This window comes from Epinephelus lanceolatus, chromosome 19, assembly GCF_041903045.1.
Source record: "Epinephelus lanceolatus isolate andai-2023 chromosome 19, ASM4190304v1, whole genome shotgun sequence".
In the NCBI taxonomy this organism is placed as follows: Eukaryota; Metazoa; Chordata; class Actinopteri; order Perciformes; family Serranidae; genus Epinephelus; species Epinephelus lanceolatus.
Window position 1 is genome coordinate 35,616,150 of NC_135752.1, and position 288,358 is coordinate 35,904,507.

The following is a 288,358-nucleotide window of genomic DNA, read 5'->3' on the forward strand; positions in this document are numbered from 1 at the left end:
CGACCCAACAACCTCCTTTACCTTACTTACACATGACTTTCTCAGCCCAAACAGCACCGCCACCTTCAACAAACCCAGGCTCCGTTGATGCGAGCTCCAGGTAGTGACCGTGTCGATACTACCTTTCGTGCCATACCCTATTTCACATGCTACATAAATCAAGATACATGTGCATATTACTGTGTAGCAGATATGATAAAACCTTACATTTCCCAACAACACTATAGTTTGTTGAACGTGGGGTTGGGTTTAAGCACAAAAACACTTGGTTATAGTCAGGAAAAAATCCTATTTTGGCTTAAAACACCCACATTTGGTGGCACAAAAGGACTTCAGAGCCATGTGCCATTGTTTTTGGGATCACAGACTGTCGCAGAAATGGGCTGTTCGAGTAATTTTTTGGACTAATGTGGTTTCGGATTTTTGGGCCGTCAGTTTTACAACATGGCACTGACATCGCTGCGTTTCCAGCCGAGATTGTGCAACCAAAAGCAGGTATTTTAAGCCGAACATGACCTTTTCCTAACCATAACCGGGTGTTTTTTATGCCTAAACATAACCACATGTTAACCACAGCATGTTGAAATGTAAAGTTTCAATGTATCTGCTACATAATAATGTACAAATGTCACATAGGCCTACCCATGGTTTGCAGAAACATTTATACTGGAGATTTGGTCAGGATGAGACACTTATATGTAATGAAAACCATGATCATCCCCAAGTCTGGTGATATTTTAGGATTTGTTTTTTTTAATTGTCAACAAATCAAATGACTGCCTGACGCCTGATAAATTTTATTCTTCAGTGCTGTAGAGCTCCAAAACTAAAAAACAAAACAAAACAAAAAAAACGCTCCTATTGTGAATTTGTTCAGATATGGGGTCTGTTCACAGATCAGAAAGCAATTACACTCAGCTGCAATTTAGTAGCTGTCAGATGTGGTGCGAGGCAACAAGAGAGGGACAGGAATGCAGACATGAACAGTTCAGGTATGTATTAATAAGTGAAGATAGTTAAGCTTACTGGCAGGGAGGCAGGTAGGAGCAGATCCAGGTTGGTGGTCTAAACAGGCAAACAAATCCAAACAAATCCAAAGGGCGAGGCTGGACAGCAGGTCAGGAACAGGCAACATTTAGTGAGGGGAAAACAGGAACCGATCAGGTGCAGGTTCAGGCCAGAGTTCAGGTTCAGATGGCTGGAAAACAAAGGGACAAGCATGATTGGCAATTTGGACAATCTGGCAAGGAGTGAGTTGAAAAGAGCAGGTTGACGAAGGAGAGTGGGAACAGGTGGGGAGGTGGGTGGGGAAGGTCATGTGACTGGGACTGAAGGGACGGGGGTTACTGTAGGTCAGCTGAGGGAGGGGCTGGAGTCATAGTCAGTGGATATGGCTGGGGCAGGTGGAGAAGTTAGAGGGCATCTGTTGGACAGGTAGAAAATAGCCATGGTCATATTTAGAGAGGTGGGAATGTGGCTGGAGAGAGAAACAGAGTGTTTGTTTAGTTGTGGTGTCCGTTTACTGATGATATCAGAAAGTAAATGGATTCAGCAGCAGCTTGGTAGTGGCCGATGATTTGTGTCCCTGTGAGCATTGGCTCTGTGTGCTGTTTATTTTACCTGCTTAAATCCCACTCATTGGACATCCCAACACTGTACGGACAACTTCAGCCAGCTATGGACACTGGGGACAGTATATCTCAGTGTGTGTGGACATTTAGTTGCTACTTGCAGCCTTTGTTTTCTTTGTCCAAGTGTATGTTGGTAAGGTGTATTGGTGTATGTGGTTTTGGACGCACAATGTGATTTTGCCAAGTAGGACATGCTCCTGGATCGTCATCCCACATCGCATTCCAGGACCAGCGTTAGCCCTGTTCGAAATGAGCCGGGCTTGTGTAGATTCAATCACCAACGATCGCTGCACAATGCATGCCGGTTAGTTTTGTGTCCGGCTTCATCCCGACTTGCTCTGACAGAATACAAAAGTGGACAGCGATAATCTCGATAATAGTTTTTAGAGCCAGGTGCTAGGAACCTATTACAAGCCATGTTTGCATCAGCCTGTTTAGATGCACATCTAGAAGTATCGCATCGGAAAATTATGACGGAAACGCCAAAATTCGAATTAAAATCCCCTGATTCGCACAAACTAAAATACGCTCGCTTTAGCCGGGTTTTGGTTGATTCGAAAAAATGTTGATTTGCAAAATGGGGGATGGAAACAGTTATGTTTGAATTAAGTCCGACATAGCGCACCTCTCTCCACGGTGATAACCACACTCTGGGTCGGGAAGGCGGTAATGCATTTACAAGCTGGTTGCCAACCACCAGAAAACGTAGAAGAAGAAGAATGCGAGACTTGTTTTGTTTCCGGTTCTGAGGAAAACTCAAGCGAGTTCGTAGTTTTCACCAAAGTCCGTACATTTAATGGAGACACACAGGATTCGTATTTCTTTTAATGCGCATTTCCTAATGATTCAAATCACTTTTGGATGGAAACATAGCTACAGTCAACCAATCACAGCCCTCTGACATCATCAGTGTGCTGCTCATGTGCTTCTTTCCAAATTCCTTTGTGCGTCTTCAGAGCTGAGCTAGTTTTCCAAATTGAAGATATATTGAGCAAAAACCTTACAAGCAAGGGTTAGCGAGTTAGCTTGCTAACCAGGTTGGCTATGCTAAGGAGTATACTAACGTTAAGAGTAAGGATGATGTCATTTTGTAGTTGCAAACACCTGTGAAGGACACATTTTCCCTCCTTTTTGACAGCCAACTATCTTTTTCTGTTGCAGTATTGCAGTGCTCGTGTCGATCCAGGACCATCACTGCCATCTCGATGTTGACATAAACAAATCAGCGTGATGATGATGATGATAATAATGAAGGTCCTGGATAAACCTAACCAAATCTATCCAGGATCAACATGGAGAAAAAAAATGGAAAATGAGTTTCTGCAGGAATTTGTGACTGAAAAATGCCCTACACTTACTCTTTGTTAGTTTACTCATTAGCATAGCCAACCTACTTAGCAAGCTAACTTGCTAATATTGTTGTCTATTGGAAAGTTAGCATAGTCAACTTAATCGCTAACCCTGTAGTAGCTTACAAGTTTTGTTTTTTGTTTTTCAGTGTTACAGAGGATTTTGTTCGATTGCATTAACCTCCATGTGGAAATCTAGCTCCTGGAGAAGCACAAATGAATTTTGAAAGAAGGACAGGAGCAGCACATTGATGATGTCAGAGGGCTGTGATTGGTTGATTGCAATGTTGGTCTAGGAACGTGATGGGATGTTGATCCAGGAACATGTCTTACTTGGCAAAATCATGTCATGCATAACATTAACCACGTGTTACAATGTGTTTCAGCTGTGCATCACATGGAGACCATAAAGAGTGCCTTGTGCGTCACTATGAGACGCAGAGGGGCGTGACAAAGTATCGCTATTTGACAACCTGGGAACAGGTTGTCAAACACTACACAAAAAGTTTTAAAGACAACATTTTTAAAAAGTTAAAGTAGTTTATTTTGCCTCTTACATACAGCATCCTGCTATCCTAAATTATGGATTAATCCACTGCTAAAAATAGTCCCCAACAATGCACTCTTTCCTCCTGTTTGATGAAAAACTACAGTGACCAGCTGTTTAAGGGAATCACTGAGACTTTGTTATATTTGTGTTTTTAAAGAATTACGTTTTAGTAGGAACAAATGGGCTCGGAGCTGACAGGAAGTCAGAAAGTATTGAGAGACGCATATTCTTGTTTTTAGTGCTTTCATGTGATTCGTTATCATTAGGAGGAATATAGAATTCCTCAAGCCTCCTCCTTTAACTAAAATGTTTTTTGTTGCATAACCAGTTAGGCAAACACAGACGAAATTGCCAAAGCAAATTAGCGGCACACAAACATAGTTTCTAGGAGACGCTGCAGAAGCGGCAAAGAGCTGAGTTTAACACGCATAATTGCTGACAAGCAACAATGGACAAAAAATATCATGCACACACTCTCTCTATTGTGCACACTTATTTATTTACACACCACTTACTTAGACTACAGTATCTTCCACACAATGGCATGTCCACAAAGGCTGCTGTGGACAAGATTTTAGGTCACTGAGCAGGACAATTTTCACACTGAGCTCTGCCTCCATCAGTGGCTTGTCTGGGACTTTGGAGGCAGACATAAAATTAACCAACAAACCCTATTATATTAGCTCCGGTACAAAAACACAATGCATTTATTTCCCACACAAGCTCCCACACACAGACACTGTGGCTGTTGCCGTGTGTGTGTGTGAGTGTGTGCCCTGCTGTCAGTGTAAGACGCCCTGAGGCGGTGAAGATTTGCTAAAGTGGAGATCCTCTATAGCTCCTCTGTTGTTAAGATTCCCTAACAAGCCACATTTGGCTACACCGGCCTGCAGCAGTCAGATAACGCACAATGGGAGAGCCATGGAAAAACATTTGTTTGCCTCACACAAACAGGAGCTCGCTGATCTATGGACCAGCGTATAGCAGCAGACGCATCACTTATTAATGGCTTGGTTTTAATTTTATTTGCCTTCCCTCATCCATTTCATCAACAGGACTCAGGGAACATAAACAAGGATTTATCTGAAGTCGTTAACCACCGACAGCATGTTCAATCGCAGGAGTCAATCTTGGAAGCATCAGAAAGTGAGCGCAACACCAGCTCCGTGACGCGAGGCTGTTACTGTAAATCATACGGCAATTACAAGTGAGGACAATCAGGCTCAATATACATAATTTCTGCTCAGTGTGGATGCAGCAGTGAGAATGTGTAGCAGCAGAGATGTAATCACAGTGGAAGGTCTCCTACTGATGTGGCATACCTAATGTGCAGCTGTTCTCCAGCTCCTAATGAGAGCTGGCTGCTTCGCTCGCTGTTCATATCTACAGAAGGATCATGGAAGGAATACAGATTACACACAGGCATATAAACCCACACACACACACACACACACACACACACACACGTACAGCAAGTCACCTGTAGAATAAAGACAATACAAAGGCAATGCATGACCAGTGTGTCAATGCTCTCTTTAACATGTAGGTGTCAGACATCATTATCAAATATGAATCTTGTAGGCTGTATATACTGTATATACATAAATATACTGTACGTGTCCACCTACTTCATGTATGTAAATAAATCTATGACTTTACCCTTCCAATATTTATTCTCTTGCACTATTTGTACTTAAAGGTCCAGCGTGTAGGATTTTGGGGGATATAATAAGTATGTTTTCTTTGGTGTATAATCACCCAAAAATAAGATTTCATTACCTTAGAATGAGCTGTTTATATCTACATAGGGAGCAGGTCCAGATCAACACATTCTCACTCCGACCTCATCAATGTTGTTGACGTTCTGGGACGCCGTGTCAAGTTCTGCCTGTTACATGCATTGTCTTCTTTCAAAATACACTTCTGTTTCCACAGGAAATTTAATGTTTACATACATGTCTCTTTCAAAATAAACGCACAACAAAAGCACGTAGGTAAGTTTTGGAAAAAAGAACAGGGTTTGAAAGAATCTTACGGGACGTGGACATCGCTCTCTTGGGTGAAAGTCTGTGTTTGTTGGACCCATCCACCACCCCTCCACCTGCCCCAGTCAGCCTTTTGCCAGCTTAACGTTTGTCCTTGTCCCACCACATTTCCCTGACGCTGCCAGGCTCTGTTAAACTATATGGCAACCAGCCCTGTATCATGCCAACGTTAAAGGATAACTTTGGTATTTTTCAACCTGGGCCCTATTTCCCCATGTGTATGTGTGTGTGATTCATAGGTACAACTCGTTTTAAAATTGGTTCAGTATTGAGGGAGGCGGATGCAGCCGGCAGCTGCCAAATGAGCTAAAACGGTAACGGGGGCAAATGCGTCCCGTATAAGTTTGTGCATTAAAAGTGCTTTTTTTCGCCACTGACCAGTTCAGATCGCCAGTGCTATCTCTGTAAATAGCATACTAAGCGTTTTCCTGACCCTTCACTTCCTGTGGGCTGTGTGTGACCTCATTTCGCGAGAGCTTTGCTTGTTGCCGGAAGAAAACAGAGGAGCCGGGGCATCGGTGGCTTAGTGGTAGAGCAGGCGCCCCATGTACAAAGCTGTTGCCGTAGCGGCCCGGGTTTGACTCCAGCCTGTGGCCCTTTGGGGTCCATGTCATTGGTTCGACAGCTCATTGGTTCGACATCCCATTAGTCCGACTGTCCGCGGTGCTGAACGGCTTGCAGCGGGTGTATGGTGCGCCGCAACCAGCTTGAGGCGGAGCAGGCTCACGGTTTATGTGTTTGTCACTTTCTTTTTCATTTTAACCCACACCATGATCTTTTCCTGACCCTAACCAAGTGGTTTTTGTGCCTAAACCTAACCAGACCTTAACCACAGGGCATCATGATGATTTCGGAACGGACTTAGGAACAATGGGTTTAATATGGTCGGAACAATGGGATGTCGGACCAATGGGCAGTTCCCGGCCCTTTGCTGCATGTCACTCCCTTTCTCTCTCCCCCTTTCATGCTTGTCTGTCCTGTCAAATAAAGGCTTAAAAATGCCCAAAAAATATCTTTAAAAAAAAAAAAAGAAAAAAAAAAGAAAACAGAGGAGCCATGCAGAGCGCCGCTCTGAGTGGCGCTGGTTGTCCTGGAGTACAGCTGAGAGTTTTACTGCATCGATTGAAAACAATGGTTCGTGTTTGTGCTTATCCGAATTGCAAGAACAAGATGTCGTGCAACACCCCGTACAGCTTTCATAGGCTGCCTTTGTCGGACGGCGAGATGCTGAAGTTGTGGCTAGTTGTGCTACAAATGGATGCTAACACTCCTGTCCAGACACTGCGCCTTGCAGACCATCGGGTCTGCAGTGCTCACTTCTCCCAAGATGACTACTGCCAGCCAAAGAAGAGAAGACATCCAATCCCGAAACACCTCTTCCTCAAGAAAACGGCTGTCCCACGAGTAGAGAAAGCTACAGACACAGTGGAGGTAATGTTATATAAACAATGTTCGATTATTTTCCGTTTCAGCAGTAGAAATTCATAATCACGATATAATCGATAGAGGAAGATGCAGTAATGCGCAAACTTATACGGGATGCATTTGTCCCCATATCTACCGTTTTAGCTCATTTTGCGGCTGCCGGCTGCATCCACCTCCCTCAATACTGAACCAATTTTAAAACGAGTTGTACCTATGAATCATATGTACACATACACATGGGAAAATAGGGCCCAGGTTGAAAAATACCAAAGTTGTCCTTTAAAGGACCCCTTTTTTCTGTTTGTTTCTGACGCCGTAAGTCACTGCCCAAGTGCTGTTTTCTGACGAATTCAGAGTGAGACTGGCTCTCCAGATAGGGCCATTCACGTTTTTGTGACGACCACCGTAGTTAGAAACCGGTCTGCAATGAGCAGCATCAGAAAAACACTGATTTGTAACGTGAAACTGCTTCATTCTGTGTTTTTGCACCAGGGCTCTCATTTATAAACCAGTGCACAGGATCCATACTATAAATGTACGTATGGACAAAAGCCAAAAATGGCGTGCACCAAAGAATATTCAACAATTTCTCCAATCACCACCTCACCATCTGCATTGCCAATTTCCTGTCTCCAAAATGTTCCTTAACATGGGTCAAAGTTTCTCCCACCAATTCGTATTTATACATCACAACTCAGTGGGAAGTGGCGTACGCCTCTTTCAGGCCTTGTTTTGTGCGTACGCTGTGTTTATAAATGAGACTGGTCTCTTTGATTTGGAGAGGAAGAGACCACTGTGGATAATTCGGCTCCCGGTAAAATGTCCACTGAGGGAATTCTGATTGGGGAAAATGTTTAAGCTTGTTGCAATCTGCAAACCTCACTGCTACATACGACCAAATCTCCCTAAATCTTACGCTCTGTTTCATTAAAGCGCTAACAGTACATCGCCAATGGGCTTGATGAAAAAGGTAAAAAGAAAAAACACATCTTGTATCAACATTTGTAGCATCCAAATCCAAAAATGATTACATATCCTCTTATGAACACTGTGATATATATATGAGTATCTGCAGAATATAATTTATATTTCCTGTCACAAAGACTGAAGAGAATTCAAGTTTTAAAGTTCAACTTTCTTCACACTTTGAAAAGGCTGACTTGTTGTTTTACACTTTCATAAAGCTGTTAGGAAAATGAAGAAAGCATCCTAAAACAATAAAGTAACATCAACCTTGACGAGAGACGTAATTCCTCATCGTAAAAGAAATAAAAGGAAAAACAGAAAATTGCATCAAAGCATCGACATCAGACGAAAATGTAAATAACAAGCACGCTCTCCCTCACACACACACACACACACACACACACACACACACACACTGCAGATCCTTTCTGTGCTGTTGAGACAGGAGGTTGATGACGCCTATTTGCAGGGGACTAAATTCAATTTCACCGCCTGAAGGAGGTTAATCTAGATCACCTGTGTTATTGTTATAAAAGCAACATTGATGAAGTTACTGAAGCAGTTCCTCCACCGATACAAAGATCGATAGTGCTACATAAACACTTACCTGCATTAACAGTTGGTTCACTTTGAACACAAGGTTGGAAAAGTTAGATAAATGAGAAAATAGGAAATTTGCTCTGTGAACATCTTCTTGCAGCTCGACTTGGCTCATTTTACACATAAAGGGAAGTCATGAGCAGTATCATGTCTGAAGCTACAGCCAGTGGCCGGTTATCTTAGCTTAGTAACAGGACTGGAAACAGGAAATCAGCCGGCCTGGCTCTGTTAAACAGTCACAAAATTCACCTACTGAAATGTGTTTAATTTGTACAAAAATTTGCCGTCTTACATGAGGACTTATTGGGTCAGACTATTTCTAAAACCTTTTCTACAACTGCAATTTGTCTCTGTGATTGAATGTTTCTCGCAAATGCACCTTGAGAGTTGTAGTTAACTTCTCCAAAGTTTTTATGCCCACAGGCTAGTACCTTTGACATTTTATGAAGAACCCTTATATTTTCTGACACAGTCTGTCCTGTTTTTTGCTAATGGTTGAACCAAGAGTGTTTAATATCCATCCAAGTTGTAAAAGTGCTCCAACTGTTTATCACCAAAAAAAACAGCCCAGTCCCCAGAGGAAAATGTTGGCATTGTACATTTCTGCAAAGCATGAATATATTACGTTTGTATGTTTCATATGTATCATATCAACGTTTCAACGAGACGTAGTATATGAGCTGACTTTGTCATCAAACAGTGGAAGGGATGATGGATAGCATGTGACCAAGGTGAGACGCCTGCCAAGCTGTAGACCACTGTTAGAGACCAACAAATAACAACACCAGTTGTTTTTTGGAGAACCTTTGTAGCAGCTCAACCAGGGTTTGTAGCGCTGATCCATGGCGTTTTTTACCCACACATAGCGTTTTTCAGCAGGGTTCATGTCACTGATCCTGGGTATTTTTTACTAATGCATTTTGGCTTTTCCCTGCAGCATTAATCAAACCGATCCTGAGTGTTTCATTGACACATTGCAGCATTTCCCCACAGCGTTTGAGCCACCAAACCTCTGGGTTTTTTAACAAACCATCCTTGCATTTCCAGTGGCTTTGGTGCGATGAAACGTGGCTGTTATAAGCAAAAACCCATCATGGCATTTGTGTCACTATTTCTGGGTCTATTTTACTGACACATCGTGGTGTTTCCAAGCCGCGCTTGTGGCACTGATCCTGGGTGTTTTTTTACTAACACATAGTAGTGTTTCCCAGCAGTGTTTCAGCCACAGATCCTTAGTGTTTTTCAAAAACCCATCCCTGCATTTCCAGTGACTTTTGCACCATTAAGTGTGAGTGTTTGAAGCCAAAACACATGGTGGCATTTCCCAGTAGCGTGATTTGCTATTGAAACATTGAGGATTTTTCAGGGGCATTCACGGCACCAATCCTGGGTGTTTTTTTCCCAACACATTGCAGCATTTCCCAGCGACGTTTGTGGCACCTCTGTGTTTTACTTAAACCTGTCCCTGCATTTCTAGCAGATGTTGTGCCATGAAACATGGGTGTTAGAAGCAAAAACACATCACAGCGTTTGTGCCGCGGCTACTGGGTGTTTCTCATTGGTATATTGCAGTGTTTCCCAGCAGCATTGGTGGAACCAATCTTCTGTGTTATTGACCGTCACATTGCAGTGTTTCCTCGTGGTGTTTGAGCCACTGAACCTCTGTGTTTTTCCATCAACCAGTCCCTGCATTTCCAGCAACTTTTGTGCCATGAAATGTGGGTGTTTTAAGCCAAATCACGATCTTTTCCTAACCATAACCAAATGTTTTTGTGCCTAAACCTGTCAGACCCATCAGACGCCTACAAAGCTGCAGACCATTGTTCAAAACCAACAAACAACACCAATTATTTTCGGCAACCCTTTGCAACCGCTGTTTTCCTAACCATAATCAGGTGGGGGGGTTTTGTGACTAAACCTATCCACACGTTAACCATAGCATGCTGAGAAACATGAAGTTTCCATTACAAATATAACATAGTCGTGGTTTGCAGAAATGTACACTTTTTTCTTCACTTCTTTCCAACTCTGTACGTGTTCACACAAAATTAAAGAAACAAGGCTCTTGTACAAATAAAAAATGCACATTAAAAACTATGTTTGAAGGGTCTAGTGAAACAATACTGGTTGCATTGTGAGCAGGATCCTGTGTTTTTGGAGCTTATAATAATAATAATAATAATAGTCATGTTTGCTTTGGATCAATAGAAATCCCCATGCAACATCCTGGACTACAGTCGTCTCGTCAAAGTCATTCAAATTAGATCATCGAGGGACCTGCAATTCAGCAGAGCCACTTAAAATAATTAGGTCAAGACTCGAGCATCAAGCCAATCAGCGAACACTTATGTACGACATACTTCATCACGCGGAGGTGCTGAAGTGGGCCACAAGTTTGTTATGACACATTTAAACAGCTAGTAGGGATCAGAGCACAAATTGAAATGAGGATAATCCAGAATTCCTCTCAGGCATTTGGAGGGAAAATATTTAATATAACAGCTGTTTAAAAGGGGGATTATCTGAGTCTAAAATAAGGTTTCATGAACTGCACTGAGCTATTCTGTAGATATGCAAGAGCAAAGAAAAATAACAGACTGATCAATAATTCACAAAAGCAAAATATTAAGTCTTTTTCTGCTCTGATGTAAACCACTAACGTTAGCATGTCCGGCTAATTAGCTTGCTCTCAACAGTAATACATTGCTTCCAAGGCCAAGGAGCACATTATTGACTACATTAGTTTGTGGGCTCTAGTTAAGTGTGAATAAAATAAAAACCCTGTTCACAAATAGCACATCCACTGTCTTGTACTTCAAGCCAGATCAGATACTATCTGAAATTAAGCTAACGTTAGCAACTCTGTCCTGCTTTTTATTGGGTGTGAGGATACTTATGTTTGCCCCAGTCTCTTTGCATGACATGTGTCATAGGTGTAGATTTTCAGGGGGATGCAGGGGACACGAACCCCTTAATATTAAAAACATGCACATTTGTCACCCCCAATAAAAGCAAAAGTAGCAACAGACTTTTATTTTGAAAAATGTTAAGAAATTTCCCTTCTAAATTGATGCAGAAACGGCACAAATTGGGGTAATAAAAATTCACCAGGATGCAGGAAATTAAGTGTTTGATGCTCAAAATTTTCTGACAGAGTTCCTTCAGTTTCATATGTGTCCCCCATACTAGAGTGGTGTAGGAATGAGTCCTAAAACCTGGAAATGACTTAAGGCCAAAACACACTGGCAGCGAATGGTGCGCATGAAAGAATAAGCCCCTATTATTTTTAATGTATAACCCCACACTGGCGGCAAGATGCACTTCACACCACTGTCCTATTTCTGGCATCGCCACCCCCAGAATTAAATGCACTTTTCCCCCACTTACTCTCTGCTTGGCCAAAAAAATACTGCCTGGCGATTCAAAGCTATGGAGATTGGCACTTAGGTGAGAAATCAACTTTATTTAGGGTGTCCACACATGATTTTAGCTGAGGTGGAAGAGGTACAGATCTTTCAGTGAAAGTAGTAATAACTTTGTGTGGTTGTCTATAATGGGCTGCAGTGCAACATGTCCAGTGTGTGTCAGGGGTGGCAGTGTGTTTTCAGCTTTAGCATTTTAGCATTTCTGGTTAACTCGTCTCAAAGTCAGTGGGTTTTGTGAATGGGTTTTTGGTTAAAGTCTGTGGTTAACACAAGCTTAAGAGACTTTCACGTTTTGTTCTACAACATTAAATACGCCAGTCAATACCCCACCTGTGACTTAAAAGCCTTTATGTGTCCTAAAAAAGCAGTTTGCTAACAAGTGGCTAAATGGGACCACACAGAGCATCATTACGCCCACCAGCCTCGTTGAGGTGGCGACTTTGAAGTAATGATTGTGGTGTAGTTTGTTTGCAACCTAATGTTAGCGTTTTATTTCTGGCCACTGCATTTTCGCTTACAAAATTCATAAAATTGGTGTTCGTTTGTGAAGATTATCTCGCTGAACAAAACGTGCAAGTGTCATAAACTTCTGTTTGCCACATTGTTTATTTTTGGCATTAAATCAAATATCCAGTTGAAAAATCCCATAGGCTTTTTGTCGAAGGGAACAGGGCGATGTTAGCATTCATGTTGGCCAACTAATAAACATCATCCCTGCAGCACTCTATGCTGAAACAAAACCTATTACCGCGTAAGAATTCTTGTTTTAAAATAAGTCAACTGGAAACAATAAAAAGTAAGATAAGGTTTTCAAAACAGGTCATGATGGTAATGTCAACTTTATCTTAAATAGCAAGCTAGCTAGCTAAACCTGCCAGTGACACATCACTTCAGACAGAATAACCGATTGTTGCTTGCTATAAATGAGTAGCTGCTTCTAACGTTACTTCTTCAACGATCCATCGTTTTAAAAATCACTGAAGATTTAAATGTTAAGCTGCTACTGTAAACTGCCAACCCAGTCTCACTCTGGAGTCATTGGAATCTGGTGCTTGGGCAGTGACTTGCAGCATCAGACAATGACAAAACAAGCAATCCTTTAACGTTGGCATGACATATGGCCGCTTGCAGTTGTAGTTAAACAGTGCTCAGCAGTGTCAGGGGGAAATGCAGTGGGACAAGAACTAAAGTTAACACAGCAAAAGAGGAGCGGTGGTGTATGGGTCCAACAAACACCAGCTTTCACCAGGGAGAGTGGTGTTTGCATCCTGTAAGATTATAAAGCCAAACCCTGTTCGTCTTTCCTAAACCTACCCACGTGATTTTGTTACCTAAACCCAACCGCATGCATCGGCTGTTGGATAAAAAACTCAGTTTGCATTGTTGTACTGACGTAGTGTGTTTATTTTGAAAGAGACTGTATGTAAACGGTAATTTTCCTGTGAAAACATAAGTGTATTTTTAAAGAAGATATAATATAGCGACCCAGAACGTCAACAACCAACATACCCAGGGTACCTCTAACATCTTATCTGGATGTGGAAGCAACACCGAGTCAATTGGCAGCAGCGATGTCAATTCAATTTTCCCTCTTCCCCCATGTGAGTTTTGATCCGGAGATTATACAAAGATAAATATATGTGCAGTGTTAAATGATCCAGTGAAACTAATTTCTTATTTCAACAAGGAAAGAGCTGCACTATACAAATGAGTTTCACCTTCAAAGATAAAGGAGGAACAAGGGAGACGACGGCTGCCATGGTTTGAAAAGCTGCAGACTGTTTGGACTGTAAATAAAAACGTCAGCTGCTGCAGGATGATGAGATCATTTGTATTTTGTTTCCTCTCCTACTAGAAACTGGAGTACCTTGTTTGACACCCAGCGCTTGAATCAAAAGACCTGCAGCGTGTCACTGAGCCTGTTTTATTGTGCTATGATAAAGATTACATTGATTAAACAATCACACGTAGCTTAAAGCTGCTGTGTGGCTGCCACATAAACACTCAGAGTTCAAGTCTGAGCGTGTGAATCTCAATCAGATCCTCAGATAATGTAAATCCATAATCCATATTATAAGCCTATAATCCAAGAGCCCTGTCATCAGTAGCCCGAGATATTCTTATAAACCAATAATCCTGGTTGCCATGACTCTTATCATAAATGTCACCTTAAGATTTCATTAGGCAGAGTAGGAGTAGAGAAAGTGGCATTTATAAAACCCTCCTGTGTTTCTGAGAGCTGATCTAACAGCTGATTTCCTGCAATACTGGAACAGTCAGCTATACTGACTAGAGCTGAAAGTGATATGAAATGCATGCATTATATCTGAATCCTTTACAGTCCAAATACTTTCACTTTTAATTGCTTACATGTAATACATTATCAGGAGACTGCATCAAACTGAGCCCCCCTAACAAGCGTCTGTCAGGTTAAGGCAGGGGTCGGCAGCCTTTGCTATCGAAAGAGCCATTTTTTGAGGCTTCCTCCCTCAATCAAAAGACATGAAGAATGGTTGTCTGTCTCTATGTGTCAGCCCTGTGATAGTCTTGTGACCTGTCCAGGGTGAACCCCGCCTCTCACCCAATGTCAGCTGGGATAGGCTCCAGCCCCCCACGACCCCCGACAGGATAAGCGGTTACGGAAGTAAATGAGTTAGCCTAGATAGGGAGACTCAAGACGAGCTACTGTCATTTGAGGTTTGGCTAAATTTAGAGGAAAAGACACCAGGTTGTACTGTAGATGTATGATCCGCATTTTAGTCAAAAAAATGTCAAAACCTTTTCTTAGAGAGTGCAGAGGCTTCACATTTTTACAGTCGGAGAATATAAAATCACTTCAGGCCTAGAACAATGATGTTTTCCCATAGGAAGCCATTGTAGAGAGGATAAAGAGCCAAATGTGTCTCTGAAGCCGCAGGTTGCCCCCTACCCCTGGGCTAAGGGATGACAACTTGTAGACAACCACTGGTTGAACTGCAACTAGTTTCACCCATGGATGTATGCAGAGAACTGGATACAGCCCTGTTCATTCCTATGAAAGTAGCGCTAAAAAAAAAAAGTAAAATTACCCAGATCTTTCAAGAGCGAAGGCCAAGAACACCGAGCGGCTAACTTGCTCCAGCAAAACAGCTACCTTCCAGTTTAGTGTACCACCATTCTCGGAACCCATCGGCTGTATTCGGCGTCTGACTTCCGGCAGACGGCGATACAGCCTCTGGGGGCAGAACCCCGATTTTTTGGCATTCCGGTTTGATTTGGGCGGAGGAGGCGAATTTCTGTTTCCGACTTCCATTTATATATAAGTAAATATGCTGAACCATTGCGATGGATTCAGAGTTTGCAGTGACACCAGTTATGTTCCGCCTCGTTACTTCACCGCACGGACCGTTTAACCTGGCAACAACTGCAGCCGGCTCAAACGTGATTGGTCAATATCACGCGGACTACAAACAGCCTACAACCGGAAACCAGGGCTCTTCCACTCTTCTTCCGGAGGCAAGATATCCGGGGTTTGCCTACAGACTCTGCATTCACTGAATGTAGAGTCTGTATATAGAGACTAGTGCACCACTAACTTGAATGGGAATAAAGTGCAGCACTGACTTGAATGGGGATAAAATGATTTAATTGTACAGCTCTTCTAGAGTTTTCAAATGTTATAGGACCAAATGGATCAAATCTTGATAGTTAAACAAGTCATTCCAGCAGACGTTTGCTCAAGCCGTCGCTCCACCAGTAATTGTACCATTGCACATGTACTATTTCAGTTTGAATATGGTGTATTCTGCCACCAAAATCCAGATGAGAAGACTGACAGAGATAAACTGTACTCACAGCAGAATAAAGCTTAGACAACAGTGCTAGCTCATGTTTTTTTTGTCCAAGGCTTTGCCTCCAAACACTCTTTTTTAGTGACCTTATTGGCACTGATATGTGGTGAATGGGTCTACAATGATGCTGAGGTGCCCTGTGGTTGATGGTTGGCTTTTTGGTGCTATTGTTGTTGCTGTTTCTAAAAGTGTCTGTTTATTTATGACATTTACTGTGCAGCAGGCTACAGAATGAATTCCCGAAAAGACTAATAAATATTCGTCTATCTAATGGGTCATTCATTCCCACTCAGTAGTGACATTTAGTCTTTTTTACTCTCATAAAAACTTTTACAAACACTTTTATACTGTGTAATAATCTTCTTTTTAAAGGGGAACACTTGATTTTTGAAAGTATGACGTGGAAACAGTATAAACTGTATTTCAGAGGTATTTGGTCTTGGCTGTAATGCAGAGGCCACTTTTACTTCAGACGTGCATCTGCTCCACTTAAACTGGTACTGCCTGCTGCAGATGGTTTTTTACTTGCAGTAAATGTTACCTCTAGCTGAACTCTGGCTTGGCTCATGCAGAGCAACAGATGGGGATAAAGAACATGGAAACATATCCAATGAGGCGCTGACAGTTTGGCCTTAACCTTCACACACAAAAAGCTTACTTTAACTTTACGAAATTGAGATGAAATCGTATCATGCAACCAACCCTGCACACAAGGTCAGAGCCTGGGTTTATGCATGCAGCGTCTCAGAACATTTTAATTGTTGACTTGATAATATTTGGGAGCCTTTCGCTGTGGGTAAGCAGCCTATTGACCTCTTCATACTCTGAATCCCCAAACTGGCTGGAAAATGAGGGAGCAGGAACAGAGTAACACTTTCTTAGTGTCTCTTTATCAGCTACGTGTCCTTGATGGAGGTGTTTTACCTTTCACTCCTTCATCTGCAGCGTGTCCAGCATCACTCACAGCTCCCAGGTGTGAATCACTGTGTGAATATACTGCAAATCAAGGTGTTACTGAAAAATAACACTGTTAAATTCACTCTCTTGGATAAAAAGGTGTAAAAAATAAAATCTTAAAATGCTAGCGGCGGTACAAAGCGTACAAAACATTTACTTAAAGGGGCTTTATATGAAATTCAGAGCATATAAGTTGTCTGGACACATTTCTCAACATGGAGGTGGCTGAGCTGGCGGCCAGCAGCTAAGGGTGCTAACTCTGTGCTAAACAATGGCAACAGTGCTGACAGAGCTAACAGTGCTAACCTGGGGGTTGGCGCTACCCATAGATGTACAACATGTATACCAGTATAACAGTATCAAGCTTCCAGGTTTACTACCGTGATATGCAGCCCACTGAATATGCGCAGTAGTTTTGGTTTGAGTTACCACCCATAACAGTGTTTGCCCCATCTGCAACTACCCGCTCGGCTTACAGACTTTAAAGTGTAACAAAGTCACAGATTTTCAAAGTGTTATTCTTGGCTCAAGAAAAGTTTTACAAATATCAAACCTCCATGGATAAAAAAAAATCATAATAGAGAGAGTCATAACTGACCTTGTTTCCTGTCAACAGTTTTACAGGCGTCTCTTCGATAATGGTGGTCTACCAGGAAAATGCTTTTTGGTGCAATACCGCGAGTAGCCACTGATTAAAAATGGAGCCAAGGTTGAGTGGTGTTTTTGGGACCCTGGTATTATGCTTCCACGACAACTTCCCGGTATCAGCATTAGCTGCCCATAGAGTGTATAAAATAATGGACTTAGCCACCGTCACATGGCCTGATTGTGTAAGTGACCTTATTTGGACAAGAGGCTGGAAATAACCCTAGCTAGCATTTACAGCTGTGGTGAACTGTGATAATGCTAATGCTAATTTTTGCTAGCAGACAAAAAAAAATGTACTTCCTGAAAAAACAGAACGTCGAATTCTTTAGAGGGTGTTTTAGCACAAGCCTGAACAACCAAAATGTCACCAATAATTTTCATGAGCTGAAACACACTCAAATAGTGACAGCTGCATCCTATATACTCTGAATCTGATGTTACACCATCATTATGTTAAGCTTACCAACATTGTTGCTGTAGTAGTGACTTGCCAATGGACAGATATATACAGTACGTAATTAATCCTTACAGGAAATTACTTACAAATTACTACGTTCACTGCAACACAAACAGGAGACCAGTAAAAATACAACAAACTGAGGACAAAAGCTAAAGCAAATTACTGAAATAAAGTGTTTGTTGGTAATGTGCAATGTGGCTTATCTAAAGAGTATAAAAAGTATATTAACATTTAAATTATGTATGTTTATAATTATGTATAAATATCAAAAATACAATTGCACATACACACATCTACATGGTAAACAGTGTTATGCTGTATATGTACGTTCAACTATGTACATTAAACAGTCTAACGGCAGCTGGCAAGACAGACTTCCTACAGCGTTCAGTCGTACACCCTGGTTCTATTAGTCTGTGGCTGAAGGTGCTCTACTGAACCACCTCCAGCCTTAATAACATTTTAACTAGTGAGTTATAGAACTCATCCAGTTGGACATTTTAACATGGGGATCTGTGGGGATTGACTCGCTCTTGGAGTGAGCCTCAAGTGACCATTAGAGAAAGTCTAGTTTTTGGCACTCCCATGTTGGCTTCATTTTTCATCCCTGATTTTCATGCAGAAGACGTTGACTAATTCTGACATAAAGAAATGAAAAGATGGATAATTAAATTAGATAAAACATGTGTGGGAATTAAGAACTCACAAACACATTACTTTCTACCACCACATTTTCTTTTTACTTTTCAAGGACCTATAATATATATATATATATATATATATATATATATATATATATATATATATATATATATATATTTGTCCATTTTCTTGCCCTTTTTACCCAACATTTTTCAAACCTATCAGATTCAACCTGTATGAAAACATAATTCCAGCAAGCTGGCATACATGAAGGGAGAGATGGAACATGTGGAGAAAATGTAGAAACATATGTGATGGTAAACAAAATGTCATGAATTGATATATTAGAACATTACGTTGACATCCACAGAAAATATATTTGCCATTATTTTACGTGGAAGGTTATGCACAGAAGATTACTGTAAAAATGTCATCACACACAACAAAATTCCAGGACTTTTCCAAAACTTTCAATGATTTTTACCAATCCCATGACACTTCCAGGCCTGGAAAAACATGATTGTGAAATCCTATGACTTTTCCAGGTTTTCCATGACCTTGGGAATCTTGCATTTAAGTTTTTTCAGTTGAATTCGAGAAAATTACGTCCTTAGAGGTACTTTTTGTGTATAAAAAAATTTTGATTAAATATAACATAAAGGTCAAATATGAGAAAATAAGTTCACAAAGCACACAGTTCATTTCATTTTTTATTCATATACAAACAGTGCTTTTCTGAAAATACAGTTGATTAAGTGCAGATGTATTTTCAGATGTATTTAATCGAGTCAAAAAAACATCCTTGTTGTCTTCTGAAGTGGTTCATCCTGGCTTGCAGCTCCTGCAGCCTTCAGTCTCTGTGCAGCTCACAGCTGGATGAGGAGACACAAAGAGGTGGATGGAAGAGACAAGGACAAGATGGTCAGAACAGGAAGGATGCTGTGAAACAGAGAGGAAGCTACATGTATATACTGTACAGGTCTGGGCCTGCAGTTATCAAACACCTCAGAATCACTGCACTGAAAGTTGAATGGGGACTAAAAATACCACATCAGAGTCCGACTTTATCTGCTCTCAGCAGAGAGTAGAAGTTCTCATTTGGGAGAAACTGACATCACGTTTTACAACCCTCATAACCATAAAATTAAACTGATGTCGGCTCCTTGTAGTTTTTTTCCACAGTTTTCAGTGTGCAGTCACATTTAACATCTGCTAATCAGCACTAAACACCAGGTTCAGCTGAGGCTGATGGGAACGTCTTAGCTCTGCAGGTATTTGGTCATAAACCAAAGTATTAGGCACATTAAAATGCTGATGATTCTGATGATGACGTTAGATTAGACAAGATATGATTCATCCTGAGGGGAACATGATTGAATTGCGATATTTCCCCCCAAAATACAAATGTGGATCTTATATCAGCGCTAGAGGAAATGCCAGAGGCTCATCAACGATGTTAGAATTCAACCTCTGGGGAATGTGAATGTTTCTGTACAAAATTCATTCTTGAGATACCCTGATGTTACGGTTCTTAAATCCGTCTCACCGTTAGCTTACTGTGTTTATGTTGTGCTGCATTTGTATTATCATCCTGCAGTGTCTCTTCCTGCTGCCTGTGCGTAGGGGCTGCTATGCCACTTTTGCAGTGGAGAGGGAAAGGTTAAGATCATTTGAGCTGATGACAGCTACGCTTGTTACTGTGGTTGCAATAAAAACCTCCACAAGGAAAAAGCCAATACTTTCTTAATACAGCTGTTTAGTAACATGTAATCATGTAGGAAAGTGATATTTCAGTCTGCTCTGTCCGCAGTCTCTCATCCACCGCCGCTAATATTATGTTATAAACAAGTACAGAGGCTTTTCATCCAATAGCAAATTGTTACCAACAAGCTAAAACAACAGCTGTTGATGTTAAACGGTTTAGCTCAGTTTGTCCTGTATCTTAAAACTTACGGGTGGTCATGTGACCTGCAGGCAGTGAGTCTCCTCAGCACATAATGGTCATGAGTTTAAGAATTACTTCTGTAAAAGGAAAAGAGGATTCTTCCTGTCTTTTAAACTCAAGTTAAGACATGACAGGTAGTTCAGGTATTTTCCTGTAATCTATAAACAATCTGATGCATGAAAAACTAAATTAAAGCCTTTATTTGTACAGTTTATAACATGTATAGAATATAGACCGTGGTGTCTCACCTCATTTACATCAGTCAACCTCCTTTTTTAGGTATTTCTTCATGACTGAAGCCACGTCTCCCCCCTCACTACCCTCCGCCTCCAGTCTCTCCCCCTGCGGCCTCTCAAACCTGCGTCTCACTCCGCCTCCCTGGGAGCTTCCACCTGAGCTGGAGGACTCACTTTCAGAGCTTTTCCTGCTGCGGGTCGAAGGAGGCAGCTCTCCAAAGCGGACGCTCAGCGCCCTCCTGCCTCCTCTGACTGAGCTGGCCAGGCTGCTGGTGGACTGAGCTCTGCGGATGGCGGGCAGGATTTCGGAGGATGCGTCGTCACGGTCGTCAACCAGGTGGCGGTTTTGGAAGACCATAGGTTCTGAACCCAGAGACGCTTCGCCTCCATCCTCTGTAACGAGACTACCCAGCATGCACCGCCTCAGTGCCTGAGGGGAGCGCTGTATGGGGGTCATCCGGGAGCGGAGGGATTCGTCTCCGTCCTCCTCTGGGATGGCCAGTGAGGGAGGCTGATGGCGAGCAGTGAGGGAGGAAGTCAAGGAGGAGAGGTGAGGCAGTGAGGGAAGCGCAGAGAGGGAATCACTTGAGTTGAAGCGAGAGAGTTTGGCTCCAGATGTAGAGACGGCAGCAGATGTCTGGGCTTCACTGATAGAGCGAGCGCTGGCAGCTCGAGGCAGGAGTGGCGAGGACGGTTTGAGGATGCTGGGGCCAGGCCGGGGCTCCTGGAGGTCACCTGGACCGAGGGAGAGGGCTGAGGTTCTTCGCCTGAGAGTCGAGGCCGCGGTTGTTTGATAAACTGGCAGGGAGACGGTGCTGCCGGCTCCTTCTCCTGCATCGCCGCCAGCTCTGCGTTTACGGAGTCCGTCCAACAGCTCAGACAAGGCAGAAGAGGACGGGGCTCGGCTGGGACCTCTGGAACCCCCGCCTCCTGCCTCAGAGCCATCGTCATCAGGATCCACACAGGAACTTTAGAGTAAGAAAAGAGACACTATATCAGTCAAAACAGCCCATATGACTGGTTAACATACATCTAAGGCTGCAACTAACAGATATTTTCATTATCGATTAATCAACTGACTGTTTGAAAAACCGTCATTAAAATAGTTGCTGATTCGATTTGTCACTGCAGCTCAACATCTGTGTGTGAACTGCGGGCTTACCGGAAGCTATAGGTGCTCATGGTGTCAGCGACAGACTGGCGCCCGCTGATGGTACTGCTGCCATAGGGGGAGCCACCGCCACGGGAGCCTCCTCTGGGCACTCCTAACCAATGACGAATCCCCTCTCCTACATCCTCTGTCCCGATAGAGCCGACACTGGACACCGAGTCACTGCAGAGCAAAGTCACACTTTATCACAGCCTCAATGGAGACATGTCACCCTCCATTCTTTAGCTGGTAAATATGCACTATTAGCTGCATATTGAGCATGCACGCACATTACAGACTGCTGCTCAGCAATGATGATTCCACTGCAAGTCAGGGGAGGGTCACAGTTAGGGCTGCACCCTTATTTTAAAGATCAAAACATCTGTGAGAGGCCAGAGTTTGACTCACAGCTGAAGCATCAAGTTTGTTTTTCTTTTATCTACGTGCATTATTTTCCAACAAAAAATGCAGGTTAAAAGCCATTAAGTTTTACACATCAGATCTGTCCCAATAAATAGAAAAAATCTTGGTTATGATGTTAAATTTGTTAAATTTACAGAAAATTATGACATCACAGTGAAGTTGCCCTTTGACCTTTTAGATGTCATCACTTTATCATTTTATTATATTAGACATTTGCGTGAAAATTTTGTAATAATTGGTGAAAGAATTCTAGAGTTATGGCCAAAAATATGTTTTGTTAGGTCACAGTGACCTTGACCTTTGACAATCACTTCATAGTTCAGTCCAAGTGAACTTTCGTGCCAAATTTCAGGAAATTCCCTCAAGTATCTCTTGAGATATCACGTTCACCTGAATGGAACCAACATAAGGTCACAGTAGCCTTGACCTTCATAATCTAGAATCGAATGGATGCAAGGTCAAAGTAACCCTGACCTTTGACTTTCGAGCACCAAAATCTGATCACTTCATTGCTGTGTGTAGGTAAACGTTTGTGTCAAATTCAAAAGAATTTCCTCAAGGTGGTCTTTTGATGCTGCATCATTAGAATGAGACGGACCAGGTCACAGTGAAATTTGACCTATGACCACCAAAATCTAATCAGTTTATCAATGAGTCTGAGAGAACGTTGCAAGAAATTCCCTCAAAGCCTTCTTGAGATATCACGTTCACCTGAATGAGAAGGACACAGGGTCACAGTAACCTTGACCTTTGACCTTCAAAATCAAATCAGTTCACCTAAGTCCAAGTGGACGTTTCTGCCCAAATTTGAAGAAATTCCCATGATGTATTTTTGAGATATTACATTAATCGGAATGGGACTGCTGCAAGGTCAAAGTGACCTTGACCTTTGACTTTCCAACATGAAAATCTGATAATTTCATAGCTGAGTTCAGGTGAACGTTTGTGCCAAATCTGAAGCAGTTCCCTCAAGGTGGTCTTGAGATATTGCAGTCATTAAAATGAGACGGACCAGGTCACAGTGACCTTTAACCTATGACCACCAAAATCTAGTCAGTTCATCGGTGAGACCAAGTGAACGTTTGTGCCAAATCTGAAGAAATTCACTCAAGGCCTTCTTGAGATATTGCGTTCAGGAGAATGGGACATACTGGTACATACATACATACAAAATGACAGCCAAAAACAATGCCTTCTGCCACAGCTATCACGTCCTCTAACAGAACAACCCAGACACAGACAAACAAATACTGAAGCCATCATCATAGAACAAAGCTATAATGGCATACGGCACGTTTTTAGATCAATGAATGCCATTTTCCAACCCTCCATGTAGCCATTGATTTCCATTAAACTCAGGTTGATTATCATATCAGCATAAAGACACTTGTACCACATACATAATTTATCACTGAACAGCATGTGTTTATTGTTTATTTTCTAACTGGTCCTTATGGAAATGTAGGAAAAATGCAAATTATGTAGCTACAGTAAAAACATACTTTATGATATACCTTACATTTAAAGAGGACTTGTAATTGTCAAGTAATTAAGGAGTAAAATGTTTTGGTGCAGCAGTGGCCCATGGACAGTTAGTAGCCATGCACGCAGACATTTCCACTTGAATCACCTTAAAGGATCATTTTAGATACTTGGGACTTGTTTTTTGTGGTTTTGGCCATCGTTCCTACTGTGTGTCCTTCAGTGATAATAAAATTGTACTCACCAGGTTAGCTGCTGTGAACTCAGTATCAGTTTCTTCAAGTTGATGTGTGTAAATATATCAGACCTTACAAACCGTCTGAGTTTTGATTCTTTCAGCAAAATATGGCGTCAGTTTCTCCATGACACTCTAGTGCTGCTGCCCCATAAAAATCTGTGTACCAAAAAATCTGTGTACCAGTCGTCATATACAAGTTCACATTAATAAAGATAACATTTTCCTTTTTTTCCACTTGTATGTACACTGCTCAAAAAAATTAAGGCAACACTTAATAATCACAGTATATAACCAAGTTATTAAAACTTCATCTGTCCATTTAGGAAGCACAAGTGATTGTGAATCAGTAACAGTTTAATAACATCAAATGTATGAAGGTGGCAGGTGGTGTTGTTGACGGGATACTTGACTTTATCTGGCTGAAGATGTGTTTGATAAAACAAGTTGGGAAACTGGTTTAGTTTTGTCCATCCTGTCCCATCGTGTGACTTCTTTTTATCACCTTGTTCTCAAATCTCATCAGTTCCTTCAGTTAAATCAGAACTAACAGAATAGACGGCCAAAACTAGTCGTATTAGAAGAGAATGATCCTTTAAGAGGTGAAGTTCTCTTTCATATTTAACTAAGCATTATTACAATTAGATGTTTAATGATGACACTTCAAGTCCTGACGCAACGCTCAGGTCACACACACGTACTACCAACTCTCACACACATTCATGAGGGTCTTACAGGTCTTTCTTTCGAGTCAACGACTCCACAGCAGTTTGAACACTGGAGTGAAGGGCAGAGTGGTGAAAGGTTGAGTTTCAACACAGACATGATCATGTAAAGGGATAATTTAGGTCCTTCGAAGTGGAGTTGGATGAGGTACTTATCAACTGTCAGTGTATTACCTACAGTAGATGTCAGTCGGCACGCCACCAGTTTGGAGAAGCAGGCAGGAGTACTGACACAGAAGCTAAGCAAGGTACTGCTGTGGACGGGGGTCAGCATTTGTAATTTAGATGCCTTAAGATATTACAATCCGTTTAATCAGTACACTATATTTAGAATATTTTCGTCACATTACCTTGCTGTCAGACAGCCCTTCCTGACAGGGAACTGAAGCCGTTAATTTACTTTCTTCAAATCCACCAGGCTCCATTGACAAAAACGGTAATTTTACCTTGCACAACACAGGAGTTGCTGGTGTATTGCTGTCTCAATCGGTTAGTTTGTGTGAGCTATTGTCTGACTTTGGTGTTTAAAGTAAGAAGTCACACAGTGTTACACAGTAACACAAACAAACTCACTGATCAAGCCAGTGGTAGACCAACAACTCCTGTGTTCTGTGGGGTAAAATTACATCCTATTCTCATTCCCAGGTTGTCAAATAGCCACTGACACTTCCTCACGCGCCTCTGCATGTGATATCAACACCAAAGGCACCCCTTAGTATCTTTATGAGACACACCAGGCATTCAGCTAACTCCAGTGTGCATCTGCAACATCACCTGAAGCTGAGAGCAACTGACGTCGTGTAAAGAAAGTGGAAGGGTTAAACAAAGCGGACTTTCGCCAGGAGACCGGGAGACCACAGTTTGCTGATGAGCGGCGATCAGCTGTTGCTGCTGTTTGACACAGCACTGAAAGGTCGTCCTTGCGAAAGACTCTCCTCCTGCTTTTACTGCCCTGTTAGCGCATGCTAATCCAGCACGTCATATTTTGCTGCTCGGGCAGAAGCATGTGACATGTAATAGTAGATTTTGTCTGTAACTGTATTATATGCAATATGTTTTTACCTGTTTTACATGCTGTATTTAATTGTTGTTTTTAATTTTTCTAGGATGCCTTTTTACAGCTGGCGAAGGCAATGCCGATGAAAACTAGCCTTTTAGCTAATTCAGGAGCATTTACATTTGTTAAAGTGTTGATTAATGCACAGTGTCTCTTTTCTTAAATAAAAAAAATCAATACATAAAAACATAAGATTAAAGCCTCGCAGCAGTGGTTTACATCTGACACAGAGCCATCAATCTCACAGCAACACCAAAACAGCTCGACTCTGTTGTTAAACCTGGTAATAACAATTGGATAATGTTAGCTCTGTGATGCTAACAGTTAGCCCCAGCAGCAGTGGTCCCATGATAAACTGAGAGAGGGGCTCAAGCGAATCAATGAAATGAATAATGAAATGAGATTTTACCTGTTTTAAAAAGCCAAATTTGCAGTGATTGAAATTGCAAGGTCACTCAGAATTCACAAGTGATTGGCTGAATATGCGTAACTTGTTGCGAACTCAACATCTTGGTGGGACTGGTGGGACCCAGGGGCATGATAAAGTGCATGAATTTGATGACCTGGTGATGACATCAGGTTGAAAATTACTGTTTTTTTTTGTCAGAGTTTGGTGGCTTTGAAGAGTGAAATATAACAGCTTCAGTTCCCAGTCAGAAAGGGCTGTTTGACGGCAAGGTAAAGCGGTGACAATATTTGACATGTAGCATAAACTTAAACTGATATTGATTTTTTTAGGCTGCTAAAACACATATTGCTGCTGCCCTCGTTCACAGCAGTACACTGCGTAGCTCCTGTGTCAGTACTCCTGCCTGCCTCTCCAGGTAATACACTGTAGAAAAGTACCTCATACAACAACACCTCAAAAGATCCAGACTATCCCTTTAAGTCAAAGGAGGGAGTTCCCCTCAGTGAAGCCAGTTACCTTTCAGAGTCGCTCTCGTCGCTCGACTCCACTTCCTCCAGGGCGGCCTGCAGGTCCACAATGCGGCGGATAGACGTCTCCAGGTCCGCCTGTAACGCCTGTCTGACGGCGCTGAGCTCCTCCACCTGCATCTCCTGTAAAACAAACATGAGGTTAAAGGATGTTTGTCGACAGCGAAGGCGCTCACCTTCAACGGGGCCAGCTGTGTGTTTTCATCCTGGCCCCCCCTACAACCCGGAAAGACCCCGCGGCCCAATCCGCCACAGCAATTACCTTCATTCCACCCTATATTACCTCATCAGTCAAACACTGAATGTCCAATGGCATGTCCTCTCTCTCATACAGTCCTGCGACCTCTGGAGCCTCTGGTGCTGAGGCTTGTACCACGTTATTTACAAAGAAAATTGTTACATACGCACGCTGACATTGGGAGAATAGAGTGATTTATTAATTCATCTCATCTGTTTTTTTGTTTGTTTTTTTGTTCTGTCTCGCTGGCATCCTGTCACACATGCCTGAGCACACACACACACACACACACACACACACACACACACACACAAACACAAACACAAATACACACAAACACACACATATACAAAAGCTTCCAGGCTTTCAAAGTTATTGGCTTTGTTGGCTTTGAGGAGACGGGTGTGGGTGCAGTGGTTGTCATAGAGACACGTAACCATGTAAGAATGTGTGTGTGTGTGTGTGTGTGTGTGTGTGTGTGTGTGCCCATAACCTTGAAGAGACAATGAGGATTAATCACAGTCAGAGAGAGAAAGCAGGATGAGGGAGAGATGACGTTAAGGAGGAGGAGGTGGAGGAGGAGTGTGTGAGCATGTGTGTGTGTATGAATATGTGTATTCATGCAGGCTGTGTACATGTGTGTGTGTGTTAGGTTGTTAAAGGGCATCCTTCAGTGTGTGTGTGTGTTGCTTGCTTTGTGCTAATAACTGAATAATTATTGAAGCTCCTTCTCTTTTTCTCAGAGGTCATGAAGAAATCTGCTGTGAACAGGAACATGATTGAATCTGAAACTCGGAGAATAACTGGCAAAATATTTAATATCTATCTGTATTTATTATGTCTCTGTCGGACTGTAATGGACTCCCCGAACCTGCCAAGCTCTAGTCATTCTCTCAATATCAGACATTTGTTTAATACGGAGCCGGGCTGGTTACATTTGTGAAAAAAAATAGTGTGAAGAAATGAGATCCTATTCCTCGACTTTATCAATGTGTGGAAATGAGATTATTCAAGTTCCAGATGTGGTGGGACGGTTGTCAGTTTGGGAGTGATGCTGTTTATTATGCAGCAAATAAAGGTAATTAGATTTGATAGTAGGGCTGCACAATTAATCACAAATTAATCACAATTGTGATGTTGACATTTAAAAAACGTGCTCCACTTACAGGAACTCTGCTGCTAACAAATCCAGCGCTTCCTAAACTAACAGCAGCCTCCACTATTGAAGACCTGTCCACTACGCAGATTTGCAAATCCTGAAATAGAGAAGCCATACTCTCCCTATGATTGGCTAGTGCTCGCTGACTTCTTTGGTTGGATTGGTTAAGTTTAGGCATGAGGAGTGTGGGATTGGTTAAGGCTGAGGTAAGAATGTCTGGGTGAGCCAATCAGAGGTAGAGTAAAGCCTAATTTATGGTTGGGCGCGCAACACTTTTGAAGAGTAAGACATATTTTTGACAAACAGAAAGTGTCACTCAACATTTTTCTTTAATGTTGCGCACCTTGAGAATTTTCTTATGTCACTGACAACAATGTTGCGCTATGCGTTTGTTAGTATCACTATAGTCACGACGGAGAGCGGTTTAAAATCCACACTGACTCTGACCTGCATTCAGCGTCTCTGTCCACACAAGCAGCTGTCTGTCAGCAGCAGCTCGTGTGGAACAGCGGCCGGTCAAACTGCCTTCACCAGGCTGACTGACAGCAGACATCTACAGAACCGAAGTGGTTTTCATATCAGCTCCACGGAGAGAAATCAACAGTGTTTGTATTCATTGATTTTATGTTCGCAGACTGGGAGCTGTACAATCAATAAATATAAGGTTATTGAGATAACCACACATACACAGCGAGATATTTGTATGATTTAAACAGCTGTATGTGAATATGATGCACTAAATGCAACAGAAACAGAGTCAGACCTTTAAAAAAAAAGCAGGCCGTCTCTGGTGTCACTAAAGCATTAAATGAAAATGTTGTGCGACTGTTTAATTTATGTCAAGCAACGCTCTTCAAAAGTGTCAGGCCATTCATTCACTATCCTAGGAAACAGAAACTTGTGTGCACTATGTGTGCACCCTGCAGAGGCAGTGTGCAAAAAACCTCTTAATGTTGCTGCTGCAGACTGGCAAAACGTCAACTGTCATCATCTGCAGACTGCATCAGGCTTGTGTCTGCATCACAAAGCAGCACAACTAACTTCTTAAACCACCTACAAAAATATCAAGATGTGCAGTACGATGAATGCATGAAGACAAGAAGAATAACGTCGCTAATGTTACCTCACTACATTCCCGTCCTTGTCAAGCATCAAGTCAGAAATCAGTGACAGCGATACTTAACAGCATATAAAGGTACCATGAATGAAATAAATAAACTAGAAAAGCACTCAGAGAGTGCAGACCTCCGCCAAGTAGGTGCTATTCCCTCCCCCTCTGCGTCAGATTTTGCAGCCTGCATCACAATTAGGTTATTTGCATCACTATCATTATTATTAGGGAGAGATCACACCTAGAAGAAACGCTAGAAACGCGACGCCAGTAAAACCATTGTTTTCCTATGATACGGCGCGTCTGACCGGCGTTCAAGCGTCTTTTTAGATGGGCGTTTTTTCGGCGTCTTTTTAGACCCGCGTTTTTGTAGGCGCTTCTTTTTAGACATGCGTAGATGCTGAAAAGTTAAAATATTTTCAACTTTTTGAGCGTCAGACGCCAGTAGCTAGCGCGCATTGAATAAGCGCTTCCAGCGTTTCAAGCGTCTTTGAAGCATCCGCGTCTCTAGCGTCTCATTTCTGTGTGATCACCCCTTAAGTTATATATGCCTTCACCATGGAGACACTGTGGTGTATTTATTTCGTTTTTATTTTGTACCAACACAGAATATAATGGTTTTTTTTGTATTTTTCACTTTTCCAACACAGAACACTAATTTCAACTTTAGAATTACAACAATATTTAGCAAGTAGAACAAGATGTGCTTTCCGGCCACCAGATGGCGCTATTTTCACCGTCTTTAGAAATTGGAATTGCTGCTGAGGCTGTCAGACGACAGACTTTTTTATTATTTTATCCACTTTGCTTCAACCGATAACCACCAACGTTTCATCACTTGTTCCTTCTCCCATTATCCACCTTTCCTGAAAATTTCATCAAAATCTGTTAATAACTTTTTGAGTTATTTTGCAGACAAACAGACCAACGCCAGCGAAAACATAATCTCTTTGGCGGAGGTAATAAAAACACAGTAGTGGATACGAATCTCTGTAGCTCTCAAAGACGGACTGCAATAATCAATACAATCACATTCCATTCGGCCAAAAATATCTGTCCTGTAAACACTGTTTTCATCTCGGTACATTCTGTAATGGCGCACTTACTTTTATATTAACATATATTTTGGGTACAATCTTATTTTTACTGTGCTTCTATGAAATTAACTGAATTCAGGCGAAGAAGAACCTTATTTTAAGTTTTACTCAGCACTCTGTTGTTATGATTCTGGGTATTAAGTTTTGGTACAAGTTATTTAGATTTTGTTTCTAGGAGATACACTGTGAATACGTACCAAGTTATTTTGATGCAATTATTTAAACATTAGCAGCAGGGCTAACCCCTGAAAATCGGAGATTCGAATCGTCAGCTGACTGACTTTGCTTCAAGTCTAGCTGTCGTTTTTGTGTTGTTGTTTTTTTGTTTGTCAGTGTGCTTTGCAGTTTACTTCAGAGGACACTGCTTCTTCAGATTTTGCTGCGAAGTGAGCGCTCTTGACTTCCACACTATGCGTTGGTACATACAACTGCAGACACGCAGGCAGCGGCACAGGAAGCGAAGCTTTGCACCATAAGGCTCTGAGTTAACAATATCTTCTCTTGTCTGCTGTGAAGTGGTGAACTTACAGCTCACAGCAACTTACTACATCAGTCTATAACCCGCTGTTAGCTTGTTTAGTATATTACGTTAATGCCACTGTCGCACTTAACATCCCATTGAGCCCCATTTAAACTTTAAAACTTCATATGGAACAGAGTAAATTGTTGAATACTCGTATTAAACAACCAAATCTGATTCGACTGCCATATTTCTGAGACAGGTACAGCCCTAATTAGCAGGACTGTACCACAACATGAAAGTGAAAGCAGTGCTCTGTTTATTGAAATGTTGCAGTGCAATAAAGATATTTTGCCCCTTAAATCAATAAATAATTGTGATAAATAATCTTGACCTCAATATTGATCAAATAATCACATAATCAATCATTTTGGTCACGATTATGCAGCTGTCATTTGTAGCCATTTAGTCTTCCAGGTACTTCCAGCTGGCGCAGAATGAAATACACTTATTGGTTGTTTTGGTTGTGTACAGGAGTTACTGACAAATGTCTTGTTATATTTTTGATGTTTAATATAAAGTAGTGTCATGAAATTTGGCTTGACACTAAATCTTAATACACCTTACTGTATACTGCATACATGTACATGCCTTTTGATAATAGTGGGGGTTCTTTTAGAGCCAAGTTTAAAAGAACATAGTTTTCTTTCAAGTCTGACCTCAGACTAATAATTTAACTGTCTCCCTTTTCTCTGCTGTTTTTTTAAAAGACTGTCTGACTGCTAACAGACATTGTTCCAGAGCTCAGCTATTAACTTTGTGAGAACAGTGTTATTTTTATTAACAACAGAAACGAAGCGGAAAAGTTGGAACATTAGATCCAAGTTCTCCTGAAACAATCTTATAAAATCGGGGAAATGATGCTCAGACGATACACTGTAAGCCGAGCCTTTATCGGGTTTACATACAATAAATGCATGTTATTAATTATGTATATATATACACAACCTTTATGACCCAGGTTGCAAAACTGAAATTATTATTATTTCAAATGCTACTCTAGTAGCTGGCACATTTACAAAAGATCATTGTTTTGTGGCCAAATCCTGCAAAACATTCTAGCTTTACTAAAATGTGATGATTAAAATAAGGTTTGAAAACACATCAGACATATAAAGATGTAATTACGACAGAGCATTTATGTATCTGCAGAGAGTCTCCGTCCTGCTGTCAGTGCTGCTATGATCAAACTTGTGCAGTAATGAAAGTGATGTTTTCTAATGTTCCAGATAATACACCAGCTGTTGTTTTGAGAACAGTGGAGGAGAAGTGGCTGTTTCGGAAGTGGGGTGCGCTTTCTATCATAGCCTGGAGGAAGTGTTTCTTGCCAGGGCTTTTTAAGTACCAGCCTGGCCTTAAAATGTTGTCTCACAGCCTGGATGGGAGTAACGCCTGTTTGGGTTTATATTTAGCAGCCTCAGTGGCGCTCAGGTAGAGCTCTGGTGATCTGTCTGCAGGTGGCAGGAACGCCAAAGACAAGTGTCCCTGCAGTTATCTCCATTTCCGGGCAAAGGGCTGCTGTTTGTGTCTCGTCATGGAGCACAGAGGTTTTTATCTACTACTGTTGTTTTCCTTTTTATTTAAATGTGACAAAAGTGTGACATGGCAACAACTGCTGTGAGGGGAAGTGGTCCTTATCTGCTGTGAGGGTCCTAAGGACAGAGGGATGTCCTATGCTGTAAAGCCCAATGAGGCAAATTGTGATTTGTGCCACTGGGCTTTATAAATAAAATTGAACATTAAAATTAAATTCTTCACAATGCTGTGGCTGAATGTTAATTTATATACGCAATGTTAATTCAGTTCTTTTTTGATCATTATTTTCTCTTAAAAAACACCCCAAAAGAACCGATAGGAGTACTGTTAAAGTACCGGATCGATAAGCAGTATCGGTAAGAGTCAGGGGCGATTGCTCTGAGGCAACAAGGGAGGCTGAACTTCCCCTAAAATTTCATAGAGGAAATGGTCAAATATTCACTATTGAATTTACATTAAAATAAGAATTCACACTGCATTAAACATGCGCTAGGATGTGTTTCACATCATGACTATGATGTTCAAACATCAGCTGTTTATCACCAGTTTTCAAATGCGACCTCCCTGTCATACATTCTCGTGTCAGCGCAGTGGACGCGGAGCCTCCAAGCATTCCTATGAGACAGTGCTGAGCAGGTTTTTTTCATGCAGCAAAGCGAGACGCTCATTGAATAAATGCGACAAAATCGTCACTTCCAGGGAGGCTCAGCTTCCCTGGGACCTAATGGAGCGGTAGGCGGGAGACGACGCTTGGTGTATGCATGATGATTGGAGGAATTGTCTAAAAGGCTGAACCCCTTTGTGACTGACAGCGCTTCGCATTTCGAGCTCAGTCCCGTGCGGATATTTGCGAGTGGAGTCTTCTGGCAGAGTGCCGTCTGGAGTTCCTTATTTCCATAAGCGATATAGCTCATTTTCACTGTTAAACCCATCTGAAAATCTTTGAGGTGTGTTTTGCTGTATGTCTACAAATTTTATGATGTGAACTTAAAGTGAGCTTCCCCATTTGAAAGACCAGCAGCCGCCACTGGTAAGAGTAGTAGTATCGTTGAAATCTTAACGATACTCATCCCTATGGCAGACCCCTCAGAAGGGAGAAACAAACTTAACTGAAATTAAAAAATAAAAAATGAATTAATAGATAAATAATTCTTTAAAAAAAATATATATATATATATAACCTTAAAACTGATATAAAATAAAGAGGTGATAATAGTGATAAAAAATAAATAAATAAATATATTAAATACATTTTTTAAAAAAATTAACCATTACCAAAAATAGAGAAAATTAAAACTATAAGGGGGGGGTCCCTCCTCTGTTACTTAAGATACTCTTAATGTATGTTCAATGTATCTTCGCTTTAATTCTAAAAAGAGCGTAAAAATGATATCAAAAAATGAAGTAAAACAGACTTAATTGAAGATTAAAAATATATAAAATAAATAGTAAAAATAAATAAAGAATGATTAATGGTGACAGAAATATTTAAAAAAAAAATACAAATAAAATTTACAGTTGTAATTGTAAAAACAAAGGAGAAGAGAGAAGATAAAAAATATTCTACTTTTTCCCACGTTTTTTTTTTTTATTGGGGAGTTTTTATTACCACATTGTGTGTCTGAGGACAGAGGGGGTTTTATGTTGTACAGATTGTGGAGCCCCATGAGGGAAATTAGTGATTTGTGATATTGGGATATATGAATAAAACTGACTTGACTTGTATCTCCAGATTTGGATATTCAGATTTGTTTTATATTTTGAGTATTCCTTTAGGAAGTGAAAAAATTCTCTGCTTCTCACTACTAAAGCCACATAAACTACTAAAACCCTATTGAAGTATCTTAGAGTTGATCTTTGAGTACACATGAACAGTGACAGTGTGTGTGTGGATCTGTGCACACGTACATGTGAGTGGTTATTAAATGCCACTGACATCACAAATAGAGGAATTTGGCAGAAAATGCCAATGATGACAGCAGCATCCACAACATGTGCGGTTATTTATGATCCAGTGTGACTGACTGTGAGACTGAACGCAGCAGCGGCGGCGGTGTGAGCGCGTTACCAGCTCCATGCGTCTGCGGCTGCTGTCCTGCTCTCTCTGAATCAGCTCCTCCATCTCCAGCCTCACGTCCTGCAGCCGCTGCTGGTAGTAGCGGGCGTTCTCTCTCTCCCGAGCTTCAGCCTGTGCGCTCTGCTCCAGCTCCTCTCCCAGACGTACCACGCTGTCCCTTAAACGCAACACCAGCACCTGCGCATCACACAAGTGGGACAACATTTAAATAAAAACTCCACAGGCTGATAATCATGTGTTGAACCTGGGGACGCGTCACGTGGTCTTACCTCAAACCTCTTGACTTGCCCTCTCTGGAACTCCAGTTTGTTTTCCAGGTCACACACACGTGCCTCCTGTTTGCTGACAATGCTACGCCCCACGGTGGATGACTCCAGGAACTGCACCCTCGACACGCTCTGCTGGAGCTGCATTATGAGTAGGAGGGAGAGAGAAAGGAGCCAGGACACATTTGGAGAGCCAAATTAATGCACCGATACAGCAGTGAATGTGAAATCTTGTAGTTACACTGAGATCTGTTGCAAGTAGGTTAAATGATCCAGAAATCCATTACAGTCTCACATAAACCTCTCAGTGCTACATTTAGCCTGTGATGGTCTAAGAAAACTCACCTCCTCCTGCAGAGAGTGTCTCTGTTTCTTCACCTCCTCCAGTTCAGCTTGCAGCTCTCTGATCTGAGAGATATCACTGGAGGACTAAACCACAGGGAGAGTGTGACAGAGATTGATTGATGATTTAGTTTCAGGAAACAAAAGTGATTTACAGAGCTAGAAACACAAACTGTAAGCAAGTCCAGAGCGGCACCTGAGCAATGAGCGCTTTGTGCTTCTTCATGAGTTCATTGAGGTCTTCCTGGTCCTCCTCAAGCCTCTTCAGCAGGTCTGCTTTCTCATGCTGCAGCAGAGCTAACTGCTCATCCACCTGGACACAGAGATAAAGAGGTTTCCCACTGGACAAAAAAACCCAACAACACCCACTGAGATCTGGCTTTTGTCTTTAATGGAAAAGGTCACAATCAGCATTCACTCCCAGGACAACTGCAGTAATCACGGCTCAAGCTCCAGCCGCCAGAGATGGAAATACAAAACCAAACGCACTATTTCTTTGCACCTTTGTTGATGCAATGCCAAGACGGACTGCCATAAAATACTGTCCGTCTCCGTCCAAGCAGCTCCCAAAATTATTGAAAACTTTTAGTCGGCATCATAGACTGTATATAAAGTTGGACAACTTGACATCACTTCCTCCCATTGTACAAAAATGAAGCCAAAACATCTGCTAGTATCTTGCACCGGTGACATCATTTGGAGCCAGAGCCTGCACGGCAGCGATCTCCGCAGCGTCGATTTCTTGCCCATACACAAGCAGTGCCATTGATCATGACCAAACCGATCGGCACACACAGCTGTTGATCACGACGTCAAACCTCTTCCTATAGTAATCAAATAGCTTAAAATCAAACTTATCTGGAAAACCAACACTTGAGCAAACATCAGTGTGATAAGAACGACCTAAAATGACAGAAACCATCTTTGGGGAAAAATGTATTTGACATGCACTTTGATTTTTAGTTTGGTCCATGTCCCATCCACTAACATGGAGGAGGCGGGGTTTATGATCTCTAGTGCAGCCAGCCACTAGGCATTGATTAAGATGTTTTGGCTTCGTTTTTGGGGAGTTGTTATGTCTATAGTTAGCACCAAGTTTGAAAGAGAAACTGAACAGTTAAGAGATAACAAAGAAGTAACCACTGTATCATTTTAACTAGCCTACATGCTGCTTTACTGACCTGTTTTCTAGCTGAACGGCTCAGGTCAGTCTCAGTCTATTGCCAATTTTTAATATGTTTTCCCATGTTCCCACATCTCAAGGGTGTAATTTGCATGTTTGTCATTTCACTTTGATTATGACTGTGTACTCTGCTGCCAAAATCCAGATGAGACAAGACTAACAGAAATAAAAATGTTGACATAGTGTTCTCAATCACCCTCAAGGATTACCATGTGCACACAGAAGAATCAAGTTTGGTCAACAGTGCTAGTTTTTTTGCCCAGGGTTTTGCCTCCTAATACTCTTATTGGTGCTGCACACAGCATTAAAAAAACTGCTCACCCTCTCCCGCATATTTTGGTTCACATGTGACTGCGACTGTAAAAATAATGGACGTAGCCACCTTGATGTCACACATAGGTTTGTGAACTCCTGTTTTGAAGCAGTAAGTTTGGCTTTTTGGCCGTCGTCATCTTGTTTTTTTTGGGAGCCAGAAGTAACCACATTCTGGTGAGAGGCTGGAACTGTGGATGAGTGAGGGATGGATCTGACAGAGAAGTCGAGGACACTATCGGGTAAGGATAGACCGATACATCAGCCGGCCGATATATCGGGCCGATATTTGAGTTTTTTTACTTGTACTGGCATCGGCCGATACGCGCGTGGGTTTGCGGATTTATTTTTCCCTGGCACTTTTTTTCATTTGAAAGTATGTGGTTAAGTTGAACAAAGCTGTTGAATCCTACTGTGTACAGTAGTTGTTGTTTTATGTATGCTTCAGCTTAAATATTTGTTTATTTTATAAAGACATTACTGGAAGACTTAAGAGCACTGAACTCTTTTTTTTATTTGAATGTATAATAATAATAATAATATTCTACCTGTTCTACCTCAACTTTCCATCTTGTTTTAGTATTTTTTACTGTTCAATAAATGTTTCTTATTTTAAACTTGAGACCTGTAATATTTGTTATCATTGTGTCATTTTTTTTTAATGTAAATTGAGGGAGCAAAAGCAGTATCGGCCCCAAATATCGGCTCAAGAAAATCGGCAGTCCATAATCGGTCATCGGCTAAGGGTGATGGAAAAAAATCTGTATCGGCATCGGCCCTAAAAAATCCATATCGGTCTATCCCTACTATCGGTAGAGAGATTGTCACTCAAAGGTGGCCCACCTTTAATAATGCGTAACCTTAAGCCTTTACAGTTGTCGTGAAGGAGGAAATTAGCTTCAGAGACCTAAACTGTTTTTTGTAACATGATTATTTCTGCTGTAAACCTGGGCATTTTAATGTGGGGGTCTATGGGGATTGACTCGCTTTTAGAGCCAGCCTCAAGTGGTCATTACAGGAACTGCAGTTTATGCCACTTCAGTGTTGGCTTCATTTTTCAGCCCCAGAGGCTGCCATTTGGTTGTGACACTCAGAAGAAAGTGTCCGCTGATTTACAGACGTCTCTTTCACAATGTAAGTCTATGGGAAAACATTTTTTTGGGTCCCATGACATCATGTGGAAGTCGTAGCTACAGAGTTTGGCCACTATGTAAAATTAGCTGTTCCTGGGGGCTTGGCTTTAACAAACAACACATCACCCCAATCTTGGCATCTCTAAACTGTTTGATTTAGAATTGATTTAAAGGTTTTGGTGATCACTTTTAAAGCAGGTCTAAAGCAGCAATGTTGACTCTAAACGAGCCAGACTCTCAGGTAGGGCCTTTGTGTATGTTCCAAAGTCGAGGCTTAAATCTAAAGGTGACTTTGGCTGGCTGGCTCCAGAATGACCTGCCTGAGGAGATAAGGCTCTCAGAACCACTGACTTCACTTCAATTTCTTCTTAATACCCATTTTTATAGATCTGCCTTGATGTGATGTTTTCTTTTTATTGTCGTCCTTTTTTATTGCTTTTATTGTCTTTTTTATTGCTGTTTGTGTTTATTTGTAATTAATTGCATCTTGCTTTTGTTTGGCCTTAGTGTTTGGCTCTCTGTTGTTATATTGCCTTCTGAGTGTCCTACTATTGCTTTGTCTGTCAAAGCACTTTGTAAAGTCTGTTTTTAAAGGTGCTATACAAATAAAGTTATTATTATTATTTTATTAATTGTAGTCTATGATATGTAGAGCACTTTATTGATATGTGGTGAATAGGTCCTTAATAATGAAGAGGTGCCCTGTTGTTGATGTTTGGGGTTTTGTTTTTGGTGCTGTTGTTGTCGGTGTTATTGTAGTGGTTTGTAATTTTATCTGATGATTACTTAGCACTGGGTGATATAACGACTGTGATGTGATCATTATGATGATGTGATGTAACGATATATTTTCAATAAAGACAACAGTTTATATCGATATAGGGCCAAGTTGCGTTACATGACACATACCAGTGTGCATCTCTTCTCTCTTACACTCTCCACACAGCTCCACCTCACTCATTCACTCACAAGTTCTCCAGCGACACTTTTTAGAGCCGTAGCCTGACGTGCACCTCCCCAGAAATGTAACTCTACAGCGTGGTGGCACAGACCTCCTGTCTATTTTTGTAAGCTGAAACCATTTCCCTCAGTGGAAACAAAGCTTTTATTTACTTTAATTTCACAGATAAGAAACAATAAATTGTGAAGACAATAAAGCCTCCACAAAATATTGCATTTTAAGTTTTGTGTGTGATTTATCCTGGCTTCAAATTTATACAATGTAAAACACCATAGGCGTGTGCTAATAACGTTAGCATGTTGTATTCGTTTGGAAAACGTGTTTAGTATAAGACAGTTGTTTTATTGGTGAACCTCGTGAGCTGTAATGGAGCCGAATTTTGTATCGTTACCTTTGTTAAATGTTGCTGTTGTCCCTGGCTTCATATGAGTAGAGGAAAAGTCTGCTAGCTGCTAGGCTAATTTATACAATGTAAAATGCCATAGACTTGTGCTAAAAACACTAGCATCCTTTGGACAGATTTTCCTATCGACACGTCAGCTTTTAAACTTTTCATGCACTGACTGCTCAGCTTGAAACAGCTGCAATCCACAGTTTTTCACTTCTTTCTCTGTGACGGCTTTAAACATAAAGATAAAAACAGCATTATCTCAGTGTTCTATTAGTCAATCTACGTGTAATATTCAGGCCACATTTCTAATTCCTCTGTTAGGCTTACGGAAGGCATTAACACCAATTTCATCATCCATTGCTTTTTGTAGGCTCCTGTTTAAACAGGGTGATAACAGCGCACAGTCTCTGCTGGAGGAAATTCAGTGTTTCACTTGGTTGTTCACGTGAAAACTGACAGAAGTGCGTCAGAAATTAAATAAGAGAGCTGTATAGAGGAGCCTGGCTCCTTTTCACCTCTTCACAGCAGACCAATCACAGTGTGGAGTGGGTATAAATGTTGGATTGTCCATTTCAGATTTGAATGTAAGGTTAAAGGATGTGGAAGGAGGGGGTTTCCAAAGTATCTGATTGGGCAAAAAATAAGAGTGTACTCCTTAACGTCTCCCTCACATCATTTTCATTCCTGTCCTGCGTGGAAGCCTCTCTATTTGTTAAGTATCTCCGCTCGTTTATTCATGTTTTTGTTCTTTAATCCGTCACCTGTCTGCACACTCACCACACTCTTCTGTTTGCAGATATTTTCCAGCTCGATCTGAGAGTTCTCCAGCTCCTGGGAGAGAGTCGTCAGAGCGCTCTCGGCCTCCAGCCGCCTCGCTTCGCCCTCCTCCAGCTAAGTGACAACACAGAGAAAGACAGAGAGACAAAGAGAGAGTTGTGTGAATGTATCTCAGACTGTGCAGAAGGTGACAGCGTGGTGTCAGGTGAATGTACAGGAAGTGTATGGGCGGATTAAGAAACAATGGGACCCTGGGCGCCGATATGGAAAGGCTCCACAGCCTCCTCTACATACACGCGCACACACGTGTCTCTTTGTGGTTGTTTTGTGTCTACTTGTAGTCATTTTGTCTCTCTTTGTGGTGGTTTTGTCTAGTTGTAGTCATTTTGTGTCTCTTTGTGGTTGTTTTGTCTACTTGTAGTCGTTTTGTGTCTCTTTGTGGTTGTTTTGTGTCTACTTGTAGTCGTTTTGTGTCTCTTTGTGGTTGTTTTGTGTCTACTTGTAGTCATTTTGTGTCTCTTTGTGGTTGTTTTCTGTCTACTTGTAGTCATTTTGTGTCTCTGTGGTTGTTTTGTGTCTACTTGTAGTCATTTTGTGTCTCTTTGTGGTTGTTTTATGTCTACTTGTAGTCGTTTTGTGTCTCTTTGTGGTTGTTTTGTCCCTCTTTATGTTCACTGTGTGTCTTTCTAGTCGTGCTGTATCTCGTCATTATTTTGTGTCTCTTTGTAGTCGTGTGTATGTTTTTGGTCACCTTGTCTCTTTGTAGTCAATGTTGTGTCTCTCTGTGTCTCCTTGTGGTTGTTTTGTGTCTCTTTATGGTCATTTTGTCTGTAGTCGTTTTGTGTCTCTTTCAGTCAGTCTGTCTTTTTGGTCGTTTTGTGTCTCTTTGTGGCTGTTTTGTTTCTCTGTGTAGTCATGTTGTGTCTCTATAGTCATTTTGTATCTCTTGGTCTATGTGTTGTGTCTCTTTATGGTCACTTTGTCTCTTTGAAGTCATTCTTTGTCTCTTTGCAGTCATTTTGTGTTTCCCTGAAGATGTTTTGTGTCTCTTAATGGTTACTGTCTCTTTGTAGTCATGTTGGGTCTCTTTGCTTTTGATTTGTGTCTCTTTGTGTTCACTTTGTCTCTTTGTAAACAAATTGTGTGTCTTTGTCATTGTTTTGCATCTCCTTGTAGTCATCTGTGCCTTGTTGTGGTCACCTTGATAGTCAATGTTGTGTCTCTTTGTAGTTGTTTTGTGTCTTTTTGGTTGTTTTGGGTTTCTTTATGGTCATTTTGTCTCTTTGTAGTCATTTTGTGTCTCTTCGTCTATGTTTTGTGTCTCTTTATGGTCACTTTTGTCTCTTTGAAGTCATTCTTTGTCTCTCTGCAGTCATTTTGTGTCTCCCTAAAGATGTTTTGTGTCTCTTAATGGTTACTGTGTCTCTTTGCAGTCATGTTGTGTCTCTTGGCAGTTATTTTTGTGTCTTGTTGGGTCATTTTGTGTCTCTTAGTCTATGGGTTGTGTCTCTTTATGGTCACTTTGAAGTCGTTCTTTGTCCCTTTGTAGTCATTGTGTGTCTCTTTGTGGATGTTTTGTGTCTCTTTGTAATCATCTTGTGTCTCTGTGGATGTTCTGTGTCTCCTTATGGTTATTTTTGTGCCTTGTTGGGTCATTTTGTGTCTTACTCTATGTTTTGTGTCTCTTTATGGTCACTTTGAAGTCGTTCTTTGTCTCTTTGTAGTCACATTGTGTGTCTTTGCAGTCATTTTGTGTCTCTTTGTCATCAGTTTGTGTTACTTGGTGGTTGTTTTGTGTCTCCTTCTGGTATTTTTGCCCCTCCTGTAGTTGTATTTTGTCTCTTTGCAGTCCCTTTGCATTTCTTTGTGCTCTTTCGGTGGTCATTTTAATTTGAATGACATTTTGCAAATGAAGGCCGGGGGGTCTGACACTTTGAGCCCCTGGGCCTGTACCCAGTAGGCTCGTTCAGCAGTCAATCCATGAGCGTACCTGGCAGTGAAGGCGCTCTATCTGCTCTCTGCTGCCGTTGGGCATGTTCTGTCCCGGGTTGTCAACGGTGGAGAGAAGCAGCTGGGCGTCAGCCAGCAGGGCATGAGTTCTCTTTAGGTCTCTTCTCAACTTCTTCTCCACATCGAAGTCTCTGTGCCCCACCTGCAACACGAGACACCTCAGATTAAAAGACATTAACCCTAAAATAGTTTATCTGGAGAACAATTCTTCACTCTGAACTCTTGAAAAGACTTGAACTGTATGCCAGCTTGGCCACAGACCAAGTCCTGGCCACTCATCAGGAGTCCAATTACATCCTGATGGTGACAGAGACAGAGTGCTAAATTAGCTGCCGCCTTGCCTCCCTGCAGCATATGCTTGTTTTGTGGTGCCTGTAATGTACCAATGACATATTCATCAGCTAGAGAACATTAACCCACAATAATAATAATAATAATGATCTACGGTGTGCGAGAGCTTGCTGGACGCTTATACAGTCAGAGCCTGCAGAAATAATCCTCACATCACATGAGGATATACTGTACAGGTGATACTGTCTGTGTGTATGTGTGCTGTGTACCTGGTCACACAGAGTTGCTATGAGTCCCTCCAAGTCGTGCTTCTCATGAATCACCATCTGTTTCTCCTCATACTCCTGCTCCAACTGCATCTCCAACTGCCTCAGCTACACACACACACCAACACATACACACAGACACGTACAAAAACATAAATTGATGGACGAGCAGTCTGAATGGGCTTTTATTGTCCCAGACAGGAAATGTTCCCTGCAGCAGGTTGCATAATGATAAGCATAAAAACATCATCATCTGTGGAGGAGCATAAAAAAATAAACAGCACAAAATAAGCGAGGCCTCCCGACGATCTGCTGCTGAATAAATCAGACAGAGTTTAAACCTGCCAGAGGGAAGAAAGACGACATTCCAGCATGCAGCGGTGCAAAGTAGCTCCACATTTACTCAAGTAAAATTCTGAGGTACTTGTACTTTTAGTATTATTAGTATTTCAAGTTTATGCTACGTTATACTTTGACTCCACTACATCTCAGAGGAAAATGTACTTTTTACCGCACTACATATATTTGGCAGCTTTAGTTAAAGGTATACTTTGCAGTAATATCTTAAAGGGATAGTGCACCCAAAAATGAAAATTTACCCATTATCTACTCACCCAAATGCCGAGGGAGGCTCAGGTGAAGTTTTAGAGTCCTCACATCACTTACGGAGATCCAAGGGGAGAGGGGGTAGCAACACAAGTCCACCTAATGGAGGCTGACGGCGCCCCAGATTCAAACGTCCAAAAACACATAAGCGCCAACATAAAGTTGTTTGGAAAAACGTCATTTGAACTCTGTTTTTAGCCTCATTGTAGCCTGTAGCACTTTTTATGTCGGGGCTTCAGGACACCTGGATCAATACAGACGAGCAGTATGGAGATATTTTGTGGTTTCAATTATGTGTTTTTGGACGTTTGAATCTGGGGCGCCGTCAGCCTCCATTAGGTGGAGTTGTGTTGCTACCTCCTCTCCCCTTGGATCTCCACAAGGGATGTGATGACTCTAAAACTTCACTTGAGCCTCCCTCGGCATATGGGTGAGTAGATAATGGCTGAATTTTCATTTTTGGGTGCACAATCCCTTTAAAAAAAAACAATGTATAGAGTAGACTCATACAGAAGTAAATCCCCTCAATCATCAGAAATGACCCGCTCTCAAGAGTGTGGCGGTGTATTTATCTACAAAGACTCTGCCCTCTCATTTTCTGTGTTCGGGACATTAATGGCCGTGTACCTCCACAGCGCTCGTGTGAGGTCGGGACTTTATAAAAAGGAGGTGACCAGGTGCCAGGCTGTGAGCAGCAGGCATCCAAGAGATGCCGATGTTTACAAACAGCAACTGAAAATCCTGGACAGTATACCTAAAATATTAATAATAATGATAACTTCCTTGAGGACACAAAAATGTCCATAAGACACTAAACAAAAAAAAATAAACACATTAAAAATAAAATTAGAAAAAATCTTGCAATTCAGATAAATAACTACAATAGACAAATAAATAAATTGTGATGTATTATTATGGATAAAGATAAAACATTACTGATCCCTTGGTGAACTTAATAAGCTACCTGGCACAATATATAAAGTAAAAAATATCAGTGCATATAAATTCAAATTATTAAAAATAATTCAAAGAGAAAAGCAGCAAATCTTCATATAAGTAAAACTGGATGCATGAAAACTTTTTAGTATAAAAAGTGACGTAAACAATAATCAGAATAGTTGCCAATTATTTTTTTTTTATATTTGTCACTGTTATCATTAATATCATTTTTATATATGTATTAATTATCATTTATTTTATTTTATTTTTCACTATTAATTACTACTATGTCGTTATCTCCCCATATACAGAGGAATTTACCTACCATATGTATTTTTACTTATCTGTAAATGGGCATTGAAACTTAGACATCAAACTACCGAGTCATGCGTGATCTGAACATTTTCAATCAACAAAACTGACACAAAAAATGTAAATGTAATTACATTCTTCCACTGTAACTAAGTATACTGTACTAAAAGTAAAGGGGAAAACACATACATTAAGATGTGACTTTTGCGAGCAAGAGGAAATGCTACATCACACAATGATAAATTGTATATATTCACTGTATATTTATTTACGTAATGTTGAATTAAATATAAGTGTTTTTAATTTTATTTTTCATCGTATTCTGTGTTGTTTTATCTTACCTCATCCCAATTTTATTTCTCTATTTTTATTTATTCATTTATTTTTTCAACCTAGTTACATTCCACCACTGTATCCAACTGTGTGATGATGAGTTTGCTGAGTGACCCTGTAGAAACGTTTGTATGCAGAGGAGAGATGTAACTGCTGTCTGGTTGCGTAACATTATGAAATAAAGGGAAAAAAATGAAGTGAAAAAAATTTGTTTTCTTCTTTCAGCCGAGGAAGGACATTCAAAAAGAGCCATCTGCACACAAACAACACAATACTGCTCTCTTACAAAATTCAGGCTACTGGGTTCAGTGTTGGCAGAGAAGTTTCACTGCACATGATTTTCTGACGATGATTCTCTTGTTATGAGCAGGAGATATGAGTTGTTGTGTTGAACTCTCATGACTGAACATGCACAACGTTTAGAGAATGTCTCAGGCAGTTCTGAAAACATTTGTAAAAGTTATAAAGGTCTCCATTTGTATTTATTTTCCTAAATCATACTATTTTTGTTTGCATATCAGTGTTATCTTATATCTTATTCGTTTTAAGAATGTTTTCTATTGTTTTTTCCCAATAAACTCTTCATATATACATACAGTAATGCCAGATTTCATAAACATTTTTTACAGATAGTTACTGTAAAAATGTCCTTTGAAATAAAACACCAAACTATTCCCAGTATAACGCTGGATTTTGTCAAAGTAATAACAGACATGATCTGGTAATTTCACATCCATGAACAAATTGTATGATGAGTACAGCTGATAACCAGCAGTCTAAACCTCAAAATAATAATAATAGAATAACAAAAAAAATAAAAATATTAAAAGAATTTAAAGGAAAAGCAGCAAAATGTCACATTTATGAAGTTGAAACCATTCTCATATGTTTTGTGCGCAAAGATTTTAACTTGAAAAGTAACTAGTAACTAAAGCTGACATATAAATGTAGTGGTAGCAGACAGTGGCATGAGACCATCTATCTTATTTTATTTCATTTTTGTCTTTATTTTTTCATGACTCATTTTATTAATTCAATTTTATTTCTATTTTTATGTTACAATTCTTCCTATTTTAATTATTATTATTATTGATTATAACCTCATTTATATTATTTATATAATGTAATATAATGTATATATCATTTATATATCTATATATAATATTTATAATTTATTATTATTTTAATTATAAGCATTATTTTTTATTATCATTATTATTATTGATAATAAGAATTTTAATTATTATCTATTTTAATAATAATAATTATTATTATTATAAAAATAGAAAGTGGCATGAGACCAACTCTATTTTAATTTTTACCTTATTAATTTATCATTTTATTTATTTAACTTTAATTCTATTGTTGTTATCATCATCATTGTGATTCTGATTATTATCATTATTTTATTAAAAATAATAATTATTAGGTTTTTTTTAGTTATTTTAATCAAATCCTATTTTATTCAATTTTTATTGTCACTGTAACCATCTCTCTGTATCTTTCCATGTATAGAGGTATTTACATATTTATATGTCAAGATATGGGCTTGGACAAAAATTTCAACAAACAAAAATTCAGAAAAACATAAATAAATAATAATGATCATAATAAAGTGGAATGAGAAGAAAATACTCAGATTTGTTTATCATGACGTGTGAAAACTTATTTCCTCTACAGAGGAGAATAAAGCATGTATCTGAATCTGAAGTAAAGTGAGGGTACATCACATTCATATTCAGTAATGTACTTTACTGCCTCTGTATGGCCTTCAGGTATGAATGGTGCCATGTTGATTACTTGTTCTGTGTTGACATACCCGTCTCTGAGAGGACTTGTGTACGTCCTCTAACTCCTCTTCTTTATCCTCCAACTCTTTCTGATGCATCTGCTTCATCCTCTCCATCTCCATCTCAAAGCGCATGTGAATCTGTTACAGAGCAGAGAGGAGAGAAGTGAGCTGAGAGCGCCAGCACTGAGTGAATATATCTGAATGTCTGTGTGCTGTTCAAGCACCTGTTGCTGCTGCTGTATTTGGGTGCTGAGCGTGGTGACTTCCTGCGCTCTCTCGCTCGCCTGACTCTCCAGGAGGCGAAGCTGTTTCTTGAGGTCAGGAAGCGAATCGGAGGCGAGATCAACAGGCAGGCTGAGGTCACGGATCTGAGCGCACAACTCCTCCTTCTGCTTCTGCAGACGGCCCACCTCTGACTGGCTCTCCTGCACACACACCCACACAAACATGTATTACTGCTGACATCAAAACATTTGGTTAGACACTCAGCGTTTGTCCTCTGGTTACTGCAGCGTGTCTGGAGCCGAGCAGAGTTAAACAGCCTGATCTTACTCCAGGATACTTTGGCAGGTTTGGCCACGTGGGAGACAAAACTGAAGCACACCAGCACGTAGGAGCACAAACACCAAAACAAAGACAATAAACAGCAGAGTTTCTGTGAGAGAAAAGACAGGAAACAGTCTCCTACTAAACCTCCACTGTCTATTCAGTGCCTCCAGACATTCACCTGCTTTTTTACAGTAGCTTTTCTAAATAATTGCAATGCATGTTGTTTACAGGCATTCCTTTGCAATAAAATTGTGGGAGCAAGCAAAAGTAGTTGTGATGCTGTCTCATATACGCAGTTATTATCTATGTGTGATGGTGGTGGACTTACAGCTCATCGTCGACAATCAGCTATTGAACGTGGTGGACAGTTATGAAGTACATTTACATACCTACTGTACTTAATTACAGTTCTTGAGTATCTGAACTTTACTTGACTATTTTTTTTTGGAAACTTTGACTCCGCCACATTTCTATGAAGGCTCTTGTTACTTGTTACATTCGCTTTGAAGTCAGCAGATGATTACATATCTTTTCAAAAATGCAGACGTCCATAAACTGTGATCATAAGGTTCTGCATGTGGTTTGTTTGTCGAAGTGGTGTTCCTGTACCTCTACCTCAAGCATGTGCTACTCAAATTGGGCAGCTCATCAGCAGAGACAGGTAGAGCGCAGATGTCATCAGCAGACGGTTATATTTTGCCCCTGTTTCCACAGAGCAGTACAGTACAGTTTAGTTCAGTGCGCTGTTTTTCTCTTTCTACTGTATAAAGTTGTGGATGTCCCCATGTTTGGTCCCCCCTCTGTTGGGGTACCTAGCACACAGATCTGGTACTAAAAGATGGAGCTGTGAACACTGCAGTCTGATTGGTCAGTAGAGGACGGTCACTCTGCTCAGGGCTGAGTTGTATCTGGTTTTGAGGCTCATGTAACCACCGTTCATACTGTGGAGAGTTTTATTAGTAAACTGTAACTATAAAATGAAAGGATGTTTTGCTGCCTCTCACAGCAGCTGGAGTCTGAGAAAAAATAACTTCATTCACTGGGCCGACTGCCGGTGACTTTTAAGGTGGAACGTTAACTTGTAATGTTACTCAATGCATGAGGTGATGACGTGAATCCATCAGCACACCTTAAATTTCACTTTGACAACTTTGTCTATCACTTTAGTTTTTATATGACACACACTTTTAGTAATGAGTGGATCTTCAAGTGTTCGAAGAGAAAAAAGAAAGCGTCGTGGAGCGTTGTTCCTGTGGGCTACAGCAACACTAAACCCCTGAGCTTGCCTGAGAAGGACTAAATGCACAAAGCTGCTATTTTTAAATATCCCATGGAGAGAGACTCTCACTGCAGCCTGTTCTATTTTGTTCTGAAAATGTGGGCGTGCAGCCTCGTTCTGTGGACGATAAACAACGTGCAGACTGATAAAGGAGGAAACACAGTGAGTGCTGGACGGAGTAGTGAGTGACAACAACCCCGCCCACATTTAAGAACACTGTCTGTGGTGGAAACACTAGGGTCTAGGCACCATGTCTGAAGGGTTACTGTTGGTTCCAAAGGTACCATACTGAAAGTGCTTGGTGGAAACGGGGCTTTTGGTTATAAAATAAGTTTTACTCCATAGATAATTACAGGTATATGTTGAATGTGATTATTCTTAAAACTGTACTTAAGTTAAAGTTTGAGGTGTTTGTACTTTACTTGGGTATTTCCATTTTCATTTGCTTGAGACTTCCACTTCACGACATTACAGGGAAAAATATTGTACTTTTTCCTGCACTATTTACACTTTCAAGTATATTGGATTTAATTATAGCGCCCCCATCAGGCCGACTGAGGTCTTCAGGCTTGAACTCCTATAAACAATAAAGGGAGCATAACTGGATGACGGGACTCTTTTGGCTTCATGCAGGAGAGTTTCTGCAGTGACAGGTCGGATCATTCTGTATTTGATGGGGGATATAATGATATAAACCTTTTAGAGAGCCATTAATATTTATAGTCTGTCATATGTCAAATGTACTGTTGACTCCACACATCTGTGACTCATCAATCTATGATGCAATTTGCGTCTTTTAACAGGCATGACACGGCTCCATGAATCACATGTGACACCTGTAATTTCCACAATAGATTATGTGCTCTATTCCAGGTTAACGTGATGAATGATACCCGTTGACATTTCATCATCAACGTTTCTCTTTGTGTATGCAAAGTGTTTGCTGAGGGTATTGTCTCCAACACAGAGAGCTGAGATCACAAACACATTAATAACTCATTATGTCAATATGTCATTAACACAACGCACAGCAGGACTGAACAGCATGAAGTATCTGCTATCTACACACAGGACATGACTCGTCAAACCAAAGACATAATCAGTGGTCCCAACTGTTTCTCAGACAGGTTTTCTTCATGGTTTTGTATAAACGTGGACACACAATATACAGAAGAGTAAAAAAACCCACCTGTAGGTTGCGGCGCAGAGTGTATATTTCAGTCCCCAGAGCTGTGTTTTCCTGAACGGCTTTGTCCTTTTGCTCTCTCTCATTGTCAGCTTCCTCCAGAGCCTGCGTCAACTCACTGTCAAATCTGAACAAACACACAGCAGACATATGTATTAAAGTACAGCAGAACTGCTTTTATTCAACAGCCCTGAAGGAAAGTGGGAAAAAAAGAATAAGTAAAAAGGCAAGAGTATCACCACGGAAGCTAAGCAATGTTCTGCTGTGGATGGGGGCAGCAGCAAAACATATTTTATCCACCTTAAAATAGTTCATGTGTACGCTATTTTTGGAGTATTTTAACTGCTCTTTCTGACTGGGAACTGAAGCAGTCATGGTGCTCTCTTTAAAGCCAGACTCCATTGACAAAAACAGTAATTTTACCTCACAGAACACAGGAGCTGCTTGTCTACTGCTGCCTACATCGGTTAGTTAGTTTGTGTTATCGTGTGACTTTTGTCATTTAAGAGTTCGGATTCACCAAAGTCAAACAATGACACAAACAATCTAACCGATGGAGGCAGTGGTAGACCAGCAGCTCTCGTGTTCAGCGAGCTAAAATGACTGTTTTTGTTAATGGAGTCTGGCTTTGAAGAGAGTAATATAATGGGCTGTCTGACAGTAAGGTAAAGCAGTGAATATATATTAAATATAGCATACACTTCAACTGATTACAGTGGATAAAATCTGTTTTGCTGCTGCCCCCATCCACAGCAGTAAGCTTTGTTTAAACTCTCACAGGACACTGTGGTGCTGGCCTCCATAGATAGCGTCTAAGCTACGAGCGTGCACAGAGGCATTTATACTCAAGTTGTTCACTGCAATATAATGCCAGGTGGCACACAAACACAATACTAGGTGGATAAGCAGGATCAATAGCCCCTTTTAAACAGGAATTGTGCAAATTTGCAGGAAAGCCCAATCAGTCTTTTTTCAGCATTGGCAGTATAAAAACAAAATTGGGGAGTGCAGCAAAATGCCGCCTGTCTACTTTTGTTTATACAGAATGTGCCTTTTTCGGGGCAATGAGGGGCGTGAGCAAGTAACAAAACGTGTAGCTCAGCGTGTGACGTAAACAGTGACGTGGGAGGGAAGCCGCTGCTGGTCAGGCGGCAATAGTCAGGTGGCAATTCTCTCGTAAGTCGGCCCATTCTTCACCGTCCCCGTCATCTGACGGTTAATGGCCTCTTCGTTTGCGAGGACAAGGAGGGCGCGCAATTCCTTGTCTCTCCAGTTGCCCATCTTTACAGTGTCTGTCAGGTTTGCGTTTCCCTCTTGCTACTAGCTGCTCGCTAATTCCTGCTATCAGCTGTTTCGTGTTTATCCACCGCCAGTGGCTCGCACGTGCGGCGTCATCAACAGCTCCTCCCACAAGTCTTCAACAGCCCCTCTCGTTGCAGAAGGGCGCCTCATTCTGTTTAAACTAAAGGTGCCACGGATCAACTCGCCTTTCCGCCTCTGTGTGTATAAACGCTGGCAGCTGGCCGGCAAATCGGCCCAACGTTCGCAGATAATCTGGCAGTGTAAAAGGGGCTAATGAGTGTTACCGGGAATTTGCTGGAAAGGCAGGCTGCCTAGCAACAGGAGCACCACCAAACATTGCATTAATGTATTGTCATTATTACTGTCGTTGACCTCCGAGTCAACTGCAGCAAGCATTTCTTTCCAAGAATTTAAGGCCACTTGACTGTTCCTGGAGTCTCTCAATGGACTTGTCTTCTCTGTTGTTCTGTAAAGTGCAGCATGTGTAGCAGGCACATAGTAGGAAAACTTCTGAGATGCAAAATCAGGGGAAGGGACAACTTTCAGAGCCAACAGGGGTGATAATGTCATTTTCTGGTGTGCAAAGCTAGCACTGGGGACACTACGATGAGTATACACCACATAGAACATTGCTTAACTTCCGTGGTGGTTCTCCTGTCTGCTTCTCCAAACTGGGAGCGTACCAACTATGATCTAGTGAAGGGAATACACTGACTATGGATAAGTACTTCATACAGCCCCATTTCAAAAAATCTAAACTTTCCCTCTAAGTAAAAGTAGCAATACTACAGTGTACAAAAAAGTCCCGCATTCAAAGGTCCAGTGTGTGACATACGGAGCAGGTCTTCGTCTATAGAGATCACCATGTTGCACTGCCATGTTTCTACAGTAGCTCAGAGAAAACACTGGCTCTAGACCGGGCCATTCACGATTTTGCGTTTTCATGTCAACCACCCTAGTTAGAAGCCGAACGGTGATGAGCAACGTTGGGAAAACATCAATCTTTTAAAATGAAACTGCTTTATTCAGTGTTTTACTGGTTTAAATCACCTGGTCTGTTTGTTTTGGAGAGGAAGAGACCTCTGTAGCTGCTAGTATAAACCTCCTGAGCAATGAATACTGAAGGAATTCTGATCAGGAGAAGTTTCAGCTGGTTGCAGTCCTCATCACTAAATACAACTAAATCCCCCTGAATCTTACCCATCAAACCTTTAAGTTACAGTGCAAAAGTTTTACTATCAAATAAACCTAAAGTACCAAAAGTAAGAGTCCTTGTTATGCAGAATGGCCCATTTCAGAATAATATTGGATTATAATTATTGATGCATTAACGTGTTCTTCTCTGTAATGTTGCAGCTGGTAAAGGTGGAGCTCGTTTTAATTACTTTGAGTGCCTCACGTCATTTAAAAGTTTCACAGCTGAGGACACAAAAGACGTCTAAATTCATCTGCTGAGAATCTTTAACTGTTATTAATCACGCTTTTTAAACCAACCAGAGCGTGACCCTTCAAAATAATGTCTGGTTTGAACTCTCCTCCTGTTTCTTTTCTCCAAACACCTTTTCAGAGTCAAACCAATTACAGAACAGAACCTTTTAGATAAACTCTTAATGCTGTTCCTATCACCGGCAGTAATGCTGTTAACCCAACACTCAGCCGCATTAAGTAAAATCTGATAAAAGCTCCCTGCTGACCTCAAACAACTTCAGTTTCATGAGGAAGAATAAGCTCGACTTCGGCTTTTTAAACACAGCGTTCACTTTGTATCTCCAGACATTTGTAACGTGCTGATTTCTGATTGAATTAGTGACGCTGCCCGTTTCCTTTTTAAAATGTTGATAACAGGCTCTTTCGTCTCACTGATATTAAGATTGAAGTTCAAAACACCGTATTTGTACTTCGAGACATAGTGAGAAAACTCATTTAAAGATAATACTCAGAGGACAAACAGTGTGAGAGGACCAGGTGGACACACACCTTCTCTGTTTGCGGTCCAGCTCATGCATGCGGCTCTGCAGGCTGTCGGTGAGAACACGGGCGTCCTGGAGGTCAGAGGTCACGCGGCGACAGTGGCGTTTCAGTTCTGTCACAGTCCGCCTGGACTGCTCCAGCTGGGCCTGCAGTGTCGCCACCTACACACACACACACACACACACACACACACACACACACACACACACACAGAGCGTTATTACCTTCAGACATTTAATCTCCCATCAGTGTTTCCGTGCACGTCACAGTGTCCTGTCTCACCTTGGTATCGAGCTGTTGTCGGGTCTGTCTCTCTGTCTCCAGTTTTTCCTCCGTCTGCTTGAGTCGTCTGCGGACAAATTCAACCTCCGTCTGGCAGCACTCCAGCTGCATGGACAGCTCACTTTCTGTGTGAGGGGGGGAGACGGATTCGACTTTGTCAGAAGTGACGGGGTCATTTTAAACATGGTAACATTTATTTGACTTTTCTTTTAGCCTGAAACCAGCAGGGGTGGAAGAAGCGTTCAGATAATTTACTTCAGTAAAAGTGCTGATGACACACTGTGATAAACAGTACGAGACAGTCCTGCTGAGTAAGGGTATGTAAGTAATTTCAGCAAAATGATCTAAAAGTATTAAAGGTATGTATTTTGCAGTAAAGTGTTCCATGCTGTCAGTGTTTTACTTTTCTCTCTGATGGTTTTGGATTAATATTACTGTTGCATTAATGTGTACGTTGCATTGCACTGCTGTAGATGTTTAAGGTTGTGTAGTTAAATTACAGTGATACATCATATTCTATAAGATCATCATATTTTCGTAGTGTAGCTGTCCTGTGAGAACCATGGATCTCTATAAAGTCAACTTTTCATGGTGTCAGAAAAACGGACATTTTCAGTTTTGTGACGTTGCGTTTTCCAGCTGATCCAACAGAGTTTTTACAGAGTTTATTTAGCTTAAGAAGGAGGAGAATTTTCTGATTTTGTTTTGGGGATTGCTGTGGCCTGAACTGCCTGATTTCACAATAGCTTTTCAAAAAACTTTTTTGCAATAAAACTGCGGGAGTAAGTGAGAACTCCAAGGAGCAAGGGGCATGAGCACATACGGTGAGCAGCAGCAGTGACCCACCATCCGGCACATCCTCAGCACGGAAACAGAGGGCTCAGCGGGGATGGAGCACCAGCTGCTGCAGGCACACATGCCGTCTGCGGCCATTTTGACTGGACCAGCAGACTCAAAAAGGTGATGTGCTTTACGCTCTAAAACCAGCTGCCTGCGATTTGACCAGCTTAATCACAGGTGACACCATCAGCCGGCTTGAGTCGAGCATAGACTAGCCAGTTCACACCGCTGCAACTTTTCTCTGTAACGTTCTAAAACCGTTTCGTCACACTGCAAATCTTTAATCTGAACTGGACTTAAGAGACACAAAATGGCCGCAAAATGGTTGTCAAAAAGGAACCCTAGAAAACTGCAATATTTTCCTGTCACAGGCATTTATCCATAGCTAGTAAAGACAACACTGGCCTGCGTCACATAACTTCTTCTTTGTCACACTTAGTGATTAACAACAAGTTTGTGCAGTTAAGCAGTGATTTTGATTCTTGGAAACCTCATGGAATAAAAAGTAGGAGCTATTTGCTTCTTGCATGAGGCTCATTGTTCTCACTAAATCATAATTTTTATTTTTACACAATAGCTGAGCCACTCCTTATGTAACCCCTGGCAACTGCAGAGGTAAAATGGCCTACAGTAAAAATGACAACAGACACATGAATGATTTTGGTGTTTTCTCAGACGACACCCTAGCAGAGCCTCCTGATCTTTACCTGTCGCTGTTCCTCGCTGACTCTCAGTGATCTTCGCTTTCTGTTTCTCCTCCTCCAGCTGCTTCTCCAGGGTTTCCATGGTGACTTTACACTGGTCTAGACGAGCCTGGCGTTGAGAGAGAGAGAGAGAGAAAAGAGATGTTTAACAATAACGAGGACGAAGCAATCATTCCAAGTGTGTCACAGAAAAGTATTAAAGCAAGAAGCTCAACAGATCTCTGCAGCCAGGAGGTGAAAAGTGTCATAAAGTCGTTCCTTGGTTCTCGTGCACTGAGGAGTGAGTAATAGATTACTTTTTCAACAGTCGGTGTACCTGCAGGTCTTTGTTCTCCCTGCTGAGTCGGATCCTCTCCGCCCTCTCAACATCCAGAGCCTGACCCACAGCATCGCCACGGAAACGCTCATCGCTTAGCTCAGATGTCACAGCTGTAACCTACACACACAGATTACAGCATGAGCAGTGTGTGTGTGTGTGTGTGTGTGTGTGTGTGTGCGTGTGTGTGTGTGTTGCAGCAGAACAAACCTTGGTCTCCAGGCTGTCTGCAGTCTGCCTCAGCTCGTTCCTCTCCTTCTCTGATTTCTCCAGGCGTCGTCTCAGAGCAGATATCTCATCCTGACAAGAAGAAGAAGAGCATCTCACAGAAGCGTCTTTTAAATCACGTCCTCAAAAACATGTTTTATGAACCCTTTGTTGCCATAATTTCTATCTTCCCCTGCCATGACAGACCACCTGTTGCTCTCAGAAGATGCAGACGCAGTCTGAACTCCCATTTTTGTGACAAATCAATTTGATTCCTTGTGATAGGTTATGTTTTCGTGTCTTCACCTGCAGGCACACTCACTCTGTGTCTGAAATACTGAAACTTTACACTCTTTAAAACACTGGCAGAAAACCATACAGGTTTGGGCGGTTTGGGTAAGCTTGTTATTAAATATCACTTGTTTCGGGTAGGTGGATAATGAAGCGGCGTTCTGACTAAGTTATTAATAACTTTCAGATATGTGCAGTCATCCAACATCTGCCTTCTCTTTCTCTCTCTCTGTGTCTCTGTCACACAGCGAGCGCTGCTGCACTCAGGCTTTCCATTATTCGGCTTTTGACCAGGAAAATCTGTTGAAGTCTGACGTATTTAAATCTCTCCTGTTATAACATCCAAGAAAAATATTCCCCTCTACAGATATGCAGGCCCTAACATTGTGTCCTAACAGAAAGCAAGCATCTCTCAGTCTACACTGAATCTGTTAAATATGCATTTCTGTGACATCATGTAAATGGACCACAAAGGATGTCAGCTCTGTGATTAAGATCATGCTGAAGATGTGACCACTTAAAACCTAAATCACCTAAAATAATGCTGTAGCAGTAATCAGGTGCTTTTCCTATTTCCTTCTTTAAAGAATATCATTCTTAAGAAATAAAATACATGTCATTTGTAAACTTTTATTTACTGCAATGTCAATGTGAAATCAAGGGCTCAGGTCTTGTTTCAGGATTGGAGGAGGGACACATATGAAACGGGAGCCCCTTCTACACTGCCAGATTTTCCGCGAATGTTGGGCCGTTTGGGCCAGCTGCGAGCGTTTAAACACACAGAGCCGGATTGGCGAGTTGATCCGAGGTGCCCAATTTTTCACCTCGCAGGGTAGGAATATTGGTGGAACCCTTTTAGTTTAAAAAGAACAAGGGGGCCTTCCGCAACGGGAGGGGCTGTTGATGACTTGTGGGAGGAGCTGTTGATGACGCCGCACGTGTGAGCCACTGGCGGTGGATAAACAGGAAACAGCTGATAGCAGGAATTAGCGAGCAGCTAGTAGCAAGAGGGAAACACAAACCTGACAGACACTGTAAAGATGAGCAACTGGGGAGACAAGGAATTGCGCGCCCTCCTTGTCCTCGCAAACGAAGAGGCCATTAACCGTCAGATGACGGGGACGGTGAAGAACGGGCCGACTTATGAGAGAATCGCTGAAGGACTGACCAGCCGCGGCTTCCCTCCCACGTCACTGTTTACGTCACACGCTGAGCTACACGTTTTGTTACTTGCTCACGCTCCCCCCCATTGCCCAGAAAAAGGTGCATTCTGTATAAACAAAAGTAGGCAGGCGGCATTTTGCTGCACTCCCCGATTTTGTTTTTATACTGCCAATGCTGAAAAAAGACTGATTGGGCTTTCCTGAAATTTGCACAACTCCTATCTAAAAAGGACTGGGGTTTGGGGGTCTTCCGCCAGAAAATCATGAGCATCAAACAATTACTTGAAAGCTGTTTAATTTTTTATTTTTTTGCACCAGTTAGAGCCTTTTCTGCATCAATTTATGGTATAAATGTCTTTAATTCTGTCAAAGTAAAAGTCCACTGCTACTTTCATGTTTCTGTTGGGGGAGGGACAAATGCAAATGATCTAAATCTTGAGGGTCACTTGTGTGACAAGTACAATATTTACCTCTGAGATGTAGTCGAGTAAAGCAGAAAGTAAAATAAAATTAAAATATTCTGTAAAGAACCTCAAATTTGAACATAAATATAGTGCATGAGCACTTTGTGGACTTAGTTTAATTCCATCACTGTTGTAACAGTAGTAAATCCAGAAAATAATCAGACACATCCCCCTCCTTAAACCACGACATGCTGCTTTTACACTTGGGTTTTGTACAAATCAAATAAATGAAATCAACACGGTCATTAGTTAGCTTCAGACCTGTTGGTAGGTGGATTCTGTTACCTTTAGGCAAAGCCAAGCTAACTGTTTCCACCTTTATCCTGTCAGACTTTTTGCAAGACAGCAAAAAGTACATTTTCCTAAATGTCAAATTACTCTTTTAACAGCTGATAATAACTGTGTGTCTGTGTGCGCGCGCACGTGTGTTCACCTCTTTAGCCCGGAGCCTTTCGTTGTCCATGTTGACATCAAGCTGAGGACGAATTTTGCAGAAAAGTTTCCACCAGCTCCACTTGGAAACGACCCTGAGAGCCCGCAGGTTCCTCTGCAGACAGCGGACCGCCATCTGCTGCACCTGGAGACACACACACGCACACACAGTCGGAACTGAATTTTAACTCCTCATTTTTCTCTGGTCATAAATTTATACAGTGACTGTTATCTGTTCATGTGCTCCAAAGTAACAAATAACTCACAATCTGACTGCTGGTTCTGTGTGCATTTTAAAGGGACAGTTCACCCCAAAATACACACTGTTCCTCTTTCCTTTAGTGCTATTCATCAGTCTAGATAGTTTTGGTACGAGCTGCCGAGTGTTGGAGATATAAGCCATAAACATACTCCTAACATACTCCAGATAATGCACAGACCTTGTTGTGAGCAGTTTCATATAGGAACAATTTTCTTTCTACCAAACTACAGCTCCCAACAATATCACCACACAGACGTAGGCGTCTATCTACTCACAGACAAAAGCCCTCACCTGGCCTGTGTCTCTTCAGCTGCGTAGAGCTTTAGAAGCAACCGTTTGTCTTCAGCATACAGAAACATAGAGACTAGATCTTGACAGTCAGTCACCATCACAGAGCAACACTAACCTTGAGTTTGCGGTACTTCTGACGGGCCAGATGTGCCAGGCAGGCGGCCTGCAGATAGACCAACCAGCCGGTGACCTGCTGGTCCCTCTGCTGCTCCAGGTAATGCAGCACACCTCGCTTCATGAACACCTGACACACGGCAGGAAGAAGATCCATGAGCCACATCACATCAGCTGGATTCATGTTCTGCTGCTTGATTAGAAACATGTTCTCACCCTGCTGGCGCCCACCACGACGCTCTTTTTATCCAGATCCAACTCAACCAGTAACTCCTCCACCGCCTGAGACACAGAGACAAGAAACATTTACTCAGAGCTGAAAATCAAAGACTAAGTTTATGTATGAGCTGCTCCACCTGACCTTCCGCTCATCATGGCTGACGAACATTGAAGCGTAACGTTTCATAATTGGAGGAGACAACGCCTGGAAGTGACACCTGAAGTCACTCAAAGTCATGTGCTCTGGATAACCTGAGAGAAAGAGAGAAAGAGAAATCCAGAATTTAGAGTGTTAAATGCAAGCTGCATCTGGAGTGGACAGACAACAGGCTTGGGTGGTATCACAGCATTTAGGACTTGCAGGGTATTTAAAAATCTCAGCAGTATGACTTTAAAAACCTTAAGAAACACAGACACTCACCTTTCTACTAAACTAATACAGAGAGGCTGTATTGAGATGATGTGCACAGCATGTGCCACCAAAGGTCAGTCTGTAATGTTGCCAGTCTCCACAGCAGCTCTATTCAATTATAAATTCAATTGGGCCGGATTTTAAAACCAGAAAATGTCATGGGGCCAGACATTTTCAGCAGCGAGCAATCTTCTGGAAGCTTTATTTTTTTTAGCTTTTGGTAATGACAAATTTAAAACAAACGGAAATTAATGTTAACAATTATTTATTATCATTTCACGATTGAAATAAAAAAAAAAAGTGTGTGTGTCTGAGCATGTGCATGTGCTGTTTGGGGGAGGTCAGCCCCGACATGCAGAGAGCAAGAGAGGCTGCAGCATGATGATGCACAAAAGCAAAACTTTAAAAAGTAACAATAAAAGAGCCGATAATGTTGGAGCTCATTGTTGCTACGGTCTTGATGAATTTTGCCCTTCTTTGGGCTGTTTAATACATAATACGTGTCTCGGTGCCCATCCCTGGCCGGGCCACTTAGAGGTTGCTTCTGGGTTGGGTGTGGCCTGTGGGCTGCCAACTAAATAGGCCAGCTCTACGGTCTACTGTCATTGTCTCAAGAGGAACTTAAATTAAGAGGGTGTACGGATGTATTTTTCTGTTTAATAAAGGCCTACTCTTTGCCAACTTTTAAGAGTGCGGAGGCAGGTTGCATCTGGAGTTACTAACCAGCACTGTATCATAGCCTCCTTAGCAGAAATCCCAAGTTTGGAGCTAATGTTCTTATGTTCTAATGTTCTTAGGGACTGTTTTTTAGGTGTATATTAGTCATGTGTCCATGTGACAGATGTAAAGCTCTGAGTAGCACTGCACCAAAATGATCTACTTCTTATCCATTATTGTCGAAGTGTGTGAATGCGTGTGTGAATGTGTGTGAATGCTCACTGAGTAGCAGGTGGCACCTTGTATGTTAGCCTTGCTCACCTGTGTGTGAAAGTGTGTGAATGGATGAATGTGACATGTAGTGTAAAAGCACTTTGAGTGGTCAGAAGACTGGAAAAGCCCTATACAAGTACATTTATCATAGGCCGATATCTAAGGAAGACAGACTAGATATATACGGGCTTTCCACACATTTTCATGGACAAAATTTCAAAACTTTTTCATGACTTTTCAAGAACCCATAATAGTATTTTTTTCTTGCCCCACTTGCCCAGTATTTTACATACGTATCTGATGCAAACTCTCTTCAAACATAACATCAGTTAGCTGGCGTACATGACGGGAGAGACGGAACGTTGGGAGAAGATGAAGAAACGTACGTGATGGCAAACAAAATGTTGCTAGAGCTACATCACATCGTCATTACATTACATTGAAAAATTACTGTAACAAGTTCATTACGTACAACAAAATTCCATAATTTCACCAAAACTTTTAATGATTTTTGTACTACTTCAATGACTTTTCCAGGCGTGGAAAATGTGACTGTGAAATGCCATGACCTATGGAACCCTGTATATAACAGCTATGAGTGACTATTCCCAATTACATAACATGTAGTGCATGTTGCTGTGTTACAAAAGTTTAATTTTATCTCAGGATGCAACCATCGCACCCTGAAAAACAGGTGTTTGGGAACACTTGTACATCGCTACTGCGTCACTCTTGCTTTTGAGTGAGGCTTCTGCCCTTTGGAGAATATGTGTAATAATTCCTTTCTAGAAATTCTGTGAGTGTATTTTTTTTCATTCATAACACTAAAAAGATTAAGAGAGCTTGTGAAAGACAGCAAACTCAGCACCAGGAAGGTACAAGAGTGTAACAAAAATAGAAATCACCCAAGCCTAATAGACGATTTACAAAAACATTCAAGGTAAAATTGATCTCCAGAGTGTTTTGAAGAAAACATGCTGTTTAGTGAGATGAAAGTTATTGATCTGTGCAGAAACTGCAGCAGATTAAAAGTTTTAACAAATTAGAGAAATTCCAACAGACAGCAGAGAGGACAAAGAGAGTCATAAAAGCAATACTGTGGGGAATCCAACAAACAAAGACACACACACACACACACACACACACACACACATCTTTGGCTTGTTAAACACAAACTATGTATTTTATCTGGTTCACACAAAGGTAGAAGGATTACCCATCAAAAGACAGTTAATTTTAACTCATAAAATTGTGATTATTCCTATTCATTGGATGCTATTCTTTCATTGTTAGATTGTGTGGTAATATTTTTTGTAGCAAATCAATTCATCTTTAAAATGTATTTATCTTTGAGATCTTTGACCAACTGGCATTACTGCTGTGATTCAGGATGGAGGTCTGCACGTCACACACATGTGTGCATCAGTTAATAAATGTTTTATTTGTAACATGCTGTATTGATCTGTCCATGTGTGTCACAGCAGTTCTAATTCTGACAAATACAACAATAAACACTTAAAAACGTCCTTATATCTGCTCACAACTACTATGAAAAAACAACGACTTTGTGCTCTGTATCATACTGTATGTTTTACCTTACACTTTACAGCAGAAGACATTTATGAAGTTCTGAGTTTTTACAAACTGGATGAAATCTGCAGCATCAACAAAGTTTTTACAGCCAAACATTTTGTAATCCTGGGAAATATATTTAAGGGACCTCAGAGATGACACAACGTGTTTAACAGCCGAAGCCCAAGGTCACAATAAAACCACATTAAATCCTAGTAATCCATAGAGAGAATGCCAAGGGCACACACAAGAAGTATAATGACATAAAGGTGATAAATTTAAGGGCACAAATTATTAAATCATGCACAAACTTCATCTAATAAATGCCTAATGGGGTGAAGGCTCCACTGCACATATTCTTTATTTTGAACTGTGAGCTTTAACACACTCCTTGGTCAATATTTTGCACATTCGAACCTCTTTGTTTGTATAGCTCTTTTCATTTTGTATATTTTTCTATTTTCCATTTATGGTTTTTGACTTTTGCAGTACTTGTTTTATTATTTTTCCTTTCTGGACTATGCTATGCTCCAAATACCACTGCAAATTCCCTGCATGAGAAAACCTGATTCTGATGTGAAATGTGCTGACCTGTGCGGTGGAACTGCAGGGCTGACAGGATCTGTGTGGAGTGCAGCTGGACTCTGAGCGCTGGGACGTCAAAAATTCCACTATCGTTTTTTGCATTCACACACTGCAGGAACACCGGCTTGGCTCTACGGATCAGGTTCACCAGAGCATCCTGCAAGGTACGGAGAGAGAGACAGAAAGATCAAATCAAGAGATACTTTGAAAGTATTCTCAGGAAGTAATGCATGAACCGATGCACTTACCGCCTGTAGTTTAACTGCGATGCTTTGGGAGAGTCTCCGTATGGCCGCCATTCCTCCGCTGAGGGTTTTCCTGATGGTGCCGTTCCTCTGCAGACAGCGCTGGCTGCCGCCCTCCAGACCCCCCAGACCTCGACACAGAGGGGGCAGAGAGATCCTTGGAGAAAACATGGCTTTCACCTCCCCTCTGAGGAAGACAAAGAGAGAAGCTGGCCATCACATGGACACAGTAATCAGATCACCAAACCGCACTCGCTGATATAAACAAATATTAAGGTAAATAAAATCCTCTGCAAAACAACTGATGTGTGTTTATTTATTTCAACGTGGGGCTATTATTGTAGCAACAGTATGTATGTATAAATTAAAACCTATATAACCGAATCATGTGGGGATTTAATTTGAAAGGACAGACACAGGAAGTGTCCACGCTCAACAGTCAGACAGGAGTCAGGTTAATTTCCAGGGCTGGTACCTGCGGTTATTCCACAGGCTAGTTAATAACATGTCGGGCAGGAAATCTTAAGTGTGGGATCATTTTGAGAAGGTGAAGGACGAACCCAAGGTGATATGTAAACTCATCTTCATTGGTCGACTACAAACATGACGTATCATCTGAAACATGGAAGTAGCTACATGCCCATTAGCCCACAGCGTCATTAACAGGCGGCTCGCTCAGTGTGTGACGTGCACTTAGAGATAAAATATAGGCCTATATTAATGAAGGGTCATTAGTACGGTTTTGTATTTCTCTGTAATGTAGCACAGTGTTAACAATGTTACTGATACTATTCTTTCTCACACCTTCAACTCAAACCACCAAAACATATCATTTAATCATTACATTCACATCAGAAACATGCGGGAGACTAGTCCACTAATGGCCCTAAATGACTAGTCCACTAGGAACATTCTGTCGGGGGCAAAAGTACACAAAAGTATATATAGCAGCCTGCAATAAGATGTTCACTCAGTTATGACATCCATGTGTACCAGCGTTCAGCCTCCTCGGCCTTTAATCAGACTCACATGGTGGAGTTCTGAAGCACAGAGATGGCGTTCAGAGCAGACGGGTTGCTCTGGATCAGACCGATCCATCCAGTCAGGTCGTATCGGACCGGGTCAGAGCCCATCAGGTGGTTCACCTCAAACTGCAGCGGCTGCTCGCACTGACGCACTGCAGGGGCACACAATACTCACAAATTACCACACTGTTCAATCACACACTCTCCACACACACACACACACACACACACACACACACACACACACACACACGCACACACTGACATCAAGGGATGCTTTACCAGTGTTGCTGTAATACTGAGAGACTCTCTCCAGGACGCTGTTCTCACTGGAGGTTGGTGTCAACATCTCCTCATCCAGAACCCATAACAGACCTCTAGGGTCTCCATCTGCCGCACGGACCTTAAATACACACACAACATGTATATATTTAATTATATATAATTACCACAAAGGGAAAACAATGATCTTTTTGCAGTTTTTCAAAAATGTATTGTGCTAAAGCTCTGAGAATGTTTGGCACTGTCTGAGTCAAAAGAAGAAAGAAATAAAGCAAGAAAGAAAGACACAAAAGAAACATCTTCCACCATATTAATCTTCTTAGGAGGAAACAACGGGGTAAAGCAATAAATATGTAGCCTATACAGTATGATGTTGTACATAATGCTGCATTTTCCATTGTCGGTACAAAGAAAAGTATAGATTAAATGATGAACATGCAGAGAAAGTGCATCTCTCAGGCTGCCAGCAGTAGTTTAGAACCAAACCCAGGGCAAATAACGTCCCATTATTCCCCACTTGTTGCTGCTGGTAGAGCTCATTGCTTCAAGTGGACGATAATAACTTAACTTGACTTAAATGAGCAAAATTTTTAAACACCTCTTTTCATTTGTCTGGAGTTCAGCAGCTGGGCAGCGAGTTTCACGCTGATCAGAAAATCAACCTGAAACTATAAAACACGGGTGCCCAAACTTTTTTGATTGGTGGCTGGGTGTGATTATGTGAAAATATCTGGGGGCTAGCTGCGTGTTGCGTCACACAGGTTGAAAAAAATAAATAACAAACAAGCAAATAAATGAATAAAAATCCCATAGAAATGAGACAAACACAACCGTTCCATTCTTCAGTGGAAAAGTAATCAATTTTCCACTGCTCCTGAAAGAGGCGGCCTTCGCTGTTCACTTTACTCTTTGTTGTGACCATGTCTGCTGCCTCGCAGGAAATATCTGCTTTTAGGTAACCGTTCATTTTCTTGTTTGCCTTTTGTTTATAAAAACACATTAGTTTCGTCTGCATAGTTCCTACTTAGAGCTTGTTTACACATTGTATAATAGTCCTGCCATTGTGGGGGAATGGAAAAAATGCAAAGTGTTCTTACTTGATTAAGCAGTATTGTGTTGTGGGCCACATGTAGTGTATTTTGAACAACAAGCCACAGGGACATTTAAAAGCAGTCAGCGGGCTATGATTGGCCCCAGGGCTGGACTTTGGACATGCCTGCTATAAAGTTTGGATGAAGAGGCAACAATAGGGATTTGAAAAGTGAGTGGGATGTGCCCCCTCAGATCCCGTATGGAAATTGCTCTTGCTTGGCTTCATGTTTTGGAGATTTTGCAGAATTCTGCCAAGTCAAGTTAAATCTTTTCTTTTTTAGAGCTTGTTAAAGAGGCACTCCAGCTATTTAGCATTGTACGTCCATAAAGCTACAAAACAGAATGGGAAAACAATGAAGCCACAGAGGCCGAGACATCCTGACCCTTAGTCCTCAGTATGGGTAAAGCTTCAAAATCCTACGTTAACCGAAAAGCAACTGAGACAAAATGCAGAACATGTAGTCATTACAGGGCTCCTTTATCAGACTAGAAATAGCCCATCAGACTGAGCCACAAAAGATATTACACAACTGCTGGCCTTCATGAATCCTCATTCTCAGGTTGATATGTGCTTTGCTGTAGGTGTGCTCAGTGTGAGCTGTGTACCTGTGGAGGCGGCTGGTCAATAGCAGACACCACCTCGGCAGGACTGTTCTCTGGACACTCCAACTGCACTGAGATATTCTCCTGTAACACAAAACACCAGTGGAGCCATTTAATACCATATTATTTAGCATTATTCATCTAAATCTGAATTATCAGTGCCACTAAACCGTGTTGATGCACTGTGTTTCAGTCTAAAGAGAGGTTATATGTTCTTTATACACTGATACTCCCTGAATATCTGAGAAAATGACAGTAACAAATCCTTTTAAGGAGCCCCAGAGGGAACATGAGCTAAAAAAATGTTTCCCCCAAACCTCTGGGGCGCACCAGGTTTGACTGATTGACTGAATTTATTTGATTACTAAAAACACACATTTATTTCCCCACAGCAGTCGTCACAGTCATCAAGGATTTAATCACAATGCAGCCTGACGGTTTATTTACAAACCTACATGTTCCAGCCTCGCTTCAAAATATAAATCAGGCTACAAATGGTAAGATAAAAAAGAACTTCATTAATCCCAAGGAAAACTGCTGCAGGACTGTTGATTGAATTGATTTAGAAGAAATTATCTTCTCGAGGACAGAAAATGTTCTCTAACATGAAGAGAGATTTTTTCCACTGAAGAGCAGCAGAACAAAGAAATGAACCCATCAAACTCTTCAAGAAGTATTACACTGCTGCAAAGAGCTTTTCATAACACTGTGCTGTCCATGCAGCAGAAAGACACAAATACTTTTGAGATTGAGCCGACATGACCAGAGAAAATAGAAAAAAGAGCTGTGGCATTGGCTTTTGCTTAAGAGGTAGAAAACCTTTAACTACCAGAATGTACTGCATTACATTAGACCAATAAATGCCCACAGTGGTAGGTGGCGTAACGCGAACTTATCCATTTGAGACAATGGTGGCCGGCTGGTAACAAATATTGTGTTAAAGTTAAACAATAAGCTGGGGGGCCGTGTCTTGATCTGCTTCTATACCTGTCTGGTGCTTCTCAAAGTCAAGGAAGGATCCTTAAACAGCTAAATTTCAAGAAGTCTATGTCACCAAATCCAGCTGAAGGACTGTTCCAATGTCAAGGATCCTTCAGATTCTACCGAGGACTGAGTCCTTCATTCAGGGAATTGTCAAGAATGTGTGTGTGTGTCCTCAGTGAACATGAACTACCCACAGTTCCTTGTGCATGATTTGCTGGAACTGAAGGTGGGGCCTCTTCAACGAGGCACATCTGGGCGCTCGCTGACCTGTTTAGATGTGTGTTAACTGAGTACTAGGAAGGAGCCTTGCTTAGCTTCTGTAGGACCCAACTTGGAAGGTCCCGTCCTACCAAGGAAGCATCCTTGACTTTGAGAAGCATGAGCCCTTTTAAAACAGGAATTGTGCAAAATTGCAGGAAAGCCCAATCAGTCTTTTTTCAGCATTGGCAGTATAAAAACAAAATCAGGGAGTGTGATTCTCTCGTAAGTCAGCCCGGTTTTTACCGTTCCCGTCAATTCCTTGTCTCCCCAGTTGCTCATCTTCACAGTGTGTCAGGTTTGCGTTTCCCTCTTGCTACTAGCTGCTCACTAATTCCTGCTATCAGCTGTTTCCTGTTTATCCACCGCCAGTTGGCTGCACGTGCGGCGCCATCAACAGCTCCTCCCGTTGCAGAAGGCTGCCTCGGTCTGTTTAAACTAAAAGAGTTCCGCCAATATGTTTACCCTACAAGGTGGAAAATTGGGCACCTCGGATCAACTCGCCAATCCGGCTGTGTGTGTCTAAACGCTCGCAGCTTGCCAGCAAAATGGCCCAACATTCACGGAAAATCTGGCAGTGTAAAAGGGGCTACTGATTGTGTCCGTGGTGGCGGTATGGGTGGTGGGTAATATGAAAATGCAGAAATACAGTCTGTAGTTTGAGCAGCAGCTTGAGAGCCAGCAAACTGCAGTGGATGACAGGTGGAGTTTCACTGGGAGGGGAGCAGCGAGATCTATGCACTGGTTACACGTTGTTCTGATACAAGGCTAGTTGAAAATCAGCAAAGTATCCCTAAGGAGCTGTATGCCTCATTCAGATCATACCTAGCTGGGATTGTCTGGACACGAGTATCAACATGAAGGGGGCTGAGCCAGCGGCATGCAGATAACTTAGCTTACGCACCGTTAACTTGCAGTGCAGAGCAGCAGCAATTAGCTAGCCTGTGGGATACACACACAGTAGGGGTGGGCGATATGGCCCTGAAATATTGATATTTCAGGGTATTTTTGTAATAACACAATTATCACAAGAAAATACACATTTAAAAAGCTCCCAAAATACAAAAAAATGTCCCTAGGATCTATATGTATAAATCAACAGGTGATTTCCTTCTTTTAGTAAAATCCTAAATGACTGAGTTGGGGTTTTTTCCACCTGGACCTTTATGCTCTGCCATTTCTCCTCTAATCATCACGCTGTAACCTGTGACAGGCTGTTATGATACCACAACTATCACACAGTCACATATATGGAGGTTTTTTGTCGAGCCGCGAATGTCACATAGGTTTACACTACCGAAGGTTTAATCAGTTGACAACAATGACTCCCGTGTGCACACGGCAAGAGAGGAGAGGGAGAGACGCTGTGCTGCTGCCGGAGGAGCCGCTGAATGAGTTCCCTCTGAGCGTAAGTCACTGAAAGAGTCTGAGAAGTCCGGGGCTGTTCATAAAACATTCAGGATGCCACAGTTTATTCCACACTACTGAAGCTGCTCCTCTTTTTGGAACCACCGCAGAGTCAGTAATAATTTCACTTTCAGCCATGCTTGTTGTTTCTGTGACTGACAGTGTGACGTCAATATGTCAACAAGTCGAAATATCGTGAGTATCAGGATATGATTTTTTCATATCATATCAAAAATTATACTGGTATTATCATCCACCACAACAAGTAGAGAATTACTCCATTTTATCTTTCACATAGCAAATACCAGTAGATGTTTGCTGCCGTATTAATGTTCTGAATGTTATATATGATGACTTTAAAATAGAAACAGTCTGATACTACTGTATTTTGTTTTTGTATTTTGTCCTTTGCATCATCTAGACACCTTAAATAGTGTGCTACTTTGTCTGACTTCAGCGATTAGATTTGTCGCCTAAGCTGAATTGGTATAAATTTGTACCTTTAATCATGAGAAACTACTTTGTTGGTGGATCAAAAGGAATTAAATCTGGTGTCAAGACGACCCATGCAGACATTTCCAAACTGTAAAACCTTTCGCAGTTTATCCTGCGGGACACAGGAACGTGTAAATCAGACTTCATGACAATCCATGCAGCAGTAAGCCCATTATCCATTAGCCCTAAATGTAGTACTTAAATTAGTTCAGCATATTTGATGAAGTTTATGAATGACTGAAGCACTTTGCAGGGTTGAATGCACTTACTGTAAGCTGCTTTGGATAAAGCATCACTTTTAATCTAAAATAGCTGTTGAGCTATTTCACTTAAAACCAAAAAAATTCCGCTCAACAGTGATGTTACAGGAAAAAGTCAGCAGTCATTTGAATTCATGTCTGAATGTCTGTATAGACACAAAACGTTCCAGTTCATTTTAAATGTCTTGTCTGATGTGATCAGTTTAAGGCTTGAAGGGGAACTTCTTATTGTGAAGCAGCAGAAAGAAGAAATGTGTTTCTAACCTAAAACTCTTGTTTTAAACTCAGAACAAAAAGTTTTTGGTCTCCTTGAGGGCTCTGTAATCTGCTCACTGTCAGGAAAAGGAAAAAGCTTTTGTACAAACTGTCACTGGGGAAGTAGCCCATATTACAAGTACATTAAGCTGCCTCATCTTGAGACACATTTTCTGCACTTAGATCGGTTTGCTTTAATCTGTGTTCTACCTTTACTGACTGTATTGATTAGATTGAGACAGTATACATTTGTACTTTGTACTGCTGTAATGGTGGAATGAAAGGTACAAATCTTTTGGGACCTGGTCTGTTATGTTCCTGTAATGATAAAGCTGAGAGAAATGTACTTTTCAGTGCAAAGACAGACTCTTGTAAATCTATTTCTGAGCACACGATACATTATCACTCAGTCTTTGCACACATCTGCACACCTGACAAACAAAACAAAACAAATATGTGAACTATTAATCAGATGAAAATATGAGCGTGCAGACTCCATGTTACCTGTGTGTATCTCTCCAGTGTGTGTGTGAAGGTGTGTGTGTGGTAGCGCTCCAGCAGCCTCTCCTGCAGGTAGTTGTGACAGAATTCAGACCAGCTGGCTGCTCGTTCCTCTGCTGAGTATCTCGGGTTCCTCATGCCTGGAGTGTCCACCACCATCATCGAGGCCAACGTCAGCTGCTGACCGCTCAGAGCTCTGCGCAAAAACACGCACAAAAACACGTTTGCATGTTAGACAGGAATGTACGGTGGCTCAGAGAGCTCAATGCACCACAAATTAGGAAGACACATGCAAAGAGACACAAGTAAATTAAGAAACATCTACACTAATTTGACGACACATGCAGCATTTAAAACTGGAGTCACCACCTTGTAGGTAAATGTCTCCACAAACCCACCAAGTTGCACTTACAGTTTACATCAATGTCTGAGAAAATATGGATGCTTCACACACATCTTCCCTTAGAAGGCAGAGGTATTGTGTTTTTTGGGTTGTCCATCTGTCCCATTCTCATGAACAAGGTATCTCAGAAACACCTTGAGGGAATATTTTCAAATGTGGCACAAACTTTTACTTGAACTCAAGAATGAACTGATTAGAATTCGGTGGTCAAAGGTCTATTCAATTAGAACAGTTTTAAGGTGGGCAACCAAGATTAGTGTCACCAACTCCGTATCTGACCAAATGTCAATCAAAAGATGACCAGAGAAGTGTGAAGTTGACCTTTGACCGTTTAGATATAAAATGTCATCACATTATCATTTTATCCTGTGAGACATTTGTGTGAAATTTTGTCATGATAAGCACGTGAATTCTTGAGTTAAACCAAAACATGTTATGTGATGTCAGAGTTACTTTGACCTTGACCTTTGACCACCAGATTAAAAGCACTTCATTCTTGAATACAAGTGGACATTTGTGCCAAATTTGAAGAAGTTCCCTCAAGGTGCTCTTAAGATATCACGTTCACGAGAAAGAGATGGACCCAAGGTTGCAGTGATTATGACTGTTGAACTATGACCACCAAATTCTAAATAGTTCATTCTTGAGTCCGAGTATACGTTTGTGCCAAATTTGAAGAAATTCCGTCAAGGTTCTTGAGATATCGCGAAGAGAATGAGATGGAGGCAAGATTACAGTGACCTTACAGTTTGACTGTTTCATCGTTAAGTCTAAGTGAACGTTTGTGCCAAATTTGAAGTAATTCCTTCAAGGTGCTCTTGAGATATTGCGTTCATGAGAATGAGACAGATGGATGACCCGAAAACATACTGTGTCCGGCCACAGCTACCACTGACAGGAAGGCATAAAACGCACTGCAAGGAGCTCACAACACAATGGAAACTGTTTCCATGGGACTCTAAAAAGTGATGCACATGGCTGGGACACTCTTGCTGTTGCCATGGCTCGGGGACTATGAAGCTACTGAGGTCGGCGCTGTCATATTATAATAATAAACAGAGTGCTAATGCAGCAGAAACCTGCAGTAATTTCTGAATCGTGTGTTCACTGTGTTAAAATACACAAATAACCCTTAAATTATATATTATTTTCTAACACCTCTGACTAAGACTAGGAGTGTGTATCTGATATGTGTACTGTACACAATGTACAATAGAGAATACACCCTGACGTCACTTTTTCACGTGACACCGCCTCCTTAATATCTTAACATCACTGAGTGGCAAAACAAAACAACAGGTGGCTGCTATGAGTCGGATACTGGAAGGAAAACAACTTAATGCCTTCAAGCAGTAAACAACAACGATCCATATGAGACACCAGACTGTGAGTGGTCTGTGTGGACATGTAGCCAAAAGTGGAGGTTCCTTACCGAAAAATGTAGCATGAGAATGAGAAAATAACCAGCAGAGAAAAGGAGTATTCAAATCATTTGCTGAAGTAAAAGTACAGGTAAAAGTCCTGCATTTCACTTAAGTAAAATATCCAGAGTATTAGCATAAACAGAACTCATTACAGATAATGTCCTGTTTCAGAATCACATATATTATATTACTGGATTACAGTTATTGATGGGTTAATGTATTTATCACTTTAATGTTTGAGCTGGTGAAGATGGAGCTCATTTTAATTCTTTATATACTGCTGGGTAGTTTAATCTATAATTAGACACCGTAATTTATTTGTTGATTATATTTTGTACAGATAATCTAAATCTGCAAAGTAACTAAAGGTATCAGATAAATGTAGCAGAGTAAAAAATGTAATATTTCCCATTTGAGATGTAATGTGGTTTCTCAGCGTCTCAGCTAATAGTGCAGAACTACTGTTTTACTGTTTGAGCTGCTATCAAGTCCTTGTGTTATATTCACAAATTAATTCATTCACAGGAACAGAAAATAGAAATGACAGCAGCTAAATCATAAGATCAACTGTATGAGAATATTACAGGCAAATACAGAGACAAAGCGGACGATTAACTCCTTACTAAACGTTTAATTTTTTGTGATTTGCTGACCAGAACAGGACAAAGAAAGAGATATTTAGTGGTCTCCAGTTGCTCAAGCACGCAAGTGTTGAGGGAGATAATCAAAAAACATTTTCAGACATAAACAAAATCTTTAAAATGCAACCCAGTCACCTGAAAAAAATGCTGGCATTGTACCTTTCTGCAAACCGTTTGCACGTTATTATGTACAGGATGTTGAAACTTTACATTTCAACAACTCTGTGGTTAACGTGTGGTTAGGCTACTAGGTTTAGGCACTAAAAACCACTTGGTTATGGTTAGGAAAACATCATGTTTTGGCTTAAAATACACGGTTTTGGTGGCACAATAACAGCTGGAAAAACCATCAATGTGTCGCTAAATATCAACAGCTTTTCGTGGCGCCTATCCCCATTGGAAACACAGTAATGACTCCCTAAAACACAACCAGTTTTGTTGTTTCTTAGTCTTGAACAGTGGTCTGCAGCTTGGCGGGCTTTTCACCTTGGTGTCACTCCATCCACTATTCCCTCCACCTTGCAATGACAGAGTTCGCTCATATGCTACTTCACTTACAAGCATACAAATGTAACATATTCATGGTTTGCAGAAACGTACAATGCCAACATTTTCTTCTGGCGACTGGGCTGTTAGAATGAGATGTCTTATCGTATTCTGAGATGCATCCGTACCTGTTGATAAGTGAGACTATGGCGCTGAAGAGTTCCTCGTAGAGTCCAGCTGCCATTCCTTCCACACACTGAGCAGCTGTCAGTCTGGGACCTGCACACACCAGAACGAAGACATGGTTGAAGAAGCTTTCCTTGGATGTAGCACTGACCACGTTTGTCTGTGTCAGGCCATCACTGTAACTAAAATGTCAAAGTAAAAACTATGTGAAGAATTGTCTTTAAATGAATCCCAGATATTCTTGGCAGGTGAATCCTGGTGACTTTGTGATCCCCTGGCTTTTAATGTACAGTGTTACGACAGTGCATTAGCAAATAATTAAAACATTTTTTGAGATTTTCTCTCTTGTGTGTGAAGGACTCGTGAGCATTTCTAAGTTCTGGTTACAGCCCTGCTAATGTCTCACAGACTGGTAGAAGAAGTATTCAGATCCTGCATTCAAAATCTTAGTTATGTACAATCATGTATCAGCAAAATGTACTTAAAGTACTTCAAGTAAAAGGATGTTTCTAGATTAATATTACTGCTGCATGGATGTGTATGTGTCATTTTACTGTTGTAGATGTTTAAGGTTGTGCTCATTTTAATTCCTTTATATACAGTTGAGTAGTTTAATCTACAGCTATGCATTATATTCTATAAGCTTAGGAAGGAGGAGGATCACTTCATCCTTCAGTTTATCACAAACATTAAAAATCAGCACATCTGGAGATACATGATTTTCACTGGACAGGAAGTAACTAAAGCTGTCAGACAAATGTGGAGCAGTGGGACTCACCCTCCTCTGACTCTGCAGTGTTCCTCTCTCTGCTGCCCCCGGTGGCTCTCTGCAGCAGCTGTCGGAGGTGATGTTTGAAGACGGCAGTGTGCAGGTCGTCTCCCTCACAGCCCAGAACACTGCTGGCCACCTGAGCACTGTCGAAGTTCACAAACTGTCTCCTGCCAACTGAACCAGGGAACAGAGAATGATTCTTATTCACAGGTGATTGTACACTAAAGAAGGCATAATTATATACATTATATTCCAACGGATGCTCCTAAATACAACACACTGGACCTTAAAACAGTTAATTCAATGCAATCATGTGACAAGTTTTGATGTAGCTTTCAGGAGCTTAAGTGTACACCTGTGAGTTGAACTAAAACCACAAAAATAAAGGTAAAAGAAAAGAAAAAATGAAAATATAATTATTAATAATTAAACAAATTATTCTTCGTCTCATGTACAGTTGATTTTTTTCATTGAATCTTTTTTGGTTCTGGTTTTTACATTGACTTTCAACAGTATTTTTTTATTCTTTTTTGTTCTTGTTTTAAAAAAGACTTTCATTTTATCATTTATTTTACATTAAAAATCTTACTGATCTTTTTTAACATTTATGTTTAATTTCATTATTTATATTAAATCTTATTTTGTTCTTTTTCATTTACTTTTATTTCTTATCTTATCTTTTATTTAATTTTTTTATCTACCTCTGTTCAACCTCTTATTTTTATTCCTTAATATTATCTTATTTTTTTTCTTTTTTTAACATTTACTTTTTTATTATTTTTTTAATCTTATTTTGTTATTTTAAACATTTACTTTCATTTTCATTTTTTTCTATATTAATCTTATTTTGTTCTTTCTTTGACATTTACTTTTATTTGGTCATACTTTTATTTAATTCTACTGTGTTCTTTTTTTTAACATTTACTTTTATTGATGTATTTAGTCTTATTTTGTTCTTTTTTGACATTTAAATTCTTTTTTATTTTTTATTTTTCACAAAGGAGAGCACATATCTAAACATAAACTAGGTGCAGACTTTGTATTGCTGTCTTCATGAGGACCAATATCAGTTTTAAACCATCATAATGAGAACACTTCTGCACTGTGAGGCTGGTCCTGACTACTTTAAAGGACAGTTTGGTTTTTATGTTATTGTTTTAATTCAGCTTTCTATTCTTACCTCTATTCTTATACTGGTAGGACATACCTCTTGCTATTTTTTTTAAATTATCTACTTATCTATATTTATTTCTGTCTTTGTGCTTGTATTCAGGTGTTGTGCTTCAACACCTGAACATCCCCTCTGGGTATCAATAAAGGCTTAAATTAGGTGCCAGGGCCTGCATTATGTCAATGATGGTCCTCACAAGTATGGAAAGACTAATGGGTGTGTGTAGGGGGTGTACTAACAGCGTGTGAGTGCTGGTGATGAATCAGTGTTACCTTTACAGGCCCCAGCAGCTCCCAGATGGTAAATACCAGCCAGAACATGCCATATCGCCTTCTGCTCGCCGGCTGAGAAGCTCAGCGTTTCCATGGCAGTCAGCAGCTTGGTGAAGGCAACGGACGCACGCTGTTTCTCCTCAACCTAACGAAAGAAAGACAGACAGACAGACAGACACGGAGGGAGGGAGGGAGGGAGGGAGGGATTGTCTGTCTCTGAATTCAGCCACTTAATAAGGTGGAGGAACAGCTGAGTCACATCTCATCTCCCATCACAGCCTGAGTCTCTCTTCAAGATGGCTCTCTTCACTGCATCATTTCACCTCTTCAAAAAACCTCTTTTGCCTCATTTTTCTATTTTTATTCCACCGAGAGCTTCGCCCTCTCACGAGCACTGCGGTCGCAGCAAAATATCGTAAATAAAGAATTGTTTCTGAGCCTCTCACTGGCTCGTTGCAGATTCATGCTGATGTGGAAATGTTTTTTAATGTTGCACTGGCTGTGAAAGAGAGTGTCAGCTAAAAGTATGTTTCCTGTCAGCAGAGGGGAGATCACATCATTGTTTTGCAGGTCAGAAGTAAGTTTCAAGCCCTAAACTTTGTGTTTTGAGTCCAACAATAAATAAGTCATGTAAATGTGTTTTATATCAGGGCATTTCAGCGATTTAGTGTTGCACTTTCACCAAGTTTGGGGGCTTACTCGAGGCAGAATAATAGAATAATCGGGTTCATTTTATAGACTTTGAAGAGTTCTGTCCACATTTTACAACTGTTTTCACAGGGTGTCTATTAAGGCCCTGACACACCAAGCTGACGGTTGGCCATCGCTCAAAGTTGGGCCGATGGTGAGCGTCTGCCACCTTTGTGTGTAAGGTGTGTCCCGTACAAAAAAATATTGCCTGACGCTACGGCTATCATCGGCGTAGTAGGACAAAGATAATCTTTGGTATCTTTTTTGAACAGTTAAAGAGGGATACGGGTCTCCAGGACTTCAAACTCAACAGCAGATTAAGTCAGCAGTTCTAAGGAGACCTTTCATTGCTGCATGTAGCTATATGCTAACGTCAGGGAAACATGTTATCTTGCTTGCTGACGCTGTTAATGTCTCCCCGATTTTTCATGGATGAAAGTGCCACTATGCTCTGTAACAGTCATTCCCTGGCTGCCGTGACAGTGCAGAGACACTGAGATACAGGAGAGCCTGGAAACACTGACCAATTAGAGCAGACTTGACTTTTTCAGGAGGGGATCTCAAAGTGACAGGAGCTAGAACAAAGTGTCTCAGACAAAGGGTGAATACTGATGTTCCAGCACAGAAAGTATGAGGAAAATAAAGTGGTTTTTGACATTAAAGCATGTAAACATATTCTTTTAGAAACCCAAAATAGGCGTAGGAGCCTGAAAATGAGCCTAATAGGTACCCTTTAACACATACAGTAGATGCAGGTGGAAGTATTCACCTCATAAAACATGCTCAAAGAAACTAAACTGGGTCATTAGTGGAAAAAAAGTCATAGGTTCACCAAAGATTAGGTGCCTGCATGCACTGAAGCAGCTAATTGGAACTTGGAGATTATAATGTCATTACTTACACCTGAGATTTTGCTGCTGTGTCAAAGGTCGGTCTAATGTGAGTCTGTGTGTGACTCTTCTGCTGCTCTTACTGTACCTTTGTGGGATGAACAATCCCAAAAGAGTTGTTCTCAGGAAGCTGGTGCAGCTGCAGTTCTGTCCTGATGAAGACAAATATTGAGAACAATGACAGAACTGCAGTACATGTTGATAAGCAGATTAAAAACATCATCATATTACAAATATTAAACATTTACATGATGAGTAATTGTACTTAGTTACCTCATCTCTGTGCTGAGTCCTGCCAGCATCTGAGAGAAGACCAGGAAGTTACTCTCGCCCTGAGTTTGCTGACACACCTTCCATTTGTCCAGCATCATCGTCTGACGGAGAGAGAAAGAAGAAGACATGAGGATCTTTGTACGTAACTATATTTGACTCTGTTTAATGTGTTTGTGTTGCGTACCTGTAGGTGTCCAGCAGCCGCCTGTCCAGCGTGGTTAAAGTCCATTGAGAAGACCATGGCAAACCGAGATGAAGCGTCACTGTGCTGAGAGCTCACGCAGCCAAAAGACCTCAGGATGGTGAACATGGCCTGCACACGCTCCACTGGTGACGGGAACAAAACAAGATGAATTAACAGTCAAAAAGCAGAGCATGAATATATAGTGTGGTCCCTGCTGCCTCTGGACTCACCGCTGATCTTCTCCCTGGTTGTACCGGCCTGTTTGAGGAGAGACAATGTGAACGCCTGGCATGTGGTGGTCTTGCCAGTCCCGCTGCGTCCCACTGCACACACAGTGTGGTCTCTTCTGGTGCCGACCATGGACACGTACACCCGTTTGACCAGGGCAGCCAGAGCAGGAGGAGCATCCCACACTGACTCCCCTCGACGAGACTTTGGAGTCTGAAAGAGGAGAATGAGAAAGAATCAGTACTGGTGATCTACACCTCTTCACCTTTTACCAACTGCAACACATAAGTGATTATAATCCAATAATATATATTATTAAATATAAAATATATAAAATTGGACATTCTGACCACTGAGCACTTCTACTTTTGGTACTTATACTGTCTTTTGATACTAACACTTTTGTATTTTTAATTATGTAAAACACTGAATGCCAGACTTACTTGTAACAGAATATTTACCACTGCAATACTGCAACTCTTACTTTAGTTTAAGTGAACTTAAGGAAAAGAGTATTACTGATAACACTTTGTGATAATGACCAGTTAATATACTTTTTTTTTGCAGTAGTGCTGTAGCTCTCTGTTTTTTAGACAACATCAGTGACCTTTGAAGCTAACTGCTACTGGTAAATGAATAACAAATAATCACAACAGTCTCACGGCATATAATCAAAGTACTTACAAATATGTGATGCATCTATTAATGGTCAGATATTTTTAAGTGAGTAATCTGTACAGATTGTATGACTTGCAACAGACCGTGACTTGTAATGCATTTCATAATTACAAAACATTACTACTTGTAATCTGTTTCATGGGTTTTGCTAAAGTAAGTGTCGTTTTCTCTGATATTGTACCTCCATTCAAGATATGGGTGATTCTTTGTAGCAAAAATAAAACAATACAGAATTATTTTTGCTAAATTTGGGGTAATTTTCCCTTTTCCAAAAAACGTGTAAAGACTGAGTGTGTCTAAATGGCTAAATAAGATGATATAATAACTGATTATCTTTACATACCAAATATAGTACATGTCCTTGTACACACATTTTAATTGTGTATTATTATGTGTATTTGTTTTGTCTGATTTTATTCGAGACTGTAGGTGCAAACTAACTGTTTAGCAAACTCTTGCATGTGTTCAGTGGTGGAAAGTAACTAAGGAAATTTACATGAGTGCTGTAATTTCATTTGTGAGGTACGTTAACTTTCTAGGAGTACTTACATGTTCTGCTACTTTATGTTTCTATTGAACTACATCTCAAAGAGACATATTTTCCTTATTACTGCACTTCATGTATTATAACTTCAGTTAACGTTAGTTTGCAGATTCAGATTATTAAAACAAAATATAATCATCAAATAAGTTATGAGGCAACATTATTACTATAGACTGAGCTGTCCAAATGAGCACCATCGTCACAGTGATGAACAGAACACAATAATGGATTTAAAATCCAAGAAACTGTAAACAGGAAGTGGGTGCCAAACTATTGCCTATACTGTATAAAAGCAGCTGAAAATGAGACCAAACGATAAAACTCGGCAGTGCTGATCAAACATAAACCAAGATTATGTTACAACGTTGCCTATTTCTTTTTTTAAATGTCTTCAGAAACATATTTTAGCTTACCATTTACCAAGAGAATTTGTAAACAGGAGGCGGGCGCCATATTGTTTACTGTATTACAGAAAGCCAGGCTGAAAAACAGAGACCAATCGGTAAAAGCAAGCAGTGCTTATCAAATATAAATCAATATTATGTTGCCATGTTGCCTATTTCACGCCTAAAATGTTTTTAGAAGCATATTTTATCTTACCGTTAAACTTTAATTCATGATTATTACCAAGCATGTCCGCCATTTTGTTCCTACGAAAAAACCGCACAAACTCGTATTGCGTCACCCACCAGCGGGACCGCTGATTGGTCCAATGCAGCGCAAGGCATTCTGGTAGTTGTATTTTTTTTTATTTATTTTTTTTAACCAATGTACACCGCAGCCATTTTCCTGTGTATTCTCTGGTCATGTTGCACCAATATGAAAAGTATTTGTGTATTTCTACTGCACAGACATTCCAGTTTTATGAAGGAGACTATTTTTCCAGTAGTTAAATACTTCTCTGAGATGATAGATATCTATGACTGCAACTAAACATTCAACTTGTTTATTAAATATGTATAATATACACACGTGATGGTCCTGACTTACCCACAGTTTTATATTTTGTTTTATATCTTTGTTTTTTATATTTTGTGTTTAGCAAAATATCGATACGTTCAGTGGTGGAAAGTCACTCAAGTACTGTATTTAAGTATAATTCTGAGGTACTTGTCCTGGACTTGACTATTTCCTGTTTTTCTGTCTCATTTTCTGTTACTTCATACGTCTACTCCACTACCTTTACCTGATCATTTTTGTGAGTTTGCAGATTTAGATTCATTATATGAAAAATAACAAACAAAATTAATGATGATTAATTAAAATTATCTCCACTTTTACCAGCTGCAATATTAAAATGTTGAACACAATGATGCATCGATAATTATATATCAGTATTATAGGCCTTTTTTTTTTTCTGAAATTGGGACATCCTGCATGAGTACTTTTACTCTTGGTACTCTATATAGTTTGATGCTAATACTGTAGTACCTCTATTTAAGTGAGATTTTGAATGCCAGACTTTAATATGTAGTGTTTTTACGCTGCAGTAGAGCAGCTTTTACTTAAGTAAAAGATCTGAGTACTTCTTCCACCACTGTTTTTCTTGTGTATATATACTGCATGTTTTTAGAATACCAGTTTTTATTTATTTGCACTTCACTGTAAATAAATACATTAAAGGATATATGTTTTAAATGCAAGTCTCGTCTTAAACGGGATTTATACCTCTGCGTTGAATTAACACCGTACCTACAGCGTAGACTCTGCATCGATGTAGAGTCTACACTGTATCCTACGCCCTAGCCTGTTGTCATCTCCCCCTAGGAAATGGACGTTTTCTAGCAGTCTAAGCATTCAAGTTTAAGAACAAAAATGAAAAATATAAAGTTAAAAACAGGCCTTTTTTGAATGGGACCTCTGAGTGTGCATCTTTCACAGCTATCTGTTTGACTTCACCTTGCTGTTAGTCTGTAACGGAGGCCAGAAGTTGACCAGGTTGGGTCCTGCTTGTGTGAGCGGCATGCTGGACTTGGCTCGGCTGGTCAGATTGTGCAGAACTCCACATTCGTTGACGCTCTGTAGGTCACTCAGGTCCTCACACAGGTCCAGGTCTGATGGGTTGAGCTGTGGAGGAGAGGAAGTAGACACTGTCAGTCCGTTAAAGTGTTAACAACACACAGGAAGATACTCAGAAGGAAAAAGAAGTGAGTTACCTTCTCAATTTCGTACTCTGTGACATCGTGCAGCGACCCGTCTGTCTGCAGGCGGACTCTCACTCGGCCTTCTGGGAGTTCAGGTGTGCCTTCATCTGGCTTCAGCTGAGTAGCTGAAACAAGTACAGACCGTCCAATCAGAGAACAAAGAGCAAACTCCCTCAGTGATAGATTCAAACACACAACACAACCTGTCAACAACAACAACACCTGTTATTAATGCTGAGTGGCTGAAATGAGTCAGTGGTGGGAGAAGTATTTACATCCCATACTGAAGTAAAAGTACCAACACAACACTGTGAAAATAATCCTACCTAAAGAACAAAGAAATATTGTGTGTAAAATGTACTTAAAGTATCAGTTGTAAAAGTACTCATTGTGCAGTAAACTGTTTATATATGGACATTATTAAATAGTTAATACTGCAGCATGTTACTGTTGTAGCTGCTCCAGGTGGAGTTGGTTTGAGCCACTTTATAAACAATTAGCTAGTTTAGTTCGTGGTTCCCAACCTAGAGGTCAGGCCCCTCCAAAGGGTCAACAGATACACACGAGGGGTCGTCACATGATTAATGGGAGAGAAGAAGAGGAAGAAATTAAATTCGGATGCATTAACCCTTCAAAACCTCAGCAAATTGGTCTCATTACTTTCAAGAACACATGTAAAAATGGCCCAAAAATTATTTTTAAAAAATGGTACAAAAAAACAACAAAGAAATTACCTTAAAATGTGCTGAATGTATGTATATATATATATATATATATATACACACACATTATAAAAATTATAAATACAATTTTTCTGGGAATTTTTTCCTTTTTTTGATAATTTTTCTTGTCTTGTTTGGGCTTTTGTCAAATCTCTTCTGTTGGTGTGAAATATTTGGTAATTTGACCATTTTAAAAAACGATTTATATGTTTTCCTGTGTTCCTTACTACATTATTCCTTTTACTAGAATTAAAAATAACTAGACACCTGAAACATGATAAGAAGATGCCTAAACCACACGCCGATTCTTTGATAAGCACTAAAAGATAAAAAGAGTGGGAACCACTGGTCTAACATTGAATAATCTGTTGTATTAAATAAGTTTAACACATGTTTTTTACTGTCAGATCTTTTTATGACAAACAAAGTGAGGTGTCTGAAAAATGTAGTGCAGTATAAACTACAGTATTTGCCACTGAAATGTAGTGGAGGAGAAGTACAAAGTACTCGTATGGCTGCGTATTTATGTCTCTCTAAGCCTTTCTGGCATAATTCTCTGATCCCTGCATGTAAAAGGTCAAAGGTCAGAGGTCTGTTTGGCCATATGAAGGTCTAATGGGATTATTACAGTGCAGTAAGATGGATGGATGGATAAAGGGAGCAGATGGATCTGGAGCAGCATCAGGAGTCACATATTGACTCTGCTGTAACTAATATGTAATATGATATGTAGGTAATAAAACAGGCTGAAAGATTACCGGAGATTGTGTGTGGATTATCAGAGGACTCCACTAATCCACACACATTATGTCCTGAACAAGAGAGACGATCTCCATGTGGATTTTGTCTCTTCCACTCAGCCCTTTCAACACCTCCACATTTATCCGTTTCAAAATAGATTAGGCTAATATATAAATGATCTCTACTGATTTGTTGGTTGACAAATCTTCAGCCCAATCGCCATATGTATCATACCAACGTTTCCAAAGTGACCAGGAAGTGGGTGCCAAAAGTGACCAAGTTCGTAATTTCAGCTGTCGCCATCTTGGATTTTTGGAGCCAGAGGTGACCATATTTGGACAAGAGGGTGGAACTGTGGAGGAACGAGGGGTGGATTTGACTTACAGCCTATAACGATGCCTCGCACACAGCCTGTCACTTAAGCGGCCCCGCCCTTAAATATGCGTAACTTTAGGCCTTAATAAAATGTAAAGAGTCCCAAGAGCCAACTTCCGTAGCCGAGGATCGGGCTGCCAAGGCCCCCGCCTTGGTCTGCTGCCCGATCCACAATGCACCACTCCCTTCTGGATCCCTCTGTGGGTGATGGGCCTGCAGGGGGATGAGCCCATGTAGCCAGTTCGGGCTGGGCCCGGCCAGACCTCATGGGTGAAGGCCCGGCCACCAGGTGCTCGACCACGGGCCCCAACCCCAGGCCTGGCTCCAGGGCGGGGCCCCGGTAACCCTCCCGGCCGGGTACACATTCTCCTGTTGTTGTCCATCATGAAGGGTCTTTTGAATCGTTCTACATCTCACCCTTCGCCCAGAACCAATCTGCCATGGGAAACCCTACCAGGGGCAAAATGCCCCCGACAGCATAGCTCCTAGGGTCATTAGGGCACTCAATCTCTTCCACCACGATGAGGTGACGGTTCTCGGAGGAGCGGCTGGGATGAGAATCAGCACCTCCAAGTCTGAGGCCATGGTCCTCAGCCGGAAAAGGGTGGATTGCCCACTCTGGGTCGGGGGGGAGGTCCTGCCTCAGGTGGAGGAGTTTAAGTATCTCGGGATCTTGTTCACGAGTGAGGGTAGGATGGAGCGGGAGATTGACAGGCGGATTGGGGCGGCGTCAGCAGTGATGCAGGCGCTTAACTGGTCTGTGTGGTGAAGAGGGAGCTCAGCCAGAAAGTGAAGCTCTTGATTTACTGGTCGATCTACGTTCCAACCCTCACCTATGGTCACGAGCTCTGGGTAGTGACCGAAAGAACGAGATCACGAGTACAAGCGGCCGAAATGAGTTTCCTCCGCAGGGTGGCTGGGCTCAGCCTTAGAGATAGGGTGAGGAGCTCTGACATCCAGGAGGGACTCGGAGTAGAGCCGCTGCTCCTCCACATCGAGAGGAGCCAGTTGAGGTGGTTCGGGCATCTGGTAAGGATGCCTTCCGGACGCCTCCCTTGGGAGGTGTTTTGGGCATGTCCAACCGGGAGGAGACCTCGGGGCCGCCCCAGGACACACTGGAGGGATTACATCACCCGGCTGGCCTGGGAACGCCTCGAGGTTCCCTCGGAGGAGCTGACGGAAGTGGTTGGGGAGAGGACTGTCTGAGGCTTCTTTGCTGAGGCTGCTGCCCCCGCAACCCGGACCCGGATAAGCGGAGGACGACGAGTACGAGTACGAAAATTTAAAGAGGTGAATAATATAAAAATTCAGCCTCCATACAGTTGTCATGAATGTTAAAATTAACTACAGAAATCAAACCTGTTTTTCGTACCAGGCTGTAAACATGTTTATTTCTGCTGTAAAATTGGGCATTTTAACATGGAGGTCTATGGAGATTGACTTGCTCTTGGAGCCAGCCTCAAGTGGCCATTAGAGGAACTGCAGTTTTTGGCATTTCCGCATTGGCTTTGTTTTTCAGCTTTGGAGGTTGCTGCTTGTTCATCCAGGATTGTGCCCCTAACACCAGGAATTTTAAGCCAGAACATGATCTTTTCTGAACCATAACCAAGTGGTTTTTGTGCCTAATTCTAACCACATATTAACCACAGAGTTATTCAACACGTCCACTACAAAAAGACATGCATATGTAACATATCCAAGGTTTGCAGAAACATACAATGCTAAGATTTATTCTGGCGACTGGGTTGCAAATCTGTCACCAACATGGTCAAAATACAGGATTATCCCAACTTAGTTTCTGAGAAATCATGTTTCGTCATTCATTTTATTAAAGAAGAGGTTAAGATACCACAACACCCATGAGCCTCAGCTGCCATTGCGAGAGAGAAGAGACAGTCAGAGATATGAATCAGAGCTGTATGTGAATATCAAATGTTTGTTCTGTCTAATTTGTGAACAAAACACGGTGCTGTATTTACTGAGTTTGTTCAGTAAATTCGGCACAACAGAACAAAACATTGACTTATGCAGCAACACAACAGAACTGAACGCTCTCTGATCAGATATTTCTCAACAAAAACTCTGGTTTTAAACAGAATCTTCATACTTTTAGCAAAGAGGGTATTTCTTTCAGCATCTTTTGCACTGATGGTTAAACCACCAGAGTTTCATGTCAGTCCAAGAAGTGTGAAGCGTGAAGAAGTATGAGTCACATAACGTTGTCTACTCTACTGACCTGAACCGTCAAGCTGACTCACCTGTGATCAATTATTTACTGTCTCATTCATGAGAGGTTTGTCTCAACTTGTGTGTGGGAAAAAAAATCTTTTGCCGGATTTTTCTATGTTTTCTGATGTTTGATGAACAAAACAAAAATGTGTGTGTGTGTGTGTGTGTGTGTGTGTGTGTGTGTGTGTTTCTATATCTTACCAAGGGTGTAACCATCCTTGTGAACGTACCACACAGTTCCAGCTTCGTACCAAACATCTCTCACCTGAAGGACAAACAGAGATATGATATGACATGATAAATGTCATTTCGTCTGTCTGGAGAGAGCCACCTGAATTCTTATCAATATGTCCAGTGTTTATTTGCAAACATTTAATAAACGAATATAAATTAATTTGGACTAAAACATGACTAAAAGGCCCAAAGGCAGTCCCTTCAAGGGATAGTAAAAGCAATAGGAAAAAGCAAAAATAAAAGGGAAAATAATAAGGAAAATTAAAGGGACAAAAATAAATAAATGACAAAAAATAAAATACAAATTTAAAAAATGTAAAAAAAAAAAAAAAAAATACAGAAAAAAGCTAAGTAATTTATTTACAAAACATAAATTAATATATATATTTAAAAATATATAAATAAATGTATACATGAACAAATAAGTTTAAAAATATTTTTTGAAAAATTCTAATAATTTATTTATTTATTTATTTATTTTTAATTCTTTTACAGATTTATCCGGCACTCCTGTGACTCCGTTTTTAAATTTAAAAAAGCAGTCTCCAAATTAAAGTAATCACAAATTGTAAACTGTAAATGTTGAAGCAGGAGGCGGCAGGAATATCAGGAAATGGAATTAAAATAATTAAAATTTAAATTTGAACTGAATGATCGAACTGAATGTTAAAAAATGAGTCTGGTGCCTTATCCTTTAAAAAAAATATTTTTGCTGCACCACTTTTGTTGTATTTGGATTTTAGTTATGCTTTTTTATGTTTATTGATTTGTCCCATTATTTTAATTTTTTTATTAATTTCATAATTGTATCAGCTCTGTTCATTCACTTAGTCAGTTTTGTCTGGTTTGTTTTGTCCAGGTGTTGGGTCATGGTCAGTATTTGTTGGAAAAAGTAAAGGAATAATTGGACATTTTGGGATGTATGCTTGGAGAGAGTTAGAAGAGAAGATCAACATCACTCATAGCTGCAATTTTAAATTTAAGCCATCAGAATAATTGAAATGATGCTCTAAAGCCACTAAATGTAAATTTAATCACTCTGTCTAAATGCTTTTTAATAATTAAACATTTAATTAATTAAACAGTGACAAACTCTCTAATTATTCCCACATAACAAACTTACCTCTCTCCTGTTCTCATTCTCTGTTATAGTTGTGTCTGCCTGCCTTCCCTCTGGCTCCTGCCTCTCCTCCATCCCTTTCTCCTTCCTCTCCACCTGTTGCACCTCCTCTATCCTCTCCTCCTCTGGCTTCTTCATCTTGTTCTTCTCTGACCTTATGTCCTGTTGCTGCTTCGGTGGCTCTGGTGTTACTTCCTGTTTGTTGCTGGGCTTAGGAGACATAATGAGCCTCTGAGACGACGATCGGCCATCCGTCTGTTTGCTGCTGTTGATCAGGTGCTCGGCCCGCAGAGCCATCTCTGCCTCGAGGATCGGAGGAGTCTGATCTGGGAGGAGGAACTGTTGCACGAGGTTGTTGCTCAGTTTGCTTGGCTATAGGGGAGGAAACGTAAGAGGAAACATAAGAGGGGGAATTTATGGAATAGTACAACATTTATTTGCTTTCTTATGGAGTGTTAGACGAGAAGATTGATACCACTCTGAGGTCTGAACGATAAATATGAAGCTACGCTCCCCATCAACATTGACTTAGCCTGAACCCAAAGTATCCTGTTCCCTAACCCTGATGTTGTGATCTGCATTGCTTTACCTCAACTTAACCTTTCCCTGACTACAACCCCAGTGCAGGGAATACTATCTGAAGGGAAAGGAAACACTTACAGGTTAGCTTAGCTTAGCATCAGCAAGCTTGGCTCTGTCTGAATGTTACAAAAACAATTTCCAGGAAATTCAAAGCTCACTGCTTGACAAGTTATATCTTGTTTGATTGAGCCACTCAAGAACTAATGTGTAAAATCAAGTTGTGGTTTTATGGAGGGTTGCTAAAGTCTTTGCAGGAAGTCTCCGCCGAGATAGAAGAAAAGGGTCCAGCTGCAGAGCTCATGTCCCCAGGTCTGTGAGCCAATGGGTGTAATCCCTCCAGCGTGTTCTGGGTCTGCCCTGGGGCCTCCCACCAGTGGGACGTGACGTGCCCCAAACACCTCAAACGAGAGGCACCCAGTTGCCATCCTGATCAGATGCCTGAACCACCTCAACCGACCCCCCTCGACGTGAAGGAGCAGTGGATTTACTGCAAGCTCCTCACCCTATCTCTAAGGCTGAGCCCAGCCACCCCACGGAGGAAACTCATTTCAGCTGCTTGTATCCGCGACTTCATTCTTTCGGTCACTACCCAGAGCTCATGACCATAGGTGAGGGTTGGGACGTAGATGGACCAGTAAACCAAAAGCTTTGCTTTCCGGCTCAGCTCCCTCTTCACCATGACAGTTGAGCACAGCTCCTGCATCACTGCAGATGCCGCACCAAATCTCACGCTCCATTCTCACTCGCGAACAAGACCCTGAGATACTTGAACTCCCTTTCTTGGGGCAGTCACTTTCTCGCAATGTAAATGCAGACAGTGTCAATATTCTCTAGCCATTACATTGTGCAATCAACATGTATTTCCAATTTAAATGCTTTCACTCTGGCTTAATAAAGAAAACCAAAGCTGCTAAAGCACCTCATACCTGGAACTCTCTTCCCATTGGCTAACAGAAATATTCAATCAGAAAACCACAACTTTGCATTTTTACACTTTTATACAGATTAAAAAAAGCTTTTCTCCTTTTTCCACTTATATATTGAGCGCACAGACATGAGAGTGGCATCAGTCTTCCCATCCCAAAACATCAAACTATCCCTTGAAACGAATGTAAGATCCCTCACTGCTCTCAGCTCTTCTTTTTCTTTGCTCTCCGGCTCTTTCTGTTTGGTCTCCTTCTCGGAGCTTCTGACCAGCTGTTTGAGGAAGCCGCCCGGCACAGCTGTCAGAGGTGGAGGAGGTTCGGCCGCAACCACCGGCGTCTTCTCCTCCTTTATCTGTAGATTGATTGATTGATCATAGCAGACACAAAGTCATTGTGTGATGTGGATAAACAGAACACTGGATTCATACAGCATGCTGGGATGATGGTATTTTTTGTAGAATGATGGAAACTGTACATGCAGGTTTTCCCTCTGCACACATGCATGCCACATTACAGGTTAACCCAATTATATTATGCACAATGTTGTTTTCCTCAAACATTTTGACAAAATAAATCAGTGGTTTCATTTCTACCAGAGACAAATGTCTAAAAACCTGGACATGAAACTATCTGCAAGGCTCGATACCACCTGAGATAATACAAAAAAATATGGTATTTTGTAATTTGGGGGAACAGACCCTTTAAATGAAGGCCAAATGGTTCACTAGACCATCCCTCTGATTCTGCACATTCACTGCATTTGCTCGTAAGAATGGTTAGAACAAAGGTTTGGCCCAGGTCACCTCAGATATCACTATTCAACCCAGTCACCAGAAAAAATTATTGGTATTGTAAATTTCTGCAAACCAAAGATATGTTATATTTGCATGTTTTTATGTAGCTGATACATTGAAACTTTACATTTCAACAAAGCGGTTAATGTGTGGTTAGGTTTAGGCACAAATACCTAATTTTGGCAGCACTATCCCCGCCGGAAACGTAGCAATGTCTCAGTAAACAGCAACCAAACACTAACCCAGGAAATGCAGCGATGTCACATTTTTTGCGCCTCTATCCTGGCTGGAAATGCAGCAATGTCTCGGTAAAAAACATCCGCTTTTTGAAGCACTATCCTGGCAGGAATCGCAGTGACATCTGGGTAAAGAACAATCACTGTTTGTGCTGCCATCCCAGCAGGAAAAGCAGTGATGTTTAGCTGAAAAACAATCACTTTTCGTGGCACTGCACCGGAAGAAAATGCAGCGTGTCTGTTTAAAAACAACCACTTTTTGTACCACCATCCCCGCCAGAAACGCAGCAACATCTCTGTAAGAAAACTGCTGTTTGTGCCACTAATCTGGCAGGAAATGCAGCAATGTCTAAAAAAAGAAAAACCTCTTTTCGTGGTGTTATCCTGGCAGGAAAAAACAGCGACATCTGGGAAAAACAACCACTTTTCATGGCACTATCCCTTCTGGAAATACAGCGACGTCTAGGTAAAAAACAATCTCTTTTTATGGCATATCCCCGCAGGAAATGCAGCGATGTCGCTGTAAAATAAAAACATTTTTCATGGCACTATCTAAACAGAAAATGCAGCGATGTCTCAGTAATAAACAACCTCTTTTGTGCCACTATCCCAGCGGAAAACGCAGCGATGTCTCTGTACAAAACAACCACTTTTTTGCCGCCATCCCAGCAGGAAACGCAGCAACATCTGGGTAAAAAACAACTTCTTTTCACGGCACTATCCTGACAGAAAATGCAGCAATGTCTCAGTATTAAACAACCGCTTTTGTTGCACTATCCCGGCAAGAAATCAGCAACATCTCACTAAAAAAACGACTGCTGGTTGTACTGCTATCTTGCCAGGAAACACAGCAATGTCTCAGTAAAAAACAAACAGTTTTGTTTTTTGTTGGTCTAGAACAGTGGTCTGGAGCCTGACAGCCATCTCTAGCTGTCACATCATCCACCATCTCCTCCACCTCCAGATGACAAAGTCAGCTCATAGACTATGTCACTTTAGAAACACTGATATGATATGAATGAGACTTGCAAATGTTATGTACAGTATTTGTGGTTTGCAGAAACGTACAATGCCAACATTTTCTTCTGGCGACTGCGCTGTACCAAGAAGTCAGATCTCTCACCTTCACATCCTGTCGTCTTTAACCTCCCTAAACTTTTCACACTTGAGAATAATTTATGATTTAATATAAAGTTTTCCATCTTTAAGAGGAACTGTGAGTCAGCGGCTGAGACAAGCTTCATGAGGGAACCAGAAGTGCCAAACAGGGAGGCGACCAGAGGCCTGACATTTAATTAATAGATATTACCTGCTGACACAATAGGGAATATCACAAAGGTCAGTAGGACAGCTGTTTCACATTCAGACGAGATGTAGTCATGAGAAACTTTGTGAGGATCCAAGTGAGGAAAAGACTATTTATAACACTCATGGTTAAGTTATTATCATTTTCCTCCTCACAGAAAAGTTCTGGAATAACTAAGAACAAATTTGAGATCTTTGTTCTTTTCTTAAATAATTTCATTTTATGCAGCTTTATACTTTGACTACACTACATGCCTAATGCCAAATTTAGACCAGGATCCGCTCAAGTGTGCTTGAAAAGGCTTTTATCATTCTGCATATTGGATGACTAACCAGAGAAAATGTGCCTGCCATGGTAGCGGTTTTTTAAAACATGCCATGAACTTTTGTTCATCTGTTTCAGAATTTCATGAGAGCACATTCCAGGGTTTCAGAGTCCCAGCACAGTTTAAAATCGTGGTGGAGGAAGTATTCAGATCCTCTACTCAGAGTGGAGTTGAAAAATACGCCTACAAGCACTTCTAAACTTCTCTCATGGTTTCATGTTTGAGGCCCAGAGAAGTACAAATATACAACATTTGACCCAAATAAAGATGAGGGTGAAAGTCCTAAAATTGAACTTTATTGCTCTCCCATCAATGTTAGACTCTATACTGCTACAATTGAATCTTTTTTGAGAAGATATTTTCTTAAGTGCCTCAAAAATCTTTTCCCAAAATGTACTTAACTTAGTGCATGCCCAAAATATGTGGGTATGGTTGCCAAATTGTGTACCATAGTTTCTCCAACATTTATTTGAGTATGTTGAGCCCGTTTTAGCCACTACTTTGGGTGTCTGAAAAATCTCATAACCACCTTCCAACCGAACTCCCTCCAAGTATTTGAGTTGGTTACCAAGTGTGCACCAATACATACTTCCTCCCATTTACTGTGTCTGAATGTGAAAAAAATCTCATAACCACCTTCCAACTGAACTCCCTTCAAATATTTGAGTTGGTTACCAAGTGTGCGCCAGTACATACTTCCTCCCATTTGTCCTAGCTGTAGTTTCTCATGACTACATCTCATCTGAATGTGAAAAAATCTCATTACCACCTTCCAACCGAACTCCCTCAAAGTATCCAAGTATTTGAGTTGGTTACCGAGTGTGCGCCAATACATACCTCCTCCCATTTGTCGTAGGTGTAGCTTCTCATGACTACATCTTATCTGAATGTGAAGAAATCTCATTACCACTTCCCAACCGAACTCTCTCCAAGTATTTGAGTTGGTCACCTAGTGTGCACCAGTACATACTTCCTCCCATTTGTCCTGTGGTATGTCTGAACCCATTTCCCATCTCCTTTTTATCTGTCGTGTATCGTCAAGAGTTATGATCTACAACTTTCTTGCCCCTACTTCCTGTTTGTACTTTTATCAAGAACTCCTCAATTGGGGTGGGCTCCAAAACTGTATTCCAGTCTTATTGTTTATAGAAAATCCTTTAATTGTAAATATCTAGAGAAGTCTGTTTTAGGAAGCACAAATTCCTCCCTTAACTCTTCAGATGCCTTAAAGCTGCCTTCATGACAGAGTTGGTGTAGATTTGTGAGTCCATGTTCTGCCCACTTTCTAAACACTGCATCCTTATGGGAGGGGGTAGTGAGCAAATGTGTACAGGAAAGATCCCGAATCCATGTTGTTTAAGGGTTTAACTGTGCAGCCCCCTGAAAAAAAACTTAAGTTTGGGAATTTGAGCCCTCCATGTGGTATTGAGAGCTGTAATGTTTTTAGTCTCGTTCCTGGTCGCCTTCCTTGCCTTCTTTCAATGTTTTTGGTAAAAATCGAGCCAATTTGCTCAGGTTTCAAAGTTAAGTACAATTACAATATTTCCCTTAAAGTCGTACCTCACATTTGTCCTTGTGAAAATTACTTTTCTTACTGATTGTACAAAAATATTGAACATCGACACAAATACCAGCTCGTGCCAGCTCCATGCCACAGATGACACCATGCAGCTGTAAAAAGCTCAGACTCGTACACTAAACATGCTGCATGACTAACATGCAGTGACACGGCAGGATGATTCAGGGTTAGAACAGAGGGGCCACTCACCATGTAATCAATGCTCCACACACACACACACACACACACACACACATACATGCAGTCAAGATTATACATTAGATGTCCAATTAACGCAGCATGCAGCATCCCTGCACCTCCCTTCTGCTCCCACAGTTTTAAGCGTGAAGACAGTGCCATGGTTTCCACAGGGGGTTGTGGGAGGTGGGTTACAGCCAGATGTGATGTCAGAGTGGCGGTGGGTGTGTGTGTGTTCGCAGGGAAAGACAAACAACCTGACGAAGAAGAGAGGCAGTTGAAAATGAGGAAAGTGACACAAGTGTGAAGCTTCAGCCGCCGTGAAGACGATGACAAGTGTCAAACGTGACTTTCAACTTTGAGATTTAAAACATTTCATTCCCTCAGATCAGTCAGAAGTCAGCACACACACACACACACACACACACACACACGTTTTCCATCACTGAGACGTGTCTCAGCGACTCCAGTGTCCAGGCGTCATTATTCTTTAAGAAACCGTCTTTTTTCTTTAGTGTATAATCACCTGAAAAGAAGAATCACTGTGTTTTCGTTACCTTAGAATGAGCCGTTTATATCTACACAGGGAGCAGGTCCACGTCTATGGTGATCGCCATGTTACACCACTTTGTTTCTACAGTAGCCCGGAAAGGACAAACCAAACACTGACTCTAGAAAGGGACATTTTCAAATTTTCGCATTGGCCAGTTACGTGCAATACTACAACTTATGTTACATATTTTCATATTGCTGTGTATTTTATTTTTTTCTACTGATACTTCCTGTTTGCACTCTGTCCCTCTGCTGCTGCAATGTTGAAAATGTCCCCATTGTGGGACAAATAATGGATTATCTTGTCTTGCCTTTTCTTGTCATGTCTTACCTTACCTCACAACCTTATCTTATCTTGTTTTATCTAATCTTACCCTATTTTATCTTATCTTACCCTGTCTTATAACCTTATCTTATCTTGTTTTATCTAATCTTATCTAATCTTACCCTACTTTATCTTATCTTACCCTGTCTTATAACCTTATCTTATGTTACCCTATCTTATCTTGTCTTGTCATATCCTACCTAATAATCTTATCTTATCTTACCCTGTCTTATAACCTTATCTTATGTTACCCTATCTTATCTTGTCTTGTCATATCCTACCTAATAATCTTATCTTATCTAACCCTGTCTTATCTTATCTTGTCTTGTCATATCTTGTCTTGTCTTATCATACCCTACCTTATAATCCTATATTATGTAACCCTATCTTATCTTATCTTGTCACATCTTGTCTTATCTTACCCTACCTTATAATCCTATCTTGTCTTACCCTATCTTATCTTATCTTGTCTTGTCTTATCTTACCCTACCTTATAACCTTATCTTGTCTTACCCTATCTTATCTTGTCTTGTCATATCTTGTCTTGTCTTATCTTACCCTATCTTGTCTTGTCTTATCTTACCCTACCTTATAACCTTATCTTGTCTTACCCTATCTTATCTTATCTTGTTTTGTCTTATCTTACCCTACCTTATAACCTTATCTTGTCTTACCCTATCTTATCTTGTCTTGTCATATCTTGTCTTGTCTTATCTTACCCTACCTTATAACCTTATCTTGTCTTACCCTATCTTATCTTGTCTTGTCATATCTTGTCTTGTCTTATCTTACCCTATCTTGTTTTGTCTTATCTTACCCTACCTTATAACCTTATCTTGTCTTACCCTATCTTATCTTATCTTGTTTTGTCTTATCTTACCCTACCTTATAACCTTATCTTGTCTTACCCTATCTTATCTTGTCTTGTCATATCTTGTCTTGTCTTATCTTACCCTACCTTATAACCTTATCTTGTCTTACCCTATCTTATCTTGTCTTGTCATATATTGTCTTGTCTTATCTTACCCTACCTTATAACCTTATCTTGTCTTACCCTATCTTATCTTATCTTGTTTTGTCTTATCTTACCCTACCTTATAACCTTATCTTATCTTATCTTGTCTTGTCTTATTTTACCCTATCTTATCTTATCTTGTTTTGTCTTATCTTACCCTACCTTATAACCTTATCTTGTCTTACCCTATCTTATCTTATCTTGTTTTGTCTTATCTTACCCTACCTTATAACCTTATCTTGTCTTACCCTATCTTATCTTGTCTTGTCATATCTTGTCTTGTCTTATCTTACCCTACCTTATAACCTTATCTTGTCTTACCCTATCTTATCTTGTCTTGTCATATATTGTCTTGTCTTATCTTACCCTACCTTATAACCTTATCTTGTCTTACCCTATCTTATCTTATCTTGTTTTGTCTTATCTTACCCTACCTTATAACCTTATCTTATCTTATCTTGTCTTGTCTTATTTTACCCTATCTTATCTTATCTTGTTTTGTCTTATCTTACCCTACCTTATAACCTTATCTTGTCTTACCCTATCTTATCTTATCTTGTTTTGTCTTATCTTACCCTACCTTATAACCTTATCTTGTCTTACCCTATCTTATCTTATCTTGTTTTGTCTTATCTTACCCTACCTTATAACCTTATCTTATCTTACCCTATCTTATCTTGTCATATCTTGTCTTACCCTATCTTACCCTATCTTGTCTTGTCTTATCTTGTCATATCTTGTCTTGTCTTATCTTACCCTACCTTATAACCTTATCTTATCTTACCCTATCTTATCTTGTCATATCTTGTCTTGTCTTATCTTACCCTACCTTATAACCTTATCTTGTCTTACCCTATCTTATCTTATCTTGTCTTGTCTAATCTTACCCTACCCTATAACCTTATCTTATCTTACCCTACCTTATAACCTTACCATATCTTACCATACTTTATCTTATTTTACCTTACCTTACCTGACTTTACCTTACCTTATAGAAATACTTGATCAGCAAGAGGCCAGAAATCTAGAGTTAATTTTTGATTCTGAATTAAACTTCCATACTGAATACATACATCTTGAGAGGATTAAATCTTTTCTTTCATTTCAATTTACAGAAAAACTCTTAGTTATGAGTTTGTTTTCAGCCACTTAGACCAACTTATTATTCAGCGCCCTGTAAATCAATCCAGCTTGTACAACATACTGCTGCCAGAGTACTCAGAGTACTCACAAGCACTAGTAAATGTTACCATATTTCTTCTTCTGTTCTGGCCTCCTTCCAATCGCCTTCAGATCTGACTTTATATTGACGTCAATTGGAAATCAAACAAGCTGCATCAGTGTCCTCTTCTAAAAGATCTGCTTTCATTGACATATTCAAATGATCTAATATGTATTTTATATCTCCCATGAGTGTTTTTTCTTCTGTTTTTATCGTCTGTCACAAAGTGCGATATAAACATATTTATTTTTGTCAAACACGACACAGTTTCCAACCGCACTGTTCACACACTTTGATCCCTGTTTATTTCTCCGCTTCTCATGTTCCACTCCAGTATTTTCAGCTTTCTCGTCTATTCATGGGAGGTGGGCTCGGGCCCTTCGATTAGGTATTTGTGTCATTTCAGTGGCATGTATCTCACTTTGAACCCAGTAAACTGCATTTAAATCTGGGTCATACAGGAGAAACACCCCCCCCCCAACGTCTCTGCCTGTGGGCTCCACATTAGGCAACTGGTTGTGTCTGTCCCTGTAAACAACCCCACAGATCAACAGGACGAGGCAGCGTGCCAGTCAGGGTAAAACCACACATTTTTATGCACCAGGTGACACCCTAAACTCCACTTCTTTAACATCCAACATGTACTTGTGTTAAACTGTAGATCCCACACATGAATGGACACATTTATGACCCATGAGGAGTCTCTAGAAGTGTCCTCCTAATGAGCCACCAGAGACAGAAACAATAAAAAGAACAGAGCCAACCATAAAAACCAGTCTTCCAGTGACTGGAGTCTGGAGCTGGTGTTGTATTCTGTCTGAAGCCAAAGTCAAATCACATATCACACCCCAGCTTGTGTGTCACACAAGGCCCCGGTCAGGGCCTCACTCTGTCTCTCTCGGCTCAAATCATCTATAAATACAACCTGGAGAATGTCATTATCTCTAATTGTCTGTGTACGTCGGACACACTCAACACACAGTGGCATACCTTCGGAAACCGGCAAAGAAAGCGGGCAAAAGATCCAGACGGTTAATGACAAATCCTGAGAGCCCCACTGTCACACAAACACCACCACGGTAACACACACTGGGCAGGACAGACTGAGAGGGGCATGCAGCAGTGGAGTCAGAAATAGAGTGACACACGGGGGTCTGCAGCCAATCCCACACAGTGATAAGCAACACGGCAGGGCTGACAGACGAGGCCTCTATAAATATCTGCAGGCACAGGAGGGGGAGGACAAGGATACGACCCTGTTTGGTGAACTGTTTGATACCAGAAGAAATAAGAAGTTCAGATTTTATTGTCACCCAGCTGTACACAGAGTGGTGTTTCCCTGGAGAATAGGAAAGAATATGAGGTGCAAACAAGATACAAGACAAGATACACACTGATATACAGCTCAATAACTGAAAAAGATAAAAACAGGTAGTGCACATAAATGTAAACAAATGTATTATGATATAAAAACTGTTGTTTCGAGTATTATCTACAACATCTACGGCTTGTTTTTATTGTGTGTGAATGTAAGGGGGAGGGGGGTGATAATGGACGCCGGCTGTTCCCGACACGAGTGCACATGTGTGGCTCTGCGCCACATCAGCTGTCCACTCTGACTGACGGCCCCAGCTGAGGGACCGAGGTGAGAAGGAGGAGGAGCCTCCTGGGTTTCTGTGACAAGGGGGGGGGGGGGGGACAACAACTCTACAAATAAATGTTTATCAGTGCAGCTTCACTGGGGCCCCTGGGGTGGAGGGGCCCGGTCGCCATCTGGAAATACGGCCGCGTTAAAAGAAGAAATCCCAGTAAATCAAAATGGTGTGATTTTCTGCATGTGCCGTCAAAGAGGCATCTCCAGCATGGTTTTCTGTTTTTTTAAATAGTATAAAATTTATTAAAATAATAATTTCCTATTTTGTTTTGTAGTTTTATGATTGCTGGGTAATATGTGTGCTGGTGTCCAATATCAGGTCCCTGTTTAATCATTTAATGAGATGATATGATTTACAGTAGATAGTTCAGGAGCAAAATCTCTCAAGACTAACAAACTGGGCACACCTGCAAGACGATACAACATAAAAGCTGCAGTAAGAGACACTGTTGGTAAAATAGGGCACACTAGGGCCCGTCACAACTACCTTACACCACTGGTTTTCACACAAATGATTTGCAGTATTTTAAAGTTTTATTATGCAGGATATTACAAAAGACAACATATGGACTCCTACAGAATCAGCTCCTATGAGCCACTCTCAGTGTGTAGTGGTGTATTTATCTACAAAGACTCTGCCATCTGCCTGTATTTTTTTATTTTCTTGTTATTTTCTGTGTTTGGGATGTTTATTGGCGTGTAACCCCACACAGCTCAGGTGAGGTCAGGGCTTCATAAACAGGTATAGTGAGGTATCTGTAGTGAGTGAATCTGGGGTTGGCTTTTATTTTTTGTTGGTGAGTGTGTCTACAAACCAAAGATCCTGCAGAATATTTCTTACAGAGACAGTGATGCTGCGGAATTAAGGTTTTTATTAGCTGGCTCACCGCTTTGGCCCAAATTGAAAAATCGAGTCGGCTATTCGGTGGATTCTGATTAAAGTTTGATCAGACAGAGGATAACTTTGGTGATCCTCCAACTTCTCATCTGGTGACACCATGAAGTTGAAAATTCTAATAACTAGTCCATACCCATTGGTAGCTTTGTCACCTTCTACCTATGCCAATCCTCAATGCCTATGTGCAGTTTCACATAGGTTGACCACGTCAGTGAGTAGAAAAACGTGGGACAGACAGAATGACTGACTGACAGAAACACACACTAACAGTTTCCATGATTATGTACAGCATACCATACCATGACTTAGTCATACCAAGAATTAGAAGAAAACACCAACATTGGTCCACAGGGGGAGCCACAGCGATCGGTCACATTTTAGCCATTTTTAAGCATTTTTCTGTTGTTATAGCGCCACCCAGTTGCCAATTAGAGTTAAATTTCTCCAGTCACCTTGAGGCGTCCTGTTCTACATATCTACCAAGTTTAGTAAAAATCCATATGGCGGTTAGGCCTAGATAAGAAATGAGCTCTCTAGTGCCCCCATTTTGTTTGATGGGGTCAATAATGGAGGGGTCCCCTCAGATTATGTGTGGTCATATGCCTACAAAGTTGCGTGGTGATGGGTGAAACCCTTGAGATGTTATACACCTTTATGTGATGAGCCACGCCCTCCGCAATATTCATTGCCTTATAGAAGCTCAGTTTTAGTAAGTTTTCCAACTTTTGCCAAGAGGGAACTTTAGATATTGGTCCCTAGATTATGTTCACTGAGTTTCATGCAGATCACTCAAACTTCCTAGGAAGAGGTCGATTTGAACTGTTTTTCAAAAAATTCAAAATGGCAGAAAATCTATATAAGCGGAAGTTATGGGTTCTTGAGGCAAATGTGTTCCTCATGAGGAGAGGCATCTCTGTGCAAAGTTTCATGTCTCTACGACATACGGGGCATGAGATATGCCCATTCAAAGTTTGCAATTTCAATTGGTTGCTATAGCGCCCCCCTTTGGCCAATTGATGTAATATTGCTTCATTGGCATCCTCCCATGACCCTCTACCACTGTGCCAAATTTCACATGGATTGACCAAGTCAGTGAGGAGAAACACGTGGAACAGACACACAGAGTTTTCGTCTTTTGTCTGACAAAATTTGAGGAATCCCTACAGAAATAGATCTTTTTTTTTTTCTTTTTGTTTTTGTTTAACCAGAAACAGCTCCAGAGTCGCCGTCACCAAACCCACCAGACTACATTTCAATATCCAGTTAATTTATCATTGTAAAACACACTTCATTCCACGTCCACAGAGACAAATCAAAACTCGCAAAGGCCGTCTCAGTCTTTCACTGTTCCAACAATCACCAACTCTGGTTTGGTTAAAAACCTTAATTCACACAGTTAGATATGAAAATATACCCACTCTATACACACTATAATTACTGTTATGTGCTTTATAAACTGCTGTTGTGTTTTGTTTCGCAGTTGTGTTTTGCCCTGGAGGGTCACCACAGCAATGCTAATGTTTAGCCACCATTAGCTACCATGCTGGACAGCTAGCTTGCTTATGTTTCTGCAGTTAATGCTAACGTTTATTAGCAAGAATAATTTGTAGTAACTCAACGTTAGGCTGCACTTTAGAGATGATGTTTTTAATTAGCTGCTAATCCACTTTATATTATTCGAATGCTAACACTGTGATGCTGCTGTACTGGACGAACTCTCATTTTTGACCTGATGGTGCTGCGAGTAAAGAGCGGGGATCACCAGTTATTATGATTCAGTGTCTGTATGAATGTTTATGGTAATCCATTTTAAAAACTGTTGAGTTATTTTTGTTGTTGTGGATTTAACCTTCAATAAAAAAGAAAAGGAACATAAACTGTAAGCTAATTATACCACATTTAACCCCACTCACCTCTTCACTTAGAGGACGGAGGTTCTGTTCTTCACCTCTGGATGCTGGTTGGCGATGAAAGCTTTGAAGAGATGCTCCTCGTTGAAACTCTTCATTAACTGCTCAGTTTGAAGCAACAGGACAAAAATCATCCTCTGAAAACATCCAGAATATCCTAGGAATATACCCACAATACAACTTCATTTACTTTCTCACTGGTTCGCAGTAAAGCTCACAGGCCAAGAGCCATTGAAACATTACAGTGCTGCAACATCAACACTTCATGGAGGCCCATTTCAGCCATATAAAAATTTAAATAAAAGCACTCATAGTAAATCTATGTTTTGACAAAATTCAATCACGTTCTTGCCAACAAAGGACCAACAAGGGCTCGCTAAAGCTGGTGAGCGTTACATCCTGCCCTAATTCCACATTTACAGCATGTTAAATTCCAGATTTAAATCAAATCTGTAGGGTTTAGGAGGATAAACAGGCAGAAATGGAATATATTATAAGAAGTATGTCTTCATTAGTGTTTAATCACCTGAAAATAAGAGTTGTGTTTTTGTTACCTCAGACTGAAACGTTTATACGGACATACAGAGCAGGTCCTCGTCTACAGAGATCACCATGTTTCTACTGTAGCTCAGAGCGGACAAATCAATTTTTTTTTTTTTGTTTGCCCATTTGGGTTTTCATGCCACTGTAGTTAGCAGCCCGTCTGCACCGAGGGTCAGAAAAACCAAAAAAATTTAAAACACGAAACTCCTTCATTCTGGGTCTGTTTGTTTTGGAGAAGAACAGACGCCTGTGGATCAGGAGAAGTTTCAGCTGGTTGCAATCAGCAATCCTCACTGCTAGAATCCTCTAAATCCCCCTAAACCTTAAACTCTGAACCTTTTAAGTAAGACCCTGTTTCCATCTGGTGTTAACGTGTTTCGTTAATCTGTACACAAATTGGAAAGCCAAGACACATCATTGTTCACACCTGTCTATCATGCGTCTCCAGCTGACCACTTGTGTTCAGATTTCTTTACTGCCCCGTGCAGTTATTACGTCCACACTTTTGCTAGCTTCTCTGTAGCACGCTTGCTAGTCACTTTAGTTCAGTGGTTCCCAACTGGTGCAGCCACAGGGTCCAGATTTCCCCTTCGTCATTAGTTCAAGGTCCACACAGTTTAATATATTCAGCATCATACTTGTGTTTGGCCGTGTTGTTGAGCTAGTTTGCTGTCTCTGTTCAGAAGCTGCCCATTGGTCACTCACTCTACAGCAGGAAATGACACTTCAAAATAAAAGCTCTGTGCTGGAAATTCACTGTAATTAAAAATAAAGTGTGTTTTTTACAAACTTGACATGTTTATGAGTCACTTGCGATCCATTCAGAACGGACTTGTGACCCTCCAGTTGGGAACCACTGCTTTGGTGGCTGTGTTGTTTCAGCGTCTCCGACACACTTGGTCCAACTCGACATTCAATTGGTACGTTATAGAGTGTTTTAGTGCACTGTCACCAAAACAACCACCACGCCCTGCACTGATGATGAAGTCCTTGTATGCTTGTACGCATTTGCATCTTCACTACAAAAGACATGAGCGATGGTGTCACAATGTGTCTTGGTGGTGGTTCAGACTTGAATTTAGTGCTGTCCAACTGTGACCAGATCACCAAAAACAGGGTATAAAATAACAGTATTACCATCAAAATATATTTAAGGTACCAAAAGTAAAAGTACTAACTATACAGAATGGCCCATTTCAGAATGAAATATATTACTCATTGCCCTCAAGCACATAATACTAAAATATTTTATCATCCTCAAACAGGTTTAAAATACAAAAATCCAAGAATTTATACACTGTATGTCCACACATGTAATATATATATGTTAAAGTGTCCATGTGTGTCATATATTATGTGTTAAAGTTTTTAATGTTGCAGCTGGTAAAGTTGGAACTCATTTTAATTTCTTCATATACTGCTGGGTCGTTTATGAATTCATGTCCGGTATAGATGAAGTCATATATAAATATTTCCCTTTGAGATGTAATTAAGCATAAAGTGGCAGAAAACTGAAAGTCAAGTAAAGTACAAGTACCTGGAAAGATTTACTTACCTGTCAGCACTGGCTACAGCCGATTTCAGACCAAAGGAACATTTTAGGGTCATTAAAAGGATAAAACTAAATCTGCACAAAATGACTTGTCAAATAATATTTTCACGTTTCAAATATGAGCTGATATTTGAGACATAAGTTCAGGCACACACTCTGTAGAATCAAAGCAAACGTGACAGGAAGCAACACGGAAAAAGGATTTTTATTCATGAACTGTTTTTACAAGCAGTCCAACACGCAACTTCCTACCTGTCTCGAAAACAAAAAAATAAAAATCATTGAAATAAAATAAATTTAATAATAATCATTGAATAATATTATCAATTATATATCAGTATTATCATAACCTTAATGGCAATAATAAACCCAAAGCCAGTAGTATTTGTGTTTGTCTGTGGCATATGAAAAAAACAAAACAAGAGAGTTTCTGATGGGTGTAAACCGGAGGATTTTTCTACAGCGAGCTCTCGGCTGAGAGCTCATAACGTGGAGGAGAGACGGAGCGAGAGATAGAGAGCTCCCCACACACGCAATAATAAATATGAAAGAGCAAAGAGAGTCCTGTATTCAAACAAAAATAATCATCTGGAACTCGCAGGTACAATATCTAAAGTCTTTATGTGCAAGATTTGAGCTGAAGTCTTCACCACAAACAATTATACTCACATCAAAACCCCCGACCTCCCCGAACATTTTCATTTTGTTTTCTACATTAAATCTTTTAAATAAACCTAGAGCATTTTTGTCATTTCATATACACATATATTTATATATACTTTGAATTTTTTTTCCTATATGCCATCCTTTTTAAATTGTCGTGTGTTGAGCGTGTGTTTGAGCAGAGTGTATGACCACCAAAAAAAAAAATAATAATAATAAAGTCCACTGCATGAACATACAGAGAGATAATGAAGCTCGCACACTCACATGACATACGTACAGTGTGAAAGAAAACTTTTTAGAGTAGAGAGCTGGATGGTGTGTCGAGAGTCCCTGTGGCAACGTGGTGGAAAGCCAGAGCACACACACACACACACACACACCTCTGTCTTCTCCAGAAAAATGTTTGGTCACAGTTTTGTACCCTTCGAAGACTCGACGCCGCCACCGCACAGTTTGTGAAGCGGCGTGTGTGGCGAGAAGGGTTCAAAAAGTTCAGAAAAAGGAGGCTTCCCATTGGTTCCACTCAATCAGCAACAGTTATTTGGCACATTTAACAACTATTAAGTAACACATTGGGCTAAAAAGGTGCAACAGACATAAATTTCAATGAAACAATAAAAACCATTTTGGTTTACAAAAATAAAAGACACCTTGAGAGGTGGCAAAATTTCTCTATAAGACGATAATATCTCCCCCTGACTGGTTAAAGGCTACAAAGAAAGAAAAATAAAATCACAATGCACCCCTAATCAACCCTTTTCCTACTGAAGGTCACACATCACAGCTCCGGAAATGCATGGACATCACAGACGAGGACACTGTACTGCATGTCAAAATAAAAACCCTGAAATCAATGAATGTATCCAACAATAAATTGGCTCCTCCTGCTCCTCCGCTGCGTGTTCTTTTTAATCCACACCATACGATTGTGCGCGGTTTCTGCCCTTCAAACTTCAACGGGGTTCACGGTGACGGCGAAGCTGCCGGCGAAACCGTACAAAGCCCCCCGATTGAAGACGTTTCACCTCATCTGAACTGTGTCACATTTAGGAACAAAAAAATAAATCATGAGTAGACTTTGAGGAAAACTCCACCCTGAAACACTTTAATGTGAGATAAACACGCTGCTGACGGATGGTGTTGTTTTTTTTATTCTGCTAGAAAACTACGGTGGCCCATTTCTGCCAATATGATGAAAAAATAACTAAAGATGACAACAGTGCTGCTTGTAAGAACTGTAAAATGATCATTTCAAGTCAGGGTGGAAACACCAGCAATATACTGACAAATCTTCCTGTACAACCTGGGCTTAAATAGGAATGCCTCGTATTTGAGTCTCTACGCACGAGCGATGCTGCTTCGCAACCAAGCATCACGTCCGTTAATAATAACATCCACACCATAGCTACAGGATAAGCAGCTTTTTTCTGACTAAGGAAACCTTCACGACAGACTGCTGCTACACTGTGTTCAGACTCAGATAATAAAACCTGTGTGGGCCTTTTTTGTTCCACCGAGAAAACTGATCAGGAATTAGCACCAACAAACAGAATCGATACTGGCATGGGTATCAATAAGAAACTATTAAACTCATCCCAAAGTAATTTGATAATCGATTAGTTGGATTGAGTGAAATTTTTAGGGGAAAAAAAGTCAAAATTGTCTGATTCCAGTTTTTAGAATGTGAATATATGAGTGTCTTTGGGTTGTGGACAAAACAGGACATTTCAAGATGTCGTTTTGGGCTTTGGGAAACACTGATCGTCATTTTTCACCATTTTAAGACATTTTATAGACCAAACAACAATCGATTAGTCTCGTCGAGGCGGACCTATCGCCACAGGTTCGCGTCAGCGCTAAAGAAAAGTCTAGGACCACTGATTGTCTTTCTGCTGCAGGGGAAAAACACTCTTGCTTGTTTTTGTTTCTTTAAACCAATCACAGTCCTGTCGGTCACTGTATGTGACTCTAGCAGAGCATCATTACGATGACATCACAGAAGCTTGCGTGAAGTGAAACGGATCGATGTCGCTGCCAGAGTTAAAAGACGTGGCAAATTAACCTTGACTGGCCGAGTCAAGAAATGGATCAATGTCGGAGGCATGAGAGTCCGGCGAGACGAGTCTGGGGTGTTCCGAGGTGCGTCCACAAGTTCTTCTAAATCAACTCACAGTAAGAAAAAAGCAGGCATGCCTTAACGCATAACAACGTGACATTTTCAAAGTCTAAGTTGTGAGCTTGGAGGTTGTTGTTGTGGTTTCTGAAGGGGATTTGGAAACAGTAACACACAGATAGCGTAAGGAAGCAGGAATGCTGGCTGAAGTTGTGAAAATAATCGACTTATTATTCGACAATGAAAGTAACTGTCTGTCGGAGCCCTAGTATCAATAAACTCTTATCACTTCCCATCCCTACAACTCAGAACGACATGCACATGAGGCAGGGTGCGGTAATGAGTGCAAAAACTAAAACAACCCTTCATAAAAAAAACAAAACAAAAAACAAACACCTGAAATGCCTCAAACATCAGAGAGATTATCTTAATATAAAATGCCTCTATAAAAGTTTGGTGTATTTAAGGGTGGATTTTTCCTTTAATTAGCTTCAGCTCGTCTTCTTCATTCACCATCCACAAAAAGCCGAAAGCTGTAAACCCAACAATTGCGTGCGACGATGAATTTCCAAAAAAGAAGCCGCGACACGACAACGCACAGACGAACAAACACGGAGCGCGACACTCGGCCCTTGGAGAGGTTTCACGCCTCAAACTGACACAGTCCAACTGAGGTAAACGCAGCGAGTGATTGAAAGCTGTCCCCACCCTCCCGCCACCCACCACCCCACCCAGCAGGAAAACACTCTTCCTCTTCCTCTTCTTCCCCTAAAGCCAGGACAGATTCACAAACAGGCAGACAGAGAAGTCCCCGATAATGCAAACACGTTGGACTAAAACACTGGAGATGCACAGAGAGGGAGAGAAAGGGTTTCGTATGTACACTCAGAGTCACTCCCTCCTCCCTCCTCCGTCGCCTCTTCCTCTGCAAGTGTAGCCTTCATACACAATAGTTACACCGTTGTCCGTGGTTACCGGTTCCCCAGGTATACCAGTCTTCATGGTTCCCATAGCAACCAGGCTGCTGTTTGTCAGCCAATGGAATCCCAGTCTCTATGGCAACTGGCTGTACAGGAGCCAATCTTGAAAGAGTCTGTGGTCCTTGTACTTCCTGTTGTCTGCATTGGAATGATCAACCACCACCACTGCCGCCGCCGCCACCACCACCACCACCTCCTGTGTGTATCTGGGGGCGATATCTGCCACCAAGCAGCTCCTCCAGGTTGCTCAGGTGACTCAAGTAAATATTGATGTTGGCACTTTACGCACTTCAGTAACAGAGGGAGGGATGTTTAGAGGAGAACAGGTCGAGCAGCCTTTATTTATTTGTCCTCCCGCCAAAGCCTCAGGGCCTCATCTGCGCCGCCTCCGAGAGATTGGACCTGTAGCCCGCCAGGCTGCTGTGGGTCCTGGTTGAGAAAGCCCCATCCAGTGGTGGCGGCGGCGGCGGCGGCGGGGTACAGGTGTAGAGAGGGAGGGGAGGAGAAAAAGAGAAAGACGGGGACAACAGAGGACCGGGCGTCAGTCCTCGTCACATTCATGCAGAGGTTCTTCACATGCTGAGCCCTCCCGAATGTTTCTCTCTTCCTCTTGGTGAACTGGCAAGGTCCCATGGCAGACGAAAAATCGCGCTTATGATTGGTCGAATGTGTGTGTGTGTATGTGTGTGTGTGTCGGTAAGACGCTGCTGTGCATGGTCCGTACACACTGCAAGGCGTTGTGGGGAGGTGTCGGGGCAGCTGATGGGGAGGGAGAGGAGGTGGGATGCAGTGTGTATATGTGTGTGTACAGGTGTGTGTGTATGTGTGTGTGAGATATATATATATATTTATATATGTGTGCGTGCGTGTGTGTTGTGTATTCACAGGCCATTGCTATTGCGGTGTGTGAGGGGAGGTTTGGAGAGCTCCACCACTCCGGCCCGGCCTTTCCCGATGACTTTGGGGGCGCGGCGCAGCAGCTTCTGGGCTTCTGTGAACGCTTCGGTCAGCTCTTTCTTCCACTGCACGAATTCCGGATCACTCTGCACGCACACGAGAAACAAACACATCAGCTCGTTGTCTTTTTACCTCACAGACAAGATGCAGACACTCAGAGAGAAAAGGTGGCCCAGTGGTCGTACCTCACACTGCAGCACAAACTGCTTCCCTCCTTTGATGCGCAGCAGGATACATTTCTTGTCTTTAATCTGCGTTTCTTCCACCGTCACGATCTGCTCCATCGTCAGCAGGTTTTGCTGGGAACAAAATTGACCAATCAGAAATGAGTAAAGGTGAAGAGCACCATGCAGAATACAGATGATGGTGCATCAGACTTCTAGCTGAGTGGCTGCAGAGCTGTAGGGGTCAGACTGGACTACTTTGGGAGCAAAATCAAGTCTCAGTTGCGACTTCTTAAAATCCTGGACCATTATAAAGTAACATGACAGCATCAGACGGGCCGTGAAGCCACAGCTGAGAGACCTCGGTCACACTAAATGTCCTCGGGCCGTATTTACAAAGTCTCCTTGGACAAACAGTTCCTACTAGTGACAAATTTCTGAGAAAATTCTTTGAATTCCAACTTTCCCTTTTAGTTAAAGCTAGATCCCTTAAAGATAAAAGTGATTCACAAAACATCTCAGGCCTTACGAGAGCTCCTAAGGTGAAAACTGTTGGGAGGAGGGAGGAGGACTCTACAGAGGCTTCAGAGTTTCAGAGAAAACTGTAAAACAAAGACAAAAGAGAAATACTGAAACTTGAAACCAGCTGTGAGTTCCTGCACCTGAACGCCTCTCAGAGAGGCTCTTCCTGTTGTTTCAGTCACCAGCAGCAGTTTGAGGAGGGCGTTAAGACTGAAGCTCACTACTGAGGCTGAAGCAGGGGGGTGGACTACAGCTCTAAACACCTGAACAGAGACAGCAGGGACGCTGAAGGGGCGCTGAGGACACAGCGGGGACCTGGACCTTTGTGTTAACACTCACCCCTTCTTTCTGCTTTTTAAAATGTTTTAGCCACGTCTCCTTCAGTGTGGCGTCAGGACAAACAGACAGACAGACAGACAGACAACGTTCATACACTGACAAACAGTAGCAGAGCACCCTCTCTTCAGGACAGACGAACATGAAAATGACACACATGAACATGAACATGGAGAGGGACGTTCTTTGAGGGGACCTATCATGCACATTTTCAGGTTTGTACTTGCTTTACTGCTAAAAACACTATTTTACGACTAAGAATTTTCCTAGTCCACCAATAGCCATCATTTACCGCCATTAGTTGACTAGTCGGCTGCATGTTTACGATGTTAATGTAATGATTAAATGATATATTGATTGACTGATGAACCTTCATTAATATAGGCCTATATTTTATCTCCAAGTGCACGTCACACACTGAGCGAGCCGCCTGTTAATGACACTGTGGACTAATGGGCATGTAGCTACTTCCATGTTTCAGATGATACGTCATGTTTGTAGTCGACCAATGAAGATGAGTTTACATATCACCGTGGGTTCGTCCTTCACCTTCTCAAAATGATCCCACATACGCAGGTACCAGCCCTGGAAATAAGGGCCGTACACATGCTGTGTCTTGGAAAAAGCGAGGTCTAAACGACTAGCGTTTGTTTGACTGTCAGGGGGCAGCTCTACGATGTAACATTATATATGTAACAGAAAATAAAGAACAGCATGACGGGTCCCCTCTGGATGTGTGTGCTGTGGGGTGAACTGACCCGTGACTCGCCCTCTCCCCTCCATTCCACACGGTTGGGGAACAGGTAGAAGTATCGGCGCTGCCACTGGGTCAGGAACGGGTTCCCCAGCTTCAACATGTAGCCGTGCATTATGCAGTCCTTTCCGAAGGCGTAGTCTGCACACACACACAAACACACACACACACACACACACAGTTAGAATATCCTGCAAAGATTCAAGTGTTTGTTTCCTGTTTTGATCATTCTCTTGTCGTCTTACCCTCCTCGTGGCCGAGCTGCTTGTTCTTGGCCCTCTTGCGAGCCTCGTTCTTGTCCGTGTCCGAGTTCACCGCCTCGTAGACCGTCTCTGCCACCTCCTGCTGCCAGCGCTCCGATATGACCAGAGGGAAGTTCTTGTACAGCTCCTGGTCACTGTCCAGCAGCTACAGGACAGACGGACAGACACATAGGGAAAGAAAGGGTGCAGCACATTTATTAGCTAAAGCATTCTGGTACAGGAACCATTAGACATCGTTGTGTAATTTGCAGTTAATTTTATAAGTTTGATTCAGAGTTATATTGTTTTTATTTTGCATAGTTATTATTTAGTTTGAGGCAAAATACCTGCGGCTGATTTGTTTCTGTTAGCATTAATTAGAAGTATAATCTCCTGGCCTCTGGAAGCCTCGTGTGTCTTGCTGATGCTAGTTTAAAGTGCAAATAGATCAATAATCTGGCTCATCACACATTACAAGAGGTTCATATCACTGCACTCAGATGATGGGAAGACAACAAGGACGACCAGCAGAGATGACTGTACCATAGAGCACAGATCTACTGAGTTCTGAGTTGACGACAGCTCACTAGAACCAGCTGCCTTTAAATCTTAATAAATTACATTTAATAAAAAATAAAAATAAAAATAATGAAATAAAGAAATAAAATAAAAAAATGAATTTAAAAATAGCCTTAAAACAATGCAACATGCATTTTTAAGAAAAGCCGCCATGAAATTTAATTTTTAATAAATTCAATAAAAAAATAAAATTAAACAAATCATAATAAAAAATTAAAATAGAAAATAATAAAATAAAAAAATATAAGAAATGAATAAAATAAATTTAAGAAAGCCTTAAAACATTGCACCATGCATTTTTTTTATAGAAAAGCTGCTGTGAAATTTAATTTTAATAAATAAGATTGAAAGAAATAATGATAAAAAAAAAATAATCAAACAAAATAGATAATAAAAAAAATGGTATTAAAAAATTTAAATACATTTTTAAAAAGCCTTCAAACTATGCAACATGCTTTTTTTTTTTTTTTTTAGAAAAGCTGGTGTGAAATTCAATTGTAATAAATTGTATTTAATTTTCAAAAAAATAAAAAAATAAAATAAAATAAAATAGAAAATAACAGAATAAATAATAATAATAAATAAAATAATAGAAATAATAATATTTTTTTAAAGAAAAACCATGAAATCAGGTAATTACGGCCGCAACAATCCTAGAAATCCTGGTTTGTGTTGTGAAATATTGTAGCTTTGATAAAAATGATATTGTTAAGACTCCTATACAATCAATAGTCAGTTTATTAGACACATCTGGGTGAAGCTAGTCCAGTCTAATACAGCTGTCCTGCAATAAATCCTTCCTGAAGGTTATAATGTCTTCAGAGACGTGTTGATTTAACAGTAGGATCATTGTGGAGGCCGCAGTTTGAGCTGCTGATTATATAATGAGAGGTGTTTCTCATATTTCGTCCACCCCGTGTAAATCAGTGAGGGCACAGTCTAAAACACCTCTCAGTATAATGCAACAACACACTGGGTGTTCATACGGCAGTAATCTTCACTGTCTCTTTTTGTTGTGTTTCAGACAGGAACCTGATTAACGTCTGGAGACTGCAGCTCTCACACCATTATTACTCGCGTGTTAATGACCAGCACCGTCTGGGGAAATGTAAGCAAACTTTTTTTGTCTTTTATTTCTCTGCGCTGGCGTGTCAGAGGATGAATAGCTGCTGCTGCAGCCACATTAACGTTAATGAAGGAGGAACCCAGACAACAAACACAAGACGCTTTGAATTGCTTCAGTCTGAACCAGCCCTGATTATTATTCTGAAGCCGTACCTGCGCTGAGAGTCATGATCAAAAACTTTTCCTGTGATTCAGGAATATGAGCACAAACGGCAGCTGCTCTGCACTTAGTCAAAGAGAAAGGACATGACTCAACAATCCGTCCGTGGCCTTCATGTATTAATGGGTTTCTGAGAAACGTCTTTATCAGATGCACAAACCAGAATGACCGAGGGTTCATGAGGAGAATAAAATGTTTTGCACAAATCACAAAAGTAATGCTCAGAAAATAATCATGACTCCGAGCTGAGAATGAAGAATTAGCTGTTAGCGTGAAGACGTCTGCGCAGATCTCTGGGTTTAATACGGCGGTGGATAGTTTTACACGGAAACATTTGTTTTAGGGTTAGACCGCTCGCTATCTTACTGTGTTTATGGATGTCATATTGAGGGGGAATAATTAGACGCACATTACAAAGTAGGTCAAAAGATTTTGACCTGACGAAGATCTAAGTCGGATCGCAACGTTGTCTTGATTAAACCTTTGTGGTGTGGAGTCAGAGTGCAGGTGACACTTTTTTCTTCATGTTTAATAAATACTGAAAACATTTATCGGACTGATTCATGTTTTACCTGATGTACGTTTAGAGTTTCAGTGTTAAAACAATACATCGTGTTTTTAGTGATCGTTTTTGAGAGACAAAAAGTCAGTGTGTGTGACTGATGAATAATATTTACTAAATCGTATTTCCTACGAGTCAAATTTTGTGTTTGAAGCGCATGGTTGCTGCCAGCTTCACTGTGTGTGTATCGAGTTTTTGGTGATAATTTCATTTGGTTACCGAGGGTTTTAAAGTGCGGACAATATTGACTGGTACTTAGGGTGCTTTCACTCCCGCCCTGTTTGGTTCAGTTCAGTCCAACTCAAGTTCATTTGCCCACTCAGTGCGGTTCGTTTGGGCAGGTGTGAACACAGCAATCACACTCAGGTGTGCACCAAAACAACCAGACTGAGACCTTCTTGAAGAGGTGGTCTCAGTCCGGTTACAAAGGAACTCTGGTGCGGTTGGTTTGTGGTGAGAAGGTGTTTCGACCTGGATGTGAAGCAACTGCAGTCACATGACACATTGTTTTGGTTAAACATGAGCATGTTACAGTCCTGGAGGATTATTAATGTGCACCTCTTCCTGTACTGCCTTAATATGCACATTCAGCACATCCAATGCATCAAAACATTGTTTTCTAGTTGGAGCCGCGCCTCGTTTTCAAACTGTATGGTTTGACTAAAATGAACAATGACAGCAATATAGTCCACGATGAGCAGCGCTAAAATCAACCTGCGTAGTTGTCCCTCCATTGTGACATTAGAAAGTGTAACACTGTAGCTGCTCCCAATTAAAAAAAAAAAAAACTTTATTCTATCATCATAGTATAAAAGGACAACGTTTTGAGCCTACCGGCTCTTTATCAGGTCACTCGTGTTGAGACATCTCAGCTGGTCACATTTATAAAATTAGTGGGCAACACCCATGGGTGTGGGCAACACATCAATAAATCACAGAGCATAGAAGTCAGCCTAAGCCTTAGGCTGACTTCTATGCGGGGTTAGTCTCGCTCACCAGACCTTTCTCAAGAAAAGAAAGGTCTGGCTGGGCCAACTCTCACTTTGAGATTGGAGAAAAAAACGCCCCGGCTGCTTGTATTTCTTTCAACCAATCACAATCGTTCTGGGCGGTGCCACAGCAACGGTGCGCTAGCAAAAATATTGCTGGGGGGGAGGCGGGGGGGGTGGGGGGGGGGGGGACAGGTTTTGGTGTAACACGCCCACAAAAATATCGCCTACAGGACACGAACCATGGCAGAAAAATGGCTACATCCCCGCAAGATCAAACACTGCAAAAGTTAGTAAAGGACGTGTTGAAAACTGCAACCGGAGGTGGTAGGGCGGGACTTCAGCAGGTGGCTCGTTCCACCCAATGAGAGGCTGATCTATGCAGCGAACTTCTGCCCACTCAGACTAATGTGGGGTTAACCCCTATTTCTAATATTGTTGTGATGTATTTGTTGTTATATGGATTGATTGATTTATTGATGTGTTGACCACACCCATGGGTGTTGCCCGCTAATTTTATAAATGTGACCAGCTGAGATGTCTCAACACAAGTGACCTGATGAAGAGCCGGTAGGCTCGAAACGTTGTCCTTTTATACTATGATGATAGAATAAAGTATATATATTTTTTTATTGGGAGCAGCTACAGTGTTGCGAGTCTTTTTCTTTCTTCCTGTTGACGTCTTTTCGACTCGGCACCTGGTAATATGGATGTGCGTGTGTCTACCTCTCCTTGACATTAGAAAGTGTCACATTTGTCTTGCAAGTGTACTCTTCTTCAACGTCTGCTTTACTTCCTGGATTTTTCCCACATGGAAATTCTGACCAATCAAGAGCAGGTTTCTCACACAAGGCATTTGATCTGGTCTGCTTGTAAATGCTGCCGTGAGAACATGAAACAATTCTAGGCGATTATACAACTTTGTGACAACACGAGTCCCTGATTCAGACCAAAGGAGAAGACTCTAGGGCTGAAACGCCCCTCAATAAATTAACTGGATCATTTTAACAACAGGATGTGTTGATTGATTTATTTTAACATGAAATGTAAAAATTAATTTTTGCTGTTTTTACTTGAAGCATCACTAAAATGACTACTCAATTATTAAAGTAATTGGCAATTCTTTTCTGTTAATCATTGAATCAACTAATTGTTCAAGCATTTTTATATTTAACATACCAGTGCCAGTACCAGAGTTGACATACAAATGGGAGTATTAGTGGAATATCGGGTTTTATTAGCCATGTAAAGAGATAATCTGAAAAAGATATTATTTCTACTTAAGGGCAAAAAACATGAATATCTTGTGCACGTAAATGTCGTCACCACAGAAAACTGTACTTGTGTTCAGCGACCTGCTGCATTTCTAAATGCTGAAAATGTCCATGTTCATGTGATGTCATTGTGTCAGTGAGTGTCCCCTCTGCTGCCTCACACACCTTTGATTATGTCAGTAAAAACGCTGCGCTCGAGACAGGACACGTCCGTTCACAGCCATGTTTACCTGAAGTGCGTGCTACATAAATGTGTCTGGGCGTTTTAAGAGTCTGCCGTACCTTGATGCCCTTGGTGTCCTCCTCATCAAAGGAGCCTATGTCGAAAGCATCTGCGGCGTTCACCTCTCCCCGGGGAGGAATTAAAGGAGGAGAGTACTGCGGGCGGAGGGAGAGAACACAAAGAGACAGTTATCAGTCAAAGAAGAAGAAGAGGAGAAAATGGCAGAAAGAGAGACAAGTGACAGAAGGAGGAGAGTGTGAGCAAAACAACAAGGCCACAGTCCCATAGCAGTGCTTCCCTCAAGTGATGGGGTAACCATGGCAACTGTGACTGTACCGGACTAATGACTAGTGTAGCTCCATCCACTGTCGCTTTACACAGAGAGACATGAACCTGATCTGCTGCAGATGGAGACCACATGATTCCTATCACAACAATAACCTATATTTCCTCTTTAATAAGGACGATACCACTGGTTTTACACGTTTGTCACAGATGGTACACAGTTAAAAACACGGCTAAATATGTTTTTGATTTCTAAATGTATTTTTCTTTGAGGCATCTGTCCACATTTATACTGAAAATAAAAGGGTCAAAAATCATCTGGACGATCTTAAGATACTGACACATATTTAGGAACAGTTTTGTAGTAATTAAAACAAATTATTTCTTTGATCTCTTTCATTCAGCTGTAGTGCCACGACTTGTACTTAAAGGTCCAGTGTGTAGGATTTAGGGGAATCAAATGGCAGAAATTAAACATAATTACACAATAAGTATGTTTTCTTTGGTGTTTAATCACCTGAAAATAAGAATTGTGTTTTTGTTACCTAAGAATGAGCTGTTTATGTGCAGCTATGTTTCAGTAGCCCAGAATGGACAAACCAATCGCTGGCTCACAGAGGACCATCCCTTCTTCAATCTCTATATTATCGTTACTCAAAGAACATCTGAAAGGACTCTACTACTACTGTAATTTGTGTTTCTCTTTATATCTTTAACAATTTTGTAATACGTCTTCATCTGGAACTCTTTTTCAGTTATGCAATCTTTGTTTTTACCTTTTTCTTTTATGTATGGTTGTTAATAGGGAAGACTCTCCTGCACAATGTTTTAACGTTTTAACTTCTTATCCCTGTGTTTTCTGTACATGTATGTATGTTTATGTACATGTATGTGCAAATAAACATTGCTATGGCCACTGTAGATAGCAACCTCTCTCAAAAAGCAGCTCTGAGAAACACAGATTAGTAACGTGAAACTGCTTTATTGAGTGTTTTGACCAGTTTAAATCACCTGCTCCTTTTGTTTTGGAGAGGAAGAGACTGTGGATAATTCAGCTCCCAATTAAAAAACCTCCTGAACAATGAACACTGAAGGAATTCTAACCTGGAGAAGTTTCAGGTGGTTGCAATCTGCAATCTTCACCACTAGAGGCCACTAAATCCCTCTAAATCTGACACAGTGGACCCTTTAAGTTTGATTATTCATGTCTGAATAACAGGAATTTTACAGTTACATTCCATAAGTACTTAAAGCGACAGCACAGTTTTGACTCGAGTACAGATAATTTCTGCTGCATCTTATCTGTAGAGTGAAATCTACAAATAAAAACAAGATTTATGTTGTTGCATTCTTCAGTCCACAAGCAAATACCAACGGATTTGAACAAATGTAAAACAATTTGACAAATAAATACATCCTCACTGTATTTCACATACAATATACAGCTCTAACTTCAAGTTCATTAACAGAGTTTTGTTGCATTTATGAACGAAAAGTTTTGTTGCATTTCAAGACTTTGCATTTTGCATCTAAGTGCAGGTGGGAAAACTCAGCTTTTTACCTTATTTATGTGGAATTTAAAGCAGCTGTGCGGAACTTTTTACCATGTATAAAACTGTCCCTAGTTTGTATCACCTCCCCTTGAAGATCCGCATATTTATTTGAACCCAACAGCAACAAAAAAGCCTTTCTCTATATGGCTATTTAGCGTAGCCTCGCACGGGTCGGACACAGCGGAAGTCAGCAAACCAGAATACGGCACCCGAGGCGGAAGTGATTCTGCTCGCCCGCAGCGGCCCGCAGCCATTAAACCACAGAAGAAGAAGAGCCGTGTTTACACAGAGTGTTCCCTCGAGTAAGCGGTACGCAACGGGCATTGCTGAACACATAACAGTTTTACCAGATGTATCTATAAGGACTTGGTTGTACTTTCGATGTCATGGCGGATAAAGAAGGAGCACCATCTAAAAGAAAAAGAACAAAAGAACAGAAGAACAGAAGAAGACTAAACGGGACAGTGACAGGGCTCGAGCCCAAACGCGTGTAAACCTCGGTCGGGCATTCACCAAGTGGAGAGAGCTGAGAGATTTGAAAGGTTTTAAAACTGATCCCGAGTTGGCCCTTTTCCTAATCGACAGGTATGTCATATTTGTTTTTATTTAGAGAATATACCGCAACTTGTTAGACATTGTTTCACTTCAATATATGACGACATGGAAGTTATAAGCAAGCGTTTGTCTAGTAACGTTAGCTGATGTGAACCGCTTTTGTCTTGTAACGTTGCAACAAACGCCACAAAATTATCTGTGACTGTGACCATGAACACAAATATACAGCAGGCAGTTGTCCTCAGTTTATAAGAAATTCAGAGCTACACCAGAACATTTATGAACAGGTCTTACTTTACTACTAACTTGTGTAAAGTTAGCATGTTTCCACTAATTACTTGGACTGACCTAACGTTAGTAGCATTAGCTTTGCAAGCGAAGGCTGCAGGTAACAGCTTTGCTGTGTTGGATTAGATCAGAACAGAAACACGACAGGAGAATTTACTGAGTCATTTTGCTGTTTCCACTAATTACTTGGACTGACCTGACGTTAGTTAATCCTCTCGCTCTCCAAAACAAATGCATGCGGTAATTGCCAGTTGCAGTCGAGATTTTACGACACCAGGCTGTGGGTGTCCTACCGCTTCGACCTAAGGGGCGCTATAATCAACAAAAACGAAAAGTTCCGCACAGCTGCTTTAAAGTGGGAACGGCTTCTTTTCCTCACAGATAAACTAGTTTGTCGGGTTGGATGGATAATAGAGTTGGATAATATTTTTACGTAAAATGACTCACAAATTGTCGTATACTGTACGTTTGTGGATGTTGTTTTTATTTGATCATAAAACACTAATGTCTCTCCACAGATAGATACGATGCCCAGGCTCAGGGGCCCAAAGTGTCAGGGGGCCCCTTGGCCTTTACTTGCAAAATGTCAAATGTCACATTAACACATCGCGACCAGGAAGAGATTCAAAATGACCACAAAGAGATGCAAAACCATCACAAATTGGTGTGTCTGGCTCTTATGTAGGCGAGGTGACGGGGCTATTTGCATATCTGTGCCCAGGGGCCCATTGTCACATTATCCGCCCATGGCTGCAGCAGACTTAATCAACACTGGAGTCTACAAAACTGTGCCCACATTGTAGAAGCAGCTTTTGATCATGTTGTTATTGTGCTTATTGATCTGAACAAGTTTTCTAGCTGCTTTGTGAACCTCCTGTCAATATAAAGTTAGACTGTTGTGGTGTTATTTGGGCGTGAATGTCTAATTTAAAGGGCCAAACCAGAGTTTTTCTCTTTAGCAGCAAATCACATGTATTTGGGCTGTCACCTTTCCAAAAAACAAATTCAACAAATGGGAACTATGAGTAAGAACTCAATTGTTTTAATTACTACAAATCTACACACAAGACGTTTGACTCTTATGTTCGACAGAGGTTAAATTTTGTTGGAATGAAAATGGAGTCCGAGATATTTTAAATATCTAACAACATCACAATGTTAATGTCACATAATGTGGACATTAACATTGTGATGTTTTGCAGATGTTGGGTTTTGTTCTCAAACCTTAACTGAATGTCGTTATTCTCCTTTAGTCATACGGTCTGTCTCTTTATATATTTGACTATATATCACTCTGTGTTTTTATATGCTGTTTGCTTATTATATTGCTCTTTGTTTTGTAGAGTTTACTTATCATAGCGACCTGTGTTTCTCTTTTTATTGAATCGTACTCACATATTGCTTTGTGTTTTTTTTCTACTGATGCTTCCTGCTTGCTCTCTGTCCCTCTGCTGCTGTAATGTTAATGTTTCCCTGCTGTGGGACGAATAAAGGATTATCTTATCTTACTTCAAGGTGATGTTGGCATGAGGCATTTGGAAGACCTTGGATTGTGGTTTGCTGTTGAGTTTTGCTGATGTTTGAAAAAAATGACTGAAAATGACCATTCTGTGTCACACTGAAAAGAATGAGGTTGATTTTTGGGGCAGGTCAAGTGTTCTCTCTGGCAGTCCAATACAGCTGCAAGATGTAGCATCCATTGTCGTGCTACAGTTAAAAGAGGGTGCAGCTGTCCTGCAAGTGGGCGTGGCTTCAACATATTCAGCAGACATGGTTTTGAAACATAATTTTATACTTGGCGACTTTTTTGATCATTCAAATTTGGCTGGGTGCTTAATAACGTGACGACATTACACATATTTATTTTTGCTTTAACAACACAACTTAAAACCAACAAAACATCAGTGTCATCTGTCGTCAGCGCTCTACGCTGATGTTGGCATGAGACATTGTCCTTCTTTGGTCCAGCACCCACAACACTGGACGTTGAGATGTGCGTGTCTCTTGTACTGATTTTGATAGATGTGTCCTGACATTGAATTTTGGTCACCCGACGTCACAACTTAAATTCAACCAACTATCAACATGTAATAATGCTGGCGGCCAGCTGGTTAATTTAGTTTTTTCAATATGCTTTTTGACCCTTTTGTGAATATAAACCAGGACAAAACATTCAATACCTGTGTTGTTTGGGGCTTGAATGTTTGAATTTTAAAGGGCAGTATAATATTTTTTTTACAAATCTGATCTCTTTATCTACAAATCCTGCATGGCAGGGCTGTTCTTATTTCAAAAGATGAAGTTGAAAGAATAAAATAAACCTTTACTTGGCGTAAAGCCGTGGAAACTTGCAGTTTTGCAGCCGCCATGGGGATAGAGCGATATCAAGAAGCATCAGCAAGATACAGTAAATAAAGAGACAGTAACAAAAGCAAAATGTCAGAAATATGAGAACTAAAATGTATATTGTTTGTATTAATTCAAACATAGGCTAATACTAAAGTAAACAGAGGAAACAGGGGCCTTCAGACTTGTTGCATCACTCAAAGCAGTTGCATCTTTAAAAGGCCGACACCAGAACAACACAGGCTCAATAAGGAAATGTTGAAAAAAAGCTGCAGCACAAAGAACAAAAAGAGGATTCATGCAGGAGTCGACGCTCACTCACCTTCTGGAGGTACACCTGCTGCCAGTCAATGCCTTTGAAAAACTGATGTTCCTTCACCTCTGGGGCTCTGTGAGAGAAAAGGGTTTGTCACACACAGGTGTTAGTTTCCATCTGCACACTAGGTGGCAGTGTTTGCCACATTAATCCCCTCCGACAAACACTCCTAATCCTGCTATTTAACCATGTGCACACCCTGTGCAGACACTGATCCATCACTCCACTTTAGTCATAAGCTGATGCGAAACGACAGCGCTGATGAAATTAGTGATGAACTCGGCTTCTGTCGGATCACTTGCGTCCGTTTCTATCCGTCTTCACCGGGCCGCAAACTGCACCGCCCGGTGTCTCCGGCCTTAATGAGCACATCTACCAAAATCTATCAGACTGATGAATTCATTTGCACGCCTGTGGACACAGACGCTGATATGGCACGAAGGTTAATGTGAACTTTAGTGTGTGTGTGTGTGTGTGTGTGTGTGTGTGTGTGTGTTGGGTGTCGTACCCTCGGCCCTGACAGCCGAGCCTCTTAGATACGTCTCTCTGCAGCAGCCCCTCCAGCAGGTCTTTGAGCTCCGCAGTGAAAGAGTCTGGCAGCTCCACATTCTGCGAGAGGAAAGGAGGGAAGGGAGGGAAGGAGGGAAGAAAGAAGGAAGGAGGGGGAGAAAGTGAGAATGGGGTGTTTGAAAATAGACTGACATCATTTGCACCTACAGCACAAGGGTTTGCAAAGAAGTCTGACACGCTCGGTCTCCTCCTCAGACAAAAATGCTCCTGCATATTTTAAATGGTTGACTTTTTTAGTCTGTGTGTCCAATGATGGAGGAATGTCAAAGATATGTGGATTGTGCAACATAAAAATCACTATTATTATTCTTTTTCACTTCTATATGGGGGATAAACCACACTCTAAATATGGAACTATACTTCCCATAATCAGGAGGCTTTGCTGGATGAAACGTCACCACACTTAGCTACAGCTTCAGCTCCGTATTTGAGCTTATATTTTTTTTACAATTTAATAAATTAGCACCATTAAAAGTATGCTGAATTATCTATTAGCAGCTCCTGTTTGCAGTGTACCCATGGATGTATGGATTAGTATCACTGGATTACTTCAATACTGAAGAAAACTTAAAAACGTGACATTTCTCAGGCAGGTTCTGCAGTTATGAGGAGCACCTTCTTGCTAAGAGAGCAAATTTGGACGCAAGCTGCAGCAATCAGGAACTTGAACGTAACTAAAATGCCTCCATCAGCTGTGACTCACAGTCGCTGCTGGTGTTGTTGACCATGTTAAACTTCAGAACTGAGTGAGAGCGCTGCAGCCAGTAGCCGCCAAACAGGCTGCATTGTAAACACTCAGGGCATGTTTGCACCATCAGAGCATATTCAAAGCGTGCAGCCCGAGGCGGTGTTATGTAGTGGTTTTCAATGAGAGTAAGACATTTTGCTCGCTGTTTTTGTTTTGCTAAGGAACCTTGCGCTTTTCCACTCTATGCAAATGTTTTTGCAAGAGTGCTCCGGGCGCCTTGAGTTGAAAAAACTTTAACTCAGAGCAGGAAAAGCGTCCAACGTCAATGGTGATCTTAAGTGCTATATCAGTTTTAACTTGGTTAAAACTGAAGAAGCCTCTTGGACGAGAGGTGAGACGTCGTCAAGAAACTCAAGCAAGTCCAGTTGTCTACGATATAGATCACCATGACCTGGATGACTGAGAATCTTCACCAACATCAATGGTGAGTCTTCCCCTTGACCAATCAGATGAATTGAGAGGCAGCCCTTCTGTGGTGGCGATGACAGCAAGTGGTAGCGTACATAGTTTGTGTCAAGCTAATGTTCGCTCTGTTTCAACGTTGCTCTGGGCAAGCTGCAAGACATATCTGCATCAGGTACGACGATTGACAGCAGATTGTCACACTGTCCATGACTTGTTCTAAAACAAGCCCTGAGCCAATTGTTCAGGCAAAGCTCTTGGACCAGCTGGTGGTACTCCTTGTGATTTCTCCTCTGTCCAACGGTCTCACACACCCAAACGGACCTCAGTTTCCCTGTGACCAATGTTTGGTTTGGGAACAGCCTCTCACCCTCATCAAGAGCTCAGCAAGTCTCCTCTGCCTGTCCGCTTTTTAATGCAGATTTTAGAGTACAGATTTGTGACACCTTTGTAACACCTAGCAAAAATTAAAGAAACACTGGAACAAGCTGCCAAAAGCACTCTAATCGAGACAGGCTTCAACAACAAGGGGTAACATGGTGCACCAAATGTTTTACAACATGCTGTCTGATTGGTGTCTTCAAGTGCTTGTTTTTGCCACTGACAGGCCCAGATTGTCATTATGGGAGTCTGACAACTTCTGGAAAGGATCCCAACAGAGATAGACCTTGTTCTTAAAGAGAAAGATCCTTTTTGTTTAACCAGAAACAGCCCTGTAATCGCTATCATCAAACCCACCAGACTCCATTTAAATAATCAGCTATTTTATTGTTGTAAAACACACTTTATTTAAAGTCGACAGAGACAAAATAAAACTCACAAAAGTTGTCTTTGTTTGTCTTTCCACTGTTCCAACAATCACCAACTTTCGTTTGGTTGAAATAAACCCGCAATTCCCCCAGTTAGATGTGAAAATAAGATGGCTTTATACACGCTAAAATTAGTGTTTATTTGAATGGAGTCTGGTGTTAGGCAATGGCGGTTTCAGGGCTGTTTCTGGTTGAACAAAAAGGATCTTGCTCTTTAAAAAAGGTCTGTCTCTGTAGGGATCCTTTCCATAATGTTTCTGACACTTTAAGCGGGTGTACAATGACAGTGCAAATATCCCGGTTTCAGAAACTGTTGCTCCCATTAGTCACTTAGACACAAAAACATGGGAAATAGGATCCAGTTTTAAAAAAAGAACCCTTTAAACTTTCGCCACACAGTTTAAAAGCCTCTGCTTTAGCACAGGTCAGCCTCCGCCTTTTTATTTTCTTGCTAATGAGCTTTACGTTCTGCTTCGTGGAGACGTTTCCGAGTGCAGAAGTGCCAGCTATCAGGATCTGCTCCATCCCTCCCTCCCTCCATCCATCTCTTCCTGTCTTGGCTGCTCAGTTCTTCACTGCCGTGTTTATGTAATGAGCCCATTCATCATGTTTAATAAACACAAAGACATATAGAGCAGTATTTTTAGCCCGGTCGGGGCTGAATCGCAGCCTTTCCCCCTCCCTATCTCTATCTCTCTCTCACACACACACACACGCACAGACAAGGATTAAGGGGATAAACCAGATTAAGTGGCTGGATTAAAATCCTAATCTGGATTTATTGTGATATGAAAGATCATACTTTCTCTGTTTAAAGGTCCTGCTTAGCCAAACAGCGTCTCTATTTGTGTGTGTGTGTGTGTGTGTGTGTCTCCACTGCTTCATGTCCCGACAAAACACATAAACGGACACAGAGATTTGGACGCGTTCCACCGTGATGGACAACTGCTGCTGCCGCTGGCACGGACAGAGCGAAGAGGAGCTGAAGCTGCGCCGCAGAAAAAAATTCACTCCACAGTTTGTCACTGTAAACTTGTCTGTGCTCAAACACAACAGGTCGCCTTTGCAGGGCTCTGGCTTGGATGTGAAGAGGAGGAGGAGGAGAAAAGAAGGAGTGGGTGAGAGCAGATATGTGACTGGGTGGGCTCAATGGACACCATTCATCTGGAGTGTTTGCTGAATCTGACCCATGACATCAAACGGCTCGGCAGTGTATTCCTCTAACGGACAATGACACACTCAATACACCGCGTCATTTCCACTCAGCATTGTGTCTCAGACCTTTCGAAACGCAGGGTCAGGAGGGTTGGATTATCTAATATCCAGCCTCAAGACTTTTTTTTGGCGCAGACTGAAACGTGCCAGTGGGACAGAGCATCTAAATATTACCTGAGCTTTAAAAACCTGATGATGCCACCTTCTGGAACTTGTACGTTCAGTCAGAAAGAAAAGAGATTCAGTTTATTATTATCAAGTGAGACAAAAAAAAGGTTCAAATCCTCACGTTTGAGAAGTTAAACCAAGCAGAAGTTTGGCATTTTTGCTTAGAAAACTGCAAATATGATTATTTGCAGCTCTGAAAACATGATACTTTACCATCATATCTCTCAAAAAATCTCTCTCTACTTATTACTTCCACAAAAATCAATCTACTTCTCTTCCATCATGAAAAATCTACTCTCTGTTTCAAAAGTTTAACAGCTAGACACAACAGTTATCAATCTATTTCACAAACCAGCCGAGATCCAAGCACAGAAATCATCTTACGTTAGGGTTCGCATGTGATTCATGAAACTTGACTGCTGATAAATACGGCGGCTAAAAACATCCTGCCCTGATATATTCTGGGTTTACAGGCCTCGTCCTTGAAGTTTACGACATGGAGAGAAGTAATACGACTGAGAAGAGGAACTTCTCTGAGCTAGTAACGGAAACACAGACATCCCAGGTCCAATACGACCAACTCATTCTGTTTGAAAGCCGAAAAAGTGGCATCAAAGGAAATCAGAAAATGGAGTACAGAAAGAAATCACAGCTGAGGTTGTTATTTAATGTATAAATCCATGATATGTACCAACCTATGGCCTACATGTATTAACCATATACATGTTCCGACCTGGATGTGAAGCAACTGCAGTCACATGACACACTGTTTGGGTTAAACATGAGCATGTTACAGTCCTGGAGGATTATTAATGTGCACCTCCTCCTGTACTGCCTTAATATGCACATTCAGCACATCCAATGCATCAAAACATTGTTTTCTAGTTGGAGCCGCGCCTCGTTTTCAAACTGTATGCTTTGACTAAAATGAACAATGACAGCAATATAGTCCACGATGAGCAGCGCTAAAATCAACCTGCGTAGTTGTCCCTCCATTGTGACATTAGAAAGTGTCACATTTATCTTGCAAGTGTACTCTTCTTCAACGTTTGCTTTACTTCCTGGATTTTTCCCACATGGAAATTCTGACCAATCAAGAGCAGCTTTCTCACACAAGGCATTTGATCTGGTCCTCTTGTAAATGCTGCCGTGAGAACACGAACCAACTCTAGGCAATTATACAACTTTGGAACGACATGAGTCCCTGATTCAGACCAAAGGAGACGACTCTAGGTCTGAAAACAGCCTTAAGGTGAGCTCAGGGAAACTTTCCACCTGATGAATGTGGAAACAAACTGAACAAAATCATTCTGTGCAGTGAAGCTCAACATATTTTGAGTGGGAGGGGCTTTAAATTTAATTAAAAATACACAGATTTAAAGCAGATGAAACTGAAATGCCTTCTGCATTTCTCAGCTTCCTTATTTCTTTATTTCTCTTTAACCACAGATCCTCAACTCTCTGAGTAAACCTGCACTGGATGTGGCTATAAATCCATTTGACCCAGGTGGGGGGGAGGGGTGTACTTTAACTTTCCAGCTTGGCTGCTCGCTCAGTTTATCTAAGCCGGGTTTCTGTCATATGCCTCATCTCCTGCGTCTTCCCATGACACAGCAAAGTAAACACACAGCTGAGTGTTGGATGGCAGCAGGCGCAGAGACTAAAAGATGACCAAAAAACAAAGACATTTATCTCTGTCAGCTCGGAGACACGCTGTCGGCACATTTCACACAGGTACATCTGACTCTTCTGACTTGGCGTGCATCAGGTGTGTGTTCACATGCAGCACCGTGTGCATAGGGATATACACATCTGTGTGCAGTTGGTATTACTGTAAGGTAAACACGGGCCAAACCCATGTGTTCAGGGTTAAATAAAGACTCCTATGTGCTCCACTGTGTGTGTTGACACAAAGACTCCTTGTAATATGTGCATCCGCCATCATGTGCACCTTTTGTCACCGCGCAGAGCTCTAGGAAACATGTACATGTGTCTTACCATGGTGAGCGTCATGCGGTCAATCTCATGTTTGTCTTTGGTCTTGTGCTGTCTGAAGGGACTGTGCCTGAGCGGGAGAGAAGAGACAGACAGACAGATGATGAGAAAACAAATGTTTGAGGAAGTACTCAGATACTTTGAGGATTTCACAGGCTCTTTGGAGGGTTCTGCGCTTGAAATGTTTGATTTCACGGCAGCTTTTCTAAAAAACTGAGACATATTTTAAAACGTTTTTAGGCATTTTTCTGCAGTGAAATGTGGGAGCAGGTGGGGATTTTTTTTTTTTTTTTTACCTGTGTTGTATTCTTTATTGCTCTCTTTTTTTGTTTGTTTTCTAGGGATGCACCAAAATCAAAATTTGTGGCCGAAGCCGAAGCCAAATAATATTAAACGCTTGGCCGAATACCGAATATTGTTGTTTAGTTTTTCATTAGTTTTTGCAGATGAACCCCCTCCAGATTAGTGTTGTCACGGTACCAATATTGGGACCCACTGTACGATACCAATGAAAATATCATGGTTCTGAGTAGCATCACGATACCACAGCGAAAATGAGGCAGATGTGCCTTTTGTCATTTATAAAAAGATAAATCACTTTTCTATAATACATCAATAATATTTCAATGGAATAAATTACTTATTGACTTATTCATACTTCAAAAACAGCATCAATAAGTGATTAACATAGGGGGGGTCAAAATAAAATAAATAAATAAAATAAGAATCAACCATCCACCCTCCTCCCCTGACAAGTAATGAACAGTCCCTTCATAAGTAAAGAACAGACCCTAAAGTGCGGTGAGGTTTGTGGACCGTGAACGGCTCGTTTCTCCTCTGTCACATACTTGTGTTCGGCTGGCTCGGCTGTTCAGGTACTTCTGGGCAGTCATGACGCCAAGAAGAGGATATTATTGGAACCGACTTCTCCATCGCCAGTAAGCCGATGGCCGCCGTATTTGACAGGAATACATTACTGTCTATGTCTGTGACCCCCGTTCAACCCACAACCGATGGGATTCGCCTTTCGTTTCTGCTGCTGGTTGAAATCTGTAGGCTGCTCGCACAGCGTGCTGAATGATTTAAGCCTATTTTGCTCGCTCAAAACTATTTTTAGTCGTAAATGCGAGTGTGGTGACGGACGGATCGCCACACTGCCGACATTTTACTCCGCCCGTCACGGCACGCTGTTTGATTGCGTTATCAAAACACGCCGCTATTATTCGGCCTTGCTTTTAACTTATTCCACTGAATACCGAATGTGTGTTTTTTTTGCAATATTCGGTGCATCCCTATTGTTTTCTTATTAGTTTACCTTGTCCTCTTTTACTTTTATTGTAAGTCTCCATCTTATTCTATAGATTCTCTTTTGGTTGTTTATACGTCCCTGTACTTGTCTCAACTTGTTCTGTTGTCACCTTGTTATAATAATAATATATTAATAATAATAATAATAATAATGATAGACAATAGACAATAAATTAAAAAAAATAAAAAAGGGATGTTGTTCGGTGTTTTGTGCAATGAACCTGCAGGAATCAGGAATTTCTTAATCATTCATTAAAAATAAAAAAAGGCAGCTTGTTTCAGTGAGAGTAAAAAAAAACAAAAAAAAAAAAAAAAAAAACTGTTCTATGTGACTTTTACCACACTAACGTTTTCACTAACCTGCCTATTTAATTTAACTCACCTTGACTCTTTCTGCACCTGCAGTAGATTTGAATACAACAGCCTCTGTCTTGGTGATTTGTCTGCTGTCAACAGCTTGAAGCCATTCTCAGGGTGTGTTTTTCAGGAGAAAAATGTGTTTGTCAATCAACTACTTTTGTTTGTGTTCTACCACAATGTTGCACAAGGTGCAAACAGTCTACCCCCATCCCCCACGTGCTTTCATTTCAGAGAACTGCCTTACAGAGGCTTTATTAGGGTTGAGCTAAATGCTTGTTGTACTTTTTACAAGTCGGATTATCATCCAGGTAAAATATGTTAATATCCGTACTTGTGTTCAGCTCTTTATCCTGTGATCAAAAATGATCTAAAGCTCAGTCCTGAGGCTATTTACATATTTTTAATAAATAATAAATACAGCAACTTCTGATCACCCCATATCAATTTCAGGCCTAAATAACAACTTCCTGTTACGTCCCACCTGCTTCTGGTTTAAACTCCGCCCATTCTGAGTACAGATGTGGATACAGAGGATTTATTTGGTTCAACAGATACACATAATGATGCACTGACTCACTCTTAGTCTTTAGGTGTAATTTTTGTTGGCAAATGTAATACGTTTGTCACATGTCATCTACACAACTGGAAACAAGGAAGTTAGTTTGGTGACATTATGTTGGAGACTGCTATGATTTGTGAAACTCACGGGAAACCACGATGATTGGTCGAATTTATGAAAAAGTCGGGGTGATTGGACAAAGCTGTAAAGTCGCAAACATTCACAAGGAGTGTTTAAATTTGCGTTAATTGTTACGATCTTGACGTAGTAGCATACTGGAGGGGCTGCTTTGGTGAAATAAAAGTACAAATACCACACTGTAGACTCACAAGTCAGTCTTTAGACGCTTTGCTTAACTAAAGACTGATGTCTTTCTCCCTGATTTTGTGTTTAGATGGGCGGATACAATTTCAGAGTTTAAAAAAACTCCCTACGTTGCAGAACCAGTAGTAAATCTGCAGGGCGGTCCTTCGGTGGCTCGCTGAACTCTTGTGCTCGTAAACATAGTCCGACTGCGTAAAAAGTTTTAAACAAAGTCGCTGTAAGTCCTTCATTTCCACAATCTTGTGGACTGAGCACATGTTTGATAAAACGGAGTTAAATCTCTCGGCACCCATTTTCAAGCTCTCTGTGTGTTTGCTTCCTTGCAGACGAGAAAAGGGGGAGCGCACATTTCCGGGAGGGCGCGTCCTTTTCAAAAATGCAAGAGGCGTTGCTTTGTTGCCGGTCGTTTTCTCCGGTGTGTTAAACACACTTTAGAAAGGAGTGTCCCCAGACTATCAGAAGGCGGAGATCTCTGATTGTCTGGTGGCGAGACTAACCACACTATAAAAATACTTTGTTCCAAGTAAAAGTCCTGCATTAATAAAGTTCCTTCAGTAAAAGTACGTAAGTATAATCACTTAAAAGAAGGACAAGAACTTTGTTAGTTTGTTGAGCCCTTATATGGACTTTATGGAAACTCAGGATTTTGAATAATTTGAAGCTTTCTGCAAATGATGTACTGCTGTGATTATAATCTGATGTTATTATTCATTTTATTTATTTACGTACTTTTATTTTTATGATTTTAATTACTTATTTTGTTCTTGCCAGGGTTGGGGATATTGTACTTATTTTGACTGTTGAAATGTTACTGTTCGCATTTAATGTTACAAGAAAAAAAAAAACGTTAAAAAATAAAAAAGATTGTTTTAAAAAAAAAATCAATCAATCAGCTAATTGTTTCAGCTTTGTTTTTAATTTATAAGAAAATACACTATTTTATAAACCCCTCATTTGTTTTGTTGTTTGTTTTATTTATTAAGTAAGTAAAGCTGTCAGATAAATGTAGTGCAGCAGAAGCACAAAGTGGCATCAAAAGAAAAGATTCAAATAAAGCACAAGTAGCTTAAATATGTACTTGTATAGTACTTGAGTAAATGTACTTGGGTTACATTCCACCATTTGTAAACAGAAGGGAGGAGGAGGAGAGGTGAAGGAGGGCACAAAGAGAAGGAGAACAAGAAAAACCAAGAATAACTCAGACACACACTGACAATCACACCTCACACACTTTAACATCACTGGCTCAAACTGAAGCAGCGTGCTCATAAATATTCTGGCACCATAAATTAAGACATGGTCATTTGAGACGACCCAGATCTTAACTCTTCCTCTAATTATTCACCTGCACGTTGGCGTGCTGACTCGGAGATTTGAGGAGGGTTGAGACTGTTCATGCATGATGGCGGTGATGTGGCTACACTTCCTGCACTGTTCATTCAACCTGCATGTAATCGTCCTCCAATTAACACTGTGAGTCGACACTTTAACCTCACAGACGCTGCTTCCTTTCACAGCCACTACGCTGCAGCCGAATCAGTAACTAAGTGTCAGTGTTCACTGTCATTTTCTGTGACATCGACCTGATTTGAATCATCACTTTACAATCAGTCGTTTCTGTTTCTGTCGTGACTAACTGGCAAAATACGATAGCAGTTTGTTTGCGTCTTCAGTTTTGCTGTGCTTGTAGATCACAGACTGTAGTTTCCCCAAAGGTGTCAGTGCTTGTGCAATATTTACAAGTACTTATTGTTTTGTGTGACTTAATTGTGTTCGTCTATTAAACCATTCTGTGGTAAGAACCATTACATCTCCCACAATGAGCCTACACACCCGTGTCTATTTGACTGTGTAACATGACCCATGAGGAACCACCCAAGTCTTTACAAAACAAAACAAAAAATACCCATACTGGTTCCAGCACTAATATTTTTTTAAAGCCACAGTGTGTAGGAATTTCTCCCATCTAACGTTGAAATCATATATTGTATTCAAACAGATGGCGCACTCTAGCGCCTCACTGTTTCAAACACGTATTGCAACAACTGTAGCCGCTGTGTACCAAAAAGCTATGATAACACTGATGAAACCATGTCATCCGATACTACATGGAGTATTCAGGCTCCTACACAGACACATGCGACGCGAGTTAACAAACCCCCTCCTCACCATGCTGGCTGTGTTTACAACGTAGGACTGTTGGGGCGGATGTAAATTGAAACAAACCAATCACGTCTTGTCCTTTGACAACTGACAAGTGGCTCAACCTCACACACCTCATCCCTCTCCTTGCATTACTGCGCCGCTAACAGCTGTTAGTGGCCAGCGGCACTACTGCCGCATAACAAAGTCCCACTCTTTGAGCATAATGCAGGATCATGTATTATGCAGCATCACGGGAGACGGAATCCTCGTCGCCAAGAAAGTGCAAAAGGGAATCAAAAAGGCAGCGTGACCGGCGAATTAAAAAAACAAGGGTCAGCATTGGGGTTGCCTTTCCCAGGTGGAGAGAGCTGCTGAAGGAGAAAGGTAATACAATCACAGGCCAGCGCTAACAGAGGCTAACAGTGGCTAACAGCGGCTAGCAGCTAGCAGCTAACAGCTAACAGCGGCGCAGTGATGCGAGGAGAGGGATGAGGCTGTTAGCGACTGGCTGCTAACAGTGGCGCTGGCCTGTGATTGCATTACCATTCTCCCTCAGCAGCTCTCTCTACCTGGGAAAGGCTACCCCGATGTGGGCCTTCATTTTTTTAATTCGCCGGTCACACTGCCTTTTCTATTCCCTTTTGCGCTTTCCGTCTCCCATGATGCTGCATATGCATGATCCTGCATTATGCTCAAAGAGTGGGACTTTGTTTCAAATTTGCCAGGGTAGTAGCGAAGCGCCTCTTGCTCCTCTTCTTCGGTTCCTCAGTCACGCAGTGCTGGCCTGGCTCTGAACGAAAACGCCGAAGGCGGTGCTGTATGTCCCTTGCTGGCGGGTGTATTCTAAAGATGGCGAAACGTAATGGAAAACCCACAGACGACTTACCCGCACAATGTACAAACAAATCCGAAATTCTCCTTTTACGAGAATAAGTCAGATTATTGGTGGAGGTAATAATACACCAGTGATGACATATTTATGAATGCAGACATCAATTTTTGTCAATAAACAACTGAAAATGTTACACAATGTCCCTTTAAGAAACAATAGGAAGTGCTGCATTGGGTCAAGACGTCAGGTAAGTGACTAAAAAATCAGGTGCTCTTCACAGATAGGGCAAAACGACTGGCCAGCTTACTCTGTAGGAAAGTCCATGAAGACCCTTCATTCTTTATTAGTGTACACCCTGATGAAGACTCTAAACATGTTGCCTACCCGTACCACGGACGTCATTGCCTTAAACCCTGTTTAGAGTTTTGGAAAGGGGTCTTTATTTTTTTAATTGGCATGAGAATTTTGGCATGAGAACTTTACAACTTATTGACTGTGAGGCAAAGTGCCTCAGCATTCTCCAGAAGTGAACATCCTCTGTTACAACTGCTGATTCCTGACAGAACGGCTCGAAGCAAACAGTTTGGGGATGTTGATCATGCCAATGATCACATCTCACACACTGGCACCTCCTCGTGAACAGATGACATTTATCAGGTTGAAACAAGCAATATAAGACGAGTTGTGTAGCTAAGAGAAAAGAGGAACTTTAAGTCTTTAAAAAGGGATTTAAAAAGTTTTTCAATCAGGATCCTTCATTCTGTGGCACTCTCCAAAAAGGTAGAAGGCCCCCAGATTCGGTACATGAAAGGAAAATAAAAAGTGTTATGGGCATTAAAGTCCTGTCTAGTTAAATCATTTTCTCTCGATGTAAAGATGATTATAGTCAGTATTCACATCATTGAGAAAATCTAAGCAATTCTCAGTGTGAATGGCTCAAATATTCTGAACTCAAATACATTCAAGAATTGCCAACTGTCCATGAACCTGCCAAGTTGCAGTTACAGTTTGCATCTACACTTCACACATCTTCCCCCCGGCAGCACAGCAGATCTATACAAACAGCACAGTGTCAAGATGTACACCCAAGATTAGTGTCACCAATTCAGTATCTGACCAAATGTCTCCCCTTCTGCTCCTGAGTTAAGACATTGAGTAATGGCCAGGAAAGTGTTTCTGCAGAACATTATGATGTCACAGTGAAGTTGTTTGCGTGGGATTTTGTCATAATTAGTGTATAAATTATTGAATTATCGCCAAAAACATGTTTTGTGAAGTCACAGTGCCACATTCTAATTCTTGAGTCCAATTGGACGTTTGTGCCAAATTTGAGGAAATTCCCTCAAGGCTTTCTTGAGATATTTTGTTTAAGTGAATGAGACAGATGCAAGGTCACAGTGACCTTAACGTTTGACCAGCAAAATCATATCAGTTCATCTTTGACTCAACATGGACATTTGTGCCAAATTTGCAGAAATTCCCATAAGATGTTCTTCTTATGAGATATCATGAAAACAGACAAGGTCACAGTGACCTTCACTTCTGACAACCAAAATGTCATCATTTCATCATAGAGTCCAGGTGTACATTTGTGCCAAATAAAAAAACAAAAACAAAACTCCTCAAACCTCAATGCATTCTTGAAATACTGTATTTACAACAATGACAAAGATGAGGTCACAGTGACCTTGACGTTCAACTACTAAAATCTAATCAATTTATCTTTGAGTCAAGTGGATGTTTGTGCCAAATTAAAACAAAATCCTTTACGGTTTTCTTGAGATACTGTGTTCGTTAAAATGCCATGGGCTAGGTCAAAGTGACATTGACCTTTATCCACCAAATTGAATTCGGTTCATCGTTGAGTCCAAGTGGACATTTGTGCTTAATTACCACCCAAAAACCTCCCACAACACATTCTTGAAATATTGTGTTCACAAGAATGACACAGACAAAGTCATAGTGATCTTGACCTTCGACCTCCAAAATCTAATCAGATTATCGTTAAACACGGGAGGACATTTGTGCCAAATTAGAAGAAATTCCTGCACAGCTATTGATGGCGCAGAGACATTAACCATCCTACTAACCTTTTTGGAAACAACCATATAAACCAGAAATATGTGAATTATTTTTAACTAATAAAACAAGACTGATTAAATTCTGACAGTCTTTGTTTCCACTGACACTCCTTCCAACTACAATTACGAACGATAAAGAATATTTTCCAGTTTTTCATTAAGTCAGAAGAGTTTAAGTGAAGCTGTTAAGGAGCAGTTTGTTCCTCTGAATGCTGAAGAAGCAGCAGAGCGGCTCAATTGGACAATTTAAAGGGGGATGAAAGAATTCAAGCTGGAGAGATTTTCAGACAAACACATCCTGATCCAGCAGGCAGCCCTCGAGTAAGCTCTCTGCATCTGAAGCCAACATATCAAGCAAACATATTTACGAGACAGAACGGCATCTCCGTCCAAGATGCAAAGAGCGCTGTACTCCACTTAGTGAGGGTGATCAAATGACAACTGGCAGGCTTAATGGGAGAGTAGCAGCTTCCAAACTACATCTTCAATGAGTCTAATTGTTCAGCCGGAGCCAAACGACATCAAAATCCACTGCTGGAGACCGGAAGGATGTCGATCAATAAATCCAAGTCTGAACTTTATGGAGGCAAACAGAGAGCTTATTTCAGGAGAGCAAAAAGGAAAGAGGGCTGTTCTGAAGACGGAATTAATTCTGCAGATGCTCGTTGAGTTGTCTGGATAAAGGTTCATTTTCCAGCAGTAACTCCAAAGATGCACTAGAGCTCTATCAGGAGTGCTGACCTCACATGACTCAAACTCTGCAGTCTACAGACCTCAGCTTCACCTCCCTGGGAATACTTGGAGACACACTGTAAAGATCATAAGACGCTGTATAGGCTGCTTTACACAAATTTGAATTTAGAGGTTCATACCGTACCGTCACGGGCCGGTGCACGCAGCCGCATGCTGAATACACTGGGTCTTATTCATGAAACGTGAGCTGAACGAATTTGCGTGTATTTCTGCATTCATCAACCTGTTAGTAGCTCTGATCTTTGCGCAGGTACGAACAAATTCCGGCGTCTCTCTCTGCTCACACCAGGCAGTTGGTGAATCCAAATCTGGCAGAAAGGTGGAGGGAGGCGGTGTTGTTTTCTTACTTGTTGTTAAACTTAACGGTGGGTTACTGCCTACATCAAACTGCCTGGATTAAGATGTTTTAATAGTGGTTTCATTTAACAACAGAGACAAAGAATGCTGAAGCTGAGGGCAAACTGACAGAGAGGTCTCTGCGATGATGCAAGCACTGCACTGTCCCATATTTGGGGGGATGGCGGGTTATTAAAGACATTTCTGAAAAAACTTTTCTGCTGCCGCGGCTCTGATTTGTTAAGTTCCAAAATGCTTTCGCTGGTCTAGGTACCACTATTTACAAGAAGGCATCTGGGTGTGTTAAAGCTTTGACTGACGCCTCCATACCTGCTGCACCTGCCTTTGACTGCCTGTTTAAACTCTCTTGATGCCACTGACGCAGGAGTGGGTGCTGTCCTCCATCCAGAAGGGGATGATGGTGTGGAGCATCCTGTTTGGTATTTCTAAAAGAAATTTAATCGACATCAAGGTGTAGTCCACTATTGAAAAATAATAATAATAATAATACAGTTTATTTATAATGCCCTTTTCATCAAAAGATCTCAAAGTGCTACAGGTTAAAAACAAAGAACGATAACAAATAATAATAATAAAAAAGGGAATGGAAGGGAATAAAAACAAGATGAGCAGTTATTTAAAAGGTTTAAAAACAAAAACATCTAAGGGGGACCAAAAGCTTTGCTAAAAAGAAATGTCTTAAGATCTTTTTTAAAACAGTCAGTGGATTGTGGTGCCTTCAAGGTGTCAGGGAGGGCATTCCACAGACGGGGGGCAGCAGCACCGAAGGCCCTATCTCCCATTGTCCTGAGTCTGGTTCTGGGTAAAAGAGGGTCTTGCGTCTGTAACTGCTGCACACCAACATTTGCTGATGGTAGCAACACGCTAACGCACATTCAGCTGCATGACCCAGATGTGCCGATTGCAGGGATGATGTATGTTTGGGTGCTTTGAATGTGGCCACGGAGGAACTAACTGTGACACTTTTACTTCCTCTAATGCGCAACTTATATTTTTTATTATTCTATGTATTTTGTGTTTTCACTTTCATATCATAGAAGATGCTTCTAGTTTTATAGCATGTTGTGACCTGTTGTCTTTTGGGAAACTGTTTGTTCAGTGTTTGAAATGTTCCTTATTTGTACCAAAGCTGCCGGCGGGCAAAATGTTCCCTCAGTCCCCAGCAGGAGGATTCTGTCTGTCTCTGACACCTGCACTACTGTCTGTTCAAAATAAATAAAAAGAAACACATCCTTCAGCATGTGTTTTCCCCCGTAGTACCAAACTGACACCAAACCATGACTCTTAAACAAGGGTATGAACCAAACCATGACTTTGTATACTGTCACAACACAACTGTTTATATTGTGATAAAGTAATTAAAGACAACTTGAACCAACATGTCTCATAACACGGTGTACTGTTTGTGTAAACCTAACAGTTTGTGGAGGACGTGTTTCTTGTCAGTGAAGTGACTGTGTGCAGCCTGCAGATGGAAACTTCAGGTTACCATGATAACCCCGGTTCTCTGAGGTATCTCACTATGGGAATGCCTTCAGGCGTGACCGATCACCATCACCTTCACTGGCGCACTCGGCCCTGAGTGTGGGTTCATGTTAACTGTGTATAGCCTGCCTGTGTGCTAGCCCAAGGGGAGGGCTTGTGGTGTTGACCAGTGTGGGTCGAGGTGTTATGGGCTTCAGGGCTTGCAATTCAGGAGCATGCCACATCTCCCATAGTGAGATACCCAGCGAGGTTTAAGTTACCAGGGTAACCCTTGTTCTCTGATAACCGAGTGAAGTATCTCACAACAATGCCCTACTTGCATATGTGGGGTGCATGGAAGAAATACGCCTGACAGTGACAGGTGGGATGTTGTCTGTAGTTAGGAGAATAATTAACTTGAAACTGCAGGTGTGAACACAGCAATCACACTCAGGTGCGCACCAAAACAACCGGACCGAGACCTTCTTGAAGAGGTGTTCTCAGTCTGGTTACAAACAAACTCTGGTGCGGTTCGTTTATGGTGAGAACGTGTTCCGACCTTGTATCAAGAAAGGCAGCTCCAGCTGGAATAGTCCTGAGTGTGAGCTAAAACCTTATTTTCCTGCAAGAAAAAATATATTTAACTGTTTATAACAGAATTAATGAAACTAAAATTAGCTTTGGGATTCATAATTTTGGACCTGAGTGTTAAAACATGTCCGTCCGTCTCTGCCGCAGCCAACCTTTCACCAAAGACCGACACGCTCTTCCTCTTTAAAGTGTTCAAACACACCGATCCAAACATCAATGGAAGGACACGTCACACACACTCTTCTCTCTCGATTCCTGACCTACTGGGCCCGGACCTCTGGCATTTACACACTCCAGATCAAACAAACACACACACACAGGCTCGCGCACAAACAAGATCAAACACACACCAAACGGTGGAGAAGGTGGAGAGCTGATTCAAAGAGATTTAACTCTGAAGAGGGTTTGAAAGCAGACAGGAAGTGAAGAGCACAGGAAAAAGGAGAAGAGGATGAGATAGCTGGAGTGGTTACCCTCGGAGGAGTTTGAAGAGCATGCAGCCTAAAGAGAACCAGTCGGCGCTGCTGTCGTACGCCGTCCCCTTCTGAAGAACCTCCGGAGCCATGTAGCCATGAGTGCCCCTGTGACAAACACACAGCACAGCTTCATGTCAGACACACACTTATAGAAGCCATTAAAGAAAAAATTAAATGACAACTTAGCTTTATGATGAAGAAAAAACATCTTGTTGGCCATTACACTTATAACCCCTCTCAAAATAATGACATATTTATTTTTAAATGATGACTTGATATCTCAATATAATGAGAAATTCTCTTCAAGAAATGTATGGCTTGTCTCGAGATCATGACTTCATGTCTCAAAGGGACATAACATCTCAAAATAATGACATGCATAGCTCTAAATAATTATTCAGTAACTGTAATGCTGACGTAATATTGTATAATAATGACCTTGTGCCTCAAAAACAAGACATAATATCTAGAAATAATGACTAAGTGTCTCAAAAATAAAGAAAATATTGATGATTTGTTATCTTAAAATAATTTGCTTATCTTGCATATCTTGAAAATTGATATATCTACAATTAAGAATCTCTAAATCATGACTTAGTATCTCAAAAAAAATTCACAAAATGATTTTTGCTTATCTATCGTATGTCAAAATAAAGACATAACTTATCAAAAATAATGACTTAGTATCTCAAAAAATATAAAAAAATTAAACAATTACAAAATAATGACTTGCTTATCTTGAAATTATAAATTATTATTTCAAAATAATTATTTGCTCATCTCAAAATAATCTCCAAATTATGACTGTCTCAAAATAATTAAAATATCTTAAAATAATGACTTACCTGGAAATAATGATTTAGTATCTATAATGACATAATATCTATGAACAGCAGCAGTCGTACCTAAAAACTTAAAAACATTTCTCATACTGATGATTTGCTTATCTCGAAATAATCAAGAAGTATTTATAAAAATTCACAAAATCATAATCTGCTGATCTCAAAATAATGACTTGGTATTTTAAATAAATGACTTGCTTTTCTTGAAATATGAATCACTATCTCAAAATAACGACTTGCTCATCTGGAAATAATGACTTAATATCTATAAGAATGTCATAATATCTCAAAATGACTCAGTATGTCCAAAAAATTCAGAAATGATCATTTGCTTATCTATAAAGTATGACTTTACTTTCTCAAATAATGACTTGCATATCTTGAAATAATTACTTAGCATCTCAAAAATAAAAAATAAACTTCCTGAAAATAATAACATACTTATTTAAATATAATAATTTGGTGTCCCAAAACAACGACTTAGTACTTAAACATAATAACTTTGTACTGCAAAACAACCATGTCTCAAAAAATGGCTTAGTATCCCATCATAATGACATGTTATCTCATAATAATGACTCAGTAATGACTTGCTCATCTCGAAATAATGACTCTGTGTATCAAAAAAATGAGTATCTCAACTAATGGCTTATTATCAAAAAGCAGTGACATAATATCTCAAAATAATGACATACTCGTCTCAAAATTATGACTCAGTGTCTCCAAATAATGACAACATATCAAAAGTATGTGTTGCTTCTCTGGAAATCATGACATAATATCTATAGATCATAACTTAAGTATGTCAAAATAATGACCTGCGTATCTTGAAATATTAATATCTACAATAGCGCATCTTAAAATAATAACTTAGCATCTCAAAAGTAAGAAAAAAAAACTTTCACAAAATAATGACGTGCTTATCTGAAAATAAAGACTTAGTATCTTAACATAGAGACTTTATTTTGAGACATTTTCTTAAAATAATGACAAACTTGTTCAAAATAATTATTTTCTTATCTTGAAAACATCATTAAGTATCTCCCCAAAGTGACTTAGTTTCTCAGAAATTGGCCTCGTATCCCAACATAATGACACACCACCTCAAAATAATGAGAAACGCATATATTATGAAATACCAGCTCATTATTTTGTGAAAGTATCTCATCATAATGAGGTTTTTCTTCATCACATTGGAGGATATGTGCTTCCACTGCAGCTCTACACATTCGGGCAGGATTAATATTTGAGGAGAAGGTGGGTAATGAAATATTTTCCCTCGTCTCTCGTTATAATGGTTGTTGTTCCGCACGGCATTTTAGCTTCTGGTAAATTACTGGAGCTGCTGCTGTATTACAGAAAGATGCTGCAGGAGAAACATGTGACCTGCATCACCAGCAGGCTCACTGATTATTATTATATTTTTCTTTCTTGTCTCATTAACAAAACCATAAAATCAAACCTTTTAAAGTCTCGTATCAACAAACATCTAATTGATCATCAGGTCTGACAACACAGCTGCATGCATATATCTCTATAAATAAACAGGACATTAAGCAAAGAAAATCAATGACATCACTGTGAGGAAAACCGTCTCTCACAATGGATATCAGAGGCAAGTGCATTAAAAATTAAGTGCAGCATAATAAATGTCTCCCATCTTTCAGGATGTTTTCAGCATCATTATGTGCATTTGCAACACATCCTTCCAAAGTAAAGCAACATTTAAGAAACACTGGATTAATCAATATGAATAATTTAATCAGAACCACAGAGAGCTGCAAACTGTGTAAATATTTCCTTCTGAATGTAGATTAGGATGATTTCATTTGTCAGAGAGGAACATGTTCATTGGTACAGCTACACAAAAACACGCCTGACCCATTGGATGAAGTCTTAAAATCTTTACTTTTCCAGTCATGGTACAAGTGGACTGATAATATTGAATAGTCAGCTAAATCTTTTTTTTCCCTTCGTCAAACTCAGCCCTGAGCGAAATTACAAAATGACCATAACATTACCCAAAAAACAGTTTAAAGACAGTCATAATTACTGGTTCAATTACTGTTGAAAAGTTTGTAATCTCCTGCCCCAAAAGTCAGATGTGTGAGACGACGACTCTAAATGTCTGAATGGTTTTTGGTGCTTTTATGCTGTAGAAAGTCCCGACAAATTACAGCATAAACCTCTTCAAGACTGCAGAGGGATCAAAGAAAATAAAGCCTCCACTAAAATAGCATCTTTAGTCTTGTGTGTGATTTATCCTGGCTTCATATGAGCAGAGGAAAAGTCCACTAGCCACTAGGCTAATTTATACAATGTAAAATGCCATAGGCTTGTGCTAATAACGTTAGCATGTTATATTTGTTTGGAAAACGTGTTTAGTATAAGACAGTTGTTTTATCAGTGAACCTTGTGAGTTGTAATGGAGCCAAATTATGTAATGTTACCTTTGTAAATGTTGCTGTTGTCCCTGGTTTTATATGAGCAGAGGAAAAGTCTGCTAGCCACTAAGCTAATTTATACAATGTAAAATGCCTTAGGCTTGTGCTAATAACGTTAGCATGTTGTATTTGTGGGGAAAATGTGTCCAGATAAAGACAAGTGTTTGTCTGTGAATGCTGCGAGTTATAGTGAAGCTGATTTGTGTACTTGTAACTGCAGAGTGACACAGACACACCACCGCACAAGTATAAATGCTCACAACAGCAGTGGCGTGATGAGTGTGACTACCGTTGGTTCTACAAAACTGATTGTCTCTCCTTTAAGCAGGATGGGGAAACACCATGCACCAAAGATGACAGCAAAACCCAAGAGACGAACATCCTGAGCTAAAATGAAAACAAGTTCTCATAACTTCAGTAAATAACATAAATAAACAGCCTCACTCTGCATTTAGCTGTTGTTTACGGAGAGCGGTGTTTCGCTGCTGTTTTGCTCAGCCTCTGCTCTCACACAGGAGCTCAGCTGCATTATTAAAATGGCATTTTATTTCCCTGTCGTATCGGCAAATTGTTCATTTCAGGCTGATGCTAATATTTCATTTCAAAGCCTTTATCTGCTGATGATGTACCGATGTAGTGTTGCACGGTATACCGGTACTAAAATAGTACCGCGGTACTAGAGTATTCCAAACGGTACTATACTGCATTTGGAAAAGACCGGTACTTTAAAATTGATTCAATTCATTAATTTATTTAATTTATTTTACTCATTTATGCACACAAACGCCTTTTTTGTTCCTACTGGAGCACAGATTGCGCAAGTGGTGTGTATGACAACACCTGTATCAACATTCGCAGCTGGCGCATGTGAAAAAAGACAAGAGAAAGTCTGCCTCGCAAAGGGAGACAACACGAGACAACACCAACTTGGTGGAACATTTGAGTTACCAAACTGTGACGTCTGTACCGAGGTACTTACCGAACCATGATTTTTTTGGTACCGTTACCCCTATTTATTGTTCTAAAGGTTTGTATCCAAAAGGACTTTTCCTTAGGAAAAGTACCGAAGAGTATCGAAAAGTATCCAAATTCATATTGGTATTAGTACCGAAACAAAGATTTTGGTATCGTGACAACACTATACCGATGTTACCGTGCATCCCTAAAAACCAGACTAACTCAATAGTCAGAGCCCAGTTGCACCCTTGTGGTTCAATCAAGGGTCTCTACGACTTGTCTGGACTGTAAAACAAATTCAAAATCGAAGTTCACACAGCATTCTCCCGTGTCATGAGACACTGGGGACACTGACCCATTACATTCCTCTTGTTTAGAAATGTAACTAAGACAAGTGTGTGTCTGAAGTGTCTGATTTATGTTGTTTTTACCTCTGTAAAGTCGTTATGATCGAAGGAAAGAAGAAAAACATCAGTGTAACAGCTGATTACAAACTTTTCAACAGCACCGTTGGGATCAAAATCAGTGACCAGTCTTTAAATCACCCCACCTCCCCCTGGAGCAGTAAATCCTTTAACACAGGTACTTACACACTGGCGTGGGGCTTCTTCTTGGAGAAGTCGCAGGCCAGGCCGAGGTCGGAGATACGAACATGACCGTGCTCATCCAACAGGATATTAGCTGGCTGAAGGGAGGACACACACATGGGCAGAGACACAGGGAGGAGGGATAGAGAGGGTGATATTGATGGTGAATACAAGAGATAACATCATAAGCGTAGGAAACAATGTTGGAGACCCCACTAATTCACGACTTAAGCTCCAATTTCCGCTCACCAGGAGAAAAACTCTGCGTGGATACAGACAATAAAAGAAAAACCTCCTGTCCTGGTTATCCTCCGCTGTTTGGCAAAAAAACGTGACTCACTCTCTGTCTTCCCCCTCCAACACTCAGCCTCAAAGTATTATCTGCATTGTTCTGCACTGTTTATTGAAGCCCTAAAACTGTTCCCTGACTTCCAGCAGAATATATCTGTTATTATGGCAACCAGTCCAAACAGGGGGATCAGAGGAAAAACAGAGGACAGCTGAAAACATGGCTGATATCAATCTGTGGCTTTGAAACAGCGTTTGTGGAGATGTGATGGTGTATCAGTGGACTGAGTCGCATCATGCACATCTTTGATGTTTCAGGTTTGAATCTGTGTCACATGTCATTCCTTTCACTGGACTGTTTTCTAAATATTTCCATTAAATAATCTGAATATCAGACTTGCTTATAAATATATGTGAATAATGAATAGACTAAATTTTCTATCATTATTAGTAATATATCAAAAAAATAAAATAAATAAAAAGAATGAAATAAACAAAAAGAATTAATATAAAAATTAAAAAGAAATAAAAAAGAATATATTAAAAAATGAAAAAGTATATGAAAAAGTAAAAAGAAAAAAATGACATAAAAATGAAATTAACAAAAAAAATACTGATAAAGTAAAAATAAACAAAGACAATATATAAAAAAGGCAAAAAAAAATAACGAAAATGAAATAAACAAAAAAGAATATATAAAAAATAAATAAACAAAAAAATATATAAAAAAGTAAAAATAAAACGGAATATGTAAAATTGAAATAAATAATAAAAGCATATATAAAAAATAAAGAACAAAAAATAAAAAGAATATCTAAAAATGAAAAAAAAAATTAAAGAATGTAAAAAAAGTAAAATAAATAAAAAGAATGTATAAAAATGGAAAAAACAAAAAGAAAATATATATATATAATAAATTAAAAATAAAAAGAATACACAAATATGAAATAACAAAAACAATGTATAAACATAAAGTAAAAAAATAAAAAGAATATATTAAAAAGCACAAAGCAAAAGTGCATTCCTACATTATTATGCACCATAATCCAATCTAAAGCACCAAATAAATCACCTGACATTCTTTATACATTACAAAACCAGACAGCGCACCTTGAGGTCTCTGTAGACAACGAAGCGGTTGTGCATGTGCTCCAGACCCAGGATGATTTCGGCTGCGTAGAAACGCATCTCTTTCTCACTGAACACACCGTGCTGAGACAGGTGGTAGTGCAGGTCACCCCCTGAAAACACACACACACACAATGATATACACAACATAGTGTGTCAGTATGACCTCATACTACCTCATGCCTCTATCCATCAATACATTATGGTAACCCTCTCGGGGAGGAAAATGAGAATCGACGGGAAGCCTTCTGTGACCCCCCCCCCCCCCCCCAACCATCACTGTCTTCACATGTATTGACTGACTGTATTTATAGCTCAGCTAGGGCTACAGTCTCATACTGTACGCTGTACCATGATGACTGTGTCGACTCTAAGAGGTGACTCAGGGCTTTGATAAAGAAACCCGTACGAGGAAACAATGAGGTGTGAGCAGAGCAGAGCAGAGCAGAGCAGAGCTGGTTTTAGATGTGAGGAGGGATAATACAAATGCAGGTCGTGAGGCGTCAGCAGTGAGGTCAAAATCCCATCAACTCTTGATTCTCTGTGGGAGGAATGACCTGACTGTCTGACTGTCTGAGTAATCCAATCTGTGCGTCTCAGTATGGACTGACTGGGGTCGGGTTTAATAATCTGGGCAGGTGGGGGTGGAGGGTGGAGGTCATCCTACCGTTCATGAGGTCCAGGATGAAGCACAGCTTGTCGGGGGTGTGGAAGGCGTACGTCATGCACACGATGAACGGGCAGTCCTGCAGACACAGAGAGTCAGAGAGTCAAAATACAAATACAAGAAAGTAGAAATACTCCAATACGACTAACAGATCCTAGTTACACTGAAGAGCAGAAGTAGCATCAGCAAAAAAATGATAATATTTTGATCTTTTCTCTTTGCGTTTTGTAAAATATTGGATAATTTTACACCTATTAGCCTAAAATACTTGCTTAAATGTCTCTTCATACCTGTCTGCAACGTCACATGGGGTCTCGACTAAAGGCTGACCAATAGACGAGTTTTAATGGGAGCAGGAAAAGCCAACAGATAACAGGTCTGTTAGGACATGAACGCCACTAACAGCCTCGTGGTAAAATCAGTTGAAAGTTTGTGGAGCATTTATGGCTGGAGCACACCGAGTGCCGTCCCTTCCAGTCTCTAAGTAATATTGAGTTCATAGTCGTTTAGATTATCAGACATTAATTTCACACACATTGCTGCTGGCTCGCCACTTAATTCTAGTGAAACTATACCAACTATGCTTGCTGGCAAAACAGAGACAGCACCTAATGCTGTTCTATAACCAGCAACCTCATTATGCTCCTGATAAAGAAGTAAAGCTGTCATACATTAATTAACTTTCATTTAGTTCATACAATTATCTAAAGCACACATTACCTTGTGTTTGCAGGTGGGGTACACTGCACAAAAGCCTTACGTAAAAGTAAAGTAAAGTAATTATTACCAGGGATTTTAGTCCCGTCCGAACGCGCCATGTCTGTAATCATTCCGGATAATGTCAGTAAAAATTACGGAGACTTTTACCTTCTGTAAAACGGTCAGAAGAAAATACCTCGGGTATATTAATCCCATGCGAACGCGATCCTCTGTAAAAATATGTGTAAATATTTCGTCACGTCCTACTACAACCATTTTTCCAAGTTTACAAAGTTTTCCTCATTTTTTTCGATGATGGAGGCGCTTGAAGAAGCATTCGGTGTTGTCGGCAGTCGTGATAGTGCACATTCTTCTAATGATGGCATAGCCCTAGTGTACGTGGGAGACCAATCAAGAAGGTCGAGACAAAAGCACTTTTCAGAGCCACGAGACTTCTGGTTGTGTTAGGTAGGCCTAATATAAATCCATATTGCTAATCGTTGTGTACACACAATCCTGATCATGGGCAATATTTCATATTGCTAATCATTAATTATTATTATCCTTCAGCTGATGCTTACAGGAAGCAACGTAGCACACACATGCCGATGGGAGGTGACGCCAGGGCGCAAACCGAGTTACCGCTCCCATCTCTGGTAGAATTACGGAGATTTCTTGTCACGTGCAACTCAGACATTTATATTACAGACATCCTGCGGTAAACTGACATTAGTCCACATCCCTGTAAAACTAATCCCGTCCGAATAGAACTTAAGGTTAAGAACAAGTACATCAAAATTATACTTTAAGAGATAACTCACTGATATTCAACCAGTTTTGTATCGTAACAATGTGGGTCGTGCGAGTAGATAAACTGTTGTAAACTTTCCTCCATCTAACCAGTGCCCAGGTCTCCATACTCCCCTCCCAAATAAAATTCAGTTTTGAGCTGTGTTCCTAGTGGCAGGCTGTAGTTCAAGTCAGCCCGCCACCAGGATCACAAAGAGTACAGACATGGATCAAAGGGAAATATAATAAATGAAAATTAATATCAATAAAATAGCAGAAAAACAGACAGCTCAGATAAAATCAGGATATGCTTTCCGATAGAAGTATGTTTTTGGGAGAGACTTGAATGAAGACATTGACTGAGACAGACTTATGTCCCAGGAACGTTATCCAGAGCCTCAGGGCCCTGATTTCAAAAGCTCTGTCCCCTTTAGTCTTCAGTCTGGAGCAGATAAAAGACCTCTGCCCGAGGATCTCACGATGCACAGATTCATCAGGGATTAAAAGGTCTGAAATGTAATCTGCCTTAAAAGTAATCAATAGGATCTTAAAATCAATCCTAAAACAAACAGGGAGCCGATGTAAAGAGGGTAAAACCGTTTGTAAAACCGTTATTGCTAACATAACGTCTCTAATGTGGACGTCTCTTTAACCTTTCTCACTGAAGGTATGACTTAATCTTATCTGCGTACATGGAGAAATATGTCTGTTCCAAAGTTTCTAATATTTAAAATGAATGGGAATGATCTCACCAGGCCCTATATGGTCATTTAGTCTGACATAATTGGTGTAATGTTTTGTGATTCCAGATAAATAGGTCATATATCACCTGATAAGTACTGGGTGTAAATGTTTATGAACAACTAATCTCCACGTAAGAACTGTGCTGTTACCTTTCTCAGTGCAGTGAGGCCTACATCTCTACTTCGCCTCGTTATAACAAGTCTCTAATAAACACTGACCAGTAGCTGCTGGCGGGTATAACTCACCCCTGTGCTGACTAACGACAGCATGATTCTCTCATTGAGCGCGAGAGTCTCCCCCTGCTTCATCTTGATCCTCTTCTTGTCCAAACATTTCATGGCGTACCTGACATTCAAACAACAAACGCCACAGATGACACACCAGCAGTCACAGCATGATCGAGTCCTTTAAAGCTTTCTGTTCTTGTTCCTTACATCTTCCCCGTGTCGGCCTTCCTGCAGCCATACACCTCGCCGAAGCCGCCCCGGCCGATGATCCGATGCACGCTGAAGTCGTTCATGGTCAGCTGAGAGGGGGGATAAAGAGCAGAGGGAATTAAACCTGAAACCGATTGGTGGATTTGAACTTCTCCAAGACTTTCATGACCGTGGGAACCCTGAAAACGGTTCAGAATCGCCTGCTTCTTCTCTTCTCTTTTTGGCACCAAATAACAGAAGTAAACACATTAGTTGCAGTGAAGTGCTGCATGACTCGTTATCAGTCACCGGAACAAACACTGTTCTGATCTTGATCCTGATGATGCAGCATGAGTCACTACAGCTGTCCAATGAATGAGTTACCTGTCAGTCCATATGGTGTGATGTTTACATCTCTTGGTTCATTTGTAGTAAGTCGGCGTAAACATGAAATGGACGGGAACTAAGAGTGTACTTTTGATTTTTATTTTGGTCTGGACCAGAGCTTTTTAAACTAAGGCGAGAGATTTGAAGAAAGGATGTCGGAGGGAGAAAGCAACACGTGCAAACAACCCTTACAGTCACAATAAAGTCAACTATAAACATGGCAAATAAATGTTCAAATAATTCGCTTAGATGTCATAGAAAAAAGGTGCTGCTTATAACTGCAGAACTTGCCTGAGAACCATGAGGTTATTACGTTTTCTTTAGTATCAAAATAGTTGTCCGTACGTCCATGGGTACACTGCAGGAACTAGTAATAGCTAATTTGACATACTTTTAATGGAGACATTTTGCAAATAAAGGTTTAAAAATCCCTGCTTGACACTTTAAAGCAATTCTCCAATAATTTAGTATCGTTCGTCCATAAAGCCGAGATCTGCTCCTTATAGCTGCAGAACCTCCCTGCTTCACCTGAGCTGCTTATGAGTAATTCGGCATACTTTTAATATAAACAGTTTGTAAATATAATCTACTAAATGTATTCAGACAGAGTTTTTGAAAAACGTGGGACAGACAGAATGACTGACTGACAGTTTCCGTGATTATGTACAGCATACCATACCATGACTTAGTCATACCAAAAATTAGAAAAAAAACCCGAAACATTTGTCCACAGGGGGAGCCACAGCGATTGGTCGCATTTTAGCCATTTTGAAGCATTTTTCTGTTGTTATAGCGCCACCCAGTTGCCAATTAGAGTTAAATTTCTCCAGTCACCTTGAGGCGTCCTGTTCTACATATCTACCAAGTTTAGTAAAAATCCATATGGTGGTTAGGCCTAGATAAGAAATGAGCTCTCTAGCGCCCCCATTTTGTTTGATGGGGTCAATAATGGAGGGGTCCCCTCAGATTATGTGTGGTCATATGCCTACAAAGTTGCGTGGTGATGGGTGAAACCCTTGAGATGTTATACACCTTTATGTGATGAGCCACGCCCTCCGCAATATTCATTGCCTTATAGAAGCTCAGTTTTAGTAAGTTTTCCAACTTTTGCCAAGAGGGAACTTTAGATATTGGTCCCTAGATTATGTTCACTGAGTTTCATGCAGATCACTCAAACTTCCTAGGAAGAGGTCGATTTGAACTGTTTTTCAAAAAATTCAAAATGGCAGAAAATCTATATAAGCGGAAGTTATGGGTTCTTGAGGCAAATGTGTTCCTCATGAGGAGAGGTATCTCTGTGCAAAGTTTCATGTCTCTACGACATACGGGGCATGACATATGCCCATTCAAAGTTTGCAATTTCAATCGGTTGCTATAGCGCCCCCCTTTGGCCAATTGATGTAATATTGCTTCATTGGCATCCTCCCATGACCCTCTACCACTGTGCCAAATTTCACATGGATTGACCAAGTCAGTGAGGAGAAAAACGTGGAACACACACACAGACTGAGTTTTCGTCATTATATAGTAAGATAACAATGGTTCAAAACTGGTGGGTTGCGGCACAAAAGTGGGTGGCAGGTCCTTTCTGAATGGAGCGCAAGTGGCTTTCAAACGTGTCAAGTTTGAAAAAACACACTATCTTTACAGACAGCTACTTGTCAGAGACAGCAAACTAGCTCGACGACATGGCCACACTCGTATTTAACTGTGTGGACCTTGAGCTAATGACAAAGGAGAAACTTGGACTCCGTGGCAGGACTAGTTGGGAACCACAGATCTATTAAGTCTCTGGCTGTCACTTAAAAAAAAGACTCCAGCAATAAAGGACTGTACCTCAGGAAGCTAAACAACTGAAGAGAAAGATTCAAGGGTACAAAGGTTTATTTGTTGCAAATTAACGTCCAGAAATTCACTTAGAAATCTTGTTTTCTTCAGTATCAAAGTAATCCAGTGACAGCTGTCTGCACATGCATGGGTACACTGTAAACAGGAACTAGTAATAGCTAATTTGGCAAACATTTAATGGTGACAATTTGCCAATACAGGCTTAAAAAGTCCCTGCCTGACACTTTAACGCAACTGTCGAGCAATTTAGTATTGTACCTCCATAAAGCTGAAGATCTGAAGAGACAGATTCAACAAAATTCAAGGGTTTAAAGGTTAACTTATCAATAAATATCCAAAAACTGGCTTAGAAATGATAGAAAACAGACACTCCTTACAACTGCAGAACTTCACTGAGAATCATCGCACAAAAAGCCTCAAATTAAGGCGAACAGTGTGGCGACATTATACTTCCTGTTGGCATCCCCAAAAGCACCATGGGAGCAGTAGTTCCAAAATTGAGAGCATGACTATCAGACTTGGAGGAGCTCTGGTCTGGACCCAATGAACCAAACAACAGCTGTGAACAGTGACTTTAAAGCTTGTACTCACGTGGATGTTGAGCTCCACGTTCTTCCACTGGCAAAAGCGAGTAAATTTGTCACTGAGGGGAAAAACACAGAAGGTAAAATGTGAATTTAGTGGATCAGTTGAACAAATGATGAAGCTATTCCATCCATCCCCTCCACCTCCCCGTCTCACCTCTCGATGAACTTCTGGAAGATCTTCCCTCTCAAGCTGTCACAGATCTCCACTATGTATGGCTGCAGGGGGACAGACACAGTCATAACTATGAGGTTTAAATTATCTGCCAATGTTTGTGAATATATCCTCTGTGCACTGCTGTGATGACTGATCTTGACTTCACGAAGATTCTGTTTGCCTCCTGTTGTCTGCTGTTAAAGTTAATCCACTGCACAGAAACTCCCAGTGAACATTTGTGTGTTTGCTCCAAAGACGCCTCAGTGTTTCCAGCTGAACATAAAAATCTGAGCGACACCGAAGGGCTCGCAAACTGTACAGGAAATACTGACAGGTTGATGCAATATCACTGGGGATAAACTGAATCCAGGATAAGAGCCGTGTTGTTGTAGTCTAAAGCGGGAAATTGTTGATTAGATTTACTGAGCTGAAAGAACTCTTGTTTCTCAGTATTTCATTTTCCTGGGTGGCCTTTTGGCAATTGATGCGCCTCTCTGAATGTATGAATGTAATTACCAGCAGCATGAATCTGAGAATCCGGAGTTTAAAAATAATTTTGATAGAGTTGGAGGGGATGAAAACAAACTGCAAATCAAGGCTGGGCGATAGAAAATACACAAACACTTTTAGAAACATTTCCCTAAAAGTATACGGTTTGAGAGGCTGCCCCCTGATAGTCAACCAGAAAGGTCATTGGTCGCTTAGTTATAAGGAGCTGCCCCTTGTCAAAATAAATCAAAACCTATATGACTGGACCATGTGGGAATTTAATGTGAAAGGACAGACACAGGAAGTGTCCACGCTCAGCAGTCAGACAGGAGTCAGGTTAATTTCCAGGGCTGGTACCTGTGGTTATTCCACAGGCTAGTTAATAACATGTCGGGCAGGAAATCCAAAGTGTGGGATCATTTTGAGAAGGTGAAGGACGAACCCAAGGTGATACGTAAACTCATCTTCATTGGTCGACTACAAACATGACGTATCATCTGAAACATGGAAGTAGCTACATGCCCATTAGCCCACAGCGTCATTAACAGGCGGCTCACTCAGTGTGTGACGTGCACTTGGAGATAAAATATAGGCCTATATTAATGAAGGTTCATTAGTACGGTTTGTATTTCTCTGTAATGTAGCACAGTGTTAACAATGTTACTGATACTATTCTTTCTCACACCTTCAACTCAAACCACCAAAATATATCATTTAATAATTGAATTAATATTGTAAACATTCGGGCGACTAGTCGACTAACGGGCCTAAATGACAACTACTGGCTGACAAGGTAAATTCTTAGTCGGGGGCAGCCCGCTGCAGCGAAAGTGTGTGGCGTTTCATCTTGCTATATTTGTGCTTTTTCTGCACTGTGTCTCTTGGATGCCTGCTGCTTACAGTCTGGCTCCTGGTCACTATCTTTTTATAAAGCCCCGACCTCACCTGAGTGCTGTGGGGGAACACAAAACATCCACAACACAGAGAATACAGACAGAGGGCAGAGTCTCTGCAGACAAATACACCACCACACACTGAGAGTGGGTCATACGTGACGACTGAGAGGGATTACTTCTGCATGAGTCTACACACTGTGTGACACTGTTTTTCAGGAAAATCCTCCATAGTGAACCTTTAATAAGGAAATGAGTAACTTTCGTAACCCGCCGACAGAACAACATTTCCTGACAACTTACTAACAGCCAATAGCATCACAGACACAAAGCTATTATTAGCCGCAGCAGAGAACGACCATAGGTGGCCATCACGTTAATCTTTATGAGATTCCTAAACTCAATGGGGAAGATTTTTTTTTTAAATTACGTATATCAATATTGACAGGTGTTGCAAAAAGTTTTATCTGTTTTGTTTTTTATATCGCCCAGCCATCACACAAATCCACTACAGCCATTTTGAGAAAGGTCAGAAACTGCAGCATCCTGTAAAAGTAAGGCCTGTAAAGGTTACTCTGTGTGTGTGTGTGTGTGAGAGAGAGAGAGAGAGAGAGTGTGTGTGCATAATTTACACCCTCAGATGTGTCGAGGGTGCAAAGTACAAAAATAAGGGAGGTCTCCAATACTTTAATTATCCACTGTCGGCCATCACTGCAGAGCACAAATCATTTCTTGTGCTGAGAGTTTAGTGTGTGGTATTTTTATTACATTACTCTGAATATAGTTTTGTTTATGTCACAACAGGGACAGCACACCTGTGAACAACAATACATCATATGTCATGTGTTTCTTGCTGTTAAATCAGGAAAAGAAGAAACTGAAACACTGATAAACATGTTGAAAGGTTGATGTTTTACCTGGAAGAGAGTCGGGGGAACCTGTTTCTTTGCTAAGTGACTCTGCACATGGTCCACTGCTTTCTTTGAAAACGGCTGAGACAAAGAGGAGGAAATAAAAGGAAGGGTCATTACAGAAAATGCAGCTTTACCAGTAGTTTCAGTTCTGTTTTCTCTGTAAGACAATGCGCGTCCCCTAGTGTAACACAACCAGGACGTCACCATGAAGAGGACTAATATCTGCGTGTGTGTGCGTGGGTGGGTGGGTGGTGTGTTTAATAACTTCCTCCCTTCAGCAGCGAGCATTAACTCTGCTTTACATCCTAAATTGTTGCCTTGCTGGAGGACAAAAGCTGCACTGTGGTGTGCTGTTTGTGGGGGATATGAACACCATCACTCACTTTTTTGAGTTGGTACATCATATGTAGAGTTACTATAATATAGTATGGACGTAGTTTGGTCTCACTCTGTCATATTTATTGAATTTTTCTGGAGAAAATCCAGTAACTGTGACCACTAGAGCAAAAAAAAACAGTCAAAATAAAACAACAGAACTGAACTGTAGTAGTAAAATTATGCTAATTTATGCCAAATAATGCTAATTTATCTGACTTTTTTGTCAGCATCATGTTTAAGTATTTGTTTTGTCACACAAACACAAAATGAATTGCTTGTAACAATTTCTATATAATTATTTCATTTAAAAATAACCTATCCAACATAACTATGTAATGCATAATTCAAATGCTGAATTCCTCTACCGCACTCAGCTGTAGACCTTTAGTGATCATTTAAAAGCAAGATTGAGGGTTAAATTTGTGGAAGAGAAAACAAAAAAAAAACAACAGCAGCAAAACTATATCAGAAATCTGTTTACAAACTCTCATACACTCATGCAGAACTATACTTAGGGTGCTTTCACACCTGCCCTGTTTGGTTCAGTTCAATCAAACTGAAGTTCCCCCTAAAAGCGGCTCGTTTGGGCAGGTGTGAACACAGCAATCGCACTCCGGTGAGCACCAAAACAACCAGACTGAGACCTTCTTGAAGAGGTGGTCTCAGTCTGGTTACAAAGGAACTCTGGTGCGGTTGGTTTGTGGTGAGAAGGTGTTCCGACCTGGATGTGAAGCAACTGCAGTCACATGACACATTGTTTGGGTTAAACATGAGCATGTTACAGTCCTGGAGGATTATTAATGTGCACCTCCTCCTGTACTGCCTTAATATGCACATTCAGCACATCCAATGCATCAAAACATTGTTTTCTAGTTGGAGCCGCGCCTCGTTTTCAAACTGTATGCTTTGACTAAATTGAACAATGACAGCAATATAGTCCACGATGAGCAGCGCTAAAATCAACCTGCGTAGTTGTCCCTCCATTGTGACATTAGAAAGTGTCACATTTATCTTGCAAGTGTACTCTTCTTCAACGTTTGCTTTACTTCCTGGATTTTTCCCGCATGGAAATTCTGACCAATCAAGAGCAGCTTTCTCACACAAGGCATTTGATCTGGTCCACGAGCATGAAGCAACTCTAGGCAACTATACAACTTTGGAACAAAATTAGTCCCTGATTCAGACCAAAGGAGACGACTCTAGGGCTGAAGGTAGCCTAACAGTTAAACCTATCTATGCTCTCTTCAAAGCCAGACTCCCTTGACAAAAACAGTAATTTTACCTCACTGAACACAGGAGCTGCTGGTCTACCGCTGCTTCGATCAGTTAGTTTGTTTGTGTTATTGTGTGACTTCGGGGAAACCGAACTAACCCTTTCAAACACCAAAGTCACACAACAACATAAGCAAACTAACTGATCGAAGCAGCAGTAGACCAGCAGCTCCTGTGCTCAGTGAGGTAAAATTACTGTTTTTGTCAATGGAGTCTGGCTTTGAAGAGAGCATCGTTAAGTTTCCCTTTCAGGTCTCTCTTAAAGACGTACTGAGCATACGACTGAGATAAATGAGACTTCGATTATACTGCACGAGTTGTGTGAGAGTTTCTAAACTGATGTTTTGATATAGTTTTTCTGTCATTAAAAGTGGACCCCTATGACTTCAATTCATCAAAAATTCTCTCAGATTTGGATTCTTCATTCATCATGGAAGCAAGCGCAAGTTTTCTTCATTAACTGAACCTAACACAGGGTGAGTAACTGATATACAAGTGATCATTTGAGGGGTGAAGTGCTCCTTTAAATGAGTAAAGCTTCAAAAGCACTGAATCCTACACTTCCCATGATGCAACCTGAATGTATGTTTTGCTAAACCCTCCTTGCCTCCAGCTACATCTTTAAAACTCCATGTCCTCAGTTTGTTCTGCAGCTTTTCTAGAGGAGTATGTTTTTATTTTCTATTCTTCCAGTCATCTCAGAGCCCTCAGATGAGACGGGGAGACGTCAAGTTGGGAACCACTACATCACAGAGACAGAGCCTCCTCGTCCTAGCAGGTGCACTTTGTGTGTCCCTGCATGTACTTGACCTGGAGTGCATTAGTGACGCAGTGTGGATCAGACGGTGTGCTCACATGTGAACATGACAGCAGCTCCTTCATGATGTAGCCGTCGTAAATCTGCCGGCTGCGGCTCAGCCTCTCCTCCTCCGAGTCCAGCTTCTCGTAGTCCTTAATCTGAAAGAAGACACGCGAGGTCATCTCAGCGCCACGACACAACAATGCAAAGCACTTCCTGGGAGGGCTAAATGGGAGTGAGCAGGATTACAGGCCTAATCTCTCACCCATCCCACGATGCCGTCTAATCCCGAACACACATGGGACACTTACTTCTTCGTAGAACTTGAGCTGTGGCACGGCCTCGTCGATCTCATTCATACAGAAGTCTTTGAACAGTAGGAAGCCTGGAGGACAGGAAGGAGAGACACACAGTGAGGAGGAACATCCCACACGATTGATTCATTTACAAACACTCGCTGTTGTTACAATTAACCCGATGCCAGTGATAAAATCATCGTGTTCTGTGAACTTTTTTTAACCACGACAGTAGCACCACAATTACAATCAAATGTATTTATAGGTCTCCACATTCAAGGAGTTGAGGTGCCTTACAACAAAGCCAACGAAGAAAAACAAGCACTGCATAACTCAGGAGTCATCAAAAAGCAGAAATCATGGTGATTGTCATGAAATTTGATCGGGATTTTTCAACTTGAACCCTATTTTTACTGCTGGGAACAACAGTTTTGGGAATTGGTCCTCCACAGCGCTCAAATAATTATTTGAAGTGTCTGACAACATTTTGGAAAGCATCCCTTCAGAGACAGACCTTTTTGTTGAAGGGTAAAATCCTTTTTGTTTAACCAAAAACAACCCTGAAATCACTGCCCTCAAACCCACCAGACTCCATTTAAATAAACGGTAATTTTATCATCATGTAACACACGTTACACACGTTTTCGTTAAAAGTCGACAGAGGCAAAATAAAACCTACAAAAGCTGTCTTGGTTCATCTTTCTACTTTTCTGACAATCCCCAAATCTTATTTTGTTGAAATAAACCCTTAATTCAACCAGTCAGATGTGTGAACATGCTGCCTCTATACATGTTTAAATCGCTCTTCATTTAAATGGAGTCTGGTGGGTTTGGCCATAGTGAATTCAGGGCTGTTTGTGGTTAAACAAAAAGGATCTTACTCTATTTCAAAAAGCTCTATCTCTGTAGGGATCCTTTCCGTAATGTTGTCAGACACTTACAAAAACAATCTGAGCCTGTCAGTGGCAAAAACAAGCACTTTTAGTGGATGTAAATTTGTGGTGCAAACGCCCCGAGCGCAGCCACTGGCTCAGCATCGGACCAGTTTAAAAAGTGTCAACTCCATTAGGCACTCAGACACAAATACATACTTTACTTTAAGGTGCCCTGAGGATAATTCCTACATGTGTTCACTCCGTTTCAACCACAGGAGCACAACAGTAACGTGATAGTTAAATACCCCTCTCAGAGTACAGACAAAGAACAAAAAAATAAATAAAAATGAAAGGGTTAGAGATGCTTCATTCCTTCACAGTCCAACACCAAAACATCTGTATGTGCTCACACAGGAGAGTGACCTTATGTACAAGTCAAATGTGGACCTTTAATTGAACAGTTTCAGTAGTAGATGGACTGGCACAAAATGTGGTTCAGACATTCAAGAGCTGCGTCCCAGTTTAGCGCTAGATACTGTTTCTGACAGTCCGTATGCATTAAAAAAACACCTGTAAACTACTTTCCCACAATGCAACACACTGCAGAAACTGAGAAGTTGCTCCAGTTTATGAGTGTGAGGTCAGGGCTGTTTGACGCAGGCATCCAAGAGACACAACTACAAAAAAACAGATGGGCTCACCCACTTGTACAACTGGCCCGTCCTGAACGACAAGAACAAACATGTTCTTAACTTTTATTGTTAACTATTAAAATGAGAAAAAAGTCTTAGTGGATGGATGTATTAATCTACACAATCCAGAACAAGAGATAAACTCGACTGATAGGATTCTGTGTTTCATTTTCACATGATTTGAGCGATATATCAGTGTGTGTAATTAATACAAAGTGTTGCGGGTAAATAATAAGCTCGTCAGCATTGAAAAAGATTTCAAAAAGTGTTGCGAACAACTTGACACGCTGGTCCCTTTCCACAGCATGTCCGCCATTTCTGTTTCTAGTGAGACTACCTGTTGGAAACCAGGCAAACGGTATGAACGTCTGTAATTTGACTGAATGAATTCAGACAGGAAGGTTTTTGTTGACAACTCCAAAAAGTATTTCCAGTGTTTAAATCCTGGTGATGTGCCCGGTGATTCTGGATTTTACTTTTACTTTCATCTTCTCTGGCGAGCATGTTTACACACAGTAACCGACAATCCTGCATAGTCTACCTTTAATGGGCGAGTCAAATGTCAGTGAACCCAAACGTGTCCAACAGACACACACTGAGGTGAACAGCTGGAACATCACATGAACGTATGATTGTAAGGGCAGCTCCATCTACTGTATTAGCCTCAATAATGGATCCAGGTTGTCTTGTTCTTATTAGGGCTGATGCTGCAGCTGATTCTGAGCCTCCAGCCTCCAAATGTACACACACACACACACACACACACACACACACACACACACACACCTCATAATTACAGAAGATGGCACCAGGCATTTTTTGGCTGAAAATGACTCTCAAACACACCAACAATGGATTCAAATCTCACGACGAGGAGGTGGGGGGGGTAAAAACGCATTCACATTGCTTTAAGAGATGAGATGCGCTGTTGCCATGGCAATTGCCTCCGTGGCTACGGGCTATGTGTGTAAAATGGTGTGGAGACACGGAGATGAGATGTACAGTAGACGCTGCTGCTGCCCGCCAGGAGGCCGGGCCGCTGGGTTATGGTGATCCCCTGATTACTGTCTAACGTCTGCAGCATTATGACACCGCTACATGGTTTCACAGTTCACTGTGGTCAAAACAGAGACGTCAGGAGGACAGAGACGACGAGAGATGGGAGGACAGAGGAGGAAGGAGCCGAGCAGCAGCAGCAGCAGCAGCAGCAGCAGCAGCAGCAGCAGCAGCGTGTTGGGGCTGTTTGCTGCTGAGACATTGTGGCTCTCAGTGTTTGCGTGTTGGTGCGCTCCCCTCTGTGGCTTTACCTGATTAGCATCAAGTATTAGCAAAAATAGACGGCTAACAAGATTCTTGACACAGATCACGAGTCTGATCATCACTCTGACCTACACAACTGTCCTGGAGGACGTCACAGTGGACTGTCGCAGGAACAAGGTGTGAACTGAGGTTGTTGTGGCATCAGAAGAACATATGATGCTCCTGAACAAGATTTAAAATGTAATTAATCAGGGAACTCAATCAAAGTTACAGTGCAATTATACTTTGCCCCATATCAAGTAAGAAAATGAATATGGTACAGAGGTCACTGCTCCATAATCCAACACTACTACGACAACCTGTTGGTTTAGACAGCACTTCAATTGTGGTTTTGCATTTTTATTTAAACTTTAGATTTTTAAAAACTGTGTGTGTGTGTGTGGACGGGATTTTTTTTTTTTTTTTTTTTAAATAAAGGAGGAAAAACCCTGTTTCCAAAAATACCCACATACACGTGGTGTAGGTAAACCTGTGAAGAAACTTTTACTTTCTTTTTATAAGATTAAATCAGCAGCAGCTGGGGATAAGAACTGAAACCTGATTTTCAACAAGCCCCAGACATAAATGATCAAATACCAGGGCTGTATCCGACTCAGAACTATTCCAGTGGGATCAGATTTGGCTGTTCAACACGAATATTCAAGGATTCAGGTTCTTTTTTATATATATAAAGTTTTAAAGTTTGAACAGGATCAGCAGGACGTTCAGTCTGACAGTGGCATTCATGTAATAAAGTACAAGCTAGCTGTGCTAATGACAGATTGGAAATGCGCGACAACACTTTTTGCCAACGCTAGATATGACACAAAAGCCAGAGACTGTGTTGTATTATTTGCTGTGAGCTGTAAGTTTCTCCTCCTCAAGCTGCTGCATTGTGTCTGCAGCTGTCTGTACCAAAGAGCAGCGTAAAAAGTCAAGAGCGCTCACTCCATAGCTAAAATGGGGACCCAAAAAATCCCCAGAAGTAGACCGCACAGCACGCCGACGAGCGAAAAAACACATATTTAACACACATTTTACATAGAACCAAATGATGGCGGCATTATTCCGCTCCAGTGTGGTTATAGACTCCATCATGCGCTCAAATGAGGCGTGATGGGCGTCGGTCTCTTGTGAGACATATAACATAAGCATTGGCAGCGTTTTCCAAACAACAAAGAGCGTGACATCAATCAAAATCATTTACATTCTCTGTTATATGGCGGCTGATCTCGTCTTGTGTTTGCAGCGTAAGATTTGCGGACATTTACGGCCCCTATTCTTCTTTGAGTTAGCCACTAACTGCTATCAGTTGCTTTTTAAATCTCCCGTGGTGGGTTACCAGCATAATACGTACTCAAAATGACATACGTTCAGCCCATAGTCACGTCTTTCTGGCTTTATGTTTGGGGCTGTTACTACCTCCGTTACCGGCTCAGAGGTCAGACAATTCTGCCCCCCTTTATCGCAACTGTACCTTATATGTAGAACGGCAAGGTGGCTTAACGGTGCGATATTCCCGCCTTGAACAGGTAGTGTGAAAGTGGCTTCACTTGACTGAGGAGTCTCCGACTGATGATCCCAATCTCAGACTTTCAAGGGGCAGTCCTAACAAAGACCATAGTATCAATACACTCCGATATTATCGTTTCATTATCTGTACTTTTTAGCATTTTGCGCTAATTTATAATTATGCTGCAGCCTCTCACCTGCTCTGTGTCGGAACACAGCTCCCTCATGCAGAAAACAAGAACACACACACACACACGATGTGACACAACGTGAAGTCAGCGAACAGCAGAGCACAGAGGAACAGTGACTGCACAAACAGTTAGCGCATACTGTCGTACAGGCATGTCTTAAGTCCAGCCCCGGGGCCAACTGTGGCCCGCGGGCTGATTTAAAATGGCTCCCAGCTTGTTGTTCAAAGCATACTATGTGTGGTACACCACACAATATTAGAATATCAAACAAAATTGCTTTGCATTTTTTTTACATTCACCTCACAGTTTGAGACCATTATACAGTTTGTAGAAAAGCAAGAACTACGCAGCTGGAACTAATGTGTTTCTATTCACAAACAGTCAGCCAGCAAATAGACACTTAACAGTTGACATTTCCATTTAAAGTTAACAGCAAAGGCTGCCACTTTCAAGTAGGTCTCCATCTGGTTGTTTTGGTGCACACCAGAGTGCGATTTCTGTGTCCACACCTGCCCAAATAAACCTCACTTAGGGGGCAACTGAACCTGAGTTCCACTGCACTGAACCAAACAGGGCAGGTGTGAAAGCACCTTAAATAACCTGTATGATGCAAGAAACAGCTGGCCCCCAGGTGTTTTCACATTATCTAATCTGGCCTTCTTCAAAAAAGTTTGGACACCCCTGCTGTGGTATACTGTATACATCTAGTGTGTGATATAGAATCGGGACAGAGCAACACCCTATGAGCTACTGGAAGGCTTTTATTTTGACACATCTGTGCAGGAAGTGTTGGTTTCACTGACAGCAGCTTAGCACTGAATGAAGGAATGGCTAAGGATGATAAATAAGTGCATCTCAACTCTTTGTCTGTTTAAAAGAAAAACATAGCTAGAGCAGAAATTATTTGTCAATCAATCAATTATTGTGATTCCAGCTTCGAATTTTTGAGGATGTGCTGCTTTTTGTCTTATGGGATGTGAAGTATACTGACGTCTATTTTAAAATACAAAGTTATAAACAGAAGAAATTAGAAATGAAACAGTCTTGTATTAAAGGCCCGACTGTCTCTGCAGATAAACAACAGGCTTCTGCAACCGTCTGAGAATCTGTAACTTGTTTAGTGACAGGAATCAGGCCCAGAACAAAGAGAAAATGAGCTTCTTCACTTCTAAAAAGTGGCTTTTGTTTCAGTTTATTGGCCTCCCTGATTCAGTTTAAGGCTCGCTTGCAGCAGAAACCATTTGTTTTGGGCCTCGTGCCTACTATCATCCATCCTCCACTTCTTCCCCTCTGCTTTATCTCTCCTCCAGACGTGATGCATCATTTCCCCTCTGCTCCGACACCGACACTCAGGCTCATACAAATAAACGTGCTCACATGCATCCACACATGGTGTGTATGTACACAGCCGAGTGCACAGGGCATCCTTGTTTGCAGAATGGGTGCTACTGACAACCCTCCCCTCTCCCACACACACACACACAGGTTTTCAACAGCGAGGACTGAACGTGTGAGAGAGGTATTAAGAGAGGGACAGCGGGGAAAAACGACAGTTCTTACATCACCAAGACTCAAGGATTAACCTTAATCGCTGAACACTTCAACACCGCCCAGCTAATTCAACAAATGGCCTCTTCCAGGGAACACACACACACACACACACACACAAACACACACGCACGCACACATACACACACACCTAAGCTCAAATCAGACACGAGTTCCTCTGAGCTTTGTCTCATTAGCGAGATCAACTGAAATGTCTAAAAATACCAGACTGGCTTGCTCTGACGACAGCCGCCGTCCTCCATCATCTGCACACACACGGGCAACAGTTGGCCGCGCTGTGAGGAGCAGGTAGAGGACTGGAGTCCAGAGCTGGTTCTGAGCTGAAACCAGAACTGAGGAAGCCATATGAAATGTGGCATCAGATTTCTGAAAGACTGTCTAAATCGTCCAACGTCCAAGTTCCACTGTAAAGGTCGACTCCATTTCTTTTCCGAGCATTTCAAATGGAAGGATCCACTCAGCCGTTAGCAAAGAGCAGTGACCCAGGTTAAAGTACTCAAAACAATATCATTGTAATATCCTGACATTTTGGAGCCTTTAGGCTTTTACACACCGTGGGTGTCATGAATATGTGACACAAATATTTTGCATGAAACTATTCATACCTGCAGCGATACAAATTTGCAACAGTTGCAACAGGCCCGCCGTTATTGTGACAATGTGACATGACGTCCACTCCGTCCAGTGTGGTCGGTTGACGCCTGAATTCAAGGTGCATGAGCTCAGGAAAAATAAACCTTGCTCTGAACAAAGTTACGTTGCTTTTTCACCATGTAATATCTGCGTTCTGTGTTAAAGTTCTCGTGACAAAATCAGCAGTTTGAAACAATATATTTACGTGTGAATTAATATCCCAAACGCCCCAGTGTTGAAGACCTTTAGTCAGACTTTTGTGATGACATTTTAAGGCTTTGACACACCATGTCGATGTTTGGCTGCTGGTGAGCGTCTGTTGCCCTAGTTTTTAAATGGGATTTTTACGTGTGCGTCAGCTCTGTGCAGAGCCTACGCTGTTGTGAGCATTTATACTTGTGCGGTGGTGTGTCTGTGTCACTCTGCAGTTACACCTCCAAAACACTAGTCGAAGGTGGAGGTTTCTGTGAAGTGCTGTAAAGTTTAGTTGATTCAAAACACACATTAAACACACATTAAACATGGCTTAATGGAGACAATTTCAAACACAAGTACACGAATCAGCTTCACTATAACTCGCAGCATTCACAGACAAACACTTGTCTTTATCTGGACACATTTTCCCCACAAATACAACATGCTAATGTTATTAGCACAAGCCTATGGCATTTTACATTGTATAAATTAGCCTAAAGGCGCAAGGACTTTTCCTCTACTCTTAAGAAGCCACGGACAACAAAGGTAATGTTACAACATTTTGGCTCCATTACAGCTCAAGAGGTTCACCGATAAAACAACTGTCTTATACTAAACATGTTTTCCAAACATATGCAACATGCTAACGTTATTAGCACAAGCCTATGGCGTTTTACATTGTATAAATTAGCCTAGCGACGAGCGGAGATTTCCTCTGCTAAAGGAAATCCCTGCTAAAACAGCTAAAGTCAGGCGGGCATGAGATCGAAACAAGCATCTTACATAAGGTAAGATTACTTTTCTTTTGCTACTGAGCTCTTTCACAGAAACGTTTCCTGATGGTTTCTGTTATTGTTCACTGGCGCACCGTCAATATGCTCTGTTCTTTTAACACTGGATTGTGTTGTTAATGTGCTAACTGGCTAACTAGCATCCTGACGCAGATGTATTTCCTCTCACGAAGGTGCAGGACGTACCCGCTGGTTGGCTGTTGTCTTTACAGCGTGTTCATGTGCACCTTTTGGGCGGAGACAAAGGTGACGTGAGCCAAGGCAACAGCCACCTTTCTTCGCCACTAGTTCTTCGATGTCACTTTGGTGCATCTGGGCCTTTATCGACCAAGAACAAATTCGGCAGATTAATCCATAATGCAAACAACTGTCAGTCGTGGCTCTAATCGGAGCTACAGAGGAGTGAATATGGCTGTAGTAACAGTGTTACAGGTTTCCCCTCTCCGCCCTGCTGTGTAAAAAGTCAGCAGATATATCTGAGGTGAAGCAGCACTGGAAAAAGAAAACCATCATTTTGTTTCAACTCAATTTTGGAACAAGTAAAAAGACATTTCTTACTGATGGGTCACGTGAGACAGGGGATGACTTGTCTGTGTTGCATTATACATACACTGACCTTTACTGGTGGAACAGAGCCAGCACCGAGCAGACCTCAGTGTGCATGTGTGTGTGTGTTCTGCACAATGTGACAGACACAACATCAGGATTAGCAAACAATGTTAAATATTCTCCTGATCTTGCTGCTCTCTTGCTCTGCAGTCTGATGGTGATTACTGAGTGCGAGTGCGGGCTAAAGAGCGCCGCTGTCAGCTGCAATCACTGAGGTGAAACCATTTGTTTTGACTTGTGATCTCAGAAAAAGGGTTTCAGATACAACTCTGGCAGTGTGTCAGAAATGAATCCACTATAAAATGGATGCAGTGATGTAGAGGTAGGGCTTGTTTTTCATTGCTTTGTTGATCCTTTAAAGCCTCAGCTCACTCCCTTCATTTTCAGACTTGTAGCAGAGTAACTTCAAGTCATAGCTAGTCATGTCATATTTAAATGAAAACCATGTTGATGGGGACATCTCGAGTGCTGTTGAAACGTACTGATAGTGTAAAACCAGCAGAGCTAGTTTTCATTTTCCCTTATTGTCTTTTGAAATTGTGAAACCAGAGTCCCATCATGCCTTGGGTGGTGTACTGGTGTTGTGGTGGTTGTGATGCTCCTGTTTCTCCCTCTGGTCTGTGACTGTCAATGCTGAGATTTGTATTGCAATATTAGCCGGCTGCTGGTGTTTCACCGAGGGGACTTGTTGCTTGAGTTTATCTTGAAGACAGCACTAGATGCCTTACTCTGGGGGATACACTGCCTGGAAGCCCTAAGTCGGGGAACAGAATTCTCCTGTGCGTAGTTAAGGCAATAGATTTCATGAAATGTTGAGACATGATTGGCTGCAGCAATGCCAAGACAAAATGCTAAATATCTATTTCTTTTCATTCTTTTATTAAAATCCAGTAATTTTTTCTTAAAACAGTAAATGACGTGTGCTCACGTACCAACCAGTTCCAACCAATAATATCGTGACATCCACCCACCAATCAATCTGCAACTCAATCAATCTGTCGCTATGTCTTCAAGTGTTGGCAAGAATTGACTCACTCTGAGGATAGTGCTATCTGTGGCAACTCCAAATTACGCCAAAGGCATTTTACCGTGGACTGTATCAGCAATTACTGGGATAATTCAATGGGCTTTGTCCCTCTCTTCCTAACAGATACTGCTATGCCGCTAGTGTACACCGTCAGGGCCTCTTCATGTTTATTATAACCAAGTGGCAACAACCGAGGCTGCAAAATGAAGCCAAATGACAAAAAATGCAGTTCCTCTAGTGGCCACTTGAGGCTGGCTCCAAAAGCGAGTCAATCCCCATAAAACCTCATGTTAAAATGCCCAACTTTACAGCAGAAGTAAACATGTTTACAGTCTGGTGCAAAAACATGAATAATTCCAACATTCATGACAACTGTACAGGGGGTGAATTATCATATAACTCGCCCCATGTTTCGGTTGCCTTAAAAAAGCTTTTTCGATGACTCGACCCTCCGAGGAGTCAAACATGTAGTTTTACCTGTAAGTACATTTTGTTGTAGTGGTTTTGAGCTTGTGTTTCGCTAGCAAAAATTAGCACAAGTGTTATCGCAGTTGACCACTGACTGTAGAGCACCATGCTAACCAAGCTAGCAGCTAGTATTAAGGTTAGATCCACCCTCTGGTCAAAATATGGTCATACCTGGCTCCAAAAATCCAAGATGGCGATGGGCAAAATGCCAAACTCGAGTCTACAAACCAATCAGGTTGGCTACGTCCATTATTTCATACAGTCTACTGGTCACAGGCTCGCTAGCTGGGACTTATTCTCTTTAAAGGATAGTGGTATATGTAACCGCTCCAGATTATGCACAAGGTTCATCACTTTCATCCTGATGGATAGTGGTATCCCGTCGGTGTACAGCGTTTGTTATGACACGGCCACTTTTAAATGATAAACATATTCTTCTTATCATTATATCCTCCCTGCCTATCCTGTCACACTTGGAAAAACATCATGATACTGAAGCTGGATATTCTCGAAATGCTGTTTTATTTGGACTTTAGAGAGTAGATGACAGGTATATCCTTCAGCCCAGAGGTTGATATACACCTAAGCAACTTACTTATTATTGATAAAGAGCTACAGAATATTCTTACAATTAATCAATTAATCTAAAAATGTCATGAAGTATTGAACCTTTCACTGATTAGGTGACCAAATCAAATGTCTTGTTTTGTCCAACCAACAATCTGAAACCCAAAGACGTTCAGTTTACAATGATGATAGTAACTATAGTTGCCAATAAATTTTCTGAGGATCACCTAATCAATAATCAACTGATCATTACAGCTCTATTCCACAGGCTTTTAAAGACAGTCTTCCTCACATTGCAAGGCATATTACTGATATTTGAAAATCCAAACCATAACCATTTCTCTGAACATGAATCCATCCTCCGCTGTAGATTTATTTCCCCCGAGGTCTTTTATCTGCTGATTAAAAAGGCAAAAAAACTAGAACTTTGTATGATAATTAATAAAACCTGTCAGCGCAGCCTGGACATGATGTCTGAGCTGCAGAATATAACAAATCAAATATTCATCAGATGCAATTAAGCCCTGATAAATGTGGCGAACCCTAATTTTTATTACTAAATAAAGACAGAATTATGTATAGCCTTAAAAAAGAAAGTACCAGCCTTCACGTGCTAAATTTAAAGGCACTTCCATGAGCACTTTATCACCACAGGACTGTTTGCAAAAGTTAAAACAAATGACAGAGCGGATGTCTTGTCCTGGAACAACTTTGACTGTTTGCAAAAGCAGCTGCGTTGAATATGCTAAACAACACGGCAGCTCTTGACATTTGAACACGCTCTACTTGCTGTGTAACTAACATGGAATTATGGACACCTTGAGATGTTTAGTTCATGAAAAAATAACAAGCTAAGAGAAGCAGGTGCTGCATGTGGAGAGATAATACAGAGCGTAAATCATACACGCGTATGATTTATACAAGTGGGTTAAGACCTAACTAGACACGCAGGACAAGACAATAAAGAATACAAGCATATGGAGAGTATCTGCAGGCCTGACGCAGCATGTTAAACAGCTTCATCTCATCCATGCTGGATGCATCTAAAGCAATATTTGGGACTATTATTATCACTCAATACACATGGGGAGAAACTGATGTGGTCACCAACAGATGGTGTAACCTTTAATATGCCTGCTAATTTTATATTTCTAAAAGATGAAGACAAAAAACTCATTATGAACCAGTTCAAATGTACAATTAAGGACAAAGAGAAATGCACACTCGCTGCCAAAATCTGTAAAGGAGGGGAGATGAGTGAACGGTATGGGTCAGGGGAGAAAAATGGAAAATGGGCAACAAAGCGAAAAAGCTGACATCTGTCTCTGCAGTGTGTAGGGGAGAAACAGTAAGCCAGTACTGAACTCCAGCTGGAGTACTATTAAATACCAGCAACACTGGAAGGCAACATGAGGTATGGTGCCAGTGGCATGATGGGTAAACACACAGTGAACCCAGCATCTAAAAACAGTAATGCTTTCAAGTGAAAAACATTAATTTCAATGGAACTGCTGCTATCAGCAAATTCACTTACAGGGGTGAGTAACTCCCAATGTGTTCAACTGTGGTGGACTTTGACACACAGATTTTCACCATTAACCAATACTACACTGTCTTCACAGGACCAGCCTCTGTGGAAATGAAGAGGTGCAGAGTCCAAACCAGAGGAAGCTATCATAGCAACTCAATCACCAGAGAAAAAGTCTGCATTGCACATTTCTGCAACCCTCAGATACATTACATTTGCATGTTATTATAAAGCGGATATGTTGAAACTTTACATTTCAGTAGTGCTGTGTTTAAGGTGTAGTTAGGATTAGGCACAGAAACCACTTGGTTATGGTTAGGAAAAGATCATGTTTGTTTTTAAAATACACAGTTTTGGGGGGGACAATCCCCGTTGGGAAAGCAGCATTGTTTCTGTAAAAAAAAACACAGCAATGTTTTGGTATAATAACCACTGTTTGTGCCACTGTCCCAGCAGGAGATGCAGCAGTGTTTTTGAAAAAAAAACAACTGCTTTTTGTGCAACTATCCCAGCTGGATAAACAAGCTCGTTTGGTACCTGAGCCATGGGTCCCTGAAAAACACAAATGTGGGGCTAAGAACCCACTGGAAAAACAGCCACTAGTCACTAAAAGAACCCCAAGTTCTGGGGCTGAAAAGCCACTGCAAAAATAGCCATGGGTCCCTAAAAAATTCCCACCATTGGGTGTCGAAAACCCGCTGGAAAAACACTGATAGGTACCTAAGAGACATATATTCTTGTAGGGTTAAAAAAACGGTTGGAAAACAGTGAAAAATCCCTAAAAACACCCAAGTTTGGTGGTTACACCAAACAGTGACAGGTCCCTAAAAGCACCTGCGTTGGGGGGGCTAAAAACACGCTGGAAAAACACCAACATATCCCTAAAGAACACCTACTTTTGGGGGCTAAAAACCCATTAAAAAAAAAAGCGAACGGTCCCTAAAAACACCCACGTTTGGGAGCTAAAAACCCACCAGAAAAACAGTGACAGATCCCCAAAAACACTAAGGTTTGGGGGCTTAACAGCCACTGCAAAAAGAGCCATGGGTCCCTAAAAAACATCTATGTTTGGGGGCTAAAAAGCCACTGACAAAACAGCTACTTGGCCCTAAAAAACACTTACTTTTGATGCCTCAAAAGCCACAGGTCCCTAAAAAACACCCATGTTAAGGGGCTAAAAAGCCACTGGAAAAACAGTGACAGGTCCCTAAAAAATAGCCATGTTTGATGCTGGAATCAGAGCCTCCAATACCTAAAGAACACCCATGTTTGGGGGCTAAAAAGCTGCTTAAAAACAGTAACTGATCCCTAGAAAGTACTACAAAAGAGCAGCAAGTCCTCCAGCGCTCCATGTAGAGCTGAAAATGCAGCTGGACTCTGGAATTGTCACAAGTGACTCAATTAATAGCTAAAGACCGCCTGTAATTTGTTACCCATGCTGAACTAACCATTACTAGTTAAGGCTGATGTATTTGTTTCTTCCAGAAACAGGTCATGTAATAAGGGCATGACGAATCAGGGAAGGACACATCATGACTGATAAGACCCAATCAGGAGGCGAACTTGAGTGTCTACATTACGTTTTTAAAAGTCTCAATTCCTGCCTGTCCAAACTAAACGCAAAGCAGGGTTTAAAAAGTCTCTGTTTTAGATGTTTGAAAACACTGAAGTGGTGTGAACACATGGCATAAACAGAGAAAAATGTATTCATTTGCAAACGAAAACAATAAGTGTGACTGTAAGTCTACAGAGAGCTGAAGTGAAACCAGAACTTTCAGAAGTCAGTCAGTAAAAAGTGCTCACTCAAAATCACATTGACAATTGTAACAACTCTAGTAACTAAAAATACATACTTGGAACAGAGCCTTTCTCAACAGTATGTTTTGTGGCTCACTTCATGTTTAGATAAGGGCGCTAGTCTTATGAAAAACAATGTTTATTCAATATTTGTTTTTCAGCTGCTTTTAACAAACACCATATTTCTCGTAAGCCCTTGACATTCATTGGCTAAACGTCACAGCTCAACAGAAGAAACTACTTTATATTTTTGTAAATTTTAACTGACTATCCCCAAACCTTGTCACACAACTACACCGGTTAGACAACAAAAACACTGATACAATGGAGGTTGTGACTGAAAAGTGTTTGAACTTCAAAGTACACAGTGTGCTGCACTGCATTGTAATGTCACTGCAGTTGGCTATACTGTGCAAGTCGATCCCCGCCCCCTACCATTTTTGGTGTGAAGAGACAAGCATTTACCATCAAGCCAAACCCCTGTATGTTTGACACCTTCCTATCTTTAGGTTACAGAGGTGAGAGCGTGAGAGTCTCAGTGTGTCTGAAAGAGGCACCATGTTAACCAGAGCGGCAAAGTTAATAAAGCCTCATCTTTTGTTCTTACGTTGGTGTGAATGAGTCAATACAACCAGCGTTTCCCACATACAGCTTCAGAGCAATCAGCTACTTTTGTCAAGTATAGATGCAAGGAACTTGTACTTGAGTGATTACAATTCATGCTACGTTATACTTCTACTCTACTACATCTCAGAGGTACATAATAAATTTAGAAGCCGCTCTGAAGCTTTCCATTGTATTGCACAATGTCCAATGTCAACAATGAACTTTCAATCCAAGCTGATTGAAAGCTGATTTAGGTGTAGCACCTTTAGAACCCTACATAACCCATATGGACATGTACCTAAACTCTAGATTTGTTTGGCATTTCCACCGCAGACAGTACTCTTAAAGGATAACTTCGGTATTTTTCAACCTGGGCCCTATTTCCCCATGTGTATGTGTGCGTATGATTCATAGGTACAACTCGTTCTAAAATTGGTTCAGTATTGAGGGAGGCGGATGCAGCCAGGAGCCGCGAAACGAGCTAAAACGGTAACAGAGGCAAATGCGTCCCGTTTAAGTTTGCACATTAAAAGTGCTTTTTTTCGCCACTGACCGGTTCAGATCACCAGTGTTATCTTTGTAAATAGCATACTAAGCGTTTCCCTTACCCTTTACTTCCTCTGGGCTGTGACGTCATCTTGCAAGAGCTTTGCTTGTTGCCGGAAGAAAACAGAGGAGCCATGCAGAGCGCCGCTCCGAGTGGCGCTGGTTGTCCCGGAGTACAGCTTAGAGTTTCACTGCATCGATTGAAAACAATGGTTCATGTTTGTGCTTATCCAAATTGCAAGAACAGGATGTCACGCAACACCCCGTACAGCTTTCATAGGCTGCCTTTGTCGGACGGCGAGATGCTGAAGTTGTGGCTAGTTGTGCTACAAATGGATGCTAACACTCCTGTCCAGACACTGCGCCTTGCAGACCATCGGGTCTGCAGTGCTCACTTCTCCCAAGATGACTACTGCCAGCCAAAGAAGAGAAGACATCCAATCCCGAAACACCTCTTCCTCAAGAAAACGGCTGTCCCACGAGTAGAGAAAGCTACAGACACAGTGGAGCAAAGCTCTAGCGAGATGACATCACACAGCCCAGAGGTAAGGGAAACGTTTAGTATGCTATTTACAGAGATAACACTGACGATCTGAACAGGTCAGTGGCCAAAAAAAGCACTTTTAATGCACAAACTTATACGGGACGCATTTGCCCCCGTTACCGTTTTAGCTCGTTTCACGGCTCCCGGCTGCAGCCGCCTCCCTCAATACTGAACCAATTTTAGAATGAGTTGTACCTATGAATCATACGCACACATACACATGGGGAAATAGGGCCCAGGTTGAAAAATACCAAAGTTATCCTTTAATGTAGGCAGGGTTGTTGCTTACTGCTCCCTCTAGCTGTCGCTGTATTCCCTCTTGACCAGTGATGCAGAGGGATAACCAGGATATACACCAACATATTTAAGAACAAAAAGAAACAGGCTGGAGTGAGAGTCTCTCTTGACGAGATGTTTAAAAATTGCAGGTTTGTGCGTTTCGTCATCGTCAGGCAAGAGCAAGGGTTCGATGCTGCTGGAGCCCACCAGAACGACACTCGGCCACATTTTCTCCAAGACAGGAAATAGAATATTTGCTGGGTTTCTATGCTTAAAGATCCAATCATCTCTAATGCATACGACATTCAAGAGACACAATAAACCAAATGGAACGGTCTGAGTTGTCATATTGACATTTAAGGTGTGTTGATTGATTCAGGTCGTCAGCTCATGCACTGAGTAACATTACAAGTTAATGTTAAATAAGATCTAGAGCTGCTGCTTAAGGCAACGAAACATACTTTGATTTTAGTTATCGTTCACTAATGTATGTAAAACTTGCCACAGTGGCTTCAAAACCAGCCACTGCTCAGCCCTGAGCAAGAGTTACGGTTCTCTATTGACCAATCGACAGACTGCTGTGTTTCTAGTTCCACCTTATAGTACCTTAGTCTGCTAGGTACCCCAACAGAGGGGTGACAAAAATGGGAATGGTTCTGTTGGTACCATTCACAACTTTTCACCATGGAAACGGAAAAAAACCTTTCTAATGTGCGCAGAACTGAACTGAACGGAGCCAGACTGCTTGGTGGAAGCAAGGCTTTAACGAACTGCAGTGTTTCTAGCTCCAACTTTTGGTACCGGATCAATGTGCTAGGTACCCCAACAGAAGGGTGACACAAAACAGTACGGCTTGGAACAGTTTTATTGGTACCATCCAAAACTTTTCACAATGCAAACGAAAAAAATAACATAATGTTCTTATGTGTAGTGAACCGACTGAACTAAACCAGCCTACTTGGTGGAAATGGGGCTTAAATGAACCTTGTGGTGAGACTGTTTTATCAAACCAAAAACAAAAGTGTTGTTTTTTCCTTGTTTGTGCATATAGAGGGTGGACAGACGAAGATAAAACACCTGTAAAGGTTATTTTTCAAGCTGTAGTCTGTGGTTTTGTTCAGCAGAATACATTAAACTACAAGCTGTTTGTTGTTTTGTCCAACCAGTGAGCAAAATCACTGACTCATTATTCATCATTCATTAAGTCTTAACATTTGTATTTGAATTCCAGTTCGATTTAATTAAAATAAATTAGGAAAATATATATTTTAACTGTTGTTTTGTTGTGTTGCAAAGCATTTTGTGTCTGAAAGGCACTTTAAAGATAAAGTTTTATTATCATTATCATTATTATTAGAGGTTATTAAGGGTAGGTTTGGCTATCTTTAAGCTTTTACTGTATAACAAAAGAAAGCAGAAGAACAATCTGACTACATTACTAGTTGATGCTCTTTTAATTATAAAAACGGCATCACAGGTTCTTTAATGTGTAATTTCTGGCGTCCAGTAACTCCAACTATCAGGAATCAGATTCCTTTGATGTGGAGATAGATGGTGTGAATCATGATGGCTGAATAAAGGACAGACGTGAGAGGGACCGGAGGCGTGGACAGTCTGTTGACATACGCATCCCGGCCTCCGGGAGAAAACGCTGCATTCTGGGAAAAGAGATCCGAGTCTCTCTCTCTCTCGGCTCGTTCCATTTCTTGCTCTCCTTTAAAAAACGTCCTCCTCTCCATTCCCCCCTGCTCTCTCTCTCTCCCTCTCCAATTCTCATCACCTATTTTATTCCTCCTTTAATCAATTTCATTTCTCCCCGCCGACAAGCAAATGCAGCAGTTCTGGTCGGGTTCCCATGGCAACCCGCAGTTGCTAGGCAACACACAACTCTCCATCATCCATTCCAGAAGTCTGACAGATGGAGAGGGAGAATGCCAAGGCAAGAGTGAGAGAAAGAAGAGGGAGAGAGGGGGAGAGGGGGACATTAGGAAAGAATGAAGAAGAAAAAGAAGAAGAAGAGATGGCTGAAGCATGAAAACGGGAGGAGCTGTGAGATGATGCAATCCAAATAAAACAATAACCTCGTCATCAATTATCCTCTCCTCATATAGATTTCTCCTCTGCCTCAAACCCTCCATTAGTCCACAGTTTCATTTCTCACCACAGTCACATCGGGTGGCTTCACGTTGTTAACATATTCTGTTCAGGTCCATTTTTATGAATGATATTTCATCGCTGTAAAGCTTTGAGCTGCTGTGTGTCTCTGACCCAGAACGGCAACACCCGATGACTTATTCATAATTTTGTAAGATGATTTGATCCGCAGGTACTGAGTGTCAGTTCCCTCTATGCTCCTAATAATAAATTACACAGTAAATAATAACAAAATGAACACAATGAAAAAAATGTGATGTTTTCATTTTATCGAGAGAAATAAACTACCAAAAAGAACATGAAAGGCTGCTGATTCATACATTTATTTATTTTATTTCCTTTATATAACCAGGAGAGTCCCATTGAGATTACAGCTTTGAAAAGGCCCCAAAAATCAGGCCTGACCCAACTTGAACCTGCATAGTTTCTGTCCAAAACAAATTGTTTACAGCAGTAGCTTTGGGCATGAGCCCCATTAAAACTTGAATTTCCAGTGTAACAAAATATATTTGTTTAATATCAAAATATTAATTAGTAACTTAAGTCAACTCAAGTCTTTTCAGCGCTGTTACAGACATTTGTGACACGGGGCGCTTTCATAAATAGTCACTTTGAGCACCAGAGCCCACTCTGGCAAAGACTGGACTGTTCGTAAATTGGAGCGCTGTTGCAATAAACTGTTCAGTTATTTAGAGCACCACACTCTCTGGCACAAACTGGATTGTTCAAAAATTTGGAGCGCTGTTGGAATATACTGTTTGGTTAATTTAGAGCATGATATTCTGGCACAAACTGAATCGTGCGTAAATTTTGGGTGCTATTGGAATATACCATTGGGTTATTCAGAGCACCACACTCTCTAGCACTAACTGGGCCGTTCGTAAATTTGGGACTCTGTTGGAATATATTGTTTGGTTATTCAGAGCACCACACTCTCTGGCACAAACTCGATTATTTGTACATTTTGGGCGCTGGTAGAATATACTGTTGGGATATTCAGAGCACCAAGCTCTCTGGCTGGCACAAACTGGATTGTTCGTAAATTTTGAGCACTGTTAGAATACACTGTTGGGTTGTTTAGAGCACCACACTCTCTGGCAGAAACTAGGGGTGTAACGGTACACAAAAATCTCGGTTCGGTACGTACCTAGGTACACAAGTCACAGTTCGTTTTTTTTCGGTACAGTAATGAAAAAAATAGACAACTATTAAATATCTTTTACTTATTGGTAACCTTATTAAAACATACCACCACAGCAATTAACTCTTTTTTACACAATTTTTGAATGAAACAAATATATACAGTACAGGCCAAAAGTTTGGACACACCTTCTCATTCAATGCGTTTTCTTTATTTTCATGACTATTTACATTGTAGATTCTCACTGAAGGCATCAAAACTATGAATGAACACATGTGGAGTTATGTACTTAACAAAAAAAGGTGAAATAACTGAAAACATGTTTTATATTCTAGTTTCTTCAAAATAGCCACCCTTTGCTCTGATTACTGCTTTGCACACTCTTGGCATTCTCTCCATGAGCTTCAAGAGGTAGTCACCTGAAATGGTTTCCACTTCACAGGTGTGCCTTATCAGGGTTAATTAGTGGAATTTCTTGCTTTATCAATGGGGTTGGGACCATCAGTTGTGTTGTGCAGAAGTCAGGTTAATACACAGCCGACAGCCCTATTGGACAACTGTTAAAATTCATATTATGGCAAGAACCAATCAGCTAACTAAAGAAAAACGAGTGGCCATCATTACTTTAAGAAATGAAGGTCAGTCAGTCCGGAAGACCAAGAGTCACCTCTGCTTCTGAGGATAAGTTCATCCAAGTCACCAGCCTCAGAAATCGCAAGTTAACAGCAGCTCAGATCAGAGACCAGATGAATGCCACACAGAGTTCTAGCAGCAGACCCATCTCTAGAACAACTGTTAAGAGGAGACTGCGCCAATCAGGCCTTCATGGTCAAATAGCTGCTAGGAAACCACTGCTAAGGAGAGGCAACAAGCAGAAGAGATTTGTTTGGGCCAAGAAACACAAGGAATGGACATTAGACCAGTGGAAATCTGTGCTTTGGTCTGATGAGTCCAAATTTGAGATCTTTGGTTCCAACCGCCGTGTCTTTGTGAGACGCAGAAAAGGTGAACGGATGGATTCCACATGCCTGGTTCCCACTGTGAAGCATGGAGGAGGAGGTGTGATGGTGTGGGGGTGTTTTGCTGGTGACACTGTTGGGGATTTATTCAAAATTGAAGGCACACTGAACCAGCATGGCTACCACAGCATCCTGCAGCAACATGCCATCCCATCCGGTTTGCGTTTAGTTGGACGATCATTTATTTTTCAACAGGACAATGACCCCAAACACACCTCCAGGCTGTGTAAGGGCTATTTGACCAAGAAGGAGAGTGATGGAGTGCTGCGGCAGATGACCTGGCCTCCACAGTCACCGGACCTGAACCCAATCGAGATGGTTTGGGGTGAGCTGGACCGCAGAGTGAAGGCAAAGGGGCCAACAAGTGCCAAACACCTCTGGGAACTCCTTCAAGACTGTTGGAAAACCATTTCAGGTGACTACCTCTTGAAGCTCATCAAGAGAATGCCAAGAGTGTGCAAAGCAGTAATCAGAGCAAAGGCTGGCTATTTTGAAGAAACTAGAATATAAAACATGTTTTCAGTTATTTCACCTTTTTTTGTTAAGTACATAACTCCACATGTGTTCATTCATAGTATTGATGCCTTCAGTGAGAATCTACAATGTAAATAGTCATGAAAATAAAGAAAACACATTGAATGAGAAGGTGTGTCCAAACTTTTGGCCTGTACTGTATAAAATCCTGCTTTTTCACATTGTTTGAATGAAAATAGAAATATAAAAGTGAAAAATAAAATCCTGCTGTTTTTTAAACACATTTTTAGAATGAAAAATATAAATATACATTTCTGCTTTAACAGTTTTACTCAATTAAAATAAAAAGTATAGTGCAGCTGGTCAGCTTTAAAGCCTGCACAGATTCAGTTTTACTAGGAACTTACTTAGCTTTCCCACTTTGTTAAAGTGCAGTAAACAAAACATGCTTATATCTAAAGTGCAGCTTAAACAATTTTACTCAACTCCAATGGCGTTGATTATTTCTTTAGCGCAATGGTCAGGGAAACGCTCTCTTTTTCAACGACGACGATATCGTAGTTTGCACCAGATTGCTTTTTCTAGTCATACCGGTTAACGTTCAAACTCGGGTGGTGTTGCTTTAGATGCGTTAGCATGTTAGACGTGTTTCCAAGTACATACCCGACTGTTGTTCTGCAGTGTCGGCACACTGCTTTTGTCTTATCCACTTGTTTATTTCCATCTTCGTATTTTACCCTGAAACCAAAGTGTTCCCAAACGGAGGACTTAAGGTTTGCGGGTGGGTCTTCAGGTTCGTCAGGCTCACTTGCCATGTTGTCAAAATGCGAGAATGTGCTGCACATAGTGAAAGCGGAGATTTACGGGACTCAGTCCGTCACTCAACTATGTCCGTCGGGGAACTAGATATTTTAAATGGTTCAGCTCGCAAAAACGGAATTAAAATAAAACAAAATAAAATAAAATAATATCCTGTGCCCAATAATTCAGTACAGGGTCGTGCCGAACCGGAAGTCGCGTACTGAACGGTTCGACACAAATACATGTACCGTTACAGCCCTAGCAGAAACTGAATTGTTCATAAACTTATGGTTATTCAGAGCCCCATACTCTTGGAGTTGCACAGCGTCAAGTACAGTCAAAGTGAACCTTAACTGATGCTCGAACATCGGTAAAAATGTGACTACCTGACCTGATTCAAGCCCAGGAAATGTTGACAAATTAAGGCTCAACCCAAACCCGGCAGGTCGGACTCAATCAGGTTCAGGATCAAAGCTCTAATTGACCAAGACCATAACTGACAGTATAATAAAATGACCTTAAACATAGTTTAATAAGTCTAAAAGTAGATTTAGTGGCAAAATACTCTTTAGCAACTTAAGATATTATTTTGGCACTGTGTATATTTTGGATATTTGTTTGATAGTTTAATACTTGCAACTTTACTGATATTTTCTGTTTGCACCCATCATTTTTTTGTACTGCAACTGTTGTACAACAGTTTCCCAAAACACATTATCAACAAGTTAAGTTCTATCCTCTCTTATAATAACATTTAATCTTTGAAGTGGCAATATTTGAATGTCTGAACACTTAGAGGCAGCAAAACCAGCATAAATCACAATGCTAACATGTGCTCACCGTATAATGCTGTTACTGTTCTTCAGAACAACATTAGCATTTACTTGAGTCGTGTTTCTGTCTAGTATGTTCATCAGGTTGTTGCTAAATTTGTCCTAAATCATAATGTGTCAAACAGCTCAGCAGAGACGAGTGACATTTATCTGTGGGTTCTTTATAAAAGGTTCTATATCAAAAAAGAAGCTGACAGCAGTTAGCAGCTAACTCAAAGAGGAATAACAGCAGCCAAACTGTGCCAACTGGGGAGACAATGAGATCCTGGAGCTCCTTACCCTCCGAGCAGAGGATGAGACCACCTGCTATATAACATGGATGGTAAATGATTGTTATTGCCATGTCAATGCCATTGTTAATGTCTATAAAGGGCTGCCAACGCATATGTCACACTAGAGGCTGACGCTGTTGTGTTACATGTCATGCCCGTCACGCCTCTTCTGCCTCTGCGATGCCAGCATGCTGTCTAAAATCACACAGTGGAGCGGCATGATGCTGTTGTTGTCTGGTTCTGTGTAAAATGTAAAGGGGGTGTAAACAAAGAATTTTGTAGCAGCCTTATCTCTGCTTGAAAAGGGCTACTGTAATCAAATAGCCTGTTTACACCTGGTATTAACGTGTTGATCTGAGACACATCGCCGTTCACACCTGTTAATCACTTGCGTTCAAATTTAATTACGGTCTTCGTCGCTTACACTTGGAGGTCAAGATCCCTACGCAAAATTATTACATCGACACTCTAGCTAGCTTGCTTGCTGCTCATATGCTAGCTAGTCATGTTAGTGGTTGTGTTGTTAAAGCTGGAGAATTCACTGTTGGTAGAATTCAATAGGTTCAATAACGTTACATCGAATAAATTCTTCAAGGAGCAGCTTCTGGTGTGCGGACTTTATCTTTTATTTCATTCTTACCTTTTGGTCCAGCACCCAGCATTAAGTCTTTTGGGATGTGTGTGCTATCTTTCCCTGTTTTTACTGTTAGTAGAGTACTGCTAGTATTCAACATGCCTCCTTCCATGGGGCAAAGCAATGTACAGTCCAACTCACTGTAAAATGGTTAAGCTATAGAGCTTTAGAGTGCTGACACCAAAACAACCACCACGTCATGCACAGATAACACAGTCCTTGTCAGGGACACATCAGGGTGATTAGCGTTTACACTACAAAAGATACGTGGTCAAATGCATCTTGGATCATCTCAGCAAGTGGTTTGAGTGATGACCACGTGTTAAGCGCTGTCCACTTGTAATTGAATCACCCAAAACGCATGTTATTACCAGGTATAAACAGGGCCCCAAGTCCTTTCAATGAATAACACAGCTTGCTTTGAAAAGCAACAGCTGGAAACGTAAAGTAGCAGAACACATTAGTAAACTGGCTACAGGTATGAATGCAGTCATTGTTGTAAAACATACTTTTCTAAAGTGTATTCAAGGTGAATTAGTGGCCAGTATGCCTGCTAAATATGGAGCACACAGAATGTCCATTACATAATGCTCATCCTGTCTGACCCTAATTTCATCTGGCCTATGGACTTCATACTCACAACCTGTAAAGACAGGTGGACCTCCTCAGCACTGCTTCCTTCAGCTCTGTAACGGGGTCTAAAAAAAGGACTCTGACTCTCAGCACCTTAGGACTCTGGACGGCAGAGTTCATGGACTGCCAGTGACTGAGGAGGATGCTGTCCAGATGGATTTTTTAAAAATGACACAACTATTTGCTGCTTTCAGATGTTCCAGTTTGACTCATTCGATGCACAAACTCATCCTACTCCATCTAATCTAATTCACATACACGCATTTATTTTAAAATGACATTTTATTACTGCTTCTAGAGTAGAAATCGCCTTTTTAATCGTGGGTCTGTACCCTTGAGGTAAAACATTCCAGCAGCACTGCAGTGTCTTCTTCCTGACCTTGGTTGTCATGACAGTCAACAAGGCTTGTTGAGCTCAAGGACAAAGCATGTTAAGAGTACTGAATTCAAAAGCAAACTCACAGCAGAGCTTCTACAACTATTCTCAGCAATGGTGACTAAACCAACGTCCAATTCTGAAGCTAAAACCCTGTGAGTAAAACTGAAAATGCCGTCATACAGGCCTGTCACCATAACTACTTTTGTTTGATGATACGTTTGTCTCAGAAATAATTGTGATAAATGATGCTGTCATTTTGAGACCATCTTATGTCACTGGTATAATAATATAATGCTTAATAATGCAAGTACACTTTTTCAAGGAGCAAAGAACATCAATTTCTAAGAATAATCACACATTGGATTATGAAAAAATTGACCATTTTTAATCCTCTGAGATCTGCATAAACAAATAAAGACAGGGGATCTTTATGGGGAGACAGCAAGTCAACAGCAGATGCCCCATAGAAGTGGTATGCAATGTCTGTATCTCTTTGCCAAAAGCAAAGCTGCAGCATCCTAAATGAGTTGAAGGGCATCAAAATAATAGAGGCAGACTGATTATTTAAGCATGAATGAGTCTTTGTGTCCTGTTACAGCACTGATCTTACTTTGGAAATATTATGAATATACTTTCAAACAAACTGACCCTACAGGTGGAGGAAGAATGAAGGTATTTTACTTTCTACTGCAGTGTAGAAATATTCTGTCGCAGGTAATGGTCCTGGCGCACCAAGCCACAGTCAGCCACTGGTCAAAGTTGGGCTGTCGGTGAGCGTCTGTCACCCTAATTTTTGCAGCGTGTCCCACACCCTTGTCAGCTTTCCAAGGCCGATTCAGCATGTTGAATAGGCATCAGAACAGGGTCTGACAACAACACAGCTGTGCTCCATTGACTCTAAAGCAGTCGTTTCAGATTCCTTCATTTTCAGGCTGGTTTTGTGGATTTGGAGCTAAATGTTGTGCCTGGGGCACGTCGTGTATTAATGATACTCGTTACCTGGAGAGGTTGGAAAAAGATATACGTTTCTTCCCTGTTCCAAAACCAAAATCAAACCCTGAAAAGTGTAGGGTTAGCTAGCTAGCTACTGAAGATATAGCCTGCTGAATGTATACACTCGCTGCTTTTGCTTTTTAATGATTATAACAGTGAGAAAAAGGCTGACCCTGCTGTACAGGAACCAGTGAAGGGAAGCAGGGAAACTTTGCTGATATTCAACCAGCTGTGTGTCATCACATTGTTTGCAGATGAATGCTGTTTGACATCAATATCAGCAAAGTTTCCCTTTATATTCATTGTCTTGTGTGGCGATCAGCAGTGATGTGGTGGTTCACACTGTGATCTGTAGCCTATAGTTCGGCTTTAGCTTCTGACTATCTTTGTCTTTTTAACCTGTTGTTGCTGCTGAGTCAGTTTGACATCCTGGATATATCCTTCAAACACAGACTGTAGACCCCTCTGTCTGCTTCTCTCTGGAATCAATGCTTCATTTTTCCAAAAAATATGATCATATTCCTTCAGGGAGTGCAGTTAGTAACAGTGTGGGCTCCATGCTTACTCCGTCAGCTTGCTGGACCATCACAAAGGGGCAGGGCGGGGTTTAGCAATAGGTCAATTCAGCTCAGCGCACGAGAAGAGAAATGGAAGTGAGGAAAGCAAACAACAGTAAAACCAAGAGGGCACAAGATTGAAACAAACTTGTTACATAAGGTAAGACTACGTTGTTAGCCACTGAGCTCTTCAGTAGATACGGTTCATAACTGTTTGTGTTACTATTTACTAGTGCATGGTAAATAATCCGTGTTCTTTCAACCTTGGGTTGTGTTGCTAACTGGCTAACTAGCTTCTTGAATCTGTCCTGCCAGCCTTCCAGTTTCCCTTTTCGAATGACAAATACAGACTACCACTGCCTACTGGTATGGAGAATTATAGAACATATGTACTTGTTGGCCATTGGTTGTCTTTGTGATGTGTTCAAGTGCAACATTTTGGGCGCGCCTCAGGCAACGTGAGGCAACGCAACAGTCTGCCATTAGTTCTTTGATGTCGGTTTGGTGTTTCTTGGCCTTCAAAGTCCTGCATTAAAAACCGTAATTAAGTAAAAGAACAAAATTAATAGCATCAAAATATACTTCAAGTACCTAAAGTACAAGTACTCATTTTGCAGAATGGCCAATTTCAAAATGGGTGTAGTTAATTTGAATTACTTTATGTACTGTCATGTTGCTTAATCCATAATAATATAACAATAATAATTAAAAGGTACAAGTATCGCAAAACTGTACTTAACTACAGTAGTTGAGTAAATGTACTTACTTATATTCCACCACTGTTTGACTCTAAAATGATGTCAATATAAAACCAGTATCAACAACATTTTCCTCACTGGAAGCTTGTTGATGTCTCGACAGCAATGTGATCCTAAAGCAACATGTTTGTGTTTGTGGTTACTGTCTGTATTGCTGAAACCGCTACATGGTCACCCCTCTGGTCACACGATGTTAGACAGCCATCTCTTGTTACATGCAAAGCCACATATTTGCCATTCAAATGTGTACAGCACAGCGGATCTCTGTGGTGCTCTCAGCCTCGCCAAGATTTCCCAAAGCTGTGCCGTCTAAGAAAACCACTGTCAGGTCTCTCAGATCTCTGTGTTGTTCTGTTAATGGGCCGAGCATGAAGGGGCAGTGATGCAAGGTGGAGGCTTGAGACGGCATCTTTCCACAATCACTAAAAGAGAGTCACACCATCAAGACACGATATCAAAACTTAACTCCCACTGTTATTATTATTGTGACTTAATTATCTTGATGAATATTTTAGATTTTAACATTTCTTACTGTGTTATTGTATTTTCCAATTTAATTAGAATTAATCTGGAATTAGAAAAGGACATTTTATTCTTATTAAATCGGCATATTTCTTCAGTCAACACCCCGTAACGTCGAGTTAACTGCTCTTACAATCACTACTGCAGCTTCTGCATCACCTGACAGTGACAGTGAGTGCGTTTACATGCACACTAATAAACCAATCATTATCTGATTTCTGGAGTTACCTGATTATTCAAGTGGTCATGTAAACAGCATAATCCGATCTGATTATGAGAAATCAGATAAACACATCTAGCTTTTTCCCCAATAGTCAGATTATTCGGTGCATGTATACCCTTTAATCTGGTTTCTTTCGGGTTTTGCTATTTTATACTCCCACTCCACTACATTTTAGAGGAAAATATTGTACTTTCTACTCCACTACGTTAATCTGACAGCTTTTGATTCCTTTCAGATAAAGATTTTACATAAAATAATATATTTTTATATTCTCAGTGTTTAAATTGTCACTTTTATTTTATCTTACTTATATGTTATGCACTTTGTGTGACAAGTTTATGGACAATACACTTGTATATTGCACTTTGTAGTACTTTTACCGAATCTACCCAAAGTATGTAAAATTGGCTCCACATTAATAAACTACACATTAGAATGCTCTCACATGTATTTGTTAATGATAAAAACAAACAGTACTGTAAGAATATAAGCTGTCAGCATGATGAGTGCTTTATTTTGCAAATATATGACTTGCGTACTTTTCAAGGTTTTTCAAGGATAGAGTACCTACTGTAACAGGAAGTTTGAGTTTTATATCATGTACTTGGGGAGAAATCCAACTGAAGGACTGAATCGTGTAAACCAGGTTTTTCTGATTATCAGATTATTGAAGTGCATGTAAACACGTCAAATCGGATTATTACCATTACCTAATTATTCCCAGTTATCTAATTATTGTGCGCATGTAACCGTGCTCACTGATGGGACACATATGACAGTCTCTGCTGATTGGTCAAGGCAAAATCAACACATGATGAAATATCCTGGTTTCACGAGAGAAAACAAAAGTGTGTTGCACACTGTAACAAAGATGTCCACACTAGTGGAGACCAAACTAAGTCTTATGAAGCAGAGGACGACTGCCTGTTGATTACATGGAATGCAAATGTCCCAGGGGGACACTGGCTGGACTGGTATCAAGTGTTTTCTAGAAGACTAGCTAATGAATCCTGAGAGCCGGACTAATGACCAGTAACAACCAGGGGACAGGCCCTGGCCCAGAGGAAGACAGTAAGACAGATCAGTGTGATAAGCAGGGAGATGAGAGAAGAGCAGGGCAGAATAAACATCAACCACTAGGAACAGTACAAGCAAACATGACAAACATTCTCCGGCTCCAGATTCACAAATCTGAGGATTTTCACATAATCCTAAATTAAATATTTGAGGGTTTTGGACTTTGTCAAAAAAACAAGTAATTTCAGTGTTTAACCAGTAACTAGCCGGTTAATTTTTAGGTAAAAAAGCACAAAATGAAGTGAAATAAAAGAGGCTTCTCCTTTCAGTTTGGACTCCATTGACTCAGTGAGCTTTAACACGGCATTTCAACGCACTATCCATTTAGAGGTGATGAAATTTGAGTGTTTCGTGATGTAAACATCTTGCTAACAGATGGTTGGCTAGATGCATTACTATGTGGAAACTAGGAGTGGGCATTTTAAGTAACTTAGATATTGGAGTACTCAAATTTAATTATCATAGAATACTTGGGTACTTGTGCAAAAAGTTCTCTGGTGCGGAGCTCGAACTCCTGCAGTAGCAGTCTCAGGATAAGATAAAAAGAAAGAAAGTGACAGCCGGGCAAACCGGCGCTGAGCAATGCAACACACTGCTCGCAGGTCTACAATAAAATAAAATTTTACCCATTTTTATAGTAAAAAAAATATATATAAGAGTCATGTTCACATGTTGTGGCGAGTACTTTAGATGTTGAACAAATACTGATGTCCAAACAAGTACTCATGTCCATCCCTAGTGGAAATATGGTGCCCACTGCTCACCCTCTGGTCTCCAATAGTTCGCTAACATTAGTCTTGGTAGCTCTGCATGGCACACCACCTAGGTCACATGAAGGCTAGCTAGCGGTGCCACTTATTCTGTGATTACTGCTGGTAACGCTGTCTCACCACTGTGACAGTCCTACGTTCTTACCAAGGTAGCACCAGTGAGTATGCAGTTTGATCTTGAGCCTCAACACCTCTTTAGCAATGTTAACTGTGCTAGCTAACAGAGCTAATGATAACAACATAGTCAAAGGGGGTTTGCAGCTCAAAATTAACCCGCCTACTCACCAGGGTGAACAGGCCCCCAAGAACTGTGCTGGGCTTCGAAACCAATGGAATTACAACTCCTGAGTCTGTCACATGATGCCATGAGGCCCAAAAATACTTTTTCCCATTGACTTGCATTGGGAAGGAGACATTTGTAAATCAGTGGATACATTTCTTTCAACATCGCAACCCCTGCAAAATGACTTGTTTCACTTTTAGAATTTTTTTTAGAATTAGCTGGCTCGATTGGTAGACGCTATATCCACGTCCCTTGATACGTCCATGGTAGAGACCGGAGGATGGGCACAATGTTTACACAGCAATTCTGTTGGATAGGGAAGGCATTACTAGCAGTACTCGCCAGATTGACGCCACTTGCTAGCTCCCAACAGACCTGGGTGGTGCACAGCGTTGTAAACTGAAAGGGTAGCAAAATGAACCTATACACAGGCTTGTGCAAATGTCCCAAAAACTTACTGAGGGACTCTTGGAAGCTGTAATGACAATATTCTTTCTATTGTCTGACATTTTGTAGACTAGACTGGTTCTGGTCAGTGGTGACACGTGATGGGAACCTGACATGATCCAGCCTGAGAACAGACTCACTAGAAAGAGCTTTAACCAGGACATTTACCACGGACTTCTCTAGATTAGTGGTCTGGTGGTTGGGTTAGGTTGAGTGTCATGGGTTTCAAACTGGTGTCTAATAAGCATGTGCACACACACACAGTAGAAGAGAGGAAGTACAAGCTGATGATACTGATCATAAAGACAGCAACAAGTCTGACAGAAGGAGAGCTGAAGACAAAGAGAAGGAGGCCGAGAGAATTAACGCAGTCTCTTCTCACAGGGGGGCTGAGACCTAGAACAGTAAGTAAACCTAGCAGAAGCCTGCAGGGCGGCTGTGGTCCCCTGGTACCCCAGTACGCAACATCTACTGGCACACAGCCCGTCTGCTCAGAATGGAAACACTCGGAGGAGCCAGCGCAGAGGCACCGCTACCGACTGGAGGGCAGGAGGAAGCAGGAAACATGACGCTCTGTATTGAGCCACTGCATCAACAACACTGACACTACACAAAAACAGAGCCGCCTCACGGTCACAACCAATAACTCTGCACGGAGAAGTTACCGCAGGTATCTGTATACACGCTACAGAAAAAGATTTATAGGAAACAGACACCACACTGATGTTCAAAAATCCAGGTCTGGGACATTCAGTGCGTCAGAATATGAGCGTTTAAACTCAGGTGCTCTGTGGCTGAGCAAAAAGGAAAATGAAGACAAATACTTAACATTTAAGGGGTTTACTTTAAGCAGCATGCTGTAAAAATGTGGGGAAAGCTGGGTATGTGGGTAGAGATGTGAGGACACGCAGCAGTAATGGAAGAACCCCAGAGAGACCGATAACAGCGTTAACACCTCACCTCCGACCACAAGCAATCAATGCTGTAGATGGAATATCTAGTGGATCAAGGTGCACATTAGTGCCTGCACGGTGAAACATAGCAGCTGCACTGGCATTAATGAAACCACACTGCACTGTGGCTCCACAGCATTTCATCTAATCTGAATCCAACTCATTTGGATTCAACATGTTAAAAATAATGTGGACTGCAAAGCGAGAATGTCACAATGTAGATAACTGTTCACATATTGCAGACAAGATGAACATCAGAAGACATGAAATGTGGATTAAAAGTATCCAAAACATGAGCTGTTCCTGACTTAATTTGCACACTTTATTTTCACAAGTTGCTTGATCTAAATACTGAAGGGAAGGTCTTGGTTCAGAACCAAAAACACAAGCCCCAAAAACTGGCAAGGAGCAAATAGTTAACAGAAAGCAAATTAACCAGACAAAAGCAAGAGCTGGGTCCCATACCAGTACCTTGAATTCGATACAGATGCCTCAACAATACAGAGACCAACTATGTTTCTATAAATGACGACGGCTCATTTCTCTACTAAATGTAAAATACTTTGTGTAAATAATCTGTCTTCTTGACATGATAGTTCATTATGTAAACTGAGGTGTATGAGATGTAAGATAATTGCAAATCCAACATGGAGGCAACATCAAAAGAAAATAATGTGCATGTTATCAAAGCATCAATTTGGACTTAATACGAGATAGAAAACCAGCCATGCACACATCTCTTCAACAATTCATGAACTACTTTATCCTAATGATGTGTTCACAACAAACGTGATGTAAATTTTCATGTCACGTTACCCATACAAGTTTAAACACTAGAAACTTTTGTGTTGACTCGCTCGTGAATTCACTGATTCGGTAAATTAACTTCTGCCGGTCCGTCCTAGGCAGCATGTTGGTCGTTGAAGTTCAGAATTTTCAACTCTCATTAATAAGCATTTGACGCGAAATCATGCTACTCACTTAATTCACGTCCATCACGTTGCCCGGCGGGAATGCGTGTCTACTCGTGTCTTTACATTGACTTTACATGTAATTGACTCACACGGATTGTTTTCTTAGTGCCCAGTGCGAACGCAACATAAGAAAGCCTGAGGCCACATCCACACTACAACGTTGAAACAAAAATAATCTCCGTACACGCAAGCCTTTTAGCAGCATTAAAGAAATAATCTCCGTCCATAACTGAAACAGCACATCACATGATCATTCACGTACAGTGGGCGGATGTAAACAGGAAGCAAATTATCTACTCAGCAGTTAGTTGCTTAGTTACAGAAAATACAGCGGAGATAAAGACCAGCGTCTCTGTTCCTCCCTGGGCGGATCAGACCACAACAGGGTTGGCAGCATTCTCAAGGGTCTCCTTGATCATAAATGCCAGCTTAGCGTGGAGACTAGGCTTGAACTCAACGATAGTTATGTGTTTTACATTCGTGTGCATGTCAGTCAAGTGTCATACAGCCATGCTAGGGATCACACGTTGAAACATTTCTGATGTTGCTTACAGGTGAAGGTGGGTCTCATTGTCTCTGCTTCCAAAGGCAATGGTGAATAAACAGCATGTCCCAAAATATAAGGCTTGACGAACTTCGTGGTGACATAATTTGTTTTTATGATAACCAGCCCTTTTGGCCTTCTGGCAAGCAATTTATGGCATTAATGCAAATTAGCTACAGCTGATATAATCTGCTCTTGGCGGTGTCAGCTAAACATGAGAGGCTACCTGAATGAAATGACTACTGTCATGCTAGCAGCTCTGTGAAGCTGTGCACTAAATGCCAAAATGCCAGAATGTGAACATGCAGCTGTTAACAGGTTAGCATACACCTTGTTTACCATCTTGGTTCAGTGTGCATAGCTAATATTTGCTAATAAGCAAAAAAAACAAAAACAAACAAAAAAAAAACAAACAATAGTCCTGCAGGTGTTTGGTCATAACCCAAAGTATTGGACACATTAAAATGTTGACCTGATGATAGCGCTAGATGAAAAAATACTCGCCAAAGCTATAACTGAGAGGAACATAAATGTGTAAACCAAATTTCATGGCAACTCATCTGATAGTTTTTGAGATTTTTCACTCAAAAGCACAAATGTGAACTTCATGCTGGAGTGTCAGAGGATCACCAAAGTTGTTTGGATTCATCCTCTGGGGAACATGAATGTCCGTATAGAAAACTGGTGCCAATCCATCTGATAGATGTTGAGATATTTCACTGGTTAAGTGACATTTATTGTTACATAATATTCAATATCTGGTTAAATAAAGGTGAAGCAAAACTCTGACCAGCTGGAGATGTGGCTATTAACTCTGAGGTGAAGCCAGTGAGCCTTGAGATACTGTATTGTCTCCGTATGAATTGAGAGCACGTCTTCAGCAGCTCACAGGAGTAATGTGCAATGGTTGTGTGAACGTGATATCATTAAAATAAAACAGATTTCAACAATTGTTTATTTAATTGTGTGTGGATGAGCGATCTCCTCCCTCTTTGAGAGGAATGCCACTGAATACTGCTGATCCTATTAGGACGTTTGCAGCAGAGTGTTCTTTAATGTAATTTAAAAAAAAAAAAAATGTTGAGACTCACCAATTTTCTGGTTGAAAATTTTGTCAAATGTCAGTTCGTCTCTCTCCTCGAGGTACTTCTGCATCACACTGCGAATGCTGTGAAGACAAGGAGAAGGGGATTAATATACACCATCATTAATGGACAATAATCTGATCCAGGACATCGTCAGTCCTGTCCTCCTCCACCTCCACCTCTCTTGTGCGATCCTGGCCTCAGTTTGGGACTCTCCCTGCCACCTGTCCCCAAACACAGTCAAACTGCGGGGAGGGAAGAGGGACACATGGGAGGCAGCGGGGGAACCTGGAGAGTTACACGCTACTCTGGGAACGGGTGTTAATGAGAATGAGAGCTGGGAGAATGAATCAATTAGCACCACCTCCACGGGCCCATTAACACCACACCAGCGCCCTGCGTACACCAGGGACAAGTGGCCAGGCTTTACCTACAAACACCTCCGCATGGCACACACTGGGCATGTGCGAGGAGAAGCCCTGGCTCCTTGTGAGGTCATAATTTCTGCAGTGTTTACATTTTGATAGTGTTGGCTCCCATGGCGCGGTTCTGTTGTTTTCTGTTCCAGCAGCAGAAAAACAACACAATCATAAATAACCTTTTGTTTCCAGGATCAAGTCCAAAGAAAGTGTTAAAGACTGCAGAAGCTTTTCCTCAACAAAACGTGCGTGACTGCAGAGAGCGCTCATGCTGATTGGTGTGATTTTTGGATGATTTTCTACTAGCTGACCTTGAGCCATACTGGGGAACACTTCTGCATAGGGCTGCAATGTATAAGGAAATTATGCACCATGAGATAATGTTGTTGAACAGAGGGTTCATACACATTTTAACCGACACATTTTCAAAACCTTTCCATAACGTTTCTGTTATATTTGACACATTTCAGTGACTTTATATACATACTTCCAATAGTTTAGTTTGCCACATCCTGGCATCCTGGGGATTAAAGAAAGAGTGTTTGGGATGAACAGAGATCTTCCCAGGAACACAATAAACTCACTACTGATGCATCGGGGGCGCACCCTATTGTTTCCCAATAACTCAAAAAATCCCAGAGGGCCCAGACCAGGCCCCAGGAACTGTGCCAGGCGCTGAAGCCAGTTTTCATAGTGGCCAAACTGTGGTACTGCAATTTCTGGTCTGCTGTGTGATGTCACTGGGCCCCAAAAGATTTTTTCTCATAGACTTTTATTGGGAAAAAGACATCTATATATCAGCGGATACATCTTTTTGAGCGTCACAATCCCCAACTCATTCCACTATCAAGATTTTATCCATTCAGTCCGCTAACGTTCGGAAAGAGCCACAACATTAAATTATTTTGTCCCCATTTAAGTTAGTGGAAGTCTAAACTTGAAGTCTCTAGTGCACCTGCTCTATGGGCCTAATGATGCAGAAGCAGTGCTGATAATCTCAGAAATTTAATACCGTGGCAATTTTGGCCTCATGCACCACTGAGCAACTTTCATAGGAATGAACGTAGCCCTGCCACCAATGCTGTATACAGGTCTCTTAATACATTCGTGGCCCAGACACACACGACTGACACCATATGTCAAAAGAACAAATTATATTTATGCTGTGTTAGCCAACAATAACACAATCAGTTGCATACTGCTTCTGCGAAAGAGCTCAATGGCTTCAAATATAATTTTACCTCATACAAAAGGTTTGTTTCAATCGCACGCCTGCTTGACTGTGGCCGTTTGTTTACTTTCCTCACTTTGATTTGTCTTCTTGTGCACTGAGCTGAACCGCTAATCAGAGAAAGGTCGTTCACCGACAGTGCCCAGTGTCCCCGGCACCGATTCACCACGCTGAATCGGCCGAAAAAAGCCATCAACAGCTGACTAGTGCCAACGGTGCTCAGCTCAGTGTGTCAGGGCCCTGAGCATAATATCGCAGTCTTTCGCAATGTGTTTATTACACAAGTACACACAGTGTTGACAATAAAAGATTTTGCAACCCTACGAAGTATTAAAAATGCAGGAGGTGATATGAACCCAAAGCGCCTGTATTTTCCCAAATAGCTCTTTAAATATTTACATTTATATATTTATACAAAATGCACATAACTGTGCCATTACCCATGTCGCCATATATGAACTGTTATTGTTGCATGAATAGTTTTCTAGTGGCAGGTGAGCAAAACAACGTGTGACTGTTACTCCACAGCAGTGGAGCTAAATTTACCTTCTTCCTCCTTTGAAAGACAATGACGTTATTGTTGGTTATATATCTTCTTCATTTAATAAAAACATTGACGCACTGCACTATAGCTACACTGCAATGCAACTATAACTTAAAGCTAAAACTGGGACTACTTGCGACCTAAATATCATCACCAGGGACCCCAGCAGACCAGCAGTCCCAGTTTGTTATGTGCAGGCAACTTTTAATGGGAGAGTGGGAATGAGCAGTGGATACAACATTTCAACTGCAGCTACAGGAACAAGAACCTAGGAAGTAAACACTTCCCCTTTCAGAGAAGGCCTGTTTGTGTGCGCCACTGAATCATTAGCAGCTGACTCTGGATTATTTGTATGAAACCACAACACTTTCGACGCAGCATTAAGACAGCTGCTGACATTTACTGTAAAAGACGTGTCATATATTTAGGTTTAAAAACACGTACGGGGGAGAAACGTTTCCGATTCGGCGTGTATGGTTGGTGAGGTTAGTTTAGAGATCAGTGAACCTACAGACAGCCAGACGGCGTGCAGACAGCTGTGGCTCATGAAAACACAGGTGCATAAAAAAATAAATAATACAACACATGGGTTTTTTTTTTTATAATGTCAGCTCAACTGTAAATGTTCTCATTTCAACACTATTCATATCTCGTCAGTATGTCCTGTCCAAGCGTTGAAAAACAACATTTTAAAATCTCAACAGCAACACGTCTTTTAAAAAAACAACATCCCAGTGACTCTCAATAACACACAAAGCTTTATAACAAAGAGAACCTACATCAACATTAGCTTACGGGAGCAGACGACCGCAGCAGAGCAGGAAACAAAGAGGCTCCTGCTGTGACAATGACTGACACTATGACCGCTGGCAACACTGTGGTAAATAAGGCAGTACTATCTACAGAGGGACTGCCACGATGATGGTGGAAATATATCAGTGAAGGGCTCTTGTAAGTGTATGCGTGACGCACAGATGTTAGTATTCATTTGCAATTTAGAGAATTAGTAAAAGATGAAACAATAAAATCAAAGTGCACAGAGTAATGGCCGATTAAATATGCTCATGTGTCATCATTCAATCTTCACTCAGCCTCTTTTATACTGCCTGTTCAAACTGGGAACGCTGTGTTGTTATTCTGCCTCGCTTTGAGGCATAAAAGGCATGACTGTGGAATGGGGGACAGAGATATCTCGCCTCAAACTGGCAGCGGACAAAGTGTCAGGGCGGAATTGACGTCTGTGAAAATGGGTTAGCCACGCATGTGACGTTTGATGACGTGTTATGTGTGCAACCCACTGCCGGGAGACTTAAAAAGCAGCTAGCAGCAGTTAGCAGCTAACTCAAAGATGAGAAAGCAACTGAAAATGTCCCCTCCAAGCACAGGGCGAGATCAGCCGCCATATATTGGGGACAGTACATGACTCTTAATGCCATTTGTGCAACTGTTATTGTTTAGAAAGTGCTGCACAAGGTCAACGCTGTTGTGTTAAAGGGGTATTTCACCGATGGAAAGATGGCCTTTTAATAAAACTAAGATGTCTATGCAGTAGGAAGACACAAATACTTGTATAGTATCGTAACATACTGTATCATGTCCTCAGTGGAGACATGGGTGGCAGGCAATATGAAAATGCACAGCCTGTGGTTCCCGCAGCAGCCAGAGAGCCAGCGATAGTTTCTTCGGCAGGCGAGGAGGGATATCGAGACACTAGTTAGGTGGAGGAGGTTTACCACGGTTCATTTACACATACTACCCACATTGTTTTGACACAAAGCTGGTTGAAAATCGGCAAAGTACCACTTTTAAACGTCATGCCCGCCACGCCTCTTTTGCGTCCTCAATGTCGGCATGCTGTGTAAAATCACACACTGAAGTGGCACGATAACGCCTTTGTTTGGTTCCGTGTAAAAATACAGAGGCGGTGTAAAGACAGGACTTTTTAGCGGCAATATAGCATGATCTCTGCGTAAAAGGGGCTTCAGATGCAGAGGCACTATTACAAATAAACTATCGTGTGGGTGTGTGGTTTTAAAGGAGCAGAAAACAAAAGATATCAGCGTTACCTCAACCTTAAGTGGAACTAACAACTCTCTACAATCACAGGAAAAAACGGTGCTCAACTGATATTAAAAACTACAAAGTAAAACGGGAATGCTTCTTGATAGGCTACTCATATCGGGTAGATAAAGGCTCCCACAAGATACCAACTTGCTGGAAAATATGCTGCATAAACATCTCGTAAACTTAGACATTAAGTAAAAAATTGGCAGGAGAAACTACTTATCTTTATTATTCACAAATAAAACTTACACGGGGACATGGATGCACATTAGCTGAGGGAATCAATTGAAGGTTTACTCATTAGAAAACTACTGTTTACCATTCTACAAGCAAAAGCCCACTGTCCATACTTCCTTATGTTCTTTGAGCTTAAGCACACTCTGATATGGGCAACATCCCCTAACTAGATATAAAAATAGAAATAAACTCTGGGCACTGTGCAGAGCTCCATTTCATTGTTCCTGACCGCCACAGATGGTGTAAATCCAGGTGTTACATACCATCAATTCATAGAACAGTGGTTACAAACCTGACTCTCATTTAAAGTGATAATTTGAAAAGAGACTGAGAGCGCTCAGTGAGAGTGAAACACGAGCCGTAACGTAAGACGACAGCTGTATCAACTTAAAAACTGATGGGCAACTAAAAAAACACGGCTGAACTTTAGTCCTGTGTGGACAGGAGGTAAACATGAGGACACCAGAGCAACATAGTGGCAAATTTGTGAGTCAGGTGGGAGTGTCAGTGAGGTCAGGAGACAGAAAGGCATGCTGAAGTGTCCTTGAGCAAGACGCGAGGAGTTCTGTGCTTGTGACCCGACACGAGTACCCGCTATACGTTTCCTGCATGGTTGGATACAGACGAGGTCCATGAGAGCATGCACTGCACCTTCCTTTTGGCTGTCGTTACATAACTCTGCCTCCATTACATCTGCTTCAGCATGGACCAGCTGTTAGCACAGTTAGATGGGAGCGCGCTCACCTCGCCAACAACACGACCACGATTACAATCAGCCAAAAGCTCCAGCGCTACTGTTCCGAGGTGACCTTTTTTTAAACCCCCAAAAGCTACTGCTGTGATGACAAAGCAGCGCACTGATGGTGGGACACCCTTCCAATGTCATCTGACCTAATTACATGTCTTTTTAAATACCTGTATCTGTCTGAAACGGTTCATTTATTTCATTAACACAGCTGCTCAGTCTACATTCAAACACATGTTCAGACATTTAAAATTTTGAATTTAGGCCTGGACTAAAAGTGATGATTTGTGAAGTAAGTACACGAACCTAAGTGCAATTTGAGGTTCTTATACTTTATGAAAGTACTTCAATTTTCTGCTACTTTGTACTTAAAAATAAATCGCACTGTATGATGAGTTACTTTACAGATTCAGATTAAAAATACAAATATAGTCGACTAATTCATTGTTACGTGTTCTTATAGGTCATGATGAGACTTAATTGCTCCCTGAGGGGAATTTCACAAGCCACCCAGCAGTATATACAGTAATTAAAATGAGCTCCACTGTGACCAGCTGCAACATTAGTTTACTGTGGTTTTGCTACCACTACATTGATTGATTGACTACATGGCACATAAAAGCATCCACAAACGCGGACAACAGGTCTACATTAAGCAAGAATGAAGAATGAGGTGCGGCAAACCCAAAATGTGATGTCCTCATATGAGGATGCAGGGTCACAGGAAGTTCAAGTGACAAACATGTCAATGCATCAGTCAGCAACATCCAATAATATAACATATAATGAGTACTTTTTTTGTTACTTCAAGCATATTTTGGTATTTCTACTCAAGTTTGTACATCTAACAGAGTATTTTTACACTGTGGTGTTGCTACTTTTACTTAAGTAAATTGCACCGAACTACATCCGCTAGCAGTATCACCGCGCAAAAGGAAGCTAGCATCTACTGTTAGCTCGTCTAACACCACTGAGCTAGCTAACGTTACAGCTCAGCCAACAAGGACGCTGTTAATGTTTATATCTTGTGCTGTCAAGATACCCCATACCCCTGTGTATACCCTCCAAAACACTACTGCTGGGTTGAAGCAATCAGTGCCAAATTTTGGTAACTAAAGGCCCTGACACACCAAGCAGACGGTCAGCCGTTGACCAAAGTCGGGCCGTCGGTGAGCGTCTGTCGGCCTAGTTTTTGCAGTGTGTCTAACACCATCGGAACTTCGGTGTCGGTGGCTTTTCGGCCGATTGAGCATGCTAAATTGGCAGCGGAGCTTGTCAGTGAGAGAGATCACTCTGATTGCCTGTTCAGGTTTTATTTTCTGGCCCCTGTAGCGGGTGAATCTGCCTGTAGTGAAACCGGGGCTAACCGGTGCTTCCTCCTCAGGCTCCACTTCACTCAGCTGCCCCATAGACCCGCTGCTTCTTCCCACTTTAACCTGAATAACAAACCGGGGCTAGCTGGGAGCGGCTAGCGGAGCATTAGCAGCAGCATGACCGGAGGGAAGCACAGACAGTTAACCTCTGCTAGCTTCCCAGCTAGCCCCGGCTCTCCGTTAGAATCCAAACAGAGAGCTGGAGCTAGCTGGAAGCAGCTAGCGGAGCGTTAGCCGCAGCATGACCGGAGGGAAGCACAGCCAGTTAGCCTCCGCTAGTCTCTGAGCTAGCCCCAGCTCTCCGTATGGATCCAACTGGAGCACCAAGCCCTGGTTTGTTATTCAGGTTAAAGTGGGAAGAAGCAGCGGGTTTATCGGGCAGCTGAGTGAAGTGGAGCTTGCAGAGGAAACACCGGGACCGTGTGGATGTAATAGTCCGTGGAGGTGCTGTGGGGCTCGGCTGCACAGATAGGAAACCCCATCAGCTGTCAGGATGTACCACTCTCTCACTCCTCTCTCTCTCACACAGGTGCAGAACGTACGTGCCACTTGCAACTGACACAGAGCGACGTGAGGTGACGTAGACGACTTAACAGTTGGCTATCGTCGGTTGATGTCGGTTTGGTGTGTCCGCACCTTTAGAGTGTGCCTAGGTGAGATCGCCAGCTTCAGAATGGAGCCGCAACATGCCCCGAAACCAGCCCCAGAGCTCCATCAGCTTCTCAGCAAGCCAAAACTATCACTACAGCGCTTATAGTTTCGGTCTTTCTGGTCTGTTTCCTTTTCTATTTGTTTTAAGCCAAGTATCACTGCTGTTTGTGACTGTGTTTTAAAATGATGTATTGGCTGCTTTGCTATCTAGTTGGTACCGTCATCAATTGAACTGCTAACGGTACCTAACCCTAGAACTGTCCCTTTCACAATGCTGAGCTCCTGGTGGGTGGAGAAGGTTTCAAAACCCACATATAGATTTTTATGTGTGTGAACCACACAGCTGAGATCTCTCAAGTAAGGGTCAGAGTGCATGCAGTGTGACAGATTCTCGTTTCCCTCATGTTTTGCATCTTTCTTTCACAATTAAAAGTTTCCAGCGTCACAGCAGCAGTGAGTGGCTCTCATTAGCTGCTGATCTCCACACCGACACTAACAACATTGTCTTAGTGACTATTTAACGCTGCAGGAAGTATGCAGAAGTGTAAATATTTAACATATTAACAGGATGTCACTGTCATTTCTACAGCTGGGTCTGTGGGCATGTAATTGAACTGTGTTGATAACAAACCACACAGTGACAAGGCTGTGACCTGTTCAAATTCATTTCAGTCTGATCTTTAATCTTTACTTTATAGACTTCCAAACTCTGTGTATTTCTCACAGTGACCAAAACAATAAGCGGCGCTATATCAACATAAACATGACCTGAGCACTTGTGTGAGCTTATTCAAGCCTCTAGACATGCAATTACTCTCTTTACCTGGAAAACTTGTTAAACTCTGAAACCTGTTTTTCCAGCTACTGCTTGGAGTCTGACTGCAACAACTGTTGGGTTCGGGGGTGTGACTGGAGCTGCCTAAGACAAATTGGGCAATTTTCACACAGGCCATCACTTCCTATTAACTCACTGAGGCACTAAAATGATTTGGGATTGGTTTCAGTTTTGAAACCTTTATATAAAATCTGATGTACTCCAATGTTTTGTCCTCAAGAGCTAAAAAACAAAAGAAAAATATGGCAGTGTTGGCTGAAGACAGCAGTCGTGGTAGCAATGTTAGTTTGTGGATGTAGCACCTCGTGTGATTTTAACACAATGGCACTGTCCGCATTTATCCTCCAGCTGAACTTTATAATGCAATTATAAAAATAATCACTGGCTGTCCTAATTCACTGCCTCGACAGAAACCTCAAAAAGAAATGCTTATCTGAGAAAACCTCCAAAGTGCAACACTTGTTTGAGATGTCTCCTCTGAAACAGGTTATATACATTTGGTCACAGTTTTCTTGGCTAATTCCCATTTCCAATTTTGTTCTTCAAAGTCTGACCTGCCAATTCCAATTTTGGCCAATTTTCTTTCTTCAAATTGACAGCATACACAAACATTTTTGTAACTTTTCTTTACAGCCACTAGAAAATAATAAAGATGAGTGTCTCATTAAGGGTCCACAAAAAATCTGAGTGACAATAAATGTTTGTAATAATAGAAAACCTGGTTGAGAAACCGCTCTTTTGGCTGCTCAGTCCTCAGGATTGTTGGGGTGTGATCACATCAGGCTTGACTTGCTCTTTCATTTTTCTTTCAAACACTAGCATCGAGGCGTTTTCCTGCCACAGAGTAAACTACCAAATCTATCAAATGGACCCTACTTGGTTAGAAAGCTAACCAGCAGTGGTGGGACCAAGTCATTGTTTTGCAAGTCACAAGTAAGCCTTGCGTCTTTGCACTCAAGTCCCAAGTGAAGACGGGCAAGTCCAGAGTGCAAGTGAAGTCAAGAATCACTGGTGTTAAGGGCCAAGTCGGGTTGAAAGTCTTTTGATTTTGTCGAGTTGAATCTGAAGAAAATTTGTGACTCTTATCCATACCTTTGCTGACTAGACTAACAGATAACCAAGTTCAACCACCCAAATCTGGGTTTTTACTAGGGCTGACCTTCGACTCCATATTAGGACATTCGAAGTTTCGGAGCTCAGAACAAATATAATTCGAAGCATTCGACGACGACGGTCCGCGCGGACTAAAAGGACGTCCGCAAGCCCTGTGCGCGCAAAGCTCAGATTTTACGACCGCGCGGACTCCGCTCCATGCACCAGTGTCACTCAAAAGACTGCTCGGCATGTATTTTTCACATTGCCATGACAGAATCGTGCAAGAATTGGGGGTAATGTAGTGTTTCACAGACATTTTTACAGGAAACTACAACGCGGGAGTGCGCTCAACTATGGAAGCCCGAATGAGTGCGGACATTCCTTGCAGAGTCCGCTCCGCTTATAGTGCGCCCGAGTCTGTGAGCACCTTAAATTAAAACCCTCGGTGCACACTGCAGCACAATCAAACAGATGCGCAACTCAGAGCATCAGAAGTGTCTCTGACACCAGACTCAGAGCGGCTCTGAGTGCACTCGTGGCTCGTTGACGGGGTTAGTGTTGCGTTTAAGGCCCCCCCCCCCCCCCCCCCAAAAAAAAACGTGAAAAAAAGCGCCGAAGCTTCGAATTTTTTTTTTCACAATCGAATCCCGTGCCATCGAACGAAGCTTCGAATTTTTTGGGTCAGCCCTAGTTTTTACTCAACTATACCTCCTGCAATATGGCGCTAATCGCTTTAGCATTTAACAACTGCTTATACAGAAAAGATTAGCATTAGCTAATTGACTACTTGGCTAACTACCAGACTCGGGCAGACCACTTTTGTTTGTGTTTTTTTTTAGTTACACCTCCCAGACTAAGAAGCTATGTGTTTTAGCATCTTCTGTCCACTTCAATAAAATGGTTAGCGTTAGCTTTGCTATGCTACACTTATGAACTCCATGATACAGATTTGGGTGGTGTATCCCAGTCTGCTACTTAGCTTGACACATTAGATTTCAAACCATGTGCAGCATGCATGATATTCAATTACAACTTTTTCCACGATGGTCCAAATAAGACGCTAAATATGTCGCTAGTTGCTTTTTAGAAATAGTCACTAAAAAGGGTCCAATAAGTTGCTAATGAGGGGGTATGACGAAGCTTCATATCAGACGACGTGGGAAGGAGAATGTGAACCACCGTGCAGTACGTCTAGGTAAATCTGATCAACACAGGATCAGCTGAGACTGACTGGGGGCGTTCACTGCTCAAGGCTGATAAAGCTGAAAATCAGCCAGTTACGGTCACTAGCCGGTCGATCATTGCATCTCTAATACAGTATATTATAGATATATTTACAGAAGGACTCAAAAGTTGCCACCACTGTGCTAATCTGATGTCCTTTTCCAACAAAGCATGTGTAGCTGATCTGAGGATGAGCTAAACTCCTGATAACCTCAACACCGCTTTCCATTTCCTAATCAGCAATCATAATAATTGTTGCAAGTTCTGCAAAAATCATCAGAAACAAGCCTCTGAAATACTGACAAATCAGCTGAGACAGAAGACACCAAGCATGTACAGGAGGTGACAGACAACAGTGATGACTCAAGTGTGAGTGTGCTCTTTGGAAAATGATATTTGTACCATTGCTTTGAGTGTTTGAGGCTGAATTGTCTTGAAGGAGTCAAATGGGCCCATTGGTGCTTTTCCAATGACTCACCGCTACATCCAGGAGTCCTGTGAAAACTCAACACCCCATGAGCACCACAAAATGATATTAAAATGTTACGAGAATCGAAACGCCACTAATTTTGTTCTCAATTACACTGAGGAGATTACAATTGTAAATCATGTGGATGAAAAACAGGGTGCTCACAAGTTGTTTTTACCAGGACTCAACTGAAACACTGACACTTTAAACTTCATCATTACCCAGAAAACAAGAACAATTAATCCTCTATGTATGCCATGATGTTTTTTACTTATGGAAATAATACTTCTGGTAAGTCACGTCCGACAATTAAGCGATCAGATATCATCTAAATGGATGCTGTCGACAGCTCTCCACTTTGGCTCCGAACACAACAGATAATGCTAGCTAATGTTATAGTTTTCCAGATATCCTGATTATGGCATTGTTAAAGCAATGTAAAGTGCTTAAAAGTATATCTGAGGGTTGCGACTGTTGTTTATCATCTGCAAGCGCTCTGCTATCAAGCCAGAGAAAACAGGGTTGGAAACTGAACTAATCGCAGCAAAAAAGGCACAATCTTTATGCCAACTTTCAAAACTTAAACGATAAAGAATGGTGTTTTTCTCTGAGCCTTGGCCAAGCGTACTAACACCAGCTTACAGTGCATGTTCACCAGGTAACAGCCAACAGTTTCATGGTTAGTCTGACTAACTTAAGGCTAACGTTACTGACTGATAGGGCTGTTGAGAGTTTGTGTATTCCTACCAAACAGTCACAATACGGGGGTCACTGTCCGGTGCACGCAGCTGCATGCATGTAGACTGCTGCACGTAATATGGAACCAAAGTTCACAAGTGCAAGCTTCACCCACAAACTTTTACCTGTACACTATTAGCAACATTTGCTGAGATTAGTACAACAAGCGGATTGGTGTGCAAGTCACACACTGTGTACGTTTACATGCAGCTTGAGAAAATCAAATTATTGGCTTAGTCCGACTGAAACCGGACTATCCGTAGCTCGACTAACACACCTAGATAATTCAATTGAAAATCGAACTATTGCTGCATGTATCCAACTGGAGTTGAACTCGGCGTTCTGCACATGCACCACTAGCAGCAGTGCAGTAACTCCCGGAAAAACAAACAAACACCATGGCGACCGAGACGCAGAAGACGCACCTCTGGACAGACGAGGAAACTAGACTCATGCTCCGACAGCTAAAAGGAAACATTTTGAAGTTTATGGATGGTAGGAAAATACGAAATGCGGATTTATTTTAAAAATTTTAGGAGCAAGAACCAGGACTAGTTCAATATGCACTATGTTAAAAAGGACACAGCGCCACCTATCGAGGCGGAGTCAGATGTACTTGGTCAGAAATTCGATTTTCTCTTCTGCATGTACTCAGACGAGACGAGAAGTCCAAGTTGACAGATTAGCCAAGCTATGAGCTTATCGACAACTGTGTGCATGTAAACATATTGACTATGGTGAGCACAAATAAACGGGGGAGCTAGAAGAATGGCCTGCAAGTTCACGGTCAGCGACAACAGCAACAGAGACAGAGTTGTGCTTTAGACAAGGACGGTGTGTCGGCGTTGCTCCAACTCCAACGCTGTAGGTCTGTCAACAGAAGTCGCTGTTAATTCCGTTAACGAAAAAACAAGGTTGGAAATTGACTTTTTTGTCCACCTGCCACTGTGGCTGGTGGATTCCAAAATCTACTAGTCACTGAAGAGATCACTACTGCAGTGCTGTCTGTACAAAAATAAGAGAAGTAATGTATCCTTATGCATTTGGGGTTTTTACCTGCTGCATTAATGATGCATGATATGAACCAAGCTGTGGCTCCTGTGCACCGTCACAGCCCCACTGACTATGGCTGATACATCTAAAAATGAGAAACCAGCTTACAGTATTGATCCTGCTCTTGATTTAAAGGTAGCAACTGTCAGGACGCTTTATGCTTTAAGGTGGTGGGATCTTGGCTCCGCCTGAGTCTCTGTTTTCACCCGTGTCTCCACCTCCTGGATAACTTCGTCATGTCTCGACTCTCTATATGGATTTCTCCATAACGGCGCGTCGTCCGATGGCCCTCCCCCACGCCTCTCATCTCAACTGCCTCCAGTGTTGCTGTCAAAATCTCACCTCTCTGCCAGAGGACACAGCCTTGGCCCGCCGAGAATGTGGCAGCACCACGCTATCTCCAAAGTGAAACATTTAACTGCCCCCCACAAGCATGCAGCTGAAAGCTTCACACATGCACAACTGCTAAAACCATGCATGCATCGTAAAAGTTTGTCAGTTCAATCCAAAATCTTTATCAAAAACTGGTCCTACAGATCCATACACCCCCTTTCCCCTCTCACTCCTCTGCTGTATTAGCCACATTATTCTCACATCTTTTACACTCCAAATTAAAGTAAATCATCTGAAGCACTCGGGCGTGATAACGTTATGTGTGATAAGGCTGCACAGGAAAAAAAAATAAAACATAATGCAACCATTTCATCCAGTTAGATTGGACACATTACTGTGATAATAATGACCTAACTGACATGTTTTAAGTAAATTTTCATATTACGTGAGTCTTGCTTTGCAGGCTGATTTACTCAGTGTAATAGTGCTTTTACAAGTCCATTAGCTGAGGCTTTTATCTCTGCAGCTCCTGTGTAATAGTGGGCAATAAATAACAAAGCTCATATCTAACATAAAATCACTTCACAAACCACATTCACAAAGGCAGCGTGCTCGCGTGTGTTCACATAGAAGCTCCTCTGCATGATGCGGTTTAGAGGGACTGTGTGTGCACTGTGCAGGTATTAATTTCAGCTCAACGCTACCTCCTACTTTGTGCTTGATCATGTGCTAATCATTACACGGCCCGCTGTTGTCTTTGGTGTTGTCAACACCTCGCTGGCTCATGGCTACCAATCCTTGGATTAACTTCAAGCGTCAGTGTTTCACAACCTTGATTGTTGACTGAGCATCTAATGAGGGGCAGCAATCTCAATTAGCATGGCCTGAAGTTTTACTGGGGAACAAGATGATGACACACAGCCTGAATCTGCTGTCACCTGGGTCTCCGTTTCATTTTTAGAAGCACCTCGACAGCAGAATTTAATACAGATTTATAGATTTAATAAACGTAGCTTTTTGAGTGGCTACTGTTAATCCTATCAAGTAGAGATCTTCAGTTTGTATGTTTGAACTCTTACTCCGCTGCCAAATCGCCTGGTACTGGGAGACAAAACTCGTGCAAACATAGTGGCTCCTTCCCTAACCTTCGGTCCTCACTGGTTAGTTAGCCTTGCTTTGCACCAGCACCAGCCAGGTTGGGTGGGAGCTAGCTAGCAGCGCCATTCATTCGGTTACCACTTGTAACGCCGTCTCAACCTTGCAGTGCTGCTGTGGAAACATTGTGCCCACCCTAGGGTGTAATCCCACGTTGCCTTGGTGAGTAAGCGGCTAAATTTTGAGCTGCAAACCCCCTTTAGAATTGTTACCTACTGCTAGCTCTGTTAGCATCGTTAGCAGTGTAAGCTAAGGGGGGTTTGCCGCTAAAAATGTAGCTGCTTACTTAACGGGGCTACCTGTGGGGAGACTAAGAGTGGTCACAAGATTTCCGCAGCAGCGTATGGTGGACGAATGAGTGCCGCCACTAGCTAGCTCCCACGTGGCCCGGCTGGTGCCAAGGCTAATGTTAGCTAACCAGTGAAGACTGAAAGGTGGGCTGTGGGCACTGTTTCCACGTGTTAACATGGCTGGCTAACATTAAATGAAATAAAAGGCAAAACATTTACAAGACACTAAAATTTCACCACCTCTAAATGGATAGCACCTCGAAAGCAATGCTAAAGCTCACTGAGGAGAGGACTAAAAGGAAAAGCCTTTTGTATTTCATCTCATTTTGCTTTTTTTTTTAAAAAATTCACCTGTTGATTAAATTAAGCAAAGCTGACATCCCTAATTAAAATATCAGCTGCCTTTGAAAGCGCCTCTGTCAACTGTTGAAGGCTTTCATTGAGGCAACAAAAGGTTTTAGGTTGGAGGTATTTGAGTTACAAGCCATTACATTTCACATGCACATCCTGAAGTTGGAGTACGGTGGAGCGGAGGAAGGTTTTCTTTTGATCATTTTGCTAAAGTGATGGGTTGGTTTGAACATTAACATATCTGACCCTGTTCACCCTGCTCACAGGTCCTTGTCCGCCAATATGTCAGACTGCAACACTGAGGACTTCTCCTCTCATTAAACAGACAAATTCTCCTGCACTTCAGGGAGATATTTTTCTTTACAACCTGTGCCTTGGCGATCATTTCCATCAGTATGACAACATTATTCTCAACAACTTCAATTATGCAGTCTGGGGGTATGGCAATATTACTGAAATGGAGTCCAGGAAAGGCAAGGAACATTTGCAATCAACCGATTTAACAAAAGTTTACCCAGCCTGTCAATATCCAAATCATTTTTCAGACTTCTCAGTTTCGATTTTCAGCCGACCTGTCATGGCCTGGGCCAATCTCAACCGTTTATCTAATATGTGCCGTGTTTAATAAAACAAATTCTGATGGCGAAAACACCAACACTCGTTCACAGACACATCTCTGCACGCTGTAGTCTGTTTACATTTGTCCGTTGCTAAGCACTACGTCATGTTTCGTTGCTCTGATTGGTTGTACGTCTTTTTAATTGTATCCAGAGGCAATATGGCGTATGACTGTTGATAACACGCCTTGGAAAATGAAAATGAACCAAGAGGCTCCGAACTACCTTGCGTCTGCAAATTGGTCTTTCAATGTTGGACTAAACACTGAAAGTAAAAATGTATTACACTACACTAAATGGTAAATTACCTATATTGGTTCCATATTAAAACTTCGTAAAAGCATCTTCAAGGCATACTCCTCCAAAAACCTGTGTATATGTTAATATGCATTAGAGTTGTATCGACACCAATACCAGTATCGGAAATGCCTCCGATACTGCCTAAAATGCGGTATCGGGTATCGGCGAGTACAGCCTATGACCAATCCAATACCACGTAATGCCTCACGCCATTACGCATACGCACGCTACAGGCAAACGAAACGGAAACGGAGCGGAGTTTAAAAAGCATTCTACTGTAGCCTTTAAAATGTCTATTTTTACCAAATTGTTTGGCTGCACTTTAACCTGTGTCTTGATCTGTGTCAACACTGGATAATAATAATGAAAAAAAGTTTTATGGCATTCATTCTGCTATTATGTATTTATTTATTAATATTTTACATAGAGTTTTAGGAGTTGAGACATACAACAATTCATATCCCATCCATTTTTATTTACGCGCTGGTATCAGATCGGTACTCGGTATCGGCAGATACCTAAGGTTCAGGGATCTGAATCAGTATCGTGAAGGATAAAGTGGTATCGGTACATCTCTAATATGCATGATGCCAAGCAGGCTTGAAAGATGTCAAAGTTTGTAGCTTGCTTCATTCAGGTAATGGCAGTTGTAGTCACAGCAGTTTAAATTAAAACCAAGAGTGACTTATTTTCACACCGCAATAAAGTTGTCTCAGATATAGGAGCTTTTAAAACCCCACTTTTGCAGCACATTATATATTAGGGCTGCACAATTAATCCAAATCATATCAGAATCACAATTTGGCCAAGTGCAATATCCAAAAGTCAAATGTGTCACCACCATTATAAATGAAGCACTGTGGTGCTACAGTAATACCCCAAACTCCATGTAAGGGAACATGTGTGTTGGATACAGATCCACCAACATGACCGCTCCCACCAAACTCGCGACTATTACATATGCAAAAAATGACTAAATACAAGGTTTCTTTTGACGTCAGCACGGTTACCTCTTTGCATCTGTCACGTGCAACAATTGCAACCCAGTGTGAAGGTGCTGCAAGCTACAAACTTTCTAGAGCAAAGTTTCAAGCCTGAAAAAGGTGTGGGATGTTCAACACATTGTTTTCTAGTTGAGTATTCCTTTCAGAAACTAAAACAGCCCACCAGTGGCCATGCTAGTCCTCCTTGAGAGCAGATTCATGTGAATCAACAGACCAGGCGCCAGAGCCCATGTTTCAAAACCCAGTCTGTCACTAGAAGGCTGAAAAGATATCCTTCTAGAATTTGTTGGCCTTTTTTTCCAACCTGTCAGAATTAGCGTGTCTCTACGCTGAAGGCAGAGCAGTGGTCGTATTTACTACAGTGGTCAGGAACCTGAGGACATCTAACGCCAATTTTTGACTTGACAACAATTAAATGTGACTGAAACCTCCACTGTAATGGATTGCCAGTCTCAAGCACACTTCACGTTTCTGCAGGATCGTTTTAAAACTATAGTGACACAAACTGAAACCAACAACCGCCTGAAGGAAGGAAACCCACATTTGCCAACTTAGAGACCTTTCACAAATGGTTAGTAGCAACGTTAAAGCTAATGTCGTTAGAAGCAAATGGGACTAAAATATGCAAAGATCCTGGCATGGTTGATAAATGATCCGAAAGTGGGAGATGACGTTGAAATATTCTGACTTTTTCTGTGTTATAAGTGAGGTCAGGTCAGCTAATATTGACAATATGACAAACCCTGGCTGCCTTTTTGCTCATGCACTGGAGGTGAAATTGTTTTCTTAAGCCTGTCAAGAGAGCAGGGCATTTCTGCTGCTTATGACTGGATAAAGGCGACAACGAATGATTTCACATCATTCTAAATTCTAATATATTAATGGCAATTGATCTAGGACAGCACATTTAATTAGCTATTACAGAATCTCCTTTAATTAAATCATTTCAGCTGGAAAAACAACATGCATTATATTCATTAATGTGTGTAAAGCACTGCCTGGATCATTGCCTTCTGCTGATGTGCCAAGACAAGTCAGTCAGTTACTGAACAGCTGACCTCCTCCTCCTCCTCCTCCTCCAAGAAAAAAAAAAAATCACTCCTGGTTTGGATATAATGATTGTTTAACCCACATGCACACTTTGAAAGATAAAGCCACTACACATGTGCGGGTGTGTCAGTTTGTGATTAATAAAAGTGAAGTACAAGGTGATGAATGTAAACACGACAAACAAATTAAATCTGGCAGCGGTGCCAACTGCCGGCTGAGATGTGCTCTGCACAAAGCTTATGTTCACACAACGGTGATCACTTGACTGTACCCATACAGCTCTGTCAAAACTACAAACCTCGTATGGAAAGCAACTATCTCAATAACCAAATTTTAACCACATCCTCTCCAATCAGCCTGCATGCTACATGCCTAAAACCTGGTCTGAGGAGACACATTCAAGCCCGACAGCAGGGACAAAAGGATGTGCAATTATGTGTAGATGTTGGTGGTGGTTGGGGGGGGGTTTGTTGTTTAAATCTGATGACCTACTCAGGCTGGGTTCTTGCAAACAGCTTGGATGAGCAGGGGTTTCAGATCAAGAGCTGCACATACTGATAGTGCAACTGCATCAAAGGGCCACAACACCGCACACAGCAGCTTCAATAATTGGGCTGCACATGCTACATAAAACATATGTGTGATCAGATCTTGAGTCCGGGATCAAGTGAAGACTGTTTGGCACAGACGGCAACAACAGGACATCATGAACACTTTGAAATAATGACAATATCATGACATGTTCTGCACGTAGCTGCATCACAGCCTGCCTGTGCAGCTCCCTCATGAGCTTTTCAGAGCACTCTCTTCACTACTGTTAAGTATAGGTGCAAAATGGCACAGGGTTTAAGTCAATGCATGGATGTTTTGGTGAAATCGTGAAGCCACTGAGCTGCAGCATGTTTGCAGAAGCTCTCCAGTCATATTTAGCATCTACAGTAAGTCACAGGTTTGAGAGGAAGCACGCCTCCATCTCCCTATATGGCTGCATAGCATGCACAAAAGATTCGTCCATTAGACAGGCAAACAAACACAAGCTGGGGGTGGGGGGGGGCACAGCAGCACAACATGAAAGCTCATTGTAAATGTGGTTACCTGGGCTCAGGCAGGATGATTTTCTTACTCGCCCGGGCCGCTGGAGTAGATTTGCTCTTCTCCATCGCCATCAAATAACTGACATCGGCGAGCACTGCTTCGAGGTCCGCCATCTTTCGACCCTGGGACGAGCAAATCAATAAAATAACCGGGCTGGGGATGGGTTTGTTTTATTTGAGGGGATTAAAAAAACAATGTCCTCCACCAGATATGAGCAACATCAAGCGCCAAGGTGCGTGACAGGGCCAGCTGAGCGGACGGCAGGGCTGACCATCGACGGGAATGGTGTCGTTGTCTCCTGTCGGCTGTGTTCTGCTGACTTCGCCTCAAACTACCATCATTGTGACAGAAAAAAGGGAATTCAGGAGGGGAGACATTGGGTGACAGGCTGATCGAGAGATACACAGTCAGCGCCGTCCTTGTAATCCCATTTAGTGCAGGAAAAAATGCAGGTTTCTTCAGGGGGAAAATGATGCAAAGAAAAGATCTTGTACTTCCTTCCTCGCTTTATAGTAACGTGATATGTCTCACAGAGATGGGTAGATGCACCAGATGCTGGGTCTGGAGACAGCTGTCAAATCCTACAGGTCTCTGGGGACTCTCCTGGTCCCCTCTTGATGGAAATGTGTCCAAACGACTGGTTTGTCTCCAGTGCGGCGTTGCAGGGCTTTTTCCTTAAAATGTAAACACTGTGCTGTTGAGCAAAAAAAGGGTCTAATTTTAGTGGAGTGGCTGCACAGTGGAAATGTGACTGGCTCCTTCAGTGTCTTCAGGAAAGCAGTAATATAACAGGGACACGTGTCTTCGTCTCAATCGGAGCGAAAAAGGGGGGGGATACAGATAAATACAAGAGGCGACAGGTTGTGTCTCATCAAGGTGTCTCCTCAAGATCTCAGCTGGTGCACCAAGAAAATGCAAATCTCTCTGATGCAGTTTGGCACAAATAAACACACAGGTTGAAGATGAGGAAGGTCTACACACCGCGGTTGTTTATGTTGCCGTCGTTGCTGCTGCTGCTGCCTTGCTTCCTGTCCCTTAAGTCAATCACGAAAAAAATGTCCCCCGAAAAGATGTCATTAAACACCAGAGGTTTAACACAAGATAAAGGGTGTATTCAACTAATCACACACCAAATCCACGAAGCTAACTTGCTTTAGCCCGCTGCTGCTGCGGCTGCTGCTGCTGCTGGGATTATCGATATTTCGGGTTCGTCTGCTAGTTAGCCACCACGCTAGCTAGCAAAAAATGAAACCAGCTAGCCAGCAGGCTAACTATCGATAAGACTGATTAATCAATTTATACATTGAGTTTGGGTTGTTTCACTCCAGCAGGTACGTGTGAACAAGCACCGTGGTCGCCAGCAGCTAACAGACTCACTAGCTGGCGGATTTAACAGCAACACTGGCTCGGTTTCAGCTTTGGTTAATAAGCTAACGGCTGCGAGTCTATTTTGGGGAAGTCTTGCAGCGTTTCCGAGAGCAACCAGCACCAGAAAAAATGACACCGAGAGTCCAAACGGCTTCAAAAACAAAGATGAAATCGCACAATATAATCCATAGTTTGCTTGTTGAGTTACCCCGAGTGTTGGGGGGACCCTCCTCGCCTGGAGAGCCAGCACAGAGCGACTGACGGTGGGCTGATGGTGACGCTGATGGTGGTGGAGGAGGGGGAGGGAGCGCCGGGAGATGGAAATCGGCTCCGGCGGTAGTTTAGCTTGGTAAACTTTTTCCTCGTCTCTGTAAACTGGTTAAAAATGGCACGACAACACCTTCAAGCACCAGGTGTTGTGCTTAACACCTAATATAGCACTGTGCTGCGGGTGTTTGTCTCGTAAATCGACCACACTGAGGTCAGTAGCTGAAGTAAAAACGAGGGGAGCCGAGCCAGCCCCGAGCGACTCCTGCCTGCCAGGCTATCCGCGCTGGGGAGTCCACACTCCGGCTAAGTAGCAAAGTGTCGGTCCGCTGCCTCCGCTGGAGCGTCTTGGCGTCCAATACTGTCCGCTACGTCTCTGTTAAGCTGCTCCTTCCCCAGCTCCAATATGGCACATGTTTTAAGTTGGAGTCCCTTCTTCTTCGGTGTATTTTTCTGTGTTTTTTGCTAGCACAGTGGCACTGCTTGCTTTGTGGTTCAACTTCCTCCCACTGCGGCGGGGAGAGGCTCGTAAAACACGGAGCGGGTCACCGGTGGCTGGAGCCGGACCACAGTCTGGGTCCAGAGGGGAGGAAAACATTTATTTCTAATTTTTTTCTATTTTTATACATGTCACAAAAACTGGATTTTATGTTGTTTATTTATTATATTTTTTTTATTTATTTATTTATTAATCACCGCAATTTTTTAATTTTCTTTTTATAGATTTGTACAATTTTGTCAGTGATTTACGACCTTTCCTGGGAAAAGCATCGACCACTGTACACAGGAAATTTCCCACCTCTTGAAAAAAAAAAACCATTTATTTAAATTTGATTTTTCTTTTTTTTTTAATTTGAAGCCACACCTCACTGCAGCAGCACCTCTAACATATTCTGTGTCACTATTAAATAAGTTGCTTCGTCCACACTTGAGTCTAAAGGTTCACGAAGCTTCTGATAATTAATAATACAGCCCAGTAAATCATTCCCTAGAGGATGCCCCAGTGAGCTGGATGTGTTGTTGTGTGTTTGGTGGGAACATAGTGCCGTTTCCTGGCCAGTACTGGTAATGCTCCTGACACACTGCAGAGGACAGGCCTGCAGCTGCAGCAGGCCTACACACACACACACACACACACACACACACACACCGAGAGACACCATGTAGGAACAAGTGTTTAATGTGTTTTACACCTTGAATGTGAAGGAAAAGCATGTCAGAGCAGTGCTGGAGGAAGTATTCAGATATTTAAGTGACATCAGTAATGATAATTGATCATTTCAGTCATATCTGAAAGCAAAACCAACCAAAATTAATTAATTAATAATAAAACACTACTACTACGAATAAATTATTCGTATCATTATTATCATTATTATTATTATTAACATTATTATTGACAATTGTTATCATAGTAAGCAGAATATCTTTGGGTGTGGACTCGTGCTTGCAGAAAAAAAGGAATTTCAGTGTATCACATTGGACTCTGGGAAGTTAATCATTAACTGAAAAAATAATAAACAGATTATTAATAATAAACATCATCTATAGTTGTTGCAGTGTTAGCTAACAACACCACAATGTAGAAATATTACTAGTACATTAAAAATTTGGCCTATAAGTGAAAGTAAAGACACAATATCAGCAAATTGTACATAAATCATCAAAATTAAAGGCGCTCATTTCAAAGTAAAGTGGACTTTGTTTGTTTTATACTATATATCATCACGGGATGGGCCTGAGGAGCATGGGCTCAGTGGTCTAAGGTGTAACAGGACCCCCTAGCCCTCAAATGTCACCAAATAAACACATACTGACCAGAGAGAGACTCAAATGACCACAAAGAGATACATAGGGACTGCAAAAGGGACAGAATAACTACAGAAAAGAGTAAAAACAACTGCAAAGAGACACAAAATGCCACACAAAAGGCACAAAGTTATGGCAAATAGATACAAAACCATTGAGAGACAAGAACAAGAGACATAACACAACCACAAAGACACATGAAACAACCAAAAAAACAAAACAAAACAAACCACAAAACTACCTCAAAAAGACACAAAAGTACAACAAAGACACATAAAACAACCAGAAAAATACACAAAATCATGTCAGAGACGTGAAATTACTACAGAGACACAAAATGACCAAAAAAAGACACTAAATTACCTCAAATAGACACAAGACTACTATAGACAGACATTAAACAACTGCAAAGTGACACAAAATTACCAAAAAAGGTACAAATTACCTCAAAGAGACACAAAACTACTTCAAAGACACATAAAACAACCAGAAAAAGACACAAAATCATGTCAAGGAGACAAAATTACTACAGAGAGACTCAAAACAACCACAAAGAGACATAAAACAACCACAAAGAGACGTACAGTTAAAACAACCACAAAGAGATGTAAAACAACCACAAAGAGACGTACAGTTAAAACAACCACAAAGAGATGTAAAACAACCACAAAGAGACACAAAATTACTACAGAGACTCAAAACAACCACAAACAGACATAAAACGACCACAGACACAAAACAACCACAAAGAGACATAAAACAACCACAAAGAGACATAAAACAACCACAAAGAGATGTAAAACGATTATTACCAAAATTAAATTACCAAAAAAGGCACAAATTACCTCAAAGAGACACAAAACTACTTCAAAGACACATAAAACAACCAGAAAAATACACAAAATCATGTCAAGGAGACACAAAATTACTACAGAGAGACTCAAAACAACCACAAAGAGACATAAAATGACCAAAAAAGACACAAAATGACCTCAAATAGACATAAAACTACTACAAAGAGACACAAAATCACAAACAGATGCATTATGACCATAAAGAGATGCTAAACAATGACACAAAAAGAGGCTAAACAGCTATAAAGTCTGTGTGTCGGGGCTTTTGCTGATCTGTATCCAGGGGCCCATTGTCTGATAATTCAACCCTGTACATCTTATTATTGGATTTTCATAATTAAATACACTAATGTTGTAGCCGGTCGAATTAATCTGATTTAATCTCCTTTGATGGAAAGTTCAGTCTATAACAGTGCATCATTTATTATAAAATGTTTTGTCTGTAAAATCTCAAAGTAACAATAAATGTCAGATAGTGGAGTGAGAACTACAGTGTTGTTGTCTGAAATGAAGGAGTCGAGGTACCATGAGGTAGAAATAGTCAAGTACAAGGACCTTAAAAAGGTGCAGAAGAAGAAACAATGAGAAATAAATGTCCTTTTTTTGTCTGAACTTTCTTTAAACGGTTTGCACCTCTGTTATATACATATCTATTATCAGTCTTGCTAAGCATATACACTTTACCACAGCACATTTCTTTGACTCTGTGTCTTTAGTCGACTGATTTACAGCATTTATTTTATAATTTAGTGTCATATGTTATTTTCTATTATAACTTGCACTACTTTATATCTGTATCTTTAAATGTAGTTTCTCTTTGCGTTTCTTCTTGTGTGATTTTACCTTATTTTATTATTTAATTGAATTTTGATTTATTTTATTTTTTTTATTTAGTTATTATTTCATTTTATTTAATTTTATTATTTAATTTTATTTATTTTTCATTATGTCATTTTATTATTTTATTTTATTTATTTTTTATTATTTCATTTTATCTTGTTTTTCATACATATTTAAGTTGCACTGTTGGAGGGAGCCTGTGACCCAAGTTTTTTAATGGCAGCAACTGCTCTTGTAATTGTTCAAGTGTTCATTTGACAATAAAGAACCTTGAACTATTCAACCAGTAAACATATACTACCAGTGGCAAAGTTTCACAAGCAATTATGTTTGTTTTTTGTTTCAAATAACAGGAAATAGATGTTGAAATGCTGCAGTTAAATAAAAGTATATGTACTTTAACTGAAGCTTCAAGTAATGTTAATTTTCTTTAATCTATTTATTATTTTTTTTTATGAATTTATCGATCATTTTCTCTATTAACTATTGGAAAAAATTGTGAAAAATGCCCGATGTGGAAAATGTCCTTTCTTGTCTCACCAACTGTCCTGAACTCAAAAAACATTTCATTTACAATGATTTCATTCAGAAAAACACAGCAGATGCTTCATATGTTAAGAAGCTGGAACGGATCATGTTTGTCATCTTTGCCTGTTAATTGAATTAAACGATAAATGGATTATCTAAATTCAGTTTCAGTCGACTCGTCATATCAGCTCTTCAGTTTAACAAAATGCATTGCTTGCAAGTATTCTATTAGTCAGACTGGCAGCTAGGCTGTGATATAATAAACTATGAACTCAGTTCTTCAGGACAAATTGTCTTCATCTCAACCTTTATTGGTGAAACACTGACACCAGGTATCGTCTGTACACCATCATGTTGACCATCATGTGTAGGAGCGGCTGTACGTCAGAACAACTCTGTGACATAAGCAGATTCACTGGTGGAAGTCAGTAAGGTTTAAGAAAGACAGTTTATTCAGCACTGGGGAGCAGCAGAGGTCAAGGGTGAAGGGTCACATGGGAGAGAGGGTCTGGAGTAAGTTGTTACTGCTGAATACGGCGGATGGACTGGATCTGAGGGGTCTGGCAGTGGGAGCCAAACTCCCTGAAGTGTTTGAACTCCCCACAGTGACGATCACACTCCATGATATACTGGTATCCACGATAACCAGGGTACTGGTAGCACACGAATCTGTTGAGAAATCACAACGGCAGGGAAGTCCACATGAAATGTTGCAACAAGTTGTGAAACTGGGATTATTTTTAAACTGCTGGGGAGTTGAAAAAAAAAATAGGTGGCTCGTAGGAAATAATAAAAATGTGGAAGGAAAAGAGAAGCAGGGGGGACACTCACGCTCCAGACTGGATCCTGAGAGAGCCAACTTCATTGTTGCACCAGCCCATGGCCTGGAGGGAGGGATAATCGTCACTAAGCTCGCCCTTACGGCCCAGGAAGTTCTCACGCTCATAGATAGTCATACGACACTCTCTGTGGTTCTGCAGGACGGAGACAAAAAAAAAGAACAAACAATGAATGTGAGGTTTTTTCCTGTCGGGCAAAAACACAGTGTTGACATTCCTGGAAATGTGTTGGACTCACAGCACAGGCAATAGGTCTGAAGGAGGTCATCCTCTCAATGTGATAGGCATTGCTGCCTCCGAAGGCATCACACTGGGGGTACTCTCCCCTCTCCAGGACAAACTGCTGTCCCTGGTAGGAAGCGTGCTCATAACCCACCCAGCTGTGGAGAGACAGGAGCCAAGAATCGTCACTGTCGTATTTTATCTCTGTCAAAGCAACCTTCTTTCTTTAATGGACATTTTGACTGTAAAACTATCTGTGTGCCTATATATATATATATATATATATCTGTTCACTCACGCTCCGCTCTCCACCCTCAGGGAGCGCACAGTCTCGAAGCCGAACTCCATCACGTTGCAGCACTCAGAAGTGAACTCATGGCGGCGGCCCTGGAAGCACTCCTCGTCGAAGACAATGATCTGACAGGGGACATGGAGGCGTGTTAAAGCAGCTGATGGGAAACCACATATAAACACTACAAAAAATACTATTTCATGTAAGAAATTGTCAATAAAATTGAGTTAGTTGTGGCCAAATTGGAAAAAAGGGTTATTTTTTACCCTGACAAACCATTTCTAATATCAGAATTATAATAAAGAAGGCTAAAAGTACATTTATAAGGTTTTAAAAGTAAGTTTTTACTGTGTCCTACGTAACATTTATGTATATGGAAACAGTACCACATATAAACACAACCAAAAATACTATGTAATGTAGGAAATTGTATATAAAATTAAGTTAGTTGTGACCAAATTTGGGTGAAACCATTTTTAGTATCAGAGGTATGATAAAGATGGCTAAAGGTACATTTATGTGATATTAAAAATGAGTTTTCACTGTATATGGAAACACTACCACATATAAACACTACAAAAAATACTACGTAATGTAGGAAATTGTATATAAAATTAAGTTAGTTGTGACCAAATTGGGAGAAAAGGTTATTTTCTACCTTGACAAACCATTTTTTTGTATCAGAATTATGATAAAGAAGGCTTACTAAACATTTGTTTTTACTGTGTCCTACTTAACATCTATACATATGGAAACACTACCACGTATAAACACGACAAAAAATGCTATGTAATGTAGGAAATCATCAATAAAATTGAGTTGCTTGTGACCACATTGGGAGAAAAGGTTATTTTCTACCCTGACAAACCACTTTTAGCATCAGAATTATGATAGAGAAGGCTAAAGGTACATTTATATGATATTAAAAATGAGTTTTTACTGCGTCCTATGTCACATTTATCCTCAAATGGCAGCTCTGCTTTAAGAGCCGGTGATAAATTGTCTGCCGCTCCAGCTGAGACGCTTTAATAGAGACAGCTGGTTGCATCTCAGGGAAAACTTGTAATTTGAAAAGGCCCCTCCAGAGAGGTGATGTATGAATCTGTGTTTCCGTCTGCAGACTCACCTTCCAGTGGCCGGAGAACTTGGTGCAATGGTGAGTCATCTTGTCTGGAAGGAGGGGAGAAAAAGAAAAGAAGACATAGGGACTTTGAGTAGAGATGACAAGAGGACAGCTAAGACTTTGCGCACATAGAGTCTGAGGAGTAAGCGAAACATGCAGTCAGGGAGAAAAGTTAAGTGTCAAAGTTTTTCTGACGAGGACAGCATGTGATAAAGTGTCAGGAAATCCAGTAAACCTTTCAACAACAACAGCTTTAGTGTTATTCTGTGCAAATAATAAGCCTCGACTGCAACATGCAACAACAACAGCTTTAGTGTTATTCTGTGCAAATAATAAGCCTCGACTGCAACATGCAACAACAACAGGGTGCATTTTAGCAGCATAATGGCCCGGACACTAGAATGAGCCTGAGTGAATAACTCTGAAAGAGTCTATATTTAGCTGCGACACGAAAATGAAGAGGGTCAGAGGAGCCAGAGGCTTCATCTAGACTGCTTTCCCCCACCCTTTCTATCTCTTTATCTTATGTTCTGCCCATTTCCTCCCTGCTGCTGCTGCTGCTGCTGCTGCTGCAGAGATTTCCCACCATCACCACTGTTTATCACCAGGTGCAGTGATGGCGTTTGGGGCCCTGGAGCCCGGGCAGCACCTGTGTTTTTGGGGGGATTTGTGTGTGTGTGGATGGTGGGGGGCTGCTGTACCCTGGCTGTGCCGCCCTGGCTGTGCAGTGCAGTGTAGTGCTGTGCTGTGTTGTGCTGGGTGAGGGACAGGGGGACTCACCTTGCTTTGATGCCCTTGGGTTGTCCTGCCGTGAGAGTGAGAGGAGCCACGCGCCCCCACCCTTTTAAAGCCTCCCCTGGCAGGGGGCCATGCTGAAAGCCCCGGCTCAGCAGCAGGGGAGGGGCTTTTTTTTTCTTTGTACCCCCCAACAAAAGCGTGGTTAATCTGTGGACGGGGCAGAAGTGCAGACACCACATTATCACCCCGTGGCAGTGGACACAGGAATATAAGAGAGACAAGATGTGACGCTGAGAAAATACTGAGGGCCAAGGACATGAGGGAGGCGGAGGAGGAGGATGGAGAGAAAAGATGCAGCTGAAAACCTTTTTCTGTCAATTTTTTTCCAAAGAAACAAACGATGATTTGTCGTGTATCAATCTGAGCATCATTCATGTTTTTCTTCCATTAAATATCATAAAAAAAGTAAAAAATACCCCTGTTTTATCTGACCAAAACCAAAAGATACTCAGTTTATTATCATATATGACAAAGAAAAACAACCAGTCCTCACATTTGAAACAACAACCTGCCATGAAAAAAAACAACCACCCTCAAATAAAGATAATTAAATTATCAATACATTAACCGATCACCTTTCTACAGTGGTGGAAAAATGCTTAATGTCTTGTACTTAAGTAAAAGTACTATTAATATAGTGTAGACACTGGACTCTTTCATCAGACAGATACTAAATTTTAGTTGAATCAAATTAATTAAATATCAGGTTGCCAATATTTTAAATGTCTAAAAACATTTTAATTTCACGTTATGTGGACGTTAACATGACAACGTTTTGCAGACGCTGGGTTTTGGTCTCTGTACCTTCCCAGCGGGCACACAAACAGCCTTCAACACCGAAATGTGGTTGAAATCATGACAGTTGTTGTTTCAACATTAAAACAACATTGAAACAATGTTTAATTCTGATGCTTGTGAATAAATCAACATTGAAATGTAAGAAAGATCAATTTCAATGTTGAAACTATTTTGAAATGACATTTAAAGTTCATGAAACAACATTGAAACAAAAACGGATTTTAAATTTTGGTTAGATTGAAAATGAGGTTGACAAAACTTTAAACATCTAACAACATTAGGATTTCACGTTGTGTGAACGTTACCATTATGAAGTTTTGCAAACATTGGGTTTTGGTCTCCGTACCTTCCCTGCTGGCACATGACCAACCTTCAACATTGAAATGTGTGTCAGTTGCTGTTTTAACATTAAAACAACACTGAAACAATGTTTAATTCTGATAGTTGTAAAACCAAATTCTCATAAATCAACATTGAAATGTCAGAAAGATCCGTTTCAGTGTTGAAACAATTTTGAAACGACATTTAAAGTCTATGAAACAACACTGAAGCATTGTTGTGAAATGAACCTGGACTCTTATGTCAGACAGATGTCAAATTTTGATTGGAATAAAATCAAGTTTTCCGATAATTTAAATGTCTAAAAACATAGAATTTCACGTAGTGTGGACGTTAACGTGATGACGTTTCGTAGATGTTGGGTTTTGGGCCAGCTGGCACACCACTGACCTTCAATTTTGTACCAACATTAAAACAACATTGAAACAAGGTTAAATTCTGATGGCTGTAAAAAGGTTACAAAACAAAACTCTCATAAATCAACAACAACAAATCAACATCTGTTTAAATTTTGAAATGACATTTAAAGTTTATAAAACAATATTGAAACAACATCTTTCAAAATCAAAATATAATTCAATAGTGATTCAACCATGGTGCATGGCATAGATTCAACAGTGAATAAACATTAGAACGTAAGCTGGGTTACGTGTAAATGTCATTATTCTACGTCAAGATTATGTTAGCATGAGACTTTTGGGGATTTTGATTAGTTAAAAAAGCATCAAAATATCAGCGTCAATTGTCGTCAGTATTCTATATCAAGTAAACGTTGACATTATACGTTGTCTTGATGTAAAATTTTGGCCACCTGACCTTTCTCAACTAAAATTCAACCATATATGAACGCCTAGCAACGTTGGCTGGGACACGTTAAAGGACGCAAAAAATAAAAGTATGCATGGTGCAGAATGGCCCATTTCAGAATGGGTTTTTATAACTGATGCACGCTGGTGAAGGTGGCGCTAATCTTAATTGTCAATAAAGTTTTATCTTAATCCAAAATAACACATCATAGTTTACTTGCTGATTATATTTAGTCTGGAAAGTAACTAAAGCTGTCAGACGAATGTAGTGCATTTAAAAATAACATACTTTCCTCTGAGATGTAGTGGAGTACAAGTATAAAGGAATAGAAAATGGAAATACTCAAGTAATTAAGCACTAAACTAATTATTTCTGTCTCTCTAATGTCACTTCTTGTCTCACCTGCTCAGGTTTCATATCTGACATTGTTACTGCAGAGTGAAATGACAACACAGACTCACATAAAGTTTAGCTGGGGAGATTTACTGCGATGATAGCGTGTACTTTATGAGTGCTAGCAGAAATACAGGAAGTAATTCATCCGGGCGTTTGGTGAAGCAATACTTTAATACTCCCTTTGATGGCTCTGAGACAGGCCGACACACCACGGTGCTTTGAAACATAATGTAAAGTTGAACTTCCAGCAAATATTGTTACACATGTTCATCCTTATCACACAATGTAAAAAGCCTTTTTGACAAGATAAAAGATAAAAGTCCTCAATGTGTCAACAGCAACAGGTTGTGTGTATGTGTGTGTGTGTGTGTGAGAGACTGCTTACATAATCAACCACTTGTAAACAGGAGAGCAGAGGCACTGTATGGGCAGAACGACTCTGAACAACAGCTTTATTTCCTGTGAGCTCGAAAGAATTTCAGCTCTAAGTCTTTATTTCAGTCCGTTCTGGCTCAAAGTTATACTCACAATTCTTATAATCTATAACAGACACATTTTACTTGAGCAGCTGTCGAAAGTAACTGAGTGTATTCACCCCTAATTCATAAATACGTACTTTTCCAACATGTTCCCACTCCCAACTCGTCAAATATCGGCGTTTGGTCGAAGGACTTTAATGTCACATTTGTGTTATCGCTGCATTTCAAACAGGCCAGTTAGGTGTGACAGACTGTTCCTACAGACAAAAAGGACATTCCTCGCCCGGATTATCTTGAGTAACTTCCATTATATCGGAGGAGGCAGACATCTCTACGCCCGATACTTCCAACACTCAAAAACAATCCAGACTGATAAATAGCTCTACAGGTAAGAGTGAACTGTCCCTTTAAGGACAATTTTGAGGTACTTTACTACTCCACTACATGTCAGTGGCAAATGTACATTTTACCCCACTACACTTATTTGATATCTTTCATCACTTTACAGACTTTATTGATCCCTTTATGACACTCACACGTTACCCAGTGGAACATAGGTATAATAAAATACTACGATATTAAAGCTATGTAGATATGAATGCATCAATAATTATAACCCAATAGTATGACATAAATTACTCTTCAATGTGCCATTCTGCATAAGGAGCACTTTCACTTTTGTAAGTTAAGTCAATTTTGAAGGCAGGACTTTTCCTGGTAACTACACTGTGGTCTGTGTTGGAAACGTGATGAATTACATGTAATTAAAATACAGTTACTAATCAAAATGTCGGCGATTACAAAGGGTTTGCAACCACATATATTCTTTTCAGGAACGTCTCTATGTAATAAGGGTGAGCTGAGTACTTGGATAAAACAAGTATCCGTTACAGGTAATCTACTTTTTTACGAGTATAAGCCGAGTAAAACATGTCAATATCTGTACTGGTGATGAAGGAAAACTGTATTTAATCTATTACTCTTGTGATCAAAACTGTCTTGAAACTTGATCAGAGATTGTTCTGTAAGTAGTTTTCCAATAAATGATAAACTTCTGATTAATTTCAGGCTTAAAATAACAACTTCTGGTTCGGTCCCACCAATTTCCAGTTTAAGCCACACCCACTTCCGGTTCAAACTCCACCTTATCAAAGTACATTTACAGATACAGATCATTTAGTTGGTTGAACAGATACAGATACAGATAGTGGTGTACTTGCTTATCCATATGCCCAACCCACTTTTGATTTGAACTCCACCCACTCCCGACATAAACTCCGCCCATTCCAAATACAGATACAGATAATTTAGTTGGTTGAACAGATACAGATAATGGTGTACTCGCTCATCCCTAGGCCCAACCCACTTTCGATTTAAACTCCACCCACTCCCAACACAAGCCCCGCCCATTCCGAATACAGATACGGATCATTTAGTTGGTTGAACAGATACAGATAATGGTGTACTCGCTCATCCCTAGGCCCAACCCACTTTCAATTTAAACTCCACCCACTCCCAACACAAGCCCCGCCCATTCCGAATACAGATACAGATCATTTAGTTGGTTGAACAGACATAGATACAGATAATGGTGTACTCGCACATTCCTAATGAGTAAAATATAACATTCATTCTGTTGCTTTGCATCTTTTTTCGTGCAGGAGTGTCTTCTTTTGGCCTACTTCTGGATATGTTTCAGCTTTACTGCATAGTTTGAAACATTTTAGAAAAGTATTTAAAAAGTCAGCAAATGTAATAAGTTACATTACCTTGATGAAGTAATTTAAATGGTTACATTACCTATTACATTTTTACAGGGTAACTATTGATATCTGACCTATATATGCTACCTTATTCCACCACTGCACCTAATTGAAACTATGAAACAATGCCAACATGTTCTCTTGGTGACTCGGCTGGACCAAAACAATTTCCTCCCTGAAAGAAGTCATTGATATGTTGCTCGTTCTGTTGGATTTATTGTGAGTCAGCATCGTATTGGAAGCAACCAAAAGAGAGCGGAGATCAATACCATGGCGTATTAATTAGCTCTGTTAGCTGAGGGTACAGTTAAATTGATAGAAGAATGAAAAGATCACAGGGTCAGCAAAAATCTATAGGTGTCTATTTGCTGGTGGCATGAATGTGAACACATAACACTACATGTTAAAAGAAAGACTGTAATTTAAGTCACAAATCAGATTCAATCACCTAAAACGTCAGATTTTATGTCTCAAAAACATCAATTTGGAGAGGGGGTGTAATCAAAAGAGTAATGCCTTCTAAAAAATTGAAAGGATGGGTTGATTGTAAAAGTCATAGGGTGCCAAAAATCAATGTGTTTCTTCCATTTGGGAGTATTAATGCGCACTATAGATTTTATGTAAGGAGATGAAAGGTCACAGGGTCGATAGGTCTGACAGGTGTCTTCGTCTTTGGATCACATTCACTGCTGCTTCAGTTACTGCACTGGCTCCCTGTATCTTTTAGAAGTTATTTAAATATGTTTTTACTTGTTTGTAAAGCTTTAAATGACCTTGCACCTCCATACATCAGACATTTTCTTTCACTTTATGTTCCAGCCAGATCAATAAGGTCCTCTACTGCTTTACTTTCCGAGTGCTTTCTGTTTTCATGCCCCTAAACTGTGGATCTCACTGCCTCAGGATATTTGAAAAGCAAGCTCTCTCTGTATGTTTAAAAGTAAATTAAGACCTATTTCTTTAAATCTGGCCTTTAATTTGGAGTAATATTGCAGTCTTAGTTTTATGTTTCAATTATTGGTTTTTACTTCATTTCATCTTTGCTGTTTATTTTATTCTACAGGCTTTTATTTTTCATTTTTAAAAATATTTTTATTGTTTTATTGTTGTCATTTTGTATCAAGTTTATTTATATAGCCCATAGTCGACCAAAGTGCTGTACAAATTAACAGAATGACACACAAATATATCGCAATAAAACATGTACACAAATATGAAACAGAATAACACCAGTAAGAACAATTGCGTAAAAAAAGATTATAAAATACAAAAATATTAAAATCCCTACAAACAACCAAAGGCCATTGAAAACATATACGTTTTAAGACGTAAGTCAATGGAGGGAATTGTATGAAAGATGCTTTCTAAATAAAGTTCACTTGCAAAAAGAATTTGGTTTAAAAATTCAGCAAATACCTGCGTTTTGTTAGTGTACCACGATAATACTTTACTTTTACTAGTAAAAACATAATACTGATAATAATTTGTAATTTTCTTTATAGTCAATAAATCCCATGACACGACCAAACAGTCAATGTAATTACTATCAAATATTATGTGCTAATCAAAGCCTGATATATCGTCTTCTTCTGTGCCTCAGAGCTCCATTGTTGTCCCAAAACTATTAAAAACACATCAGTGAGCCACATTGTTGCACTGGGTTGTCATCACCATGAACACACACACACTGTAGTTTATTATGATTCAATCCCACATACACCGTCCTGCTGCCACAAATACTCACTTAATTAATCCACCGCTGGAAATAGTGCCAAACAAATACACTGACAGTGAGCAGCTGTTTTTTGTTGGTTTTAGTCTTTTTATTGGAGTCATTGATGAAAACAAAAATTTGGAATATTGGCAGCCTTTACCAAAGACATTTTAAATGTTTTTAAAATAAAACACCTGTAACAAAAAATATTACTGTAAATAAAATTATCTAAAATCGGCAAAATTTGGATTGAAATCTGGCACCAGGGGTGTAAATATAGACAGTGCAGATAAATAAATGATAACATATATATATATATATTATCAATAATAATAATAATCAATTTAAAAACACAGACACATTTACTATATATGTCCCCCAAAAGACCAACCCATCTGTGTCATGGTTTTATTTTCATTCATTTATTTATCTTTTTTAAATAGTCAGTAGCTATCTAAAACAGAATTAAATACTTTTCCTATTTAAGCTATAAAATCTTATTTATTCAATTAAGCGATTAATTACTGACTAATACTAATTCTTTTTTACTAATTTTGTTTTACTAATTATTTATATATATATATATATATATATATATATATATATATATATATATATATATATATTTATTTATTTATTTTTTTACTTTTTTTTTACTAATTAATAATTTTTTTTTTTTAATGATTAATTTCTAACTTTCTTTCTTTCTCACGTCTCTATTTGTGTCAAGACAATACATGCATGATAGTGTGCACTGGGGCCCATCGTAACTTGACCTTACACACTGTCTGGATCCATTTTGTCTGATCGACCTGAAAGAATAAATGATTACACCAGTAGTTTTTGAAGGTCTGCCAAAAGACAGTATTAAGATTTATGACACAGAATCCAACAGGATCCACACAGATTACACCGCTGGATTAGTTCACACCTAATCTGCACATATCAAACACAATTTAATCCCACTTCATAGTGGAGATAATCACAATTGAGGTGACATAATCCAGACATAATCCAGGGTGTAATCCAAAAATCATCACCAACAACAACCTTTATTTCACCTCTAAAGCGCAGCAAGGAGAGATCCTCGATTACAACGCTGCTGTTATATTGTTTTAAACTCAAACAGTGCATCAATATATTTATGAATGTAGATATAAAGGGAATGTATGCAACTTTGAGTGAAAAATCTTACATTTATGAATGAAAAGTTTAGCTCATAAGCAATTAAACTCATCAATGTTCACTTCAGTACACTCTGGTTTCATGGTTTAATGTTGCTAATGTTACTTTAGGTAGCTGTGACTGTGTTTGTCTCTAGTTGTGCTACAGTTACACTGCAATTTAGCATTTAAATGTCATGTTAGGCCAAATAAGCTTGTTTTAAAGGAACATTTTGAATTTCAGGAAAAGATTGATACCACTCATGTGTCTGTATGTTAGCTGAGAGGCAATTAGCCTAGTTTAGCATGAAGACCAGAAGTGGGAGGTCAATGTTACAAACACGTCTGCTGTGAATTTATTGTCACATTAGTAACCAAGTTAATGATCTTGCAGTATGGTTAGATCATAAAGCCTTTAAATTAATTCTTTATTGGATTAAATTATGTTCATTCCTGATAATAAAATGTTAGAGTACAGTGAGAGGCTCAGAATGATGTAGCATCTTCCCAGCTGGCTAGCTTGTTAGTGGTTAGCTCCCTAACTACAGTTGTTTACCAACTAGCCTTGTGTCACATCACCAAGCCTCTAGCTCTATTGCACTTTCAGTAGTGCTGGAGTTGCTAGGTTTATTTTAGCTAGCTGTTTCCCTCGGCTTCCAGTCTTTATGCTAAGCTAGCCGCAGTAACGTTTCAGATGAAAGTACGATTTAAGATCTTTGTTTCCAGAGAGTATGTTGTATGTCTGTGTTCCCCTGTAGGTGATAGACAAGTTAAAATAAACGTAAGACACTTTCACGTTTTGTTCTACAACATAAAATACGTCAGTTAATACCCCATTTGTGAATTCTGAAGCGTCTATGTGTTCTGAAAAAATATAGCTGCTGATAAGTGGCTAAATGAGACCACAGCGACTGTAGCGTATTTTTGATTATAGCCTAATGTTAACTTTTTAAGTCTCTTCAAAAATGGTAAAAGTGGTGTTTATTTGTGAGGATATTCTTGTAAAAACAAAAGTGTGTAAAAGGAACCAGGGCAATACTAACTTCCACGTCCTACAGAAAATGTCGTCCCTGCAGCACTCTATACGCATATTTCCCAAAGTGAAAAACAATTTCATTCCAGGGGATAAGCTGCTAAATCTCATATGAATCACACCCTTGTTTTGTATTCTGTTCAGTGTGACATATGCAGTATAAACAAGACAAGATTTTACTGTCGCAGAAAGCTGAACAGGTGTGTTTACTGCCTGTTTCCTGTTTCATTTTCTTGCCTGTTATGTTTCAGATGAAAGTCCAATTTAAGATCTTTGTTTCCAGAGAGTATGTTGTACGTCTGTGTTCCCCTGTAGGTGACAGAGAGAAGGGATTACCTCTTTGTGCCCTCTGAACCTTTGCATTCCTCCTCTCTACGTGCGACTATAGCTTACAGCCCTACCACGGCAACACATGGGCGAAAATGCCTCGGTCAGGGGTTTCCTTTGATAGTAAAATGCTTACAGGCAGGCCAGAGGGGCCGGCGGCGTTTCCAGGCTATGCGATGACCCGGTGGCTTTAGCTCGGGCCAACTGTGATGACGAGAGGCTTTCTATTGTGCTGTGAGCCTCTACGTTTGGCCTTTGCCAGAGTATAAAAGCTCGGGTCGAGCGTTGAAGGCACCAGCACGAGCCAGCCTCCCACACACGGCACTGCAAGCTATACTTACGCAGGTAAGGACACACAGACACAGACACACCAGAGCATCCATCATAGTGCAGGGGGGGACAACCACACACATCCAGAGCCAGGGCCCACTCCCTGCCCACTACACCCGGGCAAACCACCCTCAGCCTGGGGGGGAAAGGCCCCAACAGAAGCCCAAATGAGCCTCCCACATGAACAGCAAATCCCTCAAACACACCTACCTACCTACCACCCCTCTGACAACGTTAACACCGCCACACTGAACCTCCACGTCTCCTTCCCTCTCTGCTCTGCAGCCCTGTCACTTCCATTTACACCTCTATTTCTGTTCATCCCCTTGTCTTCCCCCATCTCTCACCCAGACTCTCCTGAAGCCCCTCACCATGTCTCAGACTGCCAAGTCCGCCTCCAGCCAGGGCACCGATGCCAAGGACAAGGGAGCCCCAGCTCCCGCTGCCTCCAGCAAGGCCACCAAGACCGGAGAGCCTGGCATGGGATCCTACAGAGTGAGTCAACCGCTTTCTTACAGAGTCGATTTTATTTAAAGGGCCAGTTCACCCAAATGACAAAGAAAAACATCCTGTCCTATCCGGCAGATGGGTTTGGTTTTATTTGCACGTTTTTGAAGGAGAAGTGGTAAAAGTAGTGAAAATTGAGTGATGCGCACTGCTGTTGAGTTTGCTTTGAGCACCACAAGTATTTTAGTCACCTCCTGGTCTGTGTGATTTAAATGAAATGACGCTTTGTAGTTGGCATTTCAAACAGATTTTTGATTCACATTGCATGTATCAAAAGTATAGTACCCACTGAAGAGGGTTATATTATTTCAAGTTTTTATTATTGGTGCACAATGTTGGGAAGGTTACTTCTGAAATGTAATAGTTTACAGATCGATTACTTTTCAATGACTTTTCTAGCAAATGTTTTAATTTGGTTAATGAAGCTGAAAAATCCCAAAAACATAAATTATGTCAGAGCTGACAGCATTTTCTCAGCTAGTAAACAACCTTTACACTGTACAGTCATGTCAGAGCACTTTTCTGATTTCAGAAGGAAAATATTTTTGAATTTCCAGCACTGAAAGGCGTTCTTATCCAACAACATGGCTGGTCGCAGGCACAACAAACGCAGGTTGCCTCAAGCAATGCACATGGATTTGATTGGCAGATGAGAGGAGGTGCAAATTCAAACAAGACAACCAGTCAAAAGCCTTTTACAAAGATAATATTTAAAGAATATTGTTTTGTAACTATCATTCAATTACATATTCATTCTCAGTAACTGTAAAAATACTTGGTTAAAAACACTGATCCTTGATGCCAATTTAGAGTTGAGAGACCTGAGGTCATTCTTGGAAAAGTTTAAACAGAATATTTAAAAGTCTATGCAGCTGAGATAATTTTAGGTTTATATTATTACCCTTGAAATCTAAGAAGCAGCTGCAGGGACACGTGAAGTGTTTGATGCCCGCGGTGTAACTTGTGCTTGTGTCATCTCTCTGCAGATCATGTTGTTCGACCAGGAGAACTTCCAGGGCAGGATGATCGAGGTCCAGAATGAGTGTATGAACGTGTGTGACCGTGGCATGGATAGAGTGCGTAGTATCATTGTGGAGTGCGGCCCGTAAGTGGACACACAACCTCTGTGTATTCATATATTTCACTGTTATCTCTCCTCTAATTCCTCTCTCCTGTCCTCTCTAACCCCTTGTGCCCCACCTGCGCCCGGCGGACCCCCTTCTCCAGCTTTGTTGCCTTTGAGCAGACTAACTTCCGTGGGGAGATGTTCATCCTGGAGAAGGGAGAGTATCCTCGCTGGGATACCTGGAGCAACTCCTACCGCAGCGACTGCCTCATGTCCCTCAGGCCCATCCGCATGGTAGAGTGAAAAAACACTGGATACATTAGTTTAAATACGTGGAGGCATAAGGGGAATGCTACCTTTAGCTAATGAGAGATACCCTGTGATGGAAGACGTGACATTTAGTAGGAATAATTACACAAAACAAGCAGTGTAATGACACCATGAAGCTAAAATGCTTATTAAACACCACAAATCTAAATTGTTAGGTGGAAATGGAGAAAACCAAGGCAGCAACATGCAATTATTTTTCATTACCGGTTATTTTCTAGATCTAAAAATATAACAGAATAGTAAAAATTTGTCTCAGAGCCAAAGGGGATATATTTAAATGTCTGGTTTTGACCGACAAACAGATTAGACCAGACTATCATTAAAGCCATTAGGATTCATCATCTGAATGCAGCTAAAGTCTTTCATGGCAATTCATCCAACAGATGCCGACATGTTTCACAGTGGATCACACACAGGCCAACAGCACCACCCTCAGAGCTGCAGCGTGATTACAAAAATACAACTCATTCACATGCAGTCGATGCAACGTGAAGTCTAACTCTTAATTTCCTCCCTACAGGACAGCATGGAGCACAAGATCTGCCTGTATGAGCTCTCCGACTTCAAGGGCAACAAGATGGAGATCCAGGAGGATGATGTGCCCACCCTCTGGGCGCATGGCTTCTGTGACAGAGTGGGCAGCGTGAGGGTCCCCGGAGGAGCGTGAGTAGACACAAACAGGATGAATGAATGAATTCAGAAGCAGATCAAGTGTTTTTTTTAAATTGCGTGACAATGAGAAAAGACTTCTTCATGCAGCCTGAGAGTAAATGCATTTGCTCATTTTCCATATATAACTCAAGTGGAGGCTTTGTGCTGCAGATATTGTTCTGGGCATAGCTTCAGAGGAAGCTGCGGGCTTCCAGAGTTCCACTACAATGTAGTTGTTCATAAAAAGTAGGATGGCATGTCATCACAAGGAAAGCTTGTGAATGCTGACTGCGTGGTGTTTTGTTTGGAGACATATGTGTATTTTTAGACAGGAATTTTCCTTCACACTTTTTATGACTTCCAAGTATCACAGCAAAATGCACAAGTGTTCCACCACAAGATTCCAGAACAGCTTTAGAACTTTCTGTCATAGATTCTCCAAATGTGTGGACCTCTGTTGGAGGAGTGAACACCATAATTCCAAGAGATGTTTTCTCATTTGGTGTTTGGATGATTGTGGCAGTACACTGCCACCTAGAGGAGCCCTAAAATCTGAAGATCCACTAAGACATCCTCAACGACCACTAGAACCTCTTACAGAACCCCCAGAATCTCACTAGAACATTTTAAAGAGTCATAGAACCTCCTCAGTGACAACTAGAATTTCTTAAAAGACCCATACAACATTTCAACAACCTTTACAACCTCCTAAAACGCCAATAGGAATTGATCCATTGCAACTAGAATCTCTTAAATGACACCCAGAACATCTAAAAGGACCCAATGATGACAAAACCTCTTAAAGGACGTCAAGACTCTAGAACTTCCTAATCCACCTCTAGAGTATCATCACTGACCACTAAACCTCCTGGGAGTCTTGACCCACCCAAAAGACCACTATAACCTCATTAAGGACCCCTTTGATCTTATCAGTGGCAACTAGGGCCTCTCAAAACATCACTCGAGCCTCCTCCATGACCACTAGAACCACTTTAGGGACCCCTAGAATCTCATTCTCGATAACTAGAACCTTTTGAAAGACCTATAGAGCCTCCTAAATGACGATTAAACCACCTGGACTTCTTGAACTTTGAACTACAATTCCTCAATGACCTCTAGAACCTTATCAATTACCACTAGAATCTCTTACAGTACCCCAGGAACCTTCCTAATGTGAACTAGAGTTTCTCGAATGAACCCTAGAACCTCCAAAAGGACCATCCCAACCACCCCAATGACAATAGAACCTCTTAGAGGACTTCTTGGGCCTCCTACAGGATGACTAGACCTTCTCAATGGACCTCTAGAACCTCCTCAATGATCATGAAACCAGCTGGACTTCTTGAACCTCCTGAAGAACTACGAATACTAGAATCTCATCAATGATAACTACAAAAACTTACAAGACCACAAGAACCAAATCAATAATCACGAAACCACGTGGACCCTTGGAACCTCCTCAGTGATCACTAGAACCACTTCAGGGACTCCTAGAACCTCCACAATAACAACTAGAACCTCCTAAAGGACCTCTAGTCTCCAGAAACCCTACAATAATACAATATTATGAGAATAAACTATGAGAATAAAGTAATACTGACACTCAGCATTAACCCTCCACCCTCTTCATGTCTCCCTCAGGTGGGTGGGTTACCAGTACCCTGGATACAGAGGCTACCAGTACCTGTTTGAGTGCGGTGACTACAGACACTACAACGACTTCTGCGCCTTCCAGCCCCAGATCCAGTCCATGCGTCGTATCAGGGACATGCAGTTCCACCAGAGAGGATGCTTCACCTTCACCTCCGCCAGCAAGTGAATGACGCCCGCTGGCCGTCTGGTGCTGTCGTAGCCATGCAGCCCTCTCAGCTTTTTATTTCTCCAAACAATCCCCCTTTTTCTCCAATCCTTTCCTTAATTTCCACCATCATCGCTCCATCCCAAAGGAAAGACAGAATGAGAGCAAACACACGGGACAACATTCACTGACTTTTTATGGTGCTAAAAAATAAACATGTTGTGAAAAACCTGAAACCTCCCTGGCTGGATTACCTTTATTCTTTCTACTGAAAAGTCACTCTAATGTTTGGATAGTGGTCCTGTATGAGTTAATGGTGTGTAGGTGGTTTGTTGTGACCTTAAAGTTAAAGGTTTTTACTGACTTTTATCTCATTTTCTTTGGTATGACAAAATTATTATTATGGCTTATTATTTTTAACCTAAAAATAATTACACATTAACCTATTTAAAAAAAACCTATATTTACAGTATTTTTGTGTAGGGTTATCAGTTTGAGAATATTATATGGCACTTAGTCAGCACAGTATTACAGACTCAGTTGAAGTAAATAAGAATAGTTTGTGGATATCACATATGGCCCATTTTTTAAATTAGAGATACAGCAACATATGGTATATACATTTCTAATGCCAGGTAATTAAATTAAGGCATTGCGCATAAAAACATTAAGCATAGAGAGTAGGAAAAAATAAATATATAAAAGGAGAAAAAATAAAAAACATAGATGTACATTTGAGTAGTTAATAATAAGTTTCAAAGTCTTTGCTGCTTTCCTATTCTGTAACTAAGCATCGGACAGTGGTGCAAGAAGTACCGAGATCCTTTACTTACCGTCCTACCTTCCTCAGTGACCACTAGAACCTGTTTAAGAACCCCTACACCTTCCTCGATGACCACTATACATCCTCTGTGACAACTAGAACCTCTTTAAAGACCACTAGTACCTCCTAAATGACCACTATGCCTCCCCTGTGACCACTAGAACCTCTTCAAGAACCCCTGGACCTCCCTTAGTGACTATACATCCTCTGTGACCACTAGAACCTCTTTAAGGGCCCTAGAACCTCCACAAAGACCACTATACATTCTCAGTGACCACTGGAACCTCTTTAAGAACCCCTCAAATTTCCTCAACGACCACTAGAAGCCCTGTGTGACCACTAGAACCTCTTTAAGAACCCCTAGGCCTTCCTCAATGACCACTATACCTCCTCCTTTTAAGAACCCCTAAAACCTCCTAAGTGACCACTACAAATGTGCAGTGCCCACTAGAACCTTTTAAGGACCCTAGAACCTCCCCAATGACCACTACACATCCCCAGTGACCACCAACGTCTTTAAGGATACTAGAACCTCTTCATTGATCATTATATATCCTCAATGATCATTAGAACCTTTTTAAGGACCAAAGAACATCCCCAAAATTGGTAAAAGTACCAATATAGCAATGAGAAAAAGCACTTGAGTTATATATTTCACAGTAGTTATACCAAAAAGAAACAGAGGGTGGTGCAGTAACTTCACTAAGAGTAATGTTCCTTGTACATTTGTAGGTTTCTTTGTGAATTATAAAATCGTCAAAACGTTATTTAAGGATGCTATTATGCATTAAGAGCATTAACAGCATTCGTGATTTCATCAACAATCTTTTGGCTGACAGAGAAATTCATTAGGAGACATAAAATAACTGACTGAAAGAGAACATACCTGACATACATTTGGCGAGTTAAGGTCACGTCATGTTAATTTGGGACAGATGCTGCCTTCAATTGTCCTCGGAAATTCCACCATCCGTGCTCGAGAGTTGTGTAATAATTCATTTGCATTGCTGTTAGAACACAAAGAAAACTGACTCTAACCACAAAAAATGAGCAACTTCACTTTAAACTTGTGGCTAATGTCTGACTTGAATATTCTGAATCCATTAATATTTGAAGTTACAAAGCTAAAAGTGATAATTATTTTGAGAGGATGACAACACTTGGACAATACTTCCCATAGGGACACCAAAACCGGTTTTGCAGGAAGAACTAGAACCTCCTCAACAGAAACCGCCTTGAGGACCACTATAGCATCCTAAGTGATTACTAGAACCTCCTAAAGGACTCTTAGAACCTACTCAGAGGTCCCAGAACCTCCTAAGGGACTTCTAGATTTTTAAGACTTCATAATAACCTCTAAACCTATTCAGTTACCCTTAGAACGTTTCAAATATTGCCACTAGAGCCTTCTAAGAGACCCCTGGGATCTCCTCAGTGACCTCTAGAATCTCCTCAATTACCACTAAACTTCCTGAGTGACTACGAGAACCCCTAAAGGACCCTTTAGAATGATGACCACCATACGTCCTCAGTGACCACTAGAACCTCTTCAACAACATCTAGAACCTCCTTAATGACCACTATATGCCCTCTGTGACCACTAGAACCTGTTAAGGGACCCCCTACTAACTCCTCAATGGCCACTATGTGTCCTCAGCGACCTCTAGAACCTCTTCAAGAACTCCTAGAACCTTAACAAGGTCCACTTTAGATCCTCTGTGACTACTAGAATCTCTTTAAGAACCCCTAGTGCCTCCTCATTGACCACTTTATGTCCTCAGAGACCACTATAACCTCTTCAAGAGCGCCTAGACCTCCCTCCATGACCACCAAATGTTCTCCATGACCACTAGAACCTCTTTAAGAACTCCTTCAACCCCCTCAGAGACCACTATACATCTTCAGTGACCACTAGAACCTTTATAAGGACCCAGAACCTCCTCACTGACCACCCTATGTCCTCAGCGGCCACTTGAACCTCTTTGACATTCTCTAGACCTCCCTCAATGACAACTATACATCATCTGTGACCATTAGAGCCTCTTTGAAAACCCATAGAACCTCCTAAGTGACCACTACACATCCTCAGTGACCACTAGAACTCCTTTACGGACCATTAGTACCTCCTCAACGACCACTATACCTTCTTTGTGACCACTAGAACCTCTTTAGACCTTCCTCAATTACAACTATACATCTTCAGCAACCACTAGAACCTCTTAAGGACCCCTAGTACCTCCTTATTGACCAATATACATCCTAAGATTTGATGACCCTTAGAACCTACTTAATGATCACTACATCCTCTGTGACCACCAGAGCCTTTCTTTAGGACCCACAGAACCTCCTCAATGACCACTATATGTCCTCAGTGACTCTTGGACTTCAAGAACATTTGAGAATGTTGATTTGAATAGTATATGATAAATACCACAATAACATTATCAACTCGTATATTTGACAATAAAATACTAGAGTGTCACAATATTGAAATATGCCACTGAAGCACACATTTTGCCATTAGTTGCTCGCAGTCCTCACTAACACTAATAATTCCGACAGCACATGAAGGCAGCAATATGCTTCATAACAGTTGAGTTAAACTGTGATTGTGCTCAGACTGTACCTGGAGCCGAGAGGAAGGAGCCATGGCTGCACTGTTCAAAGCAAGGAGAGGTGAGTGCATCAACAGAAAAAAAAATTGCGATGAGAAACATGACTTTGACGTGGACACACAGTGCTAACAGTGCTAGCAGTGCTCTGTTAGCTTCGTGTGGATAGATGCTGGAATGCAATAGCAAACCTGGTTAGCTTAGCATGCTACGTAACCAGTACACACACTGGGGAAACTATTTCATTGGTTTAATTAACATTATAACTGATAACTTGTTGGTGAAAATATGAATGTTTGCCAGCTTCGGTTACTGACATTAGTAATTAAACTAAGTAGCTAAATGGTTAACATGTTGATAGCAGTTAGCTAGCTCACCGGCTAAATAAGGTTATATGTTAGCCTAGCCGGCTAGCTCCGATCAATGAGTTAAATAACAGGTAACGAATAGATTTAATTTAGCTTAATTAATGTTATAGAATAGTTAAACATATGTTTTTGTTTCTTTGGCGGGTTTTAAAACTGTCAGGCTGAGATGAAGGTGACTGATGAAGAAGATAACCTTTCACCTAAATAACGTATCGCTAACCAGTGCTGGTGCTGCTTTCAAAGACTACAGAAAAATACAGTAAACGCAGATTTAAGAGAATAAAATGACATTTTATTTTAACAATAGTGGAAGAAGTATTCAGATCATGTACTTAAGTAAAAGCACTAACACCACACTGTAAAAATACTATAAATAAAAGTCCTGCATTCAAAACATTTCTGAAGTTAAAGCATGTGTTATCATCAAAATATTAATATTTGAATTAACTTTGTTTGTAAAGCACTTTTCAAAATGAGGTTACAAAGTGCTTTATATGGTTGAACTTGGATTTAAAACGACGCAGGATCAAGGCAAATTAAATGAGACATTTTTAAGATACACAAAAAGAAAAACAGTTGCAATATTTTATACAACTTTAGATCCGGAGGTCAGATTACCTGCTGTGTGGAGCTATAGGGACACACATACAAAACCAACATTTGTCCAATTTTCATGCTACAGAAGAGAGCTATAAAATTGTAACTCGATCAAGACGCTTTATTTATTTGCTTACATGCTTTAAAATTTTGTGATCTGATTCGATCTGATTCAAACAATTAAAATAATACAAAAATAAAAGAATACACACTCACATCTTCCATCAAAGTAACATAATCTTAACATCTCATACACTTCACCCCAGACTTCCCGCTCCATTAATGTGCCAGTTAGCATTCAGTATCACATAATTGGTAATATATCAGTCTTGTGTATTTTTATGACACTCCCTTTTTCCACTGTCCTCACAGACGGTCAAATGTGACCCTGTCATGACAGATCAAATCTGACCGTTGACTCTGTGAATCATTGCACCCGTAACGACGTCATGTGTCACTTCTGGCTGGCCGTGGGCGTCTCTGCAGCTGCAGCTGGGTCTCACCACTCAGACCAGTTCATCAAAGGTCAAAATCACCTGAGATCAAACTGATTAACAGATGAACTGAACAGATCTGATGACAGCTGACACACAGTACTGTGTGCACTGTATTGAGTAATGCTTGGAGATTTCTCGCTGCAGTTTTATGCTGCATCAAAAGAGAGTAGCTCGATTAGAACAGAAACTCCTTTGCCTCGTCTCCCCTCAAATTTATTAAAAAATAACCAGTTTTAGTGCATAATTTATGTTCACAAATGGTAAATAAAGACCAGTGACAGCTAAGTGAGAGGTGTCAATGTCGACAGCCAAGTGAAGAAAAGCACTTGACATCATTTGAACTGATGCCAAATATAGACTGAATCTTGCCAGACAACAAAGAGGAAAGAGAAATTTTTAGGCTGGCGGTGTGAGACATCTGGCATCAGTCTCTGTCTGAGAACAGGTTCATGCATCTTGTATTTCCTTTCAGATTTTTTATTTTTTTGGAAAGCTCTGTGAACGTGCACCTTAGTGTTCACCATCTTCACCTCCTGAGGGAAGAGCAAACAATACAATATTTGTTCAATGTTTTGTCACTCTGTGGGTCAGGGGTCACTGTTGAAGTCTAAAGTGTTGACCTGATGATGGTACATTCATCCTCTGGAGAGCCTGAATGCCTTCACAATCCATCCAATACTTGTTGAGATATTTCAGTCCGGACCAAAGTGGTGGACTGACTGCAGGAAGCCTGACTAAATATGGACGACTCCGATCTACAGTGTTGAACTCGTTTTTCTGTCCCGCAGCTCTCGGCTTGTGTCTCACTGGTTGTCGAAGTCTGACTCAGCTAGCAGAGTTACCAGACACTCATCAGCTTCTCAGACAGACCTGCAGAGACTTCGCAGACAGAGAGCTGATCCCCATTGCTGGCAAACTAGACAAGGAACATGCTTACCCTGCCAAACAGGTACACACACACACACACACAGCTGCACATAGTGATGCTGCAGCTCCCTCTCAGCTTTACCGATGTGCGTTTCAACTGTCACTGCTCCTCCAGATTGAGGAGTTGGGGGCGCTGGGGGTGATGGCCATGGAGGTCCCAGAGGAGCTGGGTGGAGCCGGGATGGACTATCTGGCGTACAGTTTGGCTGTGGAGGAAATCAGCAGAGGCTGCGCCAGCACTGGAGTCGTGGTGTCCGTTAATAACGTGAGTGGAGTCTGTCACATGAAATAAATTATATAAGTGGTGTGATATTGTGTCAGAGCAGGTGTTCATCGACCTGTTCTGCTCTCAGTCTCTCTACATCGGCCCGATACTGAAGAACGGCACAGAAGAACAGAAGAAGCAATGGATCACACCGTTCACCACAGGAGAGAAGGTGGGCTGCTTCGCCCTCAGTGAGCCAGGTAAACATAACTCAGGACTTGACCGCAAAGAATTGAGACCTACTTGTGACTTGCAAAACCGTGACTTGGTCTCACTTCTAAAGGCTGTGCATATGTTTTTAACAGAAAACAATACTTACATTTAAACCTGGTTTAAATCCACATCTGCTACTTTAAATATAGTGATTTTAATTTGACCTCCAGGTAATGGCAGCGACGCTGGTGCAGCCTCCACAATCGCTCGTCAGGAGGGAGACGAGTGGGTGCTGAACGGAACCAAAGCATGGATCACCAACAGCTGGGACGCCTCTGCCACAATCGTGTTCGCCACCACAGACAAGAAACTCAAACACAAGGCATGACGTGGCTCAGTTTACCGACAGAGATAAAGAGTGAATTGTTCTATTGAGCAATACGAGTGTAACAATGTTGATCCTCCCTCACCTTTGTACTTTTTTTTTCCCTCTAACATGGCGTTTATATCTTCCGTGTCCGCAGGGTATCAGTGCCTTCCTCATCCCCATGCCACACCCGGGGCTCTCTCTGGGGAAGAAGGAAGACAAGCTGGGCATCAGAGCCTCGTCCACTGCTAACATCATCCTGGAAGACTGCAGGGTGCCACTGGGCAACATGCTGGGCCCACGTGGAGCTGGATTCAAGATTGCAATGGTACATTTAAAGCACTGTTAATGCCCTCTGTTCATGCTGTAATGGTATCAGTTGTAAGCAGTTTTTCATTGCATGAGTAAAAGAGGCATGGGGCGTGTGAAACGTATCAACTGCGTGAGTCTTATAGTCAAAGTGTAAGAGTTGGCCGTCATGCCAAACATGTTTTTTGTACCACATTACGTGCACCGGTTCAAATTTCCTGAAGCTTCCTGAATATCGACTCCACTTCTCAACACACCTGTCCATGTGACACCGAGTAGTTTCAGTTAGGCTCTTCTTCCTGTTCAGCAACCACAGGAGTATTAAAACCGTTTCCTCAATAAAAAACACATCCGTAAAGTAATACTGGTGCCAAGATGGAGTTCTGTCATTGTGTAAGGTTTGCTGAAGGTGAAGCATGTTTAACAGGACAACTTCATCTTGCAAACATCATTCAAGAGTAAAAATGCAAACAGCTCTGAGATGAATGTGTTGCTGCAGGAATTAAAGTTTTAAGGTCTCCCTGCAGCATCGCATCCATTGTACACGTAGGGCAACATCCTCAAGAATCTCCTAGAGAAAATGCTGATTTCTTGGCTGTGTGTAGAGTTTAAAATCTTCTTGTTACATGCACACAAGACTTTAGATACAAAGAGTATCACTGTGACAGCAGAGTGGTGGCCTCCGTATATTTAAAGCACATCGTTTCCATCCTGACGCCAGATGGCCTCTGAAAGTCCAAACAAGTCTGACTCTACAGTTGAAAAACATAAAAACTGCTCTCACCACAGAGCATGTCCTCTCTCAACCATCTCTCACGCTGTCTGGTTTCCTGAGTCGTAAACGTACTTTTTATCTGTGTCACACAGCAAACCCTGGACAGCGGACGGATCGGCATCGCAGCTCAGGCTCTCGGTATCGCTCAGGCATCTCTGGACTGTGCCGCAGACTATGCACTCAAACGCACCGCGTTTGGATCACCCATCGGCAAGCTGCAGGCCATACAGGTAACAGGAGACCTGTCAGCAGTCAGACGTGACTCTGTACACTACAGGAAACTATGGTTTATTACAACTTGGGTTTTTTCTGGGAACACCATGACGTCGCTAGAAATGCAACAAAGACAGGTTGTAGACAAACAGTTGGGTGAGTGGTGAGGGGACACACCTGAAAGGTTTGTAATCAACAGGATAGCTGTTTGGTAATCTAGGTTTAAGTCTGGTTTGGGGGATAAAGTTTACTTTTCACATTTGTCTTCTCTTCCAGGTAAGTTAATTTGAATCTCGGGCTTATATAAAACCTGTCTGACTGCATGTTTGTTTCCCCGCTGGCCTTTTTTTTTTTGCTTTGCTGAATCTGTCCAGGGTACGCCCTAGACAGGTCGCCAGACTATCACAGGGCTGACACGATATTTCCAGTTAGATATTCGCAAAGTATTTCATGTAAGCCTTAAGTATCATACTTAAAGGGATAGTTCGACATTTCGGCAAATTCGCCTATTGCCGTAATCCCTATAGTCATATGAGTAGGTACATTACCTTTAATTGTCAGTGCCTGCTGTTCTGAGATCGGTGGGACAGAGCTGCCCGCTGAAATGGAGGTGAACGGTACAGGTCCCTCTCTCCCTCAAAACTAATCAAATACACCATCAAATGACTCCAAAACGCTCTGGTGGACAACTTGTAGCTTACACATTCACCACGCTATGAAATAATAATGTAATATTACGAGACAGAGTTGTTTTGAAGCCAAATGCAGAGCCGGAACTACATTCCAGACATACAGTACTTGCTGGGCGGAGTGATTTCAAACAGCGTATGTTTAGTGCAGTTAATCCCGTCATCAAAACAACAAGTTTGTTGAGAAGAAGCCAGTATATACAGAGGAAGAGTTACAGGTTTTGGAAGAAGAGAGAGCAAGAAGAGAGATTGAGGCTGTCGAGCAACCAGGGGCTGAGGGGAGACCCAGCGCCGGTGGTGTAAATGTGGGGCTTACTGGCCATTTTATTAGGTACACCTGTGCAATATCAACATAGAGTACTCCTCAAAATAATCACCGGAACACGGGGAGAACATGCTAACTCCACACTCATAAATCACCACAACTACTGAAGGAACAACAACATAAAATGTTCCCTAGCAGTCTGTTTATTCCCAACAATGAGAAGTAATGCCAGTCACTTCACTATATGCTCTGGGCAAGCACTTATCCATAACATAACCACAACAACATATTTAGTTGAGCAAAATACACAACGATCACTTACCACGTCTGCTCGTTTAGTAATGCCGACAGATGGTATGACAGTGTCTTTGAAGAAAACCGCTTGAACCATTCCTGAGCTTCTGCGCTCCATCCTTTCAGTGTAGTCCTCCAGTAAAAAATGGCAGGAGCACACAAACATTTTCCGGACCGTTTCCACAGGCATGTTGGGGTTGATGTCCAGCACAAACAGCCATTGTTTCATCCTGTCCGTATTACTGGTTGGAACTACGTGAACTTCACTTTGCTCATGTCTTCGGCTTGTTACTGCAACCTTTTACAATGCATGTGTAAACCATGACTTAAAACAGCGCTCTGTAAACTTTCCTTAAACCTTCTGGTGTGTCCAGCTGACGATACCACAAATGGCTACAAGCAATATCTACGGCACTGTCTCAGCTACGCACTCAAGAAAGTAGTTCCGAGTATTTGCTTCATGTGTCGTAATGTTACTTAATTATACATTATTATTTCATAGCGTGGGGAATGTGCAAGCCATGTGTTGTCAACAAGAGTGTTTTGGAGTCATTTGATTAGTTTTGAGGGAGAGAGGGACCTGTACCGTTCACCTCCATTTCAGCAGGCAGCTCTGTCCCACCGATCTCAGAACAGCACGCACTGACAATTAAAGGTAATGTACCTACTCATATGACTATAGGGATTACAGCAAAAGGCGAATTTGCCAAAATGTTGAACTATCCCATTAAGGAGCAAACTTAAGGGGGATTTATACTTGTGCGGCAGACCCTATGCCTTAGCCCATGCACGCTGACTATGCCGTGGTGAGCATTTATACTTGTGCAGTGGTGTGTCTGTGTCACTCTGCAGTTACACCTCCAAAACACACATTAAACACACATTAAACATGGCTTAATAGACACAGTTTCAAACACAAGTACACAAATCAGCTTTACTATAACTCACAGCATTCACAGACAAACACTTGTCTTTGTCTGGACACATTTTCCCCACAAATACAACATGCTAACATTATTAGCACAAGCCTATGGCATTTTACATTGTATAAATTAGCCTAGCAGCTAGCAGAGATTTCCTCTGCTCATATGAAGCCAGGATAAATCACACACAAGACTTAAAATGCTATTTTCGTGGAGGCTTTATTGTCTTCACAATTTATTGTTTATCTGTGAAATTAAAGTAAGTAAAAGCTTTGTTTCCACTGAGGGAAATGGTTTCAGCTTACAGAAACAGACAGGAGGTCTGCGTCACTGTGACATATAGTTACATTTCTGGGGAGGTGCACATCAGGCTATGTCATAGGGTATGGCATATGCTCTCTAAATCCCGCATAAAGGTGCTATGTGCAACTGGCCACAGCTATTTTTAAACTCAAGGGAGACTACAGTGATTAAGTATCTCCATAAAGTTCGGGGAGTCAAAGAGAATGATTAAAAATTGAGGTATCCTGACTTTGAGGCCTGAAGCTATGAAAATGCTGGATCCTACATTCCCCATAATGCAACTCACGAGAAAGTCTGCACTACAAACCTGAAGTGTGAGTTTGAAATATGCAGCAAATGCAGCACACAGCAATTTTTGGAGTTTAAGGCCTAAAATTCAGGATATTTTGTTTTTAATCCAATTTTTATTGGTCACCTAATGCTGTACTTACTCTCTGGAGTACCCTTGAAGTTTATAAAATGGCAGGGTGTAATTTAAAATGTTCATCACAGTTTCCCAGAGCTCAAGGTGATGTCTTTAAATGCCTTTTTTTGTCTGAAATGAAGAGGTATTTAATTTACGACATAAAAAAAGAAAAGCAGAAAAGGCTTCACATTTTAGGAGCTGGAAGTTTTATATTTCTGGTGTTTTTGCTTCATAAATGACTGAAAAATCAACTAACCACTGAGGTACTAATCAGGTATTTTTCTCGTTGTTCAGTTCAAACTGGCCGACATGGCTTTGGCAATAGAGAGCGCACGTCTGCTCACCTGGAAGGCTTCACTTCTTCGAGATTCAAAGAAACCCTTCACCAAGGTACGCAGTCACCTCTGATTGTTAACAGGTTTTACAGTTCTGCAGCATAACACACATTTAAACCTCCTGTGTTTACCTGCAGGAAGCGGCTATGGCCAAACTCGCAGCGTCTGAAGCTGCCACATTCTGCTCACATCAGGTAAGAAAACAACAACAAACAGAACATAAACATACCGAATAAACCCTCATGACAACTTTTTAAATGTGTCTTTGTTTGTGCTTTAAAAATCAGGCGATCCAGGTTCTGGGTGGGATGGGTTACGTGTCCGACATGCCCGCCGAGAGGCACTACCGCGACGCTCGCATTACAGAGATCTACGAGGGCACCAGTGAGATCCAGAGACTGGTTATTGCCGGCCAGTTACTGAAGGAATACCAGTCATAGACAAACTTCTGCCAGTGCCTTTGCTACAGTATGGACATATAATTCCAGATCTGGAGTCAGATAAAAATCAACCGGGACATCACCTCATCCATCAAGATAAAGAAGAGCCAGTACGAGCTGAGGTGCAGCTTTTATTCGTTTTGGCAGCAGGTCTTAATGTCGGGGTTAGATCAGAGACGACGATACACAAGTTCAGATGATTTTATGAGTCCATTGCCTCAACTGTAAATGGGTCTCTGCTGCCTTAAAAGGATATCCGTGTGTTGCTGGTTTCAAGGGTCAGTTCACCTACACGTATTTTCACAAAGGAAATAATTCTTGGTGCTCAAAAGCCTAAATCTTACACTTAAAGGAATGTAAGATTTAGGGGGATTTAGTGGCATGTAGTGGTGCTGAAACTTCTCCTGGTTAGGATTCCTTCAGTGTTCAGGAGGTTTTTAATATGAGCCGAATTATCCTCAGAGGTCTCTTCTTTTCTAAAACAGACAAATAGACCCAAGTTTAATCCCAATGATATCAAGAATTAGTCTCCATTCTGAGATTCGGTTGAACTGACTCTTTAAGATCATGAGAGGTTTTAACCAACAGAGGGCGACAGCATGCCTTCATGTTTCTTTGACCCACTTCTTCCTCACACACATTCATGGATCACATGAAACACTGCAAATGCATCACACGTGTTTTCAGAATGTACACACTGACTAAGGTTTTACTAATTTAATGTTCTGGATGGCAGTTAGAGTTTATACTTGAATAATTGTAGCGTATAAAGTCTGTTGGCCTGAACGTTGAAGCAGTTTGGGTTTAAATCTGCAAGAGGCTGTGTTTAATAAAAAGCTTTGTGTTGGGTGTTTTCACAGACCTCTGTGCCTCAATGATGTGTACATATTTTATTGTAATTTATTGTGTGCAGATGACGATTAAAATACAACGACAGGACTTGTCACAGAAAAATTATGGATTCTATTTCAACATTAAAAAAAATAAAGAAAATCTGGTGTGTTTCATGAAGGATCTGAGCTTATTTAAGTTATCCATCCATCCATTGTCATTAGTTTGTCAGGGCCAGGTCGGGGGGGGCAGCAGGTTGAGCAAGGTATTCCAGACGTCCCTCCTCTCAGCAGAGCTTTCCAGCTTCTCCTGGAGGATCCCGGGGTGTTTCCTGGTCAGATTAGATATATAATCCCTCCTACATGTTCTGGGTCTGACCCCTTTGGACTCCCAAGAGGCAGCAGTGCTACTCCCAGCTCTCTGTGGATGTCCGAGCTCCTCACCCTAAGGGAATTTATAGTTCTGCGTTGAATCGCCGCCGTACCTGTGGCGTAGGATCTGCCTCACGATAAATCCAATAGCACAAGGCCTATGCCTTTGTGAGCATTTATACTTGTGCGGTGGTGTGTCTGTGTCTGTCTGTGTCCAAAATAGTCTGCGGTTGGGTTTCTTTGAAGTGCTAGTTGATTCAAAACACACATTAAACACACATTAAACATGGCTTAATAGAGACATGTCAAACACAAGTACACAAATCAGCTTCACTATAAGTCGCAGCATTCACAGACAAACACTTGTCTTTGTCTGGACACATTTTCTCCACAAATACAACATGCTAACGTTATTAGCACAAGCATATGGCATTTTACATTGTATAAATTAACTTAGTGGCTAGCTTACATTTCCTCTACTCATACGAAGCCAGGGACAACAGAAACATTTAACAAAGGTAACATTACAAAGTTCAGCTCCATTACAACTCACAAGGTTCACTGATAAAACAACTGTCTTACACTAAACACATTTTCCAAACAAATACAACATGCTAAAGTTATTAGCACAAGCCTATGGCATTTTACATTGTGTCGATTAGCCTAGCGCAGGGGTAGGCAACCTGTGGCTCTGGAGCCACATGTGGCTCTTTAGCCCCTGTCCAGTAGCTCCTTGAGCCTTTGAGAAAAGAAGTGTATGGAAATTCATTCTATGAATCCGAATGTTGCTGAACCTCGATAGCAATTACAATTACAATGTATTTATTTAAGGTAGGGACAGTACATATTAATAAACATAGTACAGTAGTACATGTAAATATGCCAGATTGTAGCCCACGGCTAATTTCCATCTGTTGTCCCTAGGCAGGTTGTTGTTACTTTAGTAACATAAAAACAAAATGCATAAATAGCACAGGAGATACAGGAGAAACATGGAGAAACAGTACAAATATACACATAGTAAGTAATAAACAGTAGGAAACATTCAAATATGTCAGGGGTGACTGAGGAAATAGATCAGGAGTGACCATAGAAAAAGAGGATGAAAATTGAAATGTCCTTGTATTGCACATTTCATTATATTGCACATAGCCCTATTATATTGCACCAACCCAGCAGTGGCTGGTTAGCTATGGATGCCAAATCCAAAAAAGTAAATTCAATAAAATAGAGAATGTAGTAGTGCGTGGACAGATTTGTTTGCTCTCACTGCCAGCTCTGCAAAATCTAAGTACCAGATAATTATTAATAGTGCCCTGCACAGTGGCCACCTTGTGGTAAAACATATCAACAAATGCTTATTTAGACCATAAGTATACGCTAATTTAGACTTAATAGGCTATTTACCTTGATTATAAGGCTCAAACATGTTTTGCAGCTCCACACAGATTTTTCAAATTATTTCTGGTCAAAAATGGCTCTTTTAATGGCAAAGGTTGCAGACCCCTGGCCTAGTGGCTAGTGGAGAGTTCCTCTGCTCATATGAAGCCAGGATAAATCACACACAAGACTTAAAATATTAGTTTTGTGGAGGAGGTCTGCGTCACCATGATGTGTAGTTTCTGGGGAGGTGCACGTCAGGCTAGGGCGTAGACTCTACACCGACGCAGTGCCTATGCTGTAGGTTCGGCGTTGATTTGACGCAGAAGTATAAATCTCGCATTATGGTACAGAGGAGTTAGTGACTCCTCACTTCTCTTAACTGGCCAGAAGGGGCCTCAAATTTTGTGGAAATCATCCTCGCTAAAATGACTGATTGACCGTAGCAGACAACAAGGGAATTTAAATATTTGGTGGATGATTCGTAATTATATATAGTGAAATTATTGATGACCCAAATAAATAAATAAGCAAGTGTGATTGAAAACACGACAAGAGTCCAAAGACGAATCAGGTATGTGTAACACCCAAATTCACGTTTATATATCTACAGGTGAACTTCACTAACAAAGCCAACAGTCAGTGTGGGTCAAAATGCCACAACCGGCTTTTATTAAATTCAGGCTCCCTATCAGCAACATTATAAAAGCTATTAAAAGTTAGAGTGCCTTGCTGCAGGAGGTGTGGAGCACAAATCTATAGGTCAGTACACTGGAAGTACTACACAGAAAATAAACCCCTTTTACCAACAGAAAAACACCCAAACTTCTACCAGTGACACACCAAACCTTATACTGTATCTGCACAACTCACCAGGTGAACTCCCACTGCACCAGCAATATAAAATAAACAGTTATCAGCACTTTGCTTGTGAACTGAGCACAACACATTTTAATCTTCATCTCCAGTCTTTTAACACACTCACACAGCCATCGGGAGCAATCTGAGGTTCACTATCTTGCTGAGGGATATTTCAACATGCAGACTGGAGGAGGCGGGGATCGAACCGCTCATCTTCCGATTAATGGACGTCCCGCTGTACGTCCTGACCCACAGCCTGGCTCATCGTGTCCGCCTGCTACAATATGTTTTCATATTGTAATAGAAAACTGAAAAAGAGACATTGACGAGGACAGCTACGTTATTTCTTCCTGCTTGAAGACAGCCGTTGTCACTACAGCCACAGGTGCTTTCGGCCGAAAGTCGCCAGTTAACGGAGTCGCAGGTAAATCCGAGACAGCGGTCCTGTTAAAGCCTCTCGCTTTCATTTGTCCTGAAAACTGTAGGGAAACCTTTGTGTTTCTGAGCGTCGTGGACAGTTTCCGGTTGATGTTTTCCTCGTCCCGTCTCTGGAGAAGTGAAATTGTTTCGTCGTTGAACCAAACTACTCCTCGTCCACCGGTCGTGCTGGCGTTACCTGTCGCCAAAGTTTCGTTGTGTGTGTGTGTGTGTGTGTGTGTGTGTTTTTTTAAGCGTCCCGCTGACGTAGCGTGTGGTTTGTCTACGGCAAGCCTGGGTGGCTAAAATGCAGTGGCAAAAGGCAAAGCGGCCCCGGAGGGCTTTGGGTTTACAATGCGCAGGTTAAACGAGCAGACCATTATTGACTCATGCTCGCGACAGAGGGGTTCGCACATGCGCAAAACAGACCGCTGGCGGGGGCGGGGCGTAGTGACATCACAAAGAATCTATGAATTTTTCCTTTGTGACATCACAGAACAAATTTCCAAAGTTTCTAAGTAGGACCCAGTCTCTGTAATATTTTCTGATCTGACTGCGTGTTAGTTCACATCTCCTCCACACTGGCGCACGGACACACGACCGACATTTCATCGCGACTAGGTTAAGTAGTATTCAAAATGGAGAACGTCACCCATCCTGACGCAATTCTGATTGCGGACCTGCAACAGCAACTTGATGCCTCCAGGAGAAACAAGGAAAGTTTATTCAAAGAGAATAAACAGTTTCAGCAACGGGTTTCAGCTGTGGAGAAACAACTGCACACCGAAAAGACCCTCAGAGAGCAGAAGGAGTATGAACTGAGGAAATTTCGGAACACTGAGTCAGTCAATAAGAAACTGACTTCGGAGGTGCAGACGTTGCAGCGTGAGGTGGCAGTGTTGACAGGGAAAAACACGTCTACCTTAAAGAGACTGGAGGAGCAGAAACAACTGCTGAAACAAAAGGACGCAGAAAAGGAGAAGATGATGGATGAGATTACAAAAGTGAAAAAGTTCTGCGAATATTACAGAGTGGAGTTAAAAAACCTGGTCCCTTATAAAGAATATGGCGTTAGAGCCAAAAAAAAATTGGCAGAACTGAAGAAAAAATTGGAAGATCAAACAGAACAAAATAAAATTCAGCACAATGATATCGGTTGCTTGAAAAGGCAAATTAAAAGCCTACAAAGTGACAAAAAGGAGCTGAATTTGTCAAAAACAGAAATGAGCAGCCAGATGGATCGTTTGAGAAAAGATATGGATGAGCTAAAATTAGAGATTGAGCTGCACAAAGATGAAGCTTTGAGACATCGCAATTTAATATCAAAGCTTCAAAGCGACGCACACATCGACCAGAAAGTCAAGAGGAAACTTGAAAAGAATGCCGCAGAAACAATGCAGCACGTTAAGGACCAGGACCGGAAAATAACTGATCTCAAAACCGAGACTAGAAATAACAAGGACGAGCAGACAGAGCTGAAAATCCAGAATACCGTTCTCAAGAGTGAGAGAGACTTCACCTTTGAGAACCTGTCCAAGGCTCGGAGGGAAATTGGTCTGCTGAATACAACGGTTGAAAAACTGCAGCAGGAGATCCTAGTCAGGACTTTAAATGAGAATAAACTGAGCACAGAGCTGGACCAGGTCAAGAAAGATTATGACTCTGTGCGCAACCAGCTGATAGAGGTCAGTCGCAAACTGGAAAAGACACAGGTGTTGCAGGACAAGTATAAAGATAGCGTAAAACAAGATCAAAAGATGGAGGAGAAGAAATATAAAGTGATTGTGACGGAGAAGGAGGGACTAGAGAGAGAGCTGCAGCACTCTGTGGTTCAGGCATCACAGCAGCGTCACACCATTACCATCGAGAAGACTGCAAAAGATGCGTTAGAGCAGACGGTGAAGTCAGTCAGGCAGGAAGTCGAGTCCCTCACCCTGCAGAACAGGGAGCTTGGGACTGAGAAAACCAGACTGACTGAGTCATTCAGGAAGCTTCTGCGTCAGAAAGTGGTCTTAGTCACAGACCGTAAAACACAATCGCATTCCAGCCATATGCTTTATAAATACAGACAGCGTTTCCAGCGAGAGCGCCGTGTGCATCGCCAAGCAGCACTCGTTGTGCAGCAGCAAGCAGCAGTCGTAGAAACACAGCGCGAGGAGATTGAGGACCTGAAGCTCGCCATGGCACGGCGTCCAGACGACGCAGTCCAAAAGCTGGTTAAGTCCCAGTGGGAAGTCAGAGAGCTTAAGAAACAGCTCGTGGCTCTCCAAGGGGAAAAAACAGTGTACAAGTCGAGTTATCAGCGTGTGAAGGAGGAAAACAGGAAACTGTCAGAAGCCCTGAGTGACATGAATGTGGAGGCTTGGAACAAACACAAAGCAGAGTCCCGGTGTGAGCCTCAGCAGCCATCGAGGCAAACACGCTTTCCAGTCTCTGCTGACAGGACCCCGTCTCAGGCTGAAGACAGGTCTAGTTTTGTGCCAGTCTTCCGCCCCCTCACCAGAGCGACCCAGGTTAATGTGGGGAAATTCATGCCACGCCCACCTTCAAACCTCTCTCCGAAGCGTAGCTTGCCTGAGATTGAGGTCAAAAGATTTCTCCCCTCTCGGGCAACACCTGTGCGTAAGTGAACGTTTCCGACGTACATAGACAGACATCCGTGACAACACAGCGACCCACAACACTAATGGGCTCTGTGCACCAGCTCCACTACTTCCTGAAGGGAAGTAGGCACACAATGAGGTGTGTGTGCTGGGTGTGCCACACCTGATTAATCACTTAATCCAATAGTATAGGACAGGAAATACTCATGCCTACTTCCCTTCAGGAAGTAGTGGAGCTGGTGCACAGAGCCCATTGACCTGTCGCTAAGTCCCGGACGCGTATACACATGCTGCTTTTGCTTTTCAGTGATTAGAACAGTGAAGCAAAGACCGACTCTGCTGTACAGGAACCCGTGAAGGGAAGCAGGGAAATATTCCTGATATTCAACCAGCTGTGTGTCGTCATATTGTGTGACATCCCCTGGAGATCCCTGCCTGTCCGGCGGCGGAGGTCCAGGTGCTGGCAGCAGTTTTGGGGTGAAGCCAAACACTGTTGGTCTGCACACACTGCCATGCCACACAGCTGGTTCAATATGCTTACTCCAACAGCTTGTCGGACCTTCACAAAGGGGCGGGCCTTAATCCATCTGGCTGTTGCCTTTCTGTGTGGAGTTTTCATGTTCTCCACTTAGGTAGGTTGGGTTTTCTCCGGGATGCTCCGGTTCTCCCAGCACTAGAAGACATGCAGGTTAGGTCATGGAGCAGCTGGGCTCAGCAGGTTAAGCAGGGCGTCTACTGATCCCTGACTTCTCCTGGCACTGAACCCCCAGCTGCTCCATGACCTAACTTTAGTAATAATAAAATAATTGGAATTGGAATCACCGCCTTATGGTTGTTTGTCTCCATGCACAGTTTACATCCATGTCTGTGAATACATGATGCTTCACACCCATTGTTCCCCAACAGCACAGAAGATCTATACAGCAGAGGTTCAAGGTGGGCACAGATGATGAGTGTCACCAATTAAATATTAGACTAAATGTATGACTAACTGTAACTTGAGGCAGATCAGTAGTACTAGGTGAGCTAGCAGTAGATGCACACTTTCCTCTGAGCAGTGAAACAGTTGGTGGGTGTAGTTTGGTAGAAAGAAAATAGTTTAATCGACCTTACTCTGCTTTAAACACCTCAAGCCTAGTGCCTAGTTTTGTTATATTAGAGAGAAGGCAGACATCTTTATAACCCATAAATCAAACACTCTGAAATCAGCACCAAACCAATCTAGACTGATCAACAGCATTACACATAAGAGGAAAAATGTGTATTTTGGGCTGAACTATCCCTTTAAACACCAAGCTAAGGTGTGCCTATAAAAACATTACAACCAATAATGAGAAAATGCACTTTAACAACATTTCTAACTGCATGAAGTTCAGTGTAAAAGCAAATCAACATCAAGTTATGTGTAAATTCTGCTAACACTGAATCATTGATCACAATGCTGCCGTTACTAAGTTATATATAAATGGCTTTAATATATGAGTCCATACATTCAGAGGTTATAATGGCACAGTAGGTGTCTTACAGGTCAGAACATCCTCATAGGTCACTCATGACCTGGACACTTAAAGTCCTAAGACTTTCACTCCTAAATAAGAAAGCCAAAGCATACTATCCAGTATAAGATATCCGGTTGAGCAATTCTTATATTGTTCCACTGAAACTCTCAATTTCCAATTCTTTAAAGCCTCTATGTGTCTTTTTTAATGTGTCATCTGGCACTGATGTGCTGCAGTGTCTGCACCTTTTATTTTGGAGGTCAGAAATCTACACATAAGGGCTTTAAAGACACTGAAAATGTGATATATTCCTCTCTAATGTACTATATGTATATATGTGTGTGTGTGTGTGTGTGTGTGTACAACCAATATATCTTCAGCATGTCCCTTTGTGACATACAAGACTAAAGCATTAACAGCCACGGGTACTTCCTATGTGCACTCAAAGCTGTGGCACAAGTTACGCCCCGAATTCTGATGGATGAAAAATAATCATAAGACGAAAAATAAGTATGAGGAATAACAAGTGTGTTCCTGTATGTGCTGTGCACATCAGGCACACAAATAAAATGAATCATCATGACTATCATTTATCATAATTTGTCCGCACATATCCCACATCTGACAGAAACACGTCCACCCTCCAAACCTGCGACATTTCACAGATATCAGGCAACTGACAGGTGTCATTGAGCTCAGCTGGAACCTCATCAAGGGACACTCAGAATCAGAATCAGAATCAGAAATACTTTATTGATCCCCGAGGGGAAATTATTTATGTTACAGGTGCTCCTTGCAAGAGAGGAAACATACATATATACACATACAAATATATATATATTGTAAGCTGAACAAGATTATTTACACAACCAGAATATATACAGTCAGGGTGAAATGGGGTTATTGCACAAGTTACATTGGATTATTGCAGTGTGTGAAAAAGTCTCACGGCCACTCAGAGGGAGGAGTTGTACAGTTTGATGGCCACAGGCAGGAATGATTTCCTGTGGCGCTCAGTGGTACATCTTGGTGGTTTGAGTCTCCCACTGAAAGTACTCTTGTGCCTGACCAGCACATGGTGGAGTGGGTGTGAGACATTGTCCAAGATAGTTCGTAGCTTAGACAGCATCCTCCTCTCTGACACCACCATCAGAGAGTCACACTCTGTTCCCACAACGTCACTGGCCTTGCGGATCAGTTTGTTGAGTCTGTTGGTGTCTGCGACCCTCAGCTTGCTGCCCCAGCACCCAACAGCATAGAAGATAGCACTGGCCACCACAGACTCATAGAAAATCCTGAGCATAGTCCAGCAGATGTTGAAGGACCTCAGTCGCCTCAGAAAATAGAGATGGCTCTGGCCCTTCCTGTAAAGAGCGTTAGTGTTCTTAGCCCAGTCCAGTTTATTGTCAATGTGTACCCCCAGGTACTTACAGTCCTCCACAATGTCCACACTGACCCCCTGGATGGAAACAGGGGTCACCGGTGTCTTGGTCCTCCTCAGATCCACAGCCAGTTCCTTTGTCTTTGCCACGTTGAGCTGCAAATGGTTCTGCTCACACCATGTGACAAAGTTATCCACAACAGTCCTGTACTCATCCTCATCACCCTTGGTGATACAGCCAACTATAGCAGAGTCATCAGAAAACTTCTGAAGATGGCAGGTGTCAGTGCAATAGCTGAAGTCCGTGGTGTAGAGAGTGAAGAGGAAGGGAGAGAGGACAGTCCCCTGCGGGGCCCCGGTATTGCTGACCACTCTGTCTGACACACAGCGTTGCAAGCACACATACTGTGGTCTGCCAGTCAAGTAGTCTACAATCCAGGACACCAGGGGGGCATCCACCTGCATTGCTGTCAGCTTGTCACCCAGTAGAGCTGGACGTATGGTGTTGAACGCACTAGAGAAGTCAAAAAACATGACCCTCACAGTGCTCGCCGGCTTATCCAAATGGGCGTAGACACGGTTGAGCAGGTAGATGATGGCGTCCTCAACTCCAAGTCGGGGCTGATAGGCAAACTGGAGGGGGTCCAAAAGTGGCTTGACCATGGGCCGGAGCTGCTCCAAGACGAGTCTCTCCTGGGTCTTCATGATATGAGAGGTCAATGCCACGGGTCTGTAGTCCTTGGAGCCACTGGGATGCGACGTCTTTGGCACAGGAACGAGGCAGGATGTCTGCCACAGCAAGGGGACCCTCTGGAGACAGGGTCATGTTGAAGACATGAGGCACGTTTCCACCGCAGGAACTTGGGGGTAAATTTACGTTGGTGCGTGTCTCCACTGTAGGAACCACCCCCGAAGGACAGAGTTCCGGAACTTTTACAGGGGCTAAACAAGTCCCTGCCTCGGAGTAGGTACTCAGAACGGCCCCAAGAAACTCCTGGCTGGGGCTTGGGGGCTACTTGGTGCTGATTGAATATACTCAAGGCGGAATGTGACGTCAACAGAAAGCAACAAAATAACCGGCATTTTTAAAACTCAGCAGACGAGGGTTAGCTCGTTCATAGCTTCCACCGCCATGTAAACAAACTCAATAACCGGTCTGTGAAAAACTTTGAAAAATTTTTTTTCCGGCGGATATCTTAGTTACAACATGATTGAGCTAGCAAAGCAGTTTTGTGTTGCTATGTGTGGTATTTATTCAGTTTTGGGAAATCACGATGTCTAGAAAGCATCAGCTGACAGGGACAGCTAACAGCAGCAGCAAAGCTAACATCAGGACGTCATCTGTTAAAAGCCTCCCGTTGTCGGAAACGACATAAAACTACTCCAATTAGCTCAATCATGTTGTAACTAAGACATCCGCTGGAAAAAATATTTTTTTCACGGGCCACTTTGTGAGTTTAGTGAGTTATTACAGACACCGCTATCGGCTAACAGCTAACAGCGTCCCTACGCCACTACGTCGCCCCGGTTAAAATGGTCGCGCAACGATTACGTCACATCCAGAGCCCGGTAACTTTACAGGAACCTTCCTCCTACTCCGCTCTCTCAGTGGAGACACGGCGATTGAGAGGGCCGAGCGAGGGGACGTTCCTGTAGTAGTTCCTGCCCCCCAAATAGTACCAGGAACTTCTTCAGTGGAAACGGGCCTATGCTCAAGTGCTCCACATAGCTGGGGGGCACAGGCTTTGAGCACCCTGGGGCTGACAGCATCAGGGCCTGCAGCCTTATTTGAGTGGAGTCTCATCAGCTGTCTTCTCCCATGGTCAGCAGTGAAGCACATTGTGAAGGTGACGACACGTGGGGGTGTAGTCCTCATGATGGAGAGTGCAGTCAATCTGGCCACGGGGGGAGGAGGTGTGAGAAGGAGGAGGGGGGGTCAAGCAGAAGGGTGTTGAGGTGTGAGAGGGAGGCGTTGGGGAGGAGGGCGGAGTGGTAGATGGTTGACCAAGACAGACAGCAGAAGAGTCAGGGGGGAATGGGCAGGTCCAGTAGTGTCAAATCTGTTAAAAACAGATTCAGTTCATTGGCCCTGTCCATGCTGCCTTCAGCTCCTCTGTGGTTGTTGGTCCTGAAGCCAGTGATGGTCCTCATTCCACTCCAGACCTCTCTCATGTTGTTCTGCTGGAGTTTCCTCTCCAGCTTCCTCCTGTACCTCTCCTTAGCCTCCCTTATCTTCATCTTCAGCTCCCCCTGTATTGTTCTCAATACAGAAACTTTAATTGTTCTCCACCCGCTACTCCATATAAAGGCGTTGCCACATCACACGTGTGAAATACCCTGGCTGCTTTACAGCATATTCTTGCTGCTTACCAACAGCGTCGCCATGTGCAAAGCCAAACCGTATATGTAAATGCATTGTGCGTCAGCACTTCAGCCCACTCAACATGCTGTCAGACCGGGCTGTCCAAATGAAGTACCGGCTGAGATACAACGCCTCATCAACTAGTGTCTCTTCACATCTGGAGGGCAACCTGGTGCAATTTCGCCCTCAGCCCGGAGGTGCAGTGCCTGGCTGCGCTGCGTTTTTACACAGTGGGGAGCTTCCTGGAGGTGGTGGGAGACTTGGGAGGCGTCTGTGTTTTTTTGTTTAAATATAATACATTTCCTCATGGTTCTCTTACCAAGACTACTTCTTATTTAGTTGTAGTCTTGTTTTCATCATGAAAATAGGTCATTAAGAAATATTTATCATCTTAGTTTTTCATTAGAATTATTAGAACACACATACACACAAGCAGCAGGGAATAATGTGTTAGGTAGCAGCGCTGTGTATGACTTATGCACTGATTAAGTGGTGGGTGATCGATTTGCCTGACATCAATTGACTTAGTTTCAGCACCGCGGTAGTGGCCAGCTTCTTAAAGAGCGATCCTAACAAGGGCATTAAGAACGCATCTGGGAAACACTCGTATCTTAGCGACCCTTCTTACCAAAGACGTTCTTAACTGTGCTCTTAAGTCTTAAGATCGCTCTTAACTGGGAAACGCAGCCATTAACTGTGTGTTTGGAGGGTTTAAAATGTTCAACTGTAAAATTTATATCAGTACAGAGTGTTACAGCTGTACATGCTCTGTGCAGGTGTCCCTTTCCCTCGCCTGTAGCTCTGCCCAGGTGTGCTGTGTTAATTAACGAGGTGCACTGCTCAGCGAGGAGCACCTGGTCTGGGAGGGAGGTGCTTAGAAGCTCCTGTGGCAGCAGCAGAGCAGAGAGACTTGTGGTGCAGGTACTGCTTGTTGCCTCTCAGTCTGGGATTGTAGTGATTTGCCTGAATGTCTTATGTTCACAAACCCCTCAGATTTGATTGCTTTAAAGGTGTGTTATGTGGTTGGGCTAGGTCTGTAATGTTTACCTTCAGTTGGTCAAAGCTATGCTGGGTCTCAGCAGCACATTTAGGGTGGGACTTTTACTGAAATATTTTTCACCAAGCGACATTTGCAAATGCGCAAAACAACAGTCAAGAACAAATAAAATCCCTGACGAGATGTATTGACCTGGTAAAGCTCAAAGGACACAAGAACAGAACCTTCTTACAAAGAGAGTAACTTTTATTTGAACAATTACTAAACAGAAGAACCTGGACAGACTAATGAAAGAATGTAGAGCTGAGTATTAACACCGGCTCTCCTCTCCAGTCCTCACTAGACTGTTGAATTTACATGGCTTTGAAAACAAACATTTAGGGTGGTTTTAGGACGGGTTCACACATGGCCATAGGTAGCAGTGTTAAGCCAGGCAGGGAAAAGCAAAATTCTCCGAAAATGAGCAGTTGTCACTATTTTGGTCTTAACCACTCTATTTCATCATAAACAACCCAGAAATGGGGCTCAAAGTGCAAAATACTGGACTTCTCTTTTAATAAACAAACTGGAAGGAAACAAACTACCTATTGCCTATTTAAGAGTGCCTTTGAGACAGAGCCCTATGTACAAGATATAATATCAAGGCAGCTTAGAAGTTCCTTTACTAAATTCAGATGTGGAGTTGCTCCTTTAGCCATAGAAATTGGCAGATATATACAAACACTCCAGCTGATAGACGTTACTGTACTCGATGCAGTAATGGTTCTATGGAATCAGAAGCCTATGTTCTTTTACACTATGATCTCTATGCAGGCATTCATTCAGAACTATTTAAAATGACATTTATGATTCACTTTTGCAGTGACTTGAGACTCACTTTTGCAGTGCGCTTTTGTGGTGGACTTGCGATTCACTTTTGCAGTGAACTTTTGCAGTGCACTTTTGACTCACTTTTGGAACGTCTTATGACTCACTTTTGCAGTGAACTTTTGCAGTGCGCCTTTGCAGTGCACTTTTGACTCACTTTTTGGAATGGCTTAAGACTCACTTTTGGAATGACTTACGACTCACTTTTGCAGTGCGCCTTTGCAGTGCACTTTTGACTCACTTTTGGAATGGCTTAAGACTCACTTCCGCAGCGACCTAAGACTCACTTTTGCAGTGCGCTTTTGCAGTGCACTTACGATCCAGTTTTGCAATGTTTTCTTTTTTTTTATTTTATTTATTTATTTATTTTTTTACAGCGAACTTGTGCAGTGCACTTTTGACTCACTTTTGGAACGTCTTATGACTCACTTTTGCAGTGAACTTTTGCAGTGCGCCTTTGCAGTGCACTTTTGACTCACTTTTGGAATGGCTTAAGACTCACTTCCGCAGCGACCTAAGACTCACTTTTGCAGTGCGCTTTTGCAGTGCACTTATGATCCAGTTTTGCAATGTTTTCTTTTTTTTTTTATTTAATTTTATTTATTTATTTCTTTTTTTACAGCGAACTTGTGCAGTGCACTTTTGACTCACTTTTGGAACGTCTTATGAATCACTTTTGCAGTGAACTTTTGCAGTGCTCCTCTGCAGTGCACTTTTGACTCACTTTTTGGAATGGCTTAGGACTCACTTTTGCAGTGACTTACGACTCACTGTTGCAGTGCACTTTCGCTTTTGCAGTGACTTGCGACTCACTTTTGCAGTGCACTGCAGTGCTCCTTTTGTGGTGCCCTTTTGCGGTGCACCTTTGACTCACTTGGAATGACTTACGACTCACTTTTGGAATGACTTAAGACTCACTTTCGCAGTGACTTAAGACTCACTTTTGCAGTGCGTTTTTGCAGTGAACTTTTGACTCACTTTTGGATTGACTTACAACTCACTTTTGGAATGACTTCAGACTCACTTTTGCAATGCACTTCTGCAGCGAACTTCTGCAGCGAGCTTTTGCAGTGCACTTTTGCAGTGCGCTGTTGACTCACTTTTGGAATGACTTACGACTCGCTTTTGAAATGACTTAAGACTGACTTTCGCAGCAAAGTCAGTTGTATGTTCTACAGACTGAGATTGCTAAAAACATATTTTAGATCCTTGTTGTAAAAATAACGGTAGCCCTGCGTTCACAAGTTCTTGTTTAAAGTAGAAATAGAAAACTTTTCTACTACCTAACGCACTAGCTTGTTATCTAACGCTGTCTCCTTATTAGCTCTTTAATCATGGACCAACAGAGAACTTTCACCACTGGTTATTTTAGGAGGACCACTCCAAGCAAACATGTTATTTCTTTAGATTATCAAATGGACAATGGATCATGGACACTTGTTTCTGGCTGCCAGCATTAGCTAGCTGAAAAGCTGTCTATTTCCATTTTAAAATGTTGATTAAAACGCTGCCTTCTGTTGATACTTTGTCTTGGATTAGTGCTAAAATGGATGATCCGGAGGAACAAGTCTGCCCGTCTGGAGGACAGGGGCATGAGACCTCCTGGGAAAAATATGACAAGCGTCCTAGCTCTAAGCCCCTAAGGAGCCTCCCTCAAACCCTTCTGACCCAGATTGTGTTCTGCTCCTCAGCTAGAAGAACCAGAGGGAGAGCAGGACGTCGCTGAGTTCAGTTGGCTTTCCTCCAGTGTCCACACACCCCTGGACTTTGTCACTGTCTTCCCCGGAGGTTTCGTGCCCCTTCCCTCTGGACAGGTGGACTTGTCCTTCCATTTTAGCATTACCGCTCGACAAAGTATCAACAGACAGCAACATTTTTATCAACATTTTGAAGTTGAAACGGACAACTTAGCTGGCATGCTTGCTGTGCTAGCTAACGTGTGTGCTAGCGCTTAAGTGCTAGCTGTGCTAGTTAATGCTGGCGGCCAGAAACAAACTACTATGATTCATTGTTAGTTAATTATGCTGTAATTTAAACAAGGAACACATTTTCTGGTGGCGGTCCTTCTAAAATGAGCAGTAGTTGATTTACTATATTCCATTATGATCGGGGGTTGATACGCAGACACTAGCTAGTGCTAGCATAGCTAGGTAGATGAAATGTTGACTACTCCCACTACTGTGAATTGGTTGGCTGAATTTAAAACTGACAAGTGTTCAACTGACAGGTGATTGTGAGCCTCTGTTTGGCCACATTAAAAAATGACCCCGTCCTCTCGAGCTCACACACATCTAAAATGGTGGCTCTGAAACTGCGCACGTCTAAAACAGTGGCTCTCTGGCTCTGCAGGGGGACAATATTGGCTCCTGTGCTGCTTTCAAAATGTCTGTGCTTCTTCAGAGCTAAGCTGGTTTTCTAAAGTGAAATTAGTACAGTTAAACAAAATCCTCAGTACTGAACAAAAACCATAATCTACTGCAGGGTTAGCGAGTTAGCTTGCTTAGGTTGGCTATGCTAATGAGTAAGCATGCCAATAGACTATAATATTGTTCATTAAGAGTAAGGATGATGTCATTTTGCAGTTGCAAAGATCTGTGAGGGCAAAATTACAGTAGAGCAGAGTCTGGAGTAGTTATTGCCCAATAAAACATTAAAAACTGATCATGGTGGTTGAGTTGTCATGCAGCTCCCATCGGCTGCACATTGGCTGCAGCAGTTCCTACATGTAGTTTGAAGTAGAGAAGACAGCGCAAGTTGCAGCCCCAAGGATAGGGAAAGCGCAGGCAGCCACGACAAAGGGGTGATTTGCATGTTGCAGTGCAGCCTCTTGTTCTAACTGTTCAAAACTGTTCTATAAACGGATACAGCTGTAGCAAATGTACCAGGTGTCTTTTATTTTATTAGCTTTTATTTTTTATTAAGTTTAAAGGACAAGTGCACTTACATTGATCACTTCCATGAAATAAAATGAGGAATTGGAAAAGAGGAAAATAATTTAGAAAACTGTTAAAATTAGGGAACTGATCACAGATGTGTTGTTTCTGTGTGTTTTTACATCTATTGTTACGTTAATCTGCAGCTATGCTTTTAATGAAGCTGACATGTCATGACAGTCAAGCACTCCCCTGGTGGTTGAGACTGAAGGTTGCAGCACTCTTCATCCACCTTATTTTCAAACACGGAAGTAAATAGTGATCAACTTCCGTTTTTTTGTGCGTGACTTCCAGTCAGACGCTTTCCCTCATGCTTTCCCTTACCAGAGCTAACGGTGCAAGCTAATTTTTTTCAATTTTCAGTTGTTTATGTTAGTCAATCAGTTAGTTAGTTAGTTAGTTAGTCTGTGTATTTTGTATAACGTTAGATAACTGTGCCCACGTTTCCGTTATAACGGAAATTTATTCCCTCTAAAAGCGAATAAATCGCACATCAATCATAAACTATGAACCAAAAAAGCACAATCTATCCCGAGTGAGACAAACTGCTTGATCCCCATCTCCAGTGTACCAGCAGAGAACCTGCAGAACCAAATCAGCGAAAAAACACACCGGGCTACACAGCCTCTCTACCTGAGCAGCTGAAGCTGCGGCTCGCACCCTCGACACACAGACACGCAGACGGTGCTTCTGCATGCCAGCCACACGTGTGCGCACCTGTGAGAAATAAATATGTGAGGTGTACGCTGCTTTTCTATCTTTTTTCCCTTTTCTTTCTTTCTTTCTGTCAGCGACATACACTCCTAACACAGGACGGGTTGTTTTAATTGACTGAGTTGATCGTTAAGCCATAGTGATGCGCGGATCGGCTCTGATAGCACCCGAATCAGCATATATGCATCAACCATCCAGCCGTTACAACATGATTAAGCTAGCAAAGCAGTTTTGTGTTGCTATGTGTGGTATTTATTCAGTTTTGGGAAATCACGATGTCTAGAAAGCATCAGTGGCTGCAGCTGACAGGGACAGCTAACGTTAACACTAGCAGCAAAGCTAACATCAGGATCGTCATCCGTTAAAAGCCTCCCGTTGTCGGATACGACATGAAACTACTCCAATTAGCTCAATCATGTTGTAACTAAGACATCCGCTGGAGAAAATATTTTTTTCACGGGCCACTTTGTGAGTTTAGTGAGTTATTACAAACACGGCTAACGGCTAACAGCTAACGGTTAGCCCAGCTAATCTACGATAATCATGTTATTAATTACACACAAAGAAAATACTAATGTTTGTTCAGTCATTGTGTTTATAGACTTTACAAACATCAGATTAGTCTAAACGGTGATATAGTGACGTGAAAAATGTGATATATACATATATATATAGCTAAACTCAGCAAGGTAAACAACAAGGGGATTCCCATTTACACAGTGGTAAGAGTGCTGGACCGGAAGTGTCGCACAAAAAAACAGAAGCTGGCTGCGTTCTGTTTTGCCTCCGTGTTTCCGTGAAAAATAAGGTGGATTGGGACTAATCTCAAAAACAATAGAATGTAATGGCTAGGACATGGTACTGCATCTGTGTTCAAGTGTCTGTTGTTGAAAACAATAAATATGACTTTATAAACCCACTTTTTGTAATATATATCAATCTTTTGATCATCTGCCACAATAATGTAATGAATTTAAATGAAAATACCTCAAGTTGAGGGCTTTTCTCAGCAATTTTGAGATGAGATTAAAAAAGAGATTAATTAGATTCATTAATTAATTACAGATCATAATTAATTAATCCCTCCATTTTTTTAATCTCTTGACAGCACTACACAGGATATCTTTTTTTTATCTGGTTTGACTAACCCTAACACTGGACATCTGGATAACTGGTACTACAAAGCTGGTTATCAACTAGTTCAGTCAACTCTGGGTTTTGCTATCCAGCCACGAGTGCGTTCATGTGAAAGAGGAGGGGCTGTTAATGACAAGCGGCATCACCAGAACCATGCATGAAGTCAGCTGCTTCATATTTTATGAGATGAAACAGTGGCCAAAGTGTCTGAGACTGAGAGACAGTAAAATGTCAGTGGCGTGGATTTAAATGACACACAATGATAATCTTAACAGAAAGTCTAGAAACACTGAAAACACTACCCACAAATTCACTGTCTCCCGAGACTTACATTACCTGTAGGTATCACTGAGCTACATGTGACGTTAGTAGAGTATTTTTTGCTGCTTAGTTGATAAAACTCCTCTGAATATGTCACATAAACACTTTAAAGTAACACCAGACTGTTTGTGCTGCTGAAGCAAAGAGTGGAAAAGTAGTTAATGATTAATGAGGTCTATCTGACGGAAATGTTGCATTTATAATAAGAGGAGCCAATTAACAGTGTGTGGATTATTTTACTAAAAAAATATTATCTGTTTTATCCTAGTTCTCATCACACAGGTGTCTCATGTTATGTTGAGCTGCAGTGATGGGATCAGAGTGTGAAATGGCAGCAGTCAGAGGTCGGGGTATTGACAGGCTGTGATCTGTTACCCTGAAGTTAACCTGCTCCGGAGCAGGTTGGCTGCTCAGCATAAGTTACCATGGTGATTTATCCCGGTAAAAAGAGAACCAGCTTCATATTACTGAAAACGCTAACTCCAAATCCTGCTTCGTAGCACAGGCCTGTGGTTTTCAGTTTGTGTTCTAAACCATACATCACTCACTCACCCATTCACCTGCCGACACGCTGACACACAGATTTACACACCTCATAACTTAACTGTGTTTTTGCTATTATCTTTTGTGAATAATAAATCTGTGCACTTTCCAGTTGATACTGTGTGTGTCTCCCATCTTTGCCATGGCCTATGAGCTGGGTCATGACATCATATTATGCGGTTTGCTTGTATATTGTCTACTCAAAGTGAATTTATGAAAAGTGCTGGAGCTTGAGCAACATGTATTGTATGATAACAGTATTTTATTTTTAAATATCACAGTTTTCATCAATAACCGTATATCACAACACCCCTCATTTGAAGAAAAGGGAGCGTTCATAATCATGACTGTTATGTTTTTCAATATTTTGATGTCTCCGTGCCAGAGATAGCTGTGGCCAGAGGCTTTATGTTTTCTGGTTGTCTGTTTGGATGGATGTACATCCGTCTGTCCCATCCTTTCGAACATGATATCTCAAGAACACCTCAAAGGAGTGTCTTCAGATTTGGCACAAAAGTTTACTTGGACTTAACAATGAACTCATTAGTTTTAGATGGTCAATGGTAAAAGGTCAAGGACAGTTACTTTCATTTCACAGATAAGAAATGATAAATTGTGAAGAAAGCAAAGCCTCCACAAAATTGCATTTTATGTCTTGTGTGTGATTTATCCTGGCTTCATATGAGCAGAGGAAATCACCACTAGTTGCTAGGCTAATTTATACAATGTAAAATGTCATAGGCTTGTGCTAATAATGTTAGCATGTTTTATTTGTTTGGAAAACATGTTTAGTATAAGACAGTTGTTTTGTCAGTGAACCTTGTGAGTTGTAATGGAGCCAAATTATGTAATGTTACCTTGTTCTAAAGAAGATACAGAAAAATTTGTTCATGCTTTCATTTTCAGCAGGCTGGACTATTGTAACGGTGTCTTCACAGGCCTGAGTAAAAAATCAATCAGACAACTGCAGCTCATCCAGAACGCTGCTGCCAGAGTCCTCACCAACACAGAGAGAGTGGAGCATATTACACCAGCGCTTAAGTCACTACACTGGCTTCCTGTGTGTCAAAGGATAGACTTGTCCCTTGTCTTGTTACTTGTCTATAAAGCACTAAATGGTCTCGGGCCTAAATACATCTCTGATTTACTTCAACGTTATGAAGCACCCAGACCCCTCAGATCATCTGGAACAGGTTTACTCTGTGTTCCCAGGATCAGAACCAAACAAGGTAAAGCAGCCATTAGTTTCTATGCTCCCTGCCTGTGGAACAAACTTCCAGAATATCTGAGGTCGGCTGAAACTGTCAGCTCATTTAAATCAGGGCTTAAAACATTACTATTTACTGCAGCTTACCAGTGAACTAGATATGTAACTTATTGTTAGGATAATCTGTAGCTATTGTTTTTATATTTGTCTGCTGTTGCTTTTGCTTTATGTTTGCTTAACTACTTATTGTCTTGCTTTTAGCTTTTGTTTTTAATGATCTCAAACACAATTTTATTGTTCCTTTAATGTTTTATTTTAATTTATTTCTCTTGTAAAGCACATTGAATTGCCTTGTGTATGCATGGTGCTATATAAATAAAATTGCCTTGCCGTGCCTTGCCTTTGTTAAATGTTGCTGTTGTCCCTGGCGGTCAATAGAGGAAATGTCAGCTAGACACTAAGCTAATTTATACAATGTAAAATGCCATCTGTGCGTGCTAATAACATTAGCATGTGGGATTTGTCAGGGAAACGTTTCCAGATAAAGACAAGTGTTTGTCTGTGACTGCTGTGAGTTATAGTGCAGCTGATTTGTGTTCTTGTGTTTGAAATGTGTTTGTCTCTTTGAAGCCATGTTTAATGTGTGTTTAATGTGTGTTTTGAATCAACTAACCTTTACAGCACTTCACAGAAACCCCACTGCCGACCAGTGTTTTGCAGAGTTACAAAGACACACCACCACACAAGTATAAATGTTCACAATGGCGTAGGCCATGTGTGTAGGCTCAGCATAGAGCTAACGCACAATTAAGTGGATAAAATAATGAAGTGATAACATTAAATATCCTAAAGGTCAAAGGTCAGCCTCACTGTGACATCATAATGTTCTGCAGAAAACACTTTTCTGGCCATCATTCAACGTCATATCTCAGGAACATAAGGGGGGACATTTAGTCTTATATTTAATTGGTGACACTCATCATCTGTGCCCACCTTGAACCTCTGCTGTATAGATCTTCTGTGCTGTTGGGGAACAATGGGTGTGAAGCATCATGTATTCGCAGACATGGATGTAAACTGTGCATGGAGACAAACAACCATAAGGCGGTGATTCCAATTCCAATTATTTTATTATTACTAAAGTTAGGTCATGGAGCAGCTGGGGGTTCAGTGCCAGGAGAAGTCAGGGATCAGTAGACGCCCTGCTTAACCTGCTGAGCCCAGCTGCTCCATGACCTAACCTGCATGTCTTCTAGTGCTGGGAGAACCGGAGCATCCTGGAGAAAACCCAACCTACCTAAGTGGAGAACATGCAAACTCCACACAGAAAGGCAGCAGCCAGATGGATTAAGCCCCGCCCCTTTGTGAAGGTCCGACAAGCTGTTGGAGTAAGCATATTGAACCAACTGTGTGGCATGGCAGTGTGTGCAGACCAACAGTGTTTGGCTTCACCCCAAAACTGCTGCCAGCACCTGGACCTCCGCCGCCGGACAGGCAGGGATCTCCAGGGGATGTCACACAATATGACAACACACAGCTGGTTGAATATCAGGAATATTTCCCTGCTTCCCTTCACGGGTTCCTGTACAGCAGAGTCGGTCTTTGCTTCACTGTTCTAATCAGTTTCTTGTTGACTGACTCAGTCTTTCGAAACCTCCTCAGTTCATACTCCTTCTGGGTCATTCCTACTATTCGGGAATAAATAAATAAATTAATTAATTAATTAATATATACATAAATCAATAAATCAATAAATTAATTAATTAATTAATTAATATATACATAAATAAACATATAAAGTCTTCTGACCTCAATCTCAGGCAACCTCGGGTCAGGTGTACGCTTCGGAGAGAGGTTTGAAGGTGGGCGTGGCATGAATTTTGTTGGGAATAGAATGATGTTATGTGTTTTACTATAAGTTGTGTTTCACTATATAAGTTTTAGATGTGTGAACAATGAGAATACTGAGATGATTTCAGCTGATCTGAATGTGTTTGCTTTGCAGAAGTGGAGAAGTACAGGAGAGGAAGAGACATGAAGTCTGAGGAGCACATACCGCAATGCTTAGATAATTAGTTTCATATATGGTAAAAAGAATAGAAAGTGATATACAGATAGTAAGGTACAGCACGTGTAGGGAGTTGTGTTGTTCTCTTGTCTTTCAAAACAGGAACCACGCCCCCACCGCCAACGGGAAGGAGTCAGATTAACAGGAGGCAGGGGCGTGGTGTGGTGAAGGAGGAAGTGGAACTGCCAATGAGAAGAGGACAACGCCTTGCGTGCACAATGACACTCAGACTTCGTGAACTGACACACCTTTGTTGTTCATCAGGGACGTGAAGTTGAGACCCAGAGCTCTGTAATTTTATTCCTTTACTGCTTAATAAACTACATTAACTGAGACCGAATATCTTCTCCTATTGCTTCATTAAAGAACACGCAGGACTGAGCTCACACATAGCACATTAGAGTAGGATGAGCTGTGGAAGGCATTACAGGCACAAGGTGAGTTGCCTGGGGATGTTGAGGAGGGAAACGTCACAAAGAAATTGCAGGCTGCAGAAGTGAAAGCACAAAATGATGTGGAAGAACACGCTAAAAAGGAGAATGAACCTAAATTTATAAAGAGAAAATGGAAAAATCAGAAAGAAATGAAGGAGCGCAAACGAGCTCTGCTCCATCAGATGGCAGTTACAGCCATGGCCTATTGGAAAAACACAGACAAAAGTCACAAAAAACAAAACAGAGATAAGCAACCTCTGTCTGCTCCTGCAAAGGATCCAGCCTCACCCCCACCAGAGCCCACCTCTAATAGGTTGTATCCTGAGCTGCCCCAAACACCCACAGCTTCAATTCCCCCACCATATTCAGGGAAGAATATGCAAATGCCAATGTTGATGATTAAAGACGGTGTGCTTAATACAGATGTGATAGGGGAAGAAGAGTATGTGAAGGCCAAAGAGGAAGTGATGAAGGAAATAAGACAGGGAATACTACAGGTGGAAGCACTGAGACAGGACGTGATGAGTATTGTGGCGGGCGCGCGGAATGTGCTTCAGGAGACTCTGAGATCCGCAGACAGTAGTAGGGACATGCAGGATGATGTGCGCAGCATAGAGAGCAGAGACAGCAAGAAAAGCATGAAACAGAGCCCTCTTTCCTCCAGCACCCCTAAAGTGGAAGCAACGGAGGAGGAGCCGAGACCACTAGCAGAGGCAGTGTTTCAGTTGAGGGCACAAAGAGAGAGGTCAGATAGAAGCAACAGAGAAAGGAGAAATGAGGAAAGGATAGAAGAACCAGAGGAGTGTTCTGAGATAGAGGAGATGGAGGATGAGGAAAGTCAAGGATGGTCAGGGTCAGACTCTGAGGGTGACTATGATACAAAGGCTGTAAGACTAACAGGAATAATGAAATCAATCAAAATGCCACACAGTGCTGCGAGCTCACGTTCAGGTCGTCCACGTTCTCCTTATAATCTCCGACAAAATAAGAACAAGCCAAAAACATTCGCCATGCCACTCCTGGAAAAGACCCCAGGAGGAGGAGAGGTATACCAACCCTTCTCCTTTACGGATATGCACTGCATCCTAGATAAGATGCTCCCGCCATTAGAGGGAGGAGGCCCCTGGATGGAGCATTTCTGTAAACAAACCATGGGTCACAAATTAGCATTAGGGGACTGGAGAGCGCTATTGGGACAACAGCTCTCCAGCTGGGATTTAACTGCACTTGAGACGCTGGCAAAAACAGTTAATTTAGCAGATAAAGAGCCATTCGCCCACCATGCCACTGCTATCGGTCGGGCCATGCGACAACAGTTTCCCATTCCGTCTGGCGCCATGCACATGCTCACATTTCACATCAAACCTGACGAAAACACCGTAGCATTCCTTAGCAGATGTAAGAACACATGGGTAGATGTGGCTGGAGTACACACAGGGTCCTGTGACCTACAAACCACCCTGTTCAGAAAGGCCGTGTTAGAGGGACTGCCCACGAAGGTAAAAGAATCATTAGAGAACAACCCTGACCTTCCTGGCTGTTCCACTGAACAGTGGGAGAAACACCTCACACACCACATGAAAAGACACAGAGCTAAGCAGGCAGAAGAGAAGGAAAACACAGACTCAGCACAGGTTCAGCTGCTCAAACTTCAATTGGAGGATGCACGTCGTAAAACGAACGATGTGAAAAAAGACAAAAAATCAACCAATCAAATGATTCAGCAGCCTCAGCCATCACCCACAGTTACCCCAGATCTTTTTTCCAACCCCTGAGGGGGTAGAACCTCGCCCTCCCCATTGGAGCGGCTCCCGAGGTGGTACAGGAAGATTCAGAGGCAGGGGGGGAAATCGTGGCGGCCCAAGAGGGGGTCAGGGCGATGGGGGGTGCTTCCTTTGTGGAGACCCATCGCATTGGCGGGAACGCTGTCCACACCAGACCCACTCATGTAACGCTGACCCCGAGTGGTTGGAGGACAGGATGCACCGGATGCGAGGCGGGCAGCTCAGACCTCCCAGGGGTGATGGAAACAGATCCCCCAGGGGCGGATATCAGGGACCGCACAGGGGAGATTATCAAGATTATGTGCATCAAGCACCCAATGCCACTGTCGCTCCGCAGGGTCAATATCCTCTGATGATCTGGGAAGATTCCCAAGGATATTGACAGGGCCCAAGAACCCCTATGCGGGAGGGGCTGGCAGACCCCTACCTGCGACTGAAAGTACTGAATCAAGAACTGCCTTTCATGTTAGACACGGGGGCACGGTATTCCACATTAAACCTCCCTGTGTCTGCTACCCACATGTCATCATCAGCGGTTGAATTAACTGGGTTCTCGGGTCAATCAGAAAATCTGCCACTCACAAAACCACTCACCACTACCATACTCCAAGCAGATCAGACATTTCCACACACATTTGTTTCCTCAATGGCATGCCCTGTTAACCTTTTGGGCAGAGATGTGTTATTAAAGTGTGGAGCCTCCATCCTGTGCAGCCCGGACGGACTGATAGTGACATTCCCAAACGGCTACACTGTGAACTGCTCATTGTCAACTGTGCATTCATCTTCACAAATGTTGTTATCTGCAGACACATCCCCCACAGCTGAAGGACAGTGGGCAGATATCTACTGGGGCCTCCTCGAGCCAAACACCACAGCAACTCCTGGGATTTGCGCTCTCTATCAGTCGTGGCGCCCTTGGGTTCAGTCATTAAATCCCTACACACCTCCTCCTGATCCCTTCCATGTAACACTCTATTATGATAGAAAAGGAGATGAAATGTATCAGCAGGCCTTTTATAATGAAATTGAAGGTCACAGGTGGGATATACAATCGTCCTGTATACTGGTGGGTAATGAGGGAGTGGCTGCAGCTGTTGACCTCAATTCAGAACAGCAACAGTGGTATGAGGGGGAGGAAGAATCCTCCCCTCACATATCTCTGGCAATCCATGCAAAACATCAGGCCAAAGACTTGGGCCCTATGTGTAAGAGGTTAATGCAACTCACTGATTGGATCCGCACCCAAATTCCTCAGGTGGATTTCTCACCCTCTGAGAAAGCATATCGCATCAGGCAGGGAGCTACAGACAAGGCGATCCTGGAACACCGACAGATAGAGAGGTTCATGGCAGGGAAAAGACTGACCATCCAGACGCAGAACGCATGTTACACACACTTCCTGACTCTCTCTGGTCTTCTGGGCCCAACGATGTGGGCTACTGTGCACAGGTCACCCCCATTACATTTGAGTTAAATGATTGGACACCGATTTGGCAGAATCAATATCATCACAAGCCAGCGGCTGAGGCTGGTATTGCAGACACTATAGAGGGTCTGTTACAGGCTGGAGTGTTGGAGGCCTCAAACTCCAGCTGGAACACACCCATTCTTCCTGTAGAGAAACAGAATACAGGCAAATATCGCATGGCGCATGATCTCAGACGCATTAATGCAGTAATCTCCACGCCCACAGTACCAGTGCCAAACCCATACACCGCCATGTCTAGCCTGTCACCAGAACATAAGTGGTTTTCCTGTATAGACCTTGCTAATGCCTTTTTCTGCCTACCTCTCGCGCCGCCCCTTCGCGACATTTTCTCATTCACTCATCGTGGTAGTCAGCTGCGTTACACTCGCGTTCCACAGGGGTTCATTCTGTCCCCTGGTCTTTTCAATCAGGTTCTCAAACAGCAGCTGGCCGAATTGTCACTACCAGAAGAGGTTGTGGTAATCCAGTACGTTGATGACATCCTCTTGGCCGCACCCGATCCCTCCACCTGCCTAGAGGCCACACGCTCTGTCTTACTACGCCTACACCACACAGGGTTTAAAGTCTCTAAACCCAAGCTACAATGTTGTAGGCAGCAAGTCTCGTTCCTGGGTCGCATAGTGTCAGCTAAGGGCACGGCTGTGTCCCCGTCACACAGAGAATCGATTCTGCATCACCCAAAACCACATACCGTGAAAGACATGTTGTCATTTTTGGGCCTCACAGGGTACAGCAAGCACTATGTGGCCTCTTATGGCGAACTAACCCATCCTTTGCGTGCCATGGTTAACGCACAGGGCATGCGCAATCTTACTGCTCCCCTGGTATGGACCACTGACGCTGAAATCTCATTTATCTCCCTCAAACAGGCACTCTCTACCGCTACTGATCTAGCCATCCCCGACTACAAGCTACCATTTTTTCTTGACGTTTCTGAAAAGGCACACACCACCTCTGGGGTGCTTTTTCAGAAAAAAGGGGGAGGCAGACAGGTGCTGATGTATGTAAGCATATCCTTAGACCCAACCGAGGATAGACACCCACCGTGCACACGACATGCAGCAGGAGTGGCAAAAATTTTGCAGAAAATAGCACACATAGTGATGGGACACGCACTGACTGTACTAACAACGCACAGCATAGTGGCATATGTAAACTCAGCGGCATTTACTATGACATCACTCAGACAGACGAGGCTGGAAAAGATCTTAAATGCACCACACATAACATTCACACATGAAGGTGTAAACATGGCAGATAACATGGGAGAGGGCGAGCCACACAGATGTGAGGAAAAGGTGCAGAAAGACATCAGGGTGAGAGAAGATTTGCAGGTGAAGCCCCTGTCTAACGCAGAGGAAACACTGTTCACAGACGGATGCTGTTTCAGGCATCCAACTGAGGGACTGAAAGCAGCATATGCAGTGGTGAGACAGACAGAAACAGGGTTTGAGGAAGTCCTCACGGAAAGGGTGACAGGGAAAGAGTCCTCGCAGTTGGCTGAGCTCCAGGCAATGATTGCAGCTCTAGAATGGTCAGAAGGGAAGAGAGTGAACATCTACACAGACTCTGCATATGTTGTAGGAGCAATCCATGTGGAAATGACACAGTGGATCAGATCTGGTTTTTTAACAGCAGCAAAAACCCCCATTAAACACGAAAAAGATATGAAGAGGCTACAGGAGGCTCTGATGAAGCCAGCACAAGTAGCAGTCATTAAGTGTAAGGGCCATGATAAAGCAGGGACAGCTATCACTAGGGGAAATGAGGCTGCAGACATGGCAGCCAAGAGAAAGGCAGGATATAGTCCACAGTATATCATGCTACAAACAGAGAAAACAGTACATGATCTCTTGCCGCCCTGTGATGTAAATATGTTAATAGCAGAACAGCAGAAAGCCTCTCCAGAGGAGCTTACAGTCTGGAGAGAAAGAGGAGCAGTAAAGACAGAGGGTATGTGGGGGTCTCCAGATGGGAGACCTGCACTGCCCCCAGGGCTGAGGAGATCAGTCCTTCAAGAAGCTCATGGTGTGACTCACTGTGGGAAAACGCAAATGGCGCGATATCTCACTCATTTGTGGCACCCGTTTTTGCCAGCAATGATTGAGAATCACGTCCAAGAATGTAAGATATGTACAGAATACAATGTTAGACCCACGGTGAAACCACATCAGGGGGAGATTTCCCCTCCCTAAACTCCCAGGTCAAGAGGTCATTATTGACTATACAGACATGCTAGAGAGAGTGGGAGGATACAGGTGTCTTCTGGTGGCAGTGGATGCATACACTGGTTGGCCAGAAGCCATACCTGCCAAATCAGAGGATGCAAAGACAGTAATCAAATTTCTGATAAATCAATATATCCCCAGGCACGGGTTCCCCAAACAAATCAGATCTGATAACGGGACTCACTTTAAAAACAAAGACCTACAGCAGGTAGAGAAGGCATTGGGGCCAAAACATACATTTGGCACAGTCTATCATCCTCAGTCACAGAGCAGAGTGGAAAGAATGAATCAGTCTATTAAGGGAAAAATAGGCAAAATCTGTGCTCAGACTAAAATGAGCTGGGTAGATGCTCTACCCCTAGCTCTAATGTCAATCAGGAGTTCAGTGAACTCATTGACGGGGTTCACGCCATATGAACTAAAAACAGGACACCAGTTCCCAGGACCGGGAGCTGGGATCCAAACTACAGGAGAAATAGAAAGCCCTATGCAATACAAACCGTATTATGACCAACTAACAGCATTGGTGTCAGCTTTCTCCAAACAGGTGACCACAGCTCAGGAGGGAGCAGAAGTGAAAGAACCCCCAACATCACAGTGGGTCCTGCTCAAGGTGATCAAACGAAAGTGGTCAGAGCCAAGGTGGACTGGTCCCTACAAAGTCGTGGAACGGACGTCCCACGCCGTCAAACTACAGGGAAAAGGTGACACATGGTATCACTGGAGTCAGTGTGCAGTGGCAGAGACACCTGCCCGAACACTGGAGGACATAAGAGACACTAAAGATTAAAAAAAAAAAACAACACACACACAGCTTACTCACACAGACATTTATTCATTTAGCTTAGCATAAGTGCGGAAGAGATATCCTGTGATCAATGCGAAGGTTTGAAGCTCCTTTGAAGCAACACTTTGCCCAGAGTACGTTGGAGTAATATAAAGCCAGGATACTAGAAAGACTCGCTTGCAGAACATTTACACTCCATATTTACTCTTATATTTTACACGTTTATATTTACCTTTTTGCAATACAAAATAAAGAAATGAAATTGTTATTAGAATTATTAGGATTAGAACCACGCCACCATAAGTGGTGTGTGTTGGGAGTTGTTGTGTTAACCTGTGTTATTGTTTTACCTCTGTTGTATTATGAGTCTTCCCTCAGAGACAAAGCCGTAGAACCACCACGAAACCGAACCAGGAGAAACACACCAGGGAGTGGAACGTCAGACTCCTGCATAGCTAAGTATGGTGGAGTAGAATTGACATACATAATGGGGCAAAGTACAGGGTTCCAGTTTGACTTGTGCTCCGTAATAAACTGTAAAGGAAAGGATCCAAATTGGAGGGAGTATGACGTGTACATATGCGGATTCTCATGGGGAGGGCCCACACACAATCCGTGGTGTGGAAGATGGAGAGATGTGATGACGTATTCTGGGCTTTGGGACCCACCACCATATAGGGTAGGAGGACAGGACGTTGGGAAAAAGATAAAGATACAGAGGCAGCAGCTTCAGCCTCTCCCAGGCTCCCATAAGCAGAATCCGGTATTGCTAAGCGTGTATAATCTCACAACAAACCCATGGTCAAACTCAATTAGGCACCGCACCAAATGCGGAGATCGCACCAACAACACAATGTATTTGGTGTTGGGAGTAGACCACAGTGGCACCGATACCATGGGACTAATTAAACTAACCTTATTGAATCCTCCCCCTACTAATACCACCGTATCCCCAAGTAATGTAACCAAGGCGCCTGAACCCCCACAGAACACAGGCGTGATAAACATTGACTACTCTAAATTGACCCGCAGTGACGTAGTCAGATTGGCCACAGGCTATGGAGACAGAAACCTATGGTTAGACTGGGTGGCAGCGACAGCAGAATCCATGAACATGTCAAATTGCATCGTATGCTCATCCGCTAGACCTACACTGTTCACCACTCCAGCCCCTTTGTATCCCGACACAGACCCTATTGGTTTTAACTGTATGATAAATATGACCATGTATCCTGATCCTGCTAATTGTACCACTCTGAGTTCTCTGTTCCCACCCATAAAGAATCACACCATCCCACCAACGTTTAGTCCCAGAATCGCCAACTACACTTGTTTCCATAGGAACCTCTCCACCGGGGTGGTAACTGATATGGGACAGATGCAAGCTGACTGGTGCCAGAGAACACTGAATGTGAGTACGTGGCAGAACGGCAGCAGCATGATTCAGGCTAGAGGGGACCTGTTCTGGTACTGTGGAGATAAGACCCTCCACTTGTCCCTGCCATCCTCCTGGGTTGGTACGTGTGCACTGGTCCGACTAGCTGTACCCCTGGTCCTGTTAGGGATGAGGGATACCCAGACCAACCCAGGTAGACAGAAAAGAAATGCATTTGATATGAGCCAGGGAACAACCACGTACATGGACGCCATAGGTGTTCCTCGTGGGGTCCCAGACCAGTACAAATTGGCTGACCAAGTGGCCGCTGGTTTTGAAAACATACCCATACTAGCTGCACTGTTTCCCATCACCCCTAACAAAAATGTGGACAGAATTAATTATGTGCATTACAATGTTCTTAGACTGGCCAACAGCACTAGGGACGCAGTTGGGGGACTCTCTGAACAACTGGCAGCCACCTCCCTGATGACAGTACAGAACCAAACTGCGTTAGACATGCTTTTGGCAGAGAAAGGGGGTGTCTGCTCTATGTTCTAGGGCCTCTGCTGCACCTTCATCCCAAACAACACAGCTCCGGACGGGTCAGTAACTAAGGCGCTAGAAGGGCTGCGCACGCTCTCTGAGGAAATGCATGAACACTCAGGCATTGATAAACCCCTGGGTGGTATCTTCGAGAAGTGGTTCGGTAAGTGGAAAGATTTAGTGGTATCAGTATTCTTGTCTCTGGTGGGAATGCTCGCGGTGTTAGCATTATGTGGTTGTTGTTGTATCCCATGTATCCGGTCACTCTGTGAAAGAATCATAGTGACAGCTGTGGAGAGAAAACATCCACAGCCCCCACCATATCAAATGACTCAAATGGAGACGGCCACCCTGTTAGGAGAGCCGCCTACTGACTCAGATTTGGACTCAGACTCAGGAGAAGACAAGGTGTGAGTGGTCTCATGTGTATGAGACCAAAAGGGGGAGTTATAACTTTTTGTTTCAAAAGAAACAAAAAGTGCAGTAATCAAAAGACCTAAAAAGGGGGACCAGGATACATTGAGACTAAAAAAAAAAAAAAAAGTGGCCTCAGTCCTATGAGGCCAAAAGGGGGACTGTTGGGAATAGAATGATGTTATGTGTTTTACTATAAGTTGTGTTTCACTATATAAGTTTTAGATGTGTGAACAATGAGAATACTGAGATGATTTCAGCTGATCTGAATGTGTTTGCTTTGCAGAAGTGGAGAAGTACAGGAGAGGAAGAGACATGAAGTCTGAGGAGCACATACCGCAATGCTTAGATAATTAGTTTCATATATGGTAAAAAGAATAGAAAGTGATATACAGATAGTAAGGTACAGCACGTGTAGGGAGTTGTGTTGTTCTCTTGTCTTTCAAAACAGGAACCACGCCCCCACCGCCAGCGGGAAGGAGTCAGATTAACACGAGGCAGGGGCGTGGTGTGGTGAAAGAGGAAGTGGAACTGCCAATGAGAAGAGGACAACACCTTGCGTGCACAATGACACTCTGTTACGCTCAAATATACTGGGTCAGGGAAAGGACAGGAGGTCAGACTTCGTGAACTGACACACCTTTGTTGTTCGTCAGGGACGTGAAGTTGAGACCCAGAGCTCTGTAATTTTATTCCTTTACTGCTTAATAAACTACATTAACTGAGACCGAATATCTTCTCCTATTGCTTCATTAAAGAACACGCAGGACTGAGCTCACACATAGCACATTAGAGAGTAGGATGAGACTCTTAGTCCATCAATTTCCCCACACAAAGCTGGGTCGCTCTGGTGAGGGGGCGGAAGACTGGCACAAAACTAGACCTGTCTTCAGCCTGAGACGGCGTCCTGTCAGCAGAGACTGGGAAGCGTGTTTGCCTCGATGGCTGCTGAGACAGCTGCTGCCGGGGCTCTGCTTTGTGTTTGTTCCAAGCCTCCACCTTCATGTCACTCAGGGCTTCTGACAGTTTCCTGTTTTCCTCCTTCACATGCTGATAACTCGACTCGTACACTATTTGTTCCCCCTGGAAAGCCACCAGCTGTTTCTTAAGCTCTCTGACTTCCCACTGGCACTTTACCAGCTTTTGGATTGCGTTGTCTGGACGCCATGCCACGGTGAGCTTTAGGTCCTCAGTCTCCTCGCGCTGTGTTTCTACGAGTGCTGCTTGGCGCTGCACACGGCGCTCTTGCTGGAAACGCTGTCTGTATTTATAAAGCATATGGCTGGAATCATGAGATTGCGTTTTACGGTCTGTGACTAAGACCACTTTCTGACGCAGAAGCTTCGTGAATGACTCTGTCAGTCTGTTTTTCAAGGTTAGAAGAGAGCTGATGGCTGTGTGTGTGAGCGAGTAAATTTATTTACAGTCACATTGTGTAAATAAATAAATAAATGAATATATACATAAATAAATAAATAAATAGAAGAAAAGGTGCGATGCCTTTCCTCTTGACTTTCTGGTCGGTGTGTGCGTCGCTTTGAAGCTTTGATATTAAATTACGCTGTTTCAAAGCTTCATCTTTGTGCAGCTCTATTTCTAATTTTAGCTCATCCATATCTTTTCTCAAACGATCCATCTGGCTGCTCATTTCTGTTTGTGACAATTTCAGCTCCTTTTTGTCACTTTGCAGGCTTTTAATTTGCCTTTTCAAGCAACCGATATCATCGTGCTGAATTTTATTTTGTTGTGTTTGATCTTCCAATTTTTTCTTCAGTTCTGCCAATTTTTTTTTTGGCTCTACCGCCATATTCTTTATAAGGGACCAGGTTTTTTAACTCCACTCTGTAATATTCGCAGAACCTTTTCACTTTTGTAATCTCATCCGTCATCTTCTCCTTTTCTGCGTCCTTTTGTTTCAGCAGTTGTTTCTGCTCCTCCAGTCTCTTTAAGGTAGACGTGTTTTTCCCTGTCAACACTGCCACCTCACGCTGCAACGTCTGCACCTCCGAAGTCAGTTTCTTAGTGACTGACTCAGTGTTCTAAAATCTCCTCAGTTCATACTCCTTCTGGGTTATTCCTACTATTCGGGAACAAATAAATAAATAAATTAATTAATTAATATATACATAAATAAATAAATAAATTAATTAATTAATTAATATATATATAAATAAATGAATGAATTAATTAATATATACATAAATAAATAAATAAATAGGAGAGTTTAGGGAGTTAATAAAGGGATGGTCTTACAACCACAGGTTTCTTAATCTTAAGACAGTTGATGGTTGTGTGTGAGTGAGTAAATTTATCACATTGTGTAAATAAATAAATTAATTAATTAATACATAAATAAATAAATAGAAGAAGCTCCTTTTTGTCACTTTGTAGGCTTTTAATTTGCCTTTTCAAGCAACCGATATCATCGTGCTGAATTTTATTTTGTTGTGTTTGATTTTCCATTTCCTTCTTCAGTTCTGCCAATTTTTTTTTGGCTCTAACGCCATATTCTTTATAAGGGACCAGGTTTTTTACCTCCACTCTGTAATATTCGCAAAACTTTTTCACTTTTGTAAGCTCATCCGTCATCTTCTTCTTTTCTGCGTCCTTTTGTTTCAGCAGTTGTTTCTGCTCCTCCAGTCTCTTTAAGGTAGACGTGTTTTTCCCTGTAAAACTGCTACCTCGCACTGCAACGTCTGCACCTCCGAAGTCAGTTTCTTGTTGACTGACTCAGTCTTTCGAAACCTCCTCAGTTCATACTCCTTCTGGGTCATTCCTACTATTCGGGAACAAATAAATAAATTAATTAATTAATATATACATAAATAAATAAATTAATTAATTAATATATACATAAATAAATAAATATATATATAAATAAACAGGGGAGTTTATGGAGTTAATAAAGGGATGGTCTTACAACCACAGGTATAAAGCACAACTCACTTTAATTTGACTAATGACCTTTTTTTTTTATTATTGCAAGTAATGTTTATAATTTTCATGTTCATGTAAATGTTGAATACATTTACATGAACATTAAAATTATGTGTCCACTGTTGTCCACTGATGTGAGGTCCACCCTGTTACCTGTGTGTTTTTTGATAACAATAAAATAAAAATAACAAATACTAAGCATTTCTTTGTGTTTGCTTGCAGTGTTTGAATTGGCAAAATTATTAGACCTTAATATCCTGAGCTGGACCAATATAGTTTTCGTATAGTTTAATAAGTCTTCATTCAGATAAAATAATAAAATCATGGAAAATGTAACTTTTTTTTTTTGATAAAGTAAACCAGGCTGAAATGACACCGAATAGTAGGAATGACCCTTCTGCTCTCTGAGGGACTTTTTGGTGGACAGTTCTTTCTCCACTGTAGCAACAACTGAAATCTGTTGCTGAAACTGTTTGATCTCTTCGATTAAACTTTCCTCATTTAATCATAATCATAATTGCGTCAGGATGGTTGACATTTTGCCTCTCCATTTTGATTGCTACTTAACCTAAAAAATTAATCTTACAGATTAAACAGCAAGTTAGTTGCACGCGTGTGAGTTTCAGTGCCACCATTTTACACGTGTGCATGTGTGAGTTTCAGGGCCACCATTTTAGACCTACGCATGCACGAGTACCAGGCTCCCAGTTGTACATTCTACAGACAGAGATTGCCAAAAACATATTATAGATCCTTGGTAAAAATAACGTTAGCCCTGCGTTCACAAGTTCTTGTTTAAAGCAAAAATAGATTTCTGCTACTGCTAATAGATTTCCACTACCTAGTGCACTAGCATGCTAGCTAACGCTGTCTCCTTATTAGCTCTTTAATCATGGACCAAAAAAAAAATAATATGACAAGCGTCCTAGCTCTAAGCCCCTAAGGAGCCTCCCTCAAACCCTTCTGACCCAGATTGTGTTCTGCTCCTCAGCTAGAAGAACCAGAGGGAGAGCAGGACGTCGCTGAGTTCAGTTGGCTTTCCTCCAGTGTCCACACACCCCTGGACTTTGTCACTGTCTTCCCCAGAGGTTTCGTGCCCCTTCCCTCTGGACAGGTGGACTTGTCCTTCCATTTTAGCATTACCCCTCAACAAAGTATCAACAGACAGCAACGTTTTTATCAACATTTTGAAGTTGAAACAGACAACTTAGTTGGCATGCTTGCTGTGCTAGCTAACGTGTGTGCTAGCACTTAAGTGCTAGCTGTGCTAGTTAATGCTGGCGGCCAGAAACAAACTACTATGATTCATTGTTAGTTAATTATGCTGTAATTTAAACAAGGAACACATTTTCTGGTGGCAGTCCTTCTAAAATGAGCAGTAGTTGAGTTACTATATTCCATTATGATCGGGGGTTGATACGCAGACACTAGCTAGTGCTAGCATAGCTAGGTAAATGAAATGTTGACTACCCCTACTACTGTGAATTGGTTGGCTGAATTTAAAACTGACAAGTGTTCGACTGACAGGTGATTGTGAGCCTCTGTTTGGCCACATTAAAAAATGACTGACAGAGACCCCGTCCTCTCGAGCTCACGCACATCTAAAATGGTGGCTCTGAAACAGCGCACATCTAAAACAGTGGCTCTCTGGCTCTGCAGGGGGACAATATTGGCTCCTGTGCTTCTTTCAAAATGTCTGTGCTTCTTCAGAGCTAAGCTGGTTTTCTAAAGTGAAATTAGTACAGTTAAACAAAATCCTCAGTACTGAACAAAAACCATAATCTACTGCAGGGTTAGCGAGTTAGCTTGCTTAGGTTGGCTATGCTAATAAGTAAGCATGCCAATAGACTATAATATTGTTCATTAAGAGTAAGGATGATGTCATTTTGCAGTTGCAAAGACCTGTGAGGGACACATTTTCCCTCCTTTCTAATAGCCTTTTCAAAACTATTTTTTTGCAGGATTGCAGTGCTCACGTTGATCCATGACCATCGCTGCCATGTTGATCCTGAATAACTTGTTTATGTTGATCCAGAGGCCTGTACTACAGAGCCAGTTAAACTGATGCAGGGTATCTTTTTTTATCTGGTTTGACTAACCCTAACATTGGACATCTGGATAACTGGTACTACAAAGCTGGTTATCAACTAATTCAGTCAACTCTGGGTTTTGCTATCCAGCCACGAGTGCGTTCATGTGAAAGAGGAGGGGCTGTTAATGACAAGCGACATCATTAGAACCATGAATGAAGTCAGCTGCTTCATATTTTATGAGATGAAACAGTGGCCAAAGTGTCTGAGACTGAGAGACAGTAAAATGTCAGTGGCATGGATTTGAATGACACACAATGATAATCTTAACAGAAAATCTAGAAACACTGAAAACACTATCCACAAATTCACTGTCTCCCGAGACTTACATTACCTGTAGGTATCACTGAGCTACATGTGATGTTAGTAGAGAGTATTTTTTGCTGCTTAGTTGATAAAACTCCTCTGAATATGTCACATAAACACTTTAAAGTAACACCAGACTGTTTGTGCTGCTGAAGCAAAGAGTGGAAAAGTAGTTAATGATTAATGAGGTCTATCTGACCGAAATGTTGCATTTATAATAAGAGGAGCCAATTAACAATGTGTGGATTATTTTACTAAAAAAATATTATGTTTTATCCTAGTTCTCATCACACAGGTGTCTCATGTTATGTTGAGCTGCAGTGATGGGATCAGAGTGTGAAATGGCAGCAGTCAGAGGTCGGGGTATTGACAGGCTGTGATCTGTTACCCTGAAGTTAACCTGCTCTGGAGCAGGTTGGCTGCTCAGCATAAGTTACCATGGTGATTTATCCCAGTAAAAAGAGAACACCTTCATATTACTGAAAACCCAGAGTTAACCCTTAAGTTACCTTGCTAACTCCAAATCCTGCTTCGTAGCACAGGCCTGTGGTTTTCAGTCTGTGTTCTACACCATACATCACTCACTCACCCATTCACCTGCCGACACGCTGACACACAGATTTACACACCTCATTTGCTATTATCTTTTGTGAACAATAAATCTGTGCACTTTTCATTTAATACCGTGTGTGTCTCCCATCTTTGCCATGGCCAATGAGCTGGGTCAGCGTTCATAATCATGACTGTTATGTTTTTCAATATTTTGATGTCTCCGTGCCAGAGATAGCTGTGGCCAGAGGCTTTATGTTTTCTGGTTGTCTGTTTGGATGGATGTACATCCGTCTGTCCCATCCTTTCGAACATGATATGGGTAAACGTGCCATTTCCCATTCTTAATATTTGATTTTCAAAGTACTGTTTTAAAACTATTTATGACCCTTTTTGGATTAAATAGATCCTTACCTATCAGAAATAGGTGCTGTGCCATCTCAGGCTATCTTATTTTTTATTTTTTTCCACATTTAATCAACATGCATATGTGTGTTTTGTCAACCCTGTTACCATAAACCAATTAATGTTTGAAAATGTTTTAAATGCATATTTACAACAAATCTGATATACTTTGAAGGATAAATCTCCCCTTGTTACACTGAGTGTGTTTGTACAGTGGGAATATTGAGGTGTTTATGTTTTATCCATGGATGAATATGCTCATTTGCAATTGACACTTTCACAGCATCTTTCTTTTTAAGAACAGAATATGGAAACAAAACAATAATACCCACATTTCATTCTGTAGATTACTGGTTTCTTTTACTTAACATATAAAATGAGTTGATTTGACATTTGTCTTTTCATTTTTTGAATTATACTAGAATATTATACAAGTAACAGGGCTGACACCTCAGTAACAGGGTTGACAACAGTTACCATACTGATAGTTTAAGTTGCAGCTTTGGGTCTAATGGAGATAATGGGACATTCATAAACCTTTAATTCAACATGACTAATCAAAGAATATTTTGGAGACATTTATTGAGAGGTTTTAGCATTTTTCAAAACATGAAGGATATTAAAAGGACAGTCACAATGAATTTGATCCATTGAACATGTTTGGCCTGCTCCGAAAGTTGCATCATTTCCTGGGAGTGAAATCAGCTTCCTTTTGTGAACATGCTGGTGAAAAGACAAGTAAGTGTCCTCTTCTTTTCATGATTTTTCTTATAGTTATATAATGTTTGACAGAAGGGGACGAGCTTATTGTGTCAGCCCTGTTTTCACAAAAGGACACGTTAAAAAGATATTTGTTAGAAATTTTTAATGTACATAAATAACATGATATAAGCCTCTAATGAATGCACACCATGTGGTCTCATGACCTTCACCACATGGCTAGTAATGGCTGCCAAGAACATTTTTCGTCAACCCTGTTACCATTCTAGCGTAACAGGGTTGACATAACAGGGTTAACAAAAGTATGGTTTTGCGAGTACTTGAAAAAAGAAAAGAAATGAAATACCTCTGGAAAAACAATCAACAGGTGGAACAGTCATAAAATAAAACTATTACAACTGATATATCTGATTTCTCACACATTCATATACTGAAGAGCTGACTGCTGACACAATATTTATCTATGTGAATTCTAATGTTTGAGGTCACACGAGAATTTGCCACATCCTCTGCTGACAGCTGTTTTCTTCCCCGCGTGAATGATGGCGTAATCAGTTGTACACCCAGAACAGCAAAGTCCTCTCTCAAGGTGACGCCTCGGTCAGCAAGTATCTGAAATGAACAGCATAAATATACTGTGTTTTCACTGACAAATTAACATGGGAACTACAGGGAAACAATAAACACGCTGAGAAGAATCTGTTTAGGAAAAACAAAACAAGAAGAGTATAAAAGGTATGGTTAAAATCTTACCTGATCTCCAGCGTGTAGGTATCTCTGAGGCAGGAAATCAGAGTTCCTCATAATGTGAACATCTGATGCTCTCCCACCCCAGCCTTTGGAGACATATGTGATGGCACCAGATGGATGACATGCAATGAAGTACTTGACTGTGGTCCAGTTTTTGTACTTAGAGTAGGTCATTGCTCTGTGAGAAAAGACCAATATTTTTGTAACATTAATATGGGAATAGTTTACATTCTTGACCCTATACAAAGAAATAACTAGGTCAGTAATGTTATTCTGACATCTGATGAAAAGCAAAAATGTCTGACCTAGTTTTCAGCTTCTTTGAATGTTGGATTCTGATCTCAAAGCAGTCAATGATAGACGTCAATCTGGGGTATTGCAAAAGAACTTCAGCTGGTACTGTGTTCCTGATGCATTCTCTGTCAGGCCAAGCAATCAAAAATGAAATTTTTGCATACAGCAGATCGAGCCACCTGGAGAACACATCAAGAAAAGTGTTGTGTGCCAAGTCAAGTATTCCACATATAAAGTCCGTTGAAGGGTTCTACCGCAGTTTCACCAGTGTTATGAAGAGCTCATCTTGTGTCGAATGTTTGGATGTCTCTTGTGGCTTTACAAACTGCACCAGATACTGGTGCAAGGTGTAAAACAGTGTCCACGTCAGCCCAGTCATCAGCTTGCATTTGATGTAATTTTCTCTCACAGTTGTTGCACAGCTTCATCTCACTCCTTCCTGGCCTCATCCCTCTCTCTCCTTAAATTGAAAACCTCATTCTCCACACTCTGAGGAAGGCATGGAGCCTCTGGTGCTGTGGTTGCTAGTACTGGGGCGTCTGGTGGTGTCCTGCGCTCCAGCCTTTGCAGTTTTGCGGCTGCAGACTGCGTCTTTCTGGCAGGGAAAAGCGAGGGTATGTAATCTCGGTGGTCCTTTTCTTCATTTTTCAAGCCTAGGGAAAACAGTTAAAAACATGGGAATAAGTAAGAGAGCTAAAGCAGTTAATTTAAACTTGAGGAGACCTGGAGGCTACTGCCACTATTAGTTTGCCACTATTCTGAGGGGAATTAAAGATTATTTTTATTTTGCATCATTGCACACCTTCCCAATAATATTCACATTTGAGGATCTGTAATCAGAGAATCTGGACTTTTTTCTTCTTAAAAATGACTCAAAATGATAAATTAAACATAAACATCAAAGTTGGCAATAAATCGATCAATCATCTAATTGTTGTTGGTCCAATATGACGTGAGGTTCTTTTAGCTTTGCACAGAAACAGGCAAGAAATGTCCTTCAGAGAGCTATATTTTATTTTATGCTTGGAGTACATTTCAGAGCCAGCACTTTATATATATATATATATATATATATATATATATATATATATATACCGTACTCAGTAAAGAACTTTAATCAGAACTTCTACTTTTACCAGACTTTTGTACACAAGTATCTGTACTTCTACTGAGGTAATGAATGTGTACTTTTGTACGTGTTGCGAGGAAATCTACACAAATTACAAATGTAGTACAAAGTTCACTAGCGTTTAAACAATTAATCTGATACCCCTGACATAGTCTACGATTGTTTGGAAATGGTTAACATTACATTAAACTTAGCTGAAATGAAGTGCTGACTGCAGACATACACGTTTTGTTGTTGGGTCCCATAATCTGCCAAACTCGTCCTCTCTTCAAGGACAGTAACTGGGTCATTATACGACTTGCCATTTTGTGTCCCTCGAACAAAACTGTGCTATAAATGTCAATAAACAATAAATACACTATAATTTATTTTCCATGATATCTCTTGTAACATTAAAACAATGTAAAAGTTTATTTATTTTGTTTTCAAAGTTGTTTTAAACAACTTTTTGTATGGAGCATCATTCAAAAGCTGTAAAAATGGCCTGTCGCTCAACAATGATTGTTCTACTTTTACTAGCTATTAAGGCCCAAAAAAGTCAAACTATCATAAAAATATAAACTTATATATAAAGCCTCAAGCGTCTTTTCATTACTCATGAATGGGTTTTATTATTAATATCTGTAAAATGTTGTAAAAAGCATCAATTTAGTCGGGTCGCCAGGTAGTCGTCAACCCTGTTACTTTTAATGAAAACACCCCTTCTGAGATAATGGCCTGCTCCGAAAGTTGCATCATTTCCTTGGAGTGAAATCAGCTTCCTTTTGTGAACATGCTGGTGAAAAGACAATTAAGTATCCTCTTATTTTCATGATTTTTCTTAGAGTTATATAATGTTTGACAGAGAAGAACAAGCTTATTGTGTCAGCCCTGTTTCCACAAAAGGACACGTTAAAAAGATATTTTTTTTTTACAAATTTTTAATGTACATAAATAACATGATATAATTCTCTAATGAATGCACACCATGTGGTCTCATGACCTTCACCACATGGCTAGTAATAGCTGCCAAGAACATTTTTCATCAACCCTGTTACCATTCTAGCTTAACAGGGTTGATGGTAACAGGGTTGACAAAAGTATGGTTTTGTGAGTACATGAAAATATATTTGAAAAATCATGAAAATAAGAGAACGCTTACTTGTCTTTTCACCAGCATGTTCACAAAAGGAAGCTGATTTCACTCCCAGGAAATGATGCAACTTTCGGAGCAAGCCAAACATGTTCAGTGGATCAAATTCATTGTGACTGTCCTTTGAGTATCCTTCATGTTTTGAAAAATGCTTAAACCTCTCAATAAATGTGTCTCAATAAATATTCTTTGATTAGTCATGTTGAATTAAAGGTTTATGAATGTCCCATTATCTCCATTAGACCCAAAGCTGCAACTTAAACTATCAGTATGGTAACTGTTGTCAACCCTGTTACTAAGGTGTCAAACCTGTTACTTGTGTAATTTTCTAGTATAATTCAAAAAATGAAAAGATAAATGTCAAATCAACTCATTTTATATGTTAAGTAAAAGAAACCAGTAATCTACAGAATAAAATGTGGGTATTATTGTTTTGTTTCCATATTCTGTTCTTAAAAAGAAAGATGCAAGATTCAATGTCAATTAGACTCACAAGTCAGTCTTTAGACGCGAAGGCGGAGATCTCTGATTGTCTGGTGGTGAGACTAATGTCAATTGCAAATGTGCATATTCATCCATGGATAAAACATAAACACCTCAATATTCCCACTGTACAACACACTCAGTGTAACAAGGGGAGATTTATCCTTCAAAGTATATCAGATTTGTTGTAAATATGCATTTAAAACATTTTCAAACATTAATTGGTTTATGGTAACAGGGTTGACAAAACACACATATGCATGTTGATTAAATGTGGAAAAAAATAAGATAGCCTGAGATGGCACAGCACCTATTTCTGATAGGTAAGGATCTATTTAATCCAAAAAGGGTCATAAATAGTTTTAAAACAGTACTTTGAAAATCAAACATTAAGAATGGGAAATGGCACATTTTCATATAATGACCCAACTTTAATTTCACATATCAATCAATCAATCAATCAATTTTATTTATAAAGCCCAATATCACAAATCACAATTTGCCTCACAGGGCTTTACAGCATATGACATCCCTCTGTCCTTTGGACCATCACAACAAAGAGACAATAAATTGTGACGAAAGCAAAGCCTCCATAAAATTGCATTTTATGTCCTGTGTGTGATTTATCCTGGCTTCATATGAGCAGAGGAAATCTCCACTAGTTGCTAGGCTAATTTATACAATGTAAAATACCATAGACTTGTGCTAATAACGTTAGCATGTTATATTTGTTTGGAAAACGTGTTTAGTATAGGACAGTTGTTTTGTCAGTGAACCTTGTGAGTTGTAATGGAGCCAAATTATGTAACGTTGCCTTTGTTAAATGTTGCTGTTGTCCCTGGCGGTCAATAGAGGAAATGTCAGCTAGCCGCTAAGCTAATTTATACAATGTAAAATGCCATCTGTGCGTGCTAATAACATTAGCATGTGGGATGAATGTGTTTGAAATGTGTCTCTTTGAAGCCATGTTTAATGTGTGTTTGTGTGTTTTGAATCAACTTACCTTTACAGCACTTCACAAAAACCCCACTGCCGACCAGTGTTTTGCAGAGTTACAAAGACACACCACCACACAAGTATAAATGTGTTTTGAATCAACTAACCAGTCAACTAGCCACTATCCACCTGGCTGCTCATTTCTGTTTGTGACAATTTCAGCTCATTTTTGTCACTTTGCAGGCTTTTAATTTGCCTTTTCAAGCAACCGTTATCATCGTGCTGAATTTTATTTTGTTGTGTTTGGTTTTCAATCTCCTTCCTCAGTTCTGCTGATTTTTGTTGGGCTCTAATGGCATCTTCTTCAGTTGTTTTGCCTCCTCTGTGTAAAACTCGAATTGAGTTTTCAGTTTTTTTAACTGCTGCCATCTCATGTTCTGCGTCCTTTTGTTTCAGCAGTTGTTTCTGCTCCTCCAGTCTCTTTAAGGTAGACGTGTTTTTGCCTGTCAACACTGTTACCTCGCGCTGCAACGTCTGCACCTCCGAAGTCAGTTTCTTGTTGACTGACTCAGTCTTTTCAAACCTCAGTTCGTTCTCCTTCTGCTCTCTGAGGGACTTTTCGGTGGACAGTTGTTTGTCCACAGCTGAAACCCGTTGCTGAAACTGTTTATTCTCTTTGATTAAACTTTCCTCGTTTCTCCTGGAGGCATCAAGTTGCTGTCGCAGGTCCGCAATCAGAATTGCGTCAGGATGGGTGACGTTCTCCATTTTGAATACTACTTAACCTAAAAAGTTAATCTTACAGATTAATCAGCAAGTTGGACAATGAAATGTCGGTCGTGTGTCCGTGCGCCGGTGTGGAGAAGATGTGAACTAACACGCAGTTAGATCACGGCACCACATCAGCAGCTGCCAGCCAGCCCCAACTCACAGTTGCGTTACACTGAGGTGTCCCCCATACACAAATGACAGGTGGGAACTAATGAGCCAAATCATAAGGCCTGGAGGCCACCTACTGTTAGGGAATAGACATAGCAGGTTTACTTTTTTTGTCATAGAGGAACAGTATTCATGATAACTGACAAGAAAATAAAGACTTATTTTGCAAAATCAAATATCTTGACTGGGACACTGCTGCAATTGGATAGTCTATCCACCAGTGCTAGACATTAAAATTAATTTGTCCTCACACATGAGTAATAACAGAACATCATTCTCTCTCTCTCTCTGCACATAGGCTATTCAAACTTAAAGAGTGCCTGACTGTTGCCAGGTTATAACTTACAGTGATGTGCATGTAACAATTTTATAAAAGAGGTAACTCTGCAAAAGTCAAAAATAACAAATCAATAATAAAATAAATGAACAAATGAAATAAAATAAGGGTACATGTTTTTCCAGTTCACCAATCCCCAACCTCCCCAGAGTAATGGTGACAAAAAAACTAGGGATGCATTGAACATTGCACAAAATTATAATAGTGGTGTGCAGCTCTAATCGTCTTGGTCTTCATGGGCTGTCCGGTCTGCGTCAGTCATGTCACGTCATATCTCTCTTTTGCAATTTTCTGAATGAATAGAAAAAGAGCAGAGAGGAGACTATTGTTTAGATTAATAATGATATTACATTACATGATAAATGACACAACTAGAAGCCTGTTCATAATGTGCATGAAACAGTTTAGGCCATCAGCTAGGTTGATTAAAAATAAATAATTATGCTTAAAGTTCAAGCTCCAGCTCTGCGTCACTGCCTGAGTCTGCTGCATCCTGCTGGGCGGGGGCAGTCCTTTTACAGTACAGGTTTGATGTTGTCATGGAGCGCAGCATCGTGGTTATTGTCTTGAAATTGGCACATCTACCTGCCATCTTCACACACTCTGATGTGTGCATGAGCCCGTTAAGCGTGTCTGTGATGAGTCGGTTTCGTGGTTTTGTTTTGATTAGATTCACTTTGGAAAACACACGCTCACAAGATGCATTTGAATGAGGAAACACAAGTGCATCAAGGGAAAACTCCAGTTCCCTGAACACCCTTCTTGCACCAAAGTCCTCCAAAGTGGAGAGATGGTGCCAGAATTCATCCACAGTCATTGTCTTAGTGTCTTCATCAAGGCTCACAAGAGGCAATCTCCTCCACTGGTCATCGATGGCTTGGAGACGGTCAGCATCTGTCAAGTCAATCAGACGTGGCAATACTCTCATGAGTGGAAGCAGAGAGGGATACTCTGCTTGAGCTCTGGCATCAGTCGCAGCGGCAGGAGACAGGCATGCAATGTGGGTCAAGAGGACATCATCAAAGTCAGAGCGTTTCTTCATTTCTCCGCAGGCAACCTGGAGGAAATTTGACAGCACATGTAGAAATCTGTCAGGGTAGCTGGTGTGAACTTTGACTGCTGGACCTGCTGCATAACTTTTACACCCAGGTACATAGTGTTGAATGGTAAAAGCTTTGAGTCATCATGGACATTGATCTGACTCAGGGCTGTGTGTAGACCGTAGTCCCTTTGCATGAAGGTCAGTAGGAGATCTTTAAAGGTCTCGCACATCCTGCTCCTCAGTGATGTAATGACCACGTTTTCACTCTGGAAATATTGATTAAGGTCTGTGAACTTTGGCAGAGCCCACTCCAGAAAGTGGTAATACAGCCGGAGCGACTCATTGTTGAGTGCATGATAAATATTCTCTGCAGCATTCAATCTGGCATCAAGCCACTGGTCAGTGAAAAAAAGCCGAGGGGCTTCCCACTGGGCGGACACGCTTTTAACAACTTCATTCAGCGACAGCCATCGTGTCTGGGAGGGCTTCAGTATTTTGTGGGGTTCAACATGATCTTGAAATTCACGGAGCTCCGCCACACGTTTAGCACTGTTTTTAAAATATCCATAAATGTCTCTGGCTAAATCCTCGCACTGACGAGGAAGCTGCTTGCACGCCTCACTGGTACACAGGTGTAAGGAGTGACAGATGCAGCGCTGCACGGTGATCCCTGGCAAATCGTTTCTGAGACGACTGGAGACAGAATTGTGTCGTCCCATCATGGTGTTACAGCCATCCGACCCAAACCCCACAATGTTCTCAAGTGGGACACCCATAGACATATATACATAGATGCCGCATTGACTGCTGCTGCCTATCAGAGCTGACGTCCTCGCCGGCCGCCATCTTGGATGGGTCTCGCTTCGCCTCCACAGTGCATTCACTTCTATTGAGGAAGGAGCTGTATGCACAAGTAAAATAGAATAACTCACTGGATTTTCAACTGATTTTCACGCGGTTTGGTTTGTTACAAACGGCACACATGTAGTTATGATACAGGATGCTTTAGTACATTAAAAATGCGGGATTTCATGCTTTAATACTTTCTGCAGATAGCAACAGCATGTTATTTAGGTCACAACACAGTTATTTTATTCACCTCTACCCCAGAGTGGGATATATATATATATATATATATATATATATATATATATATATATATATATATATATATATATACACACAGTCATGTGAAAAAATTAGGACACCCCATTAAATATTCAGTTCTTTAATAACAAATGTTCACATATCGATGTCTGATCTTGTTTTTCTTTATCTCTGGGAAAGAAAGTGATTTAATTGCAGGTAAACAACAAAAGTTAACCTTGTTTTACTCATTAAACACAAGATATCAATAAAAATGCATATTCTAACTGAGGAAAAAGTTAGGACACCCTACCCCCTAATAGCTAGTGTTACCCCCTTTGGCTGAAATAACTTCAGTGAGACGCTTCTTGTAGCCGTCTACCAGTCTCTGACATCAGTCTGAGGAGAGTTTGCCCCACTCCTCAATGCAGAATTCTTTCAGCTGTGAGATGTTTGAGGGGTTTCTTACATGTACAGCCCGTTTCAAGTCACCCCACAGCATCTCAATGGGATTAAGATCTGGGCTTTGACTCGGCCATTCCAGGACTCTCCATTTCTTAGTTTTCAGCCAGTCCTTTTGGGTCATTGTCATGTTACAGGGTCCAGTTCCGCTTCAGCTTTAATTTTTTTACAGATGGTCTCACATGTTCATCAAGCACCCTCTGATAGACGATAGAATTCATGGTGGATTCTATGATGGTGAGCCGGCCAGGTCCTGCTGCAGCAAAGCATCCCCAAACCATGACACTTCCACCTCCATGCTTCACAGTTGGTATGAGGTTCTTTTCCTGGAATGCTGTATTGGGTTTACGCCAAACATGTCCTCTCTTCTGACGTCCAACTAATTCAATTTTAGACTCATCTGTCCAAAGAACATTATTCCGGAAGTCCTGGTCTTTGTCTGTCTTCACTCTGGCAAACTTCAGTCTGGCCTTCATGTTTCTCTTAGAGAGCAAAGGTTTGCTCCGTGCACACCTCCCATGAAAGTTAAACCTGTGCAGTCTCTTTCTGATTGTAGAGGTATGCACTTTCACATCAACAGTAGCAAGAGCCTGCTGTAGGTCCCATGATGATACTTTAGGGTTTTTGGAGACTTCTTTTAGCATCTTGCAGTCTGCTCTCGGGGTGAACTTGCTTGGACGGCCAGACCTGGGCATGGTGGCAGCTGTTTTGAATGTCCTCCACTTGTATACTATTTTCCGGACGGTGGAATGGCTGATTTCATATTCTTTTGAGATCTTTTTGAATCCCTTACCAGACTCATAAGCTGCTACAATCTTCTTTCTGAAGGCCTCAGACAGCTCTTTTGATCTCACCATGGTGTTCACTGTCACTTCAGCAGTCTGGAGCACACCAAACTAAATGTCTGAGGTTTAAAAGGGCAAGCCTCCTTCAAAATACTGAGTAACGATGTTCTAATCATGTGCACCTGATGTGATACACCTGTGTGTGATTTTAGCCATTTTAAGTGGGAATAAATGTGGGGGTGTCCTAATTTATTCCTCACCAGAAATTGCATTTTTTTAAAATTACATTTTACAGAAAGTTATAAAAATCTTTTCTTAAGTTTTAATTGTTTAGTTATATTACCTGAATCTCCCAGTATTGTTAGAATTGATATTAAATATCCATATGTCCAAAAACACACAGGCTTTCATAGGGTGTCCTAATTTTTTCACATGACTGTATATATATACATAGATAGATAGATAGATAGATAGATAGATATACACACAATATACACAATACAAAACATAGTATAGCATATTAATAATATAGCATATTAATACATTTATTAATATAAATGTATGGTCTCCTGCTCGTGAGGGATTCATTACAATATCGTAACATGGTTTAGATTTCTAAATAAACATTCACCTCTTGGCTAGATAGACCTACTCCTGAAAGGCTTTTTGTCCCTACGAGGCCACCGTCATTTACCCGACGGGAGGGGTGAGCAAGTGAGCCCTGCAATCTAGAATTTGACCACTGATGTCACTGTTTTCAACGGTTTTCAACCCATTTTACACAGTGGCCCTTTAATGACTACTTTGGATTTGACGGCTACGGTACCAGCGCCAGGAGAGATTTATTTCCGGGAGCCGTAGCCGTGGCAAAATCCGCCACTGCTTAAAGTCCCTAGTAATGGTCTGAGTGCGGCTCGTTTAACCTGCGCATTGTAAACCCAAATCCCTCCGGGGCCGCTTTGCCTTTTGCCACTGCATTTTAGCCCTCCAGGCTTGCCGTAGAACCACACGCTACATCAGCGGGACGCTTCAAAAAACACACACGCACACACAAGGGAACTATGACGACAGGTAACGCCAGCACGACCGGTGGACGAGGAGTAGTTTGGCCCAACGACGAGACAATAGTGTGTTAAAAACTCAATAGCAGGTGGCATATTGCATGGTTGCCATGGCCACCAGTGTGTGAATGGGTGAATGCGCACTTTGAGTGGTTGGATGACTAGTAAGGTGCTTTATGAGTGCAGTCCATTTACCATTTAATTTGGCCAGTCAAGGTGAGAGCACCTGAGCTGTTCAGAGGCTCATGGAGCACAGGTGTGTGTGCACATGCTCGCCTGGTGAGCTGTTTTAAATAGATATTATTGTTAAGGTAGTGTGGGTTCTTTAACCCTTTATCTACTGAGGCTAAAAATGGCGAT

General features: G+C 41.3%; 5 protein-coding genes and 1 long non-coding RNA gene across 7 annotated transcripts; 2 read left to right on the top strand and 4 right to left on the bottom strand.

Moving 5' to 3' along the window:
- Positions 1–19,225: 19,225 nt before the first annotated feature.
- myo18b (myosin XVIIIB) lies at positions 19,226–95,739 on the bottom strand. Its single transcript, XM_033646636.2, has 44 exons — positions 95,584–95,739; positions 91,603–91,736; positions 87,262–87,414; positions 85,558–85,926; positions 84,402–84,465; positions 80,146–80,258; positions 79,889–80,056; positions 76,770–76,980; positions 76,540–76,682; positions 76,356–76,456; positions 76,171–76,234; positions 74,503–74,647; positions 73,066–73,233; positions 72,290–72,380; positions 69,151–69,343; positions 64,991–65,071; positions 63,293–63,413; positions 63,015–63,162; positions 61,989–62,172; positions 61,747–61,897; positions 58,384–58,493; positions 58,239–58,304; positions 58,024–58,152; positions 57,357–57,500; positions 55,009–55,098; positions 54,799–54,918; positions 54,486–54,591; positions 52,939–53,063; positions 52,663–52,817; positions 49,387–49,510; positions 46,594–46,794; positions 46,397–46,507; positions 42,391–42,495; positions 41,811–41,972; positions 39,821–39,934; positions 35,260–35,376; positions 35,067–35,150; positions 34,725–34,862; positions 34,447–34,632; positions 26,707–26,840; positions 24,735–24,776; positions 21,872–22,042; positions 20,722–21,677; positions 19,226–19,400 (listed from the first exon to the last, which is right to left on the bottom strand). The coding sequence occupies exons 2-43, from the start codon at positions 91,639–91,641 to the stop codon at positions 20,732–20,734; spliced, it is 6,387 nt and encodes a 2,128-aa protein (XP_033502527.2). The 5' UTR covers positions 91,642–91,736; positions 95,584–95,739; the 3' UTR covers positions 19,226–19,400; positions 20,722–20,731.
- A 9,377-nt stretch (positions 95,740–105,116) lies between these two features.
- On the bottom strand, positions 105,117–207,144 carry grk3 (G protein-coupled receptor kinase 3). Its single transcript, XM_033646570.2, has 21 exons — positions 205,002–207,144; positions 186,135–186,211; positions 152,890–152,963; positions 152,635–152,736; positions 150,133–150,207; positions 147,834–147,895; positions 147,684–147,735; positions 144,876–144,967; positions 144,687–144,786; positions 142,210–142,288; positions 141,525–141,655; positions 140,130–140,224; positions 135,294–135,401; positions 124,050–124,116; positions 118,648–118,748; positions 118,146–118,212; positions 112,856–112,951; positions 107,888–108,050; positions 107,647–107,783; positions 106,052–106,165; positions 105,117–105,952 (listed from the first exon to the last, which is right to left on the bottom strand). Exons 1-21 carry the CDS (start codon positions 205,112–205,114, stop codon positions 105,791–105,793), a joined length of 2,067 nt encoding a protein of 688 aa, XP_033502461.1. The 5' UTR covers positions 205,115–207,144; the 3' UTR covers positions 105,117–105,790.
- A 3,952-nt stretch (positions 207,145–211,096) lies between these two features.
- On the bottom strand, positions 211,097–214,073 carry cryba4 (crystallin, beta A4). Its single transcript, XM_033647234.2, has 6 exons — positions 213,924–214,073; positions 213,147–213,190; positions 212,027–212,145; positions 211,745–211,886; positions 211,499–211,641; positions 211,097–211,336 (listed from the first exon to the last, which is right to left on the bottom strand). Exons 2-6 carry the CDS (start codon positions 213,183–213,185, stop codon positions 211,189–211,191), a joined length of 591 nt encoding a protein of 196 aa, XP_033503125.1. The 5' UTR covers positions 213,186–213,190; positions 213,924–214,073; the 3' UTR covers positions 211,097–211,188.
- Positions 214,074–223,008: 8,935 nt separating this feature from the next.
- Positions 223,009–227,678, top strand: crybb1 (crystallin, beta B1). The gene is made up of 6 exons (XM_033646305.2): positions 223,009–223,105; positions 223,442–223,585; positions 224,584–224,702; positions 224,825–224,957; positions 225,514–225,656; positions 227,286–227,678. Exons 2-6 carry the CDS (start codon positions 223,463–223,465, stop codon positions 227,461–227,463), a joined length of 696 nt encoding a protein of 231 aa, XP_033502196.1. The 5' UTR covers positions 223,009–223,105; positions 223,442–223,462; the 3' UTR covers positions 227,464–227,678.
- Positions 227,679–230,813: 3,135 nt separating this feature from the next.
- Positions 230,814–239,996, top strand: acads (acyl-CoA dehydrogenase short chain). The gene is made up of 10 exons (XM_033646129.2): positions 230,814–230,941; positions 233,128–233,288; positions 233,382–233,531; positions 233,620–233,731; positions 233,915–234,066; positions 234,209–234,379; positions 235,228–235,365; positions 238,523–238,618; positions 238,701–238,757; positions 238,851–239,996. Exons 1-10 carry the CDS (start codon positions 230,914–230,916, stop codon positions 239,001–239,003), a joined length of 1,218 nt encoding a protein of 405 aa, XP_033502020.1. The 5' UTR covers positions 230,814–230,913; the 3' UTR covers positions 239,004–239,996.
- Positions 239,997–277,692: 37,696 nt separating this feature from the next.
- LOC117269498 (uncharacterized) lies at positions 277,693–283,246 on the bottom strand. Of its 2 annotated transcripts, none has more exons than XR_004502735.2 (4): positions 282,354–283,246; positions 278,618–279,259; positions 278,316–278,490; positions 277,693–278,174 (listed from the first exon to the last, which is right to left on the bottom strand). It is a non-coding gene; the product is annotated as an uncharacterized LOC117269498 (long non-coding RNA). The 2 variants fall into 2 exon arrangements; XR_013488140.1 differs by lacking the exon at positions 282,354–283,246 and adding an exon at positions 280,877–280,905.
- Positions 283,247–288,358: the final 5,112 nt, after the last annotated feature.

Coding starts and splice junctions, on each gene's coding strand:
- myo18b (XM_033646636.2), bottom strand. CDS start 91,641: ATGGCACTGTCTTCACGCTTAAAACTGTGGGAGCAGAAG. Junction 76,683..76,769: donor AACCAGGGAGAAGATCAGCG/GTGAGTCCAGAG, acceptor TCCCGTCACCAG/TGGAGCGTGTGCAGGCCATG. Junction 61,898..61,988: donor TCGCAGTTAAACTACAGGCG/GTAAGTGCATCG, acceptor CGTACCTTGCAG/GATGCTCTGGTGAACCTGAT.
- grk3 (XM_033646570.2), bottom strand. CDS start 205,114: ATGGCGGACCTCGAAGCAGTGCTCGCCGATGTCAGTTATTTGATGGCG. Junction 186,212..205,001: donor ATCATCCTGCCTGAGCCCAG/GTAACCACATTT, acceptor TTGTCTTCACAG/CATTCGCAGTGTGATGCAGA. Junction 152,964..186,134: donor AATTTTCAACCAGAAAATTG/GTGAGTCTCAAC, acceptor CCTGTCCTCCAG/GCTTCCTACTGTTCAAAGAC.
- cryba4 (XM_033647234.2), bottom strand. CDS start 213,185: ATGACTCACCATTGCACCAAGTTCTCCGGCCACTGGAAG. Junction 212,146..213,146: donor AGTTCTCCGGCCACTGGAAG/GTGAGTCTGCAG, acceptor GTCCCCTGTCAG/ATCATTGTCTTCGACGAGGA. Junction 211,642..211,744: donor TCAGACCTATTGCCTGTGCT/GTGAGTCCAACA, acceptor TCCGTCCTGCAG/AACCACAGAGAGTGTCGTAT.
- crybb1 (XM_033646305.2), top strand. CDS start 223,463: ATGTCTCAGACTGCCAAGTCCGCCTCCAGCCAGGGCACCGATGCCAAG. Junction 224,703..224,824: donor ATCATTGTGGAGTGCGGCCC/GTAAGTGGACAC, acceptor CCCCTTCTCCAG/CTTTGTTGCCTTTGAGCAGA. Junction 224,958..225,513: donor CCCTCAGGCCCATCCGCATG/GTAGAGTGAAAA, acceptor TCCTCCCTACAG/GACAGCATGGAGCACAAGAT.
- acads (XM_033646129.2), top strand. CDS start 230,914: ATGGCTGCACTGTTCAAAGCAAGGAGAG. Junction 233,732..233,914: donor CTTCGCCCTCAGTGAGCCAG/GTAAACATAACT, acceptor TTTGACCTCCAG/GTAATGGCAGCGACGCTGGT. Junction 234,380..235,227: donor CTGGATTCAAGATTGCAATG/GTACATTTAAAG, acceptor TGTGTCACACAG/CAAACCCTGGACAGCGGACG.